Here is a 243,639-nt window from a genome sequence, read left to right as displayed (position 1 = left end):
TCAGGCCAATTTTAGGTCAACTCACAAATGCTCTGTCCCACCTGGGTTCTTTGGGAATAGTGCACGCTGACCTCAAACCTGGAAACATCATGGTTGTAAATCGCTATGAGTCTCCAGTCAAAGTCAGACTTATAGACTTTGGCCTCGCATGTCCTGCGTCTGCAGTGATGCCTGGTGACCGTGTGGGGACAGTTGGTTATAGTGCACCTGAGGTTATGCTTGGCCTTCCTTATAACGAAGCATGTGACATGTGGTCTCTGGGGCTGGTGGCTGTTGAGCTTGTTACAGGGGTGCCACTCTACCCTGGAAAAAAATATTATGATGTTTTGAAATTCATCATAGAGACTCAGGGTCAGCCACCAGATCATGTTCTCGATCCTGGCGTGTACACTGAAGACTACTTCACAAAAGACAACTACAACCAACAACGCTGGACATTTAAGACCGCCCAACAATTTAAATATGAGACAGGATATGAATCTTTGGAGACAAGATACATAAAACTTAAACGTCTGGATGACCTCGAACAAATAATGATGTTTAGACGAGGACCAGAAGATGGCCAACGCTTATTTGTCAGCCTAATTAAAGAGATGTTGGCCTTGGATGCACACCAGCGGATAACACCCTCTCAGGTTCTACGGCATCCCTTTTTCAACCCTAGCCTCTCCAACAGGTTCCCAAGTATCAACATTGAAAAACCATACACAGTCAATCTCCAGCATGGCATCTTCCACCCTGGACAAAAGTGATAAAAACACAAACTGGGGTTGGAAAAGGATATTAACAGCAAATTACACTGGAAATATTAATTAAGCTGCTCCAATAATTATCACTTTGGCTCTTTTTTTTTTTTAATTTTCACTCCCCCCACCCCAACCAGTCGCGGCAGATGACTGTCCCTTCCTGAGCCTGGTTCTGTCGAAGGTTTCTTCCTTTTTAAAGGGAGTTTTTCCTTCCCACTGTCGCTAAATGCTTGCTCATAGGGAATCTTCTGATTGCTGGGGTGGCCAAAACTCTAGGGGAACTAGCAGTTCTTGTGAAAATTTAAAAAAAAAAGCCTACCAATATTCAAAGCAGAGCAGCGGACACCTTACCATCACATCAGTCCTTTAATCCGACCTAAAACACCATGTTTACAGAAATAAATTCCATACAAATTGGAAATAAATTGTTGTTTTTGATTGTTTATAAATATATAGTGCTACCCTTCAGCCTCCTAGTAGACATACCTGTGTTATAAATGTGAAACTCCTCCGATTTTCAGAAAAGTTGACCTCTGACCTTGAAGTCAAGGTCACTGAGATTTAAGCTTCACAGAGATTTTCAGTAGATGCAACCATGGTATTGATTTGAAAAATCTACACAATCACAAACTTGGATGTCCACAGCGCCTCGCCATATACCAAAGATTAAGAGGTGTTTTTTTCTAGGTTTTTATAAAGATTACAAAACACAAATAACAAAAATGCCAACGCTATTGTCATTTTTGACAACGCTATTTTGATGTTGTCTAATGTAGTGCAAAAAAACAAAACAAACCCAAAATTTGATAAATAAAGTAAATAAGGTATATACTACATAGTATACAAAATTTTAGTGGTCCACAATGGGGTCAATGAACAGAATGAAGGAAGTAAGTCTTTTATATGACAATGGTGTGAAAAGCGTTTTCCTAAACGCTTTTCCTTCTTATTTGTATGTTTGTCACACTTAAACATTTCAGATCATCAAACTTTTTTTTCTTTTTTATGTAAAAAGAAAAGTCCTTTAACTGTCCAGTTTTCTTGATGTTATGATGCTTCTACCACTGGTTTACCACCACTGGTAAATCAGACTTTGGCTGCTGCAGCAGAAAAAGACAAAGAGAAAATGTAATCACACAGATCAGAGGTGCAGATTTACACTTTACCTGAAACAGAGCAAAAGTGCTTTTTAAATAGGTTAATGAATATTAAGTAATATAGGCTAGATGTCTGGACATTACTAGTTTCATTTGGGCCTTCTGGGCCAATAGTCCTCTGGCTTATTGCCAGTTACCAGCCTGTATTCAGTTTGAATATTGCAGTAAATGTACCTGGATCTGTTTCTATTGGGTTGTGAATTTGGTCTCACTGTTACATCCAACTTTTAGAGTGGGATGAAGACAAAAGGAAACAAAAGAGAATGGATTTGTAGTTAGAAATCCAAAGTTGCTTCTGTTTTGCCCACACACATTGATGATGATTTCACATCACTAAGCAGGTTATCAGATGTGGACAGAATGTTAGCAGAATCTTATAATTCTCATAAGATTCTGTTTTTGTGTCATTCAATACAATGTGTTTATGTGTGACATACTGATATGAATCATAGTATCTTGTGGAATTCCAAAAATGGCTGCCAGGACAGCTGCCACCACACTGATGTGACACACTACAAATCAACTCTTTGATGCTCTGTGCTGAGTCTGCACAATAACCTGCACTTAAACATTCATTTAATATCACGTACACATATACACATACTGTCCCTCAAGAAGACACTGAGAAAAAATAAAGAATAACATTGAGACTGTAACTTTGCCATTAGAGCGTAATCCTCCGCTAAAGCAGTTCACACTTGAGGCACTATTTACTTTTAAGAGTTAACAGTATTTTTATATATATATATATTTATTTTGTTTTTCTTGTTCTTTGTAAGCATACTTGGAGATGTTTGGGGTGCAGGAAAAATCAGAAAGAGCATGCTGGGTTTTTTGCCTTAAGAAACTCCTGGGTTGCTTTTGCAGTATTTTTTGACTCATTGGTGATTTGCATTGAGATCTGTCTGATCGGTTTTGCAGCATTTGTCTGAGTCTGAGCAGAGAGCATAACCCTGTACACTTCTGTCAGCTGTCACATAGAATAGAATAGAATAGCCTTTATTGTCATTGTACAAAGTACAACGAAATTGGAGTGCCACTCCCTTGGTGCAAAATGCAAAATAAATATAAATGTAAAATATAAAAAGTACAATAAAACAAACTGTAGTACTCAGACAATAAATAAGTACAATATATACAGGATAGCAGCATAATATAATGATAGTATGAATAGCAGCATAGTATAGTGACAATGGCAAGTATAGTTAAGCAGGTTTAATTGTTTTGTGCTTATTTACTATGGTGATAGCTCTGGGAAAGAAGCTATCCCTGAATCTGTTTGTCCTGGTTTTATGTGACCTGTACCGTCGGCCTGACGGTAATAGTTCAAACAGTTGATTACTGGGGTGAGAGTAGTCCTTAATGATATTGCCAGCTCTGCTGAGGTATCGGGAGTTCGCAATGGCCTCCAGGCTGGGCAGAGGGCAGCCAGTGATCTTCCGGGCTGTGTTGATGACCCTCTGCAGTCCTTTCCTGTCTGCAACTGAGCACCCTGCATACCACGTTGTTATGCCGTACGTTAGGATGCTCTCTATGGTGGCTCTATAGAATGTCACCAGCAGCCTCTCCTCCAGGTTGTTCCTCCTGAGCACTCTCAAAAAATGGAGACGCTGCTGGGCCTTTTTTACCAACGCCGTGGTATTTGCAGTCCAGGAGAGATCAACAGAGATCTGCACGCCCAGAAACCTCATGGAGTGTACCCTCTCCACACAGTTCCCGTGAATGTAGAGTGGGGCCGGGTCTGCTCTGCCCTTCCTGAAGTCCAAAATAAGTTCTTTAGTTTTCGTGGTGTTCAGTTGGAGGTTGTTAGCTGAACACCACTCAGTCAATCTGTTAACCTCATCTCTGTAGTCCGACTCATCCCCCCTTGAGATGAGTCCAACCACTGTGGTGTCATCCGCGAACTTTATGATGGTGTTTGAGCGATGGGTAGGGGAGCAGTCGGATGTGTAGAGCGTAAACAAGAGGGGACTCAGAACACATCCTTGTGGAGACCCGGTACTGAGTGTGATGGTGCTGGACAGGTGGGGGCCGAGTCTGACAGACTGTGGTCTATTTGTCAGGAAGTCCTTGATCCAGAGACAGATGGAGGTGGAGAGTCCCAGGTTAGACAGTTTCTCGACCAGGATCTCCGGGATGATGTGATTGAATGCTGAGCTGAAGTCCAGGAAGAGCATTCTCACATAGTTTCCTCGGTGCTCCAGGTGACTCAGCGCAGTGTGGAGCGCTATGGTGATGGCGTCCTCGGTGGATCGATTTGTCAATCATCAATAAACATCAGTGACCTACGTACCCACGCTATAACATCGCCTTTCACCATGTTGAACAGATAACGCAGTATGTTTCAAATAATGAGCTCTGAGCACGAGCTCCATATGTTTCTCTTCCTTCCTTAATCTAGTACAAGTTAACCTTGATTTCATCTGTCCAAAGATATTTTTTTTTATTTTTACCTGTGCAGGCTCTTTTAGATGTTTCTGAGTGTAAGGTCTTGATTGTAGACCTTGACATGATGATACATCTACATCCTTGACAGTGTTTTTGACTTAGTTAGATGCTATGAAGCTGCTTTTCTTAACCAAGGAAAGAATTCTGTCATCGTGCATTTTAGTTGTCTTCTGTGGTTTTTCAGGCCTTTTGGTGTTACAAAATTGGCTTTCTTTTAATTAATACACCCGACTGTTGCATTAGCTGCTCATAAACTTAGCTACTTTCAGTCTGATGGCCTACCTCATTTGTACTGACATCTCTTTGGCCCTCAATTAAAATTCTAATTAAAAGCTATACAATGCAAATTCAACACTTGGAAACAATTTCATATATTATGCCTGCTTCAGTTGTCATGACATAACATGGGGACAGGCCTCATGTGATCGTGAAACAGCTTTTCAGTTTAAATGTCCAGTTATTTTTGAACCTCTTAAATTCAGGAACTATGTATGAAATGTATTTTTTGTAAAATCTCACGAATTAAAGCTGAAAGTCTGCACTTTAATCACATGTTGATTATTACTTTTTTTATTTACCGGTAAATCCACTGTGGTGGTGCACAGAGGCAAAACTTTAAATATTGTGTCCTTGCCTAACCAATTATGAACCTGTTACCATAATGGACTGTAAATGCATTTTTAATCCTATACAGTGTGGTGCATTATTTTTACATTGTAGTAAATAATATCTATATTTATGCACTTGTTTTCTCATTAATATTTTCTATTCTCACAATAATCTGCTCAGTGGCTTATCATTGCTTTCCTTCAATATAACAATAAGGCTTTTATATAAGTTATTATCAACAGCTTTTTTTCTACAGTGAAAAGTAAACAAATTACAGCAAAGCACTCAGTTAAGTCAAGATTAGGAGATCATTGAGTAAGTTGAAGCTTTATCCTTTTTGCATAGCATATTATGGCATGAAGCACTTTCAAAACTAAATTTAACAGGAAGCACTTAAGTCATTGTTGATTTTGTCTTCACTCTCCATCCCCTGCCAAGCTGCACCTGTGATTCTGCGGCTGCTCGCTGATGAGCTGACAGATAAGATCTTTTCTTATCCTCTGCATCCTTACCCTATCACCTCTGCCTCCCACAGGGCGCCAGCCTGCCCTGTTGAAACACTATTTTTTTCAGTGTTTCAACTGAAAGAAATAGAATGCCATTGACCAAAAATAGAATGCCTTTGATCCACAGCAGAATGCCTTTGATCACTTGTGATGTCACAGCCTTTGATCACTTGTGATGTCATCATCTTGCTGAGAGACAAAACCCTTAAATAGGAGCTTTGCTCTGTTAAACTTTGCTGCTCAACGGACCTTGACCTGACAGTAAGCAAACCCTTTTGGAGAGTTTTTAGAGAATTTCGCGTTACTTAGCAATTCACTGACCAAGCCGACACATTTCACCATGTCAGCTAACCCATCCTTCAGCTCAAATGAGCTTGGAATAGTTAAAGGGAGCATTTTTGGAAACCACTACAAGGTAGAGGCTTTCCTTGGAGAAGGGGGCTTTGGTATTGTAGCCAAATGTCGTGATACCATGACCAACCAAGCTGTGGCTATTAAAGTCAACAAGAGCAACCCTGATATTTTGCAACAGGCAAAACTGGAAATTTTCATCCTGGAGCAGCTGCGAAGGTTGGATTCAGATGCCGCCAACATTGTTAAATGGAACGGCTTTTTCCACGACGGGGAGCGGGTTTGCTTAAAGTTCGAACTCCTTGATCAATGCCTGTGGGACTATATAGGGGACCGGAAATACCAGGGTCTCCCCATAAGCGAAGTCAGGCCAATTTTAGGTCAGCTCACAAATGCTCTGTCCCACCTGGGTTCTTTGGGAATAGTGCACGCTGACCTCAAACCTGGAAACATCATGGTTGTTAACCGCCATGAGTCTCCCATCAAAGTCAAACTTATAGACTTTGGCCTCGCATGTCCTGTATCTGCAGTGATGCCTGGTGACCGTGTGGGGACGGTTGGTTATAGTGCACCTGAAGTTATGCTTGGCCTTCCTTACAATGAAGCAAGTGACATGTGGTCTCTGGGGCTGGTGGCTGTGGAGCTTGGTACAGGGGTGCCACTCTACCCTGGAAATGAAGACTATGATGTTTTGAAATTCATCATAGAGACTCAGGGTCAGCCACCAGATCATGTTCTAGACTCTGGCGTGTACACTGAAGACTACTTCATTGAAGACAACGACAACCAACAGCGCTGGACATTTAAGACTGACCAACAATTTCAGTACGAGACACGATATGAATCCCAGGAGACAAGATACATAAAACTGACGCGTCTCGATGACCTCGAACAAGTAATGATGTTTAGAAGAGGACCTGAAAATGGCCAACGTTTGTTTGTAAGCTTAATTAAACAGATGTTGGCCTTGGATGCAAACCAGCGCATAACACCATCGGAGGTTCTCCGGCATCCCTTTTTCAACCCTAAGAGTTCCCCTTGCATTGACATGAGTGCTGAAAGACCACAAAACCCTGTGGTCTTTCAGCACCCTTCAAACTTGAAATGCAAGAGATCAGAGAAAATCAATTGCAGTTTTCAAAACTCGGTTGAATTTTCTCAGCAAGTACTCGTCCACACGTCAGCCAGCCCATCCTTCAGCTCAGATGAGCTTGAAATAGTTGAAGGGAGCATTTTGGGAAACCACTACAAGGTAGAGGCTTTCCTCGGAGAAGGGGGCTTTGGTATTGTAGCCAAATGCCGTGATACCAAAACCAACCAAGCTGTGGCTATTAAGGTGAACAAGAGCCGCCCTGATATTCTGCAACAGGCAAAAAAGGAAATTTTCATCCTGGAGCAGCTGCGAAGGTTGGATCCAGATGCCGCCAACATTGTTCAATGGAACGGCTTTTTCCTTGACAGAAAGCGGGTTTGCCTGAAATTTGAACTCCTAGATCAATGCCTGTGGGACTACATACGGGACCCGAATAACCGGCGTCTCCCCATAAGCGAAGTCAGGCCAATTTTAGGTCAACTCACAAATGCTCTGTCCCACCTGGGTTCTTTGGGAATAGTGCACGCTGACCTCAAACCTGGAAACATCATGGTTGTAAATCGCTATGAGTCTCCAGTCAAAGTCAGACTTATAGACTTTGGCCTCGCATGTCCTGCGTCTGCAGTGATGCCTGGTGACCGTGTGGGGACAGTTGGTTATAGTGCACCTGAGGTTATGCTTGGCCTTCCTTATAACGAAGCATGTGACATGTGGTCTCTGGGGCTGGTGGCTGTTGAGCTTGTTACAGGGGTGCCACTCTACCCTGGAAAAAAATATTATGATGTTTTGAAATTCATCATAGAGACTCAGGGTCAGCCACCAGATCATGTTCTCGATCCTGGCGTGTACACTGAAGACTACTTCACAAAAGACAACTACAACCAACAACGCTGGACATTTAAGACCGCCCAACAATTTAAATACGAGACAGGATATGAATCTTTGGAGACAAGATACATAAAACTTAAACGTCTGGATGACCTCGAACAAATAATGATGTTTAGACGAGGACCAGAAGATGGCCAACGCTTATTTGTCAGCCTAATTAAAGAGATGTTGGCCTTGGATGCACACCAGCGGATAACACCCTCTCAGGTTCTACGGCATCCCTTTTTCAACCCTGGCCTCTCCAACAGGTTCCCAAGTATCAACATTGAAAAACCATACACAGTCAATCTCCAGCATGGCATCTTCCACCCTGGACAAAAGTGATAAAAACACAAACTGGGGTTGGAAAAGGATATTAACAGCAAATTACACTGGAAATATTAATTAAGCTGCTCCAATAATTATCACTTTGGCTCTTTTTATTTTTTAATTTTCACTCCCCCCACCCCAACCAGTCGCGGCAGATGACTGTCCCTTCCTGAGCCTGGTTCTGTCGAAGGTTTCTTCCTTTTTAAAGGGAGTTTTTCCTTCCCACTGTCGCTAAATGCTTGCTCATAGGGAATCTTCTGATTGCTGGGGTGGCCAAAACTCTAGGGGAACTAGCAATTCTTGTGAAAATTTAAAAAAAAAAAGCCTACCAATATTCAAAGCAGAGCAGCGGACACCTTACCATCACATCAGTCCTTTAATCCGACCTAAAACACCATGTTTACAGAAATAAATTCCATACAAATTGGAAATAAATTGTTGTTTTTGATTGTTTATAAATATATAGTGCTACCCTTCAGCCTCCTAGTAGACATACCTGTGTTATAAATGTGAAACTCCTCCGATTTTCAGAAAAGTTGACCTCTGACCTTGAAGTCAAGGTCACTGAGATTTAAGCTTCACAGAGATTTTCAGTAGATGCAACCATGGTATTGATTTGAAAAATCTACACAATCACAAACTTGGATGTCCACAGCGCCTCGCCATATACCAAAGATTAAGAGGTGTTTTTTTTCTAGGTTTTTATAAAGATTACAAAACACAAATAACAAAAATGCCAACGCTATTGTCATTTTTGACAACGCTATTTTGATGTTGTCTAATGTAGTGCAAAAAAACAAAACAAACCCAAAATTTGATAAATAAAGTAAATAAGGTATATACTACATAGTATACAAAATTTTAGTGGTCCACAATGGGGTCAATGAACAGAATGAAGGAAGTAAGTCTTTTATATGACAATGGTGTGAAAAGCGTTTTCCTAAACGCTTTTCCTTCTTATTTGTATGTTTGTCACACTTAAACATTTCAGATCATCAAACTTTTTTTTCTTTTTTATGTAAAAAGAAAAGTCCTTTAACTGTCCAGTTTTCTTGATGTTATGATGCTTCTACCACTGGTTTACCACCACTGGTAAATCAGACTTTGGCTGCTGCAGCAGAAAAAGACAAAGAGAAAATGTAATCACACAGATCAGAGGTGCAGATTTACACTTTAACTGAAACAGAGCAAAAGTGCTTTTTAAATAGGTTAATGAATATTAAGTAATATAGGCTAGATGTCTGGACATTACTAGTTTCATTTGGGCCTTCTGGGCCAATAGTCCTCTGGCTTATTGCCAGTTACCAGCCTGTATTCAGTTTGAATATTGCAGTAAATGTACCTGGATCTGTTTCTATTGGGTTGTGAATTTGGTCTCACTGTTACATCCAACTTTTAGAGTGGGATGAAGACAAAAGGAAACAAAAGAGAATGGATTTGTAGTTAGAAATCCAAAGTTGCTTCTGTTTTGCCCACACACATTGATGATGATTTCACATCACTAAGCAGGTTATCAGATGTGGACAGAATGTTAGCAGAATCTTATAATTCTCATAAGATTCTGTTTTTGTGTCATTCAATACAATGTGTTTATGTGTGACATACTGATATGAATCATAGTATCTTATGGAATTCCAAAAATGGCTGCCAGGACAGCTGCCACCACACTGATGTGACACACTACAAATCAACTCTTTGATGCTCTGTGCTGAGTCTGCACAATAACCTGCACTTAAACATTCATTTAATATCACGTACACATATACACATACTGTCCCTCAAGAAGACACTGAGAAAAAATAAAGAATAACATTGAGACTGTAACTTTGCCATTAGAGCGTAATCCTCCGCTAAAGCAGTTCACACTTGAGGCACTATTTACTTTTAAGAGTTAACAGTATTTTTTTATATATATATATTTATTTTGTTTTTCTTGTTCTTTGTAAGCATACTTGGAGATGTTTGGGGTGCAGGAAAAATCAGAAAGAGCATGCTGGGTTTTTTGCCTTAAGAAACTCCTGGGTTGCTTTTGCAGTATTTTTTGACTCATTGGTGATTTGCATTGAGATCTGTCTGATCAGTTTTGCAGCATTTGTCTGAGTCTGAGCAGAGAGCATAACCCTGTATACTTCTGTCAGCTGTCACATAGAATAGAATAGAATAGCCTTTATTGTCATTGTACAAAGTACAACGAAATTGGAGTGCCACTCCCTTGGTGCAAAATGCAAAATAAATATAAATGTAAAATATAAAAAGTACAATAAAACAAACTGTAGTACTCAGACAATAAATAAGTACAATATATACAGGATAGCAGCATAATATAATGATAGTATGAATAGCAGCATAGTATAGTGACAATGGCAAGTATAGTTAAGCAGGTTTAATTGTTTTGTGCTTATTTACTATGGTGATAGCTCTGGGAAAGAAGCTATCCCTGAATCTGTTTGTCCTGGTTTTATGTGACCTGTACCGTCGGCCTGACGGTAATAGTTCAAACAGTTGATTACTGGGGTGAGAGTAGTCCTTAATGATATTGCCAGCTCTGCTGAGGTATCGGGAGTTCGCAATGGCCTCCAGGCTGGGCAGAGGGCAGCCAGTGATCTTCTGGGCTGTGTTGGTGACCCTCTGCAGTCCTTTCCTGTCTGCAACTGAGCACCCTGGATACCACGTTGTTATGCCGTACGTTAGGATGCTCTCTATGGTGGCTCTATAGAATGTCACCAGCAGCCTCTCCTCCAGGTTGTTCCTCCTGAGCACTCTCAAAAAATGGAGACGCTGCTGGGCCTTTTTTACCAACGCCGTGGTATTTGCAGTCCAGGAGAGATCAACAGAGATCTGCACGCCCAGAAACCTCATGGAGTGTACCCTCTCCACACAGTTCCCGTGAATGTAGAGTGGGGCCGGGTCTGCTCTGCCCTTCCTGAAGTCCAAAATAAGTTCTTTAGTTTTCGTGGCGTTCAGTTGGAGGTTGTTAGCTGAACACCACTCAGTCAATCTGTTAACCTCATCTCTGTAGTCCGACCTATCCCCCCTTGAGATGAGTCCAACCACTGTGGTGTCATCCGCGAACTTTATGATGGTGTTTGAGCGATGGGTAGGGGAGCAGTCGGATGTGTAGAGCGTAAACAAGAGGGGACTCAGAACACATCCTTGTGGAGACCCGGTACTGAGTGTGATGGTGCTGGACAGGTGGGGGCCGAGTCTGACAGACTGTGGTCTATTTGTCAGGAAGTCCTTGATCCAGAGACAGATGGAGGTGGAGAGTCCCAGGTTAGACAGTTTCTCGACCAGGATCTCCGGGATGATGTGATTGAATGCTGAGCTGAAGTCCAGGAAGAGCATTCTCACATAGTTTCCTCGGTGCTCCAGGTGACTCAGCGCAGTGTGGAGCGCTATGGTGATGGCGTCCTCGGTGGATCGATTTGTCAATCATCAATAAACATCAGTGACCTACGTACCCACGCTATAACATCGCCTTTCACCATGTTGAACAGATAACGCAGTATGTTTCAAATAATGAGCTCTGAGCACGAGCTCCATATGTTTCTCTTCCTTCCTTAATCTAGTACAAGTTAACCTTGATTTCATCTGTCCAAAGATATTTTTTTTATTTTTACCTGTGCAGGCTCTTTTAGATGTTTCTGAGTGTAAGGTCTTGATTGTAGACCTTGACATGATGATACATCTACATCCTTGACAGTGTTTTTGACTTAGTTAGATGCTATGAAGCTGCTTTTCTTAACCAAGGAAAGAATTCTGTCATCGTGCATTTTAGTTGTCTTCTGTGGTTTTTCAGGCCTTTTGGTGTTACAAAATTGGCTTTCTTTTAATTAATACACCCGACTGTTGCATTAGCTGCTCATAAACTTAGCTACTTTCAGTCTGATGGCCTACCTCATTTGTACTGACATCTCTTTGGCCCTCAATTAAAATTCTAATTAAAAGCTATACAATGCAAATTCAACACTTGGAAACAATTTCATATATTATGCCTGCTTCAGTTGTCATGACATAACATGGGGACAGGCCTCATGTGATCGTGAAACAGCTTTTCAGCTTAAATGTCCAGTTATTTTTGAACCTCTTAAATTCAGGAACTATGTATGAAATGTATTCTTTGTAAAATCTCACTAATTAAAGCTGAAAGTCTGCACTTTAATCACATGTTGATTATTACTTTTTTTATTTACCGGTAAATCCACTGTGGTGGTGCACAGAGGCAAAACTTTAAATATTGTGTCCTTGCCTAACCAATTATGAACCTGTTACCATAATGGACTGTAAATGCATTTTTAATCCTATACAGTGTGGTGCATTATTTTTACATTGTAGTAAATAATATCTATATTTATGCACTTGTTTTCTCATTAATATTTTCTATTCTCACAATAATCTGCTCAGTGGCTTATCATTGCTTTCCTTCAATATAACAATAAGGCTTTTATATAAGTTATTATCAACAGCTTTTTTTCTACAGTGAAAAGTAAACAAATTACAGCAAAGCACTCAGTTAAGTCAAGATTAGGAGATCATTGAGTAAGTTGAAGCTTTATCCTTTTTGCATAGCATATTATGGCATGAAGCACTTTCAAAACTAAATTTAACAGGAAGCACTTAAGTCATTGGTGATTTTGTCTTCACTCTCCATCCCCTGCCAAGCTGCACCTGTGATTCTGCGGCTGCTCGCTGATGAGCTGACAGATAAGATCTTTTCTTATCCTCTGCATCCTTACCCTATCACCTCTGCCTCCCACAGGGCGCCAGCCTGCCCTGTTGAAACACTATTTTTTTCAGTGTTTCAACTGAAAAAAATAGAATGCCATTGACCAAAAATAGAATGCCTTTGATCCACAGTAGAATGCCTTTGATCACTTGTGATGTCACAGCCTTTGATCACTTGTGATGTCATCATCTTGCTGAGAGAAAAAACCCTTAAATAGGAGCTTTGCTCTGTTAAACTTTGCTGCTCAACGGACCTTGACCTGACAGTAAGCAAACCCTTTTGGAGAGTTTTTAGAGAATTTCGCGTTACTTAGCAATTCACTGACCAAGCCGACACATTTCACCATGTCAGCTAACCCATCCTTCAGCTCAAATGAGCTTGGAATAGTTAAAGGGAGCATTTTTGGAAACCACTACAAGGTAGAGGCTTTCCTTGGAGAAGGGGGCTTTGGTATTGTAGCCAAATGTCGTGATACCATGACCAACCGAGCTGTGGCTATTAAAGTCAACAAGAGCGACCCTGATATTTTGCAACAGGCAAAACTGGAAATTTTCATCCTGGAGCAGCTGCGAAGGTTGGATCCAGATGCCGCCAACATTGTTAAATGGAACGGCTTTTTCCACGACGGGGAGCGGGTTTGCTTAAAGTTCGAACTCCTTGATCAATGCCTGTGGGACTATATAGGGGACCGGAAATACCAGGGTCTCCCCATAAGCGAAGTCAGGCCAATTTTAGGTCAGCTCACAAATGCTCTGTCCCACCTGGGTTCTTTGGGAATAGTGCACGCTGACCTCAAACCTGGAAACATCATGGTTGTTAACCGCCATGAGTCTCCCATCAAAGTCAAACTTATAGACTTTGGCCTCGCATGTCCTGTATCTGCAGTGATGCCTGGTGACCGTGTGGGGACGGTTGGTTATAGTGCACCTGAAGTTATGCTTGGCCTTCCTTACAATGAAGCAAGTGACATGTGGTCTCTGGGGCTGGTGGCTGTGGAGCTTGGTACAGGGGTGCCACTCTACCCTGGAAATGAAGACTATGATGTTTTGAAATTCATCATAGAGACTCAGGGTCAGCCACCAGATCATGTTCTAGACTCTGGCGTGTACACTGAAGACTACTTCATTGAAGACAACGACAACCAACAGCGCTGGACATTTAAGACTGACCAACAATTTCAGTACGAGACACGATATGAATCCCAGGAGACAAGATACATAAAACTGACGCGTCTCGATGACCTCGAACAAGTAATGATGTTTAGAAGAGGACCTGAAAATGGCCAACGTTTGTTTGTAAGCTTAATTAAACAGATGTTGGCCTTGGATGCAAACCAGCGCATAACACCGTCGGAGGTTCTCCGGCATCCCTTTTTCAACCCTAAGAGTTCCCCTTGCATTGACATGAGTGCTGAAAGACCACAAAACCCTGTGGTCTTTCAGCACCCTTCAAACTTGAAATGCAAGAGATCAGAGAAAATCAATTGCAGTTTTCAAAACTCGGTTGAATTTTCTCAGCAAGTATTCGTCCACACGTCAGCCAGCCCATCCTTCAGCTCAGATGAGCTTGAAATAGTTGAAGGGAGCATTTTGGGAAACCACTACAAGATAGAGGCTTTCCTCGGAGAAGGGGGCTTTGGTATTGTAGCCAAATGTCGTGATACCATGACCAACCAAGCTGTGGCTATTAAGGTGAACAAGAGCCGCCCTGATATTCTGCAACAGGCAAAAAAGGAAATTTTCATCCTGGAGCAGCTGAGAAGGTTGGATCCAGATGCCGCCAACATTGTTCAATGGAACGGCTTTTTCCTTGACAGGAAGCGGGTTTGCCTGAAATTTGAACTCCTAGATCAATGCCTGTGGGACTACATACGGGACCCGAATAACCGGCGTCTCCCCATAAGCGAAGTCAGGCCAATTTTAGGTCAACTCACAAATGCTCTGTCCCACCTGGGTTCTTTGGGAATAGTGCACGCTGACCTCAAACCTGGAAACATCATGGTTGTAAATCGCTATGAGTCTCCAGTCAAAGTCAGACTTATAGACTTTGGCCTCGCATGTCCTGCGTCTGCAGTGATGCCTGGTGACCGTGTGGGGACGGTTGGTTATAGTGCACCTGAGGTTATGCTTGGCCTTCCTTATAACGAAGCATGTGATATGTGGTCTTTGGGGCTGGTGGCTGTTGAGCTTGTTACAGGGGTGCCACTCTACCCTGGAAAAAAATATTATGATGTTTTGAAATTCATCATAGAGACTCAGGGTCAGCCACCAGATCATGTTCTCAATCCTGGCGTGTACACTGAAGATTATTTCACAAAAGACAACTACAACCAACAACGCTGGACATTTAAGACCGCCCAACAATTTAAATATGAGACAGGATATGAATCTTTGGAGACAAGATACATAAAACTTAAACGTCTGGATGACCTCGAACAAATAATGATGTTTAGACGAGGACCAGAAGATGGCCAACGCTTATTTGTCAGCCTAATTAAAGAGATGTTGGCCTTGGATGCACACCAGCGGATAACACCCTCTCAGGTTCTACGGCATCCCTTTTTCAACCCTGGCCTCTCCAACAGGTTCCCAAGTATCAACATTGAAAAACCATACACAGTCAATCTCCAGCATGGCATCTTCCACCCTGGACAAAAGTGATAAAAACACAAACTGGGGTTGGAAAAGGATATTAACAGCAAATTACACTGGAAATATTAATTAAGCTGCTCCAATAATTATCACTTTGGCTTTTTTTTTTTTTAATTTTCACTCCCCCCACCCCAACCAGTCGCGGCAGATGACTGTCCCTTCCTGAGCCTGGTTCTGTCGAAGGTTTCTTCCTTTTTAAAGGGAGTTTTTCCTTCCCACTGTCGCTAAATGCTTGCTCATAGGGAATCTTCTGATTGCTGGGGTGGCCAAAACTCTAGGGGAACTAGCAATTCTTGTGAAAATTTAAAAAAAAAAAGCCTACCAATATTCAAAGCAGAACAGCGGACACCTTACCATCACATCAGTCCTTTAATCCGACCTAAAACACCATGTTTACAGAAATAAATTCCATACAAATTGGAAATAAATTGTTGTTTTTGATTGTTTATAAATATATAGTGCTACCCTTCAGCCTCCTAGTAGACATACCTGTGTTATAAATGTGAAACTCCTCCGATTTTCAGAAAAGTTGACCTCTGACCTTGAAGTCAAGGTCACTGAGATTTAAGCTTCACAGAGATTTTCAGTAGATGCAACCATGGTATTGATTTGAAACATCTACACAATCACAAACTTGGATGTCCACAGCGCCTCGCCATATACCAAAGATTAAGAGGTGTTTTTTTCTAGGTTTTTATAAAGATTACAAAACACAAATAACAAAAATGCCAATGCTATTGTCATTTTTGACAACGCTATTTTGATGTTGTCTAATGTAGTGCAAAAAAACAAAACAAACCCAAAATTTGATAAATAAAGTAAATAAGGTATATACTACATAGTATACAAAATTTTAGTGGTCCACAATGGGGTCAATGAACAGAATGAAGGAAGTAAGTCTTTTATATGACAATGGTGTGAAAAGCGTTTTCCTAAACGCTTTTCCTTCTTATTTGTATGTTTGTCACACTTAAACATTTCAGATCATCAAACTTTTTTTTCTTTTTTATGTAAAAAGAAAAGTCCTTTAACTGTCCAGTTTTCTTGATGTTATGATGCTTCTACCACTGGTTTACCACCACTGGTAAATCAGACTTTGGCTGCTGCAGCAGAAAAAGACAAAGAGAAAATGTAATCACACAGATCAGAGGTGCAGATTTACACTTTACCTGAAACAGAGCAAAAGTGCTTTTTAAATAGGTTAATGAATATTAAGTAATATAGGCTAGATGTCTGGACATTACTAGTTTCATTTGGGCCTTCTGGGCCAATAGTCCTCTGGCTTATTGCCAGTTACCAGCCTGTATTCAGTTTGAATATTGCAGTAAATGTACCTGGATCTGTTTCTATTGGGTTGTGAATTAGGTCTCACTGTTACATCCAACTTTTAGAGTGGGATGAAGACAAAAGGAAACAAAAGAGAATGGATTTGTAGTTAGAAATCCAAAGTTGCTTCTGTTTTGCCCACACACATTGATGATGATTTCACATCACTAAGCAGGTTATCAGATGTGGACAGAATGTTAGCAGAATCTTATAATTCTCATAAGATTCTGTTTTTGTGTCATTCAATACAATGTGTTTATGTGTGACATACTGATATGAATCATAGTATCTTATGGAATTCCAAAAATGGCTGCCAGGACAGCTGCCACCACACTGATGTGACACACTACAAATCAACTCTTTGATGCTCTGTGCTGAGTCTGCACAATAACCTGCACTTAAACATTCATTTAATATCACGTACACATATACACATACTGTCCCTCAAGAAGACACTGAGAAAAAATAAAGAATAACATTGAGACTGTAACTTTGCCATTAGAGCGTAATCCTCCGCTAAAGCAGTTCACACTTGAGGCACTATTTACTTTTAAGAGTTAACAGTATTTTTTTATATATATATATTTATTTTGTTTTTCTTGTTCTTTGTAAGCATACTTGGAGATGTTTGGGGTGCAGGAAAAATCAGAAAGAGCATGCTGGGGTTTTTTGCCTTAAGAAACTCCTGGGTTGCTTTTGCAGTATTTTTTGACTCATTGGTGATTTGCATTGAGATCTGTCTGATCGGTTTTGCAGCATTTGTCTGAGTCTGAGCAGAGAGCATAACCCTGTACACTTCTGTCAGCTGTCACATCATCAATAAACATCAGTGACCTACGTACCCACGCTATAACATCGCCTTTCACCATGTTGAACAGATAACGCAGTATGTTTCAAATAATGAGCTCTGAGCACGAGCTCCATATGTTTCTCTTCCTTCCTTAATCTAGTACAAGTTAACCTTGATTTCATCTGTCCAAAGATATTTTTTTTTATTTTTACCTGTGCAGGCTCTTTTAGATGTTTCTGAGTGTAAGGTCTTGATTGTAGACCTTGACATGATGATACATCTACATCCTTGACAGTGTTTTTGACTTAGTTAGATGCTATGAAGCTGCTTTTCTTAACCAAGGAAAGAATTCTGTCATCGTGCATTTTAGTTGTCTTCTGTGGTTTTTCAGGCCTTTTGGTGTTACAAAATTGGCTTTCTTTTAATTAATACACCCGACTGTTGCATTAGCTGCTCATAAACTTAGCTACTTTCAGTCTGATGGCCTACCTCATTTGTACTGACATCTCTTTGGCCCTCAATTACAATTCTAATTAAAAGCTATACAATGCAAATTCAACACTTGGAAACAATTTCATATATTATGCCTGCTTCAGTTGTCATGACATAACATGGGGACAGGCCTCATGTGATCGTGAAACAGCTTTTCAGTTTAAATGTCCAGTTATTTTTGAACCTCTTAAATTCAGGAACTATGTATGAAATGTATTTTTTGTAAAATCTCACGAATTAAAGCTGAAAGTCTGCACATTAATCACATGTTGATTATTACTTTTTTTATTTACCGGTAAATCCACTGTGGTGGTGCACAGAGGCAAAACTTTAAATATTGTGTCCTTGCCTAACCAATTATGAACCTGTTACCATAATGGACTGTAAATGCATTTTTAATCCTATACAGTGTGGTGCATTATTTTTACATTGTAGTAAATAATATCTATATTTATGCACTTGTTTTCTCATTAATATTTTCTATTCTCACAATAATCTGCTCAGTGGCTTATCATTGCTTTCCTTCAATATAACAATAAGGCTTTTATATAAGTTATTATCAACAGCTTTTTTTCTACAGTGAAAAGTAAACAAATTACAGCAAAGCACTCAGTTAAGTCAAGATTAGGAGATCATTGAGTAAGTTGAAGCTTTATCCTTTTTGCATAGCATATTATGGCATGAAGCACTTTCAAAACTAAATTTAACAGGAAGCACTTAAGTCATTGGTGATTTTGTCTTCACTCTCCATCCCCTGCCAAGCTGCACCTGTGATTCTGCGGCTGCTCGCTGATGAGCTGACAGATAAGATCTTTTCTTATCCTCTGCATCCTTACCCTATCACCTCTGCCTCCCACAGGGCGCCAGCCTGCCCTGTTGAATCACTATTTTTTTCAGTGTTTCAACTGAAAAAAATAGAATGCCATTGACCAAAAATAGAATGCCTTTGATCCACAGTAGAATGCCTTTGATCACTTGTGATGTCACAGCCTTTGATCACTTGTGATGTCATCATCTTGCTGAGAGACAAAACCCTTAAATAGGAGCTTTGCTCTGTTAAACTTTGCTGCTCAACGGACCTTGACCTGACAGTAAGCAAACCCTTTTGGAGAGTTTTTAGAGAATTTCGCGTTACTTAGCAATTCACTGACCAAGCCGACACATTTCACCATGTCAGCTAACCCATCCTTCAGCTCAAATGAGCTTGGAATAGTTAAAGGGAGCATTTTTGGAAACCACTACAAGGTAGAGGCTTTCCTTGGAGAAGGGGGCTTTGGTATTGTAGCCAAATGTCGTGATACCATGACCAACCAAGCTGTGGCTATTAAAGTCAACAAGAGCGACCCTGATATTTTGCAACAGGCAAAACTGGAAATTTTCATCCTGGAGCAGCTGCGAAGGTTGGATTCAGATGCCGCCAACATTGTTAAATGGAACGGCTTTTTCCACGACGGGGAGCGGGTTTGCTTAAAGTTCGAACTCCTTGATCAATGCCTGTGGGACTATATAGGGGACCGGAAATACCAGGGTCTCCCCATAAGCGAAGTCAGGCCAATTTTAGGTCAGCTCACAAATGCTCTGTCCCACCTGGGTTCTTTGGGAATAGTGCACGCTGACCTCAAACCTGGAAACATCATGGTTGTTAACCGCCATGAGTCTCCCATCAAAGTCAAACTTATAGACTTTGGCCTCGCATGTCCTGTATCTGCAGTGATGCCTGGTGACCGTGTGGGGACGGTTGGTTATAGTGCACCTGAAGTTATGCTTGGCCTTCCTTACAATGAAGCAAGTGACATGTGGTCTCTGGGGCTGGTGGCTGTGGAGCTTGGTACAGGGGTGCCACTCTACCCTGGAAATGAAGACTATGATGTTTTGAAATTCATCATAGAGACTCAGGGTCAGCCACCAGATCATGTTCTAGACTCTGGCGTGTACACTGAAGACTACTTCATTGAAGAAAACGACAACCAACAGCGCTGGACATTTAAGACTGACCAACAATTTCAGTACGAGACACGATATGAATCCCAGGAGACAAGATACATAAAACTGACGCGTCTCGATGACCTCGAACAAGTAATGATGTTTAGAAGAGGACCTGAAAATGGCCAACGTTTGTTTGTAAGCTTAATTAAACAGATGTTGGCCTTGGATGCAAACCAGCGCATAACACCGTCGGAGGTTCTCCGGCATCCCTTTTTCAACCCTAAGAGTTCCCCTTGCATTGACATGAGTGCTGAAAGACCACAAAACCCTGTGGTCTTTCAGCACCCTTCAAACTTGAAATGCAAGAGATCAGAGAAAATCAATTGCAGTTTTCAAAACTCGGTTGAATTTTCTCAGCAAGTACTCGTCCACACGTCAGCCAGCCCATCCTTCAGCTCAGATGAGCTTGAAATAGTTGAAGGGAGCATTTTGGGAAACCACTACAAGGTAGAGGCTTTCCTCGGAGAAGGGGGCTTTGGTATTGTAGCCAAATGCCGTGATACCAAAACCAACCAAGCTGTGGCTATTAAGGTGAACAAGAGCCGCCCTGATATTCTGCAACAGGCAAAAAAGGAAATTTTCATCCTGGAGCAGCTGAGAAGGTTGGATCCAGATGCCGCCAACATTGTTCAATGGAACGGCTTTTTCCTTGACAGAAAGCGGGTTTGCCTGAAATTTGAACTCCTAGATCAATGCCTGTGGGACTACATACGGGACCCGAATAACCAGCGTCTCCCCATAAGCGAAGTCAGGCCAATTTTAGGTCAACTCACAAATGCTCTGTCCCACCTGGGTTCTTTGGGAATAGTGCACGCTGACCTCAAACCTGGAAACATCATGGTTGTAAATCGCTATGAGTCTCCAGTCAAAGTCAGACTTATAGACTTTGGCCTCGCATGTCCTGCGTCTGCAGTGATGCCTGGTGACCATGTGGGGACAGTTGGTTATAGTGCACCTGAGGTTATGCTTGGCCTTCCTTATAACGAAGCATGTGACATGTGGTCTCTGGGGCTGGTGGCTGTTGAGCTTGTTACAGGGGTGCCACTCTACCCTGGAAAAAAATATTATGATGTTTTGAAATTCATCATAGAGACTCAGGGTCAGCCACCAGATCATGTTCTCGATCCTGGCGTGTACACTGAAGACTACTTCACAAAAGACAACTACAACCAACAACGCTGGACATTTAAGACCGCCCAACAATTTAAATACGAGACAGGATATGAATCTTTGGAGACAAGATACATAAAACTTAAACGTCTGGATGACCTCGAACAAATAATGATGTTTAGACGAGGACCAGAAGATGGCCAACGCTTATTTGTCAGCCTAATTAAAGAGATGTTGGCCTTGGATGCACACCAGCGGATAACACCCTCTCAGGTTCTACGGCATCCCTTTTTCAACCCTGGCCTCTCCAACAGGTTCCCAAGTATCAACATTGAAAAACCATACACAGTCAATCTCCAGCATGGCATCTTCCACCCTGGACAAAAGTGATAAAAACACAAACTGGGGTTGGAAAAGGATATTAACAGCAAATTACACTGGAAATATTAATTAAGCTGCTCCAATAATTATCACTTTGGCTTTTTTTTTTTTTAATTTTCACTCCCCCCACCCCAACCAGTCGCGGCAGATGACTGTCCCTTCCTGAGCCTGGTTCTGTCGAAGGTTTCTTCCTTTTTAAAGGGAGTTTTTCCTTCCCACTGTCGCTAAATGCTTGCTCATAGGGAATCTTCTGATTGCTGGGGTGGCCAAAACTCTAGGGGAACTAGCAATTCTTGTGAAAATTTAAAAAAAAAAGCCTACCAATATTCAAAGCAGAGCAGCGGACACCTTACCATCACATCAGTCCTTTAATCCGACCTAAAACACCATGTTTACAGAAATAAATTCCATACAAATTGGAAATAAATTGTTGTTTTTGATTGTTTATAAATATATAGTGCTACCCTTCAGCCTCCTAGTAGACATACCTGTGTTATAAATGTGAAACTCCTCCGATTTTCAGAAAAGTTGACCTCTGACCTTGAAGTCAAGGTCACTGAGATTTAAGCTTCACAGAGATTTTCAGTAGATGCAACCATGGTATTGATTTGAAAAATCTACACAATCACAAACTTGGATGTCCACAGCGCCTCGCCATATACCAAAGATTAAGAGGTGTTTTTTTCTAGGTTTTTATAAAGATTACAAAACACAAATAACAAAAATGCCAACGCTATTGTCATTTTTGACAACGCTATTTTGATGTTGTCTAATGTAGTGCAAAAAAACAAAACAAACCCAAAATTTGATAAATAAAGTAAATAAGGTATATACTACATAGTATACAAAATTTTAGTGGTCCACAATGGGGTCAATGAACAGAATGAAGGAAGTAAGTCTTTTATATGACAATGGTGTGAAAAGCGTTTTCCTAAACGCTTTTCCTTCTTATTTGTATGTTTGTCACACTTAAACATTTCAGATCATCAAACTTTTTTTTCTTTTTTATGTAAAAAGAAAAGTCCTTTAACTGTCCAGTTTTCTTGATGTTATGATGCTTCTACCACTGGTTTACCACCACTGGTAAATCAGACTTTGGCTGCTGCAGCAGAAAAAGACAAAGAGAAAATGTAATCACACAGATCAGAGGTGCAGATTTACACTTTACCTGAAACAGAGCAAAAGTGCTTTTTAAATAGGTTAATGAATATTAAGTAATATAGGCTAGATGTCTGGACATTACTAGTTTCATTTGGGCCTTCTGGGCCAATAGTCCTCTGGCTTATTGCCAGTTACCAGCCTGTATTCAGTTTGAATATTGCAGTAAATGTACCTGGATCTGTTTCTATTGGGTTGTGAATTTGGTCTCACTGTTACATCCAACTTTTAGAGTGGGATGAAGACAAAAGGAAACAAAAGAGAATGGATTTGTAGTTAGAAATCCAAAGTTGCTTCTGTTTTGCCCACACACATTGATGATGATTTCACATCACTAAGCAGGTTATCAGATGTGGACAGAATGTTAGCAGAATCTTATAATTCTCATAAGATTCTGTTTTTGTGTCATTCAATACAATGTGTTTATGTGTGACATACTGATATGAATCATAGTATCTTATGGAATTCCAAAAATGGCTGCCAGGACAGCTGCCACCACACTGATGTGACACACTACAAATCAACTCTTTGATGCTCTGTGCTGAGTCTGCACAATAACCTGCACTTAAACATTCATTTAATATCACGTACACATATACACATACTGTCCCTCAAGAAGACACTGAGAAAAAATAAAGAATAACATTGAGACTGTAACTTTGCCATTAGAGCGTAATCCTCCGCTAAAGCAGTTCACACTTGAGGCACTATTTACTTTTAAGAGTTAACAGTATTTTTTTATATATATATATTTATTTTGTTTTTCTTGTTCTTTGTAAGCATACTTGGAGATGTTTGGGGTGCAGGAAAAATCAGAAAGAGCATGCTGGGTTTTTTGCCTTAAGAAACTCCTGGGTTGCTTTTGCAGTATTTTTTGACTCATTGGTGATTTGCATTGAGATCTGTCTGATCGGTTTTGCAGCATTTGTCTGAGTCTGAGCAGAGAGCATAACCCTGTACACTTCTGTCAGCTGTCACATAGAATAGAATAGAATAGCCTTTATTGTCATTGTACAAAGTACAACGAAATTGGAGTGCCACTCCCTTGGTGAAAAATGCAAAATAAATATAAATGTAAAATATAAAAAGTACAATAAAACAAACTGTAGTACTCAGACAATAAATAAGTACAATATATACAGGATAGCAGCATAATATAATGATAGTATGAATAGCAGCATAGTATAGTGACAATGGCAAGTATAGTTAAGCAGGTTTAATTGTTTTGTGCTTATTTACTATGGTGATAGCTCTGGGAAAGAAGCTATCCCTGAATCTGTTTGTCCTGGTTTTATGTGACCTGTACCGTCGGCCTGACGGTAATAGTTCAAACAGTTGATTACTGGGGTGAGAGTAGTCCTTAATGATATTGCCAGCTCTGCTGAGGTATCGGGAGTTCGCAATGGCCTCCAGGCTGGGCAGAGGGCAGCCAGTGATCTTCTGGGCTGTGTTGATGACCCTCTGCAGTCCTTTCCTGTCTGCAACTGAGCACCCTGCATACCACGTTGTTATGCCGTACGTTAGGATGCTCTCTATGGTGGCTCTATAGAATGTCACCAGCAGCCTCTCCTCCAGGTTGTTCCTCCTGAGCACTCTCAAAAAATGGAGACGCTGCTGGGCCTTTTTTACCAACGCCGTGGTATTTGCAGTCCAGGAGAGATCAACAGAGATCTGCACGCCCAGAAACCTCATGGAGTGTACCCTCTCCACACAGTTCCCGTGAATGTAGAGTGGGGCCGGGTCTGCTCTGCCCTTCCTGAAGTCCAAAATAAGTTCTTTAGTTTTCGTGGTGTTCAGTTGGAGGTTGTTAGCTGAACACCACTCAGTCAATCTGTTAACCTCATCTCTGTAGTCCGACTCATCCCCCCTTGAGATGAGTCCAACCACTGTGGTGTCATCCGCGAACTTTATGATGGTGTTTGAGCGATGGGTAGGGGAGCAGTCGGATGTGTAGAGCGTAAACAAGAGGGGACTCAGAACACATCCTTGTGGAGACCCGGTACTGAGTGTGATGGTGCTGGACAGGTGGGGGCCGAGTCTGACAGACTGTGGTCTATTTGTCAGGAAGTCCTTGATCCAGAGACAGATGGAGGTGGAGAGTCCCAGGTTAGACAGTTTCTCGACCAGGATCTCCGGGATGATGTGATTGAATGCTGAGCTGAAGTCCAGGAAGAGCATTCTCACATAGTTTCCTCGGTGCTCCAGGTGACTCAGCGCAGTGTGGAGCGCTATGGTGATGGCGTCCTCGGTGGATCGATTTGTCAATCATCAATAAACATCAGTGACCTACGTACCCACGCTATAACATCGCCTTTCACCATGTTGAACAGATAACGCAGTATGTTTCAAATAATGAGCTCTGAGCACGAGCTCCATATGTTTCTCTTCCTTCCTTAATCTAGTACAAGTTAACCTTGATTTCATCTGTCCAAAGATATTTATTTTTACCTGTGCAGGCTCTTTTAGATGTTTCTGAGTGTAAGGTCTTGATTGTAGACCTTGACATGATGATACATCTACATCCTTGACAGTGTTTTTGACTTAGTTAGATGCTATGAAGCTGCTTTTCTTAACCAAGGAAAGAATTCTGTCATCGTGCATTTTAGTTGTCTTCTGTGGTTTTTCAGGCCTTTTGGTGTTACAAAATTGGCTTTCTTTTAATTAATACACCCGACTGTTGCATTAGCTGCTCATAAACTTAGCTACTTTCAGTCTGATGGCCTACCTCATTTGTACTGACATCTCTTTGGCCCTCAATTAAAATTCTAATTAAAAGCTATACAATGCAAATTCAACACTTGGAAACAATTTCATATATTATGCCTGCTTCAGTTGTCATGACATAACATGGGGACAGGCCTCATGTGATCGTGAAACAGCTTTTCAGTTTAAATGTCCAGTTATTTTTGAACCTCTTAAATTCAGGAACTATGTATGAAATGTATTTTTTGTAAAATCTCACGAATTAAAGCTGAAAGTCTGCACTTTAATCACATGTTGATTATTACTTTTTTTATTTACCGGTAAATCCACTGTGGTGGTGCACAGAGGCAAAACTTTAAATATTGTGTCCTTGCCTAACCAATTATGAACCTGTTACCATAATGGACTGTAAATGCATTTTTAATCCTATACAGTGTGGTGCATTATTTTTACATTGTAGTAAATAATATCTATATTTATGCACTTGTTTTCTCATTAATATTTTCTATTCTCACAATAATCTGCTCAGTGGCTTATCATTGCTTTCCTTCAATATAACAATAAGGCTTTTATATAAGTTATTATCAACAGCTTTTTTTCTACAGTGAAAAGTAAACAAATTACAGCAAAGCACTCAGTTAAGTCAAGATTAGGAGATCATTGAGTAAGTTGAAGCTTTATCCTTTTTGCATAGCATATTATGGCATGAAGCACTTTCAAAACTAAATTTAACAGGAAGCACTTAAGTCATTGTTGATTTTGTCTTCACTCTCCATCCCCTGCCAAGCTGCACCTGTGATTCTGCGGCTGCTCGCTGATGAGCTGACAGATAAGATCTTTTCTTATCCTCTGCATCCTTACCCTATCACCTCTGCCTCCCACAGGGCGCCAGCCTGCCCTGTTGAATCACTATTTTTTTCAGTGTTTCAACTGAAAAAAATAGAATGCCATTGACCAAAAATAGAATGCCTTTGATCCACAGTAGAATGCCTTTGATCACTTGTGATGTCACAGCCTTTGATCACTTGTGATGTCATCATCTTGCTGAGAGACAAAACCCTTAAATAGGAGCTTTGCTCTGTTAAACTTTGCTGCTCAACGGACCTTGACCTGACAGTAAGCAAACCCTTTTGGAGAGTTTTTAGAGAATTTCGCGTTACTTAGCAATTCACTGACCAAGCCGACACATTTCACCATGTCAGCTAACCCATCCTTCAGCTCAAATGAGCTTGGAATAGTTAAAGGGAGCATTTTTGGAAACCACTACAAGGTAGAGGCTTTCCTTGGAGAAGGGGGCTTTGGTATTGTAGCCAAATGTCGTGATACCATGACCAACCAAGCTGTGGCTATTAAAGTCAACAAGAGCGACCCTGATATTTTGCAACAGGCAAAACTGGAAATTTTCATCCTGGAGCAGCTGCGAAGGTTGGATTCAGATGCCGCCAACATTGTTAAATGGAACGGCTTTTTCCACGACGGGGAGCGGGTTTGCTTAAAGTTCGAACTCCTTGATCAATGCCTGTGGGACTATATAGGGGACCGGAAATACCAGGGTCTCCCCATAAGCGAAGTCAGGCCAATTTTAGGTCAGCTCACAAATGCTCTGTCCCACCTGGGTTCTTTGGGAATAGTGCACGCTGACCTCAAACCTGGAAACATCATGGTTGTTAACCGCCATGAGTCTCCCATCAAAGTCAAACTTATAGACTTTGGCCTCGCATGTCCTGTATCTGCAGTGATGCCTGGTGACCGTGTGGGGACGGTTGGTTATAGTGCACCTGAAGTTATGCTTGGCCTTCCTTACAATGAAGCAAGTGACATGTGGTCTCTGGGGCTGGTGGCTGTTGAGCTTGGTACAGGGGTGCCACTCTACCCTGGAAATGAAGACTATGATGTTTTGAAATTCATCATAGAGACTCAGGGTCAGCCACCAGATCATGTTCTAGACTCTGGCGTGTACACTGAAGACTACTTCATTGAAGACAACGACAACCAACAGCGCTGGACATTTAAGACTGACCAACAATTTCAGTACGAGACACGATATGAATCCCAGGAGACAAGATACATAAAACTGACGCGTCTCGATGACCTCGAACAAGTAATGATGTTTAGAAGAGGACCTGAAAATGGCCAACGTTTGTTTGTAAGCTTAATTAAACAGATGTTGGCCTTGGATGCAAACCAGCGCATAACACCGTCGGAGGTTCTCCGGCATCCCTTTTTCAACCCTAAGAGTTCCCCTTGCATTGACATGAGTGCTGAAAGACCACAAAACCCTGTGGTCTTTCAGCACCCTTCAAACTTGAAATGCAAGAGATCAGAGAAAATCAATTGCAGTTTTCAAAACTCGGTTGAATTTTCTCAGCAAGTACTCGTCCACACGTCAGCCAGCCCATCCTTCAGCTCAGATGAGCTTGAAATAGTTGAAGGGAGCATTTTGGGAAACCACTACAAGGTAGAGGCTTTCCTCGGAGAAGGGGGCTTTGGTATTGTAGCCAAATGCCGTGATACCAAAACCAACCAAGCTGTGGCTATTAAGGTGAACAAGAGCCGCCCTGATATTCTGCAACAGGCAAAAAAGGAAATTTTCATCCTGGAGCAGCTGAGAAGGTTGGATCCAGATGCCGCCAACATTGTTCAATGGAACGGCTTTTTCCTTGACAGAAAGCGGGTTTGCCTGAAATTTGAACTCCTAGATCAATGCCTGTGGGACTACATACGGGACCCGAATAACCGGCGTCTCCCCATAAGCGAAGTCAGGCCAATTTTAGGTCAACTCACAAATGCTCTGTCCCACCTGGGTTCTTTGGGAATAGTGCACGCTGACCTCAAACCTGGAAACATCATGGTTGTAAATCGCTATGAGTCTCCAGTCAAAGTCAGACTTATAGACTTTGGCCTCGCATGTCCTGCGTCTGCAGTGATGCCTGGTGACCGTGTGGGGACGGTTGGTTATAGTGCACCTGAGGTTATGCTTGGCCTTCCTTATAACGAAGCATGTGATATGTGGTCTTTGGGGCTGGTGGCTGTTGAGCTTGTTACAGGGGTGCCACTCTACCCTGGAAAAAAATATTATGATGTTTTGAAATTCATCATAGAGACTCAGGGTCAGCCACCAGATCATGTTCTCGATCCTGGCGTGTACACTGAAGATTATTTCACAAAAGACAACTACAACCAACAACGCTGGACATTTAAGACCGCCCAACAATTTAAATACGAGACAGGATATGAATCTTTGGAGACAAGATACATAAAACTTAAACGTCTGGATGACCTCGAACAAATAATGATGTTTAGACGAGGACCAGAAGATGGCCAACGCTTATTTGTCAGCCTAATTAAAGAGATGTTGGCCTTGGATGCACACCAGCGGATAACACCCTCTCAGGTTCTACGGCATCCCTTTTTCAACCCTGGCCTCTCCAACAGGTTCCCAAGTATCAACATTGAAAAACCATACACAGTCAATCTCCAGCATGGCATCTTCCACCCTGGACAAAAGTGATAAAAACACAAACTGGGGTTGGAAAAGGATATTAACAGCAAATTACACTGGAAATATTAATTAAGCTGCTCCAATAATTATCACTTTGGCTTTTTTTTTTTTAAATTTCACTCCCCCCACCCCAACCAGTCGCGGCAGATGACTGTCCCTTCCTGAGCCTGGTTCTGTCGAAGGTTTCTTCCTTTTTAAAGGGAGTTTTTTCCTTCCCACTGTCGCTAAATGCTTGCTCATAGGGAATCTTCTGATTGCTGGGGTGGCCAAAACTCTAGGGGAACTAGCAATTCTTGTGAAAATTTAAAAAAAAAAGCCTACCAATATTCAAAGCAGAGCAGCGGACACCTTACCATCACATCAGTCCTTTAATCCGACCTAAAACACCATGTTTACAGAAATAAATTCCATACAAATTGGAAATAAATTGTTGTTTTTGATTGTTTATAAATATATAGTGCTACCCTTCAGCCTCCTAGTAGACATACCTGTGTTATAAATGTGAAACTCCTCCGATTTTCAGAAAAGTTGACCTCTGACCTTGAAGTCAAGGTCACTGAGATTTAAGCTTCACAGAGATTTTCAGTAGATGCAACCATGGTATTGATTTGAAACATCTACACAATCACAAACTTGGATGTCCACAGCGCCTCGCCATATACCAAAGATTAAGAGGTGTTTTTTTCTAGGTTTTTATAAAGATTACAAAACACAAATAACAAAAATGCCAACGCTATTGTCATTTTTGACAACGCTATTTTGATGTTGTCTAATGTAGTGCAAAAAAAAAAACAAACCCAAAATTTGATAAATAAAGTAAATAAGGTATATACTACATAGTATACAAAATTTTAGTGGTCCACAATGGGGTCAATGAACAGAATGAAGGAAGTAAGTCTTTTATATGACAATGGTGTGAAAAAGCATTTTCCTATTTATTTGTATGTTTGTCACACTTAAACATTTCAGATCATCAAACTTCTTTTTTCTTTTTTATGTAAAAAGAAAAGTCCTTTAACTGTCCAGTTTTCTTGATATTATGATGCTTCTACCACTGGTTTGTCATTAATAAATCAGACTTTGGCTGCTGCAGCAGAAAAAGACAAAGAGAAAATGTAATCACACAGATCAGAGGTGCAGATTTACACTTTACCTGAAACAGAGCAAAAGTGCTTTTTAAATAGGTTAATGAATATTAAGTAATATAGGCTAGATGTCCTGGACATTACTAGTTTCATTTGGGCCTTCTGGGCCAATAGTCCTCTGGCTTATTGCAGTTACCAACCTGGATCTGTTTCTATTGGGTTGTGAATTTGGTCTCACTTTATATCCAACTTTTAGAGTGGGATGAAGACAAAAGGAAACAAAAGAGAATGGATTTGTAGTTAGAAATCCAAAGTTGCTTCTGTTTTGCCCACACACATTGATGATGATTTCACATCACTAAGCAGGTTATCAAATGTGGACAGAATGTTAGCAGAATCTTATAATTCTCATAAGATTCTGTTTTTGTGTCATTCAGTACAATGTGTTTATGTGTGACATACTGATATGAATCATAGTATCTTATGGAATTCCAAAAATTGGCTGCCAGGACAGCTGCCACCACACTGATGTGACACACTACAAATCAACTCTTTGATGCTCTGTGCTGAGTCTGCACAATAACCTGCACTTAAACATTAATTTAATATCACGTACACATACACACATTTTAAGAGTTAACAGTATTTATATATATATATATATATATATATATATATATATATATATATATATATATATATATATATATATATATAAATATTGTTTTTCTTGTTCTTTTTAAGCATACTTGGAGATGTTTGGGGTGCAGGAAAAATCAGAAAGAGCAGCATGACAAATGTTTACTTTGATTACATAATCATTATGCAGGCTAGGTAAATGGATAACAAGTAACGATTTGGAAATGATTGGACATGAATATAACTTGAGTTTGTTATACTGCAGTAAAATGTTTACCTTACTGGGAAGCTAATTCTCTTTCTTTTATTTTTAAAATATTCTTCTTCTTCTTGAGAGCTGTCTCTCGTATTTTCTTTTAAAGAGACAACACATTTTGGTGTCCACTTAAAAGAAGCAAAGATGAAATGTAAAAGTCAGATCAAAGATCAAATGTGATATGATATTTGGATGCAAACTATAATGTGACATTTAAAATCCCTATATACTAGTATAATTTCGTAAATGTTGCAATACAAACAAAATATATTAGAATTATAAAAATGGTTTTTAAAGATAAAATAGATTTTAGGAAGGTTTGACCTTGAATAAAAGGTCAGAGGTCCAAAGTAACATGAAATTTAGAATTCTGATCTATAATTCCGTGTCCACCTACATGTTGTCAGTAAAAAAACACGGACAGTTAGAAACATAGTTTTAAATAACTCTATATTGCATTATTATTATTCCTTTGAGTTTCAGATCAATCTATGACCAAATTTTGATGTATTGTTACCATGACTCCCCTCTACACCTCTACAAAGTTATTAAAATTCATTCAAAACTTTTAAGCATCACCTTTAAACAAAGATTGACACACACGGAAGTTATTGGTCATTAATAGTTGACGTCTTTTTGGAAAATAGAGGCCCTAAAATATTTTATTTGGAAATCATAACCGGAAAAGAATATTCCTTGACACTAACACTGAACTTCCGGTATCTGAAACCGAGGAGGAGGAGCTAAAACGTCCGTGAAGAAACAGGAACCGTCTCCTGTGTCGTTGAACGTCAACTGATGATATCCCTGTGAGAAAGAAAATAAAACGAAACAAATCCTTGCGCTTTGTTCTTGGTAAGTTTATACATTTGTTCGCTTTATCGCGGCTTTTCTGCAACCAGTTTTCTCTTATTAAACGACATAATATTGAAGTGAAAGCAGAAGTGATGAACTTTATAGGCCAAGGGCAGCCAGAGCTGTACCTGTTTGGCAGGATGACACCGATACAAGCTTCTGCTCTCACTGTTTTGCATATCCTGTATCCGCAAAATTCTCCTTCTCCTGCAGTTTGAATTAAATCTAACTAGCTTGAGATTTTAGCGTATAAGCTTCACTAATCATATATCTGGTATATTTGGCAGAAGAAGAATGTATCTTGTATTGCATGAATTTAAGTACAATTGAGTTCGTTACGTACTACATTAAGTAGTTGATGAATAGATATTCTTAGCAGAAAATCATTCGTCTTTTTGAATTAATGAAGAAATCCAACTATTATTATATTTCCAGCTTCTCTAATATGTGTATGTGCTTGTTCTCTTAGTATTCAATGAAATTTAGCTATTATTCGTTTTGAAGTTTGGTTCAGTGTAGGACAAGACAAGACATTAGAACATACCTACTATTTTTTCCTGACAGGACCACAAAATAATCAACAAATGAATCAAGGGAAAAAAAATAATTCACTTGTATGTTTTGGTTTAAATGGTTTTCCAAAATAAAACATTTTTTTCACTCAGTCATCTGCGTCGCCTTATACATATAAAAATGGTGGGCATATGATCTGACTGCATGCACACTGTTTGGATCCTCTTTATCATCTGCTGTCTGACATGTTTCACTAGTGACCAGTGCTCCCTGACAAAGACCAGTTGTGCCAGGACAGCAGGGCACACATCAGACGCCTCATGGCTGCCACGCACCAGAGACCTGTGGCTGCTTCAGACAGCTCAGCGAGGACCAATGAGAAGAAGTGCTGTGAGTGGTTGCCTTTCTGTCTGTGTTCTTTAGATGCAATATGAAAATGAGAGGTGTAATTTACCCTCTATTAACGAATTATTATGTTGTTGAACTTTGACATATTGTTAAATGTCAGCACTATTAATGACTGCACCTTCTGGCATTATTAGCATGCATACACTGTGTGAGAGTGCTTGTAAAGAAAGGTACTAAAAATACCTTTTGATGTATAGTAAGGCTGTAAATGAGTAACGCTCAGTAAAAATGTCTGTAAGATAAGCTCAACTTTAACTTCACAGTCAAGCTTTAATCTGGTTATCTTCAATCTGGAATGTGGGACAGGGCCTAACGTAGGAATGCAACTTTAGTAGGAATTCAGCAGATCTCTTTAACTACACAGTGTTAATGGGATCAGCTGTGACAAACTCCAGTCATGTCTGTTCTTGCCAGAGATTGGCCTTCCACAAACAGTGATGGAAAAGCAAGGCGGAAAAAAAATCAGTTAGAACATGTTTCATTTCATGCTCGAGCAGACAAGGTTACGCTGTGATAAAGAAACATTAACCTGCAGCAAAGAGATGACGATATTGTTACGTAAAATAAAGGTTAACTAGTTAGTGAACTTTGCAGAGGTGACATTTTATTATTACAGAACACTCCCACTCTTTGCTGTCACTGTGTACAGTAGGCATACCTGCCCTATTATTTTGAAGGGTGGATTTTAGAGGGGGGCGGCTGGTTTTGAAATGTCCTTGAATGATTAATAAAGTTTATAGTTATGTGTATCTGTTTTGGTTTGTTTTTTTGTACTTATGCAAACTGCAGCTTGGGCTTCCTACATGACCAATTCTCCAACTATGATCGTGATGATCGGATTGCCCGCTAGGGGGAAAACCTATATGTCCAAGAAGCTCACACGCTACCTCAACTGGATTGGAGTACCAACAAAGGGTCAGTAATCAGGCAATGCCTGTTTCACAAAGTCAGACACCTTTTCGCAGGAAATCAAGCTAGTAAAACCGGATATGTAGGTTAAAAAAATAAAACTGTAGATCAATCAAAGTTAGGGTGGTTATGATGGAGTCTATGATCATCAAGACTGCAAAAATATCCATCTAATAAAAATCTTGATCTTCAGGCAAATTATTTAATTTGTAGTTGTATATGTCAACATCCCTCAACACATGGCTCTATTTGTTGTTGTTCACCTATGTTTCAGTGTATACGTAATGCAGCAGAACTGGTTTGACAGATACAGCTGGTTAGGAAGAGGCAATCCTTTTCACTTAGTTTTATTGTTGTTCTCTGACTGTTTGTTTGTTTGTTCCCTTGTAGTTTTTAATCTCGGAGTGTATAGGAGAAACGCAGTGAAGTCGTACAAGTCCTATGACTTCTTCAGACATGACAATAAAGAAGCAATGGAAATTAGAAAGTGAGTAAATTAAATCCTATTCATATATGAACGTACTTTCAGTAGTCCTTGTCACTAAATGCACCTGGCTACTTTCCATGTAGGTCAGTCATGCAAATTCCTTTGTTGAGCCGCGTTGTGTTTGTTTAACAAAATGGCGGCATAGTTATTACAGCACATCACACGATGATGATAACATTAATGAGCTACTGCTTTGATTTCCTGCTTATTTTTCCACAGAAAGTGTGCCATAGTGGCACTTACGGATGTGAAGACCTATCTGAGTGAGGAGGGAGGGCAGATTGCTGTAAGGACACCAAAAAAAAACCCCTGAACATTATTTGTATTACATAATACATTTAAAGCAGGGTTTGATTTATGCTGAATGCTCCATGTTGTCTCTCAGGTTTTCGACGCCACCAACACCACCAGAGAGAGGAGAGAACTCATCCTTAATTTTGCAAAAGATAATGCATATAAGGTTAGAACTGCACTCATAACTGAATAATGAAACAGTTTCTGATCACCAACCTTTTGTTGTTAGATCACAGTAATAATTAGTTAAACTGCAGGAATGTCTTAAAGACATAAAGACTTGGATGGCCACTAACTTTCTGCTTCTTAACTCATATAAAACTGAGGTCATTGTACTCGGCGCTGAAAAGCTTAGAAATATGGTATCTAACCAGATTCTTACTCTGGCTGGCATTACCTTGGCCTCCAGTAACACTGTGAGGAACCTTGGAGTCATCTTTGACCAGGATATGTCCTTCAACGCACATATTAAACAAATATGTAAGACTGCGTTCTTCCATTTGCGCAACATCTCTAAAATTAGAAATATCCTGTCTCAGAGTGACGCTGAAAAACTAGTTCATGCATTTATTACTTCCAGGCTGGACTACTGCAATTCATTATTATCAGGATGTCCAAAAAACTCACTGAAAAGCCTTCAGCTAATCCAAAATGCTGCAGCAAGAGTACTGACAGGGACTAGAAAGAGAGAGCATATTTCTCCTGTTTTGGCTTCCCTTCATTGGCTTCCTGTTAAATCCAGAATTGAATTCAAAATCCTGCTCCTCACATACAAGGTCTTAAATAATCAGGCCCCATCTTATCTTAATGACCTTGTAGTACCATATCACCCTATTAGAGCACTTCGCTCCCGCTCTGCAGGCCTACTTGTTGTTCCTAGAGTATTTAAAAGTAGAATGGGAGGGAGAGCCTTCAGTTTTCAGGCCCCTCTTCTGTGGAACCAGCTTCCAGTTTGGATTCGGGAGACAGACACTATCTCTACTTTTAAGACTAGGCTTAAAACTTTCCTTTTTGCTAAAGCATATAGTTAGGGCTGGACCAGGTGACCCTGAATCCTCCCTTAGTTATGCTGCAATAGATGTAGGCTGCCGGGGGATTCCCATGATGCATTGAGTTTTTCCTTTCCAGTCACCTTTCTCGCTCACTATGTATTAACAGACCTCTCTGTATTGAATCATATCTGTTATTAACCTCTGTCTCTCTTCCACAGCATGTCTTTTATCCTGTCTTCCTTCTCTCACCCCAACCGGTCGCAGCAGATGGCCGCCCCTCCCTGAGCCTGGTTCTGCCGGAGGTTTCTTCCTGTTAAAAGGGAGTTTTTCCTTCCCACTGTCGCCAAAGTGCTTGCTCATAGGGGGTCATATGATTGTTGGGCTTTTCTCTGTATCTATGAAGCGCCTTGAGGCGACATTTGTTGTGATTTGGCGCTATATAAATAAAATTGAATTGAATTGAATTAATATAATGAAGCATGCAGGGGCTCTTCTTGGCAAGTATTTTCTTGGAAAAAATTCCATTTACAGCCAGTTTCCAAGAAGCATATCTCAGATATTTAAGACACCCAGAGGTTACCAAATCTTCATGACTGGACAGGCTGAACATTCTTTTCTGAACATTGTTTTGGGTTCAGTGCCTTTTTCAAACTGTATAACAGACAGTAGTTAATTTGTGTTGCAGTCATTTAAAAATGTAAAAGGACACCTTTCCCCCCTAATTATGCACTTCTCTTTTTTCAGGTGTTTTTTGTTGAATCAGTATGTGACGATCCAGATGTCATCGCTGAAAACATTATGGTAAATCATACATTTACTTGCTTTTTGTCTTCATGTATCAGCAAGCTTGTATCCCTGAAGTAATGAAGCTCATGGTATACTGTAAATGTCTCCTTCATATAGGACGTGAAGGTGTCCAGCCCAGATTATCCTGAGAGGGACAGAGAAAGCGTCATGGGGATTTTCTGAAGAGAATCGAGTGTTATAAAGTGACCTACCAACCTTTAGATCCAGACGAACACGACAAGTAAGAATACCCCTACTAGTTGTATTGTTCTAATCTAATAATCTAACTCTAATTTAAAATGGAAATATTTTTTTCATGGAAGTTTAAAGTCAAGGAGATATTTTATGTAAAAGAGCATGTACCTACAGAAGTTGTCCAGAAGATGGAAACAGAAGCTCATTTATAGTGCAAAGCAGTGATTCAGAGGTCATTACTTCCTGAACTCCTACTAACTTAGTTTTAAATTTGGAAGCTTAGTGGTTTGTTTAAAGTCTTTGATAATTACACTGATAATATATTTAGATTTTTATTGATCTCACTGAGATAATACAGTGTTCTTTTAACTGAAATAAGCAAGAGTAGTTGTGGATCCTTTTACTGCTTCTCACTTCTTATGACCTTGTTAACAAGCTACTGAGAGAGAATTTCCCAGTGTATTTACACTATACCACAAGTACAAGATATGTCTTCTTTACCCTTGAGTTTTATTGGCCTGAGATTTATGTGATTCTCTTATTGTAATTTTTCCTCTGCCTTACAGGAACCTGTCCTTCATCCAGGTCATCAACGTTGGCCGTAGCTTCTTGGTCAACAGGGTGCAGGATTACATTCAAAGTAAGATAGTCTACTACCTCATGAACATCCACGTCCACTCCCACTCCATCTACCTCTGCCGACACGGAGAGAGCCATCACAATGTGGAAGGACGTATAGGGGGAGACTCTGAACTGTCAGAGAGAGGAAAAGAGGTGCTTTAGTTTTTTTTTCTTGTAAAGAGTTAGATGAGATTGATAACAATGCCCATATTTATGTTTTAAATTTAATATTAACACCAACAGGCTATTTTAGCATAAACAGATAAATAGAGGGTAATGGGTGATTTGGCTCTGGCTAATATCACCTTCAAAACAATAAGCTTTAAAAAGAGGTGTGATCAAAAAGTTCTGGGAGAAGGACGTCTAACTCAAAAATCAGTTTTCAACACGACTTCTAGTTTTAGATGACCCTGTAAAAGGTCGATGTGTGCTGTATCTTCTCCAGTGTATCAACAACGCTTTTACCTTGATTTTTATTTATGTGATGTGCAGACAAATCTGGCCACATTGTAAGTGAAGATGTTGGCAAAAAAAATAAAAGATTTCACTATGCATTTATACAGCTCTCACCACATAATGATACGGGACACAAAAATTTGAAGACAGGAAGGGGTGTTTTCTAAATAAATGTGAAGACCGTTGTGAAGTCATCCATACATCCATTTTCTGCCATTTATCTGGATTTAATTTATGAGGACAGCAATCTAAGTAGATGCCCAGACCTCGCTTTCCCGAACCACCCCCTCCATCTGATCCCAAGCCAGCTGAGACACATAATCTCTCCAGCATGTACTTGGGCTCTTGCTGGTAGGACAGTGTGCGAACCAGCTTACCTAGAAGCCATCCAGGAGATATGCTTGTTAGATGCCACCCTCACTGGTATCCAGCAACTCATGATTTCAGTCACTACCAAGAGCTTGTGGCAATAGGTGAGGCTAAGAATGTCAGTTGACTGGTAAATAATTAGCTTTGTTCACTTTAGACTGCAGTTCACTTTACCACAATAGACCGGTACAGCAAAGTAAATCTAACTCTCCACCGACTTGTGAACAAGACCTTGAGATACTTAATACCTCCCACCTGGGGCAGTAACTTGTCCCTGACACAGAGTGAGCAGCCCATCCTTTTCCAGCTAAGGTGTCACGCTTGGAGGTGCTGATTCTCGTCCCAGCCATTTCAACCATTGCAAACCACCCTGCTGCACACTGGAGGTCACTGCCTGGCCACATCATCTGTGGAAAGCAGAAATGTGAACAGAATCATTGATGAAGGGCAGCCATGGTGGAGTCCAAGTCTCACAGAGTCTGACTTACTGCATGCAATCCAAACGAAGCTCTTACTTACTTACTCTCTTACTACTTACTCTTACTACTCTGACTCCTTCTTCACCTCTGGTGTCCATCATCTGGTTCAGGGGTTACTGCCGTGCACTTTGTAGCCACAGCGCTGTAGCTCTCAGCTTCGGCAATAGAGCTGCTTAACATGGTCCACTTATACTCAGTTTTTCTAGCCTCTAGTTTCTATCCTTTCTTGTTTGGTGCACAAACCTGTCCATCACGACAAGGTGGCAATTGAAGAATTTAAGGAGGGGCATCGTTGTGAAATTAAAGAACATATGTAAGTTGTCAGAATGGAACTTGCAGAGAGTGATCTAAAAGCAGCCTAAACATTTGAAGTCAGGTTAGGTTTTTGATTCTTATGGTCCTGCTCCTTGAACCTGTCAAATACAGTTCAACTGAACGTGGGAAGAATGACTTTATAGTCAGTTCTTAAACATATTTGTGTTTTTATATGCTATGTTTGACAGTGTGCAGCTGCACTGAAGAGGTTTGTGAAAGAGCATAAATTGTCGGACCTGAAAGTTTGGACCAGCCAGCTAAGACGCACCATTCAGACAGCAGAGGAGCTGGGTATTCCCTATGAACAGTGGAAGATTCTCAATGAAATAGATGCTGTAGGTATTACTTAAGTTGTATATATACAAACTTTTGTTAAACTTCTTGAAATACAGCTTTAAGTCTGCACTTTAATGACTCCTTGATTGTTTGCGTTGTGTGCAACTGTGATGTCTACAGAGGCAAAACTACAATAAATGTGTCATTTTCATGTGTGAAACTGTATTTGCCTGCATATATAGGAACAGACACAATGAAAACATGATAAGTCTCGAACTTATTACTTTGTATTTTAGGGAGTGTGTGAAGAAATGACCTATAAGATGATTGAGGAAAAATACCCAGAGGAGTATGCTATGAGAGACCAGGACAAGTATCATTACCGCTACCCTGGAGGAGAGGTAAAAGGTTTCATATTCTCCTGGAGTGTTGTTTGACCTGCCATATATTACCACTGTGAGTGTGTCGAGTTTATGCAACAGGCTTTAAATTTCAAGTTTAGTTTTTACTTTTTTTTCTCATTATTCTTTTACCATAGTGTGAATGCCAGACGGCTGCGGATGAATCATCAGTCAGAAAAACAGAAGTTAAAAATGTTGTCAGCTGCAAGAATAGCTTCTTTTTTAACTACAAAGGCATCATTATATGTATGCAGTAACAGAAGATTTTATGCGGAGATAAATAGAAATACGATGAGCTCATATTGCAGAGGAGCATAGAATAAAGACACGTCAGCTATATTGTTGCTGTTCATCATAACTAACACTGACTAATAAAGAAAAGGGAAAATTAAAATAACAGTAAGCACATGACAAAATTAGACCTTGCAGTAGTTAGTCAAAGATTTTTTTGATGTAACAAACTGAAAAATGTGAAACTGAATGGACCTCTTTCATTTGACTCTCTCCATAGTCCTATCAGGACCTGGTTCAGCGGCTGGAGCCAGTGATCATGGAGCTGGAGCGACAGGCCAATGTTCTGGTCATCTGTCATCAGGCTGTCATGCGCTGCTTGCTCGCCTATTTTCTGGACAAAGGCGCAGGTGACATGCTCAGAAATAGGATATGCTAAACATGCTAAAGCACCTTCTCAGATTACAGGTTTACAGTCCTGAGTGATCCATTTCAGCCAACATTGTCATTATCACAACAAATTTGCCCAGATAAATAAGCACTCATTCATACAAGTTAATTCAATGCAGTTTAGTTGTATTTAAATAGTGCCAAATTACAACAACAGTTGTAATACAGTCAGCAGAAATACAAAGTTAGCAGAAATACACTAAATGACTCAGGCACGTGCAACTTTAATGGATGAGAAGCAGTTTCCAAAGCACTTACTATTTTTGTTTCTTTATATTTGGAGAAATATCACATGGGGCACTAAATTTAGATATTGTCATGACTTTGAAATGTGCATTTCCACATTACCAGTTGTTTCCTTATTGTAGATTATGCACTTTGCATTGTGTAAATGGCTGCATAGCAGTGCCAAAGGCCACCAGTGTGCAGGTTTACTTTTTAAAAAGCTGATTTTACTTTTCACCAATATATCCTAAAAAATTATTTCATTTCAGCAAAATGAAAATAAGTGATTTTTAAGGATTTTTAAGTGGGCCTGTAAAAGAGGTAATCTAAACAGAACCTTTTTTCTAAATTACTGCTTAAAAAAGTGAGAGACAGCTCAACCTATATATTAGTGGATGAAACCATTATGAAGGGAGAAACCGGAGGGACAGTAACTAATTCAAAACAAATAAACCCCATTCCTCCATGCTCTCACAACAGATGGTTTCATTTCACTCATTAGGTCTCTGTATTTCAGCCAGCCGCACCCTCAACCCCCTCTCTGGTCTAACCAGAAAGGACTAAGCCAGGTAGCTCATGAAGCAGAAAAAGTAATTAAAGCAACCATCATTTAGACTACAGTCTAATGTAATAAAATGTGTGGAAAAAAGAAACACAAGCTAAACAAGCTAGGTGTGTACAATGCAACTCCAGTGACTGCAACAAAAATTTGGTAATGATGTAATGATGTGGGAGTTTGTGAAACCATAAATCTGGTTTATGTGTTGAGAGTAGGGTGGCTGAATAATGCAAAAGGGTCATTTCAGCTGTTGTGAGGCACGGCCCTCGCAGGCTGAGCAGTGAGAACCGCACATAACTGCCGGAAGGTGTTTGCTGAAGAATAAATAGTAAATTTATTTTAAGCCTTTTTAAGTGCTGCACTCTTTCAACCAATCACAATCAAATTTATTATTATTCTCAATCTCATTATTCTCAATCTCAATCTCATCTACAAATGGCGCCAGACTATTGCGTCACACACTTTTATAGACATCAGCCAACTGTGCGCTGTTAGTACGTGCATCTCTAATTCATATAACAGAATTAGGCATAGGCTTAGGTGAGTAGCTTGTTAGATGGATGTTGTGTCCACCCACCATGTTTTCTGTGCCATGAGCAAGTTGCAGCGAAGAACCTCTAAGAATAGTACAGCTTTAATTGCAGTATACTGTGTATTAAGCTGTGTCCCAGTGCAGTAAACAGGGTGGATGTTATTTGACAGAGCAGAATCACTGGTATAAATATTTTGACCACATTAGACAGTGGATGGTAATGAAACAATCAATCATTTAGTTAGACTTTCATTCTGTGATTGTTTTTTAATGCCACCACATGGGGGAGTCTAAGTCACAACCTTTCAGATCAACTTTTTCTGCATGTATATTTTTTTTAATGAATATAGGGGAAAACAGCCACATAAAAATGCAGACTGTTTCCAGATTAATCAAAATTTAACATAAGGAACATCTGCTAAACATGATGCAGTGAAGAGAGCACCACTTTTTGCAGACTACTCTGTTTTTAAGACATGTAGGAGATGATTGGTTTTTAAAGTAGCACCATGTGCCTGATAATGCACTGACTTATGTCTTATGAGATTTAGATATTCAGGTATGTCTGTAAAAGTGATGTAAATAAGTGACGTCTGTAATGACGTACTTCTTGATTGCCGCTGTCTTCTCCAGTGTTTGGAAAATAAACAGATCAGAAAGACGCCATCAACAGCAGTAGCAAGAGTTCAAGCTATACAATTAGGACTCCCCGTGATATAGAAATGTGTTTTTAGTGTCCCTCTATATTTTCATTTATGAAGGTAAATATTATGACGTAACTAAAATGTTGTCCAGAAGGGTTAGAAAAAATAAATGAGAGTGAAAATAAAATAACAAAAACACAGGACAGGAAAGACTGATGTTGTTATTATTGGACACAAACAAGGTAAGAATGTCGTATATGTGAACGCCATTGGCAATCAGAAACTTGGAAAGGGACAGATTAAATCATTATGTACAGAAAGCTTCTTTATGTACTTGATCATGTGATGTGAGCATTACTTTTGGGAAAATTATTAGTTCACTCACTACCATAATTAGGCGTGGGCAGCAAGTGGTTCTGTCAGTCAGCAGAGGAAGTGGTCAGTGTGCTCCTGGATCGGTTAAAAGCTCAACCACAGTCTGACTCCAAAAACCAAAGTGTGGGTGCTGCTTTGACTGGCTTCATGTCCCACTGCACTGCCCACCCATGAGACATACAGCAGAGTTAACAGCAACATGCACTGTACCTCCATAAAGCGCAGCATAAGTTTTACAGCTGGCCTGCCACTTCAGACATGAGAGTAAACTCCACAAACATGTAGGAGAATATGAAAAGCATGACTGGGTGAAACCACAGTAATCTCACTGGCCACTTTTATTCATGTTGGCACAGATGACCTGCCCTTCTTGAAGTGCCCCCTACACACTGTCCTAAAGCTCACCCCTGTGGCTTATGGTAAGTCCCTACTTTGTTGTTAAGTCAACTAAAACATCCTCACAGTTGTTTTTGTTGCCTTGTTGTAATGTATTTTGGTTCCTTCTCTTAGGTTGTAAAGTGGATGTATTTGACCTGGGGGTGGAGGCTGTCAACACTCACAGGGATAGACCATTAGTAAGCTTCTGCCTGTTTTTAATGTTTTGTATCCCAAACATGTGGTCAGTTTTCTGTAAAACCGTTCATCCTGCTCTTTGTCATGTGTTTGTCCATAGTATGGAGTCTGAAACATCAGGCATATGTGTTCACCAGCACCATGTTAAGAGTTATTCTTTGGAATAATTGTTCCTCATTCTTGAAAAGCCTTTCAGAATTGCACTTGTAGAAGATTTATACCAATCATTCCAATCATATCTGACTATATCTAGAAAGGAAGCAGTGGAAACAACAGCTACCCTGTGTTTATCTTAAGTTATTTACAGTCACGAGCCACTTTGTTTGGTTGCTAGTATACCATTCTAGGATTGGGTTGGATCCACTTTAGCCTTAAAAACTGTCTTAATTATTTGTGGCATAAATTCAACAAGGCACTGAAAAGATTCCTCAGAGATTTCGGACTATATTGGCATGATAGCAACACACAGTGGCTGCACATTTATCAGCATGGTCTCAGTCTACTGCTCCACCACATCCCACAAAACATGGTCAGCAACAATAATGAGCTAGACTATGGTGTTTAATCAATGCTCGACTGATAATAAGTAAGGAAAGTATCCCTCCCACCTTTACACCACCAGCAGCCTGAACTGTTGCTACCATCTGAATGTTACAGCGGGAAAGCTGACTCATCAGATCAGGCAATATTGTGTTGTCCAGTTTTGGTGAGCCTGTACAAATGGTAGCCTTGTTTTCCTGCTCTACCCTAACAGTACTAGCACCCAGTGTGGTGTTCTGCTGCTGTATTTGTACATTTGCTTCTAGGTTCCACGTCTTAAGCGTACAGAGACACTCTTCTGCATATCTTGGTTGTAACTAGCAGTTATTGCAGTTACAGTTCTCTTCCTCTCAGCTCAAAGCAGTTAGCTGTTTTCACCCAGAAAACTGCTACTTACTGAATATTTTCTCCTTTTTTTTTTTTTTGAGAATTTTCAGTATTTGTATTCAAGTTCCAGAAATACTCAGACCTGCTCTACTAACTCTGCTCTGTTTGAACTTCAGCAGGCTGTCTTGATCAAATCAATGAATAGCAGTGCTGCCATGTGATTTGCTGATTAGATGTTTGTGTTAACGAGCAGTTTACAGGTGTACCTAATAAAGTGGCCAGTGAGTGTAAATCTTTGTCCCAGTTTTTCTAATGTAATGTGTGGGACTATTTCTTGATCAGGTGCAATGAATCTCGGAGTTTTGTCCTCACTGTGCGGGTACCGTTACGGCCATTGTCTCTGGTGGGAGATAGGTCAGTGCAAAAAAGTTTTCCACCTCTCCCTGTCCATCTGTTGTTGGCTCCAGGTGGAGGGGAGCTCTTTGGTGACTCCTTTTTAGTGTTTCTTAGTTGGCCTTTCCTTTGTTTCCCCCAGAGATTCCTTTAAAGGGTATATCTGCTAGTGCTACTTTAAAAAGCACGTGGCCCATCATCCCCAGTGCCTTCTCTTTACTTGTTCAGCAGGTAGTTGGTTTAGTGTTTCTTCTACTAATGTCAGCAAGCGATAGAAACTACAGGAAAGTCTGTGGTAAGTTATGTGTGAGGTATATTATTAACTCTGTTTCTGCTTTTATAAACACCTGTTGTGTGGGGAAATATATCCAAACTTGTTTATGTACTCAAACACCTTTATTGCTTTTGGGAAATTCCATTTAAGTTCCCTTAAATGTTCTAAATTTTAAGAAATATATCAGGACATCCCCTTGTAGCACTCATCAGTGAGGTCCATGTCTGCTCTCTGCCCGTGGAGCTCATGCTGATTAGTTACAAGTATTTAAAGTCTGAGTCCTGAGACAAAGTGGGTGTTAACACATAAACACGTTTACTGAGAAACCTCTTGTTAACTGTGGTGAGAAATATCCTGTCCCCTCAGACTAACATGACAATGGCTTTCCTATTTATGGTTGTTTGTGTCAGTGGCTGTCTTTCCCAAACATGGAACGCACTTATTTTAGACCAAGGAGAGGTTTAGTCATTGTAACATAAAAGTTAGTCCACTTTCTCTTTTTGTTCTTTGCTGAGCAGAATAAAGGCCAAACAGATGCCATACCACCAGCTTTCCTTCGAAGAAACAGCTTCACACCGCTGTCCAGCCAAGACCAGATTAAACGACCTCGTCTTTACAGTGTGGGGAACCATTCACATACTCGTATGTCCCAGGCCCCTACTTTACCCAGCATGCAATTCTCTGAGGCATCTGAAGGGTCAGAAACGGTACAAAGTGAGGTCAGTGCCTGTCTCACACAAGATACTGTGGTTATAGGTTCAGCTGGTATGGCTGAATATACAGATAAATATTATATATTCATATAAATATCTGAAACAGACTAAAGTCAGCAAATTATGTTAGATGAGTCAGAATGTATCAGAATAAATAAAGTGATTCAACCAACATTTACTATTGTTGCTCACGCAATGGATGATGAGATGTCCATGTGGACATGCACTGGCTTTTTGTAGCAATTTAGCTTCAAAGTTGGCTTGGCTAATAATAATAATTAAAAAACAGTGTAACGGTGTAAAAAAACTGAACTGCTAAAATGGCACTGAATTGCGTGGGACACTAACAGTAACAACGTTGCCTTGCTTGTAGCCACAAAGGTTCATGTGAAAAATGGAGACAACAAAAAGTCTCAGTAGGCACAGATTTGGAGGCCATCCTTGCTTGTCTTGTAACAGTGAAGACACATGACACAACTGGCCTTGAAAAATTAGCAAAATGAAAACTGAACTAACATTTGAAACTAATACTGTAGACATGATTAATATAGAAAAAAGTTGAAAGGTTAACAGCAGCATACAGTGAAATATGATGACTGAAAAAAACTCAGACAAAGCAACTAAACCAGTCTTATCATTATTTTTTATTATGAAAAGTGTTTGACAAACAGAACCTTTGGTAATCAGTTATTACTGGAATATAACGGAACAATGTTATCAAGTGCTATCAAGATTGTTCTTTAGTTTGTTCTAACGTGTTTATCACAGGTGCGATGCACCGTCTGGACAATCACTGCTCTGCATGTACACATATGCCCATCTCTTCTCATACCATACAGCATGAGGGAGGATTATTTATCTTTTTTATTTAAATAATTGATTCAAGGTTTAAATAAAAGTATGTACTTTAAGTGTTAAGGTTTTGGGCTGGCAGATGCCTGCATAAGCAAACCCAGGATGGTTTGTTTTTCATGTTCATGGATGTTTACAACAAGCAATGTTCCTTCATAAGGATGTTGGATGGGTATACATGAATATAACTTTTTTTTCTCCACTGTTTTTGCTTGTGTTGTTGCCCAAAAAGTGACCTTTTAGCTGTAGTAGGACAGAAAATCAGTGTCTCACTCTGAGCTGTGACTTCAGATTTTAATATTAGTTCAAGTTCAGTCGGCGCCAGTCAAAACAAATAGCTCGTTCCTGTTTGGGTTAAAGCAGTCTACTTTCTCTCCCTTGCTTTTCCCTCTTACAGAACTCTCTGAATGGTTTTACTGGTGCAGACACAGATGACTGTGTGGAGTTTAAAAACAGAAGTGCATAAAAAGGTATTCATAACCTTCCTTTTATCTGTTACACAGAACATTATACATATATCAGTATACTTTATACTCTGTACTGTACTTTACAATACTATACACTCACTGGTGACCTTATTAGTTACACCTTATTAGTACTTGTTTGGACCCCTTCAGGACAGCCTTGATTCATGGACACCTCAAAGATTTTGGTCTATATTCACTTGATAGCATCAAACAGTTTCTACAGATTTGTCAACTGCACATCTGTGATGCAAATCTTCCATTCCACATCCCAAAGGTGCTTTCATGTTGTTAACACCAAGTTCTGACCCTACCATCCAGATGTCACAGCAGATGTTTGTCCAACTTTGTTGACTCTGTGCAAATTATAGCCTCAGTTTGCTGTTCTTAGCTGATGGTGCATTCAGAAATGCTCTTCAGCATACCTTGATGGTAGCAAGTGGTTATTTAGCTGCATAAAATAACATAGCAACAATCTGTTCTCAAAACACAGTTCCAGAGATCAGCTCTTTCCAAAAGCTTAACAATAAAAGTATGTCTTCAACTTTAATTTAGAGACATTCTACAGCAGGGGTAGGCAACTCCAGGCCCCCTGGATCAACACACCTGAATCAAATGATTAGTTCATTAACAGGCCTCTGGAGAACTTCAAGATATGTTGAGGAGGTAATTTAGCCATCTGAATGAGCTGTGTTGGATCAAGGACACATCTAAAACCAGCAGGACACCGGCACTTGAGGCCTGTAGTTGCCTAGCCCTGTTCTAGAGCCTTGGTGCAACTCCAGCAAAGGCTGGATGGATGGATGCAGGTGGAAGATCATTTAAGACCACTGGATTCTGTAATGAGCCGTAAGTCAGTGCAAGGCTGCTAGCACTGGAGTAATTTGATCTCTCTCTTTTTTTTCTCGAGTGTTCGAAACTGTGGTTGACCACAGTAATTTGTCAATTTTACAATTTGTGTCAGAGATTTTTTAACTTGTGTTTTAATGAGAGGACATTAAAGAGCCTTTTCAACTATTAACCTCCCAGTTAATAGTACAAAACCAATTTGTTATAGGCAACATTACTTTTGCTGACTGATGCTCACTGGGTATTTTGTGTTTTTTCTTTTTATAATCATTATCTGTAAAGCCTAGAAATCATTGTGTGGGAAAAACCCAGGAGATCAGCAGTTTCTGAAATACTTTAAATAGCCCATCTGTCACCAATAACTCTGCCACATTCAAAGTAACTTAAATTACCATTCTTTCCCTTTCTTTTGCTTAGTTTGAACTTCAGCAGGTTGTCTTGCTCTTGTTTTCATGCCTCAAAGCAAGGGAGTTCTGCCATTGGCTGATAGTTGCATTAACTAGCAGTTGCCGAGGTATACCTAACAAGGTGGCTGGTGAGTGAACTGTATTACAGTTGTCTCATTGCTTCATTTTTGTCTTTTATCCCAGGCTTTTCTCGACAAGTCCACTACTGACCAGCACGGACCAGCAGAAAGAAACCCAAAAAGCTTCAGCCGTTATGATTTTAAGCATGGACTTGCAAGTTAGAGCATGTGTGTACATAAATGAACTCAGCGAATGTGTGATCCATTCAAATATACAAATCAAACGCTTGTACCAAAGACACTCTCAAAACCATCCATTAGTTGCTAGCACGCTCCATATAATATTGCAGATTACAGTCATGGTGTGCTTTATTAGATGTCGAATATGCTGATTGTGAAATTTATACCTCAACCTTTTTTCTTCAGTGTAGTATAAGAGAATTTCTGTCTTGAAGGAAGCCATGTGCAGCCTTATTTTGTGCTTAGATTGTTTCACTTTTAATTTTAAGGTCACTTAGTAATGTGCATTCTCCCTCTGACAACATGTAGCAATAAATGTATTGTGAGGTGCAATTTAGGTATGCAGAAGTGCGATTTAGTTTTCAGGGGGAAGACATAAGCTGTAAATATTAATGACATGTTTCGTCTAGCCCTATAAAAAGTGCAGGATCTACTGTGTGTCGACTTTAATCTGTGATAGTTATTTAATCTTCTCTCTTGAGATGTGTACTTCTTCTTTTATTTTGTCTTCCATATAAATAACAGCTTTGATCATGTAAAGCTGCTCACCTTTAAACTGCATAAAACTAATGCAGATTTTCTAAACACAAAGAGGTTACTTGTACAGCAGTATTGGATGTTATGTTGGTTTGTAATGCTTTAGATTTCGTCACGGGGAAAAACAAATCAGGGCCTTTGTAGTGCTACCTTTACTGTCCATATGGAACGACAAGATTGAAAAAGGGTCATTTAGGAAAGTACCTTTATTTACAAGAATATAGGCTTTGACCCAGGGAATCAAAGATATGATATGCAAAATTGTTTCCTTGAATGGAAGGAAATGGAATTGATGACACATTTGAATGTCTTAAAATGAACTTGTAGTTGTAGCTGCACACATTTTACCAAAGTTAACTGTACACTGTTTTTACACAGACTGTCATTTGTATTTAAGACTGACTTGGAAATAAAGTCTTTATTCCAGTAAAGAAATCTGTGCAATCTCGGTGGGAGTAACCTTCCTGTTTGCTAAACTCCAGAGACATGCATCAACAGAGTTGAATGAGGGAGTGATCTAAGGACAAATCTAAATCTGGGAATGAGATACATTTAGATTGAAATGTAACATTTGGATGATACAAACCTGATATCTTGCTTTTGTGACACAGCTTTTCACTGCGTGGTCTGTTCTGCTTCTACTGTAATGATAATGTTTTCTAATATGTAAATCCAGCAGCTTTGTTTCAGAGTTCTAAAGAAAAAGGAGCTCTGTGCAGCACATTTAGCTCTGAATTGTGAATTGTTTTTGTTCTTATTTTAAATAAATCCCAACTTATTTGATTTATGATTTAAGATACTGATTTGTATTTTTTTGTGATTACTACCAGGAAATCAGTGAAATGCATGAAGAAAAAGAAAGTAAAAGCAGCACTGCTGAGAAATGACCCTCACATTGCTTTGACGCCTAAATAAAGCCTTGAATGACTGGAATGAGATAAAAAGCTCTGGAGAACTCAACCACTGATTACAGAACAAAATATTCCAACGGGTATTTAAAAACTAGGAATGCACACCAACTTTTGTTTTTTTCTTGGTAAAAATTTTTTAAATGGTTTTTGCATGGTGGGTCACTGTTGCATCTCTCTCATGACTTCAGTCGTACATGACGATGATTTGAACCCAGAATTCATCACTCCATCAGGCCCGTTGCCACTGATTTTCAGTGAAGTTGTTAGCTCTTGTAATTTGGCCTACCTCAACCTTTTCTCGCCGCCTCTCTTCCATCCCTGACGAGGCTTCGACAAAGAAGACGGATCAACTGAAGGGCCAAAAGCATCTCTCAGGTCCTGTGTAAAATCATAGCTAGATTTTTCTCCTCATTTCTTAAGGACGTGGCTTTCAGTTACTGTTTTTTCTTATTTTCTTTTTTAAGGTCTGTTATTTCTCATTTTGTCTTCCACTTGTCCCGTTTCCCTGATTTATTTTTTTTATGACATACTGAGATATGCTCAGTATCTGGCTAATAGCTCTAATAGTCCTAATAGCTCTTCTGGAAATCACATTTCTGGTGTAAATGGGCCACTCTATAATTGGAGTACAATTTAAGCTTAAAAAATGGTTTAAAAAAAACATCATTTTTTTTGTAAAATGTTCTGTATTAAAGAAAAAAGGATAATATACCATCAAATGGGTTTGATGGTATATTTAGTTGTTTGGTGCTATGCTTAGTGCAACCCTGTTACCAATACTCCTGAACCTGAAAAAGTGGATTTTCAAAATTTCGTTCAATACATTTTTTTTTTAAAAAAACCAAAACATTACAAACATATATTATGCATGGTAACGTTGTTGTAAATCAGTGATAGCATTAGTGTTGTCTCGCAAACAGATAATAGCTATGATATGGAATGTAATGGACTGTGAAAGTCAATATAAATGTAGTTATGTAAGTCAAGAAAGAAAACTGAAATGACTTTGTCTTCTTTCTTTGAGTGATACACTCAATCTAGTCAGAGAAGATGGGGAAAAATACAAAATATGTCAAAGAGGACTCACTTTTGTCCACTCATGGTGTCAGCACACACCTCAATCATGTCACTCCCTTGTTCCGGATCAATTGGTTTCTGTAGCGGGATCGCAAATACACTGTGGGACGCAACTTGTAGTGGATAATTACTGTTCTTTAAAATATATTGATGTCAAAATAATGGTTAAACAGATAAAGTGAATTCGTAACTTATTTTAAATGTTATATTGGGGAAGCAGTTTGGTTATCAAGGATTTGGAGCAGGAGAAAAATGCCATTCTGAGGAGTTTGAAACAACTGAACAACTAAATATGATGAGTGTGTGTGTCTGTGTGCTGGAGTGGGAGAGCAAGCCTCTAAAGATAGACGCACAACATTAGTTCATCATTAGTTTTTTTTGTATGCTTAAATTGTTCAAGTGTTAAAAAATCATTCCTCTGAAAATAATTTGGTACAAGGACTGGACTGAAAATTAGTGGAAAAAGCAGCCTAAATAACTCTTGAGAAAATTACAAGGTTTGGCTTCTTGGAAGCAAAATATAAAGAAATATGGGGTGACTTTTGCACAGAATCATATTGTAGCTGCTGAAAAAGTTGCAATTTCAAATGCCAAAACTGACTCACTATAACTGATACACAGTCAGTTATAGTGACTCAGACCTCTGACTCTACTACCACCAGCAGCATGTCCTGAGTTTCATAACCATTATTAGAGTTGCTGAAATTTTTTATTTTGCTTCCCTATGCAGGAGGGAATAATTAAAGCATGTTCCAAACGAGCAGATTTTCAAATTCAAATTCAATTGTATACAGTTCTCTGAGAAAACATTTGCCCCTTTTTTGTATATTGTCACACTTACATGTTTCAAATCATCGCACAAAGTCTTTTAATTTCAGATGAGACTAGATAAATTAAGTAAATAAAAATGCAGTTTTTAAATGGCAATTGAGTTTATTAACTGTTATTATTAACAATTGCATTTATTAATTCATCAATGACTCATCCAGGAGCTAAAAAAAACCATCATCGAGGGAATGAAAATGTCACTTGTCTCAGTTAAGGTCAGAGTTCATAATGGGGTGCTAACAAAGAGACTGGGCAAAAATGGTAAGGTTCCAAGGTGAAAGCCACAGCTGACCGAAAACAGTGTTCATCTCACATTTTCCAAAAAAAGAAAAAAAATCAATCATCATGATGATCTCCAGGACATTTAGGAAAACTGTTGTTGACACATTATACAATCATTTTGTAAAGGTGGAGTTTTGGTTGGTGCTGAACTGTTTTGGATTATGAGGACAAGTGTTGCTGTTATTACAACCGTTGGGACAACCTCTGCTGCACCTGGAAAGGGAGAGGCTGCTTGTGGCTTTCAGAGGAATCTGTTGTTGCTGCTACAATAATGACTTTGCCGGATTTTCCTTCGCTCACCCACACTCTTCTCACACACTTTACGTCATGGCTCCCCTGTTATTATGGGTTGCTGTGCTTACATAAAAATACTTTCTTACGTCTTTTATCAGTCTGTGAACTGCCATTTGCTGGAAGTCTTAAATCACGACTGGATCACCTCGGCATTGAAATGGATTACACAGAATAAAAGAAGGTCAAGTCTGTAACATGACAAACAGCTGAAACACAATGTCAGCTTCATCTGCAGGATTAAAATGATCATACAGTTAAATTCAATTCAAAAAATAGCGTCTGTATTTTAATATTGTAAAGACAGGATATGGTGCAGGTCATATTAAAGGACCAAATTAACTATACCAGTTTAAATAGCATTATTATACTGGAATAATCCTTTTTTGCTATGAAAGCCCATTATAAATTTATTATGTTTCTAAAGCCTTGTAGAACTTTCATCCCTTTTTAATCTTACACGATGAATAAGCAAATAACCACCTACTCACTAAAAATAAACCTGTGCTCCTGCTTAAAATGTATAGATATTACTGTTACGTGTGAGCTGTATTTGGGCTGTTCAGGGATTAAATCATAGATACTAAAATGAAGATTATAGGACTTTTTTTTTTATAGTACAGCTTTATGTTTTCATGTCCATTTCCTGATGGGCTGTCCCAGTCTTCCTCTATAAATTGCTTCACTTGATCCTCCTGTTGGCATCTGCCTCTAAGGACAGCCTACAAGCAAGACAACATGAGGACTGTCGGTTGGAGTATTTTGGTTTTTATGTTAGCCTCACTGGCTTCAGGTAAATAGTAATGATTTGTTCATTGTTATTTTCATATATCATGTGTCTTTTTTTTAAATTATGTATTTATTTATGAAACTGATGGTATGATTTCCCAAAAATACAGGTCAAGTATCACAGGATTGTTCAGCACCAGATAAATACCCGAACACCAAACTGGAGACGAAATATGCCAGGAGACAGAAATTCAGCCACAACGAGAAAGTTTACTACAGCTGTGATGACGACTTCACTGCTTTTAGGGGCAGCAGGGCTGTGCAGTGTGTTGATGGACAATGGACCAAACTGACTTTAAAATGCGAAAGTAAGAATTTGCCATGAACCATTTATTTGTTTTCAAGGGCGGAAAAAAGAGTCGCTTGCGTGTTGTTTCACTCAACAGCCTGTTTACTGAGATATTCTTAGACCTGTAATTTACTTAGATGGATTTAAAGCAGCGCAGAAGCCCGCTAACACCCCCTACTGGGGAAGGTGTTTAATAGATATACAAGTAAAAGAATTTATCAAGAAAAAAGTCGTTCATAAAAAGAAGTCAGAATGCACACAGGTGTTTGGGAAATTTACTGACAACAACATTTCTTACAACCTTAAAGGTAGATTCACATTTTTTCAAGTCTAAATCAGTTGAATAGAGTCATTTAATGTACTTTGAATAACTTTTTTCCCTTACTTAATAATTAAGAAAAATAAATGTCTCGATGCACGCTAAGTTACCCAGTTATGGAAACAAAAACTTTCTGAATTAGAAAAAAATGTGGGGCATAATCTCTTTGGCTTTCTTTGGTTTGAGAGTCACGTGATGATCTAACTAACCATACTGCAAACTAATTTTTAACTAGATTATAAGAGATAGTGTACTTGTAATATAATTGCCTCTGTTTTACAACCAAACTGATTAATGCAGTTCTGTCTTCATAATCAATGGCCTTTTTAAAAATGGAACTGATTTTAATCATTGCCAAACTACAAGATGCAAGATGGTGCTAACAGAGCAAAAGGAAACTAAAGAAATACGTTTCGTCAGATTATCAACTGAGGGTGAAAATTCTTTGAAGAAAAATGTATGTAACTTACATGATTCATCACTCTGCTTTTTTTGAGTCATTTTCCCCATAAATAGGCTTATAGTTCACCACATATTTTGGCTCGAAGGATAATCTGTGTTTTACAGTTCATCTCTGCAGCCTCTTTAACCATAAATGATCATTTCATGATTTAAAATTCTTTTATATTGCTGGTATCAAGACCAGTTCTGGGCTTCTTAACCTCAGACAAGCATCAAATGACAAGTCCTCTACAGTATCAGTTTCTTCACATGTTCCAGTTCTTTTTCTAGACCTCCATAAAACATTCCAGTGAAATCAGCCTTGGTTGTGGGCTTTTATATTTCCATCTAGAAATTAAACTGTAATGTGTCATTTACACGCTTACTATCTTGCATTTAACAGAGATATCATGTGGCAATGCTGGTGAGCTACCCAATGGAGAGTTCCAGTATGAAGGGAATTCATACACCGGGGAGAAGGTTTATGCTGTGTGCAATGAGGGGTAAGTTTTACTTCGAAGAACTCCTAAAACATCAGAATAAGACTTTCAAGTGGTGTTTGACTGCATCTCGTATCTACAGATACACTCTGAAAGGGCTGAACTACATGATATGCAAAAGGTCTGGATGGGCTGGTGAATTCCCATCATGTGAAGGTACAGTGATGTGGTACATTGAAGTACTCTAACTAGCTTGTAAATGGAAACCCAATAGTTGTGAAACTGTAACGGGTGGCTTTAAGTGGGTGGTAGTGTTAATGCGTAACTAATCCCTGAATGTTATGTAAGTTGGGAGCTTAATCTTGTAACTCAGTTGAAGCAAATTTCCCATGTTTGCTTTGGACAAATTGCTATTTGCACAGAAGTCCAAAGGCAGAACACCACTCAGGTTCTGATCAGGCAGGCTGTTCCTCCCAATCTTGCTCCTCCAGGTCTCACTGTCATTGCGTGTGTGAGCATTAAAGACTCCCAGAAGGATAATTGAAGAGCACACTCCAGCCCTCCACCCAGTAAATTCAAGAAGGTTGGGTAGTCTGAACTGTCAATGGGAGCATAAGAACAAACAACAGTCAGAACCCGTTCCCCGACCCGAAGGTCCAAGAAAACAACCCTGTCATCCACCAGCAAAACCCCCAACGTACAGTCCCACTGTCTCAGGGCAAGTCCAGGCACAGTCCTGGAACAATCCAGCTCCTTTCCACGAAACTGTTTCCAGAGCCTGACGTATGTGACGTATGAACCCAAATATATCTAACCGATATCTCTCAACTTCATACAACGCACTTTCCCTCCCAGAGAGGAGACAATCTATGTCCCAATAGCCAGCCTCGATAGCCAGGGTCCTCCTGTAGGTGGTGGGTGTACAGGAGCAGGCTAAGTGGAAAGCAGCTCAGGCAGTAGCTAAAGCAAAAATCTCAGGTGTGGGAGGAGTTCAGTGAGACAATTGCTGTTGGTCTCAAAGCAACTCTGGAAAACCTATCATGTGATTCAGCAGGGGAAAGCATTGGAGCTCCCCACTCCCTCTGCTCACATGGTGTATAGAGGGAGTGGGGTGTTTTTGACTTCAACTGAGGGCATAGTTGGGCAGTAGAAGGAATACTTAGAGGGCCTCCTCCCATTGGCATGTCTTCTGTAGAGGAAACAGATTCTGGGGATGATGGGGACAACTTGCCTATCACCAGAGGTGAGGTGACTGAGGCAGTTAAACAACTCCTTGGTGTCCAGGCCCCTGTATGAGATGAGGTTCAACCGGAGTTTCTAAAGAATCTGGATGTTGTAGGTCTGTCTTGTTTGACATGCCTCAGCATCATCATGTGGAAATCTTGGACGGTGGCCCTGGACTGGCCTTGGAGTGGTGGTTCCAATCTTTAAGAAACAGGACCGGAGACTGTGTTCCAACTACAGGGGGATCACACCGCTCAGCCTCCCCAGGAATATCAATGCCAGGGAGCTGGAGAGGAGAGTTCATCCATTAGTCAAACCTCAAATGCAGGAGGAAAAAATGTGGTTTTTGTCCTGGTTGTGGAACAGTGGATCTTTATCCCCTCAACAGTATTTAAGGGTGCATGAGAGTTTGTCTAACCAGTGTACTTTTGTGGACTTGGAGAAGCTATTTATTCTCATACCTCACAGTATCCTGTGGGGGATGCTTCAGGAGTATCGGGTGCTGGCCTGCTGCTGAGTTATTCAGTCTGTGTACAACTGTGTACAATTTCTGTAGCTAATTTGGCTGTAGCTCAGGTGGCAGAGCAGGTCAGCCACTAATCAGAAGGTCGGTGGTTCGATCCCAGGCTGCCTCCTGGCTGCATGCCAAATATCCTTGGGCAAGATACTAACCCCATGTTTGCCTACTGGTGGTGGCCAGAGGGCCTGGTGGCGCCAGTGTCTGGCAGCCTCGCCTCTGTCAGTGCGCCCCAGGGCAGCTGTGGCTACAATGTAGCTTGCCATCACCAGTGTGTGTGAATGGGTGAATGACTGAATGTAGTGTAAAGCGCTTTGGGGTCCTTAGGGACTGAGTAAAGCGCTATACAAATGCAGGCCATTTACCATTTTCTAGGTGGAGCCAATTGGTGGAAGGCTTTCACTTTGGTGGCCACAGGATCTCCTCTGCTTTTTGCAGATGATGAGGTTCCAGCTCTGAAAAGTTCAGAGCCAAGTGTGAAGCAGTGAAAACGGATGGATTGCCTAATCTGGATCAAGGAAGAGTTGCTCCCCCAACTGGAGGAGTTTAAGTATCTTGGGTCCTTGTTCACAAGTGAGGGGGAAAAGGAGCAAGAGATTGACAGACTGATTAGGGCAGATAACAGGGTCAGAATTTTGGTGTAAACTACATCAAAGCATGGATCCAACCTGCCTTGTAACAACAGTTCAGACTGTAGTTAATGTAATGGTGTGGGAGATATGTTCTTGACACACTTTGGGCCTTTTACTACTATTTGGGCATTGTTTAAACACCACAGCCTATTGAAGTATTGTTTCTGACCATGTCTATCCCTTTATGACAACAGTGGTCCATATTCTGTTGGCTTTGGCAATGAGTTCACTGTGATTAAATGGCCTTCATGGTCACCAGATCTCAAACAGAGCTCCTGTGGGATTTTATGGAACAAGAGATTCACATCATGGATATGTAACTATGGGACACTTATCATGTCAGCATGGACCAAAATCTAAGAAAAAAAATTTCATTGAACTTATTTAATCTATGAAAAAGAGAATTAGAGCAGTTCTGAAGGCTAATGGTTTCAGCACAGTACTAGTAAGGTATACCTACTGAAGTGGCCAGTGAGTATATTTGCATAGCCAGTTTTTCTAAAATAAGTATTTAGATTTAGTAAATTCTAACCTTTGTTCACTTGTACTTAAGACATGAAATAAATTTTTCAGAGGGAGGTATCACCTGCCCAACCACAGAAGTAGCCAACTCTGTGCAGAGAACCGGAGGTGTTTCTGCATACCAGGTGGGAGATAACTTGACCTTCACCTGCAGTGAGGGTTTCCAGCTGAATGGAGCTCAGGAGATCACATGTGACTCCAGTGGCCAGTGGAAGCCTCAACCTCCTCAATGTGTTCCCATACCTGATGATAAAATTGAACCATCACCTGGTAAAGGGTTCATATTTTTACCTGATACGCCACTTACGCTGCATTAGCACTATGAAAAATGGTCTTCATCTGAGTTTGCTAAAACTAAAGTGATATCTTCCCCTGTGGAAAATGTTTTCAGCAGGTAGCTGTGGTGTGCCACCAGCTGTCAGCAACTCCAATGTCCACCTTGCTGACAGGTTCATTACAAAGACATCTTTCTTATCTGGGCAAAAGGTTTATTACAACTGTGATGTTGGATACGTTGTAGCAGGCGGCAGAAAGTCTCGCCTCTGTAATAATGGGAAATGGACACCACTGAAGCTTAAGTGTCAGCGTAAGTATATTTTATATTTCTTTTTGATCAAGTCTTTTTATAAATCCTAGTTTTTCCACATTTTATCCCATGACCAGGATAGGATTATTGTTGACATACAACAAATATTTTAGAATATTTATTTATTAATGTAACACATCAATTAAATTGTAAGTTGCACCCTTGTCCATCAGAGGATTTTAGTGGCCCTTCAGAAATCAGAAATAATTTACTCCATATCTGTTTTCAAATATCCTCCTGGAAACACTAAACAGTGAGTCCTGGACAAACCTCTACCACCTGGAGTTGACTTTTCTTACAGTGGAATGATTTAGATCATATAATATGGATTTTTAAGTCTCTTTGCTTTACTTTTTTTTCATGCATTTACATTTTACCATGGTATCACCCCTGTGGGGAGTGCTTAAAACATTGCATTCCTATTGCATACTTAAAAAACCCTCTAATCTAGGCTGGGTTACCACTGAGCGTAACCTTGAATTGGACAGGATTACTGCATTATCTCATTTGACCAAGTCTTGAGGCTCAATTAAACTTATCCATGTTGAGATGAATGAATGTGTTATCCAAAACAACAGCACCACATGATGATGATAGTTTGTCTTGCTGGACATTACAATAAAAATTCTTGAAATGCAGTACTGTCATGTTAAATTATTTATGTTCTTTGGCTGTAAAGGAAAGCTTTGTGGCTCAGCTGGAGATGTTCAGAATGGACAGTTTGTATATACTGGAGTAGAATTTGGAGATACCGCTACAGCCGTCTGTGATGAGGGGTAAGAATTTTTAAACCTCCTGCGTTCTCAGTGAATGCAACTTTGAAACAAAAGGGTTTTCAGCCTTTTGGAGTTACCAGAACTTCTGCATTTATTACTCACAAAATGTTTTCTGTACTCGAGTCACATTTGCTTTTCTACAATTGTGTAACATAACATACAATTGAGTTACTCACTGTGTCCAATGTAGAAGTGGAATTTTAGAAATCATTTCGAAGATGTGGTTTTTAAATGAACTCTCCGACCCATTTCCTGACGTTTAGGTTCATGCTTGTGGGATATGCAACCAGACACTGCATGAATAACGGCTGGAGCGGACGCAACCCTGTTTGTGAAGGTTAGGTTACCTATTGCACAAGCACAACACAGCTTTTAGATGTCAGTTGGTTTTCCTGAATCTCAGCATCCTAAAATTATTGTATTTCTTGCAGCTGCGGTGTGTGAGGACCCACCTGAAGTGAGCAACGCAGAAATAACTGGCCTTCAACATGAACCTTACACATACAAGAGTGTTATTCGCTATTCGTGTCGTGCAGGAACTCTTGTTGGAGAAAGGGAGATTTGGTGTACTAAACATGGGACATGGAGTGCACCTGCACCAGAATGCAAAGGTCATATATTCTGACAGAGCAGATTGTAGTTTTTTTATTGTGTTTATGAATAATCATTAAAGTTGAATTCTTTTCTTTTTCCCACAGAAATAACATGTCCATCACCAAATGTGCCTAATGCTTACTGGACAGGAAACCACAATCAGAAGTTTCAGTACAGGGCCACTATATATATTGAGTGTAATATGGGTTATGTCATGAGTGGGCCGGGTACAGTGTACTGTGAACATGATGGCCGATGGTTACCTGAGCTTCCCAAATGTCAACGCAGACGTAAGTAATCAGTACTTTTTCCTGGTATGAGTAACCTGAAGTACTGTTCCCACACTAAAACTATGATTGCCTTTTTTTCCCTCCCCAGGTTTTGTCAACCAGTGGGGCTAATTCCCCAGCTCTCAAACCTTAAACTTCCATATTCACCGCTATCTGTCAAAACTATTTAACAGCACTCAATGGATGAAAACAGTTAAGCTAACATTGCATTCTTACCAAAATGCAACTTATTTAAAATCAACCTAAGCCATTTGGGATACCTAATAACCTAAAAATGTATTATACATTACTATACAGACATTAAAACATGTTTTAAATGAAGCTGAAGTACAGTTTGTTTATTTTGATACGCGTTTGGGCAAGAACAGGTACAAACTTTTCATTCACATCTGTACATAGGTTGGGTTTTTTTTTTTATTCCTTACAGTTGATAATGTTATGTGTATCATCTCTAGACTAAACGGTGAGTGAGCATTTCATGAACAAACAAGCTACAAGAAAACAAGAACACCAATTCCATTCATTTTAAAAAGACAATACAAAATCCAGACATTTCTTTACATGAGCAATAACAATTCAAGTGCAAATATCATTATCAACTCCGATACATCATAGCAAACTCTTATTTTAAAAGGCAACAATTAAAAGGGGGGGAGTAAATCAGGTTGCAAAAAGGAAAAAAAAACCAAGCTGATTTAGGTGGGATGGGTCAGTTTTTGGCAACGTGGGCCAAGTGAGCGCATGGAGAAGTTGCATATTGGATTTTAAGATATAAATCAATGACTGAAGCTGATAATAAAGTGAGGATTTTATAGCTGACGAGTTGTTACTTGGCCCAACATCGCATTTGAGTCCAATATGTTCAATTTCTTTGTCCTCCTAAAGTCTGAGTCCTAAAATACATGGGGTGACAGTGCCAACCACTTCACCAAGATGCCACCCCTTTGTTACATTTCACCACACGTAATGCATTTTTCTAAAAGTAGTTACATTTTAGAAGTTAAAAATCTTGTCCCCACAATGACTTACATTTAATACAAGGAGTCGCAACAAGAAAACAACCCAAAACACATTTCACAAGTTTTTGTGTCACACTTGGCTTTAACCAAGAATTCATTTTCAATCATTGCACTCTGTATTAAAATAAAGGGAAATGACTGACTGCAAATCTAGAGCCCAAGACAACTACACATGCCTTCTCTTGGGAGGTCTTTGGAAGAGCTGTCTTCTTTAGGACAGAATAAAATTTGAGCAGTCTTGGGTGTCTTTGGACTTTAGGCGGGTCGGACATGAGGGGCAAAAAATGATTTTGGGGGTCCTGTGTAAGAAAATCGTTATTAAAGAATTCAACCCTCGTCTAATTTATTTTCATTATTTACAAGACTAAAAAAAATAAAAATAATAAAAACAAATTATAAAACTGGTGGTCCACAGACAGGCAAGGTAAGAATATCAATTTCCTGGGTGTAGAAACTATAGTGTATCAGATTCGGAGCTTCCCTTTGTTTTTAAACCTATAGATTATAAATGTGTAGCGTACATCAGAAAGACAATGAGACTGAAGAATTAAAGTGACCTTTTAAAAGAAGCAGCAAACATAATGTCCCTCAAAGACATTTCTTTCTCTCTGAGACATGTTCCACTAAGCATCACATTATCTCATTTCTGTGGCTCCCAACAACTCTTTTCATAATATCCACCGCGTTCCTAAAATAGCTAACCACCCTTTTTTTTGTATTTGCTTTAAGTTGGCTTGGAAAAGAGCAACAGAAATAATCTGAAGGTTGGAAAATGCTGGTACAGTCTAAACAGACAGAGAATAACTGTTTTAACAGTAAAACCCTTGGAAACTGCTCTAAGAGCTCAAATATAGTCGGGCTTTGAATGAGCTGGACCGCAGCTGCGACATGAATTTTACAACTGCTCCTCCTCGAGGACAGCACACAGACACTGAAGATGGAACCAGAGTTACACAACACTTGCACAACACTTACAGTCATACTTATTGGTAGGAGTTGAGCTCATTTAAGCAAATACAATAACAAGCTCAGACAGCACGCACACAACATCACTCCTACTGTCTGAAATAGGCGTTTCTATTGTTTGTTTTCTTTTTTTGTGTGTGTGTGGTTTCATTGCACAACACAATAGAAACCAAACCCACTCACAATACTCTATATCCCCACTAAATGTTTGAGCTCAGGAATGCAGACCTGTGCTGAATGGTAACTGACCAAAAAAGAAAAAACAAAACAAAAACGGTGTTGAAAAATTTCTCAGGTCTGCATAGTGTTTATTGTCAAAGCCTACAAAAAAACAAGAGGGTAAACGTAAGAGTATGTCTCGTGTTTTTAAGTCCCGTGAGAGTTGCGCGATGTGGCCTATAAGATGGAGGGGGATATTGGGGGGGAGGGTCGCGATCCGGCGTGTCGGCAGCTGTGTGGCTTTTACTTGTATGGTCGCAGAAAAGCAGAGACTTTGCTGCTTATGAGGCGGATGAAGGAGCGGGGAAGCAACTCGTTGGACTCCCGAGTGGTGTACTTAAAGTAGTTGTGTGGGTGAGCCAGCACATCAAAGAGAGTCTTTATCAGTTTTTTATCCTGTGAGGAAAAATCAACAGGTATAAAGTCTTTAGTGAAACACACTTTAGTTCTCAGTTACTGCCTTAATCACATTTGAAGGTGTTGCTAAATACTGGAAAAAAAAAAATTGCAGCTGTACGAGAACATTAATCTCGTCAATATTAACGCACCGCCTGACTCACAACAACAGCTTTGTTTATTCTTACGACACCTTTCCTCTTCAATGAATCACCTTCGCAACAATGAATGATGCCAATGATGCATACAGTTAGCAGGAAAAGGAAGAAGAAAAGGGGGCTGGGCTAACCTTGAGGATTTCTTGATGGTTTTCAGAGGCGTAGAGCCTTCCGTCTCGCACTATGTCCTCTACGAGCTGTTCGTAGTCCTCTGAATTCATACAAACAACAACGCATAATATAATCACTGCTTGCTTTCTCATAGCATGCTGAAAACAGGTCATGCAAAACAAGTTAGGTGGTGAAAAAATAAACACAAACATGGCGAAAAAACTCGTTCATATCCTGGAAAATTCCCTTTGACTCAACTTAATGTCACCTTTTTGTAAAGGGAAACTACAGTGTAACATTAAAGGTGATTCATAGGCAGGTGTGTGTTTGGTACACACCTAAGCCATCTGGGTGGCAGAGAAACTGATTAATCTGTCAGACAGTCACGTTTTCCAACCTCTCTGTAACATTCCTTTCCTTTGTATTTTGGACTGTTAGCCATAAAAAATTATATTTTCCTCTATTTTACAACTTTTGTTTTTTCTGAATAATCGATCATTTAAAATCAGATGACAAATATATAATAGTAACAGTTAATTGCAGTTTTAAATGGCATGGCACAGTTGCACTGTTTTTGGTGCAAAATATATAACATTTTAGTCATGACGGCAGATATGTTTTTTGTGCTGTAAGCGTTATTCTCGTTAAAATGACATTAACGCCATAACAACCGGCAAATCTCCGTTGTGCAGCCCCCCACACGGTGCAATCCGCGCTAACTAGCTAACGGAGATTTGCCGCGTTAATGCGGTTATGGCGTTAATGTCATTTTAACTAAATTAACGCTGACGGCACTAGTTTCCATGTACAATAATTAGCCAATCATTCAAATTAAATGTTGTCCATCTTTTTGCAAAAAAAAAAGCTAATATGTGTTGTTTTTACACAGCTACACTGACAAAAATAAAAAGACTGTCACCTGCCACATTTATGTTTACAATTGTTCGGACCACAAGTGTGATATTTGTATATATTAAAAATAATACTGCCTGGATACACTGATCTCACTAGAAATAAACAACCCTTTAAGGTCAAAATAAAGTCTGTCAGAAAGATTTTAGACACATAACAGTTCAGAATCTAAGCCATCTGGTGAGAAAAGTGATAATGTTTCATACCATCATAAGTAACATAGGGGATCTGAAAGCCTCTGGCACTGTTAGCCTCATTAGACTTGAAGTTAATCCAGAGACGTCTGGACCGAGCTGTGAAGGCGATGGGCCGCTCATACGTCTGACATGTCTCGTAGGTGGTGATGGATGTAGCTGACCCTTGTATTAAAGAAGAAAAATGACCAGGTTCATAGTGTGATTAAATTACTACATTTCAATGAAAGCTAATGAAAGAGGGCCACTTACAGTTCTTCCTCATAACCAGCACATCTCCACATTCATCCTCTGAAGGCAAGAAAATCTCCGGCACAACAATTAGGATCTTGCGCTTGCTGGGTGGGTTGATGTTCCAAATGCACTCCACATTTGCAGGGTAATTACCAGGATAGTTAGGTGACTCAATATAACCCATAAACTCGCCCATCTCCCCGCCACATTGCCTGTCTAGACGCACACAAACATATCAAATTAAATTCAAGCCCATGTCTGAGAAAAATGAACAACACAAAACAATCATTTTCATACTCACTCTTGCACTGTGAGACACTTGTGGCACCATCAAAATCAGTGGTGGTATTTCCAGGACAGGAGATGCAGTAGTTTTGTTTAAACTCTGTCTGATAGGTCCCCACAGGGCAGCGGATACAGCGGTGTACTGTGGTGTTGTAGTAATGACCTGGAGAACAATCAACTGCAGGGAAAAAGTAAAAATATTAAGCGAAGAAGTTTGGATTTCTTCCCCCCAGCAAAGATAAAAAGTTGACCTTTGACTTCACAGTCGTGGAAGGAGCTGGCCCCTTCCCGCTTGGTGCTGAGACCTCCCCCACAGGGAAAGCACAGGGTCCGTCCCAAATCTGGTTGGTAATTGCCCTGAGGACATGGCAGGCAAGGTTTGAACCCACTGCTGGAGTAGTACCCTGTTGGACACTGGCCTGGATTTGATGTGAACAACACAGGGATCAGGCTTTTTAATGAGTCAGAAATGGATGTTTAACATAGTCCGTGGGACTTTAAACAAGGCTACCTGCACAGGAGGAGATGTTCCGCGCGCCCACAGGCCCATGGCCATCGCTTCCAGGACAGAGGTCACAGGCCAGCTGCCCCTCTTTCTCCTGGAAAGTGCCGGGTGGACACTGGACACAGCGTTCCTGCTCACCGTGGTAGTAAGAGCCTGGCAAACATCTGACTGAGAGAACATCCACAATGGCTTCAGTTAGAGATTAGGACACACTTAGCTATAACTCCTCATTAACTAAATATGTAATGTGGATGGAGAAAATATGCACTATATACATATGCACAAATATGCATTTGTTATTTGTATCTGGGATCATTTCTATTAATTCTGGTGGTTAATCTTTGTAACACATGAGGAGAGCAAACCAGAGCAGATGAACACAATTTTGTTTTTTTTGTTTTATTGTTATTGACACCTCAGGTGATAGTGGGTGCAAAGTAGCTTGCAGGGGCAGAAGCAATTGGCTAAAACAGCTTAACTTGCATGTCCTTTATTACATTTGCTGGATTATAGTAGAGCCATCACATGATACTGGATGACACTTAAATCAGCTGATCTCCTAGGGTTGTGGCTGGGTCTGATTGGGTGATGACTGATTAGTTGCGTAGAGACCTCACCTGAAGACTAGCCAAAGACACACCTTCTATGAAACAATGATGCACAATGTGACATTTCGTAAGGTTATATTCTGACATTTAGGGTGTACTAACACTGGGCACAATCGCTCTGTAATATAACCAACAGTCCAACCAATCTCCGCCTGGGCCCACCTGTTCAAGCAGCCCAGGACAGAGTTAACCAGACTTGATGCTCAGGTATGACCCAGTGCTCCCGTTAGTCAAATTAACTGAATTTTGGAGTAGAGATGGACCAATCCGATATTACATATCGGTATCGGTCCGATAATGACGTAAATTACTGGATCGGATATTGGAGAGAAATAAAAAATGTAATCCGATCCATTAAATATCAAAAAAGCACCTCACAAAACTTGCAACACGGCGTAACTCGGCTCATAACCGTAGCACATTGCAGCAGTACGGGTCACGTGATAGAGCGGCTGTGTGTATTTGGAGCCTCGCTACCAAACCAGCATTTCATCTCCGTGGAAGTGATCCCAGAGAGAAGTAAAGGAAGTGTGTAAGTTTAGCTCTGAATGTTTGTAAAGCATTCCCATGTTAAGCTTAACAACCGATATATGGAGCGACTGCCTCTTCCTCTCCTGCTGCTACTTCTGATAACTGATAAATGATCAGCTGATCGGCTTTTCTGTCGCGAGTCCGTCTCTCTTGTTTGTTTATTGCTCACTTCCCGCCAGAAAGAGGAAACCAGCAGCTGAATAACAGCAGCACGTTTAAGCTTGATAAACTGTTGTTAGAACTTATTTAATATTACTTTCTACACCAGGATCTTTTTCTAGTAGCTGACGGCTGGTAACTGTGCAGGGGCGGAAAGTTTAGCTAGGGGGGACGATAGAGCATTAATAGGGAAAAGGGGGGCACAAAGACATACTTTTCTTTCTTATTCTCATTTAAAATGTCTAGCTTTTAATAAATAATTATCTGAATCTTACACCCAAAGTTTTAATCTGATGTAAAACATATAGAAGTCCATTACTGTATATAGTAACTATTAAGTCTAATATACCCTAGTAAGCTATACTACTTTTTCCTTTGGGAAGGTACCATCTGTGCAGTGGTAAAAAGTGGTATCATGCCATCTCTACTTTGGAGCTCAGACGTGCTCATGTGTGGTATTTATTGGCTACTGTGAGTACATCCTAAGTTTCTAAATACATCCTTGCAGCAAAATTAGCTTATCCAAGACTACCATTTCTGCTCTCTGGTCTTACCACATCGGCCACTGTCCCTCTCCCAGCCTGGACCACAGTTTTCCTGAATAGGAGCAGCCTGGGGAAGTTTTTGGGCCACCTCATATTCCAAACCAGCAACTCTGATGAGGAAGCGCTCCTGGTTGATGGACTTCTTCAGAGCCTTGATATAGGTTTTAACCTGCTTCTCCATGCGTTGTCTCAGGCAGCTGAGATTACAACTCCCTGGATTGGAGTTCAAAAAATTTTTAAATAAAATTTTAAATAATTATGTCTTAAGCACCAACTAAGTTGATCAAGGTTTTCCTTCGGGATGGAAAAAAAAAGTCCAACCTGTAGCATCTGTAGGTTTGACCTCAGCTTCCAGCTCTAATGTAATGCGTGTTACTTCTTTGTTAGAGGGGTTGCGAGCACGTCGCCCTTTAGCTTTCTTGGAGGAGTCACATTTAAGGTTGACAAATGTTACCAGGCAGTTGCTGCAGGGCTGCCCTCCTCCTGTGGACACACAATATCATATAATATCTTTAAGGCAGCACCGGCATACATTGCTTGGATCTGTTATAAAGTAGTCAACCTTTAAATATTAAAATAAATAAATAAACAACGCATCTGTAAAGAAACATATCCAGTTAAGGACTGACCTTGTCCCAGTGTCCGTCCTCTGTCCTCTGTTCGGCCAGGCAGCTTAGGATGCAGGTGACATTTGGCATTTTTGATCTTGAAAGAAGCCGTCTGCTTTACTGGAGGGGCCAGAGCCTCTACAGACAAACACAGCCCAGTGGGTAGGAGGACACTGAAACATCACACTGCCATCCCTGCAAAGACAGCTGTCTGTGCTGTTGTGATTGACATGTTGGGTCCTCGAAAACTCTGCGACCATATGAATATTGAGAGTGACAAACCTATGCAGCTCTGACTGCTGTTAGAGTTCAGCCTAGCGGGGGACTTCCCTCTGAGGATGGGGATACCACAACTGACAGAGTAGCTGTTATCAGATTCTGTAAAGGTTCACACAAAAATAAAATAAGTCCATAAACTAATCTTTCGGATCTGAGATACTTTGTGACTCGACTCGGAATTGCGGTGACATACCTGCCAGATAGTGAGCCTTAGAAGCACATGTAAGAGAGCAGCTCTCTTTCTTGCCAGTCTTGCTGCAGGTCAGTGTAGCCTTCGGTGCTACAAGCCCAGGAGGACATTTCACAGGCTCTGAGAGAAAACACAATCTACAATGTATCACATAATGTTAACACCAACAAGCTGGCGTAGAGAGAAAGACTGCACAAGCAGTATGTGGAAAAGGCCCGCTTCGAGTGTATGTCAGTGAATCAACCACTTGGGGGCAGTGCTGCTACATACCAATACAGTCTTTCTTATTCCAGTGCAGCTTGTACCCCGGTGGACAGGTACACTCATAACTCCCCAGTGTGTTGACGCAACCGTATTTACAACCTCCACGATTTATACTGCACTCGTCGATGTCTGTGAAGAGAGGTGTTAACATAAGTACAAATGTCCTGTGGACATCTGAACATGCCTGGGAGAAGATCAAAAAAAATATCAAAGGGATAAGGATTTTTATTGACAAATACAGCAACAGAAATATTAAAAAAACAACAACAATGTGATTAGTCCAAAACAATCTGGAGTCAATTCTGCTGATTTACATGAAAGACAAGCAGGCCTCTTATAAAACAGCACAGCTATGAATGACGAGTTCCTGTAAGCTCAGTTCCATTCATCCTCACGCTCTGGAAAGATTAATGTGTTTGCGTGTAAACAGAAGTGATTTCTCGTTTTGATGTCACCCACATTCAATTTCATGGTCAAAATTTCTCTGCTCTTCAAGGAGAAAGACTTGTGGCAAGCAGTAAATTATAATCAACTTTTCAAACACATGCTGAGCTAAAACCACTAACAGCATCCGGGATCCAGATGCAGTCTGGCTGCCGTCGATGCCAGACAGAAAATTAGTTTAGTGAGTGGAGCTGAGGATTCGGCAGGCTACGGACAAGTGGCACTGGGAAAGAAACTGAGATAATGGCAGTGATTGATGATCTTGCTTGCTGATATGAAATACTCTTTCTTGTCTCATTCAATTATTCACTCTGAATACAAACAGTCTGCGTGCCGCCGCGCTCCCCGAAGAAGATGATGACTTCATCAGTAGCGCTCTGCTGTTCTGTAGCCAGAACTGCTTGAAAATGTTGTGAGGGATGTGCTGCTTATCCTCTGCATCAAAGCACTTCATTTAAAGGACAAAGAGCTCTAATGAAAATCTGATGGAAGCAGAGCTCATCTGCCAGCAACTGTTGTTTTGACTTCTTTGTTCTTCCCAAATTTGAAATGTGACCAAATAGACTTATTCTAACATTTCTCCAGATCGCTTTAATCTTTTTTTCTTGCTTTGCATGCTCTAACAGAGCCGATGTAGAGACGAGCCAAGAAAGGAAAGGGCAGAACAAAAAGACGATCTGACATTTAGACTCTGCAACTGCTTTGTATCATGTAGCAGAAATTTAGGGTTCATAAAAATGTCAAAATCTTTTAACTGTAATCAGTTTTGTGAGCTTAATCACCAACCGGCCCATGCTGCTTTTAAGAAGAATTTTTCCCCAAGTGTAATCTGGCCAGTGTTTTCTGCATTGGACAAATATTTATAAATCACCAACCCCCTCCTTTTATTTTCTTTAAAAAAAAGAAGAAGAAAGTTCCACTTTAATTTGTCCTTTTTTTGTGGTTTGGCGTGCATCCGTGCAACAGATAAATCCAAATACTGGAGTCGAGGGGTGATCATATGTCAACTCAGAGCAATTTCTAGATTTACTTTTACATTAAAATTGATTTTAGTTTAGGTTACAGTTAGTTTTGGACATTAAGAGTTTTGTTTCAGAGTATTTTTTTTTTCATTATTTGTAACAAAGGAAAAACAGCAAAACCCCCACATTTTTTAAGATTGTAAGCACTACAAATATTTCAGCTACATCCTATAAACATGACACCAAAGTTAAAATATGCACTTTAGAACATGTTCAAAAGTAACAAAAAAATAGGACTAATTGTTTAAAAAAAAAAAATGTAAATGTTAAAATTGAAGACATATTTATTGTACAGTACATACCTCTCACTTTGCAGCTGCATGAATATAATATGAGTAATTTGCACGATTTTTAATGACTATTTGGTGATTTCAGAGTTGTCCTTGGAATAAAAAGGCACTTACGGTGCATGAGCCTACATTGCATCAGCAACGCTGTTTGTATTGTGTGATAAAATTCGTTCCTTTCTTTATAGCTTTAAAAAAAAAAAACACACACACACACATTCTGTAGCTTAGATGAGTATCTTATTGTAAGCAACAGAAACTATGAGGGGCATTTTATTCTGCATTATGCAACAATCAACCCTCAAAGCTACGATAGAGGAATTTGTATTCATGTAGCACATTCAGGATGAGTAATGATTTATTTTTTTAAAGAGCAACTTTCACTGTTTCGAAAGTGTGACTACCTTTTGAGTTTTAACCTGTTCAATCAATCATTTTTTCTGACACAGCAACATTCAGCCATAATCGAATGAATTTAAGTGGAATCCAGCCTTTAACAAGCAGGTTATTGTAACCAACAAGATTAGATTTTCTGTTCGCATTATTTATATACTAGGATTGCATTCATTACATGTATTGATGTCAACCCTTTGTATTATGTGTCCCACATTTTCTTTCCAAGATTGAAAGCATTTTGAATTTTACATTTACTCCCTCAAATGTTTTTTCAGGTCAGATTAAACCACCCAAAGAGTACATGGAAGTTTATAACAAAGTAAGAAAACAAATATTTGCAGGGTATTTAGTGTCCAAGTAATATTTAGTAATATATTTCATATATTTCAAATACAATTCATAAGGTTAACATACATACAGAGCATCATAAATGCTTAGTTTATGACTCTTTTGCCTAATACTGATCTGCATATGGTAAACAATCTGCTTTTTGGAGGTTTAGCAAAAGAAAAACTGGTTTAGAGAGAAGCTGACTAGTAAAAGAGGGTAAACTGGCTTGGTTTAGAGGGGTGGATGAACTAAGGGGCTAAAACAAGTTCCAGTGCAAGATTGTTTTAAACTTCTAATTATTGAAAGCTGCTCTATTACAGCCCGGGAATACAATTAAGGAGCTAGAAATAAGCCTAATAGGCCCCCTTTAAGTATTTAGGTATCAACTGGAACCTTTTGATGTTTAGAGATCTTTTTCATAGATCTATGTACAAACATGTTTTTCGTAGGATAAGAATGCCTTTCTTCCACGGTAAATGCTGACTGGATCAAATTAGGTAAATTCAAAAATACTTAAAAAGTATTTAGTCACAAGCAGTTTGAGTCTATTTTTTAAAGCAGATAAGCAAAATGAGCAGATTGTTTTGCTAGCCGAGAGGGAGAATGGCTGGATATACTCTCACTTGGGAGGAATGTTGACATGCCTCGGCACAATGCTTAACAGCAGGTCACTGACCTAATTGGGTTTGTTTAGGGTGAGTCTATTGTTTAACACCAGATTTCTGAATTGTTTGGCAGATATAATGTCCGCTGATAAACCACAGAGGGGATAACATAACCTCGTACTGTTGTGGCTGGGGACGAAGGAAGTACGGCAGCGATCACCATAAATCTCTGGGGTTATCTAACAGTTCCGACAGCGGTGGTGGTAAAAAGAGGGGGGGAAAAAAAGAAAGAGGGGAAATCATTCATCACTTGCTCTCTCAACAATGGTATAGAGAGTCATTTACGCCTGACCATCTTCTTTCCTTTTAGCAGCTCAGTGCAGCCTGATCACAGTCCATCATGTGAGTAAAAGCCTTACAAATCCAATCCTGGCACATTTATTCCCTGAGCTGACAGCTAATACAGCTACCCATGTGTGGAATGGATCCCGTGAACCTATTAAACTCTTCTGAAATACAGCAGACTATGTAATTCCAGAATTACATACAGTGGGTGGATAAAAATGAAAGTAACCCCTTACAATGTATTGCAACCCAGCAGCACTGCCACCACATCTCTGACTCCATTGAAACTAAGCATTAAAAAAAAACAAAGAAAGAGTAGGTGGTTCACAAAAAATGTAAAACTGTTACTCCTATGCAGTTTTTGACTAACTACACTTCCTGATCACAAACATCTACAAGTTACCACTCTCTAGTCTCAGTATAGTCAATTCTGTTGCAACATTCCCGATCAGTCAACCTGTCAAACTACAGACAAAAACACATAACGAGTCACTTCAAAGCTATGTATTTCAAGTGTATATGCTGTCTCTCTATGTCTCTCCCAAAACTACTGTGAGGCCCCGAGGTGCAGGAGACAGCAGCAGATTCTAACTGGTGATACACGCTCCATCAAAGGATCGCGGCAACACCCTGATGTGCTCTGGCGGGCCTCTTGGCAGATCTGACGTGCCCTCACACACCTCCTTCTGACACCAAAGGCCGTTTCTCCTATCTGTTCTACACCAGACTACAGTAACTACCTGCCCATTTTTGATGGACATACTCCACCTTGAAGGACCATAACCTCCATGATATTAGTTCATGTTTTAGTACATTAAGTACAGCACAAATTGTCTGCACTTTATATGACTGCCAAGTGTAGCGTAAGTTCTTAGATTGAGTTCTTGCCTTCCAGGCAGCCACCTGTTTCAGCTCATTGCGGTCCATTTGAAAATCGACTTGTAGAGGTCTAAACCTCAGAGTGAGCATTTAAATACACTTCAGTTTTACCCAAGCCTTAAAAGAAAAGAAAAGAAAAGAAAAGAAAAGAAAAGAAAGACTTCCCACAGCAGTCTAAGCCTATAGCAGCATAGCTAAGGGATGGTTCAGGGTCACCTGATGTAGCCCAAACTACAAACTTTATCTAAAAGGAAAGTTATGAGTCTAAACTTAAAACTGGAGGGACTGTCTGTCGAATCCAAACTGGAGCTGTTTCTACAGTAGAGAGGCCTAATATCTGAAGGCTCTACCACCCATTCTACTTTCAAACACTCTAGAAACCACAAATAAGCCTCCAGTCTTTGAACAAAGACATCTGAGGTCTTCAAGATATGAGAGGGCATGATCATTCAAGACTTTGTATGCGAGGAGATGAATTTTAAATTCAATTCTGTTTTTACCAAGGAGATGATCTCCTTCCAGTCCTGATGATCTGACAACCTGATAATAATAAATCATAAGAGTCCAGCCTAGAAAGTGGTCAGAATACAATATGGTTTAAAGGCATTTGTTCAAGTAATGGACAAACTTAGCTGATGGTAGCATGAGAGGAAAAGCAAAATGAAATCCAAAGTCATTATAATTCATCCTCAGGGGGATATAAATATAATGCACAAAACGATTTTGAAACATTTCATTCAGACCCACAAACTGTGACATTACTTGGAAAGTCAGAGGATCACAAAGGTTGTTAGGATGCATCATCAGGGGACAATGGGTGTCTGTAAAAATGTGTTGCCAGCTCTTCTAAAAGCTGCGCAGACATTTCAGTCACTGACACTGTAATGCCTATGGCTAAACTTCCTGCAAGTCTTATAACAGTTACTGCAGAAATAAAACACTTTGTAAATTAGTCATGTAAAATCTATAAAATCTCTCAGCAGTGCTTTATTAAAGCTGTCAGTAGGCATGTTAAAATTAATAACATTTTTAGTATTTCTAGTGTTTTTTTTTCCTGCCAAACATAAGAGCAGTAAATGGAAGGTTAGCACAGAAGTGCTGGCTCTAGAGGAAGAGTGACAGACAGGAGATTTACAACCGGAGACAAGGCAAAGAAGAAACAGACATGCTGGCTCACCTCCACAGTGTGCCAGTCCGTAAAGGACGTAGCCCTTATGACAATGACATTGGAAACTTCCGGCAGAGTTGACACAAAAGTGGTCACAGGCACGGTCAAAAGAGCATTCGTCAATATCTGTGTAGATAGAAAGACATGCTGTTATAAACTTTTCAAACAGTTCAACAAATTACACAAAAAAAGCCTCCAATAATAATGGGATCTGTCCTCGTTTCATCTTCTGTATTGTATTTCTTGGTTGTCAAGAATTGCAATGGGTCAGAAAATATGTCACACACACAAAAAAAAAAGAAAAAAGAAAAAAAAAGTATTTTCCAAGGAAGGCGTCTTCTGTTTGGTGCATGGTATAGCGCTTGACCTCCTGCAGTCATGCAGTTTTCCATTTCGATGCACTGAAATGAAATTGTCCAAGTTGTTTTGAAATAACAAGTGGCCACAGCAGGAGACAAAAGAAAGCCCACTCTTTACCTGATAATAGGAGCCTTTGGGTTGGTTTTTCCACGCTAACATAGGACCTTGGGAACACTTTCCTTCTCTTTCATCTTAAGCATGCTAAATGAGCCAGAGTCGTTACAAGTCCTAGAATTTGACTTGTCAGTCTGTTACTTGGACATCATGTAAATGCGCATTTAAACATCCACATTTTTTTGCTATAGCATGTAGATATACATGTCACAGTACGAGTGCAGATAAGACGTGGATTTTCAGTTTCTCTGGTTTTCTCACCTTGTCAGCTTCACTTGCAAATCTACATCAAATCAGCTCCTTCCTGCCTGTCTCTGTCTCTCTTACACATGGATCCTGATAAGTTGCTTAAATGTCATGGGCTCAAAGACCATAAGGACAGACACATGAAGCTACAGGAGACTGATGACATTTGGTTTTATTGTGATCAAGGCTCCATTTAATGTCAGTAATGATCTCTGTCAAGCCCAGACAACAAATGCTGGTGGAAAATGGGGATGTGCTACAACTTTGCTGGATCAACTTGGCAAATAAAACAAAGGTTTCTCAGGACTTTCCCAGGAATATCATGCTTTCATCAGCTACATCTGAACCTCCTCTGGGTTACGAGGAAGCACACGCTGCCATTAAACGGAGGTCACAGGTATTTCACAGCAATTAAGTATGTTTGGTTAAATGATATGCTGGCTTAAAGAACGCAGGAAGACAGACTGATAAATATCTGCTCAAATCTTGCATGGTTTTTGAAAAAATAAAAATAAAACATTGACATTTGCGCACTGGGCATAATCCAAACTAGACAGATAAACCATATGAAGATCACTGAGGTTAATATTTGGCAGGCATGTTGTAAGAGCAACCAAAAGAGAGATTAATAGCTTATTAAGATATCAGTTTACAAAGCTGTACACAAGCTTTGAAGGAAACGTACAAGCTGACGTTTTAAAGCTGGAAAAACACCAAAATGTATAATTGGTGCTGACATCAGCTGCAGCTTATCTGGTTATATCAATCATCTTTTACAAAATAAATCTTCTAAGATCATTAAAAAAATTTACCACAAACCAAGTATTAAAAAAAGAAATTTACAACAAGCTCATACAGTTCTTGCCATTTCTCTCCTGCGGAGGCCTCTGGAGATTCATAAAAGCAGTGATAGATGAGTGAAGCGTGGGTTGGCACACGCTGGAAGAGGCATTGCAAAAGTGATTGTTTTTGGCGTGTTAAGGATAAACTCGACTCAAGCGCACTTTTAAATAAAAAGTCTAAAACCCTCTAGGAGTTAGGCGTGGTGACTGAGTTTATCCTTAAAATATGCTGCAACCAGTGACGCCAGAAGTCAATCTGCAACTTATCATTACACCGTTTTGTGTGATATCATGCTACAGAGCATAAGTGTTAAGACATCTGGGACTCCCACAACCCTTATTTACAAGACAGTTAAGGTGAAGTATGCAGTGGGAGGGCAAAGACGACATCATGAGGTGATGTACGTGCAGGGGGATAGCGGTCACACTGAATGCAGATGAGAATCCCAACTCAGAGCTTCTGTCAGTAACTTCCTTTATGCCGTCTCACATCACTTTAACCTTGAACCTTACTCAAAATAAAACGGCAAATGAGATCGACTGCAATGAAAACACTGGCAACTATTGTTTATCCAGGACAGATAAGGCCTCCATCACTGATGTTCCCTCTGGAGAAAACGCAAGGTCTGATGAACATCTGAGTGCCCTCATGTGAATAACGAGTGAGAAGAGGAGGAGGAGGAGGAGGAGGAGGAGGAGGAGATGATTCTGGAGGGTGTTGTGGGTGGTGGAATGCTGACAGGGGCTCAGCAGACATGCCCCATCCTGACTTAGGGGCCATGGTCCACTGAAAGCAGGGAAACACCACGACTGTTTAAACCAAGATAAACCAAGAGTTCAGTTTACACATCTCAACACCTCACGGTGACTGCAAATGTCTAAGAGTAACTGATACCAGAGAACACAGTGACACGCAACGAGGCACCAGCAACTATTAGCAAAACCAGGAGAAGGATGGCTGTAAATTTACTGCAGGTGCCCCTAATCTTCTTAGTCTTTCACTTCAGGATTTATACTCTATATGCACTTTAGTGACCTCAATGATAGGATTACTCCTGGCTGTTTAGTCAAAGTAATACCTGTTACACCCCAAGCTATGTCCCAAAAATTTAGAGGCCTACTCCACATCTTGCACACAAAGGTGATGAAAACAGCACAACGTCTTCTACAGAGCTAGAGAAGTCGTATTAACCTTTACAACTGACAATATGAACCTTATGACCCTTGTAAATGCATTATTGCATTATGGGAAATGTAGGATTTCTTTTGCTTTTGGAGCACACCCCACATGAAAGACTAAAATTACAGATCTGTGGACCTCAGCTGTTTTGATTTTAATGACTCTTTTTTTCCCCAAATAGGTCTCTCGCGAGACAAACAAGAGTCTGGAAGTAGTACTAAATAAGCAGTATGCCCCTTTAACCACACATCTACATTCCAACATGAAGGGTAAAAAAAAACTGAGACAAGCACAAAGGAGCTACATGAACAAAAGGGCAAATAAAGAAGATCAACTTTAACCTTTACTAAGATGCACTCAGCTTTTATTTTTGCCCTGATCCCTTTCCAAAAATGAGAAAACACGATAGGAATGACAAGACGAGTAGCAGACAGGTGACTCAATAGTGTGGAGTATGCAAGCCTGGCAATACCTCACTCAACAGCAGGCGAGCTTTATCGCAGCCCTTCTCACCAGACAAAACACACAGCGCTAAACAAGAACAACCCTGTTCCAAAGTTGACTCCCTGGCCCAAAACAGCACACGGCTGAGTAGGTTAAGGCATGGTGCCACATAAAACAAGCTGTGATTTACATTCCGACATGCACAGACCACATTTTCTCAGTTATCTGTGTTATTCTGGCAAAATAAACTTTGCATTGTTTGGCGACAAATAATGAAAGAAAGGCATCCACCGAAAATAGATTTAAAGAGAGACGAGAGTGGCTGCAAAGAACGGCGACAGAGAGTACGTTTTCATCAAACGCACACGATGCTTGTGTACCGTGTTAGAGTGGTGTGATTCAGTGCAGCAATTCTAAACCAATTGCATGACGTTGATGTGTACCAGGCTGAATATTGATTGACCACATCAATAAATACAAGAAAGGAAAAATAGCGTGTCATCTGTTTTTCACTTGGAGAGAGGCTGGATTTGGCTCCATTGTTGTAAGCTGTCTGTCTTTTTTCAGCGTATTTTTCTGTGGTGGCTTTATTCATCCAAGAACCAGAGATTTAAGAGTTGGAGCCCCTAATTTCCTACACCTGTGTTCAGCCATTGCAAATTCTTATTTGTTCTGTGCTAGTTCTCCCAGGTCCTGCTGAGCAGCAGCTACCACTAAATATCAGGGACAAACATGCCAGAGAGGCCTGGTTTGGCTTTTCTGCAGGACAGAAATCTCTGAGCGCATATTTTTGTGGCATCAGGAGGCAACTGCTCAGTTGTCATTTAATGCAAAAAATCTCAGTCTATGAGACAAAGAGTGTTTAGCAGAAGCTTTGGAGTAGGAGTAAGTAGAGACAGTTTGTTTATTTAAGTGGCAAATGGCAACGAAACGGGCTACGTACCTTGGCAAGTTCTCTCATTGGTTAGCAGCTTGTAGCCTTTCTTGCAGCTGCACTCAAAGCTACCCACTGTGTTTCGACACACATGATCACACCCCCCATTGTTCAGACGGCACTCGTCAATGTCTGTGAACAGAAAATCATAACGAGGAGCGGATACATCAAATCACTCATCGCAGCTGCAAATGAGAGAGCGCTGAACTTAAACCTACAGCATGCAATTTGTTTGTCACTTGGAAGTAGGAAAAACCTGAAGATGTGTTAGCACAGAGTGGCCTATTTACACACTCAGCAGACAAATAGAAACATCATCATTTATCAGTTTTCTGGTCTTACAAGAAAATACACACAGACACACACTTATAGTAACGGCTTTAAAAAAGTTCTTAAATCTGAATAGTATGTTTGAGATGTATGTAAATGAGGCAACTTGGACTAACAGTGCAAAACAGGACAGTCATTTCTGTGGAAATAAGCTTCAGGGATTTCCTTGCTGGTCCTTGGATAGGCTAAAAATCAGCTTGCGTGTGACTTTAATGGAGTGCAGCTCTCACACAGTGAAGCCCCGAAGCAGTAAGGCCTCTAAATCATCATTGTCCATCTCCTTCCGATTATTCTGCTCTTTATTTCTGTAGCCAATACTGAATCGATATGTCATGTGCTGATCCCTGCTTTTCATGGTGCTCTGCCTTGGCAAGTTTGGCAGCAGCTCTGATTAATTCTGAATCATCATCACAAATGAGGCATCTGTCTCTTGAGGGAGTCTTCATCATCTGGTTAAAATAAATGCATGAGAGATGGAATAGTCCCATCCTTGCTTCATCTTTGTCTCAACTCCTCAGAAGTGCCTGGCCTGAAGCGAGCGTCTGTCTTCTTGTGCCAGCGCTGCCTGTGTTCATTTTCCTCTTGTTTCCTCTCAAACTAAACTAATACAAGCCAATGTATTTTTATTAGAGTTGTTAGTCTAACACTGTAAGCACACTGACACACTGCTATCCTGCTTTTCTGGAAACATGTTTTTGTTCACCTACATCCAATGTTTGTTTTCCCCAAGTCTTGATAATTCCACATAACATTTGGAGAGGATTAGAGATTGCACGAAGAAAAAACCACACACACACACACACACACACACACACACACAAAAACAGCAAAATTATGCAGGTTGCTTGAGTTGAGGATGCTCTGCCAACACTCACAAAGATGGCAGTGCAGAAGAAAACTGTCGGGAAAGCTGGTGCCATGACAAAATATTTCTTAAAATATGTTGTTGAAAAGCAGAAGGCAGTGATAGATCTGTGACACCTGTATGGATACAGGCAAAATAACTTGTAGTTGCAAAAGAAAATGTGGTTTCTGCAGAAAATCTAACTGGCAAGTTACAAGGGGTTCTAACTTGGGTAGGAGTGAATAACTATTTAATCATTCCTGTTGGCTGCATGTGGAGAGAGAAGCTGGAAAAATGACAAGCAGGAGAATAATTTAGTGAGAGCTGGACAAGTGCAGCTTGAATGCTGCCTGCATCCATGGGCGATGGGTGGGAATACCTTTGCAAGTCTTGCGGTCTGGCTGCAGAGTGAAGCCAACAGGACAGCTGCAGCGGACTCCTGTCACTGAATCATGACATGTGCTATCACAGCCGCCATTGTTCACTGCACAGGTCTCTGCAGGGAAACACGCATTCAGTTAGATAAACCCCACAAAAAATACAAAGTAGATTCAGTTGTGACCTACTTATTTCTTCCAATTGAAACAGCATACATGCATACTGGTGCAACTGCAAACATTACAAGAAACACCATTATATACACCATTACTTTTGTGAACAGGCCAAGAGCAGCATGCTGATCAAGTGTTGAGTGGTAGAGAGGGAAAAAAGAGAGTAAAGATAGAAACAGTAATGAATGCAGCCAATGAAAGAGATTACCAGTCAGAGAAACAAAGAGTTTGTCAATAATGAAAGGAGACAAGTCATTAGGAAATATAGCTAACACAGCCAAACATGGGAACTTCACTTGTTGTGTCTGTATGTGCATGTGTATAAAAGGTATGTGAGCAGATTTGTTTCTCTTTGGTAAAAGCAAATTATGATCTCCAAAAATCCTTTTATACTGTAGGAAATGTCTCCCCTCCATTATAAAGGGAAAATTTTCATTTGCAGACACATGTGGACGAAACCACCAGTTCCTTCCTGGTTTTGACAAAACCTTCCAGGCATTTTGGGGATAAAAAAAAGCAATTTCAGCTCCCCGGTCCCTATGTTGGCTAGGCTGATTTGAAAAAGGCAGGTAGCCAGTAAGGACAGGATAGCTGAGGTCTTTTCTCTAGACAGTGACAAATTTCACACAGACTTTAATTTTAAATAAACATACAAGACAGAGTCGCTCTAACATCCAAGATCAGTGGATGCCTACTACTTTTGGCATCCTTATAGATGGGCTCACACACTTCAGAATAACAACAAAAACAACAGCTATCACTTTAACTTTCTGTAAAGAAACCAGTCATGTACACATCTCATCACTTCTTTTTAATGGGCAGTGGGATGTTGGCTGGCAGCCCAGCACAGCTGGAATAGTCTAAGACTTCACGCTGGTAAGACGATGGCAGCTAACACACGGCACTAAAAAGGGAATGTAGCTGTTATTTCTTATTTTGTTAAATAAAGAACCAGCAACCCTTTGGGAAACACTTACCCTCGTCAGTTCTAAAATTAAAAAACTCCCTCAATATAAACTGCAACAGCCATAATCAAACTTCTCTCAAATTAAAATCTCAGTTAGAGACTAGAACGATGCATCAAAGCAAAACAGGTGCTAAAAGTGATGTAATTTAGTGTTTTACAGCCGTTTCTTGGAAAAACACACAACACACAAGTGAATGCCATCGCTCAAGGCTAGACACGGCGTATCAATATACTAGGACAAGCTTGGAATAAATGTCAGTTCAGATGAAGCCATAAAAACAAGGTTTAAAAATAATAATAATTTTGACATTGAAATGACTAGGTCTAAATGCTAAACACCATTATAAAGGATGGTTGACATTTAGCTATACTTGTGACTCATTATATAAACCTGACTATATATAGTCTATTCTTCAGCCTGCTTGCTGGCTTCAACATCTGCCTGTTGCTGTACTGTATGCTGACATGAAGTCTGCTACAGGGTTTCTTGGATGACAAATAATTTTGCTATAATCCTTGTCAAGTAAGCCCTCTACCCAATACAAAACCCTACATGTGTTTTTGTCATAGCTTTTGGAGTGGAGTCGTGTAAAAGATGAAAATGTAACAAATAAAACTCACCACTGCTCACTTCAGTACATTCTGCAACATAATAACGACTGCTAAAAAATACCAAACTTTAATTAGTATTTGCTTTTCCTATGTAAATGACATTACTGAATCACATTTAAGATTGAATTTAATTCCATTTATAGAGCACCAAATCCTAACATTAGTCATCTCAGATCACTTTACAAGAAATCTTTCAATATTTTACAGAAAACCATTCAGCAAGCACTTGGTGAGACCAGGAAAAAGAAGCCATCTGCCATCAGTCACTTGTGTCTACCATGGGTTCTAAACACAACTTTCCCATATGGAAGAGGCATAACATAATTAACATAATTATCTTTTTTGCTTTTCATTTAATTGTTTTTCTTTTGAGAAGGGAACATACAAAAAGTAGGGGGCTAAAACCTTTTGGTAAATAAAGGTTTATACAGTAGTACTGAGGTCTAATAGGGTTAGACTTTTATAAAAAAAAAATTGTCAGATTTTGACTTATTGACATACCATTTTGTCCATGATTACATCGTCCTATGGGTTTCCTTCTTTAGTCAGTTTTTCCAGTGGAATGCATTTCTTGTTTCCAGCCACTGATCTGTCCTCGGAGCATCACATTTTTGCCAGTTTCCTGTTACGGCCCTTTTACATGCAACAGTCAAAACTTTGAGGAGAGGTATACCCTTCCTTCGATCATAGCAAGTATCGGTCAGAAACAAAAACATTACTCTGGGATGATTAAGAATATACATGCTCAAAAATGAGAAGAATATTATCCCAGAACAAATGTAGTTTTATGCATGACCAAAAAAAAAAATTCCCTTTGCCTGCATCGTCTCCAACATTGTGGTGTAATTGTTTACTTTCATGTGAGCGGTAATAAAGAAACCGATTAGGCTTTTTCATCCAAATTCTCTCCATCATTCAGAAGGACTTAAAGATTGCTTTGCCAATCACTCTCTGGCAAGTCAGAGATTTTAAAGAAGACCAAGCATGTGCCTGGATCCCCTGTTCGCTTAGAAGCCATATAGAGGAATAGAAGACGCCACAGTAAACCTGTTGAACTTAACTGCTAAAACATTTAGAGGGAAAGGTTCTTCTGTCCACAAGATTCAGCCTCATATTTTAATCAAAAGGCTTATAAAACAGTTTTCAGTCTCATGGGCTGGATTTTTGACTTTTTGACTATTCCCCTTGTCTCAATAGTTTATCCTGGCAGAGCAGAGCCGAGCGCAGCCAATCAGGTCTGCTCCTCAACTGATTCCCCGCTGGGATGTGCGCTTTCACCTTTATCATTTCTCTTGTCTGAAAACAGAACCATTTTAAAGTATGCAAATGGCTCTGTTATCTTTCGTCCGCCCCGGGATAATGAGAGCAGCCATGATGAGTATGTTAAAGGGTCAGACAAATCCTACCTTCAATTAGACGTATTTAAATCAAAAGAAATGATCACTGATTTAAGAAAATGTACGTACAAAAGAGATTAGGTCCATTTAGAAACAGACTGGAGAATGCATTCAGTCTTATAAAAACTGAACTTTGAAGCAAACTGTGGAGTTATGTGTTAAAACGGGCACCAGCATCTGTCATGTTTGAAGAAACTTCGATAAAACTTTTGACAAAACAACAACCATTTCATGTTATCATGCTTTCACTGAGACCAAACCATCTTTCCTTGGTCTCGTGGTTTGGATATTTATCTTTAAAGAACAGAAACTCACTCAGTCAAACTGTTAAATGGTCTAACAGGCTTATTGGTGAGCCACAGCTGAACCCAGCAACCCTGGTATGGATAGATTACAGCAGCTGGCTGGTTTGATTTTACTTGATGACTTGCACCCTTTATATAGAGTTTCAGTTTCTTCGTTCTGGAAAAAAGCTTCTAATTAGCCATCATTCAGAGAAGAAGAAGAAAAAAACAATCATGGGTTTGCCATCTACCTGATGCTGTGTAAATTCTCCATTATTATTTCTTCATATCTCTCTCTTTATGTTGAGTTACGCTTATCTGTTGCCCATCATCTTTGTTTGTTTTAAAATATATATATGTGCATTCGAGGATGGATGACTCACTTACTGCAGGCCAGATCTACTTAGGACTAGAAATGAAGTAACATGAACCTGAACCTAAGACCGAAATGAAAGAATTCTTATAAATCTTTATAACAATTTATTTTTCTTAAATGAGACTGAGGTGGAATTTTTTTTGAATGCATTTCCATTATGTTGTCTACTCTTAGTAGTCAGTAAATCAGAGCGATGCTGCCTCGGATCCTCTGCAGGAGAATGATGGCTCACGATACGATACCCCAGTCACAACCCAGACTTGAGCGTGTAACACTGTGGGTTCGCATAATTGCAAAGTGTGAGCAGAGACGGTTGGCAGACGAGACGCTGTCAGGACATGCCTCCAAAACACTTAGTCAGGCAGCCATTTCACCAAACTGTAATGATCATGTGTTAAGAGAGCAAAGAAATATTTTTGACATTATGGCTTTTGTGAAGAGAGGGGAGAGACGCGCACTCTGGTATGTTTGTCAGTTTGTGTGATTTGGATGCACACCAGCCACATCTACAGTGCACTGGGCTGGGAGAGGCAATTACAGTAACAGTGGGCTGACTTTTCTAAATATCCTTCATTATAATCTGCAGGGTGTTTGCTCTGATGCTGGGCCTCTGTATTATATCTCATACAGAGAGCTTCAGCCAGTGTACACAAGCTTTTAACAGAAGCCACATGATTTTAGCTGTAGCACGTCTTCAGTTACATCAGCTTGTCATCAGACATTTATGACGACTGCAAACAAAAGACATCAAAGGATGAGGGGATAGAATTTAGCAAAATGCACAAGGCGAAGCCCACTTTGGAGTTGATCGCTGATTGTCAGGTGGACGAAGAAGCATAAAACCATGAAGCCAGAGGAAAGTTACTCACATGGTACAGGGTTTCTCACATTAGGGGAGTGCTCTCTCAGTAAAATAAAGCCCACAATAAGAAAATAAAAGTAAGACTGTAAAAGTTCTGGCGTCTCGAGAAAGTTCTGGATTTGCAACCACAAAGTGGTACAGTAACAGAGAAAATTAGGAGACAAACCTTTTAAGCAGCATGCAAAAATATGTTTCTGGCTGCGTATGTCTCCATTTCAAGAAAAGAAAGAACCCTGAAACTAGGACACAAATATCTTGATATAGGTCAGACTGTTATACTGGAGAATGTGAGGAACTCTGTGTTCATGTACATACAACAGCAACAACTAGTAACTTAAAACACTACCAGTTTGCTTCTTACCTTGAACGGGCTCCTACTCCTCTGAGAAAAAGCCTCCTCCCTCAGTTTCTTACATGGTGTAATTAAATCGTAAATCTCTTTGATGTATCAAGGTTTGATATGTCTTCGCAGATTTATGAGTTTATTTTTCCTGGCATCCTTGCCTGCATTTGTATTAAAACACAGCTCATCCCGAAAATTGGGATGAATTGCATTAGTGATATTATCAAGGTACAATACAGATTGTCTGCTTTCCCCTCGACACGTGTTCCATTGTTCATTTTACAGCAAATGTAGTGGAACAAATTACTTTTGGCCACAATGTAGAAAAAGAAACACTGCAATTGATCATTTTCAACAATTTTAGACACAAGTTTACATGTGTATGAAAAATCAAGTTGGGGAGTGTTCTGTGTTTTATCTTTTTGTATGAAGCAGTGCTGAATCACGGACACGTTATTGGCTCCCTTACCAGAGCTAATAGGCCGTGGTGATGGAGTTCAGGAACACCAAAGCTGAGTGTTTGGAAAAATTGCAAGCTTAATTTCACTCACATCAAAATACAAATACAGAAAGTCTTTGATCTGTGCTCTTGATGTTTTGGAGTTTTAAAAAAGACTACTTGCATTTGTGCTGGTACAGTACTGTGAACGGAGAAATAGTTCAGTCTTTCTGAAGGTCTTTCAAAGTTTGCCTTTGGAGATTGACTGCTTTTGAACTCATACTCACTCCAGTTCTTGTACCTAACCATTTTCAGAGGAATTTTTTATTTTTGGCTGTTTGTTAGGCTACTTAAACACCGACCTATGAATTATTCAAGCATAAAAAGGCAAGCGATCAAAGGAATAAACCAGTGTTGTGTCTACACATCACAGAAAAATTAGCAAAGACAATTTTACATTGTATTTTCATTTATTATTAGGCTGCTATTGTTTATTATTACTAGCAGACTGTCACAAAAACATACAATTTGCTATTTTATTTAAAAATGCCACAGATAACTTAATTTGACAGGTGTAAAATAGTATTTTTGCACCAACAGGGGGATTATCAAACACCTATACCCAAGATGCAGTTGGCACTTCAGCTGATCCTTCTACTGTTCACTGCAGCCTCATCAAAAATGGTTTCAGTGGAAGGCTAACTGTCAAGAAGCCATTCGTAAGGAAGGTAAAAAGGGAGAAAGGATGAATGTATGTCCAACTAGGTACACAAATAGTATTTTTGCCCCCTGCCCCCGGAAAGAGATACAACAGCGAGTTACAGCCATCTTTAAAACATGGTGGCGGCTCTGTCATGGTTGCAGCTGTGTTAATTAATTAATTAATTAAAAATTAATTTAATTAATTTTTCAGCTTGTCATTGATCCCAAACACACTGCCAGTGCAGTAAAAGCATACTGGGAGAGGGGCAAAAACCCACAGGTGAATACAATCAATTATGGATTGGCCTCTCTAGAGGCCGGACCTCAACATTATGGGATCATCTTCACAGAAAACTGAGCAAAAGGCAGCCAACATCCATAGAAAAGCTTTGAACATCTATAACGAAGACTGGAAAATTATCCTTAAAGACTACTTAAAGAAATTAAAGAAGGCTTGCTTCAGAGAATAAATGTGATCATACCAAATATTGCCTTTCAGGCTTGTTAGAATTCCCCAAACTCTGTACTCTAGACTTTAAGTTACTGATTATATGGGGGGAAAAAAAAATTCACCCCATGTGTGATTTATCATCATATACTATATAATTAGGTTAGATATAATTAGATGGTTAACATTTCATCGGGAATGCTGCTTCATGGAGAATGTTTTGCTTCACCCAAAAGCAGCATTATATGGGTTTTCTTTTTGGCATAAAAAGGAAATAGAAAATCTGCCGGTTATTAACTTTCATCTTAATGAAACCATTTGAGAATTACCGAGGGGAAATTTCCCGATTGTAGCGCCTCATAACTTATAAGCATATCAGTTGTTGGAAGCATCAGATAAATATAGTAGAGCAAAAGCTACAATACTGGAAGGTGGCAAATATTAACCACCTTTCTGTATCTCTATAATTTTGTATCTTGCTCGTACTGCTGGTCAGTGGCTCCCTGTTTGCAGCTGTGTTTTGAAAAGGAGTGGTTTGACACAGGCAGTGGGTGTTATTGAGAGGGCATTCACAGAAAGGAGAGGAAGGTGATTAGGTCAAGGGTCAAAGGGACGATGTGGTAAGGGGAAGGGCCTGATCAGTGTCTTCTAGGTTAGCCTCCACTATTCACCACACCTACATACCCCCAGAGAGAGAGGAGTCAGAGGAGCACATATTTACCATTAGGGAACAGCTGTGGGGGTGCCTGGGACTGGACACTCCTCTCCCCTGCATGCACGTACACACACGCATGCACACACACACATTGTTAAAACACCACTTTAGTTCTATGTACATTTAAACCACAAAGGATTTGTGTCTTACACCAAGCAGTTCTCACTCCTGACTCGTCACATACTGACACTTTGTTAAGACCCATTAATGTCACATTTTAATGCACCGAGTGGCATTCTGTCATTTTTTAATACAGAGGGTAATTTGAAAGATTTCGATAGGTTCCTCACCTTCTTATGTCTGGTTTAGGCTACATCGTATCAACTGTATTATGGCCCAAACTGTACAGAAGATCATTTTATCCCAAAAAAATGTGTCTTAAATCTCTATGACTGTTGAGTTATTTCTGTAATATGAGCACAGAAATCTACACCAGTCATTGAAAAACTAAATGTAATGAAGCAAAAGAGGAATTAGGTTGGTGGTGTAGCAAGGTAGAACTGCCAAATGGTGTAACACCATAGACAAGCCAGTGTCATTAACGTCACTTTTTATTTTTTACATTGCCCCCAAAATAGCAAGCTTGTGCCCTGCTCCCTAATGACATCACAAATGTTGTGGAAAAACTGCAAGCATGACTGATCACGGAACAGTGCCTAGTCTGTCGTGTCTCTCAGTCACACAAAAAAAACCTATATTTTATGACTATAATTGCAAAATCTGATGAGTGGCCAGACAAAAACACTGTCTTGTCTGAAACTGTTCTGAAGTAGACGCCATTAAACTGCAGACAAATGTGCTCTGTTGGCATTGTTACTGTTGCAGAATGAAAAACTAATGTAACCAAGAAGCAGAGATGCTTTTTGCAGACAGGAAAAGTTTGCCTTTGAACTTTGGGCAATTTTGCAAAACACTGTATTTTAACCTTTAACCACCAACCATCATCTTTTCCTAACCTTGGTTAGTTAACCCTAACCTAAAGACCAGGTTTATTGCCCTATCATTGCCAAGAAGCTACAGGGGGAAAATAAATCAAATCAAATTATAACAAATTTATTTTAAAAAAAATGGCCCATAGACTGTACATAAATGATGGATGTATCCAGACTGAAGTAATCCATTCTGCTTTGGAAGACTCCGCTTGGGCATTTCAGTCTCCATCACCATAAACTCATCAGGAAAAACTCTACTCAGGTCATAAATGAATTTTGACAAGGATGATGTTTATTTATTTGGACATTTCTGCAATCAAATGAGTCGCCCCCTGCTGGTGATTAGAAACAGTAGACTTATGGCACTTTGTCACTGGCTTCAATTTATGCCCTTTAAAATGTGACCAAAATAGAGCCTGAAAAATCATCATTATTTGACGAGTTGCCAGCAGCAGTGAGCTGGCTATGCAAAATGAGAACTAATTTGATGCTCTGCACCTTATTCCCAGCATCATGGTAACTCTGTTTCCCAATCCATTCTTACTGGAAAATAAATACTGTGTGAAGACAGCCTAACACCTTTAATGGGAAATGTGTTTGTTTCTTTCTTTATTTCCTCTTTTACAGAGGGATGGGGGGAGGGGAACACCCTGAAGACATGGCCTTTACCACCATTCTCCTGCTGCACAGTTAATGGAGGGGATTGTTTTTACCTTGATAAAGATGGGCATATTTTATTAATGGCGTGGAACACAATCTTGTGTATTTGAAAGCAGACACAGTGGAAAAGTCAACTGAGAGCTGGCTGTTTTGGATTTTATTTTTTATTTTATTTATTCTTTAATTTTTTTTTAACGTAGGTTATGAAAACCGTTACTGAATAAATGCTTTTCATTTTTCAGGTTTGACACACTGTTGCCTCAGCACACATTGAGCTTAGCCTGATAGTTGGCACAGCCACAAACGGCACAACTTGTTTCTGATCTCCGCAGCATGTCGGAAAAATGCTACAAGGCCACTTTTTCAGGTCATCCAGCTATCGCTGGGTAGTAGGAGGCTGAGGTATGTTCACATTATCCCATTTACCGAGTGACAGGTTGTGCTCACACGTTATGCATTTCCAGAAGGCTTCAGAACACTCACCAACTCATACAGAAACCAGTTCAGTGAAATGAATAACGAGAATTAATGAAAAGCATCATGGAGTAGGGAATAAGGTGGATTGCATGGATGATAAGGGACTACCTCTCTTGCATTAAACAAATCATTAATGTTCATTTATGCTGGAAGGTGATAATGACATTAGAGAATGACATTATGCTGTTGCAAAAGAAAACAGGCGCTCGCTGGTAACAAATGAACAAACAGATTAATCATTTCCAAATCCCGTCAACAAACTGATAATGAAAGTTCCTGCTCTAAATTAAAGGGTGACATTTCAAGGCAAAAGTGTTACCTTGCAACATGCACTCATGCAAATACATATTCCACACAGCGCAAAGAAAAGGCAGCGGGATCGTTTGTGTGTGAGATGAGGCTTTTGCTAGTTAGTATGAGCACTGTGAGCCTTGACAGACAGACAGCGAGTGGTGGTTAGTGCCGCAAGCTGAAAGTCAGGGACAGCCAGATTCATTTCTGCACTTTATAGGGTCTTTTATGGTCAGATCATTTCAGAATTAATGTTGTTAGGCTGTTAAGTCAAGTCTCTAAACACTGTCAGTGGCCTAGCCATATAATTTATGTGGTGCCAATAAAAATAATTTCAGAAAGCATTACTGTCCTTTTGTTTTCATCTCCTCTGTAATTTATGTCAAATTATGACTTTTAATTGACTGGCTTTTACTTCAACAAACTGCTCCAGCAAAACTTGCTCAGCGAATGCCATTTCTACAGTCGTCTGAGTGTATATTTAGCTTCAACTACAGGCACACATTTTAGTATGCAGTCCATGCACACTCACCCATGATATAGCTAGGGTGGAGGACTGGGTGCACATTGCCGAATAGAAAATGGCTGTTTGAGACTAAAATTGCAGGAAGATTTTTGACTCTTATCCCTGCAGGAATTATTTTAAATCACTCACGCACACCCCTGTAATTAAAGCAGGTATTCTCTGAATTGGTCACTCTGGAGTCCACAGCCCTTTTAAGGTGCCAGATGAAGAAGTAGATGTTAGATGCACAAGTCAAACTGTAACACTGTAAAGCATGCAGAGTTCACACCTAGAGCCATGCTTCCACCAATGTGTCCCAATCCCAACATGCAGCATCCAGAAACGGTAATTCTCAGCGCACAGAGGACAGGGCACAGTGAGACACGTCTGAATACACCGCAGACCACCCGAAATGAGAGCAATGTGTTTATGTTATGGGCATGTGCCTGAATACTGCATGTGTTTACATGCATGTGATGCATGCATGCAGGATATGTACTGTATGTTTGTGTGGTTGTTTGTATAGCTTTCACTTTGTATTATAAAATGCATCTCTCAACTCTCTTTGTGTGCGTGCGTGTGTCTTACGTAGTGCGGACAACTCTTCAGATGATTGAACTCCTGAGCATGTCTGCATCTGACTGCCATTTGTGGATGTTTATGATTTGCTGTGCTAACATCATGAATGCTTCCACATGATGGCCGCTCCTTTCCGATACCTGGACTTCACTTGACACAAAGACCGTGAAGAAAGGGTTTTCTAGAACCGTTGTGAAAAATCTGACTTTAAGGAGCGTGTGTTAGTGTATGTGTGAGTGAGAGGGGATGTGTGCCACCCGTCAGCCTTCCTGATACAAACATTTTCAGCTAGAGCATCATCAGAGGTGAGAACAGAGGGATAAAGAACAAACACTTCCAAATAGAAGGGCATATGGTGCATTATTACAAAATGCATCACTAAGCACAGGGAGGGAGATTCATCACAAAAATGAATGAAAATGTGCAGAACTCGTTTGAAACACCCGGGAAAATAGACTAAAGAGTGAAGGTAAAGCATACTGAAAGAGCCCACCTGCCTAACAACAAAGCCACTGACAAGGCAAAAGCTGCTTTGCAATAATTTACTTTGCTGTTGCTTTTGGATGAAGTATGAGGAGACTAAATCAATCAATAGTGAGGCTAAACAGGCGTGTATTTTCACGTTGTGCTGTTTCTATGGATACCCTCTACTGTCTATAAATCATTTACTATTGCTGAATGCGTTGGCTGAAAAGGTATTATCGCTGAATGTCATGCAGACATGTAAAAACACAATAAACCCAGTAGGCCCTTTTTTCTGACTTTAAGAACAATGATGTTAAAAACAATACAATATTGTAATATTAATTTAGAATTTAAATTGATCCACTGGCTCAAAGACAGATTTTTTGCTTTTATACACTGAAATAAAAGTTCAAAAGCAGAGCTGTATTTATTGTGTTTTGTTTTCACTGGAGGGATAAAGTTATTGTATTATTCAATTTATTTATGAATCTTTCATTGCCTTAGAAACCTCACAGAGTTACTTATAGTGCATAGCAGCAGTGCCTCATTGAATGCCTTCCAACCTTCTTGTCACTCACTCTCTTGCCTGTGGTTCACGATGCAGAGTGTTTGTTTTATTGAGGTTTTATTCTCTATTATGGAGTTTGTCAAAAGAAGCGCCCCTGCGCCCTCTCTCCACCACTGTAATTCCAGACTCTGCGGGGGGAAATCAGAGATTTTAACTGGCTGACTGCTTCCTAATCTGGCAAACCAAATGTAAATTTCATTCTGCCTTGAATAAGACTGGTAAAGACGTATAATTTTGTTGCGGACAACTTTGTGGCATCCTCTTGGCCTAGGACAGCACAGCAGTAATGACAGGTTGGCTGACCAGACCTTGACACAGGTCTGGCTCTCATCAGGGCTGCGGTATTAAAGGAGATCCAGAAACACTGAAATGATCAGCCACTACCCAAACCAGGCTCTCAAACTTAGCAGCCACCGAAACCGAGCAATCGCCTCGCCGGTCTGCTCTGCAGGCGAACCTAAACTTGTTTTTCTTCATAGGAATACGTCTCATCCAAATTACTTAGGCTCCAGTTACAAAAATTTGTCCTAAATGGGTTTGTAGTGTAAACAGAAACTATTAATGACACTCTGGTTAAATAGGCGGATAAAATAAAAGGTCTCTCTGCAGCAGCAGTCAGTCTCAGATTTACACCTGAACAAGTTTTTAATGTTCCATGGTTGCTGATGAAAAATCTGTGTATTTCTGCATGGCTAGGCTAGATACATGTTTACATAGACCTGGGCTTCGACTCTTCTGCAACTCACAGCTCCCATCTGATTTAAAACTGCCCTTCACAACAGCTCAATATGCCTGAGTAGCTGAATGATTTTTACTCAACATAAGTCAACTGAGGCAAACACTGATAAATGCCAGTGGAAGGTTAGGTCAGGCATTTGAGTTAATCCCCAATGGGAAGCAGTGGAGGAAATGACCCAAGGGCTAATAGAAGGTGTGCGTCTGACATGGCTGAGAAAAACAGAGGAAAAGGCACAGTGTCCAGTAAAAAGGAAGAGGAGAAGCCAAGGCAGATGCAGGGGCTGAGAGGTTACTGGAGCAGCAGTAGGAGAGGGAAAAGCACAGTGGGTGGTAGCCTTTTGTCCTTGCATGTCACAGATCAAGAGAAAAGGCTCAGGGATACAGTTATTTTAACGAGGCCTGTTTCTCAACTTGCATTTTATCACATAAAACTCATTTCAAACGTTAATTAAATTTGCTGTGGGAAATTGGGTGCCAAGCTAATCATTTGTAATTTTACATTTTCTCATTCAAAAGCTATTATTTCTTCCCCTTGGTAGCTGCATTGGGGTGAGATGACTCACCTACACAAGTCTTTCCATCGCTGTGCAGGACAAACTTCATGTGGCAAGAACACTTGGGGCCCTGGTCAGTCTCCTCACAGATGTGCTGGCAACCCCCATTGCCGTAGTTGCACGTCACTGGGAAAGGACACGTAGTTAACACAAATGGTACTTTGAGGATTACGCACAGTCTAAGTTATTCATTTGAAAGTCAGTGTGGAGAGGAGAGAGGAAACAGAGGGGGAGAGATGGTATGACACGAAAACAAAATATGCACATTTAGATGGGACAATCTAACACACACTCTTTCTCTGGGCCATATGCTCTGTGACGTAAACACTGCAGGCTCAGTTTAGCCCTCTTTAAAATGTGCACAGAGTAATGTTTCCGATTGAGTTTCTCGAGGTGAGCTGAAAACTGAAATTATTACAGAGGCGAGAATGGCGCCTGGAGTTACCATGATTATCGTTTAACCTCAGAAATTGTACAATAAGACGCTAACAGCGCAATAAGAGTTCTGAAAACTAATGCAACCTCTAGACATCCAACAGCATCGTCTTTGTTTATTCAATGCTATTTACACCTGGACTTAGATTAAGGTCAAAATCTGTGCAGCATAATACTAGGTAGAGCGTGTATTGATTTCCATATTCCCCACCTCAGGTTCTGAATCCATGTTAATTAAATAAACTCCTCCTCTTGGTTAATTAATTTATATCTCCCACTTAATCTTTTTATCCTCCTGACTACACTGAAGGTTGGAGTTGGAGAGGTCACGTTTTTAAACTCACCGACACTCAACGAGCAAGCAGCTGAGCTTTAATCCTTTTCATTCATTCTACAAAATATGCAAAAGCTTTAAAGTCATTAAAACACTATACACGTAATGACATTTCATAAGTACTAAGTAAAATTTCTGGTCCAAGTTTCTGTGTTCAGGCAAGGGGAGCGTTAAGTTTGGCACTTTTAACACACCTGTGATGACAGAGTGAAAAAGAGCACGAGTGAGCCTAGGCTTCTACCGCCATCCTGTCTGCACCCTACCATCCCTGCGCCTTTTGCCCTTTTCCTGGGCTGTCACAGAAAAACTATAGAATAACACTTCTCCAATCCTTATCCAAACACAGACAAATCCCCCATCAGCCCTGGCCCCAGCTCTGACAGGATGATCTCGGTTGCACAGCAACAGGAAGTGTGCACTGTCCGTCAGAGCAGTCCCCTTCGAGTAACCTCCACATGCTTGCCCCGGTTGTGTAAATGATTGCTACTCATCTGATAAACATGTTTTTCTTTACAAGGACTATTCCGAAGATTAGTCACGGCTTGGTAATGCAACATAAATGTCAGTTGCCAACTTCAAATGTGATGGAAGGCATTTGTGGAATGAGTGCAATTATCCATAATCGGCTAGTTTCCAACCCCAATCACCTTTTCATGAGGAACCTATAAACCATCCTTCTGACGTGTTTCCCTGTGTGTGTGTGGCTTTAATAGAAGGAGTAACTAAAAATGCTTCAGGTTGGGACGACTTACGCTTGCAGTCCTTCATGTTACGTGTGAGCTGGAATCCCGGTCGACACTCGCAGGAGATGCCACCCTTCTGCGTTTCCCTGCAGATGTGTGCACACCCATGATTCTTGTCCATACAGGTGGGTCCCTCGTTTTTTGTGCCATCTGGTTGCACTACGAAGGAATTTGTAGACAGAGTTTTAATCGCAACTGCCCAACACACAATTTTTCTAAAGCCAGAGATCACTGACTAAACTAAGAATTTGACTTTTAATTAGAAAACACAGAAGACATAAGTGGGGTGGAAAAGCCTTGCTCAGATGCCTTGCGCACATTCTACCCTTCAGTGCCTCATATGCCTACTGGTGGTGACTGATATGCCCAGTTACCCCTTTACAAAGATTCAGGCCCTTGTTGGAACATGCAGGCTATAAAAAGGAGGCTGCCTGCAGAAAGGATAAAACTCCCAGCAGGAGCTGATCCCGTAGACCTGTAATTTTAATTGAGGTAATCCCCCATAAAGAAAAGAACACAATGAAAAACCCTTCTTGGTTAAATTCTCCCTGTTGAGACTGAGATCAAAAGGGATTGCGCTAAAGGAGGGGTGTCAGTGCACATTTTCATGAGTCATCAAGGTTGAAGCACTTCAGTAAGAGCACGACAAAACCTCTCATACAACACAAAATAAAAGACACTGAAAAAAGGCCTTTCATCATTTAAAGCTTTACTTAACATGACACACAATGATGCGTCATTTCAGTGCGATGTATAAATGCTTGATGAACGGGCACAACAGACACCCAGCATACATTTCCATCCCTCGTGTCATAAATTATAACACAAATGGTGCAGTGCTCTCTGCATAAAGCTGACATCTTTGCAGAATACGACTGATATTCGACTTATCCGTTGTGAAACCTTTCCTCCACTACAGATGCAGTGACAAACCTCAGCTCTCAGGCTCATTAAAAACCAAACAGATCTCCATCCCTTTCCTTTCCTTTTCCTTTCCTTTCCTAGCGTACAGGGAGGCAGTGAGCAAAAGACATCTCCATTAATGTCTCATTAAATCTGCTGTCACGCTGAAGGGTGTTTGGAGGTCTAACTTTTTTAATTAGCCAACTTTTTGCTATATATTGATGCATTTGCATATGTGCATGTAAGTGTCAACAGCTAGTAAAGAACATATAACCTTGTGCACTCTTCCTGAACACTGTAAATGTAGTGGCTCAGTTGTCTTGCCAGCTATATAATGTCATATAGTAAACTCCTTGTTCCTGCCTCAGGGGTTATAAAGAGAAGGCAATCTCAGTTTGACAGAACAAGTTTTTACATTATTCTGTCCCTAACTACCCATTTGTCTGCCGCAATAACCTCCCCTGATTATGCCCTTTTGTTTTCCAGATGTTTTGCCAAAAAGAAGTACCCTCTTATTTTATACATTTCCACTCATGGCTGTTGTCAGGAATCCATTCCGAGTCTCTCTTTGCTTCAAGGAGCTGACAACGTGAATGTGATAGACAATTCTTACCCCCTTGTTAAATACTGTCCATCACTTTAAGTCTGTCAACAAGTGTCACAAGGTCATGCAATCCTCTCAGACTTTCCTGTCTGAGCTGTTGATGTTCTGGCAGACAGGGTGAACTATCAGACACCAACTGCAACAACAGCTTTCCCGGGAGCACAAAGACTCGGCGCTGAACAAACACTGAGCCAAAAGGAAAAAGGGCACGGCTGAGCGAAGTGAACATGAATGAGCATCAATAGAGCAGCTGCTTTAAAGCACTGCAAATTTCCCCGTGAGTCATGTGGATATTTAAGTAGGATATGGAATTCAATGGTCCCCTTTCTTGACTGCGTCTATCTGAGGCCAGAGCAAGAAACATACCGCTCTGAACTTAACAAAGGATTGAATTTCCAGCTACTCCCAAATGGACCAAAGATTATTTACTAAGGTTGTATTATGCATCCCAAACCTCACTTCACTCTCCCTTCATTTTTATGCAGCCCCTCTACCCCAATGCTACAGACCCATCCATCAATAACATGTCAGGTTGGGGCCAGAACCTAGGCCTTCGACTCTCTGAGGACCAATAAAAGGCAAAGTGTTGACACAATGGCCCTTTTCTCCAGGCTAGTCTCACCTATCATCCACCATGTGCACTTTCTTCTAACTTGCTGCCAAAAGCCTCCAGTTTTTATCATTACTAAATGATGGGAAGCAGAAAGAAAAACATGCTTTTATATGGAGTTGGACAGGAAAGCGAAGAAGAGAAATAATACGACTTAAAAAAAAGAAACACACATGCCATCATCCACTAACACAATGTGCTGAGCCATAAAACATAACTTTATATGTAGAAAGCAATAAAAACGATCACAGGACACTTTATAGGCAGAAAACTGGACAGGAAATAGAGTCTAAAGTATTGGAACAGAGCAGGAGACACTCAAGATGTGATGGGTTTTCACCCAAGCTCAAACAGGATAGGCATTTTCAAAAAGGAAATATTTCAGGATAGGCATTTTCTTCCCTTTGTGCTTGAAAAGAAAACACAGAAATTAAAGAAAATGGAATAAGCCTAGTTTTTTCTATTACAACAATTTGTGACCTCTATACCAAACGTTTAGTTCATTGCTAGAAGTAACGCATGAAGAGCAACAGCAGATGTTGAAGGGATAGCGAGGGAATTGGAGGAAATATACTCTCTATAAAAAGAAGGCATATCCAACATCTAATTATTATAACTAATAATTCATGTCTTTGGACGGTGGGAGGAAGCCGGAGTACCAGGAGGGAACCCACGCAAACACGGGGAGAACATGCAAACTCCACACAGAAAGACCCCGGCCTGATGGTGGAATTGAACTCATGACCGTCTTGCTGTGCGGCAACAGTGCTAACCACCGTGCCACCGTTGCCACAAGGTTGCTTGTGTACAAAGAGAGCCTTTTTTTCCCCCCTAGTGAAGCCCTGTGACATCCCCATTTTTCTGAACATGTGAACTTATTCTGATCTATGATTAGCAGAATATTATAATAATAATAATAATAATAATAATAATAATAATAATAATAATAATAACAAAAACAACAACAACAACAACAACAATAATAATAATGATGATAATGGTATTATGTTGGATCATATTCAGGGGTGGGATAGCTCTAAAATAATCACTGAATGCACATGTGTAAACATAGCTTTAGAAGATATATAATAATATGGTATTATAATCTACCTGGAGCTGTCAGTTGTTCATGTCTGGTGAAAGCTGCCATGCTTAAAAATTGTTTAACTGTAATTCAATCAAAATTCTGAGGTTTATTTTATTCTTATGAGTGAGCTACAATCAAAGTTAAGAAAATACATAAAAAAAATAAAATAAAATAAAATAAAATAAATATATATACATATACATATATATATTTATTAAGGCTCTAACCATGGCCATAAAAAAGTATATATTGACTATAGCACAGTTTTATAGAACCATTATAGCTCTAATCCCAGTCCTAATCTCATCACTCATTCCAAGAAGCCGATAAAGAAATCAGTTTACAGTGCCTTTAAGAGTACGGCAACAGCATAGACACACATCAAGAGATCACTTATTTAATAGTGCTTCCCATGCAATGAGATCATACTTAACCTCCTAGGACCTGGCATTGACATATGTGGATATCACATTTTGGGATGTCTAGACCAAAATAATACATTTTGCTCTACAAGGGCCTGATATCCAGATATGAGGACATTATACTGCCACTGTTCTATTGAAATTTAAAATGAATTTCTCCCAGAAACAAAAATCAGGTAAAAAAAAAAAAAGTTTTTACATTCATCAGGTCCCAATGTGCCCAAATATCAAAGAGAAATTAAAAATGCATGCCATGGAAGAGTTCAGGTCTTAGGAGGTTAATTGCCAGTATTCTTACACTAAAGTAAATGAACAGAAACCGCATGATCCTCCAGGATAAAGTCTCACTCATTTTGTGTGTTTGTCAATAAGAGGAAGTAATATGTGAGATCAGCCACAGTGCCTGCAGGACACAGCTTTAGGTGCAGGTCACATCCAAAAGATACCTTTCTGAAAACCATCAGTTCAGGACAATGAGTAGTGAAGGTACCTAAGGATTTACTGATGATAGAAACTCCACTGGACAGGTCAGTCTAAATGGATAGCTGTGTGGAGAGACTGACTGGCACTCAAATCATTTTCTAAGCCTTGGGCTTGCTGGCTTAGACAGTGCAGTTAACTCCACAGCTTGCGAGCTACAAATGAACAAGCTATTTCTGCTGCCCTCTTATAACCCAGACCGGCTCTTTAATAAATTGCAAAAATGGACTTATGTACCATTTTTTAAAAACATCTCTATCTTGCCAGAAACAATTTTACTGGACTGTATGTTACACAACGGAGCTAGGGACTCTGTAGGAGCCTGCAGCTCCTTTGAGATAAAACCGGCCTATGAAGAAAATAACCATAAACTATTGACAGCAGGGTATGAGTTTTAACACAACATGAGAAACTAAGCCAAAAAAAAGAAGAAGAAAAAAATAACACTTAACAAATCCAACTAAAGTGCCAACTTCTATGAACTTCAAACAAAAGATTGAAGGAGGCCGCAAGTTCTTCACCACAGCGCTGCAAACCCTCTTAAACCTGAGAACCATGTAGTGGGGAGACTGAAACAATGGAGATGAAGTAGTGGAAAGCATGCCAAGGGTTTATGGTCTGCTCTTAGTGCCCCAGGGCAGTGAAAATAGGGCTCGTGGTCCGTGCTGAGCTGCTGTCATACATATCAGAGGAGAGTCGGTCCCCCTCTTTTGTGGAGAACGTTAAGCAACAAGCTAGCGTTGGGTGGATACAAACTGAAAAGAAGGGGCCTAGCGATGGAGCCACCACACTATTAAAGCAGCATTCCTTCCTCTTAGATAATGGGCCCTTAAAAGTTTTAATAGGAGGATAAAAATGTCAGCGCATGGAAAGGAGAATGGGAAAAGAGTCGGACTGGGTTGGGCTGAGCCGCAACGCAGATGGTCAGACAGAGCAACAGGCCAGTGAGCCGGTCAAGGAAGTAACTCTTCCCCGCTGACTCTAAGAGCAGCGAGTCCATCCAAGTGCTACTGTTTGGGTTTTCTGATTTTCTGCAGCTCTCAGAGGCCTTGTTGAGGCTTCTTATTTCACTCCCTTTTTTCCAGAGAGGAGCCACTAAAGGCATAAACAAGCAGAAAATGGAAAAAGATAGCAGACATCTGGACTGATATACCTCAGTGCTTGAGTGCTTGTTGTACATCTTAATATATTGTGTTTCTAGAGTATAACAAAGCATGGAGAGCTACCATGATGAAAAACAAAAAATAAGAGGAGAAACATAACCTAAAACAGTTACATTTATAGACTTTAGAAGACTAAAATAGACAAGAATGTGCTAGATATGATTAAAGCTCTTGAGAATCTTGATTTCTACTGTAGAAAAAACATATTGAGGAAACCGTGTGTGCGTGCGAGCCTGTAAGCGTATGTCTATTAAGGTATGTGGATGCGTTGACACACAGGTGTATTTGCATAATGTATGCATGTGGCACACACATTTGAGAGTGTCGGCCCATCTGTGTCACACACAGTTGTGCAGCACCTGCTGTGGATGTGCCACTCTCCCCTTCACTCCTCCCCCATTCTATCAAGGTCACCTCACTGTGCAGTCCCAAAGGAGCCAGGCGCCCTCCCAGCAGAACAGACAACAGCAGAGCACATCCAGGCTGCAGGCTTTCTTCAATACGGAGATACAAAAGGCATGAGATACAGTATGTATTACAAAGCCTAATTCTCTCCAAAATCAAAGCAAGAGGCAACTGCGGAAGGCATCCGTCTCTGCAGAGCCTAGTCTGGCCCTCTGGTTAAGCCCATGATAGCCAAATGTTAGTGGAAAAACCCCACTGGCACTCTGGCAGTCCGCACCAGCAAGCTGGGCTGGCCAGCTTAGAGATGGCCTTCAACAAACCCACGAGGAAAAAGGATGCCCGTCTCAAATGAGGTTCAGAGAATTCGGTGGCAAGGCAGCCAACATTTGCTGAAGCTCAAGCCACTAATGTATATTTGTTAAAGGGTGGGGATGGAAGGGAGGAAGGGCATGGGTCCTGTGAAAGTCTGGACAAATAGCTAAGATGTGGGAAGATAATATAGGAAAGAGGCAGAGGAAGAGAAAGAAACGAACAGTGAAGGAACAGAAAAAAAGACACACACACACAAAAGTGTCCGTATGTCTTTATCTGTGCAGCTCGAAGTCTCTGCTCTACTTCCCTAGAATAGGAAAAGAGCCTGGTTATACGGTTGGGCTGCAGAGCAATGAAGCAGCGACTTTTGCACTTGTAAAAACAGTTCTGCGGCCAATGCACAGACAGGCGGGCAGACCCACTGAGATCCACGAGAGCAATCATGAAAGAACCGTGTCGGCTTCTGCACAATGGGACAACCACTGTTACATAAACATATATTAAAAGCATACAAGCTTTCCTTTTACAAAAACAAATGGATGCATAAAGAATTTCTCTTTGCAATCTTAAATAAGAAGCATTGCATCACAGGAACAATGGAAACTGGCCCTTTATCAGCGCATTACTTCATGAAATTAAAATGTGAAACAGCCTGATAAATGGATATTACAGTCAAGGAACTTGGGTTATTTTATCCATTTATGTAAACACAAAAGCAATAAAACGGGGTTCTCTGTGCCTCGTTTCAAACTGGAGGAACACTAACTGAGAATATAATATAAATATTACGAACGTGAGCTAATTTATCAGAAAACTCCTTATTGCGTTGCAGTTTTAGCCTGCACATAAGTGCTTTTAAGGTCAACATGCCACAATCTGCATCTAAATGTTAAAAAAGTTCACGCCAGGATGTGCCTCTATCGGAATAAAACTGGAAATTATTAACCTGCCTTCCTGTGCATGCAAGTCTGTATGTGTGTGTGACGATTATTGTGTAACTATTTGAATCCGAGAAAGAAAACGTGAGAGAGAGAGATTAGCTGCGCAAAGGGAAAAAGCCAAACCGGGAAGCTAATGGAAGCTGTAAACATAGGAAGAGGTTTCCACTGGCAAAGTAAACATTTCATGGACAGAAAAGCTCTACTGTAGACAAAAAAACATCACCAATCAAGTGACTGTGAGATACATTTTTAGAAGAAATTGCTCAGTTATTCTTTCTAATATGATATAAGAAAATGTCGATTTGATAATCATGTTGGAACATGAAATGGAATGGAATGTGTAAACGTGGCCCATATTTCTTTTTTTTTTTCTTTTTTTTTTTTTAAATGGTCACTTTTCCATTACAAGATAATTTTTGGATGATACATTTTCTTCTTGAGTGCAAACTCTGCTTGGAGGTAATGCATGTTCATCTGTTTCTGATTGAGGACTTTGAAGACTTAAGTGCAACAGTCTATTACAGTCTCCTTCAGCAGTGAAAGGTGACAGTAAAGCCTCGGGGCTCGTGTAATCAAATTTTTCAGTGCAATGAGCTTTAGACACTCTGGAACCTAATCATCAGACTACTGAGAACTTTCAAACTCCATGTTGCCGCTCTGCAGCTTTCATGGCATAGTCAACCACATTTATATCATCACACTGATTGGCAGTGACAAGACGTTGGATTCAGAAGGCTCATTTTCTCTTTCAAAGTTACATCACCCTGCTAACTTGTGTCGGTTCAACTTGCTTCTTGAGCTGCACCGTTTCTAAATCATTTCCTACCAGTGGATGAGTCAACTTTCAAATCCCGTGTATCCTGTTTTTTGTATTCAGAACTAAAGATAAATATACTGAATACTCAAAGCACTATACATGACTTGCATAACCAACCATCAGTGTGCACTTAAGGTAATTGCCATACCGGATATTCAGAAATGTATGAGGCTGAAATTATGGATGTGTGGGTTGACTGAGACTGAAATTCCTGAATTCCAATGTGCTGGATCCCATCTCACGCACATACGTCCCTGTCATCCTCCCATATAAAAGAGATAATAAATCAAACGCAGAGCAGTGGAGCCCTCTTGACCTAAATGGCATTCCTATCAACCACTAAGCACCTTGGCTGGCCTTTGAAAAGCTTTATTTCTTGACTGGAAGAAATGTTTGGGGAGAATAAATGAACTGTTACAGCTAGACGATGGAGCCTTCACTTGGTCATAGTTATTCCTGCTGAGGGGGCAGGGGCAGGTCTAATAAGAGACAGGCCAGCAGCAGCCTTGTCATTAGCTGAGAGGCTGGCAGACCCCTGCTGCCTAATTGGCACAGGCTCACTGCTAACAAGGGCTCGCTACCAGCAGGGGAAACAGACCGGTAGCAAAAGGCACTGCAGTGTCCAGGTCTGTGCTGTCCTTGGAAAAACTGGTAGAAGTTACCCAGGGAACACCTGACCCATTAATGGAAGAAATGGAAAGCTGATGTCTTTTTAATGAGAACAATAAAGCTCATGAGCAAACTGCACCCCAGGCTTTGCTCTTTAAGAGAAGGGCTGGCTGAATGGATGGAGGGTTGCATTTAAACTGGCTTGGCTGGGTGATTAAATCAGCTTTCATTTTCTCAATCATTTTTTTTCCCCCTGAGCAACGTGTGTAATTTTTCTGTAAACGAGCACAGTGAAATTTGCTGAAATTCTGTGGGGTTCTTGTTCTGTAACAAGGCAAAGTCACTTCCTCACCAATTGCATTTTCATACAGACACATACTGTTGTAATAAGAGCAGTAATAATAAGCAGATGAGTAGCTGCTCTGTCTCTTTGTCTTCCAAAAGTAATGAAACAATGACTAGGCGTCTATCTGATCACTATCGGAAGTTTGTAGATTTATGGCAGCTTTAATCTCTAGATCCAAACGGGTCTCATCTGTAAGCAATAAAGACGATATTAATATTAAAAGGGGAAATCGACAGAAATGAGGTGCATTTACAAAAGAAAGAAAGAATACACACAAAAGAAAAGAGAGCTGGGCAAGAACGGACTTGCTCACACGTCTGTTTCTGCATCTATATAGTAGTAGGCCTTTGAAACACATGATCCGGCTTTTCACCTCACTCAAAAAACACTACGTTTATGAAATGTAAACACTGACAGTTCACTAGGCCAGACTAAGCTCATAAACCAGACTTCCAAGATCCTCATTTCACCATCCGGGGAAATTAGGAACAGCACAATCTAATGACTCCCAGCAAAGGCAGGCGTCTCACAAGAGACAGAACAGGGACGAGGAGGTCACCGACCCTGCTGGACGTGTTGTCTGCACCTTCTGGATAAAAGGTGCTGTTGCAAACCATAGGAAACGAGAGAAAAGATCCAACACAGACCCAGCCCAGTTTGGCAGAACTAAGGAATCTCTCAGACAGCTGGATAAATACCCCTGGAATACAGGTATGCGTTTTGTGTAACTACATGCAGCCGAATTGTGCGTCACCCTTTACAGGGGCAGGGTGCTCAACACAGATTATATTCAAGTTGAGTTAGTTCTCTACTTTGGTAGCACACCCAAGCCGACAGTATCCAAACCAGCTGTTGGGCTGACAGCTAAATCAATGTGTGAGCACTCCCTGTGTTAATCTATCCAAAGATAAAGTCTGGAGGTCAAAAAAACACTCACTGCTGTGAGTTTTACTATAACTGCACAGAGTCTGTTAGCATTTGGATTACTTTGTTTGATACAGAGCTATGGTGTTATAAATGTATGTATGTCCGCAGTGCCCCTGAGTTTGGTAACTAAGCCTCAGAGCTGGTTGGCTCATCTTCTTCTGTCATGTCTCCATCCCACAGGAATGAATGCTCTATAAACAAGAGGTGTGTCAGCCCCAGGCTATACCTTTAATTGTTTTCTGTGCTCACAGTCCCCCCGCAAGCCACTCATGCCACAGATACCTTAAAAAGCTGCGAAGCACTAGATTGGCTCAATTTGAAAGGGCGTGTAAAAAGCAAAAAGTGATTTATCCCTCCTTCTTCTTCCCCCTTCAGACTTTGACTTACCCTTTTTCACTGAGACCTGTCAGGACTGATTCCTTTCTCATGATTAAAAATGCCTCAAATTCACCATCATCGCGTGTCACAAAGAGGCTTAACAACATCCTAAAATATCTTTAAATTTGCATTTAACATGAGGTGTCACCACATATGGTAATATACAACGTTTCACTATTGAACAACATGTTTGTGCGTGTGCGCGCGTGTGTGTGTGTGTGTAACCTTTTGGCCTTTGGATACAGGTATGCTGGTTGTCACTCAGGAGAAAGCCCTCTCTGCAGCGGCACTCATAGCTGCCCATCATGTTGACGCATATCTGCTGACATCCGCCGTTGCCTTCAGAGCACTCATCCACATCTGCCCGGAGACACAAAGCAAAATTAACAAGAGTGCTTCAAGACAGACCAAAAATTACGCTGATTAATGATTGTCTCAAGTCATCTGGGAAATCATTACCCATTTAATAAACAAAGTCGAACATGGATGATATGTATGTGAACAACTATTATCCATTTAAGAGTATAACTCTGCAAATGAAAGGTTGCTAAACAAATATTATAGAAATTTCAGATTTTAACTGTATTTTTTACTGAAGAAGAGTCTACAGCCATGCGCCTCATCTGTCCCACATTTGCATTTATCTCCAGGGGTTGAAGTAATACTGTCACCCTGTAACTACCTCTGGCTTGTCATAATAGTCATTCAGTGGAAAACGGTTCACAAATATAGCTTTAGTAATTATCCAACTAGTGTCTCTTGCCATACTTGAAGCTCTCTTTCTGTGGCTGTAACTGAACCACAGAAATGCTTTTAGTAAATTGTCAAAAGTAACAATGTAAGAATGGTGATCGTTAGCATTTTATATCTACCATGTTCCCTGCCTTTGTTTACTGTGTTAGAATAAAAGTTTGTAGCTATGTGGTAATCAAAGTATTAGACAAATCGCAGTTTTCACCAGATGATAAGGGCGAGGAGGACAAAAACACAAGCACAACATTTAATTCGCCTCAAAAATCATATGTAGAGAAAGAAAAAAGTTAAGCAATACATTGAGATATACTGGGATTGTGAAGATTGTACCAGTTTTAATGATCTCTACAGATGCAGCACTAGCAGGGCTTAAACAATATATCATATTTTATCTAAGAATTAATTTAAAAATATATAATTTTTAATTTCAAACATATTCATCCTCTCAAAAAACCTGAGGTTATCATTTAAGTGCAAATGTCATACAAGAGTTTGTCTTAAGCTGTGGAGTTTGAATCTATCATAATGGTTATCTGACATGGCACCACAGCAGACTTGCACTAAAAACCTCCAACTGTGCGGCACTAAGCCGTAAAAATGCACATGCAGCACAATCCCTTGGCAACTGGGAAACCTGATCCACCTGGGCCAGAGTACCTGCTGATGACGAGTGTCTGTCAGCCCTGTGACGGGAGGAATGCAGAGAAAGGGAGGAATGAGGTGGGGGGAGGATGGTGAGGAAAAGAAGAGATGGAAAGAGTAGAGAGCAGCGGTTTTTTTTGCTTTGGGGGAGGTGAGGAGGAGCTGCACCACAAGGGTATATGAAAGCAAAGCATTTACAAAGGTGTCAGTTTCCCTTTCTTTTCACAAAAAGAAAGGGAAACTGACCACAAGCAGGAGTTACTGACTTTATTTTCATTGGTAATAAATTGTACTCTTCCAGCTGTTCTTTCTGAATATACAACTCCAATCCAGGCTCATTGTTCTTCTTGACAAAAGAAACAAATGAAAAGTGACACAAATGAAATGACGGAGCTTGTACGTCATGTTTTGCTGCTTATTTTTGCCTGGAGTGCAGCAGAGCTTTGCTCCTGTTGCCCTCTGTGTGTCTGAGGTGTAGTTGTAGAGACACTCCATATTCTTCCTTTCCCTCTGAGATTTGGGGTCCTGGTCCCTTTCTACTGACCACGCTGGAACCTTATCCATTCCTCTGCTCAATCCATTAAAAATCTGCTGTATATACAAGCCTTTTTTTTTTAATAAACCGTCATGCGAAACTAATTTACTGTCTATTTGTCCAGTCTGAGAAGGCCTCTGGATTAAGTTTCCTTTCTGGGGAATTCTCAGTACGGGAAGAGCTAGAAATTAAACTTACTTTTCTTTTTTCTTCTATTTCCACTCACAGACTTGGATTCACTGGTGTACAAAAACACAAAGTGGCACCTGACTAGATGGAAACTTCTGGGGTTTATAAGTAGGTCAGTGGCAGGTAGCACTTACAAACCTCGTCAGCTTGCCAAGTGTGCCGTCCTCACATTCCATGAGCAAAAATGTCTCTTTCCGCTAAAACAAAAAAACAAAAACAAAACAAAAAAACCAAATGTGTCACATCAGTTAAGACTGATGGTAAAAACATTACTCTGCAACCAGGTGAAGCATCGTTATCTGAAAAACAAACTTTACAGGAAAGTTCACATTTAGGCTTAAACTCAAGAGTAAAAGACGGAGAATTTATGAAAAGCTTGGCGAGGCTTTCATTCAACTGTGTGGCTGCTTGGTGTTGACCTCGTGGTCTCATCTCTTCATCATGAAAGTGGCAGCGACAGAGGGAAGACCTTTGAGCTGACGAAAGCAGCCGGCAACCTACAGCTGCGCCTTTGCAGATAAACTGTTAGCACGTAGCAAAAAAAAAAAAACTTTCACAACTCACAGAGAAATTTGTCCAAACATATGCAAAAGTCTCTTTTTCTGTTTCTTTCCCTTTCCTCTCTTCCTTCAACACACACACACCTAGCAAAAATTCGGACATATAAAGGCTACATAAATACAACAGTCCTGGATGCATGAGCAAAATGCCCATGAGATATGCAACCAGTCTCCGAGGACCTGTGGGAATTCTCCTTCCATACCATCAGCGCATCAATGAAGGTTTAATTTCCTGATTCCTTCATCCTTCCAAATTAGGCGTCGTCTGTCAGTAGATCTCTCCTATTTAAATAGCTCCCATAATTGCCTGTGTTGTGTGCTGGGCAAGGCTGGCGTCCAAAGCAAATATTTCCAAGCGGAAAGAGGTTCTGGCATGGCCAGGCGAAGTGCTCATGTTATTTGGACTTAAAACATTTTTTAAAAATTCTCTACAGAGGGCAGGAAAAAAAAAAGTCTTAATCAAGTTAAAAGGGCTGCCTTCCTTCTGAATCCCTCCTTCACTTTAGGAGACGAAGGAGAAAGGAGGGCTCAAACTGAGAGAGATTAAAAGATTGGTTGTGTTTGCGGAGGCCATGTCCGTTGGTTTCTCAGATAGCTCTGCCTGTATATATAACATTTGGCCTTGCACAGAGCTTTAAAGTCGTGTAAACATGTTGGCTGCTTTACAGAAACCCCCGAACCCCCTTTTTTGAAGAAATACGTTTTTCCTTCTCCGTTTTGTAAAGGTTCAGTGTCTTTCGGAACATTATTGCTGACAAAGACTTTTTTTTTTTTATTCCAGCGAGGAGTGTGGGGAAAAAAAATGCTATCTGTGAGGCTGTCCATGTATCCATCCCAGTCCTTGGCCTCTATCTGAATCAAACAGAGCTGGCTCTGTAGTCTAGGAAGACCAGAGACAAGGAGATGAATGGAGAGACATTGGCCTCTTTGCACAATTCATTCACAGGAGTCGAGTTGGCTTGCGCTCTTTTAATAAGGCAGCAAAACGGGGCCCTGTGCAGCGATGGGCAGCAACAGCTGGTGGGCTACAGGAGCAGACTTTGCTGCTCTCATAGATGAGCAAAGAAATCAGCTTGGCTTGACTGAGCATCAGTGGGGAAGGAGTGGCACATCCACAGCCAGCTTCAATTAAAACAAGATCCCTTCTCATTTCAAACAGGATTACAGGATTTCCTATTTTTCTATGTTGCTTCTGGACTTCAGTGGCACAGCACATTCATAAACCCACTTGACTTAGCAGTGACCATGACGCCAGTATTGAACATAGTCTGAGAGGACAAACTGAAGGCGCAGATGCTGAAGCTGCACACATTCAGCAGTACTCCGGCACCTGTCAGCTGAGTTTTTCTAAATTGATATAATGCAGGAAGTCCTGCTCTTTCATCTGCAGAGCACACAATCTCTTAAATCACCAGAAATGTGTTTGACCATGACAGGGTGGAAGCCTTAAACGCTTATAGCGGTGAGCAATTTATTAGTTCCAGCTCTTCCTGTCCTCCCGACGCACTGTTTCAATACAGCTAACTGATTCACATCTGCTGAGCAAACATGAATTAATTCTGTTAACTTTAGCATTTCATTCTTAAATCAGCAGCAAGGTTTGATTGTTTATGCCATTACATAAACAACGCTAATAAAGCAATGATTAAATTCAGAAACTTTTTGACTTCACCCGTCTCCCAGGTAACCATTGTTGCAAACAAAGCACAGCCTTAGATTTCAGATCCAATCACCCGCCGAGCTATTTCCTAAATGAAAATCTATGAGCTAAGATCACGCTTAACAGTGTTCGTCTGCTCCTCCAAAACAAGTCTGGAAGTATTTTAAAAAGAAAACCTCAGGATAAATGTTTGGATGGACACTGCTATGTCAAGGAGACAAGAGGCCCTGCCATGATGGCTCCCAGTCTGCTGCATGCTTACATCCCGAAGACCAATCACAGGCTTGAGTTTCCCCCCTGAGCCCTGCCAGTGGGCTCAGCTGGAATTGTTCATTTCATGGTGGATGGGACTGAACAATCCTGAGAGTGGAGAGAGAGAGAGAGTGGGCGATAGCTAATTCACCAATCTCACATCTATCCTTTAGCTCATCACTCCAGCTCCTCTGAGCTATGGAGAGACTCTCTCGTCCCAGCCCTTATCTGTCTGTTTCACAACAAAAGCAAAGTGACTTCTCGCTGGGGAGAAAGCTGGATATTTGCATCTGCAGCAAGAAGTCAAGAAGGGTTAGTGCTAAGCACACGAAGTATCCGTATGCTCCTGAACGCCCCCTGGGTTTCACGACTGAGGGGTTAAAGGGATAATCATTGCCCTGACTCATTGCTACACATTCAGGAGTTAAAAGTGGTAGTAAACCCAAGCTAGTGTCGAGTATTTTATGTCAGTGTCAGGGGTTTGGAGGTTATCCTCACTGCACTGGAAGAGTGGCCAATGCACTTAAGGAAAGCATTTAGCAGGCTGCAATGCAAATCTGCGTGAAGGTCTTTGATGACCACCTTTTTCCATCAGAACCTGGTCAATAATACATCAGTCTGAAACCTCCTGTTTCATTAGCTTTCCTTGCAGTATGATCCCAAAGGATTACATAGATGGGGATGTGGTTCAGCCAGGAGACGACTCAGACACTTTTGTTTGATGGAAACGCTTCCTGTCATCTATGAAAGCAGGAGAAAACAACGTCGCTACACAATTACAGCCTTTAGCAAAACACTAAACAGTGTTAAATGACACGACCTTTCCTCAGTTGCTACTTCAAAAGGGTCCTTCAAAAGCTCTTTTCAAGGCTGTAATGACATTGCTTTTGTGTTACAGTTCAAGCTACGTCTTTGGGGAAGGTTAAAGTAAAAGCATTCATTTCCCTACAGATTGCCCGGGGAATTGAGCTCTGCCAAATCAATACAAATCAAATCAGTGCTGGTCAATAAAAATCAAAGGAACATAGCATGCTAAGCTGTATGTGGGGAGTATGTGTAGCTGGACAAAAAAATCAATTCTACGGAAAGAAGGATGAACATGTTCTGGACTGACGGAACAGGATGATGAGTAAAAGCAAATAACACGATGACAAACACTTATCCTTTGCAGTTTGATGGTGCTCTGTCAAACATTTGTAATGTCTATTTCAAGCCTGCCTTTGTTTCTCCCAGTGAGTCACACTCGGGATGCATGTGACTGTGGTATGCCTACTCTTGGGAGCAATAGAAATATCATTATTTGGGTGTATTAGCTCCGGAGAGAAGTGAAACGTTATCATTTGTGGTTTTAAGGAAGGAGTATTTATGCACATACACATGTGTGTATGTAGAGTTTAATGAACTAGCAAAGATAAGAGTGCATTTTGGTTTCTGTAGGACCTTAACCAAAACACATAAGTCATAAATGTGGGGACGCTGGTGCTACAGTGGGGAACTAATAGCGGTCCTCCATCTGGTTTTCATTGTAAAGAGGATGTGTGTTTTGGATTAAATTGACACCGATTCCTCTGTTTTTCCTCAGACTCAAGAAATCCTTTACAGCCTTGCCATGAAAGAGGTGCAGTGATTAAAAAGCACCCCTCCCTCACCTCTGCGAGATAATAGCCGTGACAGTTATAAAAGATGTAATCGAGTTCTTATATGCTTCACTTATTCTCCCTGTGATTTTTGAGAAGGTACAATAGCTCCCTCTGAGGTAAATTATACAAGAGTGGCATCTCACTCAGGACAGACAGGAGCAGTACGCTGTGATATCGCATCGCTTCCACCTTGCTGACTTTCTGACATCTTTGTGGGGTTAGGGCAGACGAGGGAGACCTCAGAAACCAGAGCGTCCCCAGTGAGGCACACAAGGCAGTGTTCTGCTTCATGCTCCGCTGCCTTCTGCCACCGCCCAATGTCATTATGCTGCCAACACATCCAATTACAAGGAGCTCTGTGGCACGTGCGCCAGAGAGCAAACAAAGAAGACGCTGACAGGGATGCATGTGCGCTGGCCTAACCGGTGTCTCTGAGGTGACACTCGCGCACACACACACACACACACACCATTGCCTACTGACTGCAGAAGAACCTTAGAGACCTGAAATCTCCTGTGGGAGTTTAAAGTGCACTGTAACCATGGGAAGAAAAACAAAAACATCAAATCAAATCGCTGGAGCTTTGTGGAGGAATAGCATGAGGTAAATCCAGAGGGAGCACCTTAAAGATCTCAGACTCTAAACTCACAGTGAACTTTTGAGGATCAGGTGAGTGTCTCCTCCTCTGTGGCCTTGGGCACATCTGGTCTATAAGGGCTCTGAGGCTCTGACCTCGTCTGGGAACCAGCTGCTTAGGCTCTCCATTCCAGGGCCAAGGGGACTAATCTTTTCTCAGGGGCCAAAAAGGAGCTTAAACCTGGAAGAGGAAGCTGGGGGCCTTAAGATGAAACCTCCGCTATTCCTCTTCCTCTCCTCTCTCTGTTTGTGCTGAGGATTATTCCCTTAGCAGAGCAGAGCACGGGTATTAGAATGAATTAAATTCTCTAGAAAAAGCAGTCTCTAGAGCACTTTAAGGTCTCAAGACAAGAGCCGAGATTTGCAGTTGACAGCTGCATATACACAATTCAGTCCGTCTTCAAGCCCTCTTGGCTATGTTGAGATCAAAAAAATATATTTATTCATTTAATAATTGATAGATCGTTCAAAGAAATGCAAGAGAATTTCTGATACAAGCTTTTCAAAGAAGTCTTTGCCCACTTACAAACGGGTCACTTGCGAGAAAAAACTAAAATAAAACATGGCAGCAGAATAAAGCAACAGAATATTAAAAAAAAAGGGAACTTGAAAGCTCTCTCCGTGTTTGATCGTGTGTGTTTCACTATGACAAATTATATCAAAGGGATCGATGGACGCAATTCCGTTTGATGCGCCAGCAGCAGCCACACAAACAACGTATCGCAATTACACACCTGCACGCAAGGCACACCAAATGATCCACGCACAACTGAATGCCATTACTAAATGGTTTGGAAAATAACCCGGCTTTACATGATAAATACAAGCGCACGGGTGATAAAGAGGCAGAGAGCGAGAGAGAAAGAGAGACAGTAAGACTGAAGGAAAGAGGAGGGCATCGTCAAGTCAGGACAGGTTAATTATCGATCTAAAGATGGGAGTGCTTTCCATTCCGTTGTAGCTTAATCCCAGCATTACATGCAGTTCATCAAGTAAATGGGGCTGATTCGAGCACGATGCCTTTCGTGCCCGCATGCATAGTCTCTTTCACAGCAAATCGTTAGGTGCTGATAAGTTTTTCTGTCATCGCTTCACCTGAATGTGAATTCTGCTGTGATAGTCACATCTAACTTTACTCTACAACAAAATCACAGCAGCTCACAGGACTAGCTGGCTTTCAGCATCAAGTGAAATGCATCATGCTGAGGCTGTAACCAAGATGGAGAGGATTTCTTAGGGATTGGGATTGGGATTTCAAATCAAAACAAAAGGAGCGAAGGATGAGTGGATGGGGTAAAAGGAGCGAGAGGTAAAGAGGGAATGGAGGTGGGTGTATGATGTCTATGTTTAGCAGCTCCAGCAGCAGAAAGAAAACTATGTTTTCCTTTATTTCATAACCTTTTAAATGTAATACATCCTCAGTGAGGCCAACATGAATGGCACTTTGGTGAAATATGAAACCATGGGAAAACACGTCGGCTGACGGCTCACTCAGAGCTCGCAGCTCATGGTCGAACTCTTCATAAATTCTCTCCTTTTCATCAGAGATATTATAAATAAGGGCTCCATTTTCCTTTTGTGAAAGCACATGTGGAACTACCTGCTATGTGAACAAGGGAATGGCAAAAATATCTGAAGTAGCTGTCTAATAAGAGCCACGTTTGGCCTTGAGACAGACATATTACCATCCATACTGGGACATTAAACATTCAGAGTGAAGGATCTTTGCGACTACACGGGTTAAATTATGGTTAGTTTGAAATTTGACACATGTAGTTAATTATATACAAGTTCTTCTGACAAAAGCCCATTATGGAAACAGTGTTTAACCACATGATTGCGCGACACGTAGGAGAAAAAGCAACACACAAGGACACTTCAAATACTCACACATATACACTCACCGAGACAATTGTGCCCGTCATGCGCCAAGCGAAAGCCGTCGTAGCACGTGCACCTGTAATTTCCCGGGATGTTGATGCACTCGTGGACGCAGCCGCCGTTGTATTCAGTTGCACACTCGTCGACATCTGCAGAAAGATGACAACATGAATGTGCTTCAGAAATGTAGCTATAACAAACCAGTTGATTTTCAAAGTATCAACATTTCAGAAGTACGAAAATGTCTTCTTTTGCTGAGGGTTACTTTAGCAGAGTGACATCACTTTAATATTTGCACATTCACTGTGAACATACAGCCAGGGAGTGGTGAGCTAAGCGTACAGCCTGGAAAATTGGAAACTTTTGGTCAAACTAGATCCAAATTAATAAAATCCACACCATTTTTCTAAACCTGTAACCTTCCTGAAATAGTTTACAGAGAATAATATCCACACCTGCTGCTGGATCAAGGACTTCCTGGTAGCAACCTCACTCGTTACAATAAAGCTCTAATAAGCCTAATACATAAAGTCAAGCCAAAACCAATCGTGTGTATAACCTTTATTTTTTTATCATTCGTGGCACAGATCAGACAAAGCATGTTCAAAAATGATTAATTATTCCCTTAAAATAAACACATACACAATTAAGCAATCAGGTCAACTTTTAGAGGGCCCAAATCATCTGGTTTTGTTCCACCTCTGCTTTCACAAGTGCACTTTTAAGCTAAACATGGAAGAGACATCAGCTGTGGTAATTGGATGATTCACCTGCTACTGACATAACCTGGGAATCTGCCACAGACTGCTAATATTTTTCCTTTTATTAAAACCCAACAACCTGAGATTTTATGACAAAGTATCCTAAAATTTGCCAGTTTCCAGTTGCCAAGACATTGATTCTTACTCATGGAATGTTATTTCTGGCAACATGTTAAAGCATCAGAAACCATTTTTGTTCAGTCCAAGACACTAAAAATCTTTCTACCATTACCTAAAGTATAAAGTCAGCAGCAAAATATGTAGCTATTTATACAAAACACATACCTAACTATTAAGTTATCAGAGCAAGTTAAACTGGTTTGTCACCAGGAAGATATCTTCATGAAATCAGACAAGGCATTGATTTTAGTGACCCACTGCTAGTCGATACTGGGAAAGAAAAATGCTAATATTGATCTTATGACTAATAAAACCAACATAACTTCAGCTCAAGTAGCTAAAAACTAAAGAAATGTGACACAGAAATGAGACGGAGGCAGAAAGATAAAGAGACTGCAGACTGCTATGACAGTTTAAGTGGAGTTGTCTTTTATGGTTATGATGATGGCTGAGGGGCCCATACTGAGGAGACCCAGACAAGGTGGATGAGAACACAGAGTACTTCCATTTCGCACTTACTGGCCCATTTAGGGCCAATGATTCTGGTTGTTCAGCTCCTGCTTCAGACTGCCTCTCTCAGGGCTTAATTGGACTTGACAGCAGAGGGATGGAACTAAAACATAGAGACTCTCCTGCACTCTGCTTAGTCGCCTTCCACACGTCTCCGTCATTCTATGATCGTAGCACACGATCACCCATCACTTTTTCACTCTGTTCTAGAAACACCCACCACATGTTGATGAAACACTGACTCTCCTCGACTAACTAGCTTTTATTCAGCGCGGGGCACATCTGACCATGTCAGCGCCAAAGTTGTCTTCATTCATATCTAAAAAACCTGAAAGTTTAAAAAGTGCTGTGTAAGCCTTTATCATGCAAGAGTAATAGGTAGGCATGTATCTGACAAATATCAGATTATTGGCATGAGATATTGACCCCCAAAAGAACCTTGTTCAGTGACAAGAAGAACATGGAGTCCTGCGACAGATGGTACAATTCCCACATAGCCGTTATCCCAGCATCATGGAGTCAGTCTGGGATTACATCGAGAAGAGAGAGACTCAGACAGCTTAAATCCACAGAGGAACTGTGGCGGTTTCTCCACAAAGCTTGGGGAAAAAAGTCCCCGTAACAAGAACAACTTAACGATCTCTGACTCCAAACTACAGAAGCTCCCAGCTGTGCTAAATAAATAGATTTTTCCATTAAAAGGGAGGGCAGGAAATATTGTTAACTTCCACTGACATCTAAAGTCTAACTAAAAAGACAATAATAAAAACAAATCTATTTTTGTAAAGAAGCCAAAGTGAAATGTGAACCACTGCCAAACATATGAAAACCACACTACAACAGAGTGTGAAGCAACAAGCAACACTACAACCGCAGTAAGAATAAAGCGTGTTTAATTCAAGCTGATTTAAATTAGGTCTGCAAGTCAACACTGGAAAATAGTTTGGAATTTATGGAATTTAGCTGCAAAGTCATTTGTAAAGTCCAACATGTTAGATCAGAAGGAAGCACATGTTTTCAGAGCTTTTGTTGAGTTCAGCTTCTTTAAGATAAAATGCTAGGAGTACTCGACCAATCAGCCAAACACCTAAAATTCGCCCAACATGAAGTTTTCTTTAGACTCTGATCCTGTGGTGAAAACAAACTCCGTCCTAATAAAGTTAACAATGACATAAAATTAAAGTTAACTGGAATGAGCTTTAAACTTTCCATAAAGGTGAGTTTTTCTTTTTTAATTGAAAGGTAGCTGATAGCATTTTAAACCACCCAACAACCATTAGGGTATACTACAAGCCAAGTTCAACACAGTCAGGGTCTCTTTGTGTTAGAGGCCTTAAAAAACAAACAAAAAAAATCTTCAGTCAGAGATAACAGGTATCATGTTGGTTATCAACTTTCTTCATTAACTCAGGCATTTTGCCTCAGGCATTCTGAAGGCGTTCACATAAAAGGGATTTGACTCTTTTATGCACAAACTGGATCAATTGAGCACCGCCTATTCCAATCAGAGACATTATCAGAGGAACTGATGATGGAGCTCTGTAATTACATAACTTAGTTAAGCACCTTTCTACTGCAAGTCTCAGTCACCCAATCACACACATACAGTCATGCAACATTTTTTATGTATGCCTTTCTAAGATTTGCTCACACACTCACAGTCTGGTCAATGCAATGAGAGCAACTCAGAGGCTCAGTATCTTGACCAAGGACACTTTGGCGTGCACACTGGAGGAGTCAGTGTCATCAATGCACCAACCTTCCAATAAGGAGACAACTCGCTCTACCACCTGAGCCACAGTGGCCCAGGAAAAAGTAATTCGTTGTACTGGTTGTTACATTGCTTTCATGTAACTCTGTAAAATAGCTGACACACACTGTCTCCTAATCACCATTAAACAATATAAACCTGATTCTACAACCCCCCGCACACCAACACAAATCCCTAATTAGGACACACATTTCTAAAATCTTTTTCTTAGTAGAATACAAAGCTGACCACACAAAGTACAGATGAAAACCAGCACAAAAGCGTGACTGCCACATTGAATCTGCTGTAGAAAGGTGAACGGGTAGCAAGGGAGGGTGCCTGATATGTTGTTACCTGGCCGCCACTCACTAGCTTAGCTAGGCTAGCTTAGCGTTAGCATGCTGTCTTGGCAGATGCTTGGAAAGAAGTGAAGTTGTTTCTGTCCTGGGTGTTTTCCACTTTACCATTTATCTCGTCCTTTTGTGTGAGGCAGGCAGACTAACAATTCCAAGGAACTGTACTACTGACTGCTTAGGGAAACAATTGCGCATGTAATCAGTGTCCCTGTGGATTTGTATTGCAGTGTATTTATTTGTTGTGGAATTGCTAAAATAAAAAATTAAATTAAAAAAAAAAATACATTGTAAGTGTCATGCTGGTGACAGCAAGTTATCAGGTGAATGTTACAGTGCCGGCAGGTTGCCAGGTTGGGGGGTTATAATTAGTGGCCTTTTATTGTGATAGACTAATTTAATTAATTTTCAATTTAAAGAAAAAAATAATAAAACTTTATACATTTTTGGCTGATATTGTCCCGTTTAATCTGGACTCATCCCTGCATGATCTTTTGACTGCAAGATTTTATATGAGTAGGATTGAGGCCTCTGCACTCACCATGTGCATGTGTGATCACCACATAAACATCAAAAATACTTCTCTTTTCTTGTCTTTATGCCTTCTGGTGCCCTTTTAACACAAGTAGGTGTTAACTTGGTGCAGCACTCAAAAATTACTATGACATTCAACAGGCAGCAAAGAAGTATTGAAGAGGCAGCTATACAAGTCACTGTACTCCTGCTTTTGAATTTTATTTTACAAGTATTATCAACCTTGAGTTCAATGGAAACCCAACCTTGCACATATTTTACAATAAATTCAATAAAAGCAAACTTTTATGACCTACAGACAGAAAGCCATGAAAAGCACTTGGTCAAGTAAATGAAAGAATAATAACAGTAAGAGAAAAAAAATGGCACTTTGAAATACGGTTTTGTAATAATAGTAATAAAAATTGTGGGATATAATGATCCGGAGGCTTTGGGCCCATTGAAAAGGGCTAGAAAAACAGACTTGTGTCTGACAGTCTACAAGGCCTGCCTCCGGCTGTGGAAATATCCCTGACAGCTTGGCAGAGCCTTCGACTGCCGTTTCAGCCGCTATCTTAATTTTCTCCTCTAACATGTGTAGGAAATTTACTGCTTCATTTCATCTTGTCACAAAGGAGCACTCTGCACCTGGCTTTCACCTTCCCTCCATTTGCAGCCCTCTCTCTTGTCTTGCCTCCATTTTCAGGAAGTCTTTAAACTAATGAGTTATATTAACTGAGACATACGCTCTCATCACGCCCGTCACTGGCTCAGAGACTTGCATTCAGAGATGTAAAGCAAATTAACATTCGAAACATTGCATTTACTTCAGTGTATTGTACAAATCCTCCCCAAGCACCAAATCACAGTTGAAAATAAGCATATTAATGCAATGAGACTTTTACCTTCACAATGTTTGCCATCCCCTTTATAGCCTGACTTGCAGATACATTTGTATGACTTCAGGGTGTTCTGGCAGATGGCGTCAATGCTGCAGTTATCAAGTGCCTCTGCACATTCGTCCACATCTAGAAAAAAATAAATAAATAAGAGACACCAATTATATGGTGAAGCTAAAACATTCTTGGTGATAGCATTGCATTTATACCACACAAAAACATTCCCAATTTCTGAATGTAATGGGCCGCGCTCAGACACAAACAATTAAAATGAATACAAACCAAGCTTTAGTAAAAAGGCGGGGACACTTTTAACCATGTGGTAGGGAAATAACCATTATTTGTGCTTCAAGCGACCTCTAAATGAACACTTCATCTCAGAGCCTGAAAACAACTGGGATGCACTGGCCACTGAACCACAAATATCCCCAGACAGCCAAGAAAGCAGCTCTGTGAGGCTGCACATAAGCACATCAGCATGCTAAAACACTGCAAATATGCAGATTAGGGGCAGGTATGTTACATATAAGCATGTAAACATTTGTGAATTAGTACTAAAGGGAAGTGGAACTGAAGCTTTTGAGCATCACATTGCTTATAGAAAGATATAGTACAGTAGTGCTGCTGTCTTACATCTCAAAATAACTCTTATACATCTTATGCTGGGCATAAGTGCATGTTCATTCACTGTCTGAAGCAAGCCAAGCTAGCTCATCTCCCTTTAAGCAAACTTTCTTCTGATTGGTTGCCACTTCCAAACACTTCTGCATTCACAGGCAGAGCTGACATGATTGTAGAATATCTGCTCTTGCTGGCATCATTCAGATCCAAGAGTAGAAAAAAAACATTGTAAGAAACTGATCATTCAGAGCAGACTGAAGATTACTCTGGTCTCCTTGGGATTATATACATATAATGCTGACCTCATTATTTATTTTGAGCATTTACTGTTTTGACAGTAGAAGAAAAAGCACAATAGTTCCCATTAAAACATTTAATGTCATTGACAGAATTATGCTAAGAGTCAGTAGACAACACAAACACCTAGCTTTGACCTGCAGCCTTTACTAAGCTAAAAAGCAAGTTTTCAGATGTACTTAAACAAGTCTTTCGAAGCCCAGTTTAACCAAACCCAGTTACACTTATTTGTTGCTCAGGCATGAATAACTGATTTTGGGCATTGATAATAGTTTTGTACAGAGCAATTTTAACTGTTGTGCAACCAAACAGAGTTTGGATTACAAAGAAGACAAAGCAAAAGATAAGAATGGAAATGGATTTAACCAGAAGGAAGATCAGTTTGGCCTTCACGGAGCCCCTAATCCAGCCAAATCCCAGTTAACTAGCCCAGGTGTTTAGGATTACCCCCCTTCACACAGGGGGAGGGCAGCTTAACAAGGTTTACATAGCTTCCAATATCCACTCTTATCACAAGCCCTCTGCAGGAGCTGGCTGATCCCACTGGGAAATGACCAGCAACCCAAACCCCTGAGCTTAGCATTTTAGCTATATCTGCCTATTACCAGAGGATGTGATGTCTGCACTGGAAAGGAGGACAGTGACACTGCAGAATTCCCAGAAATGGAAGATGAATGGAAAATGTGGAGAAGAAAACAGAATGCAATATGGTCACCGTGCAAACACAGTGCAAGCATCACTAACAGCAATAATACCACCACTAACAAAAGTCTCATATGCACATACTATAAGCAAGCACATAGTTTCTGAAGTTTAGCTTTAATAAGACTGTACACACAAACTGTGCAGAGCATACACAAGGCAAAAAACTCAAACACAAATTAACTAGAAATTTAGGGTGGTTGTGGCTCAGGAGATAGGGTGAGTCATCTACCAATTGCAAGGCAAATGGTTTGATTCCTGGCTGCTCCACTTTGCATGTCAAAGTGTCCACGGGCAAGATACCGAACCCCAAATTGTCCTTGATGCATCCATCAACTGTGTGCATATAGCATTAAAAGGGTGTGCGATTGTGGTTTGTAGTCTGAGTGTTCACAGAGAGTAGAAAAGCACTGTTTAAATTACCAGTCCATTTGCCAGTCTCCAGACAAGTACCTGCTCTCATGGGCTCATTCAGACTTTATAGATTCTGTGATGATGAACCAAATCAGACATGCCTTGAGCTAAATACCCACAATGACAGCATTCAGTAAACTTTAGAAAAAACACATAATAATTTAGTAGTATATACAAGGTTTGCTCAGTATTTTAGTCGTGGTCGTCATTACTTAAACATCGCAGAACAGCATGAAAAGTAATTTAATAAGCATCCTGAGGATACACAATTCAATAACTGTAGGACAGAGATGACTAAAACAAGAGGCAATTATGTGAACGTATTCACAGATTCAGAGATTCTGTTCTCACTTAAATTGAAAGAGTTGTGATTCAAAGGTTCAGGCTATGCTTTTGTTGCACATTTGCTTGCTGATCCCAAGAGAAAATGTTGTTTAGTCCACAGACTTGGAATTATGCTGTCTGAGCGACATGTCGGATCATCATACATCATTAGCAACTCCTACCCTCAACAACCTGTTTCAACCATGTGTAGCTTCCCAAAACCAACTATCCAGTATTCCAATATTTTCCTCTAGTTACAGGTATAGTCTGTATATAAAAAGTTAATCTAGCCACCATGAAGATCTGTTTTTTCCAGTTGATAAGTTTAAAAAGTCATTTGTTAGTCTCTAAATCATGAATTATCATCTTTCTGGAAACCATAATGTATAAGGTGAACATCATTCTGTATTCAACTAGATTTTAATCGAGCCATTGAGGCCATGATTTCATGAAAAGTGCTCACTGAAATAAAAAGAATTTTTAAAAAGGGCCATTTTCCCATAGACTTTCTACAATTGGACTTCTAAATGCATCCAGATCGATCGGCCTTCCCGGCCATCACAAAGTTTGTTTTGAGATACCATAATCTGACAAACTGCTATATAACTATGTTATATATAAATATATATATAAATATATATATATATATATATATATATATAAATATATATATAAATATAATATATAAATATATATATAAATATAATATATATATATATATATATATATGTGTGTGTGTGTGTGTGTGTGTGTGTGTGTGTGTGTATGTTGTAGCTATGTAGTGCCAAAGTTATGTGCCATTATGCTATATCTAAAACAAAAGAATAACAAATTACAATGTTTTGCTTTGCATTTTTAAGTAGGACTTAAAAAGTCTGAACAAGTGATTTCTTTAATTTAGAGAAGTTGTGCAGAAAAAAACAAAATCATGATTCAGCAGTTTAGGTCTCACCATATTTGTGTGTTAGCGTAACATTTGGCAATTGTTTGGTAATTTAAAAAGTTATAGCTATAAAACAGAGTGGAAAATGTTCAAATTGTCAAAACAGACTGACCATCTGCTCAGTAACCTTATAAAAGCTGAGCATCAACACAACGATGAAAATTTAAAAAAAAAAAAAATACCAGCGTTTTCCAGCAGCAGCATTATTCTTGTAATGATATGCCATGTTTCACAGGTCTGTTGGGGAGTTTAAGCATCTGTGCAGCATTCAGCAGGGGAATACAGAAACCTGGGACAGTTGTGGCTTATTTTGCCAAGTTTCCACAAACACATTTAGAGTTGCAGGAGGTCCTCAAGACCCTCCAGTGATTTATATTTGGTGAGAACAATATAAATTCTCCCCAGGAGCCTGGCTTCTTTCTCATTACAGATCGTCTTCCAGAGCAAGAGAGGCTGTTTGAAGAAGCGTTTTTCAATAGACGAGGTATTAATCACAACAAATTATCTGTCCTATTGTCAGGTTTCTTGGTGCCAAATCTTTGTTGTAATTAATATTCATTATGACAGAAACTCAAAGAATCCCTTATTTCATCATCCTATTAATGTTCCCATCTGGAGAATCGGTTCACTTTATCTTTCCGGTCCGCAATGCTGCCGACTCTTACGCTTATACTTTGGGACACACATGCGTACAGGTTTGCACACTCACACTCTCGTCTCAAGTCAAATTTGCATTCAAATTGATGCAGTTATTTCTCCAGGCTACACTTGGGTGCGAGAGAGCATAAGCAGATATTAGGCTATAAGTGTCTCAAATGTTACATAACTGCCATGTTGTCATATATAATGTCTTTACTGACACTGACAGGCAGCAGCTTGTGTGTTTAGGGTTTTCTGAAACTGCAAAACTAACTATACAACACATGCACCACACTCGAAATCCTCCAGGCAATTTATGAGTTGAAAAATAAAATGAAATGGATATTTTTGCCAAAATTACTTACAAATTTAGTCATCTTTAGACATGACAGAGTTGTGGTACCAGTAACATTTGAGAAACAATGACAATGAACAACAGATAACTAACTTAACAGCTGGCAAACTGTTGGAATTCAGCTGAAAAGCAGAGAAAATAGTCAACACAAATGTGATTTAATTAATTTACTCTCTCACAGTCCCATTGTCTCTTTGTTGTGAGCTAAAGAAAATGAAATAAACATCAAAATTAAGAAATCCTGGCCCACAAACTACAATAGCCCATTCCTGTCAAAGCAATGTTTAAAAACCCACCCATAAAAGTCACTGGGAGCCTTCCAGCAGACACATAGACAACAAAAGCTAAATGTGATGGTCTCTCTGGAAACCCCACTGCCTTTGCCATGGAAATAAACATGTCAGAATCAATACACTCTTTGGTTCAGTCCAGGGGATGATCCTCTGAAGGCTTGAGAAAAATGTACAGGGCGTTCAGTAATGCCGCCCTGGTAATTGACTCATGCCTAAGATGAAAAAGATTGTGTTTTTCATTGAGAGGTTCTTTCATTCTTTTGTGTTGAGGAATCACATTTGTTGGGAACAAGTTAAGGCAGCATAGAATGAAGCCGGCGCTTCGAGACAAGGATGAATAAACAAAGTCAAAACAACAAAACCAAAGACGAGAGATATGTTGGGCAATGCTCAGATGTTTAAACAGTTTCCTCTGGGGAATGTGTCAGTTGGAATATTGCTGTCTTGTAGCTCTCCTCTGGTTTAAGCACTTGAGCATATTAAAGCCACAAATAGCTCAAGTCTGTGTTCAAACACACTGACATTTGTGGAATATTGAATCCAGTGACTACTCTGGATGAAACCAAGTCATACAATAATAAAGCATGTTTTCTCTCCATGATTCCACTTCATTTCTTGCTTACATGGCATGCTCAATAAAACTCTAACCCCCACCATGCGTGAGACTTCCAAATCCCTGCATAGATTGTGACATGCCCTTACTCAGAAAGGCACAATTTGGAATTTTTTATTTTGGCATGATGGAACGTTGCGGGGTAAATTAAATGGGATTTTCTGTAATTGTATTCAATTTGCTGGATAAAACGCTCCTGTCCTCAGAAGCGGTGATTAAGAAAGTTACTCCAAAAGCAGGCTCCATATTTAAGTCAAAGCAGCCAGCTTAATGCTGCTGGCTGTGGAGGTGAGACTTTGTCAGAGGTGCTTTTCCTCCCTGATTTATTAGAAAGCCCTGGGATAAGCAGTGTATTTAGCTGGGCCAGCTCAAGGGGGGGTGTTAGCAGGAATAAGACTCAGAGGGGAGAGAGCGCGAGTGTGTGGGAGAATTGTAGGGCCGAAGGTGTGTAGTTCAAACATAGGGTAATGTTGACTTTGAGTATTGAGACCCTAGCTGTTTGCTTTGCCCCAAACCTGCCCGCCCCCTCAAACCCATCAACTTTCCTTCAAATACAGAAATAGACTGATTGGAGCTGGGACACCCAGAGGTGTAGCTTTACTTGTGCCGCCTGCAGTCAACTGTGAAATAATCGTCACAAATACGGAGCGAGAGATGCATTCAATAAGCGAAAGTAATAAAATATTCGGCCGTGTTTTCCCGACAGAATGATTTCGGTGCAATATTTGAACATTTGTGGTGAAGGATTAGAAACAAAACATTCCTCCTGACAAAGCCATTTTCCAATGAACTCCTTGATTTTCATGAGCTCTTTGCGGCAGAAGAGGAAGGGTGCTGGGTTCAATGCTATAAAAATGTGTTCTTGGGATCACAGTGTTTGTCATACTGTGTATAATTACAAAGAAAAGTATTGTAATTATCCATCTTAGAACCACACTTACACTATAGTTTGGGTTGCGGTTGAGCAGGATAGGGTTAAGGTCAGGATAATTACTTTAGGTACAGAGCAGCTGTCAGAATGGCTGTAGCGCCTCTTTTATCTTCACCGTTGTAAATGATCCATATGATGTTTAACTCACAAGCCAACTATTGGTTGCGAAGCAAAGCAACTGGTGTGGAAAAACCAGCAATCATTTCTTCTCCATTGATTTGTGCTTGTAAAACACAAATGTGCATTTTCTGTATCAATAAAAGGATCCGGGCAGGTTTTAAAATATTTTTAAAAAGCACTCCGATTTGAATAATGTGTGTTTTATACGCTTTTTCCCTAGAACCGTGTATTTACTTCCTTATTTGGGTGAAAAATGATTAGAATTATATCAACACCCTTGACCTCAGAGAAAAATACAAACTCTCTAATTATGTAAATAATAATCATTTTAGAAGTTGGAAACATTTTACAGTCCACTCTCACTGTCTGTGCAACAGATGCGCTTTGTTTGCAAAAAAAGGAATCACACTGTTACACACAGAACCACAACCTTTCAAATTACTTCCAAAATGTCCAAAAAATAAACAAAAATGTTAGTCACTACGACATATACTGGAGGATGTCAAAATGCTCAGGAAAATCTCGACAAAGAGCCCAAGGTGTTAATCCGGACTCTAGAGTCTTTAGCTCATTATCCGACCAAACACCAAAGGAAAATGTGCACGTTTAATGTTGTATACAGCACATTTCCCACACTAATGTAAGGCTTTGTGATTCTTTCCTGTAACCTGGGAGTCACCAACACAGCACTCTGGAAAAGCTGTAGCTACTGAAGTTGTGCTGGGGCAGCAAAAAAGTAGACCTCGAAAAAAAGAAATCGTTTTGATGAAATGCAGACGTCAACATTAACACAAAATTTAGCATCTCGCCACCCTTCTTGCCCAGATCTCCTTTCAGCTAATGAAGGGACACAGTGTTGGCTGTCCAGCAAACCTCTAAAAAGTTGTGAATAAAAATATCCACTGCTTCCATTCGGGATATTTACACTCATCCTTCACACACTCTTAATGTTTAGGAATCATGACCACTGACTGATCCTGTGCTTTCAGAAACTGTGATCACAACTTCAAAACCCTGCGGGTCCCTCCCTGCTTATGTCCACCAATCATGAAGCCTCAGATTAATGTGAGGGTAAAAATGTACAAGAACCTACAAGATAAGTTTCAGCACCCAAGTTGTGTTAACATGAAAGACATGAACTGTGTCCAACACCCTTAATTTATTTAGACATCTAGACACTTCATTTCTTATTGCTCAGGGCCACTCACCATCTGTTATGTCTATTAGCAGCACATAATAACACAACAAGGGTAGACTGACTGACCCTTATAGTGTTGCTGTATCCCGTAATGGTGTACTCCACCATTTTTTTACACTGCCTAATGTTATAGAGGTTGTTGTATATATTAAAGGTGTTAATTTTTTAAAGTCTGGTTCTTTGCAAATCTTTTCTTGCATTTCCTTTTTTTATAACACAACAGCACAAAAAATAACACATCTGCATTTTGTACAACAGTGTAAAGAGTGAGTAGTCCTCTGATTGTTTAAGATATTCAATTCAATTCAATTTTATTTATATAGCGCCAAATCACAACAAAAGTCGCCTCAAGGCGCTTCATAAGATATCTAATCTAATGTGTGCCTGTATTATGTGAATTATTCTAATTCCTTTTCGAAGTCTTTAACAATCTTTTTCCACCTTCTTAATCCAAATTAATGTGCTCTTTACTTGTTATTACCATAGGTAAGAAAAATTGATCCTCTGATACTAGTTGATATTAAAAATTCATACTGGGATAGGCATTTATTTGCATTTATTTATTGATACCAACTTCACTTGGTCATATGAACAAAAACTTCAAACAGCTGCTAGCCCTTCACTAGCAGCTGAACAGGTGAACAGCAGCACAACAAACAAGGCAAAGGATCTTAAAGACATGGCCTTCATGACCAATTTTATGACTTCAGTAAAGCCCTCAAATCAACAACACTGACGTATTAAACAGTCATCATAAATGTTAACCTGGCAAGCGCACATGTTGACATTAGCCTTTTAACTATTAGCAATTATCCAAATTACCCACCCCCAACTGTTCAATTATCATTAAGGCAGCAGCTGGCGGCTATGGCTAATAATAAAACGATAATGTTAATGAGAGAGCTAGGGGGGAAACTATATTAGTCCCATTTTAGTTTAACCAGATAATTATTTGTGACTAACAAGTGTTATTTTTTTTCCTTTAGTCACATGTTGAAGTAAAGAACAGTCTACCGGAAATTAGACAGCAAGAGTGGCAGTCTACCAACTTTTTGATCAGCAACGAAAATATGGTGCCAAGTCACCAGAAGCACAGGAAATACACAGGGCTGTAGCTGAATACATTTGGACAAACCAGCATTGTTCTAATCTAATCTAATATTTTTCTGGGCAATCGGTACAGAGTTTGAAATTTTAGTGACAACCCTCCTACACGGTGAGCTTCTCCATGACGCCAGCAGCTGAAACGATGTATAATGGATACGTATTTGGGGTTCATTACAACATTTCAACTACTCAAGCCAACTCGTACACAATCTTTCTGTGTAATTCTTCCATCTGTTCGCTCCTTCATGAGCGTTTCAGAGTGTCTGCGCCTCATAGCATACATAAAGACAACCGCAGCGATGAGCCTGGAGACTGCAGAGTAAAGAGCAAGTGGATTCACCTCGTGTCATTTATAAAACATATCTCAAGGTAGCTCAAGCTCAGGCTTTGTGAATAAATAATGTCTTTTCTCTGTGATTTTGTTCATAGGCCAAGCATCTGGTGTCTTTCCTTTAGCATGTGTGGCCTTAATAGACTATGACTCACAGACCTCCGGACCACCTCCAGAAGGAAAACACTTATTACAGTAATTAAGTGAATCATAGAGTAATACTAAGAGAGAACAGAGAAAGAGAGAGACTGATGTGACACTCTGTTAAGTGTCAGAGGTCTAATACATACATACACCTCTGAATAAATGAGCAGAGCTTGTAACAGATCTCATTAGGAGCCCACTGACAAGAAATTAATCTGTTCTCTTCAAGTGATTTTTCAACCGTCTTGGAATGTGTCCTCAACTGTTAATGACTTCTTGGCCTCATGCAGGATATTTTATATGCGGGAAGGGTGGCACTTAGTCCAGCTGTATACCTTATATTTATGCAGCCAGAGCTAACTGACATGACACTCTCCACTCTGCACACAGCAATTGGTGGTTCATGCCAGATACAGTACCAACTATAAAGATGGTAACATAGCAATTACAGCACAAGTGTGATATTTTTAGTTGTTTCCTGTCAAACTGAAGGATAAAGTGAATGGTTCTCTGTGTAAGCCATGAAGCAGGCATTAACTGCTAAAAGTTCAGAAATGTGGACTTTAGTGGGCTGGAACTCACTGGACATATATACTTCATTTCAATCCGGACCATGCGCTCCTATCAAGCCTTTAAGTTGCCACCGAGTCACAGCACCTAGTGTATCTCAAATCAGATGCCAGATTTTACAGTCACATAATTACAAAAAAGACTAAGTTTTCCACAGAAAGAAAATGAGTAACCAGGGTAACAACTATAATTTCAAAGTGCTAAATGAGATGGGAAAACAGAAAGTCTTTAACATTTCAATGAATAATTGATTTCCAAAGTAACTGACAATTAACTTTTTGAATCAAATTATTAGAAAATAAACAAGGCGACCCGTCTTCAGCCCAAAACCGATTAAGATAAAGCGACTCTCGGCGGCTCCCTTGTCGCATGTTTGATTTGGCTGAGAGACATGCTGGATGACCTTCCTGACACAACCCCAGAGAGGGTCTGAGTCAAGCTTTTACTTGCCAAGTGAAAGTCTTACCCACTAGACCACGGAGCCAGTTTCAAAGCCTATTAAGATATTTTCTTAATAACTGTTCCGCTCTAGGTGGGTCTGCATCTTATTACTTAGATACATTGTTATTTTCTCTTTTTCTCATTGTTCTGGTCATAAAAGGTCAGACAAAGTTTTTAAAATAAAAGACACCCATAGTTTTTAAATCAGGCCAATAGTCCAAACACAAATGTGAGATTACCACGATAAGCTCTAAATGCTCACATGTAAAAAGATGGTATTTCTGCTTTGTGAGACAAAATTTAAAAACAAAAAAAAACCAACTGAAATGTAATCATTAAAACCCACCAACAATTTATTAAAGCCACCACATATTTACTCAACTGCAGCCTTGCAAAATGATAGATGACAGCCTACCTGTTATTTTTTTTTAGCATATTCAGTTTATTTTCTTTTTTTGGTTTAGATTAAATCATAATCATAACAGTTACTGATCAGTGAAGCACTGCACTTTGTGTGTCAATTCCTGCAATATCACTTTAGAAAAACATAATATAAATCAACATTTCTACAATCTAACACTCAGTCGCTACAAAATTACTGCAAAATCCAATCAAAAACCTGCCCATGTCATTTTTATACATGTGATTATTCAGCTATGGCCTCATTTAATTGGAAATACAAATCAAGATTCTTGGGGCGATAATAATGGTTTGTTGTGGCACCAGCAAGAACACTACACTAAAAGGACTGAAGCACTATAAAGCTCCAATGATTAGTTGAGTAATCGCAAGTTAATCAACAACAAACTAAAATAATGAAACAACTACTTTGACTTTTAAATGTAAAGAATTTACAGTTCCTGCTTTCTTCCTCTTCTATGTCTTTGGAGTTTGTACTTCTGGTTACACAAATTAAGCTCCTCTGCATTTTTTGCAATTTGTTGACATTTTATAGACCGAATGATAAATAGAAGAGATAACTGACAGATTAACTGACAGTGAAACTCTTAGATGCCTCTTTGATTGATAGTGCAGAGATTAAGCCACAAAGAACAGTATACACTATCAGGGTCTGCAATAAATTTATATCTAGAGTTCACCGGGGGTGACTAAATACTTCAGAGGGTCATATGGTTTTTCCCATGCCTCTGTTCATTTAGGAAGTCTCACATTCATCAGTGAAGTCATCCCCCTTTCTACCCAGAATGCACTGGCCAGAAATAAATAACCTTTTTTCATTTGGATTCCTTGATGTATTGGGTTGGATTTTTCCATTACTAAGCAGAATAAGAGCATTTCCTTTAACTTCCAGCAGTCTCTAAAGCTGGCGCTCACCATCAGGAATGTAAACACACACAGTCTGTAAACAAGGCTCTCTCTGACCCCCAACCCCCCTCGACAACGCTGACCACCGCAGACCAGCCTAATGACGTCCCTCCCTGACCCCGCCAAACTTTCAAAGACAGACGCAGCCCCATTATTGGGCTCAGGGGTCGCAGGAGGGAACCCAGAAGAGGGTGAAAGCTGAGAAAGGACAGTGTAGCGTCAGCCATGGTTTAAGAAGTTACAGACACAGAGATGACAGGCCCTCTGATATCTTCTCCTGAATCCTCGAGTCCCCAATCAGTGAGTAATGGAACAGAAAAACAAATGTGGGCTCTGGGAGGTTAGTGGATTAATGATATAAGAGTTGCTGCAGCTGGCTCAGGGACGATACTGAGGTTCCTCAGTGAGCCATCAGCACTTGTGAAGGGGGCTCTAGAGGTGAGTCAAAGACTCGGGGGGGGTCAGAATACCGTCAGCGCCGACTCGATCCTCCCCCGAAACCAACGGGGATGTTGTCAGCACAGAGAACAAAGGCCAGCGACAGGGTGAGAGGGAGCAAGGGGAAGAGATAGGGAGCAGGAGAGAGAGCTTTCTAATTTTAACCACAATGCCACAGTTGAGAGAAGCATCACAGGGCTCATTTGGAACATATTGTTCAAATTAAAGCCTTGATAAATAAACAAGCCTCAAACAAGCACAGCGCTCTGTACTCCTGAGTGTGAGGGTTAGAATGTTTTTTTTATACCAGCGGACACTGGTGTGGCATACAAAGCCATTACCCTCAAAAGTTTGGGAGATTTCAACCACATTTTTCCCACATCCTCTATTGTACCTGAAATCTATAGCTTTGTCAGCCCTGCAACCATTTGAAATTAGGGGACAAATGGTGCTCACAAGGGCCTCACCAGCTGCTGATAAAGTGATTTTCTGCTCGAGGAAGGCAGAAAAGGTGCTTTGACAGAGGGGCTTCAGTAGCTGATGGGTTCCCCTGGGCAGCAACAGGGAATCTGCAGTGTCTACAGGTTATGGTTTTGTGGTTCTGTGACCTGACATTCATACTGCCTATAACATCCACACACAAAAAAAGAGTAACCATTCATAATCTACATGTAAATTCAATGATGATAGAAGGCAGTTTAACAAACATAAGTGGGTACAAACTTGATTAAAAGCAAAGATTATGAGCATACTTTTGCCACAATCTTAATCTGTGCAGCCATTTTTGTCAGAGTCCTTACGAGCTCCTACATTTGGAAGGATATAATGATTTTTTATTCATTTTTACACATCTTATTTCACCAAATATCAACTTCACTTGACCACACATCGCACCACATCTGATTTGTGCTGCAGTCAGTCCTCACATTACGGTATAAAGTTAGAGCCACTGGATAAACTGTTGATGCAAACGTCTGTTTCTTCATTGTGTTCTGTTACATTTTTCTTATAATGGCAAATCAGTCAGTGACAAATTTTTTACCAGAGCAGATAAGGAATGACTATATGATGAGACTATATGATGAAACATATAGTCTCATCATATAGTCCAAATACACAGGGCAATGGCAGCAGTGGCTGAGAGTAGGTTTTGGTGCAGCTATGCTTTTCAAAACTCGGCCGAGACATTGGCAATGCTCTCTGCAACACTCACTTTGCAAAATGCAAAGCTGGCCATGGCAGCATATCAATTCTGAGGAAACTCCTGGTCAGATATTAAAAAATATATACATCTACAAGCTGAAAAGTATACCCTATAGCCTGAAAGCCTGAAAGGACCCAGAGCTAACATTGTGAAATATTATGAGACAGTGAATCCAAGGACGATGATGATGAAAGTTTTAGTGCATCATCGGCAGCTTCATCGACATCATCTTCAGATAATTAGGTAGTTGGGCAGGTTTTGTCAAAGTAACTGAGCTCGTTTTCATTGTGTTGGCATTTTTGCACTGCATTTCTTATCATGCATGCTATTTACAGGAAACAAATACATTATGTGAGATTGACAGCCCACCACCTTAGTATATAACTACAACCAATAAGACCGTAACAATGCATACTATAATATTAAACAGCACTGCAACAGTGATGTCAACAGACGCTGTCACACAGAGACCAGGGCACTTGATATGGTTTGTAAAATGTGTCAAATTACAATATTTTTCATTTAAGAAGTATGGACTTATTTTCTAGGAGAAGACAGGACAAAGAAAAATGCACCACTGCGTGAACGATGCCCAACCCCACTTATATGTCTCTGAGAAAGGTATGTATAGGAGTGTTCCCTACCAACATTTGTTTTTCTCTTAGGTTTTTTTTATTATTATTATTGCCTTTTGTTTGCTTTGGTCTCATATAAATTGGTGAAAGTGTTAAGGTTTAGAATATTCTACGGAGAAAAAAAATATATATATATATATAAAAAGGTAGATGGAATATAATTTTTCATTGATGTCACTTATTTTTATGGACATTTTGGTTGTTGAAAAACTATAAATAATGACTGAAATAAAAATCATTATCATCATCATCTGACAGCTGAGCTACAACGTTGTGCTAAGCAAAGGCAACAAGCATTCAGGATGTAGCCTTATATTTAACATATAGGTATGAAAATGGGATCCAACTATCCAAAAGGAATAAGGGTGCTTCCCAATATACCCCACCTTTTAATTGTGAATTAGAATCCCACATGTGAAGCAGCTAACTTCTTATTTTTTCTGAACAGAAACACAGCTAACAGGGAAATATTCTTCACCATTTTAACAAAGAAGCACACCCTGGCAAATATGCAGTTCATTATAAAAAAATAATTACCAAGGGAAACAGACTGATTAAAAGCACATAAAAAGTCTCCTTGAGAGGGAAAGTCAGATTTCTTAAGGCGAGAATCTTTGACACTCTGTTGCAGACTGAAAAATGTCTTGCTTTTATATTCCATCAGCCAGGATGAAAGTGAGCAACTGTCCAGAACGAAGCCCCGCTGAATCACCTCGGGTCACAGCTTGGGCCAGACAGCTTTGACTTTATGTGTGTCTGTAAATATGGCACTCACTCTGCAGCCTACTTGCCCCCAAAATGAGATTAAAATGTTTGTATCAAGCAACATCTTGGCCACAAAGAAACCAGGGAATTAGAAAAACTAGACACAACAAAAGCCTGATCTGTTCCTAGTTTTTAAGCGATTCTCCGGCTATAATGGATTCTCATTTTTGTAAGTGAAAGCACTTTTGCCTTGTAAGTGCAATCATTAATATCCAGTCTAAAAATCACTCATCGCAGTCATAGACATTCACCCACAGATCAAAGTCAATTTTGTTATTCATACTGCATTGCTCTTGGACAGAATTGTTATCAGGAGTTTTCACCACTCAAGTAATGCCAAGATAATAATCTCTCTGCTCTCTCGGCTGCTCTGTAACAACATGTATAGTGGTATTGGAGCACCACTTGTCAGGCAGATGCATTGCGAGTGTGTCTGCTGAGTGGTACAGTGAAACCGGATTGGTCCCCTCCACCCACTCATCAGCGAATGACCGAGGGCTACCCCGAGGCTCAACCTGCCTCAGAGTCTCTGATCATAATGAGAACACAACTATCTGACACTGCATGCCTGTTGCAGAGAGTGAGGAGACAGACTGAGACAAGCTCGGCTCTTATCAGCACAGGAGTATTTTTGCTTAGGAAAAGGAAGATGTTTAAAGCTTAGAAGCTTGTCTGCTTTCACCGGGCTTGCTAATAAGCAGGTAGGATAAATTAGCGATTGATAAATTAGTCAGCAAGTGACTCATATTCCAATGTCCTTTATTTATTTAAAAAGAAAAAAAAAATCACAAAGAACCTCAGTCAGGACAGAAAAAAAAAGTATTTTCTTCGTAGTTGACCTGAATACATAGTCTAGTCGCAGGCTGTTAAAAATTACTTTGCCAAAAATTGTTCTCAGCGCCTTGGCACACAAATAGGGACTTTTGTGCATACTTGTTTTAAGGCACATCCAGTCTCTGAGGGGCTAAGCGTAACCACCCAACAAATACCACTGCAGGAGCTCGTAAGGACTCTGGGGCAATACAGAAACCATGCAGCCTAAGAAATAAGAGTGAAGATGATGAAAGAGAAATGCCACCGTGGTGTCAAAACGCTGAAGCCAAATGACTGGCCACGTTCACAGGAGACAGCGCCACAGTCTCTGTCCGCTTGTCTTTTTCTCCCCCTTTTTCCTTTCTGCTAAACAGCAAACTCTAAGAGAAGTTCAAGGCCAAAGGGGTAGGCAGAAATAAAAGCCCCATTTAAATGGTTCTTTCATGTGGCTTCACATACAGTTTCAAAGACTTGTACAAATTACCATGCACTGACACAGCCCATATACTGTCTCCATCCCAGTTGCACATATACATGCACTGACATTTGCAAGCTTACCCAGACCTGCAGGACATTCAACCTTCCATCAAGTAACAAAAGTGGGCTGGACAGGATGGGAGGAAGGGGCGAAGGGGGCAGAGGGGAGCTGTGCACATCTTTTTTTTTTTGTTGTTGTTGCAAAAATATAATTAGCACACTGGCTGACGGGGAGCTTTCTGATATGGTCAGTGTAATGCAGTCATTGCTTCTGGGTGACAGAGAAAAAGCACAGCCACTTCATTAAGTGCAAAGGAAAGGAAGCGAAGACAAAGCAAACAAAGCAAGAGTTGTGTGAAAAAGGAAAGGGGCAAGCGAGCGAGCTGGGGGATTTCTGCTACCCTTCCATCTTGCTCGTCGTGTAGACTCAGGCAGCACCTCTAGGTAAGCCACCCCATGACTTGGGCCTCATATTGCCAAGGCTGCTCGGTTCCCACAGTGTGTCAGGGCCTGCATGTGGCCTTCCTCCCTGCTTGGGCAGCCCTGCGTCTTTAGACCCCCAGGCACCGGAGCAGAGGTTACACCAACACAGCCAGCAACAGCAGCATGTCAGCCCCACACCAACCGTTGCCTTGGTGCCGCTGCATTAGCAAAGAGCTCCTGACTCTGTTCAAGGGAAAGTGATTTGCCATGACGTCTATGGCTCCCCACTTTTCGTTCTCTTTTTCTCGCTTGTTGCTGCTCGCTCACTAAGAAACCTCCTCTCTCCCCGTCTTCTCTCTGCACATTTAATCTCTCCCGTTTCCCCCTTCGTTGTCATTCTCTCCACCACATCCTCAAATCTTCCCTTTCACTTTTTTCCCCCCAGAGTAATGACTGATGCCTAAAACACAGTGCCATGATTAGACTGACACTGATGAAAGACAACATCTGTCTTGAATAAATATTGAACTGACAAATTATGCTCTTTTTTTTCCCTCCCCCGGTCATTGTTCATCTCCATTTCTTCATTTTTCAAAATTGTTCCCGGCTTGCAGACTGAACAGTGCCACAGAGTTGCCACCAACACCAAACACAATATTTATTTTCACTTCAGCACAAAAAATGCTCACAAATAGCGACAGAGCTAAACGCTAATAATATGTCACTGCAGAGCTGCACTGATAAACAGGAACTGGAGGAGAAACCCATCAAGTGGTCACTGCGTTTCACTCGATGACCAACAAACAGGTGCATGCCATTACAGACCAGCTCTCATACAGCAGCATTCCACAGCACAAGGAAGTGTGTAATCGATGTTGTGGAAAATAAAGTGAGAAAAAAGTAGTTCTAATTGCAAAATGTAAATATTGAGTTTTCCCACAAGTGGGGGCAGACCACCCAGGATGCAAAATAGTCACCCACCCCCTTTCTCTTTTTGCCTTGTCGACCGCCCGAGAGATGTCTTTTTGTGAGTGCAAAACATCACCGACCACAATCAACACTCACACAGAAACCATGATGTGTCTTTGCATGCAAATACTTCTGGCAGCTCTGGCTTGGCATTTGTATTGTGGGAAAATTAGGTGATGAAAACCTTGAGGAGAAGGCTGAGTGGATCAGAAATTTAGTGTATAACACCATGTCTGCCTTGTTCCTGCAAGGTGCCAGACTTTTTGATTCAGACTGTTCCTGTCTGCTGTGAATAAATTCTCACAAGAAAAGAGAGCAAGAGGGCAGCCGGCTGGGCAGGACAACACTGTAGCTGCAGTGTCTGACAGAGACTCCTCCATGTGTGTGTGTGTGTGTGTTACAGGCCAGTGTCAAATACTTGTCTGGACTGTGACAAATACCTCCTAGTAGCCTCACCACAACTACCTGCAAGATTAGAAATGAAACATAACTGCTAATGCTGTTTGAAGATCAAAAGCAACTGTTTTTCTGACAACAGCGAGCGTTCAGCGAAACTTAATTTAAGCCTTATTATGTTTCCACTATTTGTCTTGGCAGGTCTACGCAAATATATGCAACTGAGCACACTGACACAAGAGAAAAGCAGTCAAATGATTGCAAAATAAGCCGCTGAATCAACAGACGGCATCTGCTTGAATCAAACAGAGAATAATAGATGGATCAAAGTCTGCAAAAAAAGAAAGAAAACTTCACTTTTGCTCATTAAATTTCAAAGTATTCTACTTTAAACCTTGTTTTAACACGCATTTATTTAGGCACACGTTTGGATCTTTCCAAAGGCATGCAATAAATCTATTAATTAGGCACTCCGACATTCAACCAATTCACTCAAAATAGGAGGTATTTCGAGGTGAAAAGAAGGCACAAAAAACTTACCTTGAGTGGTTTTACTTCCTGAAGCTGACTGTTGGACAAAGGCGACCAGGCAGAAACCTACAAATCCAAGGCTCGCGCGTATCAAAGCGTGCATATACATGTTAACTTTCACTGTAGTTTAACACAAGCACTTTCTAAGATCTACGATGCGCAAGAACACATACGAGGGTGTGTGTGCGTGTGCTATAAAGGTCTCTTGTTATTCCCTGTGAGCACCCCCTGACAGGACACTATGCGATCCTTTTTTTCCCCTTTTAACGCCTGCTCATTTGAGTTTCAAGTGATCGGGGTTGAGGACAGCCCGACAACGCGGAGCGGAGGAAGGCTTTTCTGTTATCATGTTTCGAGCCAGACCGATGTCAATTTAAGAAAGGGTGAGAGAGAGAGAGAGAGGGAGAGCGGGAGAGAGAGAGGGGGAAAGAAGGAGAAATGGAGAGATGGAGTGCAGTGGCGGGGTCTGAAGGGGGAGGAGAGAATAAGGAGCGTCCGTGCTGCGCTCCGGACTCCTCTTGCTGCTCCTTCTCTTTCCTGACTGGCTCTCAGTGCTTCGTTCCTTTTTTTTTGTTGTGCAGGAATTTACACACAGGTGTTGGCTGAGCTCAAGGTGGACAAGTGTTGCCGAGTGCACTGAGAGTGGGGCTCACAGGTCACCTGGCTGATGCTACCTGCGCAAAAAAGGGGGGGAAAAGAAAGAAAGTTGCCGTCACGGCAGCGTGGTAAAATCATCGCCTTAAAGGGGGGACAAGAGGGCGGATGGATTTATAATAGACTCCGATGGAAAAAGTAATAGCCCGGAGATTGCATTTTTGTTCTCATCCAGCAGACTGTACAGCCCATCTAGTCCCTCAAACAAACCAATAAACGCCTATTTACGGATCATGTGTGCAGCATCGACGTGATCTCGTCTGCTGTGCTGATAAAAGATTATAGTTGTCGTTTAACGATTTTACCGAGAGCACTTGTTGGCATTTAGAAATAGTCCAATCGAGGCTAAAACACGGAATATTCTACAACACTCTTAACAAAATTATTTGATATTCTTTATTCCATCTCTGCACTGAATTGAGTTCAAAGTTCACATCACAGACAAAATTGCAAAACTTCTTTGAAAATTGGAAACTGAATATGTTTTTTTTTTTCAAGTTTCAATTGACTTTCTTGAGTAACATCCTTATTCCAAGGTCAATTGAGGGCCTTAAGCAATTTCATGTCCTTTTTTAAGCTGAAGCTGGACCTGTTTGAAGAACTTCCGAGTGAAGCTGTGAATCTCATAAGAGTTTACTTTAATAAAACCGCGTAGATGATTATGTTGAACGTTTAAGCTACACCAGCTGTTAAAAATACAGTTCGAGATGAAACAGTTCCTCAGGTATGATAACTTACAATTGGTATTTGTTTACAGGAAAATTGGTGAAAGCTTTATGAAAATCATCTGGTATATTGGGGAAAAACAGGATAGAAATTATATCTCGAGTCATCTGGTTCCAAAACCTTAACCAACACCACATTACCAGTTTGTCTTTTCCTGCAGGAGATTAGCTCAACTGCCACATTTCTCTCAGAGAATTTTCCCCCTCCTGGCTTTGAATAAGCAAGCCCTGTCTAGTGACAGAAATCAGTAATACTGAGATTCACTGAGGTATTTGTGAAGCATGTGTTAGAGGGAAAAACATTAGAAGGCAGCATTTCCTTGAACCAAATAAAGATGAGACAGCTTCAGCATGTTAAAACTTTTGAAGTTAAATTCGGGGGTTGAAGATGAACAGCCATCAGCCATTTCTGCAGCTCACGAGTCACTCTGTGCACACCATTACCCCCAAGACCTGAAGAGAAATGAGGCTTGAGGAGTTACATGAATCAGAACAGGCCTTTTTCATATCATCGCTATCACAACCCACTGAGCTACTGTGCCACATTTCACCAGCAATGACATATGAAGCATTTGTTTCCAGGAAGTGTGCAGCGAAGGAAACACATCTTTATCCCCACACCTGCTGCCTCCCTTTGCATTATCACGTAAATTAACCAGCTGTGTCGATGCATCTATGTTTGCATTTCGCCGTGCGAGCAGATCCAACACTGTAATCATCGCGCCTGCTCCCATGTGTAATTTTTTTTTCTCAATCAAATATAATTAGGGCATCACAATGAGGCTGATTGCAGATAACAACGCTGCTTTCTTCAGATGATGCAGACACACACATTATGATGGGGTTGAGGGCAGAAAGGAGGAGAGAGGATTATTACTCATTATACTGTGTATTATATCTGTCTCTCTATCTCTATTTTAAAAATTACCAGAAAATATTCATTATTCATTATTTTCATTATTATTCAGAGACAAGAAATTTCATAAACAATGTCTTTTAGTGTGGATTCCCATGCTACCCCACATTTCACCAGAGACTAGGGGCCTCAATAACTAAGAGATTCAGTGCAACAGAATAACCTTCCCGAGGATCCCTCTTTGCATCCACAGAAGAAGAAAAAACATGTAAATCCACAGCTCAAAGTCAAGCAGTTCAGTGTAATTAAAATAACATCCGTCAGGGATATGGAAATATCCCATGTCCCCGTGTCCAAATCTCTGGGTAATTGTGAGCACTTGTATAACCAAATGAGCTCAGAGTCACACAGGGAGTTTGAGAAAGTCAGCACATGGTTGCCACAGAACCCATGCATAAGTCACACTGGTGGATCAGTACACTTTTCATGGCAACACTTCATTAAAGACAGAGGTTTGTGCACAGGCACTACACTCAGCACCAGACCGAGCTATTTTTACAACAACAGACACACAAGGGAAACCCAGGCCATGTTTAATTTATGATTCTTGTCACAAAAAGGACTTTGGCTTCATACTGGGTAAAGAAAAGTGGGAGAGTGGAGAAGGTGAAGAAGAAGAAGGTGTCAAGAGATCTGTAAGGATCTTTCATAGATAATGAGACCAATTGAGCTGTGTTTCACCAAGACTGAGACGGTCTTTATGCAACATGTTCAAGAGATTTGCTGCAGAGCGGCTGACCACAACTTGCTCCGACTTGTTCTGCAGTGAATGAGCAGCACCATTTTCCCCCCTGAATTTTTTTGTTTTTTTTTAATCTGAAGGCAATATCTTTTTGTAATGTCCTTTGAAAGATCTGAGGCAAGTTGCCGTTTGGCACTATATGAAAAATGCATGATTGTCGGAGATACACCACATCAACACAATTTAACAACAGCTGTTCAAGCTGTTCTCACCTTGCAACTCCAAAATATCCACTTCTCAGAAATTAGAGGGCAAAAAATGTGCAGCAACCAGTTGTTTTAAGACAGTGTTGGTAAAACCTACATTTTGGCTCCAAAATATCAAAGTCAGACAATATTCCAACAGCTGTTTCTGTAAGATAAATGCGACATGGATGCATGTTGGGAGGCAACTGTGGGCCACCCCTTTACTATACTGCATGCTAATGAACTGTGGAGTTAGAGGCCCTGCAGAGAGCCTAATGTGTTCTTCCAGATGGTCATACACAGGGGCACATCACCTCATTTACTTTCTTCCAGTTCGACATTTGTGCTCCCAATTGTCTTAAAGAATTACGTGTGAATATGTCACAGCTTGGAGCGCAGAACTTTTTCCGCTTTGTTCATTTTTTTTTTTTACCCCCTTCTTATGCTAGGTTACCAACACTACCACAGGCCCAGCAGGATGCCTCGGTACTCACCATGCCAGCACCACAGGGGAGCCGAGTGGCTTGCTGAGTTCCACACTTTAGTACAGGCATCCCAGCGAATGCTGTGGGCTTGCCCCAGGAATGCCTCCTGACCACAGCTTCAGTCACTGGCAAAAACAGGGAGCAAGAGAGGGAGAGTGAAGAAGGAAATACACTTATCGAGTCAGAACAAACACAGATTTCACATAGTCACCCTGACCAGCTGAAAGATTTATTCGTCCCTATCAAATACCACGTCTCCTCGAAGAAGAGTAATCGGTGAAGCTATGTTGCTTTTGTAACAACACACCACAGAAAATGAGCTACTAATGAGAGTTATCATCACCTTGCTGTCAGGCCCCGAGTCATGAAGGCTTGGTTACCTTTCAAGTGAGAGTCCTAGTGATATTACCCGAGTCTTATTGTTGTTGCAGCAGGGAGGTAAACAAGATACAAACAGCTTGTTAGCTGCATGAGGGTGCAAGAGGGTGCTCGTTCTGTATCTCCTGCGTCTGAGTGTCTGTGAATACCTATAATCAAGTGGACTCATCATGATCAAATGAGACAGAGTGGAAGATTTGGTCCTGTTATGGTCCTAAATGTAATCCTTTCTATGCCTGCATCTTTCAAAGTATCAGCCATCATTATACAACTGAATTGTATCACTGTGCTTAGTGGCTATCTGAAAGCACACACACCCAAACAGAGGAGCCATAATAACCATGAATTTTAAGTAAACTCTTTTGATGACACAGAACTGGGCTGGGCATGCTTAAACCCAAGCACACTCAGCAGTGGCTCTTTGCCACTTTGTCTTCACTAATCCTCGATAGTCTGCTCATATACTGAGAAAGGGATGAGAATTTTGGCCATAACGTTCAGACACTATGCAAGAAGGTAAGTACAGAACAGGTCCAGGGTGGTGGGGAAGTCCCATGAGCTCACTGTCTAGCCAGATAGTGCAACAGCTACGCCTACCTGCTCCAACCACTGACACCAGGGAGTGTCTACAAGGAGCTTTGTGGAGATTTAGCTCATCTATGCATCATAAAATATAAAATATAACTAAACCTTTGAGATTTTACTCCATGTATAACTGGTAAAATATCAAACTTCAATTCCCCTTTAAACTGTTTAAGGCTGAAATGTTGATGAGTAAAAACTTCCCGCAAATCACCCCCATTTCATTTCTCCCACTATTTGCTAATACTCTGACATGAATCATTTCGAATGAATCATTTTGTCTAGAAGAAAAGATAACGGGATGTTGTTGCAAAGATAAAACCCATGGTTACAGCTGCCTCCAAAGTGTTTTTGTTCCCCTTAAAGAAAATAAGGTTTATAAAGAAAGTCCATCCTTTTTCTTATCTAACCACATCCATATTTATGGCCAAATAATCAGTTAAAGCAATCAAATGAGGCACAGAGGGAACAGGCAGCTCTACGCAAGAAGACCTCAGGCGCCTAAGCAATCTAAACCGAGAAGCAATGGTAGAGACATCGCTAACCACCGCACATGTTACCACGAAGAAAGACAAAACATCTAAGATGCAACAGGTCCAATTTTCCACAGAAAAGCATGTTTAGTGAGATTGAATAGCTCAGTTAATTGGTTAACTGAATCCTCCAACCACATATGTACACAAACACACACACACTTTTAATGACTAAGCTTGAAACTAAAACTTGAACTTTCAGGTTCACATTTTTGGTAGTGAAACCCCCTTTAATGCAGACTTACTTTGTCCTGGTCTAGGCCTACAGCAAATGCATTTTAATCCTCACTGATGTGCCATAATGTCAGATTATCTGGTGGGATGGTCTAATCTCATCCATAAATGCAGTTAGAGGTCTTTTCAAGGACACATATAAAAAACAAATAAACAAAAGACACCCGTTATTACAAAAGTGAATGGTACACAGAGAAACTGATCTGTTTTCACTTTACTCCGTATTTTTTAAATCGAAATATTTAATTAAGCACTTTTTCTGTGTGCAGTTTATTTGAGAAATAAAAGGAGAAAAAAAATCAATCGCGTCTGTGCACAAATTCAAATGTGCAACAGCAACATATGGCCCAACATAACAGCGTAAGCGGTTGCGGTTCTACCCACATATGAATCTAGACTGCACTCTAGTGGCTGCAGGTTTCAAAGTGAGAAAGTAATACAAACGTGAGGTTTTGACTCGTCAGAGCAGAAGGAATAAATATGATTAATGAAGAGTCAGTTTTATTAAATGTCCTAGTATGCGTACACACGTGTACACACACGTGTACACACACTAGTAGATCCTCCCTTTAGTGGATCCAACAATCACTACCAAACTCAGAAAACAAAGATTGTCTCAGTGTTACAGTGATATAAACACACTCTAAAATTGTATATTGAAAATTTTGGATAATTATCATTCTTTTTTTAATTTTTTTTTGCATCCAAATTTTAGAACTATGCTTTGCATAATTTGATATAAACTGAAAGAATACATTGTCCCTGACTGCAGTGCACCCATGAATGTTCAGAAAAATATCACAGGATTGTTTTTAAACTGAAGAAAACATAAAAATGTGCAATACTCAAGCCAGTTGTTATGTGGGTATTTTTTTAAGAGCACACATCGACATCGTGATAGGTGACTGAAATCTTGTACATTCTGAAGTTTGGTACTTCAGCATAGAGCTGTGTGTCACATGCAAGTGCTAATAAGCAAGCCAAACATATCGCTGCCCCCTTCGACTCTCCTGTGCCCCACAGTTTGAACATTACTGCTGTAGTATGATGGACAGGTGTTCGCTCTGTAGACGCTTGTTCACCTCTGTCACATTTCATACCAATCACTAAAAGTTTTCATTTTCTCTGTAGGCAGAATTTTATGGTATGTTTCTCATAGTGGCTGTTTCAGGATCCTAGGAGAACAACTGTGAAAGCTGACAGTTGCTGTCATTGAGTCCTTGTCAGTCAGGTCTGCTGCACTCAGGTGGAAAGGAAAAATAGCTCACATACCAACACGCCACAGTGCAGCACAAAGCCGCCTGTGTCAGTCTGACGGCACCCACTGTAGCTGCTTTCTCTTCTCTTAGGTTTATAGGGAATGAGGATGTTCACTTTGAGCTAAACAAAAATAAACCACTGATACTTTACATACTAGCTTCTTGGTGTCTGGAACAAAACAGTGAGTACTATTCAACTCTGAATTAAACAAATGTGCTTCATCTCTTGATGTAAAATATTAAAAACAATATTCAAATTTCCACTCGGCTCATATTAAAAATTGCGACTGGGAGATCGAGATCAGGGATTTACTTTCTTATAAAAATATTTTTAGACTTTAAACAAAAAAGCATGGAAATATTCTGAGTGTAGAAAATGCAAACTAGAGGCTGGACTTTAAAAAAAGAAAATCATGCTGCAAAGCTGTCCTAGGCGTTATCAGGATCAGAACAAAACGATTTGTGAGTTAAGGGCTGGTATCAAGGGCAGGGCTCAAAGAATTACAACAATGACACAGTACCATTGGCACTGATCCAGCCATGCAGAGACAGCGCACCTTCACCTTGCTAATTTCTAATTGGACAATTAAAGAGGAGTCATTGTTATCCGCCTGGACACGCCAAGAAAATTTTAATTTTGCTCATTTTTTCCATCAGTGCTGTCTGGAAAGTTTAGTTCCAAAAATAGCCAAATGTGTTGATCCAGTCCCTGCTTTGTTCTTTATTAGCTCTGTAGTTCTGCACCCTGCTGTAAACAGCTGCTCAGATAAAACACTTTTTCAAATTGAGCCTGCGTTCACAGAAGTAGGTGACCTCACCGGCAAATTACAGGAAAGAGCAATTCTATTTGTCTAAAAAGCCTGCAGCGGCAATAAAATGTTTTTCAGACAAACCGTCGGCTCGTAAATGAGCCATCATGAGCAGCAAAGATGTTCCGTGAAGGCTGAACCGCGAGGTGAAAAACAGGTTGTACTAGTTCAATCACCATCACATCAGATAAAGTTGCTGAGGCTGAGCCACAAAACTGGTGCCTCAAGTTTCGATTCGATATGACAGACGCATCTGCGTTTTAAAAAAATGACCAAAAGGAGTCAAAACAATGACATTCAGAAAGCAGTCAGTTTATGGTTTAAATAAAAGATGCAATAAATGCCTGCAACTTGTCGACCCATTAACTCCAGACATGTAGCTGCTATGTAACAAGCTTATGCATCATTATTCAGCCATGCAAAAAAACATTTTAGATCCTTCTCACCCAGTGGTCACCGACTATGTGCTTTGAGTTACGGTAAGGTATGTTCCCGAACATCCCTTCCCCATATCCATTGATTTAAAAAGAAAAACAAAATCTTCTAGTTATGATACAAACTCTACAAAGCAAATAGGTTCAGTGCAGTTCACAGTAAATGCACAAATCTGAGTACTAGCCAGCGCTTGGTAAAAGGAAACAAAACCAGATGAAAAGTCTAACAGACTGTAGGAAGTGAAAATCAAATTACATAACACAACAGCAACACATGGAAGTACCTAAAAGGAGAAGTACAAAGAGACCCTTTGAAAGCACACAGCGAGGGACATTAAGAAGGTTTCTACTTACACTTCACAAAATAAACTGAAATGACTAAATAACTTGCTATTGTCTCATAAAAGCAACATCATTTACTTTACAAAAGTACATATATCACAGTGACAGTTAATGAATATTAAAAATATCCTTGACTGCTAGTTCTGTGGGGAAAAACATTGGAAATAAGGTTGTACAATATAGGTAAAAAGTACATTCAATAATGTCCTTGACAGTCATTTAATTCCAACTTTTGTCAATGCAGTAAAATAAAAAATGCATAAATATGTGGTTAAGCTGCTTCCTGAAAGCTTTTTTTTTTTTTTTTTAACTGTCCATATTAATCATGTAGAAAACTCTGGCATGTTTCTTAACATACATCATCTTAAAGTAGTCTGACAGATAAATGAGGTGCATATTTAATCTCTTAGCAGTCCGAGCTTCTTCAAGGCCCCACGGCGGTCCTCTTCATTTTCTGAACGAGGGCAGATCAGCACGCTGATACCTTGTGACCGAGGCAGTTTCTGAGCGTCTCTGGAGTGATGCAAGGCAGTGTGGGCAGGCAAGGCCTTCTGTGAGGCTGGCTCTTTAGTAATGGAAGGCTCTGCCTCCAAACCCTCTCCTTGAGCACTTGAGAACTCCTTCCTACTCCCAAGAGAGGCGGGGCGTGGTCGATGGTTACGCAGCTCGTTGAGGTTCTGATTAATGCTGGTGCCCTGACTGGCTTCACTGTAGTCTTGACCTGCTGTATATCTGCTTATACCCACCTCAGTGCGCCCAAGGCTGGCTGATTTGACCTTTGGCGGTGTCAGCTGCTTGACCAGGCCAGAATAGGTAAGAGAAGTGGCTTTGACAGCAGATGGTTGATTTTCTGAAGGAGAAAGCTCAGTGGGGTCACTGAAATCAGCAGGTGCTGGGAGAATATCAGGATCCAGAACTGTAAGAGCAGTAGAAGTGTTTGATGGTAATAGTGCACCAGGGTTCAAAGGCTGGACAGTAACAGAGGAAGGGGGAATGTTATAAGACTGCAATGATGGTGGTTCATTTGGAGCTGCAGGGCTGATTGGAGGAGAAGAAGAAGATGAAGCTGACCAAGACACTCTGGTTTTGGGAGGAAGTTTAGAGCTCTGGTTTGGGATCGATTCTTCCTCACTGCTTTTAAGCAGGCCGAGCTTTCTGAGAGCCTCCATGCGAACTTTGTGAGGATCCAAGAATGGCCGCTGTTCACTGCTGTTGAGCACTGGATGCGCTGAGTTTCCATCAGAGTTAGTCATCTTGTGAGATTTCAGAATAATGTTGGGGGGAAGCTTTTTAGGCTTTGGGGCCACAACAGGTGGACTTTTGGGCTCTGCACTTTCAGGAGACGCTGGAGCAACAATTTGTGAACTTGTGAGCAGACTGAGAGACTCAGGCTGAGGTTTGATTTGAGGCACCTTGGTCACAGGGCTTGTCAAATTTTTCTTGACAGAGGCCCTCTGACGAATCTGCTCCAAATCAAAGGATATTCCCGGATTTTTCCTGGAAATTCCCACAGATGGAGTAAGGTCTTTTACTTTCACAGGCTGTGAAGGAGAGTCAGGTTCATCCCTAAAGTTTAAGGGAGGTGGAATTACACTCAGATCAATCTCAGAGGTGTCAGTAGATGGTCCTGGACAAACAATTGTACTTTTGACACTCTCAGGATCAGCATCTTCATTTGTGGCTGAGCTTGACATCTCAGTCTGTATAGCTGATGAGTGGATTCTGGTATCTGTAGAAGAGTCAGGGATTAGAGGACTGTCTTGTGGTTCAGAGATTTGATTTAGCAGAGTTTTTCCTTCTGTGGCTAATGTTGTGGATGCAGGTGGTGCTGTGGGCACTTCATCACTTAGAAATGATTTCTGGTCGCGTTTGGAGCCATTAGGCATCAAAGTGGAAATGTCTAATTAAGAAAAGCACAATTACAACAGTTAGTGTTGCAGCACAAACTGTGCATCTGCGAAGCAAATAAAGGTACACAAGAAAATATACACAACAGCACATCACATACCATTTGCTCTCATCTGATCTGCTTTTTCTGTTAGACTCTCATGATGCGATTCATCATTCGATACGCCGCTGTCCTCCTGCGTCTCCAGCGCTTCGATTGTTTCTTCCAGATACGTGAGACATGCCCTCTCCTCTGCAGATAAGTGGTCCATGCTGTCTTCACTCTGCACAAAAAATGAAATTATATATTTTTTCCTATCATGTGTATTTTTCACGACTTCTCATAATATCACACGACTGTTTTGCATTTCTTAACGCTTTTTTTAAAAATACCCAATTCTCCCCGTACAGTTTTAATAAATATAACATCTTATTCAGTTTGTCATAGGCTCTAATTTAAATTACCACACAGTGCTGGTGTGTGGGGTGGGAGGGAGGAGTCTGTCAGTCATGTTAGAAGAAGAAAGACTCCACTACTGCATTTATTAGCTGGATAGGGAACTTCCTAGACTGGACATTATCAGAAATGAGAGCGTCACGAGATCTACCTGAAACAGCTGAGTTGTGCTCTGATCATGCCACAAATAAAAAGCTATATTGCAAGCTCCAGTCTCAGCAGCAATGACCCTTCTCATAGCGTGAAAAACTCCACCTGCTGATGTTCAGCATTCAGCTGGAAAATCCCGAAACAAAGACAAGCAGGAAGAAACTCCTCCAGTCACATACCAGCATGCCCGGAGCATAGCATGAAGCAAACTAGGTGTGATAACTGCCTGTATTATGTGTTTAGCTTCATTAGTTTCACTTGTTTCTAGTGACAGCTTAATTTGCATTGGCAGCAAAAAGTCAGACTTGTTCCTGGTGGGTGCTTGACTCCATCAGGGCTGTGCTTTGTCAAAGATTTCTAACGACAGTCAAGGGGTAGAGTGTGTTGAATTCTGTAGTCTCAAGTTCTCATTTCTGCTTTTTGCAGACAATGTGGTTCTCTTGGCTACATCAGCCGGCGGCCTCCAGCTCGTACTGGAGTGGTTTACAACTGAGTGTGAAGCATGAAGAATGAGAATTAGGACCTACGAGTCTAAGGCCGTGGTTCTCAGCAAGAAGAGGGGGAAATTCTGTGTAGTGACTCACTAGTCTCCTCCAAAGGGAGTCTATGCTCACCCATAGAGATAGAGTTGGGAGCTTATCTGGGAGGGTCATTGAGTACAACTAGTCCTTTTCCTCAAAAGAAGCCAGTTGAGGTGGTTTGGCCTTTGACCAGGATACCTCCTAGACAAGGTGTTTCAGGCATCTCCTACAGGGAGGAGGCCTTAGGGCAGACCCAGAGCAAACTGGACAGATTACATTTCAGGGATACCGATTGATTTTTGCGTGTTTATTTCAGTTATTTTATATTGAAGTCAAAATGAAACTGAATTGGTTTCATCATATAAATTCAGCTCAAATAATGATTAAACTCATTGGCACCAGAACCAAAGGATGATAAATAAGCTTTTAAGAAATAATGTAGATTAAATCTGTAAGATTAGGTACAAAGTATGCAAATTAATTGCAACTTTGCCATTTTTTTACCATATCTAATAATACTCCAAGAAGAAATAACGTTTGCTATTGTGATTTTTTCTTACAGTAAAAAATTCTTCAGGTCCCCCAGGGAACCCAGCTGGTAGTCTGTGTGTTAAATATGCAGTAGGTCAAACAGATCCAAAGGAACAACTCCGATCCATCTCCTAGTTTTCTCTTATTCTATATTAGCCTGTTGGAAAAAAAAATATTTCAGGTGGCTGCTGGTGTCTGAGGGCTTCAGATTATTTATACTTCATTTATGAAAACATGTGCTGAAAGCCTTTGAAAGCTCCTCACTGACTAAACATGAGAACCCTTCACCAATTACAAATTCAGTTCCTCTCATCTCTCAGACTTCACAAATCTCAATTATTTCTTTATTCTCTTCCAGTCGAGGACAGAAGCGTTTGTGTTTGTTCTGTATGAGAGAGAGTCAGTGATACAGACGACTGAGATAAAGCGCTACAGCGGCACTCACATAGCCAGAGTTCGTGCTGATTACACTGTCCGAGCTTCCTGCGCTGTCCATGTTGCTACAGGAACACCACCTGGCCACGTGTCACTCTTTGGCATTGCACATGAAGGAAGATGAGGGCATCACATGCTCTTCGCGCACCTGTTTCGTTTGTGTGAATCTCACTGAAAGTCTGTCTCAGGAAAAATCTGAAATGTCAAAGACAAAAGCATGAAACTACAATCAGATGAAATTTGTGAGTCACTACTGTCTCCACAGTGGAAAATGTTCATTTCTTTGACCGCTGACTGATGAAGCCTTAGTTTGAGGCTAAATATAGCTAGAGAATTAGTTGGTAAACAAAACAGCATCTTTACAATTATTGTGATAAATTAAGGTCATAAATTACAGCTGATAGTTTAATGACCCTCATAATGTAATGGCTGTCTTATTTTTGTAACATGATTCAAATGTGCTGTCATGGTCACTATGATATATTAAGCTCTAATTCTATAACATAACTAGATTCTATTAATCTAGTTATGCTAATTGAGTCATTAAATAAAATAATGGTTGAGCTAAAACTTTTCGCCTTTTTTTAAAAAAAAATTGTGGATCGAGGCATGCATTAAAGGTGAGTAGCTGTGAAATGGGGAATATTTTCAGTTATGCATATCTGTCATACATAGTGATGTCTTTCACAGGAAACAGATTTAATGTTTCATTTATTAATAATTAAACTCACCTGTATGCCAACAGAAAAGACCTATTATGGAAACCATTGTCGCACATTTAAAAAAAAAAAAAAATTGAGTCAGTTTCTAGCAAAAATGCCAAATATCTCAGAAATTTGGCATCTTCAGACTTAATAATTAATTTTGCTTGTGTTTAATTGGGCTTTCCTTCTTTTTGCCACTTATAACAGTGTATTTATGTATTTATAATTCATTACTGGTTTGGTCTTTAAGATATTTCTACAAATCAGGAAAATGAACTCGTCATCGCAAGCAGACTTTGCTGTCAGGATCCCTTAATAATCAGTATTTCAGCCATTATGATATAACAATCAAACGCTCTTACTTGCAAATACACACAGTATACCTCACATCATGGCAAATTTGTGCCAAGAATCCAGATATGTTGTGTTACTACATGCTTGTGCCTCCGCTCCCTATCTTTTGCGTATCACTACTGGCAGGTCAGGCATGAGGAAAGTATGCTAGTCGCAAAAAAAATAAATTAAAAAAATCCACCAAACCAACAGGTTTATTATTAATGAGAGCATAAAGAAAAGGCAACTTCAAGTAGGTGCTTTTTAGGGCTAGAGGAAAAATTGTCGACAATGGTCGTCAAAAGTTTTTTAGCTAATTAACTCTAAAGCTAAATGGGTCAGACAAATTGATCATTTTACTTAAAAAAGCAATTTTACGACCTGGTATAGAACTTATTTACCACATAGTGCTGCAGCCAGTTCAGGTATGTTTGTGGAAGCACAAGCAACACCATTATGTTTATTAAAAATACAAGAGTAACAGAATTAAAGTTTCTTTTCATACCCTGCTGCGCCTGCATGCAAATTATCCCCCAAAACAGCATGCTGTGTGTCACAGCTTTAGTTTATTTGTGCAATAGTAAATTAATGTGGTTCGAGAAGTGAGAGAAACTCAGACACCCAGAGGCTCATTCAGCAAAAACAATACATAACTCTGTCAGAATAAGAATTCCAATGTACATCAAACATTTTCATAAAAACAACACTATAAAGCTAAAAACTAACACTTCCTGTGGGCCCATAAAGAGCCACCATAATTTTATTGCTGCAAGTGAAATATTTGAAATATTACCGAACAGTAAGATTGGGTAACAAGTGGGGGATTTTCTATGACTTTTGTGTTTTAAAATCTTGCATCTAATTAAAAAGCATGTTTTTTTAAAAGTAGCATTAAACACTACATTGAAGAAAATGAAATACATTTTTAGAGGACATGTAACTATTTTTCAATTTTACCGTGAGCTTTTTCACCTTATTACTTTTAAGATTTGAGTCATGCAAAGACAGTGACAGACTTTTCCTTTGTTCACTGAACTTATCAGCTCTATCTTCTGTACATGGCACTTTTGACCTGATGATATGAAAACTTAGCAAAGGCAGCTAATGAAAAACCTGATCATCAACCCCCACATTCCCACATGTTTTCTGGAAACAAAAGCTAGTTGACAAAGCACACACCGGCCTCCCACAGTAAGCAGCTAATTATCGTCCCTCCCTTTGTCCAAACCTGAGCAGGCAACACCTCTCAAACTGGAGCACTGGCAAAGCACACTGCACCCACAGCTGATTCAGGATTTAATAGTGACAGGAATGTCACTTTGCCTGCTTCCATGTCTTCGACACAACTCTTAAATGAAGCCAAACACATGAGCGGATGAAACCTTTAAAATATGAAAAGGGAGGATCAGCTCCAGGCCTTAAATGCGAGAACAGCTGCGCAGTTTGTGAGCTAGACTTATTAAAAACCCAGGATAATGATTGATAGCTTTTGATAACAAATCACAGTGCCTTATTGAAAAACTCAAAAATGTTAAGTATGTATTCAAGGTTAGCCAGCTAGCCAGAGCTGGTTTAATGATTAACAATAAACAAAGATTCACGGTTAACATTGGGTTGTGCAACTCACAGCCTGTTTAAATGAACAGAAACATGTCTTTAATGTTCACACTTGTTCCATTAAAATGACTGTTAGTGACATTTATGAGTAAATATTTGCATTAATCCTGACTAAGATAACCAGGGTCTAAACACTATGGTCAGTTGTGTTATCTCTAAAAACAAATTTAGAGCATAAAAACTAATAAGTAATGAATATCGGAGCATTTCTGATACTAATGTTAGTCTTTTGCTGAATATCTTACCCGTCTCTCTATTCCTACTGCACTCTCCTCCACCCGAACAGACACAAAATGACACTCCAGGGTCAAAACTTACAAACTAAGTAAAAAAAACAAACACAAAAACATTATGTTACACCTGATGGTAAAATGTGCTCTGAACAAATGGAGCGCACATACTTACACACACGCACCACTCTAAATGATCACTGTATTTTCATAAAGTTGACTTACGAGCTTTCACACAACTTTATTTCGTCGTTGCCTCCATTGTAACCCATGATTACATCCTAAACGAGCACATTTCGCTTTTAAGAGGACAGTTTCCTGATAACTTACCAGAAATGCGCGAGAAAGGTCGGTGAAACTGCGCTGCTGTCAGTCCATAGCTGCGGTGCACCTCACTCCCCCGACAGCGCTGTTCCTGGAAGTAAAACTACGCAACTAGTAGTGACAGACGGGAGAGGTGTGAGAGGCTTACGGCCAGGTGAGGCAATTAACTTCCGCACAGGTTGGTTTGTGGCCAATCAGAGAACTGGGCGACTGAGACTTTTCCAAGGAAGAGCCAATAGGAGAACAGCAGTAAAACGAGCGAAACCTCAAATGATTTTTCACCTTTTACTTTTCTGTGTTGAATACTGTCACTTATATTAAGTTATTATAACACTATATATAACTATATATAAGCATGCTAATAACATATTTAAACCAATGTACTGTAATTCAATTGGATTTGCATAGCGCCACATCACAACAGTCGTCTCAAAGCCCTTTACTTGTAAAGTAAAAGCGCTACAATAATACAATATAATATAAAATATGAATAATACAATATAATTAACAATAATAGCAAAACCCCAACAATCAGATGAGGCTCTATAAGCAAGCACCTGGTGAAAGTGGGAAGGAAAAACTCCCTTTTAAAACCTTTTAACAGAATCAGGCTCAGGGAGGGGCGGCCATTGTCGCCACCTGTTGTGGATGAGGAGAGGGAGGCAGGGCTGGAGACAAGCTGTGGAAAAGAGCCATGGTTTAATAATAACTGATGATAAGTGCAGAGCGGTGTATAAACACATAGTGAGTGAAAAAGAAATACTCAGTACATCCAAACCTTCCTGTTTGGATTCGGGAGACAGACACCATCTCTACTTTTAAGATTAGGCTTCAAACTTTCCTTTTCGCTAAAGCATATAGTTAGGGCTGGATCAGTTATGCTGCAATAGGTGTAGGCTGCTGGAGGTTTCCCATGATGCATTGAGTGTTTCTTCTTCAGCCACCTTTCTCACTCATGTGTTAATAGACCTCTCTGCACTGAATCATACTTGTTATTCATCCCTGGCTCTCTTCCACAGTATGTCTTTATCTTGTCTTCTTTCAATCTCCCCAACCGGTCGTGGCCGATGGCTGCCCCACCCTGAGGCTAGTTCTGCTGGAGGTTTTGTCCCGTTAAAAGAGAGTGTTTTTCCTTCCCACCAAAGTGCTTGCTCATAGGGGGGGTCTTATGAGTGTTGGGTTTTTCCTCACTATGTATTATTGTAGGGTCTACCTTACAATAAAGCACAATGAGGCGACTGTTGTTGTGATTTGGTGCTGTATAAATAAAATTGAATTGAATGATGGGAAGCCCCCGGAAGATTTGGCCTATTAAAGCATAACTAAGGGAGGATTCAGGCTCACCTGATCCAGCCCTAACTATAAGCTTCATCAAATAGAGATTGATCTTTAAATTTGAAAGGGTGTTTGTCTCCCGAATCCAAACTGGGAGCCGCTTCCACAGAAGAGAGGCCTGAAAGCTGAACATTCTGCCCCTCATTCTACATTTAAATACTCTAGGAACCGCGAGTCTGAGAGCGAAGTGCTCTATTGGGGTGGTACAGTACTATGAGGTGTTTAAGATAAGATTGTATGTGAGGAGCAGGATATCTGGATTTAACAGGCAGCCAATGAAAAGAAGCCAGTATGGGAGAAATGTGCTCTGACAGTTATCTTGCTGCAGCATTTGGCACAACTGAAGGCTTTTCAGGGAGTTTTGATAATAATGAATTGTAATATTCCAGTCTAGAAGTAATAACATATGAACTAATTTTTCAGCAAGACTCTGAGACAGCCCGTTTCTAATTTTGAGATATTGCACAACTGCAACAACGCTGTCCTAGATATTTGTGTAATATGAACACTGAAAGATCTATCGTGGTCAAAAATGACTCCAAGGTTCCTCTCAGTGTTACTGGAAGCCAAGGTAAGGCCATCCAGAGTAAGTATCTGGCTTGACACCACGTTTCTAAGATTTTTATCACTGAGTAGCAGAAGAAGCAGGAAATTACAGCACAAAAAAAAAAGTTTGATTTGTTGCCAAATCAAAATTGAACTATCTTCAGGGGAACAGGAACATCTGCATCAATTTTCACTGCAATTAATACTAAAACATGAGTGTGTCAACCTCAGAAAATTAAGAGGTTAATCAGAGCCATTAAAGACTGTTGCTTTAGGACATTTGTATCTGTGGGAAATGCAATCCATCCAGTAGATGTAGAGCTATTTCAGTCTGCCTGACCAACATGACTACAACACAACTTCTGTGAGAATACAAGGTAACCTAGATTCTCAGCCTCTGATTGTAAAATTACTACCACCAAACATTTATTTCAGTAATAATTTTTTCCATTTTTACAGGCCAGATACCACACACAGTCTGTGCGATACTGTGAGCAAAGCAGAACATCTGTGGATCAGATCTCACAGTCAGCATCTGTTTTCCAGGAACAGCAGCATATGTCTGTGACAGATGTGTAAACATCTCCATCATCTCATCTGTCATTGGGCCGCTGCTAGTACATTTTTTTCCCATGCCAGCAGTCACATCAAAGACGCAGCCATAGTTTGACATTTTTTAAAGACATACTCATTACTCAGATTACAGAACAAACTGAATTCACTCTTGCCAGTTGAATTTGCAGCTAAAAACAATGAACAACTTAAGTTTAATTGGAAATACTTTGTAATACACGGAAAACATCAGGTATTTCAATCACTCGCTTAAATATTTTGTTAAATAAACTGAGTGAGATTTGCCTTTTCTCCTCCAAAACCAACATTAGAACTTCCATTCAGTCAACATTAAAAGTCTATTTCAGTTTACATTCACAAATGTAATAATTATTTTGAGTAAACACATCGTCTTGTTGTTGACATTTCACCGCAGCTGGCATTCGAATTATAGCTGCGGCAATTTTCTTCCGACTCATTTCCCTCATAACAAAGATAAAAATAATTGTCAAAGCACAACCAGAAGCTGGGGCAATTTCAAACCTTTGCAATGTTTAAATTAACTTGAGCCGATAAAGCTAAACATGAACACAAAGTCAAAAACACAATATGGGTTATGTAAGGTTTAAAAGGTGACCGAGGTCAAAGAAAAGCAAAACTGTTGTGTTTATCATCCTGTGCTAAAAAAGTGAATTTCAGTTCAAATAAAAAGTTTCTCTTTGTTCTGATTTAATGAACTTTTTTTTAAATAGACTGACAGAAGAAGCAACTGTAATACATATTTCCTTTGTAAATCCACTGAGCTGTTGCAGAGAAGTTTATGATATGGAGATGGGGTGGAGAGCAAACATTTCATTGGAAGACGTCTACTAACCTCAGCTGCCCTGAGCCAAATTGAGATACTCCGAATGCATCGACACTCATGCATCACTTACCCTTAAAGACTGCAACAGAGCTGTAAATCCATCAGAAATGTACCCAAATTTGGAGGAAGAGCCGTTAAAACAAGAACAAAGAATGTACTAATAAACATGCAGAGACAACGATTCTAACTGTACCATTTATTAGTTGTACAATTATGAAAAATAATCATAAAAAAGACTGGAAGCCCAAGATTATTTACAATCTTTTTCTCTGAAGTGAGGTCCCTCTTCTGAGTCATGTTCTCAGCCTTCTTTTTTCAATGTTTTTTTTAAAATCACAGGGTATTTATTCACGATATGTTTAACTTTATAAGACATAGTCCTTTTCTCTTTTTTGACAAGTGTCAAAAATTACATACGTACATACATACATATACATACATACATATATATAGATATCTATAAAAACAAAAATCATTCAAGTATCAAAATACAGACCGCTAGATTCATGTACAATATCATTCTCATCATTGTTGTCATCAGATTAGTCCCAAAATATCTTTCCTGATCCTCAGCAATGTGCAAAAGCAGAGCAGGACCAGGCTGATGGCTAAAGGTGCTGACACCAGCGCGCTGAAGACAGTGTACCATAGAGTTATCGTACTGGCCGGATAAAAACGTACCACATATACAAGAGTTAAATCAAAATGAGCAGACTATGCACCCATATACAGATTGGTGGACCAAACAGTACCATTAACAGTCAACATATTAGGAGTTAGCTAGAGAAACATGCCGTGCCCTATTGTTCTTGTCTGCAGCTATAAATCTAGAGTCGTACCGGCCTGCATGGCAGGTTTGGTGAATAATCTTGTCGAGATTAACTGAACAAAGGGGCAGGGAAGGAGAGAAAGAACCACACCTGATCCAGTTCCAGCATTAGGACAAATCATAGTCCTATAAAAAAGTAAATGCCCGCCCACCCCCGCACACACGCGCGCACACACACACACGCAAAAAGTAAAATAAATGCCATCCCCCGTTATTTCAATATAAAACAGTCTTTTAGTGTCAGTTTCTTTGCCCCTTGAGTTTGGTAAGAGAGCTCCTCCCATGCAAGATTACATTGTTTTATCACAGTTACACATGTATGCAAGCTGACGGTGATGAAAGCAGCTAAAATGTTTGGATACAGGACAAACAACCCAGGAAGAAGTGTGTACCTACAGTGTGAGGTCTCTCGTCTGACAGTTTGTTTCATAATAAAAAGTGAATGTTCCTCATCCCTGCAGCAACTTCCCCTTTAACTACAAGTTCTGCTTTGAAACGATAAACACCAACTCTCAGTGAGGGACGTGATGATTCATTTCGGAGGAAATGCACGCAACACGACAAATACATCTGTCTCTAATGTCGCACGGAACAACCATCACTTTTCTAAGCATTGAGAAGTTAAATGGAGGCGGGTGCGTGCGTGCGTGTGTGCAGGGTGATGAAGTTGGAGAGGTCTGATGAACTGGGGGAGCGTGTTGCGTTGGCGAAAGGTTTACATCCGTCTTATTCTCCCGGCCCGTGTGCAACTGTGGGCACAATCCGACTGCTGATGTGATCTGCTCGGTGAGAAGTGGGGGCAATGATCCAGCAAAACATCCTACCCACCACTCAACAGGGCTCATTCCTGTCCTTTTCTCACTGTCTGGGATTGGCCACAGTGTCAGCTACAGGGAAGGGACACAGACACACGCACACAAAGCAGTGGAGTTAAAATAAAGTAAGACCGATGGACACAAACAGCACTATAGTGATGGATTACGTCCTTCGTAATGATTAACTCTTTTCACCAAGCATCTGTGAAACATTAACCTGGTATGACTGGGGGGAAAGGCAATGCTGACAGGATGAACACTAAAGGCATTTGTTGTGAAAGGAAAAAAAAGGAGAGGAAAATGCACTTATTCTTTCAAACGTGGGGATTTTATGAAAGTGCTTAGATGTAGTTAGTTCACTCTAGATGAAGCATTGAGTTTAAATCCTGACTGAGAGTTGAGGGCATACCAGTTTTGAATTAGTTTGAGCTGTTTTTTTTGGAGCAAGGACCACTAACATGCAGATCCATGTCTGCCATGTCTGCCTCTGTGCCCTATTCTGTCCCTCTGATGCTCTCTAGAAACCCCACCCCAAAACGCTTACTTCATTAGCATCAAAAGGATCATATCACAGTGCTAGGATCTTGGCCTCTTTTGGCTTTAAGCAGGCAGCTGACCGTAAGAAGAAGAAGAAGAAGAAGAAGAAAAAGCCTTGCCCTTAATTGATCTTATTTAACCTCAATAACACCTGCATCCCTGCGAACATAAACATGCTACAGTCCGACTGATGCATAGAATTACAGGATCAGTTTCAGTTTCCTCAGGAAACGTGTCCATCCAGGTACAGGATGTGTGCAGTGGGTCACTCTTGGCTGTGGTAAAAATCAGTTTTCTCAGCACTCGGTGAAGTCAGGAGTTGGAACGTCAGAGTGAAAAGCCTCAGAGCGGCCGTCGCCTAACAGAGCAGGAAAAGCATTAAGAAAAGAGAGCTTATCACCAAGAGTAAAGAGTGGGATGTTGACAGTTGGGAAGAAAAAAAAAAGAAAAGAAAAAAAAAAAAAAGGGGGAAGCATTGTTGGAGGAAGCATATAAGGTAAACAGAAAGGAGGAATAAAAGGGAAAGTGAGTGGCAGGCTCATAGTAGAAGAGATACCAACTAGACAGCTAGAAGACGGTGGGCGAGGTGGAGGGGTTGCATTAATAATCGAGAAAAAAGTGTAAAGGTGCTGGGAGTTAAACATAAGAAGGGGCAACAGCTGGTCAGTTGCCACAGACTGTGGTGTTGTCGGAGGAGGAAACAAGTGATGGCGGTGGGGAGGAGCAGAGGTCCAGCGCGGAGAAAGAGGCAGCGTCACAGTGAAAGGCACACAGAAGGAGGGGAAGGAAGGAGGGTGAGGCTGAGCCCAGGAGGAAGAGAGGTCCACTCAGAAAATGGTGGTCTCGTACTTAGTGCTGATAGTGCGCTTGGATTCCTTGGGGTCCATGAGCCACGTGGCACTACCCTGGGACTGAGAATCGCCTTCCTGCTCCACGATGTCCCCCTGTGAGTACAAACAGACAGCAATGAAATATCTGAATCTTCACATACGAGGCTGATTACACTTTTCGTAATGCTTAGATTCAAAATGCAGCAATGAAGTATTATTGTGCCAACAAACTGTAATTGTTTGTGGTGAAATTTAACCACATTTACCCTTGAAAATGTTGATGTTTGTGTTTAAACAGATTCCATAAACGATGCAGTATCACACCTATCCATCAATTAGCATAAAATTACAACCCGATCCCAAAAAAGTTGCAATGCTGCGTAAAATGTAAAGAAAACAGGATGCAATGATTTGCAGATCTCATAAACCCATATTTTATTTATTATATTAGACAAAAAGGTTTTTAACTAATACTTTTTACTATTTCATGAAAAACATTAAGTCATTTTGAATTTGATGGCAGCAACACTTCTCAGAATAGTTGGAGCTCAAAAGATCAGAAGTACTATGTGATGCACTGCCATCTTCTCTGAGCCAAAGCTCTGAGGCAACTTGGAAAACTGTTATGTGGTCAGACAAATCCAAATTTAAAATTCTTTTTAGAAAACACAGATGAAAAGTCCTCTGGAGGAGAGGGACCGTCAGGCTCGCCATCAGTGCTCAGTTCAAAAGCCTGCAACTCTCATGGTATGTGGGTGGATCATTCCCATGAAATAGGCAGCTTGCACACATCGCAAAACATTATTGCCGAAAGGTATCTACAGGTTTTAGAGCAACACATGCTTCCATCCAGATGACGTCTTTTTCAGGGAAGGCCTTGCATTCCCTGAAAACTAGACTAAACCACATACTTCATCTATTACAGCCGCATAGCTTCAGTGCTGAACTGCAGTTCAGACCTTTCACAATTAAAAACAGTTGACACACCATGAAATACAACAAAGAAGACACAGAACTACTGAGCAGCTAAAAATGATACAATAAACAAGAATGGGACACATTTCTCTGCTGAAAGTCCGGCAACTGGTTTCCTCATCTCCCAGAAAACGACTTTATGTTTTTTCTCAGTGTAAACAGTTAAAATGTTTTGCATGTTCAGATGTCAATAAAAATATGGGTCTATGAGATTTGCAAATTTTGCAATTTTAACTTTCCCTGGTTCTCATTTTGCTGAGCACTTTTGGGAGTAATTAGTAAGCAGCTCATTTTGCTGGCTTTTTTATTGATAAAACATAATAAAATTTCCTCTATGTATATCATAAAGGGACTTTAAAAACCCCCGTAAAAGTTTACATTAAGTAAAAACACCCAAAAAGAATTCTGTGTACAGTATATAAACTTTGTCTGTGTTACTACAAGCGTGTCACTAGAGGGCGTTGGAGTTAACAGTATACATCATGATTTGTAGTTTTCAACACAGAGCAGAGAAAATAGTGAAATAAACAGACAAAGTTTACGGGCTTTTCAGGAAAGTCAGAAAATAAGCTGTGACAGGAAGGCAAAAAAAAAAAAAAAAAAGAGTGGGTGAGAAGGGTGGGGATGGGATAGGAGGCAGCACCTGGGCAGCATGGCTGGCAGAGTGCAGCGGTAGGAAGGAGGGACGGTGGTTGGTGCAGGTGTAACAGTAACAGCAACGACTGTCGAGAGGAAGAGGAGAGTCCTGGGAGAAATAAACACCACCAGGAGGAAGAGAAGCGAGCCAGACGGAGACGAAGATTAGAAGAGAAAGGGGAAAGTGCACAAAGAACCAGGAAGAAGCAGCGACAGAGTCAAAGAACTTAAAGGGCGGGAAAAGTGACAGATTTTAACAGGCATGACACATGAGGAGTCTGACAGGTCGCACACAACACAGAACACACTGCAGGTGCATTTTGAAGCTTATATGTGCTCATCGGTGCGGATGTGTGTAACTGAGTATGAAGTGCATGTGTGCTCAGGTGCTGATAAACACATTTAAAAGTGTACATGTAAAAAAAAAAAAAAAGCCACACAGATGAAACACACTGAACAGAATTACATTGTTAAATCATTGTGATCATCAAGCTGCAGCTAGAAATGTGTAACTTGTCCCTGAGGTGGACTTAGCTCATTTATATTCAGCACAAGCTTCCCTCTTAATGGTTTAATGCTAATGCCCAGATGGACATCAGCATAGCATAACCACAGCGATGTCGAGATGTGTAGACTGATGCAAGCAATCTAACATTGTTTTTGCTTCCAAAACATTAGGCGTAAGCTGCAAATGTAATCACAAAACACAAAAAGATTTTTTTCTGGCAACTTATTCTATACTTGAGGTTCACTCGAGGTGCACAGAGAAGTCAAAAAGGATTTAAAATTCCAAATTTGCTTGAGAACATGTTGAACAATATTTCAGCTTGATTTGGTCTTTTTACTACAACACTTTTAACAACCAACTCACCGCTGTTTTGCGTATGCTGCCTCGTGGTTTGGGCACAGGTTTGCTGGACTTGGTCTCAATGACCTCTGATCCAGATCCAGCTGGGACGCTCTGGTGCGGTTTGGTCCTCTGGGCCTGCAGAGCCAGCTGATATGCTACCTCAAACGCCTGGCCCAGTGTCAGTATAATCTCATAGGTCAGGTTCTATACAGAAAGGGAGAAAGAGGAGGATCACTGAGTCATTACAAGCCTTTAGCCAAAGGACCACCACCACCATCACAGTGTGCAGCGAGACAGCAAAACGTAACAGAAGAAAGATTTTTCCTCCAAAACTTCTTCAAAACAAAATTGCATAAGCTGAAGAAGTGGCAGTAATCTCAGGAGTATTGTGCAGCAACCCCCTGTTCCTAAACTAGATCCATCCTCTGTAGCTCAGTAATAAAGCTGCTGGATTATTCTGTTTTACCCTGACAGCTCCCAGGTACGAACAAGCACTGCAGACTAAAGACAGATGATTCATGCTTTATACGTTATGCCTTGGGAGTCTGAAAAAGCAATCCTATGGTGGGAACAACAATCATCATTTGAAGAGACACATAACACAGAGCTGTGAAATCCTCTTTACATCCTTTGATGTAGTAACCTGCCCTGAGATAAAGCACTCCATGTACACCAATACGCAGAAACTGAACATCTCTCTTGTGTAGTGACGATTGTGCCTGGCGGACCCTGAAAGCAGCCATATAGTCAGTACAGTTTAAAATAACCAAATAAACCTCGTGGAGATTCATATGGACACTTTCGGTAGCAGAAGGGACACGGCAAAGCTGTGGTAACTATTTGACTCATAGCGTTTCAGTGTTTAATGACTACCAACAGCCCGCAATCAAATACAAAAACATTACTGTCTACAGCTGAAAACTTTTGTCAAGCTACTACTAACATAACGGACAGGTTTTTGACAGGGCTGCCACACAAACACAAAGCAGGAGATCGAAGCATCGCCAAATAGGTTTCTAAACCAACTTCCTTCCAAGTCAAAGACTAGAAAATATGATGAAGCATATCTTCCCTTTGGCTTCACCTGCCCAAGTGCAAGGTAGGTCTCCACTGCAGAATTGGTTTTTCCTGCGTCGGGAGCACGTGCTGGGCTCTCCAAATCACGGACACAGTATCCCACATTCTTGATTTTTAGCTCACAAACACTTCTTGTAAAGACTAACTACTCCTGACATTTTGGAGATGTTAGCTCATTATACAGTAAAGTTACAGTGGGATACAAATAATATCAGGCACAGACAAACAGTATCCCACAGTTGTTTGTTTTTGAACCCATTTTGCACAGAGAGGCATTTTTTGAAAAATGTATTGATAGCAATGTTGACTATTATTACACAGGAAAAAAAACAACTACACGTAAAATAATTACACTGAGCTACTACTACTGTTCAAGGCCCACAGGTACCCTGAATAAGCAGACAAACTGCAAGCTGAGATAACTAGCAGATAAATCTGTACTTTGTTTTGAACACGGGGGAGAAACTCCAGAAGTACAAAAACTGCAGTTCCTCCGTGCAAAGCTTGAAGCTGGCTCCAAAAATGACAAGACTTCCATGTTAAAATGTCACATTTTACAGTATGGTACAAAAAATATTTTGGCTTCTGTGGATTGTTTCCCCCCTTCATAACAATTTAATAACAACATAATAATTGAGGACTCATTCTGAAGTACTAAACTGGAACTCTTCACCGTCTGCCTACTACTACTGGTGACTTTTAGAACATTTCTAATTGATTACATGACTATCCATCCATCTTCATCCACTTTATCCGGGGCCGGGTTGCGGGGGCAGCAGCCTAAGCAGAGAAGCCCAGACCTCCCTCTCCCCAGCCACCTCCTCCAGCTTATCCGGGGGAACACCAAGGCTTTTCCCAGGCCAGCTGAGAGATATAATCTCTCCCGCGTGTCCTGGGTCATTGGTTTGGATTACATGACTAATACTGTTCATTTCTGGGTGGTGCTGACCATCCAAGAAGTTTGTGCTCTAATGTTTTATCCATCTGTTTCTTACATTAATTAGCCTGTATGTGTGTATCTATATTGCATGCCATGAGCTGCTGTTTATGAATGCAACTTGCTAAGCGCTAGCTGCTAAGTAAACCCTCCACCCTCCCATCTTTGTAAGATAACGTCAGGCTCTAAAACGCCAGCATATAAAAGCTTCAAGAGCGATGGGTGACATCACAATCGCACAATCATCTTTTATACCATCTATAGTACAATAGAGCCCAGTGCAAGTGTCCTTACCACATCTACTGTGCTGAAGACATGGCAGTAATGGTGGCTGGTCTGCAGGTCCTTAGTGATGTAGGCAAATGTGCACAAGTCCTCTGGGTCCTGGGCTGCACAAGAAATGTTACGGATCTCGTGCTCTGCAATGATGTTCTGGACCGAGAAGGGCGACATGAGTGAGGTTTAGTAACGAGAGTACACAGTACATTCTTTCTTTTTTTTTTAATTTTTTATTTCATTCCATCAACATTGAGACAATAATGCTGTTAGAAAATGTTACAAAATAAAAAAAAACAAACTAAACGGTTAAAGGAGAGACACTGACTGCCAGCCATCACAAGTGCAACTACAACAAGACCATGTTGAGCTTCAACATTTCAAAGCCTGTTTTTTATTAATGTCAACTAAATGTCAATCAGATTTGCTTCCTATAAGGAAATATAAGCACAAACTAATCTGACACAAACTTGCAGGCATGATATTTACAATCGCAGAAAGAGAGGAAGCTTGATGTCTGACTGCGTCACTTTCATGCACACATTAAAAAAGGAAACATGCTGTCATTTGCCCCGGCCTCAATTTGATGTATCACACGCCTCAAAGAACACGTCTGGTTAAGAAGTAAACCTTTACGCAAAGAGAAAATGTGTATGTACGTGTGCGCGCGCGCGTGTAGTCGCTAACCTTGTTGGCTGCGTCGATAAACTTCACACCCTTGTATGTGATTGAGAGGACGATAGTTGGGACTTTTCTCATTTGCTCTGTTGACCTCTGGAGGAAAGATTAAAAGGACAAGTCAGTTGCCACTCACGCAAACAATATCTATGAGTTTATCCTCAGGGATTGGAGAAACTTGTCATACCCGCATTTTGGCACAAGCATCCTGCGTGGACTCAGTGCCCCTTAGTTCCTTAATAAGCATGGAACCAAGATACTGTAATGAAATGAAAGGGGGAAAAGACATTACTGCTGATGTGTTTAATCAACAAAGCGGAATCATGTAGGAAGGAGAATGGTGCATACGTACACTAGCTTCATAAGCGCAGGATTCAAAGATGAGTTTCTCCGGTTGGTGATGCCAGTTCTGAACCGGGGCGTACGGTGCTGCTAGACTAGGTGGCCGCAAGGTCAGGCGGGGCTCTCGTTGCCAGTCTTCATGTCGCTCCTATAAAAATAACCATAACTATCAAAGAAGCCTGGCAGAGGCCCTCAATAACCATTAACACACTCGTAGATATACCACATACAGGAGGCCTGTGTCGTTCGCTGCGATATCTTTGGGTAACGTCATAGTCATTTTCTTGTGCTTTTTTCCTCCCTGGCTCGCCTGCAGGCAGCAGAGGGTCCATTGAGCGTCCTGTGTAGGGCTCCATCTGACTCATGGGAGATGAAGTCTGGGATCCAGGCAGGTCTTGGCACTGCGGAGATGTAATATGACACAGTTGGGTATCTCATAGAGGTGGGAATCACCATACAACTCACAATACGATATTATCACAATACTTAACGCACGATATGATATTATTGCAATTTTTTAAAATATTTTGCAATATTCAAATTCTGTACATAAAGGTAAACTTTATCAATATTCATTTTATCTAATAACAAAGTCTCACACTCAGTCTTTCTCTCATTTCAGTTTTATTGTTGACAAACTGAACAGTTTGTATTACAGTCTAGTCCAACTTAACTGAATGCAACCATCTGGTACAATTATAGCTATTTTGAACTATGCAATTTATGAAAACTATGCAGCCCCTTCAGCAACTGAAGAATTTGAAAGTAAATTAAAACAAAATATAATTTTACATTAAATAAAAAAGTTTTAAACTTAATTAAAATAAAACATGTCTTAAATTAAAATAAGTAAACTGTCATGTTTATTGCTGCCAAAAAAAAGTTAAACACATTTGGACAGTGAAGGAATGTCAGGATTCTTGCTCAGAAGTCAGAGCATGTTCCAGTCCACAAAAAAATTGTTTGTAACAAAATATCGATTTCTGCTGTCCCTGTATCGATACATTATTAGCAAACAAAATATCACGATGCTACACAGTATCGATTTTTTTCCCCCACCCCTAGTATCTCATGTCAGATGCACTCTCTATCATTAGCTATCAGGCATTCATCTTTGTCAATATACTTCGCAACATTTACAGGCTAAAAATAAAGAATTTGAAACGTAAGCCTAAGTTTGTCGGACAGTATTCAAACATCAGATCTGGTTCCGAAGTGAGTGAAGAGTAAACAAGAAACATTTTGTGAAGCACTTTTACACAGGAAAGTAGTTTGTAGGGTCCTCACCCTGATCTGAGACAAACGAGGAGGTTTGACAGGAGGCTCTTCATAAGGCCTCTCCGCTAAGGAAGCGATGATGCGTTTCCTGTGACCAAGTAGGCTAATTTTTAGCACCTGTAAAAAAGAAAAATTATGACGTGATCATACTGAGCAGCACATAAGGAAATGCCAGAAAACAACACATCAGGCACCGCTACTTCATTTGTGAGGTTCCCTTAATGGTTCTCCATGTGAAGCTGTTTCTCCTCAGAGTCTCTTCTCTTCTGTTAATCTTGAATCTACATACGGGATTGCACAAGTTCACACGTTCATGCAGCGATACAGTGTCTGACATTACTTCACTGATCTACAGGTGATGGTATTGCACACAGAAATTGAGGAATGCAGCACTGAACAAGAAAACATGTTTCTTTCAGAGACCCTTCCCAGTAGTAGCAAAAGGCAACATATTTTCTCACAGACCAGTGAAGTCTGACGTGCCATCTTCTAACCAAGTAATTTCAGTTCTGTCTTTCAAAGTGAAATTCTCAATTAAATTTTTTGAGTGAGACTTTGGAATCCATTTCCCAATATTCAACACAAATACACATTCACCTTCAGTTTTAGCCTCCTGCTTCAGTTTGGGGGGGAACCTGAAGTAAACTGTCAAACTCGTTTCCCTATCCTGATTTTTTTCCCAAGACACCTGAAGACTAATTTCACCCTCTGATACTCCTCACTGTCCTTGTACATCACTGTGACTCACATTGACAATCTCCAGCTCCCAAAGGTTTCTGACGCAGTCCAGAGTGCGGTAGCCACTGGACAGGAAGTTTTGCAAGTACTCATGCAGGCCCAGATTCTCCAGCCAGGAGGACAGGGAGTTGCTGCCGTCACAGCCGAGCGCTTTCACCTGCAGCAGAAAACGTAATCATTCACAGACACTTTGAGGAATTCAGGGCGTTGGCTGAACCAATATGCTGCAAATTTAGCCAATTTTCCTTGGGAGAAAATTGAAGGGTTCTGGTTTCAATAACCCCCGCAGATGTATATTTGTATACAAGCAGAATGAGCTAAAGCAATACAAATTAAAGTGACAATACTGCAGAGGTGTTTTAGTTTAATTTTACTTTTATAACAAAAGTAAAGCTCCCAATACAATAAGATAAAGCAAGCCCACCGCCAAACCGCATTCGACTTCATTATTAAGCACTAATGCTCCTGCTCAGCCCTATGTCTAACCCACAAATTAACTTGTTAATTTCCATAAATGCAATAGATACTTGGGTCTAAGGTGAGAATATTACTCGATCATCTAGCATTAAAGCAAATGCAAAACACTGAATTGGGTCTGAGAAGTACTAAAGTAGGAATCAATGATTTATCACCTTTGGGAAGGAACGTGCTGCGTGCAGGATCTTCTTTCTGTGGCTCGGATCTGCGATTCCAATCTCTCTCAAGTCCTGGTCCTCCATTACATTGCTCCCCTTTAAAGCATCATACAAAATAAGCATTTATGTTACTGGCATTTCTATTCTAAGACCCATGAAAGTCATTAGAAAGCAAGGTACATTAAAGTGTCAGAATAAAGTAATTTAAGTTACCATTTAGTAAAAGCCAGTTTTTGTTTTTGTTTTTTTTTTAAACGTAGTTTATTCAAGTTATCTATGAAAATCCCAAAACACAGACTGCTTTGATTTAAGATTATATATAATTAAGACGAACCCTCCAAGCTAAAAGCCTTCAGTGCAACGTTAGAATTGATCACAAGTAGGCTACTATTGCATAAAAAGGTGAATTACTCCTGATTGAGATCCTCCCTAGAACTCAACTTAGTGACTATCACCAGAGGAGCCACATCGATAACCCCTTAAATGAGACTTAAGTGTGTGTGGGAGGGGTGTTACGGAGAGGAATGTGGTGATTGATGTTCAAACCAGTCTTTGGTTACACACGATATCACCTTTGGAGACTGAGTGGCAACAAACAGATAATGGAGAAGGGAGGAATGAATCAATGTCTGAGTTGCAGAGTGGTCAGCGTTATGAGATGGAGGCGCATCAATAGCTGACGACAGCCGCGGGGGAAATCAAAACACCTTGACACGTAAAAGGAAAGCCTTTATTTGAACACCGAACATCATTTATTTTAGTTCCATATTAAACAATTTCATGGTACAACAGACCAAATAAGACAGTCACAAGACAGTAAACAATGTTTCCCACAGATTTAGATTAAAACGATAACAGATTCATAATAAAGCTTCTGGGGTTTTCACACTTAATGTTGCAGCTTTACCGAGCAACATAATCAGCTGCCTCTGAGGTGAACGAAAGAACTCCAAGATTACAGCTGATGATTATGTGTCTTGTTTATTAACAATTTCCCTACCCACTGTTAGACCCTGGTTACAGTAGTCTTTTCAGGTCTGAGCATCTGCAGAGGAGAAGAAAGACTACTGTCTTCAACTGCAGTCCAGGAGGGTGGAATAGAACGTGAATATCTCCAAGAAGCAGCTGAATAACTGATAGGACCAAAACAACAACCACCCAGCAATTGAACTGGTAGTCAAAACCACGGGATGGCAAGGGCTGGGACTAGCCAGTTAGCAGTGTTTGAAGGAATTGCAGTCAGTTAAACTGAATTAAACTGACTTTTAACCATGCTCAGACTGACCAATAAGAAGTGGGTAAGGGTCACAAGTCCTGCCTGTTGGATATAAACCATGAATGCTAGCTGTAGTGCTTCTACACGGGAGTCAGCAGCTAACTCTCATCTGTCAGTATCACGATGGTCCAGAGAAGGCGCCGCCTCAGGGCTCATGTGGCTGACTCTTCAATATGAACCTAAAGTTAATCCTGTGGTGCTCACCGCCACACACACACGTAACCACCTATACATTAAATTACATTTTCTACAAATAACCATTGATATTCAAAAATAAACCGCTAACATCCTACCTGTGGGCCAGACCACCCAGCCTACCTCAGAAGACACTCGTTTTACATGAAATCGTCACACACACACACACACACACACACACACACACACACACACACACACACACACACACACACACACACACCTCTAATGGCATAGCAGAGATGCTGTCTGTAGGTCAAACTTGACAGCCTGTTTTTCATGCAGATGCCGTTGATGCAAACGAGGGGCGGAGAGCATGAGGAGCGGGGAGGAGTGAGTCTGTTAGAGTAAATGCTGCAGAGCAATCTTTGTAATGCTGCCTGTGGAATCACAATGCTAATCACAATTCAGCTAAGACACTGACGTAAACTTTTACACTGCCATCCTGTTCATGCTGAAATTTCTAATAGGCTGCGATCCAGCCTGTCGATGGAAATCCGGAGAAGGGAGACGGAAAGCAGAAATATGAGTACCTGAATGCTCCGAGTGAGTTTATTGATCAGAACTCACCATGATCTTGGCTTCAGCCCACACTGAGCACAGGACATTATGTATCATCTCTTTTGCCTTCACACTGCCTCACACGAAACTGACAACTGAAAGCCCATTATCTCTGAGCAGCAACATGCTGATTGCTGCCTCTCTAGCTGAGGACTGATATGGTTTGTGGGGCTGAATGGACGATAATGCTTCAAAGTGTATGGATCATTGCATTACTGTCCCACTGGAGATTAACTGATAAATGTCTCTATGCGGGGGAATACAGCTGTAACAGACTGGGTTTACACTCTCTGCCCATTTCCCGATTTATTCATTTTCCTACCACTCTGATTTTCTCATGTAATGGCTTGATGGTTGAATGACAACCTGACTGATAAAGCAAATAACTTTGAACACTAATCAACATTTTGCTTCTGGACACACCTCACTGAACCAAACCAAACTGGAGTGAACTGAACACCTGTTAGGTGAAGAATGTTTGTTCACACCTGGTTTAATAAAAATTCTCATTTCCTTTCATGTAAAGTGTTACATTCACCTCTGCTATATCTGGATGAGCCATTTATCCTCATTCAAAGAGTCTGAAAACACAAACAGCATGATGTGGTGGTGACAACTCTGTGGGGAAATTTCTAGCTAATGTGCTTCCACAGGGTTGGCAGGTTTCAAGGAGTACATTAGTAGAGAGAACGCTAATATCAGCACAACATTGGCAAACAGAATACATTTACAGCAGTGTAAACTGGGCCTGTTTTGTGCCTGTGCAGCTTGTCCAGCTCTGCTTTACTCCGTCCTCTCATTAAAATGCTGCTCTGTTCCTCCTCGGCCTATCCAGAGAACAGCCACAGTGGCCTCCCTGGTTTAAAAGCACTCTGAATTCAGGCTGGGTGCTCAGGGGCACGGATCACTCATTCTGACCCTCTAAAGGACAGCTACCTAACAGCACTAATACTCAGTTTGTCCTCCTAAACTGGCTGCCATGAGATCACTCAGACCTCAAAAGAAAAGTGCAAATGAAACGATGACAGAACATTAAAAAAAAAAAAAAAAAAAAAAAAAAAAAAAAGTGTCTTTCAAATTAACAAACAAATCTAAGCCAAAAAAATCCAAAAAAAATAAAATAAAGAAATAAATCCATTCACAGTCCTTTAGCTTCGGATGCAGGAAGCCATTACTGGATTTTTCCGCAGGGTTTGGTCCCTCGCTGCAGCATGAGCCCTTTGCATTTATTAAAAGGCAGAAAAAGCAATGACGACAGACAAAAAAACAAACAAACAAAAAAAAAAAAAAACAAAGGGGGGGGGGGTGGTTGGGGGGTCACAAAAACTTCATGAATTTAGATTACATGAATGCAACTCAGAAGTAGAAAAGGTTTGCCTAACCTTGGTGCAACTTTTAGATCTGACCACCTCTTTCTAAAAAAAAAAAAAAACAAAACAAAAAAGCCACCTCCACTGATTTGAAACTCAAAGTAAATTTGTTCTCCCTCAGCTGACCGCATAAAAGTCAGATCCAGACGCCCTCGCCAGAAGACCGTCAGTCTCAGTCGCTTTGAATACAAACGAACTTGCCGACGGTGTCACAGCGCAGAAGTCTAACATAGAGAAAAAAAGAGCCATTTCATCTCAACAGGCTTTACTTGTCAGCACCAACGAGCGGTGGAGAACAGCATGATTGCGCAGCGCTTGTTTCATCGGGACATTTGCTCCACGAGTCGATAAAAAGCATCTAAGTGGTTTCAGAAAAAGGCTCGTCTCTGCAACGCTGCTTGAACACAATACATTCACTGCTGTTATTGATCTGCTTCTAGAGCGTGCCTGCAGGGGAGACACAGATCACAGTTGGCCGAGTGGCAGAGTAAACACTGTTTAATTAGTGATCTCGCTGCTACATAGACATACTATTTATTTTTCCAAGTATGCTTAACAACCTAACTCAGAGAAGGACCATTCTCTTACCATTGTTTAAAATTTGATGATGAAGTGTGAACGTTTCAATGAAAATACTGGCATCTCGCCCGTCTTTTAGCAGCTCATAGGAAATGCATAAGAGCAATATCATGACTCTGCATCTATTTCTGAGTCTGAAGTGTTTTTAGATTGTTGTTTTGAAAGTCGTACACAGAAGGAGATCAGTGTCTTGAAGATAAGTGGATTGGCTGACAGGCATATCTGTACACAGTACTGGCAACTCAGCCAAGAACGAAATATGGCTCGTTTCTGCTCTATTCACTAATGCATAGATTAAACACAATTATAAAAGTTCAGCAAAGGCAAGGTGACTCAGAGGGTAATTCTAATTTCCAATTGAGACCAAATTGTGATTCATAAAAAAGGTCAACATTTGCTGTGGGAAGGAGACGTTTTGTTCAGAGGTAACAGCTTTTTCTCTAAACCCTGCAGCGACTTTAGGAAGCCAGGTGGTTAGTAAGCCATGTTTAAAGATAGAAATGTTGCCAGCTTGCCGCTTTGGAATAAAAGAAGACTCAAGCCTGAGAAAAAGGAGTGTGAAAGCCTAAAAGACAGTAGGAAGATTAAACCCCGAGAGAAACTTCAGAGGCTTCAACACGTACTTAAACATGGGTGTAGATCACGCTTTCTCCAAGCGGAGAAGCTGATAAGTGGATGAATTCTCTGTTCTCGGGTTATGTAAAGTAGATTAAAAGGTTGTTTATGGGAGAATCAGAGTGCACTGAAATTAGACAGATATAGTTTGATAGCAGCCACACATTTTATTTATTAAACAACTGAAGCTTAATAAACCAAAGAAACAGTAAATTTATAATATTTAAGTCTAATTAACAAGCCTTACATGCAGAGATAAAGATATAAATATGCAGATACTGACAATCAGTGATGACCTTTATCTGGCGTCAGACCAGACAGTGATCTTCTAGTTTTCTATTGTCTAATTCTGGTCAGGTTGTGTTAATCATTGCTTCAGTTTGCGGTCTTTAGTTGACAGTAGTGGCACCTTGTGTGATCTTCTGCAGTTCAGAGATGCTCTTCTGCATACATTGGTTGTAACAAGCGGTTACTGGAGTTACTTCCAAGTTGCCTTCCAGTGAGCTCGAGGCATCAACAAGACATTTTCACCCAGAGATGTCGATATTTTCACATTTTCAGATCATTCTTTGTAAAACCCTAGAAATAATTTTGTAGGAAAATCCTCAATCCAGGCTGTCTGACACCAACAGCCATTTAAATCCCCGTTCCTTTCCATCCTGACGCTCCAACTTCAGAAGGTCATCCTGACCATGTCTGCATGCCTAAATGCATTGCGTTACTACAAACCCAATTAGATTGAACACCTGATTAGTATACATCATTAGCATACCAAATGAAGTTGCCTATATATCGGCTTTATTATATCCAGTTTGCAAAGCTCAAGGTTGATGATTTAGAATTTAAAGTTCAAGTTTATTTTTAAAAATTGTTTAAAAAGTTTGATAATCTCAAAGAAAAAAAAAAAGTGTGAAAAGAAAGAAATATATTCATTAATTTTTGTCCCATCACTTCATGTTTTTTTTTAATTAAAATTATAGTAAATGTTTCCCTCAGAGAGATCGATGTTTTGTTTTGTAGTTTTTGAACTTTAAATGTCTGTACTGGTTTTAATATCGCTGCTATATCACATAATCTCAGGGTCTTATAAGTTGAAACGTGTACGTCTGTTTACATCTGCTGTCATGTGTTGTGGAGCTTACAAACAGAGGGGTATATCTTCTGAATCGCACAAGGAAACAGCTGTTATGCTTACGTACAATATGCTGAGTGTCTAAGGGACCATATTCTTTGGAGTCTTTGTCAGCTTCTCATAGTCGCACTCATCTGAGGCGCAGTTCATTCAAATTCAAATTAAAAGTGCCCGAGACCCTTTCTTTCTTTCAGCTGAAATGAAAAGTTTAATCTGCACCCAACACAGTGATTTATGAATTGTTTTTGTAGTCGCTAAGGGAACTTGTTCTGTTTTGTTGTTGCTGCTGTGTTCCTGTTTATACGCAGCGCCCTGGATCTGACTTCATTTACTTTGTGGTAAGTAGTAAGTCCACGTGGAGGGAATCTTGAGTACATTTATAACTCATGTGTGAATCTACAGTAGTGCTTGAAAAACATGAAAATCTGTTGTCCACAGTGTGTTTTATTTGTTACAGTGAAGGTTTTTATAAGTCTGATAGGGATGAGAGTTCTTATCTTGACAAATAGGATGCTTATCTCTCAACTTTCCCACCGGTTCAGACTGCCAGCTGTGCCCCTTCATCAGACCTCAGGACTGAGAAAAGCAACTGAGCCAACTCAGAGAGGCATCGCACACTGTGGGCTCTATAAACTTGTCAGATTGGCAATAGCACCCCATTACTCATCAAGATTCTTCTCCCTTCTGGTCGGGCATCAGCTGCTTTGTTGGCAGCCGGCTCTCTGACTGTTAACGAGAAGGCACGACAATCGCCTCCCAGGCCAGAGACAAACCGTCTGAGAGTGTGAGGATCCAGGACAGCCTTGATTCAACACTAAACCAGAGGTAACAGTATCAAACAAACTATCTGACAGGAGCTGAGCTCAGACTGCATCGGCTAAGTTGAAAGGTGGATGCTTTGCTCAAGAGTCACCGGAACAGATGGAAAAGTTGAAACACTGAGTTAAGCCAAGCACTAAATAATGTAAATACCTATGATGCAAATATGATGCTTTCGAGTACAAGAAAAAGGTAAAAAAAAAAAAAAAAAAAAAGTCTTCAAAGACTTACAAACTGAAAATAAATGGCTAAACATGCGAGAGAATTAAATATGAAACAAAGACAGTAATGGAAATGAAGTAAGTGAGGCACTCACCATGTAGTGAAGGTCGTCGAATCCATTCAGGAGTAGTTTGCTCTCGTACTGCGGCAGACCCACATGCTCCAGCCAGTCTCCCACGGGCTGGTCCAGCAGCCGGCCTGCAGCACCTGCTGACAGGGGAAAGCGCTTCAGGAGTGAGAAACCTTTCAGCCGGTAGCAGCGGCACTCCGAGGACGAGACGTGGCATTGCCACATCATTCTCGGCCAGCAGAGCCGAGCGCACCAGCAGCAGGAACGTGAGGGAGACAGTGTCCTCTGTGAACAAGGCGTCAGCTCCCGCGGGACAGCGGGGGCTGAACAGCAGTCACTCGAAATAGATTAAACTACCCCCGAGTCGGGGGTGAAGGTAAGATAAAAGGGATAAATCCACAAAAAAATGGATAATATCTAAAAAATAAAGAATATATTTTTGCTATGGTAGTGAGCCAGGAGAATGCTGAAATACATTTCTGTTTAGCACACAGCGCGGTGCCTCACCTAACTCACAAATATGACTAAATATTTCATATCTGATTATGAAAAAAGTCAGAGTGTCCCATTTCAGGAGGTACCTTTTTCTGCCCAAAAAGAAAAAAAAATTAGGGCTGTTTTAATTACACTTTAACTTTACAATAACACTCAGAGGTTGGAGCGTATAACTTTAGTTTAAGTTCTTCCAGGGTAGCAGATTTGTTGCAGCCAAGTGTAAGTGATCCAGACTTGTAGCCAAGACAGGTATTTGGTAAATAATTGGATCCCAGATTCACATATCCAACCTGTTTAAGATATAATCCCCCACGGACAATCCAAACAGGAATCTACCTGTGATGTGCCACTGTCCACATCGGAAGCAGCAGGACAAGCAAAAAACGCAGAGGGACTAAAGGAAACCTGTGACATGACTGCAATGAGCGGAGATTGATAACAGACCAACACTATACTGACAGCTGTCAGCAGTCTAAGCTGAGAGCAGACTAACGTATACAAAGACAGATTGGTGCCTCTCCTCCAGTGAACATGTTACTGGAATTCTTTAACTCTCTTTTAAAGCAAATACACACTCCACACTAGAAACCAATCACTGCACAGGTAGTTACCTCCCAATATATTAACTACCCCTCAAACACAGAGGCTAACAGAGTCAATCGTTTCCTACCTTGTGAAATCTGGCAGCTTAGAAAAGTAAACAGCGTTAAATTCGAAAACATAACATTTCTTTATAAAACACAGATTTGAAAGTTTCCCTTCCTGCTTGTCGGCTGTCTCATCATTTAAACCCGCTACATAAACAGTCACGTTCCAGATGAGGGTCCCGTGTCAAAAGTTCCGTTCAGACATTTCATAAGCTTGAAAATTTGTCAAGGAGAAAAGAAAAAAAAAAAAATCCAGTCAAGAATCCGATCAGCTCCTTCAAAAAGCACTTTCAGTGATAGCTCACTCCCAGGATTAACTCCTCTGCAGACAAGAGAGTGCTAAGATTGTCTGAGAGATGCGGTCCGGCAACAGACGAGGTCTAAAAGAAACATTTTTTTTAGCTGCTCCTAGCTAAAGAGCAGATAACCTAGTCCTAGAGATGCAGAAGTTACATCCTCCTATTGTCCTGACTGATCACAATTCTGCTGCCTGCAATTCCTCTCTCCTCCCTTCCTCTCTCTCTCTCTCTCTCTACCCCCCCTTCAATGCATACACTTCCCCACTCCCTCTCTCTCTCCCTCTGTAACACTGCAGGTGGCTGCTCTTTATCAGGGCTAGCTACCATTTCAGCTACAACCCCCCTCCCACCCACCCCTAATTTGCTCTCAAGTTCCTGCAGCATCTGTACCTCAGTCCGCTGTTTTTCCACATTCTCTTTGTAAAGGTAAATCAGTGAAGATACAGACTGGAGGCACAGAGCCAATCAACTCAGCACGTCACCGCCGAGCACCGGACCAAATGAAGGAGTAGAGGGAGGAAAAAAAGTGATGCGGTTTATCACATCAAACAGAGAGCCTCCTCTTGACCGAGTCCCCCGATGGTCTGCTTCACTGAGCTGAAGCTGTGAGCGTGGTAGCTACAAGGTTAAGGCTCACACATGCATGGAAGTGGAATCAGACTCATGGAAACTTCACACCAAGTGCCTGTGATGGGATGCTAACTACTTTACTGCAGAAGTGTCAGCTTTCTACAAAGTCTGCTTCCTCCAAAGCACAATGAGCTCACCCCCTGACATACGTACAGAAGTGGTTAATATTTAAACAGCTAAATCCAGCGCAGGGCACAGCAAACCACAGGGCTAGAATAAGACGATGGAGTTCGGCGAAGGAAAAGAGGATGTGCTGCTTTGTTTAAATATATTAAAAAGATTGCTCAGGCACAGCGGTGACTGACAGTGGATGTTGAAGAATGTCAACAGGGAGAGCTGAAGGGAAAGATTTGATTGCTCGGGTTGCTGCTACAATCCTTGGACGCCATCCATCAAACCTTAATGACAGGCTTTGAAAAGCAGAATAACAGCAGAGCAGGTTGCAGTCCTCACACTGCTTGTAATACAGGTTCTCTCTCAGGCACTTTGGTTTTAAAAATAAAGATCCTGGTACGTTATGATGCAGATTTAGTACTTGGCTCATGTCAGACACCACAGCTTGAATTACTGCCTCAGAAAAACAGGCAGTACACACAAAACAAACCAAGGGGTCAAATCTCAGTGGAGGATGACACACGCCTTTTAAAAGAAACGTTTTAGACTCTTTTCTTTGTCATTTGTTCTATAAAAAACAAACCAGTAATTTCTAAAATAGCATTTTTGTACCCAAACCTCCATTTGTAAGTAATCTGTATTTAGAGCTCTCCTCTCTACTATCACTGCCATGCACTTGTTTAATATATTTTTAAGGTTCAGGGTGAGGATCTAATAAATATAACTATAGTATAAATCAAATTCCAAGCATTCCAAGCCCACTATTTGGCAATAAAGGCAGCCGTTGCATTAACAGCCACACCCACAAAAAGATAAATAATGAATTAATACAAGGTGCTTTTGCTCACATTTATTAAACAGATGAGTAGCTAATGGAAAACTACCCATTTCTTCCTGTTTTCCTTCAGGTTTCCTTGATAATTTATTTGTGAATTTGACACTTAAGTCATTTTAACATGCTTGAAAAGGCAACAATATTAGTATTCATACTCTACCTGGTGCAGCGTATTGCTGATCTCTGGAAAAATCAATGCCTGCACCGATCATAGTCATCATCTTCTCGATCTGAAGACAGGAACAGAGGGGGGAGAAAACAAAATGTAAGGGCTTGGAAGAGTGATCAGAGTTTGGCCACCACCTTTCACCAGCAAAGATACAGAGAAAAGCCCCTAAAGCAATAATACACTGTCCCTGTAAGAGCAAATGATGAGTATGTCAGCAAGAAGAAAATTAGGTTGCAGTGATTTTGCAAAGACATGTTAAAGGACAGCTTGAGGACCGAGACAGTTGAGTGCCTTTATATCCTATTTATGGTCACATTAAAAAAATCATTGCTATTGTCCCACATTAAATGAGTAACCAGGGCTTGACTGCAGGTAGGGGACAACAGGCACAAAAATGCTGCTTTATACTGGCATGCCGGTCTTACCGTCCGACTCTAATAAGGTCAAAAACAAAAGGGTAATTGTAATAAACAAGCTAAAAGAGAACGTGCACAAGTCTGGAAAAATACTACAGAACAAAGTCTGGTAGTTTAAGCTTCCCGTGTACTTATAAAGCTCTCAGTGAAGAGAGTTTTGGAGCAGGTTTAACTGTGTCTTGATGCTTAAACCAATGCTTGTAACAAATGTTTCAAGACGACTGAAGCTTCGTAGACAAAAAACACAAAAAGGGTTAGAAACCCAGCAAGACTGAGAGTGAGAAGCTACAGCTGAAAGGATGCCCAGAAACCTGACGTTTCTTGCAGTAATTTCATGCATCATGACATAATGCATGTGAACATCATCAGCAGTTTGTTTCCAATCATAGTAAGTCACGCACATACACACATCACATGCACATGCCGCTCATGGACTTGTAAAAACACAATACTGTCATTTCATAGAAATGCATTCATAAGCGAAGCAGCAGTGGGACATGAAACTGCAATATTACATCTGTCACAGCACAGAATCACGGTTCCCTTTAAAGTGGCCCACAGCTGAATATGCATGGACACTGGGACTGAATTCAATGCAAACGGAGAGACTGACTGTGCTGCTGTCACACCTGTCAGGTACTCTGACTACTTTGAGTATGAGGCCATGTTGTATAAACTAGAGTGAACAGATAAAACTACAGCTGGAGAAGTTTTATCCGAATTTGAATGTCCTCGCTCCTTAATAAGCCCCCAGACATATTTGATGACCCCATTAGCATAATTATATGTGAGCTAATAAAGCGACACTGGAAAACCAAAGTAGCAGTTTTTTCGTCATCGATCAGCAGGTGGATGTTTAGTAGTGAAATAGTTCATAATTAGAAGATTAATGTCAGAAGGGCAGAGAAAGATATTAACGTTGAACAATGATGCATCTATTTTAGTATGCTGCTGTCAGACTGGAGACAGTCACAAACTGAAGTTTCTGGACTTAGAAAAGGAAATGAATAATCTGAGTTAATGTTATTCCAAAAGGGTTCCTAAAGCCTCAAAGGATCCCATCTACCTCTACAAAGAATGCCCCAGTAGAGGACAGAGCCAAAACCCAAAAGGACCAGAAGATTGACATCTTACGCTGTCGGAGGAATTAGATCTTCTTTGTTTTGGGGAGTCAGAAGTCGCCGGTGTCTGCTGAGAGAGAATTCATCGTTTTGTTTCGCCTTCTTCCCATTCAAAGTGTGTATCCACACTGTGCCAACTATCCTCTGGCAGTGTTATTATAATCATCTTGTTTCACACAAAAAACACTCTTGACAGGAGATTTTAAAAACTCTAAATTGAAAGAAACACCATTCCAGATGGAAAACTGTACACGTTTACTGCATAACAAATGCATCTGTTATGACTGGATCTATGAATAATCAGTCTAGTCATAGGAAGTGAAGAAATATAAACACGAAAACTCAGGATCACACACTCAGCCTCAGTGTAAAGTACAATTCCTTCCTCATGTCCACATTCTCAACATTCATGTTCACCATCAGTCCTCAATACGGAAGAGGGAAAATGCCAAAGTCTTGGCGAGAAGAGGTGTGAGACAAAGGACTGTTAGAGAATGGCATTATTTTTGATATCCATCTGCCCAGTGTGAAGTCACCATACTCTTGATTAGAGTCCTGCATATTGGGCAGATGGTAGATTAGTCACACGAGCTCAACAAATAACTGCCGTCCACATGTTCATTCTATGTCGTTAAACAGGAAAGCTGACGGTGGAGTGGGAACACAACTTCTAGCTGAGCAAAGAGCAAACATGAGTCATCAAAAGTAGTTGCCTCCTCTTCACACGAGAGTCTCTGGATGCATGTCACACATACTGAAAGCATGTTTGCTTGTGTGCTCAGACTTTTCTACAGTGATGGTTCAGTTTGGGGGTGGGTTTTTATAATCGATTTATCGATTAAAATAGATTCTGGCTTGGATAACATAAAATCGATTCATTAAAATCCTGAATCGATTTTTTTAATATAAATTTATTTTGCCCGAAATGCCAGAATCTCTGGTGAAATCTCACAAAATTTCAACAACCACCAAACAGCTAAGACAGTATATGAGAGCAGGAACACTGAATCTGCACAAAGCGCGACCCGCGGATCAGAATCAGTTACATGTTGCCTTTCTCACGGTCGGGGCTGAAAGCCGACAGCTCGTTGATTCTGATCTGTCGGTGGGTCCACGCTTTGTGTTCACGCCCTTTATGCGGTGATTCTAAAGCTGCAGGTTTGATCTCTCTCCAAACAATATTGACCGAACCAGCGGAAAAAGAAGATCCAAACTACGCTTCACATAAACATCGTCATGAATTCACTCCGACTTTTACTGTTTTGCTTCCACCACGATGCACAGCTCTCTCTCTCTCTCTCTCTCTCTCTCTGTACTTCAAGAACAGTTTCCCGTCTAAAAATCTGTTTTCTTCATTATTCGCTTGCTTGTTACGCACAAGTCTACCGTTGTTTACAGCGCTGTCAGCCGCTGTTTTTTTCCCTTTTACATTCTTCCGAAAAGAAAACCTAATTTCTGCTGTTCAATACTGAACCAATTTAAACTTTTTAAAATTATGCAAAATGCAAAACGCTTAACCGTGTCTCTAATAAAACCGCTGGAATGTCAGAGGTAATGTTCATATGTTAATTAATGGTTTTCTTTCGTTTTTGATGTACTGCAGAATATTTTTATAAAATCCCAGGCCAGGAAAATCACCTTCATGTTTTTCTGTGTTTTATCTTCAACTTCTTTGACACAAAGGCATCTGCTGTGATGCTCACGCCTTTGATAAAGTCTTGCGTGTGTCAGCTTCCTTTTTATTGATACAAAAATATGTAAATGTACTGATCTGAATTATAATATTTCTGACTGTCAAAATTTCCCAGATTCAAATCGAATTGAATTGAATCGAATCGGTTCGGGACCTTGTGAATCGGAATTGAATCAATTCTAGAAATCAGTGACGATACCCAGCCCTAGTTCAGTTAGTATGAAGCATTTTAGGAAAGAAGAATGATGCTGGGGAGAGATGCCCCCCCCCCCAAAATAAGAATAGCTCTAACATGAACAGCATGTAGTTGCTGTTGCTTCTTGGATTCCTTAGATTTTCTTCTAGTGGTGAAATAAAAGAGAAAAAACACAAACCAACTACATCTTCATTAGAGTTTCTGTTCACCTAGGGATGGCTGCTTATTTTCCTTAAGTTATGATATTAAACTGATCTTGACAGGTTTATGTTGCTCTCATAATAAACTAAATTATTAGGCCTCGGCAGGACAAAAGCAATTAGAAAGCCCCTGATGAACGCTGGCCTCGACTGGGGGTCTAATCTGTAAAATCACACACACGCATAAGCAGTAGCAGCACCTGAGTTAATGAAGACAAGGCAGTGTTCTTTGCCTCATTAAAGTGGCCAAGGTCTGTACGCGAGGGAGGATAATGCTCCCATCAATTGCATCTTTGACACACAGTTCAGCTGCCCAAGTTTTTTTACTCCACCATTCAGGAGATAAGACAGGCCATTGTACTTTTAAACGCTGAAGGAGAATTTAAAATATACTCACTACGGTGGATAAACAAAATAAACTGGATGCATTTAACCCTGGAGAACCCATGGGGTCAAATTTGACCCCATGGTTTCCCTAGAAAACCAATGGGGTCGGCTCTGACCCCATGGGTTCTCCAGGGTTAAAATGTCACTTAAGTTAAAGCACAGACCTTTTTTTCCTATTTAAAGAAATGTACACACATGAACGTACACACAAATCACAACAACAACAAAAAAGCACATTGATGTTCAGTCCTGCTGTATTGGCCTCACTTATCCAGCATAATGGAAACGGGAATGTTAGCTGGTCCAATGAGAGTTCAAGGCAGCTATCCAGAAAGGTAGGTGTGTTGGAGCTGGGTAAATATATCCTTATCAGAGGATGCCAGCCAGTGATTTCCTCAAAGTAAATCACATTCACAGCAAGAAGAGGCTTCTGAATTTCATGGTCAGGAACTAGGATGCTCAGTGTCATGAGAATTAATAGAGGAGAGGAGAGGAGAGGAGAGGAGAGGAGAGGAGAGGAGAGGAGAGGAGAGGAGAGGAGAGAGAGAGAGAGAGAGAGAGAGAGAGAGATGGGTGTGTTTTTGTGCTGCAGGATTGAATCAATGCAGAGAACTGAAATGGAGAGGCATCCATTGTTAGAGAGCCTCACTGTGAGCATAGGGGTACAATGAGAGGGGTCGGAAGTCACCCAGGAGGTGGAGGTCAACAGCTGAAGAGCCAGCAGTGTTGCGAAATGGTCAGGGTGAGATTAAAGGCGCATGAACCCATTTATCATGCTCCTCACAGTAGGCCTGCTGCCCTGAGGTGACTTAGCAGAATAACGGGTCCGCTATCCTACCGGGATGTGAAAACACAAACTGTCTTTTCATTAACAGCCTTGAACAATGCCCAACTAAAGCCGAGAGAAAGGGTGGCGGCAGAGCTAAAGGACGCCTGGCAGTGTGTAGAGGGTGAAACAAAAGGCTGCAGCAGAGACCGTGTGCCCAGACCACCAGCCTCAAATTGGCAAGCTGGCACCAAAACAAGGGTTGGACGAAAACTACGGACTAGTGAAAAGCATCAAGGGGAACACAAACACAACCCTGTTTGTAGCAGGTGCCAAGACCTCAATGCCACAGTGGGACAAAACACTGTCAGCAGTCCCATCAACATCCTCCTGAAATAGCCCAATGTCATGCTTATGCGTTTCTGAACAACGTCCCCTCTGGGAAACCTTGACCACTCATTCCGCATTACACATAAATATTCCAAGTTAAGCTTAAAACAGGAAGGGCATTCCTTTGCAAATAATTACTAGAGTTATACCAAGCAGTGGCTGCACGCGTCAGCCCCCTCTGGCTCTCCTGTGTTCTCCCCCTGGTGGGGATCAGAGAATAGATTTACCTCACTGGCTGCACTGGAGCTCTGACACACACCCACAGTTTGGTTTGATCTCAGCAAGTCAAACACATGAAACTGCTTAGCAAACAATGAGGCCACAGAAAACCAACGCATAGCCAAACCTTTAATGATCACATGAACAAGGATTAAAAAGAAAGAGAGCAAAGAAATGATGCATGGCTTAAAAACATCAGAGAGGACAAGGTTTTGGAAGAAAGGGCAGGATAATCTGGGTGTGAGCCTCACTTTGTCTCCCTTTTATTTCTTCATCAATAACACAACCAGCTTCAATCAGTGAATACCAATCAGAAAGGCTTTAAAGGAAATATAATATCCACAGAAATGCTAAAAAGCATTCATTATTTTCTCATTCTGTTCAGTCATAGCAGGTAGACAAGATTAATGAGCCTCTAGCAGAGCTGCTGCCTGTAAGGGAATCAATACTCACAAAAGCTGGTTTCATAGTGGCTATTGGATCTGTGAGGTGCGAATCGAAAACGAAGTTAAAAAGTGAAGTGTGGAAGTGGATAGCGGCCCTCTCCTGTCTCTGTCTAAAGCTCGCCGTCTCCTTATCTCTCCTTCCATCTGTGGAGCTCAGAGTGCTGGCTCACACAATGTGCCCCCCTGGATTGTCATCTTCAGTCTGATTGCAAGGACCAACACCAACCCACATTAGCATGCGCTTTACACACATGCACACACACTGAGAGCGCCTTAAAAGGAGAGATGCATAGGCCAAGACCTCATGCAAGTCAAATCTCCTTGTCTTGAAACCCGAGGCAGTGCATCCAAGGGTTTGTCTTGTTGAGAAAGAGGGGGGGGATGACTAGGAACGATACTGAAAGGAAGGGGAACAGGGTGTGAGAACCAGAATATTTAGCAAACCAGATTAAAAAGGAAGAAAAAAAGATGTTTTTAGAAGAGGCGTGTCCATGCACTTGGGGGTGGGTTTGGTAATGTCCAGGGACCTCAAATGCTGTCACACAGGTCTGTAGAGTGCTCCAGAGCAGCCAGTCGTGACCGGCAAGATGGCTGCCACAGCACATCAGAGAAAGCAAGAGTAAGCAAACACTGCAGATGGAGAGACAAGGGCTGAAGAGAATGCAGCGAGAAAGTGAATAGAAAAGGGGGTTTTCAATTTTCAGGGGACACTCCCGACATCAGTAAGAAAGTGTAGGCAAGGCTACGCCCAATGAAACTTTTACAGCATTTCCCACACACTCCTCTCATTTGCTATGCACTTTAAATCGCTGGTGTGAATATTTCTATTTCAAGCAGACGCAGGCTTATTCCCTGAAAGGAAAGAGAGAGAGAAAAAAAAAAAAAAAAGAGCTCTTGCGCTTTGAGCAGAGAACTCACCGCCATCTAAATCACTATTCATGTGAAAAGAAAAAAGCGTTCCGGGTTCATTAACTTTAAGGCTCAAAAAATTGGACACAAGAAAACTGCTTTTCAAAGGCTTTTAGAAGCTTACCAGCCAACCAAGGCCTCTAATATACATCTAGTCACGATCAACCAAATCAAAAATTCCTATGTGATTCAGCATGCTTTCAAAAAGTACTAAAACATGGCTTTATTGTTATGGAAAACTGTGCAAGCAGGGTAGTGGTTAACTCTACAAAGCATCATTTGTTTTCATTTTTTTTTTGTTTTTGGGGCTTGTATTTTAAATTTTAACTTTCTACATCACAGTACATGTGCTGACAAGGAACCTGTGCATGTGTAAGCTCCATCAGAGGCTGATATTAGCAATATTAGGGAGTACGAACACATTTTATTCCGTAGCACCACTGATAGCAAAAGAGAAAGAAAAAAAAATGTATATATATTTTTAAGGTCAACTGTCTAGGTAGTAGAGCCCTAAAACAATTTTATTACGTGTCTGGCTGTTTGACTGGAGAGTAAATAAAATTTATTCCCAAGAGAAGAATGAAATTAACAGAGGGCAGCTCCCTGCCAGCAGCCAACTTAACGATTTTTTAAAAAGCCTCCAGACATTCAGATGAACTCAAAGCTGCCCAGTTCTCTTGGTAAAATACACTTGCATGGCGCATACAGGAAATGGGGGCACTGCTTCAAGTTCATCTCCTTTTAGCAGACCAGAGCTATTTTTTTTTCCAGTTTGGAACCAATATCACCATCTATTCTCCTGCCAAAGAAGTGCAGTTTGCTTTGGCTCCTCCTCTTAGGCCACGTTTAGTCTGTTTACTTCATCTTTCTCTAAGCACCGGGGAGAATACAACAGGACTCGGGAGCTCCAGGATTATTGTGAGCTGCTGAGGATATCTAGGAAGAGCAGAAAGCTCCAATAGCCAAGTAATATCACAGCTGGCTTAATCCTGTCACTCTCTCACGGGCCACATCCCTCAGGTGCAGTCTGAGGAGGTGAGGTGTTCATTAAACTAGATAATTAGAATGAACTGTGCCCTGCCGGTGACCAGACTTTAAAGGGGAAATAAAAGATCCAAGCACATACTTGATTGAGCTCATTACCCACTACGCCACATTCTGGAAAAGGAAGACAATGTGCAAAACCTCTGGATGTCTGACTTTTAAATAGTCATCATTACATTTTTGGCTATGGTACATTTCCATTAGTATTTGTCATAGTTTGTGACTGAATTACAAAAATACCACTAGATCCAAATGGTAATGCTACGTTACGACAGGTATAAATTGGTGGTGCATATATGTCGGCCAATCAGCAGCCAGAAATTGCAAGAACTGGGCAGCCAGGTAGGTATGATACAATCAGAGGCAATAATGCACAGTTTGCCCACCAGAGGGCATAGACATGTTGATTTTAAAACTAAAACAACCCATTTAGTACATTTGATAAGGGACCCTTTTGGTGAATGTTTATGGAATTATCTTATGTAAAAACAAACAAGTCTCTATAGGCCCCTATATATTGCTAACCAGTCTTTTTTAGATAAATCATAATCCTTTCAACTTTGACTTTAGTGGTTAGTTACCATTTAACTGGTTTAAACTATTAAAAGTTAGAAACCACATCCGCTACATAATATCTTGTAATTATGTCACACCAGTCCCAGCATCACTGAGGTTTTGGAACCACACCAATTTTAGAAAACACCCACATTTAGTGAGATTGAGAAGCTGAGGCTGGCACAAAAACGGCAATCAGCTGACCATAATGCTCACAGAAATCACCTGATGGCTCAGCTGAAGGCCTTGCATCTGATTAAGCTACATAAATAGCAGCCCTCTAATCTAGTCTATTAGTCGCTATACATTTGCAAGCCACTTTGCAACCCACACCCACCCCAACACCTTTTCTTCATGTCATGTCTGGCTGCGGCTGGTAAACATCTTGCTTGAATTTATGAAAGATTTTAACTGCCACACATATACACTACCCAGACAAAACTCAAATATGAATTGTGTTTAATACACAAACCTGAATACAGAGTATACCTGTCTGCAATACTGAGTTAAAGTCTCATAGTAATACACTAACAATACTTGATCAAATCAGTGCATTACCATAGTGTGGTTAACACATTTGCCTAACACACGAAGGATCACCAGTTTAAGAGTAGCAGGAGGCACAAATCCTTGAGGATTGTGTCAATAATTTAAAGTCTGTGGATCCATCCACTGTGGTGACCCCTTGTGAATAAGAGAGCAGGTAAGTGTTCACTTAGTGTTCAGGATATTACAGAACAGTTCCTACTGGCTAGAGCTGAGAAAACATGGTCTAGTACACTTGAATCGAGGCGAGGCATTCACTCGGCTGCATACAGACGAATACCAAAGGTCAGTCATTTTCCACGAGTGTTTCCTTGGCAGCCTTTGACAAAACTATAAACTAAAGTAATGCCTGCAAATGCTGAAATAGCTCAAGAACAAACCCTCTTTGGAGTGCTCCCATACATAAAAGCTCAACAGCAAGGTTATCCCAGAATGAGTCATATGACCATAGTGGAAGGCAGCTGTGATCTTTCTCATGATAGAAAAGCCTGTTGAACTTGGATAAAGCACATGTACAAGGCCTCGGGCCGCTATCCTTCCCAAAGCAGCTAAAGATGAAAGTGTTGACAGCAGTATTTCCATATAGAGCCAATATTGTGTCTGTTCCTTCCATAAATGCACATCAAAGATGTTTTGAACTACAGTATCCCCTCTGTGGGCTGGTGCCATATTTTTTTATCATGATCTAATAGTGAGCAATAAACTGCAGCAACATCAACACAACATCTGGCACTTTATGGTAGCACAACACTGCCAAATAAGAAAGTATGACTTTGTCAGACAACAGTCACATACCAGCATCGAATGACAAGGACATAAATTGCACTGGTTGCAACAATGACGCATAATCCAGATTGCTTGCGCGCAGTCTCACACATGAACAGAAAAAAAAAAAGAGATTCTTAAAAACTTCAGAATCGCAGCACACCACAGTGTAATTCCTGTATCGGTGGCATAAGTTGGCAGCGTCTAAAAACTGACCACCTGCATGCAAACCATGGCCCGCAGTAGCCAAGACATCGACCTCAAATCTGCAATTAGCTCACTGTGGTTGTTCTGACAGGGTCATGTAAAGGAACACTAGGCAGCAACATGAGCTCCTCACTGTGGGAAGAGAAAGCATTAGTGCTATCTGAGCCTGCGATTTGCTCAGGATGGACAGGCATCACAAATAAAACGTACAAGTCACTTCTGGACTGTGTGTAGCAGCGCAGCTATCAGTAACAGGAATGGAGCAGAACACAAACAGAACAAGGGAGAATTACTGAGGCTAGTGGACAGCTTATGCAAAACTTAACTGAGAAGCTTACAGAGGATTTCTTTAATTCTGCCAACAATAAGATGATTGTTTTAGGATAATGGTAAAAGAGCCAATGAGGAAACCATGCCAGCTGTATCTCGTGTGGCTGTTTAATGACTGCAATACTAAAAACCAAGGTTTATAAAACTTATACCTTCTTGGTAACTTGTGTTTCTTAAAAGAGTAAAATCTAACAAACTCTGAAAAGGAAGGGTTCTATACTGTATTTGTTTAGCTGTGTGTTTTTTCTGTGTTCTGATCGGTTGTCAGTCTCTACAGAGATTCAGGTCGGAGTTTCACGTCTTTACAACAGGAGGAGGCAAGAGACGGATCTACGGCTTCCACGTCTTCTCTGAATCTCAATTTCCAAATCTCTGTCTCTTGTCTTATTTTTTCAGTCTCTCAGTTGTTTTATCCCATCTTCTTGTCTTCTCTAATCTCTTCCCGCTGTGTCTCTACTCAGCTCTTTATCTACATCCCAGACAAAACATTAAAGCGCTGCATGCACGGGGAATATATTTAGATGTGAATATGCTCTGTGATACTAACACATAGCGGGATTGAGACAAATTTTAAAAAAAAGTTTTAAACAGAATTCTGAAAATATTTTTATACACTGCAGTTTTTTAACAAAAGAAATGTACTAATGCAAATATGTGCAAAGATATATTCTATCATTTACTGTTTTGCCAAAAAGTTTATGTTCCAGACAAGTTTTGACCTAAATTGCATGATGAGACCATCAGGCGGGTCTTGTTAAACAAAACATGTCAACTTTTGTACTTGCTTAAAAACCGTGTCCAATAATGTCAATGTCAATACATTTTAGAACTATATTAACCTTATGCACATAATATTAATCGTTTTCCATCCAATGGGATTTATGACAAATGTTTTAAAACCAAAGATCTCCAGATTAGGTTTGTTTTTACACGTTACAATTGGGATGAGTGAAATTCTTCTAATAATGTGTCTGTGGCTTTTACCTGTGCAGGTTATGGCAATAACATCGCAACAGCCTAAACACTAACACTGAGGCTTCAAAATGCAGAGTCCAGAAACCGGTGACTGATGTCACGGTGGCTACATCCATCTTTAATATACAGTCTGTGGTTTCACCTGCTGTCACTCTGCTACATTGCAGTTACATTAGTGTGAAAAAGGTCACCTTTATTCATATTAAACATCTGTGAAACATGTAATTATTATTTACTGGCCTGCATTATACAATAGTTGGTTGTACATGCATAAACACTAAACAGTACAGACACTAAAGCCTGTTTTTTCCCCCCTGTGTGTGTGTGTGTGTGTGTGTGTGTGTGTGTGTGTGTGTGTGTGTGTGTGTGTGTGTGTGTGTGTGTGTGTGTGTGTGTGTGTGTGTGTCTCTTAAATATTTCAAGCGGAAACACTTACCTCATCCCATTCTGAGGTGAAAGAGGGAGATTTCTCAAGTCTCTTCTTAGCCGTGCTACAGTTAGAAACAGACTCGCTACGGTTTCCCAATCCTCCTTCCTCTTCATTAGGAGGCGACACGAGCAAGTCTGAGTCAGACTTGGACAGGCTGCGTGCCAGCTTCAGGTCCCCAGGAGGGCGCATCTTGACAGCAGATACCGCACCAGCCACCGAGTCCCTGGGCTCCTTGTTCACAGTAGCATAAATTGCTTTTGGATCACAGTCTGTCAGGATGGCGGCCATGCTAGGACGGCTAGGTGGCGGTGCAGCTGCCGTTACTCCCTCTTTAGCTTTGGCCCTCTTTTTTGTTTCTGGCTGGTCTTGGTTGGGTGGCAGAACACCTGGAAGCCGGAAGGACTCCTCACGGCTCTCAAAGACAGGAGAAGATCCGTGTAGGAGGCCTGTGAACTGCTCTGGTACACCTGCTTCCTGGTCCTGGCTGAGCTGTGAGTTATCTAGACAAAGAGAAAGGGAATAGACAAAGTCAGTGAAGAAGGAAAGCAGCCTGTGAGGGCTGGAAAGTAGACTTCCAACTGAGGGGCTGATCCTTACAGTGTGGCTAATAAGAAACCACCCACACAAGCCCTGAAACAGATCTGTAATTGTTTCCTACCAGGAGTGACGAAAAGAAAAAGGGGGAGAGAGAAGAGATGGAGCAAAGAGAAGGCGTATGTTGGCTGGAGAAATGACTCCTGAATTCCAAACTCAGCTTGTAGCCGTCTGACAGCTATCTGCTGGTGCCTGAATGCCTGTATTTGCAACAGGGAGTTGAAGCAAGTCATCTCTGTGAGCAGCCTCATCACAGAGGCCTACTTGTCTGTTAAGCCTGTTTTCCTAAAATGACATAACACTGAGAATGTCCCAGAGTTTCTGACTAAACTAAACTTTCAAACAAACCTACACATAAATTCCAAGAGTGTATGCCAGAGAAAAATGAATACAACACAACAAATATCACAAAGAGGAGTGAAACTTACTGTTTGCCGTCTTCTCCAACAAAAACGACTCCTTAATGAGACTCAATGGCAAGTGCAACAAAGAACAATGAGATTTTTTCCTCCTCCCCTCCCAAGGACTTACTGCCACCTAAGCCTATTTTCCACAATCAAATCAGCCACAGCTTGATAGCACCTGTTGTAATCGATATGTTGGTTTGAGGGAAAAAGAAAAAAAACTAACTCGTGCCGAGCCTGTCTTCTTCAGCTGCAGTGATGCGTTTTGTTGTTTAAAGTGTGCGCCCTCTGTGTTTTCTAGCTTCTAATTCTAGTGCCTAACGGAGGGCGAGGAATGGAAATTTGAATCACCCCGTCCTCCAGCAGCCAGACTTCTGATAATTAGTCCCGTGACACATGGTGCAGGAGTGTGTGGGCTTGTGTGGTCTCTGCCAGGGTGACAAGGGTCAGGAGTGTTTGGTGACAGGGAATCTGGGGCAGAGACACCACAAGAAAAGTAGTGACCTGTTGCAGCACTTTGTTTGTCCTTCACAAAACAGCTTCCTGCCAAAAATGTGCCCAGTGCAGTCATTTTATCAGTATAGGAAAAGAATTTAAAAAAAGAAACAGCAGGCTGTGAAAGAGTTTTATCTACACCAAACTACCTCAGTACTATTTCAGGGATCATTTCCAGGGAGGGAGTGTGCCAAACAACACCCTAAACTCCCTTTTCACAAGCTTAGGAAAAGTGTGTGTGTGTTGGGGGGTGTTTTGTGTGTGGGTGAGTGCACTGCACACATATGTCAAGATCACAGCCAAACACCCACCCTCTCCTTGGCAGCTAGGGAGCGTGAACGCCCTATGATCACATCCATGTGCTTCCAACAAACTCACGTGGTGTTAACCCTTGCAAAGACCACCGGAGCCCCTTTCTATACAGTTCTAGGATGGAAAACCTGCACACATGCAATCTGATGTTTTTGCAACTCTTTTATATTGGGTGAAGTCACCACAGACGTGGGGTGTTTATTTCATTTGGCAGGGACAGCTCCATATCGCCCAGATGATGTCATGTTTGGATTGCAGATGCTGTGGAATCAGTGCTGGTTGTTACTTCACTAGCTACACAATCCAAAGTCAATCCATATGTCCCTGGAAAACCTGCACTGTTTCTGTTTCAGTTTCAAAGACATTTTAAGCTCTTGGTAGTGCACTGCAGCACAGCTACAAGGTACTAAGGCGATCTTACTGACATGGGGACATTTGTATTAAAGTACATCATTTGATCATATTCAACTCACTGCAGCGCAATGAGCCTCCCCCATAAAATATATTTATACACTGCAAAGTGCCCACCCCTGGACAAACTATACAACATCAACACCTATTACATGGTTCAAGGCTGTTTCTCCCATCCCTTCTTTAGTTATTATTATTTATCAGTCAATATAATCGGCCCCACCGATCGGTTGGGCTTCACATAGCATCATATATAATGATGCAGAAGAAGTGTGACAAACACACAGGTGCTTTCTGTCTTTAACTTCCTTACATCTATCCTTTGATGTGCTAAAGTTCATAAAAGCAGCATAAACAAGTTTAGCTAAGTATCAAAACTACAGAAAACACACTGCACTCTGGTTGTGAACTAATGGAACAGCATGTATACTTTGAGGTTTATTTCCTCACCAACGTTGCTCATAACAGCGTAATATTTAAGTTAAATGGGTGTTTTTAAAATGTATTATTATTATTATTATTCTTTTATTATAATCTGTGGAGAAACTTCTGATCTTACAGGTACTGCTTTGGAAACGCTATAATACATCAGCAGCAGTAGGTCTGTTGTGAAAATGTGGATCGCTGCTGAGAGGAGGAATGTGTTTGAAGACAGACAATAAACACCATATATCGCTGACTCGGCATCTGTCCTCCACCTGCCACAGAGATTGCTGAGGTTTGGTCACTGACTGTCCATAAACCACATAAGTTACAAGAAAGATCACATCCACATGAACAAAGCTAAATATTTAGGCTCCACCGACTGCCTGGGTTTATGTAATACATAAAATAGGAACCAGGTTTGAGTGGCTGATCTGCAAAACCTCAAAAAGTAAAGAGGAAACAGGTCAGAGACAGGGTTATTTAAGTAGAAACCAAATTTGTGGTTTTGACAAATGAAATGAAGAGAAAAACTTTAGAGTTCCTAAATATAAAAAGGAATAAAAAAAAAATGAAATGAACAACATTTTGCTGTGTGTTTTAAACTAGAGTTGCTAAACCTTGAGCTTTGTTAAAAAAGAATTACTGCTCTTGTAGAAAATTAACAACATTTTAATGTTACTCATTACAGTTAACCATCTGAGGGGCCAGCTGTTCACAGTGGTTTTTTACATCAACTCAAAGAGGAACAGTGACACGACAGAAACACTGAATATGCGAATAAAGATGCTAAAAATGTATTTCCAATTCATATAAGCAATTTGGAAAACATAACAAATAAGATCACACTCTTATTTGTTATGTTTTCCAATTTGTGTTTATTTTAAGTCAAAGAAGTCCCAAAAGACAGACTAATGTTACTGCAGCTGGCCAATAATTTTTTACGTAGTGAAATTGCATAAAAACAACTCGAGAAGCCTAACTGGCTTCTTTTTGCAGGTTATTTCCAAACATGTGCCAAAACTCAATTTATTCAATGAAGACATCTGTATATGTATCAGCAAAAACCCAGCAGCTATACGCCTCATCTCTGCTCCGTGCCTGACTGGATGAAGTGGCATATCCAGCTTTAGGCGGGGATGTGGATCTAAGATAGGAATGTCACGATCTGATCAAGAATTCAGTTTCCCATTGGCAATGAAACTAGTCTAACCCACTCGCCAACGAATGTCAGTCAACCTGCCCCTGACGAGCCAAATCCCCTCTGCTGCCCGAGAATACCAATCGTGAACTTCCCCGGCTGCGCTAATCCAAGCCAGCCTATCTCAAATGCATCAAACTGAGATGCATTTCTCCTATTTCATTGACATGCTTGGCTTGTAATTTTCCAAGTCTGATGTGTCAGGCCCATCTTTCCTTACCCTCACGCAGCTTTACCAGCAGCAGTTGTTGTACCTTATTAGGTATCTAAAACGTGAGGACATTGACCGTACTCACCTCCCGGCGCCCCTGGGCCCACTCTTCCTGGAGGGTGCAAGGTGTCTTTCGTCTTACTTGGGGCTCTAAGGTCGTTCGGGGCAGGAGGTTTATGCTAAAATAGGACAGCAAGAAAGAACAGATGATAAAAACATTTTCTGTGATTCTAAACAATCATAGTAGCTCGTCTGAAGCCCAGTTAGCAAATAACTAAAAGCCAGACTAATTATCCTGCTTATTATCCTGAAGACATACCCTCCCTGATCAACTGCATTATAATCGTGGTAGCATGTTTCCTTACAGTAGTTATGGTGTAGCTGAGCTCAGGAGACTGCAGATGAAACCACAGACGACTATAAGATTATTATCATCAGGCAGGTCAGAAGCACAGCACTTAATAGGAGCTTGCAAATTAAGACACAAGTATATACTGTGTGCAGCAGAGGGGCTGTAGAGGTGGTTGACAGCAATAATAAAATGCTGCTAACTGGATGATAGATATCAAAGGGCAATAAAAAAAAAGACAATGGCAATAAATAAAGTAGGCAGATTTACAACATTTAAGACGCACTATTATCAGGGGCCGTTTAAGATGACTTCTGCCTTCTGCTAACATATGACTCAGTTTCTGACTCTGAAGAGAACGTCACCTTAATTTTAAGACCTGCTATCATCACTTGGGTTGGGTCAAAAATGATCCACTCATTCACTATTCAAACCAGTATATAGGAAGCTTGTTGTCAAACAAACAAAAACAAAAACAACAACAACAAAAAAAACCTCCAGATACTACCTAATATACAAATTAGACAGATTATCATCAGCTGTAATCATGCATTTTTATACAGTATAATTTCTCAAACATTCTGTCAGGACCACTTTAGTCAAAGTAGGATTGTTATTTCCTCTGCAGTTACATATATCTGGCAAGCTTCATGCCTTTCCACATGTATACATGTTAAGCCCTCGTACAGATCAGACAGGCATCAATGGATGGACCAGACTGGTCATATTTTACTACTACATTCATGTAGATTTTAATTCCATGTATGCTTTGTCCACCTCACATCTACCACCAATTGAAAACCACAAGTTAACTCTGTCTGTGCATGTGGGACTCTTACTGTCATACAGAGCTGCTGGCTCAGCTTGAATCTTCGGCCTACCAGAAGTAACGTCAGGGCTGATATGATGCTTTGCAGCAGTTCTGTCATTTTTACTTCCACAAGTGCACGATGGTCTACAATGCTTGGGCTAGTGACCGAATTACTTTTCACAACTCATAGTAGGATACTTCCACATACAGTGCAGCAACTAGGGTACAATCCTATAATTTTAGTATTCAAATAGCAACCTATTTTTGAAGCAGTTATAGTACATGAACAAAAGAGTTTACCTGAGGTAGGACACTGTTGGAAGACTGTGTAGTGGTATTGTCATCTAAGGAGACAAGAAAACAAACGTTGGTTAACTAAGAGTTACAGAAAATCCATTGTTGGTTCTGACTTTCAGGAGAGACATTACGCTGAGAATGTCAAAGTGATGGATAATAAAATCATGTATTAGGCATGCCGCCATTATCGGTCTAAGCGTCAGACAGACTTCAGATTAATCTTCCTGCCTTTTAAACAGCACCGAGTACGGAGACATGATAGAGCAGTTTTAAAACGGATGAAAAACGAATCATTTAACATTTCTGTCCAATTCAACAACCCCCTCCCCCTTCCCCCCCAAAAAAAACCACAGTAAGTTATTCTTTTTTTATAACACCATCATGTCCATCAGGAAGGCCCAATGACATCCGCGATTAGACTCCAACACTTCAGCCCAGTTTTCTTTGGGTGATAGTCAAGCTGACTAAGCTGAAAGGTACCAAGGGTACGGTTTTAAAACATCTACATCAACAACTAGGGATCAAAATTGCCTCCTAATTTAATCCCATTTAATCCAATTACATGCAGTGCCATTCAGCAGCCACAACTGAGGAGGGTCTGCTGAGGCTCTGTTGCGATCAAACGGCAGCAAAAGAGCCTGAGAGATATTCATGTCAGGAACGAAGGACCTCCTGATTTATATGGAGATATAACAAGGTAGAGTGACTGCATTTTACCAAGAAATATCTTGGTAAAGCACAAACAAAAAGAATTGCTGGAAAAATATGCCTTTTCGAAATGTTACTTGTTGTTTTTGTACTGAATAAACACAATTACCTTTATATGAGTGGGGCTCATGGCTAGGTGGTGGTGGGATTTTTGTCTCTGCAGTCAGCAACAACTCATATGTGTGATCCTCCTCCTCCGCTGGCTCCCTTTTCTCATCAGCACTGCTGCTAGTATACAGGGCCTGCAGAAAAGTCAAAGGATTAAAGGTGAAAAAGAAGTAGCAGGTTAGAAATTATGAGGCAGTTGTGTGAAAATATTTGTTTACAATAGGAAACCCTTCGTGAAACATCCACAATATGCCCACTATGATCAGCAACGGTTTAGACCAGAACTGTTCTCGGACGCTGCCTTTTCCAATTCCCCCTTTCCTATTACATGTGCTCCACTCGGCACTCAGCTGAGTATTTCTTAAGAAGCCATTTGAACGGAGCAGCAGCGTTGAAGGAAATGAAAAGGGTGGTAGCTAAAATGAAACTGGCATCCTCAGTGACAGATTGTTATTTTCCCAGCAGCCCCTGTGTCACAGTGTTAGAAAACACGTCTAACTTTTCAGTGGCATTAACTTTTAAAAGTAGTCTGTCACAACCATTTGCAAACAGCTACAAGTGCGCGTGTGAGAATCTGTGGCGTTAAATGGCAACTGTTTCTGCTGGCTGTATGACCTCTGACCTATTCGCATAGGATTTGTATTACCAGGGGGACTTGATGTGATTTACAAGTTACGCCCCTCGTGTCTGTGTAATGCTACTATTAATATCCTGCCAGATAATTGTGAGCCTAATGAAAGACAGCAAAATGCTTCTTACCAATTCGTACAATGCAAGCTAACAATTTCATCTCATGAATGGTTATCCATGTTGTGCATTTATCCAAATTCTCCTTAAAAACTATCCAAATTTGCATATTTACATTTTTTCTTTGAAAAGCATATTCAGTGGTTGATTTGCATGAGATTAAGATCATAGATGATGTCCACAGCTATCACTAGACCCCTATCACCATGTGAATACAGCTTTACTTCCTTACCTCTGAGCTCACCTCCTCTTCATTACCAGGGCCAGGATGTGACGAGAGAACCAGGCGATCTTTCTGTACGTCAGCAATACAAGATGTAATAAAAAAAAAGTAATCAATTCATTATCAGTATTAAAAGATGGCATGCAAACCTACACTGAAACACAAGAGAAGTAACACTGCTGGATTTTTGTAGCACTGTCATAAGAAGAGAGGATCACCATCTCCCTCTAGTGGGAGTTCAGCATTTCAGTGCCTCACTCTGTCTTGGTATGTATAAGAGTGAGATGGGTTTCAACTAAAAACTTTAAAAAAAATAAATTAAAAAAAACAGATCAGAAACTGCTGACCTTTCCAGCTTCACTATCAGGCCTTCCCGAGTCTCTGTCAGAGGACTTCCCACTGGTGAGGCTGTCTAAAGAGTGGCAAGAAGTGGCCTCAAACAGAGCTTCATAAGGGCTCTCCTCCTCGGGCCCCAGGGCCAGCCCCGAGATTAGCTCACAGACTTTCTCCAGGTCACCTGCAAGTCAAAATGGATAAAGATTGAAGCAAAAACAAGTTCTCATGTCAAAGTAATAGGTAAACTATTGTCATACTTTCCTGCACAGTGTTTTTTTTTTGTCTGCTTAAACATTTGCTGCTGCGAAGGTAAAAATCACCCACTATCTCCCACAGGAGACTCCCGATAAATCTTACCCTTTTTCCGTGGGCTTGGGCTCTCCTGAGGTGGAGGCACTGGTGGAGGGGGAAGGTCAATATCAGGGGGTTTTCCAGTCATATGACCTGGAACAAATAGGAGATTGTATCGCAGCTGTTTCATGTGATATAAATAAGAGAATAATTCCCACTGGAGCTCTGTATGTGCTCATTTGGTCTTTACCAAGGATCAGGGCAGCTATCTGTTTGCTTTTCTGAGAGGGCATGTCCTTGACAATGTCCAGCGCTGTCAGGCCCTTCTGGTCGACGATGTTCACGTCGATCCCTGGGAAACGACAACAGTAACAGTCGTGTGCTAAGTACGTGTTTTTCCTAAATACGTGGAAGTTATGTAGATTTAGCGCTCTAAGGTCTGACCTGCACAGAGAAGCTTCTGCACCACATCAGTCTTCCCAAACAGAGCGGCTTCGTGGAGTGCACTGCCTTTCTCTGTCTGAGCAGGAAAGAAAATGAAAAAGCATACGAATTTATTAGAAACATAATAGACAGAACTTCTTAATATTTCCTATGTTATTACCAAAAAATTAGACTACAGAATATAGCAGTTCTGTTCCAGCACCAACACTTTAGTAAAATACGTAGCGCATGTTGTGTGGATTCATGCCCACTACTTGGTCCACTTCTTGAACTGACAATTATGTGGTTGAGAAATCAAAGCAGATCATTTTCCAGCTCACAGGGCCATGCTAATTAAAGCCCTGCCGGATGCAGAGCCTAAAGGAAGCTCAATAGTCTCCACATCTTTTATTCAGAAGAAAAAAAGGACAGAGAAAGGATCTCCAGACAGACGGGTGGCACAGTTTGATACAGAGTCCGAGCTCTAGGGCCCACCAGGGGGAGCAAGGCCAGCTCTGCTTTGCGCTGGCCTTACTACAACAGTTCCTTTGCAAACTGAGAGTTTAAAAATTTTACATTTAATCTCATAGCTTTAGTAGGAAGTAGCAAGAGGAAGTGCTGCAAGGACAGATTAAGTTGCCTAACATGATTTGGGCCATGAAAGTATGTTAAGAAACATTTGCAAACAGAAGTTTTTCAGTAAAAAGAAATGTATAAGTAAATATACATCAGAAAATATAAAAACACATACCTCATAGTTAATGTCCATTCCAGCATGTAGTAACACCTCCACTACGGGTAGGTGTCCGTTGCGAGAGGCAAGGTGTAGTGGCGTGTGTTTCTTGGTGTTGCAGCTGAGCAGATTAGGATGGGCACTGAGCAGCAGTTGGACAACCTCCAGGCGGCCGTACAGTGCTGCCAGGTCCAGCGGAGTCTCAAACTTGTTATTCCTCATGGTGGGATCAGTGAGTTCCTCCAGCAGCAGCCGCACCACCCGAGAGTGGCCGTACTGGGCGGCACAGTGCAGCGGTGTCTCGTTGTCATTGTTCTGTTGGCGGTGGTGGTGGGGATAAATAAGTAAGAAGCAGCTTGGGAAAAATGGCAGCACAGTTAAGTTGAGGTAAAGTGAAAATGTGTAATTAAGGAGATAAGAATAGAACAGGGATGCTTGAATCGTGTCTGCAATAAGTCAGAATTTGTGACTCGACTGAGTCATTGTGAGAGTAAACCAGTCAGATGGGTACAGGCAAATCATGAAAGGTCATGAAAAACCACCAACCCTGAAAAAAAAGCACACAGTGAGGCTTGATTGGGGTGAGGGGGCGGGAACTGGCAGGCATGCATGGACTAATGAGGACAGGTGTCTGTGTGGCACTGAGTGCCAGGGGCAGCAGGGTGCTAACAGAGGGGCAGGGATACATAGGCGGGTGGGGAATTAGCAGAGACATGGAGACATGGGCCGGTTTGACAAGAGGTCAGAATGCACTGACACTGAAGAGCTACAAAGGGTCAGGCATGTATAAAGCTTCTTTGTTGTTGCTTCTCACCAAAGCACAAAAAAGCAACAACCCACACTGCATAGTGAAAACTAAAAATACACTCAAAGGATCACTGTGATAATAACAATAACATTTGGTCTGCCCTGCCGATCAGATTCTTTTTCTCCCCACAAGTCCAGGTCGGCTTGACAAAAACCCCAAAACAGGGTCCAGAAAACTCAACTATACTTCTAGCGCACTTATAGAAAATATACATAAGCAGAAAATCCTCAACAGAGAAGAAAATGAAACCCCAAAATTGCATTTTTTTTGATGACTTTCCTTTTGATCAGCTGATCAATGTATTGACAAACTGTTCTGGTGCTAAAAAATGCAGTGATGATATTTTAATGTTGGAAGGACTCCTTAAGTTTAGCCAGTATTAGAATGATGTCCTTTATATCGACATGCAAAAAAAAACACGACTGAGCTTGTACTGTAGGAAACATGCTAATAAATAAGTAGATAAAACACAGAAGAAACAGGAGTATTGACCAGATAAACTCAGTAACTAGTGCTAATTGATTCTAACCATTCAAAAACAGGAATGCAATCAATAGACATGAGAGCTTCCAGCATGTTAGCTCTACCACGAGCAACCACCAGGGGGCAATCCCTGAAATCCTGCATGATCAAGTCAAAACACACAATGACAACATGCATATAGTAAATCAGAGCAGACCCTGCTGTGCTTTCTTTCACTCTAGGGTGTTAGCAGAATTCCAATTTTGTGATTTTCTGCAAACATGGAAAGACTATTTATTTCTCTGCAGCTCTGTGGCTCTTAAATATTAGATACAGATGGGGTGTGGTAGAAAATAACAGCTATTGCAGAATCGCATATCCAGAGAGTCAGTCATTCCAGACTAACAGAGCCACCTACAAAAGGGCTGACAGCTGGCATGAGAAGTCCCCACATGGACATGCATGATGCCAGTTTGGGTGACTCCCAGAGGAAGACGCCAGCTGTGCCACCGAAGACAGGCCGTCATGCAGGGCAACAGGGCCGTTTTAGATGGGTGTGATTTGCCTATTTACTGCTTTCTCTAAAACCTGGCGCCAGATGGGGATCAGCAGGTATCTCCTTCTTTGTTGGGAGAGCGAGTATTGTACTACACTGGCAAAGCAGGTCACGGCTTGAACAGGGAGAGTCGGTGGAGTCTAGAGGAACAAAACGACACCTGCCTATCAAAAGGAGGGACACAAATGCAGGCTAACAACAACAAAAAAAGCTTTTCTTGGATGAACTGAGATGAACAAAACAAATGTAAAAGAGGCTTAAGAAAAAAACAAAACTTTTCTCTGGCAGCTAAATTAAACCGACCCCAGTTTTCTCTGCCTGGGTGGTTTCATCATTTTCAGTTTGTACAGTTGTGCGCTCGTCTTTGGCTCCAAACAAATGCACGTGTACCGACACAAGCACACTGACACAGAAACGGTCCGAACCCCGCTTGAAAAGAGCACGTTGTCTTTCATCTGTGACGCACCATCGAGCATTTGTCACAGCTTTTTAAACAGATTTACTCTCAGCATTTCGATGACTTCAACGGACACACACACGGACACACACACACACACACACGCTGTGATTATATCAGCATGATTCACTTCCTCAAACATGCAGGTCTGCTGCCTCCATAGTAATTCAAGTAAATCTGGCATACAAGGACTTTTTTATATTTTTTTGGCAATGTGGCTTTTCCTTTCTGGGAGAGGCAGAGGTGTGACATGCAACAAAGGTGCCTTAACTTTTAAGGAAGCCCCTTAGGTACAATAATAGTGCTGAAAAATGACACGCACAGTGGACACATAACATGACTTCAGTGCTTATGAGCATGTTAACACCAAATGTCTCCCTTGCCAAAGTGGTGGTCAGGGTACTGTAGCAATGTGTCACCCAGCATCTGATCGCATTAAACATGGCTGACCAGCCGTCTGACTCACTGTTAGGAAACACACAGCAATAGGACAGTGACCCTTGGCTCCTTCAGTGGCAGCACTGGTGCATGTTATCCACACAGAGGTCTTCCACTAAAACATCCACTTACTCCCAAACACCTCGACTGCTTTGCTTTGTATTGCCGTTTTAGCTTATAACTGAAGCACTTATAGTTTATCCCACTAGTTGTATAGTAGGAGTATACAATTTATTTATATGGCTATTTGTAAGCATTTTATATCAGCAAAATGAGCCAGCCAATCGGGAATTGAACCTGTGTCTTGTTGCTCGCCGCATTTGCACAAATTCAATATGAACACAAATCTTACAGACTCCATTTCTCATTAATATTATGATTTATGTGGAGTGCATTTACAGGGCAGACACTGCAGGGTCTTGTGTAATATTTTGTTACATTGTTCAGCTGAACTCGTTTATTCATAGGCCGTCAGAGGAACACGCATATATACAAAGCATAACTAGAAAAAACTATTTGAAAGTCCGTCTACTTTGCTTTTGCATTAAAATCTGCATGTGAGACAAAAGAAATTGAAAGAGTGAAGACATGACAGCTGGAGAGCTGAAATATGGAGCCTAGTTTGAAACTAATTTCCACAGACTACTTGCCCTGTAGCAAACAAATCCCATTCAAAAATGCTATTGTACAGAGTTAATTTGCAATTTCTGATGAAACACTTTTATATTGTTATATAAGAAGGACTTTCAGCATTGAATTCAGCTTTATAAAGATTGGGATCAGCATTATATCCTCTGCACTACCACAGGCCACATGAGCGGTCAGACAATCACGCACTAACAAGATAGATCTCAGAAGGCTGTTACCCAAAATGACACCAAAGGCTTGCAGCCGCGCTGGGAAAGATTAAAATTCATAAAGCAAAGCTAAGACTTCCTGGGCAGTCTCCTGTCTTTACTGTGTGTGGAGCTGCGTCGTGAGTTTGACCACAGAGCACGTCAAAGAAGAAGAGATTATGCTGCTGATTGACAAACCGTGGTTTAACCAAAAACATCTGGAGATTACACCCCATTGTGTTATCATGCTGCTGAATATTCTGAGACGAGGGAGAAAGACCCCAAGTGACAGAGAGAAGGGCAGGATGTTATGGTTCTCACAACCTGCAGCTAGGAGACGGTAACACGGTTTGACTAGCCACCACAGTCACGTGACACGCTCACTGGCAGCAGGGCGAAGCAGAGGTTACGTCAGCCTGGCCTCTGGAAGTGGTAGTAGTAGTAGTGGTGGGTGATGGTGGTGGAGGGGTGGGCTGAGCAGCTGTTGCAGCTAGTGCGCCAAAGGGCTGCCCATCCTCAGTGCATGCCAGTGTCACCGATTGAATTCCTGCTAGCTTCTGTGCATTCAGACAGCTCAGAGATCTCACACACGTGAACTAAAGAGTTGTTTTCTGGGTGCTTCTGATAAAATTATTTAAACAATATTTCTGCTGTTATTTGGAGAGAGAAAAAAAAAGAAGTCATTAAAAAAAAAAATGAAGCACTCATTTGCAGCTGGACTCAATTTAAATTTTTTTAGGTTTATTATGAATCATGGAACAATTAAAATTAAGTTTAATTGTAGCCAATGATAATTAAAGAACAGTGGTGACCTGTTTGGGAGTTTGAGGAAGGAGGAGAGTTTTGCTGAGAAATGCTGATTTCTATTCTATATTTGCACAAAAAAAAGACACACACACACACACACACACACACACCCCCCCCCCCCCCCCCCCCCCCCCCGGCTCTGCCCCCAATCCCTCCTCCTCAAATTTTTCAAAACTGACATGGGAGACACACCCTTACACTTATGACAATGTTGAAACCCTGATTGCACTTTTTAAAATAAGGAATCAAAAATCAAAAAACATCGTTCCCTCGGGGGCATGTCAAAACATCGTTCCCTCGGGGGCACCAAGCATACTTCATGCACTTCTTAGCATGAATGAGTTGAGAACAGATCTTGGAGGACAAGCCGAGAGCAGAAGGGAGTGCAAAGTGTTGACGAGGCATGAGCTGGACACTAGAGTGGCAGACGGAGGGGATAAATGAGCGTGCTGTCACACTGCAAACATTATGCCTAGAGGAAGGAAGGGAAACTCTGTTCGGCTTGATAATGAGGTGCCCAAGTCAGAAATATTGCATCTACTGCTTCCATCAGCAACTTCCACTGCACATGAAGAGAGCAAGGCATAAGATCCGCTTCATTTCTGCATATAGTCTCACATGAGCTTGGCTTAAATCTGCACCAAACTAAAGTATTTCCATTTATCGTCATTAAATATTATTCCATTCTTGGATACTTATTTTAGATGACTCTAAAGTGGCTTGTGTGGGGACATGTAAAGCACATCTGAGGCTGGGTCAGAATTCACCAGCCTATTGTATATCGTATTAGACAAGTGACCTATATAAGAAAGCCTGGATGAGAGGTAGCATGACAAGTCTGGGCAAACTAAGATTTATAATGGTCAAATATGGTAATTTATTAAAAGGGGGGGAAAAAAGGAGGTCAGTGATAAAAATGATCTAATGAGCACCACATGCAGGGTTTCTGGAACACTTGAGTGAAGGTCCGTTACATATAAATGAACCAGCTCTTGCCAAATCAGTGAACACAACGCTCATTAGCAGCATCGCTGTGGTATAGTGCATTAGTAGGTGCTACTTAGCAAACACACATCTACATGTTTTAGCCATCTTTTACCCAGTAATGTAGGCTGCTCTTGTGCATGTTTGTGCTGTTGTTGGTTATGTATCTTAGAATAAACAAGTGATAACAGACAAAAAGCAACTAACAGATCACACTCCACTGGAGGCACTGTTTGTACTTCAGATCAGTGCTTGTTGTGGTTACTGGGGTTTTTTCAGCTTCCTGGAAATACCAAGTAAGTGTTTGTAGCCTGTACATTGGCTGAATTCTCTCTGCTTAGCCAAAGAGCGGCACAAATAGACATAAATGCAGGACTATGAATCCAGCTTAAGCTGATCAGTACCAGATAAATCCTCTTTATATTTTGCAGTATACCTGTGTTTTGAATCTCATCTCTGTGGTGACAGTCCTACCAGCAGGGCTGCATTTTACATTCACCAGCAGTGATTGGTTTACCAGAACATGAAGAGGAAGCAACAGCTCTAACAGAGACGACTAAGCTTTGCACTGCCGGTTAACATTTTCAACATATTTTAAAAGGCCGATTAATGATTAATGCTGAACATCCGGACTGGGTGTTGGATGAGATATGGTCATAACAATAAGGCCGACATTCCAACTATGACGATCCTGCCTGTATCATGTGATACTCCGCATGGGAAACGTCGACTGATTCTTTTTTTGGTAAGGAGATTATCATCATGATTTGCTTTCTTTCCGCTGTTTCGTCATTTTCTTGCTGTTAGTTTCTTCTCATTAATTGCAAATTTGTTTTCCTTTATCATGAAATAAACACTTCTACAAGTACCCACCCAGGTTCCAGTTCTTGTAGATCAAATTAACATTTACAGTCACTGCATATACTGCAAATATCACTCTTGGACATCTGTACATCAATGACACGTCACGTCTGCAAGTGTACAATATACTGGTGTATTACTATTTAACCACAAAGTTCCATGATTTACATGATTTCTTTCCCCCCCCCCAACCAGCTTTTAGCAGTTCAAAAGTACAAGACAAAACTAATAAACATGTTTAAGAAAATAATCATGAAAACAATGATTAGTTTTTAGATTCAGTCTGAAAATAGCTACTTGTTAACTTTTTGTTGAACTCCAGAATCTTCAGCTAAATTTCAAGAACAGAATGTACTCTATATCCCTAACCAAACTGGTGTGGGGGACACATCCTGTGGCTAGTGGCCAATACTCCCCTGCTGAGGCTTTTGAAACATCATCAAAGTGGCCTTCCCACAGAGGTTAGTATCAGCAGGAGACAGAATGGTGGTGTGATGAATAAACATTAGTTTGGCTAACTTCTTGGACCAGGATGACAGCAAACTGGACTCAATCCAGGATGTTTTCTTGAGTGAGTTACTTCTGAAGCTGTAGTCCCCAAGACATTTTGTCTAGCATCACCGCACACCTTACTCAACCACACCAGCTTACACAAAGCCAGCATCTCTCCACTGGGTCTCACTGCCACCGCAGGACCAATAAACCGTGACACTGTTACTATGACAATGTCTCACCTCTTCAGCAGAGCAAGCACAAACTGGGATGTGGGAGCAGGAGGAGGACATACACCCATTTTTACAAGCACACACACACACCTCTCTCTCCGATGTTGATTCAAAGAGACTTTTACATTGAAAACCTCCCATCTTTCCCATTCTCTTGAGACTGAGCTCTCGATGTGGATTTTTATGAATCTGGATTCAGAGCACAGACCGTCTACTAAGTCACATGATGCCATCAACCATGACCACAACCAGGGTCGCACCACCCACACTGCATCCTGATTTCTGGTTTATTAATAACAAGGCATCAATTATTCAGTTTCATGACCAGGAGTGGGGCACAAACTATCTCAGAAGTGTTTACACTGAGACATTTTTGACATTTCTGCAGAACAAAAACACTCCATTTAGTATAATTGTTTTTAAAATCCTTGAATTAGAATAAACAGAAAAGCATTAGAACTAATGCACACATGCACAGAATACATGCTCTGATGTACTGTATATCAGCCTTCCCATCCAAATGCTAAGAAGATTAGTCCAGGGGAAACGTGACAATGTACTAAAATAGTGTGCAGCTTTATCTACTGGCCTGCCTGCAGAAAATCAAATCATGGAGCGACCAGCATGTCCACCCTGTACACTGCACTAACTGTGAGGATGCCACTGCCAGCTGAACACTCTGCACACACATAGAAAGGCTGTGACTGTTGCGCCTGGTGGAATATAGCAGGTACTACAGCAAGTAGTTACTTCACATGAATCTCTGTTACCTATGATCTGTACTTAAAAGACTAGTATGTGTCTATCCTTAGTGAAATTTATTGGACATGTCAAGTGATTTCATTCAATCTTCCCAGGTGAATTCATTTCAGTAATAGTCAATTTCTACATCAACACTGATGGATTATATTCATTCTTATATAGTCAATGTACTTTTTCCAAATCTGTCATGTAAAAGCATTTAATTCAGCATGCTATAATGCTAATTCCTGCTGATTAGCATTACACACAAAATACTGCAGTTTGTTTTTCCGTTATCTGATCATAAAATGAAACAGAAAATTATTGCTTCACGGCGGCAATGGATTAAAAAACAAAAACGCAAACAAAACACACAGGGATCAAAGTTTCTGTTCCTCTTCAAGGAGATAAAAATCCCTGTAACCAGTGTTGCTATCTTCCATCTGTTAAGACATTTATCTCTGACAACAAAAATCTCAATCTCATGTTGGCCCCTTAGGAAAAAAAAGTCATCATACTTTATTGTCTGGGAACCATGAAAACCGGAATTTGTGCTAATCCATTGAAAGCCAGTGGAAGATTTCACAGAAGACCTTCTTTATCTCATACAACTTTCAGCCTTTGAAAGATTGGAGTAATACCGTAATGATTATAATAGCTTAATTGATGGTGGGGTGTGCGTATCCTTCCAGTATAATCCTCTACAGCTGACTCTGTGTTGCCAACAACTTTACAGTACTTAAATCAGGTTTTTCTTACCCACTGGAAAAAGACTCAAATGACCTACAGCGTCCCCTGGAAGACCATCATTTACTAAACTTTCAAGGGCATTTTAATACAACACCTTATGTATTCACAATCATGATCGAGAGGCTAGTACAACAGAGTCCCCCGTGGTAAACATAACATCTCAATATAACTGGACATCACAACATGTGGAGAAAGCATGAGAGCAGAGATTGACTGATAGCAGCGAAATTAAAAGCCTCCCCATATCTCTACAGCAGAGTGACCCCACAAGCAACGGCGACAAACACACCCAAGCACAGAAAGCCAACACAGCATTAAAGCAAAGAAGGAGGTTTAAAGGAAAAGTTTTGGCAGCACTGTGTACACACCTTGGCATTAATATAGGGGTCAAAGGGCCCACAGCGTTTGAACTCTTTATGTTCTACAGAGCTCTGGGAGGGAGGAACAGAAGATAGGTTGATGGTTTTGGTTCAGACAAGCAATGAACAAATGAGTGATGGTCGCAAATGAGCCAAACTAAATAAAAAGGAGAAGAAAAACATTTAGATGTCATGAACAGGCAGGGAGAAATGACACACAATGAAACCAAGATATTTCTGAGTGACTTTGTGGTTACAGACGAATGCTTGTTTGACCGAATGTTTCTGACTAGGTTTGCAAAGCTCATTATGGGTCATTTCTCCTCATCTCAAATAGGATAGGCCAGGGATGGTTTCAGTCTGGAAGCTATCTGTGCGGTAAGCAACCAAATAAAATATCAAATGTAGGAGTTAAAACAGTTAAAATGGTTAGAGGAAACAAGCACTTTTCACTCTAGCAAGCTGTCAAAGCACTTCAAGTATCACATTATCAAAGGAGAAGTTGAGGCTCAAGATGCACTGGAGTTCATGTACTCTCATCACAGTCTTTTTAACGTTCATCTTATTCAAATACATGCCATGCTGCACTAGACTTTTACTATCTCTATATGACTCTTCTTGCAAAAATGTCCACTTTAGTCTATTTAGAAAAGGATAAACGTCGTATAGTTGATGTTTAAACCATTAGAAATGTCATCTTGACACTACCAGAGACCAAATGTGCTGAAAAGGAAAGAATCATTAGCGTAAAAGAGAGCTAGCAAGCTTCCATTAAGCCTTTATGGGTCTGCTGCAGACACATATTGAAAAGTGACATCATTTCAATACGGTTTTCTCTTACATGTACTGCATGAGGAACGTACAAGCAAAACCAGAAGTGTAAGAGTGACCAACGTTAACACATGCACATTAACATAGATGACTAAGTGCATGGGCAGACCTGCTCGTTGAGTTTGGGGTGTGAAGGTCCTTGGTGAATGAGAAGCTTTACGATATGCTCATCTCCCTTCCACGCAGCCAGATGGAGAGGATAGCAGCCCTTGTTGTCTGCGATGTTAGTCAGAGCCTCGTTTCTTAGCAGCACCTCCACCACCTCGCTGTAGACAAATAAAGAGATAGGTCAGAAAAAGCCAACAATAAAAACGACATTAATAAATACTCAGAGCCTTAGTAAACAGTCAATCAATAGATTCATCTTCCCCGTTGTACAACGGTCTGCCAGGCCAGACTGCATTAAATTTCAGAGCATAAACAGACGTATTCCCGAATTCCAAACAGTGATCGCTAATCTACCTGTGTCCATTAAGGGCTGCGTGGTGAAGAGGGGTGTATCCAGTGCTGTCCACGCAATTCACATTGGGGCCTCTCCAGATACTGAAAAGCAGAAAGGATTGTCAGTTTTCCATAACACAGGCAATACACAACAGGAATACCATACCCTACACTAAACAAACATTGCCCATCCCTCTGTAAAGTCTATCCACGGGTGTGACTGTTGCTATTCTGATTGCTATCTCACGGCTCCAGTCTCACACGGCTACATCTACTTTAAGGTGGTGGCAAACCTTCATGTTCTCTCCTATTCTTTATAAAGATAGGAGATGTCAGGAATGAGGAAGCACTGGGCCAAAAGCCCCATCAAACTAGGAATACAGAAAAACAGAAAGGAAAGAAAAAAAAAAAAAAAAAAAAGTACTGCCAGGCATAGGAAGCCACTGAGATGAGCTCATCTACAATAAGTCTGTGCAACCAAAGCCTGATTATTCTGGCCGAGGTCCTGATGTAGAATAGGCTTTTGTTATGTAATCTAACTAACAATAAACAAAGCTTTGGGATGGAGCCAAAAGGCACCGATGGGGTAAAGTGTAAGACAGAGCTAAACTACTGCTGGCCTTTCATTTATTTGAGCTGAACTCAGCTGTCAGCTTAGATTGGTTTGTTTCTTTTAATTTGCAAAGAGCACTGTAGGGAGGAGGGAGGAGAATGATGACAGGAGCGGTGGTAAAGATGGAGTAGTGGGAGTAATTTCAAGAGCTAAAAAGAGAGATTGAGTGCCAGGACGGGATAGTGAGGCTCTCTGAAAGACCTTAAAACATCCTAAATAAATCATGTGACTAGGAAATCCCAGCACTAGTGAACCAAATATGTGAGACCATGTGAGTCATCTGGCATACTGAAAGAATTGGAGCAAAACAGCTGGGCCTCACAGAGAATCATAAATGTAAGAAGATTTGTTTAAAAAGAGATGAGAATTTTTCAAAATTTATTTGGTTTTTCAGATATTCTGGGAAAGATGTCTGAAATGCAAAATACTGCTTTGACAGCTGGATAGCTTCATAAATTATTACTGGTAGGAATTTTGATGCTAGCAAGCAAGTAACTTCTATGAATGGCAAAAGAATAGCAGCAGCACAGTGCATCTCCAACTCTTTACGATGTAAAAACAAATTTAAACACACAGTCTGAGAGTCAAACACATTTAAAGATACACTGAAGATTGATCTGTAACATAATCAGTGTGTAGACAGCGTGGCAGTGGATGCTCACCCTTATATCAATGCCACTGACAGAGTGTGACTTTGCTCCACATTCACGGCTCATTTTTGCCACAGTAATGGCTGTTTTGCCCCCTTAAAATACATCTCCCATAATAGCTCTGAGAACAGCCTGCAATTACACAGTCAGAGCCGTCTCATTAAATAAGTGTCTTGGAAGGCTCTGTAGCCTGCAGAACAATGGGCCTGACAGAGCATGGACGCGCAGAGACGCACCACTCTACAACTCATAACAACCTAAGCTGTTTATTTCTTGCAGCAGGTTTTCTGGGTGTCATCCCAACTAGTCAGGCAGCACGCGTGAAGTGGGATATCAAAAGCAGTGCCAGGAGGAAAGACTAGTGGGAACATGTGGCAAGAAATGTTAGGGACAGATAAAATTCTGTTAGAGAGTGGAAAATATGCGAGCTATGATTATGTCAACTTTTCAGGCACACACACAAATTCACTTCCTGTCTTTTAAAAGTAACCGAATGTGCAGTAGAGAGAACAGCAACACTGTCCTTTGCTTGTCCACTGAACACATCAAAAGGGAGACTGAAACAGACCGCTAGTTGCTGTCCTAGATAAAGAGTTATATAACTGCTTAAAGCAGAAATCCCATATACAAATGAACATAAACATGAACGGAGCAGTGACTACAACCGGAGAATTAAACAAAATGTGCCACAGGGCAGAAAAAAAAAAAAAAAAAAAGTAGGAGAGATGCAAGATCATGCACCTTTGATTTTGGTGCATCCATCGTCTTAAACAAGTAAAGGCAACAGTTTACTGTGCAATTTTATGTATCCTGGAGTATATCCACATCCAGAATTTTGACAATCTTCCAGAAAGAAACATTGTGAAAGACAGAAGTCAGCTGTATCATAAGACATATTGCAAGATTTCCCTCTCACATTTTAAGTCATAACCTTTAAGCCTGTATTTTTAGTTTGTTTTTACATATTGGTCTTCCTCATCTGTCGTGAATCTCTGTTGTGTTACTGCCACTAGAAAAAGAGGGGAAATCTAAAAATACCACACAGAAACAAACAGTGTTTCACATCATCCTCATGACCCCAAACATAAAAAAAAACAAAACACACAAACAGGAGCACGCATTATTCTACTGCCGCAATATTTCACTTTTAATCGGGGCTATAGCATTAATCCTATCAAAATCACCTCCACGCAGAGGGAATGACGATGTCAGCTCATTACATTTTCTCACTGTCACAGTATTTCAGTTTGCTATTAACAGAGGTGCCTGCAGCAGCAGCTTTAAGCGCAGTACAAGTGTTACGTCCTCTGAGCATTTTGGCAGCGTGGTACTCAAGGGCATGAGTCAGAGTGGTGCTCGACAATCCACTTCATCCTCTTACTACGGCTCACAACCAACCTAACTGAGGGATGGGGCTTAGGCCCATAGCTGGGCAATGGTCAAAACTGAGTTGATTTGGTTTGGGAGGGGGCATATTCATGGGAACTGACTGAGGAATTCCTGTTTGAAAGGCTGAGCTAATCCTTAATTTGCCTGAGGGAATATCAGCAGGATGAGGCCTAAGTTTGAAAGAGATTCTGGGGGACTGTAATTCTGCTTTGTACAAAGCCTGGCTACGAAGAGATGAGGATGGATAAGAGCATTTTCCATCTTTTTTTTTTCCCCAACTGTCTTTACTTTATTGGTTTAACAATATTATATTAGTCATATATACTGAATATTTAGGCTTAATAAACCTTTCTTTCCCTCAAGTCCAAAAGTCACTGATGTATTATTTATTTAGACCAATTTATCTCATTGAAGTATGGTTTTCAGTCTTGAAATTAAATCATGTTGAATACACGATAAATAACTCAAGTCTGTATTGCAGTTTTATCCATAGTCAATAAACCCAGTAATAGAAGCAAGTAAAATCCCATTTTAGTCCCACTGTTTACAATATTTCTTGCTTAAAATGTTTAAACACCAGACAGTATACAAATAAAAACAGAGACTAGAGCATCAAACATCCCAAATGTTCAAACAATATTAAAATCAAGGTATCTGAATATTTAATTGTTTTAGCCACTGATAGATGGGCTGGGAAACCCTATGACTAAATTTGCTACCTAATGGTGGGTGTCGGGTACAAAGGCCGAATGGGTTGCTGACTCATCTAAAGCTAGTCAGCAATGAATAGCAGACTGATCACACCCCTTTCTCATTTCTTAGTTCTTCTGCATATTTGTCACACTTTATTTTATATAAACAAACTCTAATATTCAACAAAGATAACCCAAATAAATACAAAATTCAGCTTTTAAATGGTAATTCCATATATTAAAAGGAAACAAGCTATTCAACCCTACCTGGCCCTGTGTGGAAAACTATTTTGCCCCTCCTTGTTAAATCATGAATTAAGTGTGATCAACTACATTTTTTTTGGAAAGCTGAGTTCAAGTTTATTAGTCACACCCAGACCTGATTACTGCCAGACCCATTAAAGGAGGAAGTCACTTAAATAGAGCCCGTGAAGTCAAGTAGACTAAAGGCAACACATCATGCCACGAGAAAAAGAAACTTGGGAACAAATGAGAAACAAAGTGACTGATATCAGTCTGGAAAAGGTTTGGGACTCCAAGGAAACACGTTGAGAGCCATTACGCACAAATGGAGAAAATATGAATACTGGTAAACCTTCCCAGGAGTGGTCAGCTTACCAAGAGTGCATCAACAACTCATCCAGGAAGTCAGAACAGAAGCTGGAATAAAATCTAACCTTAAGTGAGGCGAGTAAGGCCTGATTTTAGATTTAGAGGTCATGATTCAACAATAAGAAAGAGACACAAGTGGCATCTAAGGTGAAATCAACTGCTGACCAAAAAACACACAAAGGCTTGTATTACATTTGCCAAAACACATTTTGATGATGCCTGTGACTTTTGGGAAAATATTCTGTAGACTGATGAAAAAGTCTGACTCTTGTTACATCTCAAGAAAAATACAGTATTTCATTAAGAGAACATCAAACCAACAGTCAAACGTGGCGGTGGTAGTGTGATGGGTCTGCAACTGCTTTGTTGCTTCAGAATTGGGACAACTTGCTGTAATTGATGGAACCATGAATTCTGCTCTCTGCCAGAAAATCCAGAAGGAAAATGTCTGGCTGTAAGTTTGTGCAACAGTTGGTACAACAAGCAATACGTTTAGGGGGCAATTAGTTGACTATGAGGAAAAAGTAAGTTCCTTTAATGAATAAAAATCGTAATTTATCGTGTTATCTTTCTCTAAGTATCAGAAATATACAAAATCATGGCACTGCAGGTATAATAAAAACCTCAGCATTATTTGATCAACATTCCCAAAAGCTTACATCATCTTGGGCCAGTGAACTCAGGTCATTTACAGTAAAGCTGCATTCGTTTGCACACATCTACATTAGCTAACATTACGTGTAGCTCTTTTATTATTAACAAACAGTGTGATGTAAATGACGATGTTTTAGCACATTATTTCATCTGTGAACATGATTTCTGCCAGAGTCATGTCAGATACTCTAAGGATTTTTATTAGTTTGGAGTTAAACATAACAAACACGATAATCCCACAAAATATTATCAAATATCTAATTTTTAAACTGAGAGTGCATCAGTGGTAAAAATGACATATGTGCATGTAAATGTTTATTCATTGAGCCCCGGGAAAAGAGCGACGCAAAATGCAGTAGCAGGTTTAAGCAAATAAGAACCCAGGTGTGTGTGAACCCAGTGTCAAATAAACAGATTTGCCCTCCAGCCTATTAGCAGTGTAACCACACTGCCAGGGATTAGTCTAGGCCAGGGCAGTGAGCCCAGCAGTGACTGGCACATGTCGCCCACCGTCAGGGAAATTGGGCTTAATTATGCATACTGCTGCCGGGTGCTGCAACCAGATGCCCTGCTGCCAAATAGTCTACTCGAACATCTTCTCCTCAGCAGAGACTGAAGCACTGGCCACAGTTCCCTATGCCTGCTGAGTACTACACTCACTGACTTAATAAACAAAGAAGGAAAAAAAAAAAGACTGTTAAGATGCGAACATCTAATTGATGTTAGGACCGAAGAGCTATGACTGTAATTAAGCAGTACGTGCTCATCATACACATTGTTACAGATGAACTTACAGGAGAGCGTGTTTATAGCTACAAAGCAGTATAACGAGTTAGTTGGCACAGGGAAACGTATTAGGCAACTAAATTTCAAATGCATGACACAAGTATGGCACGGCTTCAACAAGTCTGTGACTAACAAGTCTTAAAGCTACTGATAAAGAGAACTTCTTGGTCATGTGGTTTATTGTTTTGACCATTTATGGAGAAACTTTTCTAGAACTCATAGTGAGCTCATGTTGTATTAGGTATCAAATAGAATTTTATTCATGCCCAACAGCTGTGTGACACTGTGTTTAGATACATTATTGTTAGCTAAATGACTATGGCAACATTCATTAATTAAGATTCACAATGCTCCCTGCTTTGGTGATTACACATAATACATCTCAAGCTAGCAGAAATATCCCAGTGAGAACAGTGTTATGCGACAGGTTAAGAGATTACCTGAGTTATTACAGGGAATCCTGAGGGGGACTCAAATGTCTCTACAAGATATCATAACAATCGCTACAACAGTTGTCAGCAGACTTTACTCTGAACCACAAATGAAAGCCTTGTGGTTCCAATTGCGGTTGTATCCTCTGGGGACTAGGGTTGACCATAATTTCAAGGCAAGCCACATAGTTGCTGCTGAGATATTTTAGCTTGGATCAAAGTGGAGGACCCACTGATCGCCCACTTTGATTAAAGTGCTTCAAAAAGAATCCTTGAGGCAAGAGGTCTTTGAAATTAGTTAAATAAATGAACAGTCTCATTCATTTCAGAAATCCTAACTGTGACGATAAACATTTCAACGAGGCTCGCGAACAGTATCAATCTTGTTTTAGTGCTGCGAAAGTCTGAAACGCTTCAAACGGATCAAACTGTGTGACAGACATGCAGCAGCCCACCAGGCGACACAGTCTTGATGAAGCCTGATTAAGACTTCGTGCCTCATAAATACACCACACTGAGCACTTCACAGTGCAACTGTGTTACAGCAGGAGGTGTGAATATATGTCATATGCCCACTATGATCAGAGCAGTCCAGTGCGAGGCAGCATAATCAAGATGACTAGCATGGAAAATGCTGGAGGTGAGGTAGGTAGACGTAAAAAGAATGAGATGAAACAAGAATACTTTTAATTGCAGATTCACAGCCGATGCTCCTGCACATGAAACACATCTGAATGTTTGCCCTGGCATCCGCTGAGCCTTTTGCTTGAAAGAACAAGCTCATGTTCAGTTTCAGCTCAAATCTTGTTGGATTGATAGGCAGTTATTTTCCGTTATGCACACAAGCCAATTCTTGAAATTGATTTTCTGTAGAATCCACTTAGAGTTATTTAAGATTCTCAGTTTTGCTGAAAAGAAATTCGCCAGCACGGTCATTCTTTAAATTTGACACTGACTTTTAAAATGACTCTGACACTAATCTCCCCTTCTCTGTGGTGATCTGTGGGTGTGAATATGAAAGTAGATGCATTTCTGCGTTTCACAGGTACAGTATGGTGTGAATCTGCCTAGTCACAGGTTAAATCATTCCAGAGAACTTTGTTCAGTTTCTTTCTTACATTTTGCAGAAAGACCAAAGCAAAGGGGAATTTAAAAAAAGAAGAGAAAGAAAGACTGAGGCAAATTTGTTTCCTGTGTCAACACACTGGGGGCACTGTCATTAATCTGGCTTCAAGTACAACATGTTTTAAGTTTGAGGTGGAGTAGAGGTTGGTGTGGGCCCAGCAGGTGGGCCGCTGAGGCTGCTGAGAGCAGCAGAGTGTGAGATAAAAGAGGACGCCGCTTAGAAGGCAAGGCAAATGAAAAAGTCTGGGCTGGGGGCTGCAAGTAGCCAGTGAACACGTGTGGGCCTGCACACAACAAGAAAGTTTCTTCTTATAAATTTGGTCAAAATGGGCACGCACACACGCGCACACGCGCACACGCACACGCACACACAGAGAAATAGCAAGCTCATCAACGTTAGTTTATATTTGTCCATTTGCTACTAAACACTTTTTAGTAGCTGGTGTTAAATACGGTTCGTATAAACACATGACCATAAGAGTCAGTGTAGGTGTCTGTGTGTAGCTGTCATATCAACTTGTGTTTCTTTAATGCAGGAAGAGCAGATAGAAAGTGTAAATGACAGCATTTTATCTCAGAAACCAGACGAGTTTCAGGACCACATGTTTTTCCATTTCTCCACTGGACTGTACATAAATCTCTGTAATGTCAGCTGAACCATAGCCCCAAATTGGGGCTATTGATTTGATATTCAAAGTAGAATAAATCTTTTGGAAGTCTCTGAACATCTAGGCAGCACAAAAAAAATATTTTGTGCTGCCTAGATGTTTGGCCCCCTTAATTATATTTTAATTTCAGACCGGTTCAAAGCAGCCTTTTCCCCACAAAGCTAATGAAGAACCCCTTGACCCACTTGGATGAAATCTATTTTTAGCCAACCAGCACTAGTTTAAAATATGGAGGGCTACATACTGCATGGGAAGGATGCTGTATTTGTCGGCTTCTGCTCCCACCTCTCACACATATGTGGAATTCATCACTACTGAGTGCCTTTCAGCCTGCTTTCTCAGGCTACACAAACACGAGCCGGAAACATAACGCAGAGCAGAGCATCCCAAACTCAGACGCTCTTGGAATGCTAACATGGTGGTGTTAGATTTCCCAGCTACCACTGCTCCCTCCTGGGTTGAAGCAGCTACAAATTCTTTCAGTTCAGAGGTCAACACATGATGAAATGTAACTGCCATGCCTGCTGCTGGCCCAGATTTCTATCGGGAAATGATTTGAGGCTCTTTGTGGTTGTGAAAAAGTAGACGCTACCTTCTTAACACAGACTTTCATGCAAAATGTCTCAAAATGGCATTTTGTGCAGAAAGTCCAGCTTTTCTGAAACACAGCTAAGGACAGTGGGTGTCCAAACCCCGCTGTGAGCCCGTCATTTTGTACACATGTCATCCCTGCAACCCATCTTCACACATACTTGCACACTGGTCGCAATACAAAGAGAAGCTAGAGAAAATAGTGTTTTCAAAAGGACAGTAGGTGCAAGCTCTCCTGCAGCATATATTCTCTCGGCTGACAGCAGCCTGACAGCATGTGTCTGCTTGGGATGAGCCAGAAATTGTGGATGTAATGGGATGGAAAGATCTGGAGTTTTGCCCAAGCCTCTTAAAATGCTAACCAAGTATCAAAGCTGATGATCCTAGCGAGCATTCAGAAAGCAGAAAAACATCCCTTAGGAAAACTATATTTCAAAAGACCTTCGTGAATATCTTAAGCCAATGTTTATCTCCAAACACTGAAAAGGCCCCACTTCTTTCAGTCAACATCTTTCAGAAGCATACGGCTAAATGAGAACTCTTAATAGGTGGTCCAGTTCAGTCCAAATGACAGCTCAATTTTCTTTGTAAAACTAAAAAAAAAAAAAAAAAAAGTATAGAAAAGCCCCAGAATGGTCTTTTTTGGGCTGAAATGAATATGAAAAGCACCATTTGACGCTTTGTCAGTGGGACAAAGGACACTGCTGTGGAACTGGGAGACCAACCCTCATCTGGCTAAGCTCTCAGAGCGTCTGTCCAGGACTCCATGCATTCCTCCGTTAATTTCCCCTCAGTGGGCAAGCACTTTCCCTGCCAGGGACTTGTCTTACCTCCGGTGTAACCGCTGCAGCTGCTTGTGTTTGGATGACCTGGGCCAGGAAATACTAGTGTTGGTCTCTTCCTTTATACCTCTGGGTTCAAAAAGGGTCATAGGGCTTCTAGTAAAAACTACAGTATGGAGGAAAAACAAGTAAATATAGGCCCTAAAATTAGATTAATGTAACTTAAATAGAGTAGCCGCCGCTGTGCTGTAGTACTAAAAAGGTTACACTGATCTTACTACTTGAGGAAGCCCTGCCCAGCTCGTTTCGGTGTTAATGGAGCACCACAAATGTTTGGGGCGGCAGGGGTGTTAAACAAGCCGGGGGTCAGTGTCTGTACCATGGTAACGGCTGGGATGCCGCCTCCTGGGAAAGCAGACATTCAGCCGAGCAGAGCTGTACAACAGCCTGCGCACAAAAACACTGCAAGTCGTAACATGCGTTCCATTCCAGAGTGCACACACACCCACAGACATGCGCGCACACACACACACACACACCAAGGAATGGGACAAAAGTTGATTAGCTCACTCATCTGCATCGCCTGTGGTTTCTTTCTGCGATAAACGAGTAGGTTTTTCCACTATATTGAATGTACATGGTCAAATACAAACAGCAACTGACAACAGCAATAACTGTCATTATATGTCATCTCATATAACTGAGCCTGAAAAGCAACTTGAAGAGAGGAAAAGTGTTATTACACAAGTAGAAGTGAATATGGAATCAAGCGGAGGTACAAGCTGACACAACCAGAACAGGCGAAAATTCGCCAAAGAAAGCTGTCTTAGCCACAGATCAAATCTCCTCTGACAGGATTACAGGCCTGCACTTTCTAACAATGGATGATGAATGGGTTGCAAAGAGATTTTGATAAAAGGGGGTTGGAAAAAACATGCACATACAAACCCACAGCCTGTGCCACTGTACCAATCCACTGTAATACCCTTAGATGTATTGACATTTTCATTGTCGAAACTAAATCAAATGTCATGCAGAACAGAAACAGCCCTCCAAAGCAGCCAGTCATAGTCAACACTCATGCAAATTCTTATAAGAGCCTGTCCAGTATTCTCAAGTGTCACCAGCCAGAAGCTTTTTAGATCTACACACCACCTATTCATTTCCTCCCGAGCCTAGCCAATAATTTCCCAGAGATCCCATTGCCAAACAACGATTGCTCAACACAAATGAGATGACACAATGGGCTCGCCAGTCCGCCCACGGAGCAGTGAGGATGACACGAGTCAGCCTTCACCGCATGACATTTCTGAATTGGATTTCCAATTAGGGGAATTTAATGTAATAATCTCAAGCAAATCTTGCAGTCTCCACTAAGTAACACAGTGGCGCATCACCCCGAGCTTTGCCTTAACACTTCTCCCTCAGAGGAAGGCGGCTGTTACCAGGAAACCCAAGGGAGCAATTTTACATGATTGACATACACTTAACCACAGACAGGCAACCTGCAGGTTGTATGAGAGGCAGCATTTAGAAAGGCTATAAGCCTTATATTTTTAAAGAGTCGACTCTTCTTCAACAAAAGGACTTTAAATTCTTTCTTTGCAGGTTTTCATATTGCGTGTAACACACTGTAAACCACAGAAACTTTATGATTAAAACAAACAAACATTATCTGTCACCAGAGAGAAAATCAAGAATCAAACTGTGGTGAGCCAATAATGCAGATAACATACAGCACAAAATGAAAAATACCTTATCTGATTTTTTTTTTAATTTTTTTTTTTAATATCTTATTTAATGTTCTCAACATCTGCACAACCTTACAGGGATCGTATACTTCTACTAAGGGCTTGTCCCTTTAGTACATCTTTTAGCTTTACCCAGTGTGTGATTTTGGGTAATTGAATCTGATTATGTCCACAGTCACTATCAATTGCAGACAATACAGTGTGGACAAGTATGACAGCTACTTTACATAACCCTGGGCTGTTTTTTTCAGTTTTTAATAGTGACCTCATAACTACTGAAGGCTGACAGAGAGAGCAGGAGGAAGGAGAGCTAACTCTTTCTAACCATACAGAGTAGGTCTTTAATAGATGTGACAAACCACATCAAATGTTTACCTCACTGAGGGCTTCCTCCAGTGACTACTAAAAAGAGAAAGTCCTATTCCTGGTTCACACAAAGCTGAGGATAGTCAGAGGTTGCATAGGACAAAGATTTCCTTATAATAAGAGAATTTTGCTAAACAAAGAGAATCCAATTATGACAAGACTTTCCATCTCCAGACCTGTGACTGTGTTCACGTCCAGACTCTGTGTAAGCATTATAATTACTGACACACCTGCAATTCGTTTCTTTAAACGTAATCGTGGGCCGATTCGTTGCAGATTTCTTTAGTTAAGTTGCATAATTTCCTCTCAGGCTGTTTGTGCACATTACAGTAGAAATGGCAGTAACACAGGAGGTGTAGGCTAACAAAGAAGCATGCCATTGCTTGGGCGCTGCACTGGTTTGGCTTGCGATTGTTTGACAATGCAGGGAAGCATGCAAACATGAAACATCGTTTCTTGCAGTAACAATAAAGGATTGGGTAATATTCGCTAGGGGCAAAGCTGCTGTCTGTCTCCCATGTAGTCAGAGCCACCTCGCCTCGGCTTTCCCTAAGCCTACCTGAGCAGACTGGAGAGCGGATGAGAGGAGGCGCCGTGGCCACCGCTGTTGCCGCTTCCACCGGTCCCAGACGATCCGCCAGCGGACTGTCGCTTCCCGGATAAAAGCTTCTCCACGGCAGCCAGGTTTCCCGTGCGCGCCGCTTCAAGAAGCTCTTGCTCCTTTCCCATCGCGGATCCCAGAAAGAAATCAAAGGAGGCGCGGGGAAAAGAAGGAAAAAGGGGAGGGGGGGTCGGTTATGGGAGTGAAATTCCTGTGCGAGCCCCTCTTTCTCCCGACCTCAAGTTATTCCTCAGTGCTGCTAAGTGTGAAGGGGAAACAAAAGCTCCCTCCGCCGCGCTGGATCCGTCCGACCCGATCCACGGGTGCTTCTGGCGCTCACTGGAGTGAAAAGTTTCCTTCAACAGCACGGCGCATCGAACAAACTTCCTCTGACCAGACCACTGAGCGTCGTCCGTCACTTCCTTGAAACTGCCCTTTCTTTATGCATCTCCAGTCCGACACCCTTCAGACGCACACGCATTCGCTCGCACACACACACATTTATACCCCCTATCACCGCCGCCCTTACTGCTTCAATCAGAAGGTGGATGGGTATAAGCAAGATGGCGCATTGGTTAGAGACAGGCAGGATTTACCCATTCAGTGCTTTTAAGATCTGTTCGCCTCTGACCTCTTGTATCCACAGTAAACGTCCATACATAGTCCCTTAATTACTTACTAAACGCTTTATAAATTACTGATTGGTAGTCTGTAAGTATAAATAATACTACTAGTAATAATATCAATAATAATAACAATAAGAAGAAGAACACAAATTAAGTATAAATATTTATGAATAACTATAACTGTGAATTACTCTTACTATCAATGGAACTACCTGACATTAGCAGCTAGGCAACTCTAATCGTATTAATTCCGGTCAAATTAATAAATGTTTTACAGCATTTTGTCCAGTGAAAGTAGATAATCTGGGAAATAACAAGAGAAAACCAAGGAATATATAATGCTTTACTTATTTCAGACAGAAGCCACTTGCAGCCTGAATATTTACTGAATATTGCGCTGTAATTAAGGGGCAAAAAGACAAAGCAAAATGAAACGAACAAACAAATGAACGAACATCGTCCTGTTTATTCCTAACATCTGAACGTTACTTCCATAGCTCCTCGCTGGTAACTTCACAGAAGGCGGTGTTAATAAAGTTCGTACAAAACGGAAACGGAAATGCGTATGCTGTGTTAGCAACATTACCAGGGAAATTAGCCATTTGATGCATCGTACCTCTTACTGTAGGTGGTTACGTATTTATATAATCCATAGCTACTGCGTTCATTAGAATATAATTTTGTGTACTGGGGTATATTATGTAAATCAGGCATGTGTTAGTCCCCGCTAGCTTCTAATTATCGTTAGCTTAAATTGACGGCCAGATTGTTGCCGCTGCGTTGTTGACGCCTAGCTGCGTACAGGGTATGTGCATACTCGTTTGTTTTTTTGTAAAGTTTTATCCATACACTGCTATTAATACTATTATACCTAATTTCTGGGCTATCCAGCTAAAACAACTAAGTAATTTAGATAATTGTAGCTAGCTTTTTAGAGTTGGGGTAAGTATCTCATCAACTTCTTTGACATTTGCAGAATCTAAAGTGAAATTAGTAAAATGGCAGACCCTGCACGGATCAAGAGTGAGGATGCACTTGAGAGGACATCTCCTACCGACGAGGAGCACCTGAAGTCAGACGAGAGTGAAAATCCTTCAGCCACAGAAAAACCTGCAAATGAAAACCTAGAGACATCGTCGCAAGATCAGCCTAAAGAAAATAAACATGTGAGTTTCGAGCGTCATTTGCACAAGTTATTCAAGAAAGAGGTTATAAAAGATAAAGTGGGATAAGTAGGACGATGAAGAAAGTAAACAGGAGTACTGGAAGGCTAGACGCACTGCATAGGCTTGTAGTGAGATGTATGTGAGGAAGGAGAAAAAGAACTTGTATCGACTGGTAGACGGAGAAATCAAGATGGAAAGTATTTGAAGAAGGTTAGGGCGATTAAGGATAGAGATGGAAATATGGTAACAAATGACCCGTGGATCTAGAGAGAGGAAATGATTGGGTGCCAAGGGAGGATTGCTGTTACAGCATGATAAGGCTGGAGTGGCAGAGAAGTAGGCAGAGAAAGGTGTTGCAGGACATGTACAAGGATATTGAGACAATGGTGATGTGTGCGGCAGGAATTACATATAGGTTAAAGGTACATCAGGATAACAGATGAGGTCAGGTAGGTCATAGTTTATGTGAATTTTGATGTTTTCAGACTGTGTTGTGGTCTGGGAATGGGGAGCAGATAGAAGAGAGGTGGAGATATGTGTTGGAGAGAAGAGGAATCAAAGTCAGTAGAAGCAAACAGAATACATGTAATTGAATGAGAGGGGAATAGGCTTAAAAGTGAAGATGTAAGGAGCTGAGGTACTGAGTGTAGATTAGTCTATAAATATATGGGCTCAGCCATCCAAAGCAATGAACCGTGCAAAACTGAAGTGAACAAGGAAATGCAGCCATGGTGGAGCGAGTGAAGACGCTTGTCAGGGGTCATTTATGCCAGAATGATAGCAGCAAGGGTGGAAGGGTTACACGATGGTAATGAGACCTGCAATGATGTGTTGTTTGGAGACAGTGGGGGTAGCAAAAAGACAGGGGGTGGAGTTTAAGGATGCTAAGATTTTCTTTGGGAGTGACCAGTATGGACAGGGTTAGACATAAGTAGGGATGGGTATCGTTTAGGTTTTATCCGATACCGGTGCCAAACCGGTACTTTTGAAACGGTGCCGGTGTTTAAACGGTGCTCAAACCGGTGCTCAAACCGGTGCTTAAAGAATGGAGAACACAAACTTTGTCCAAAAACCTCTCATGTTTAACTGTCTTCCACTTTTTCTTTGGTCATTTTAGCCTTTTTGGCCAGGGTGAAGGGAGTATCTGCCATCAAACAAGAAGACAGCCACATGTAGCTATGATGATGTTTGCTAGTTCACCTTACATGCATTAATGTAATAACGTGGTTAGCCTACTCAATGTAAATTACACACGAACAACATTAAGCTACTCACTCAGAGAAGAACGGCTGTTGCTGCCATCATCATCCGTCATCATTCCTTCTACACTGGCAGGGCTAGGGGCCAGGACTCTCCTCTTCGGGTTTTTGGGGGATGTTGCAAACTCCGGGTCCGATAACAGGCACTACACCCGCAGTAGATGTGCACGGTGTGAGGTCTCGCAGCAAGCTATCAAATACGGCGCATTTCTCGGCTTTTAAAAAAAACGCTATGCGTCGCCAGGTGTTTCATCAGATTCGAGGTGTTACTTCCTTTGCACAGTATCAGCTTAAAGCACTTGTTGCAGGCTGCTGAGTTTGCATATTTTGCTGTGAAGTACAGCCAGACTTTTGACCACTTCGCCTTGGGCATTTTTAATCTGTAGCTCTGCTCTAAAAGAACGTACGTACCTGGGCCCGCCTACTATCCTCGGAAATGTAAAATGATTGTAAAGTGTATCACAGCTCAGGGGGGAAAAAAGCACCGAAATAAAGCACCGAAATGTGCGCTGCTTTTCGGTCTGGTTACTACCGTTTATGAAAGAACCGGTGCCATCACGGCACCGGATACCGGTACCCATCCCTAGACTTAAATATATCAGAGGGTCACCTCAGGTTGAGTATTTTGGAGACAAAGTTGGAGAATCAAGGCTGAGATGGTTCTAATATCTACAGAGGAGGGATGGTGGATTTACTGGACAAAGGATGTTAAAGATGAAGCTGACAGACAGAAGGTAAAGAAGAAGACCACAGAGAGGTTTATGAATGTAGTGAAGGAGGACATATGGGAGTTTGGTGTATAATAAAAGAGGATGAGATGCAGGCAGATGATCCACTGAAGAAACCCCTAAAGAGAGCAGCCAAAACAAGAAGACCCTAGACAGTTGGTTGACAAACTTAAATGTACTGTTTCAGTTCCATTTTAAATAAATATTTTATTACAGTAAAATTAATGTTACATTAAAAATCATTTAACTGACCATATGTATACTAAAAAGTTTAAACCAACAAATCCTAAAACCTGAATGATCAGATTTGAATTTTTAGGCTGCCATTTGTGTTTTTGTTATGTGGTTTCACAGTGGTGTCTCTTTCTTTGTAGTATTTCTGAATAATTTTGTCTTCCGCTGGATAGGAAACACCAGGGGGAGAAGATGAGGAAGAGGGAACCTCTGGCCAGCCTCCTTTGAAAAGGTTAAAAGTGGAACCTGAGAAGAAAAAGGAGAAGCGGCACAAGGTTGATGAAGATGAAATACAGAAGATGCAGTAAGACGACCTTTTTAATCTCACAGATCATCATTCTTATTCTTGAAATTATGTAATTTGCGAAAATTCGCCATAACTCCATAACATTTTCAGAGTTTTGGTGTCATCATTTTCTGAAGAGCAGCTGAATCGCTATGAAATGTACAGACGTTCTGCATTCCCTAAGGCTGCCATTAAAAGGGTAAATAGTTTTTGTTTGTTTTTTTAATAGAGGAAGTATTAAAAAACCTTGAAAATGTTGTATTGATTTGATGTCTCTTATTTTAAAATGCTAGCTCATCCAGTCAATAACAGGATCATCGGTGTCCCAGAATGTGGTTATTGCCATGTCTGGTATTGCAAAGGTCTTTGCTGGGGAAATTGTCGAGGAAGGTTAGTTGGAGGATTTAAGAAAACCGAAATCACCCAGACTACGAGGTTATATGAATTATAGTTTCATGAGGTGTCTTTGCCTTTACAGCTCTGGATGTTTGTGAGAAGTGGGGAGACACACCACCACTTCAGCCCAAGCACATGAGGGAAGCAGTGAGGAGGCTGAAGAGTAGAGATCAGATTCCCAACACGAAGTACAAGAACATTCTCTTTCACTGACACACCTGAGCTGCAGATTGTATGAGGATGACGGATAAATGCCAGTAATTTAATAAGTGATGCAGAGCATATGGAAAACTCACCATGAAGCCACTTAACACATCTTGCAGCCAAGTAGGCAGTGACTGCAGTCCTGAAGAGCAGTCAAGGCAGCTGCTAAATAACGCTGAGTTGTCATTCACCCCTCAAAGTCGAGGTAAACGTTTTTCTCATCATTAAATTGGTTGCAACTAAACAGTGAGAAATTATGGTTTTATTTAAAACATGTTTTATATTTTAATAGTCAATGTTTCTTTTTATTTTTGACTGAAACATTTTAATGTGATTAGGACCAAGCTGCAAATGCAAACATCATTTTTAGTTTGATTCCATATTTAAAAGCCTTCGAATCATTTAAGACCCTTGTTCTCTGTAGCCAATAGTATTAGTTGTTTGACCATGAACTGGAATTGGAAATAGTTTGGACTCAAGACAGACTTGATGGAAAAACTGGGTGCTTGACAATTGTTACTTCAGTTTATACTTTTGTGCAGGTTGTAAACAAGAAGATGAATTCTGTTTAAACTGTATTTGTAAATATTGTACTTTGAGATTAAAGTCAAGTTTGCATTATACTAGTAAAATGAGCAGGTTGATACTTTGAGTTTTTTGCTCAGACAGCGCCATAAACTCGCTGATACATTGCAACATACAAATATGCATTCAGTTGAAAAAAAGATAAAGACAAAATGTGTTTAGCAATTAATCATTTATTTATTTTTTTACTTAAATTAATCTCTACATACTACGTTTGGTTCACAGAACCAGTTTAAAATTAGTCTTAATTAAGTGATGAAGACAATATAAAATTCTATTTAATCCTACACAACTCACAAAAAAAGTGTCCAAACATTTGCATCACTTAGAAAGATTTCACAATTACTCCTCCAGTCATTTGAAGTGATTTACATGAAAACAAGTGCAATCTCCACTATACCACACAGGTGCAAGTAATCCACAAGGTATAACCAACAGAACATCACTTCAGCACATGCATCTAGAGAGAGAACACCACACTCTGGAGTGAATCTTACACCACTCTTTGTCCACTTCCTTTCTGCATGGCACACTGGGAAAAAGTTAGATTTACATAGAAACCCTGGCCTTCTCTGGAGTGCAAATAACCTCCGGTGTAACAGGTAATGAGCGGATTTAACTTAAAGCACCAGTTTTTTTTTTTTTGTGGAACAAAAATGCTACTAAACATGGAAGCTTGACTGAGGAGAAAGAAACTGGGTAAACCTCAGAGCTACATGATGCATCCAGCACGGCACGTTCAATTCCGTACCGATATATCCGCCTACCACAGGCATGCAAAAGCAAACACCAACAGCTGAGAAATATATCACATCTCTAAGTGATAATGAGGTTAAAATGTTCTATTACATGTATAGATTGAGGATATTTTGAGTTACACAGGTAATTGATCACCCCGTAAACTGAAGAACTCCACATCAAAAAAGTGTAGTTTTACGGTTCTTTGTCATGTTTGTGGATAAACTCGAGTGTCTATTGCTTTGACATCTAACATTCCTCTTTAATAACATAAAATGTCGGTCAAAGGCTATAAATTTGCTAAAGTGCAAATTTAAATTGTAAATTTGCACTTGCTAAAAAAAATAAAAGAAATAACATCTTAAATGAAGTGTATGCTGGCAAGTCAACACCACCAGAGGTCTCAGAAGGACCATTATGAGTTTAAGTGAGTGGAAGATTTCTGTGACAGCTGTGCAACCATTAAACCCCTGCCAAAAGGCAAAATAACAAAACGCTAATTTAACATTAAGACACTTTTAGATAAAATGTAACTGACAGCTTCATGAAATGTTTACCCAACCATCTTGGATAAACAAGTCAATCGCTTCAAATCCATGTAACAGACTTGCGTGGATAATGGGAAAGGACAGAAATTTAAACTTGCAACTGGCCTGAAAAGATCATATCTGCAGATTAGGATTAAATACAGTTAAATATGAGTGTTGTAGTAAATCTGACAAATATACATTACATTATCAGTACCATAGTTCTTATAAATGTCACCTTCTTTGATTGATATGGCTTGAATACAATGTAATAAGTCAAAGCTTAAAAACAAAACACAGGCAGTAAAACAACACACAAAATGAAGTCAAGTCTATGATGTCAAATCACTACACACAATACATGTGTACAGAAGTAATAACACTATCAGTCTGAGTTGTTTCCTGGTAAGCTACAAAACACAATTAAAGAGCACAGGTACTATACCATTGCTAGCTGGTATATTCTCAGATGTCTTTATGCCAGAGAACTGGACTGACAAATCCAATCAGGTCAATAAATTGAACCTTGTGTGCAACCTCTCTACCGTCAAGGGAAAGGCACATTGCCTTCATTGGACATTCAGCCACAGAGCACATCGTTTCACAGTACCAAAGAAGCATAATCAACATTTTGCAACTAAAAAATATATAACACTGGGGAATGATTCAGCCTCTATGCGTAACCATGCCCCCCGTTGATCAAATAACCAGGTGGAATTTGAAATGAATCAGGCTCGTCATGAAAGCAGTGGAGGTACGCTTTCCCCCTCCTTTTAAAGTGCTTTTTTCCCTACTTGTCAAAACACATTTTCCACCAAGTGGGAAAAAAACCCACAAGTTTACTTTACAATTAACAAAAGTAATCTTCGTTACTAAGTCTAGCTCTCTTACTGTCAGTATGTATATGTGCTACATGTAAATTAGCACTGTTCAGGCAGCATGCTTGAGAATATGTTTTGTGAAGTATTGAGATGAACTAGCAGCTGTCTGGCAGTGTCAGTGCATGTGAAAAGAGGTTTTGGCATGTTTTATGTGTGTAATACTGTTGTAACGCAAACAATCACTAGTGAGAATTAAAGCTTAATAATATGTACCTTTGCATGCTGCATGACAAAACACTAAAAACACACAACAAGTTTACTGTCCACACTTATTTGGATGAGAAATTACCAGAAGAAGAAGAGTTGTTTACAGCAGTGAGGACTATCTAGACCGTTAATGAACCTATGTTAGTTCACCAACTTCCCCATCCAGTAATTGTTATGTGGCTTTTTTTTTTTTTGTAATTTCATAAATAAAACAAAGGAAGTAATCCAAACACTCATCTTGGATTCCTCTTCTTTTGAGACATGTCTGATGTCCAGACATGAGTGACTCATGCTGGTTCCCGACATTCAGCCTGACCAATCCCATCAGCATTCTTCAGCAGCGACAGATTCAGAAGTCAAGCACAATGAAGTTCAGAGGGTAAATTTGGGGTCATACTTCCTGACTTCCAGCAGGAGGCGCTCTTTCTCTCTGAGAGCCTGAGTAAGTGCAGCCTGTACCTCACAGAGCTGTGACTCCAGTGGTTGTATCTGCAACAACAGGATTAATGGATTAGTTAGCTACAGACCATGCGGGCTGATACATGATTCTGAAAGCACTACCATTACATAACCCTGTGCATTTAAGACACATCGCTGTAAGTAAGAGGGCACTAGTTTTACACCTGTATTTAAAAATTAACAGTTAATCTAACTGAGCTGAGTTTTAAATATCTTGACCCCACTAAAAATGAATAAAAGTCAAAGATACACACACAAATTTGAACCCCAGAAAGCAGTACATCACAGAGCAACACATCATTATATACACATTACCTCACTCTGCTGTTGGACAGCGAAAGAGTTGTTAGGGTTATCCCCACCAGTTTCTGGGAAATCTCCTAATGCTTTAGAGCCTCCACCTCCAGCTGCAGCCAGAAAGGAAAATAGTGATGATCAGTTTCTGTTCATCTTTCTTTCGAACTGTGACAGCTGATACTCTATAGCTGGGTCTTTGTGGTTTCAAGGTTCATGATCAAGAATCTAAAATTCATCATGGTGAACACAATTCACGTTGAAAAGTGTTCTTTTCTTGCTCACCTCTGACTCTCATGATGCCATCATCACTACGCTCGAGAACCAGCTCATCTACAATGAATGTGGCTGGAACAGGTTGGGGGGCTGTGGGGTATATTCTGGGGCCATCATCCTTGAAACAAAAATTAATTAATTAATTATTTTTAAAAAGTTGTTTTGAAAGGTTGATGTTGAAAATATTTTAGTGGAGTTTTTGTGACTCAACAGATACTGACATCCAAAGCAAACACTTCACATGCCACGAGGACAGAAAGACACTTACCTTCATCGTGATGGTGACGTTGCTCATGTGCAACTGCATTGGCTGACCGTCAACGCTGAATTCGTCTTCAAGGAAAGGACCAATGTTAGTAACTGTTGAGGCTAACAACTCAGCCTGACAGTCTTGCACTCTCACATCCAGAAAGCCCAGTGATTCAGCCAGAGCAGAGCGCCGAGCTGCAGCTGGACCCATTTCTGCCCGCATGCACAATGCTGGAGAGGCACTGCTACCCTCCCTACTCTGCTTCTGGACTGGCAAAACTGGTGCTGCACAACAAAAGAAGAAAAAAAAAAGGTACATTTGTAAACCATTCTGAGAACGCACACAGAACTCAGGTTCCAGCATGCTCTCCCAACATTAACTAATCTAGTTCAATTTTTGAGCTGAGCTAATATGTGCATACAGTGCTGTGAAACCCTCCTTACTAACTTCTAGGTTTCTGGATATTTGTCATACACGTTTCAGAATAAATAACCTTTAATGTTAGAGAAAACCTGAGAAACTACAAAATGCAGTTTTTAAAAGAGGATTTCATGTATTAAGTGAAAAAGTATCTAAATTTACCAGGCCCTATGAGAAAAATTTATTGTCTCCTTGTGCCACAAAACTGGTTGTGCCACCCTTGACAATGGGAAATGTAATCAAACATTTGCAATAACTCACAGTGAGTCTTTCACAACACTGTAGAGGAATTTTGGTCCACTCTTCTTTGAGAATTGTTTTTAATCCAGCCACAGTGGAAGATTTATGAGCATGAATGGAGATTTAAGGTCATATGAAAGCACTAGGCCACTCCAAAACCTTTTTTTTTTTTTTAAATTCATGTTTCCATCAATTATGGCAAGTTGTCCAGATCCAGTCTGTAACATCAGTGCACAGAGTATTTTCTCAAAAGTTTTGGGCATCATCAAGATGTTTTTTTGCTAAAGGTGAGACAAGCCATTGTGTTTTTTTGTTGTTGTTGTTCAGTAGTGGCTTTGACCTTGGAAATCTTCCACAGATCCCATTTTGGGACAGTTTTTTTCTTATTGAGCTTAAGTTGTTCTGGGTTCTTTTGTGACTTCCTGGATGAAAATTGAGTATTCTTGGAGTAATTTATAAATTTAAATTAAAAATGTAATCTTACTTTTTAAAAAATCAAATACAAAACAAAATTTTGTATTTACCTGGATTATCTTTGTTTAATATATTGTTTGATGTGGTTAATATTAAAAAAAAAAATCCGGAAGGGGACAAACACTTTTTCACAGCACTGTATACAGTCCCTGCATAAAGTATGTTTTTATGGGTTCATTATGAAGGATTGTTTATGAGCCAAAAAGCTATTATAGAAACAGAACCTATTCATTTTTGATTTTTCTTAAGCCCAATCACACTAAGAATCAAACATAATTTTGTTTTTTTCTGAATATAATTATCAACCCACAAATAAGTAAACAGGAAAAGAAGCATGTCATGAGTAAACATTAAATGAGGCCATGGCATAGATGAACAGGGGACTAAAATTATTTTTTAGCATGACAGATAATCACTTACTTTGAATGACACCAGCAAGCACGTCTGACTGTCTGACATTACCCATGTGTACAGGGGTAAGAGTTTGCGCTTCAACAGCCACAACTTGGTCTTCTCCCTTTACCTCAATGGTACAAGATGTTCCACTCAGGATCAGCAACAACACTGAGGACTGTACAACAGCACATCACAAGTTAAATTTGAATTAATTTAAATTCAAATTTAATCTACTTTTGAAATTTGTTATATGATCGCAATAACCCACCGTGTCCTGAGAGACATCCTCTGTACTTTGGGACAGGGAACTGCTAAGATCAGCTGATGAGCCTCCCTCTGTCCCTGGGGCTGGGCTGCCTCGACTGCCAACAGGTGTGCTGTTAGGGCGCATGGACTCCATTCCTGATTCTGGAACAAGAAACAAAGTTATGGTAGATGCCACTTGTCCATGTCAGAGAAATGTATGTAGAATCTTGGTAGTATTTAAACACCTGAGTCCAAGAGGACAACAAAACTGTCACTGATATCGCTATCCACAGAAAGATTTTCATCAGGCAGGCTGCCATCCAAGATAGCACTGTCAAAGGAATACTGGGAAGGAGACGGCTTCATGGATTGTTGACGAGACTCTTCTGAACGTTGAACCTGTTCCCTATGAACATACAGACACAATCTGTGATTAAGTGAAATCCAATGAAAAACATGAGGTGCACAGACATAAAAAAACAGCATCAAGCAGGAGAGTACTAGCGCTTACTTTGCCTGTGGACTGAACAATTTGCTCATCCCAGAGCCACGACTCAACATGCTAAAGGCATCTTTTGTTATTGAAAATGCCCCTTTAGTCAGGTCCAGCGAGGCACTAATGGCATCTTTGGTCACATCCTTGGTGACATTAATGGCGCTCGACAGCTCTCCCTCAAGGCTGAAGGTAGACGGTTCTCTGGAGAGTACAACAGACTGTCCGGGTGAGAGGGGAGGAGAGGGAACAGGAGCCTCCAGACCCTCCTCCACAGCCTCATAAGCCTCCTCCACCCCTCCATCTTGTTCATCCTGGTCAAATCCAACTGTATTGATGGAGGAGATACCGTTTTCTAATCCACTGTCCTCAAGAACAACATCAGAGTGATGAGATGGGGAGATGTCAGAGTCACTTATGGGGCTGTCTGTTTCAGGAGTGTGGGGGACGACTTCTTCAGGCTCTGTGCAGGCTGGTGGTAAAAGCAGACCCAATTCCACTGAGTCCACCACAAGGGCAAGGCAAACTGTAGCCATTTTTGTCTTCTGGTCATGAGCCTGCTTAACATCTCGTATATCCCGGCCCAACTCTGCTCCCAAGCGAGCCATTGCATCTTTCATCCTGAGCAGTGCAACGTACTGATAGTGGTTGAGCCACATCTTCACTGGTGTGATTGTGTGGGCCAGGAAATGGACTGAAGCAAGTGTAGCCTCTTGCTGATGAGGCTCCTGCTCTGAAGAAAGCTGATGGGTTTTGCTGGGACTGGAGGAGGAAGACAATGAACCGCTTTTAAAGGCACATGGCTGACACATCCACACAGACATGGCAAAGGGCTCAACAAAAGGCTGAGTTTTGCCTTTGGGGAATCGCCGTGCTCCATCAAAGCCTAATGTAACATGGGACAGACTGAGAGACCACATGTCCTGGGATCGCAGCTGCTTTCTGTCCAGAGGCTGGGGCTCCATCTCTTGAGCATGCTGAAGGAAGATGGAAGGAATGGGGTGGAAGGCACTCAGGTCTCTGGGGTAAGGGCAAGGTGGTGTGGACTGGAAGAAGGTGCAGCTGGCAAACTTTTCACATGTAGTATTGAGGTCCACATTAGACCCATGAGGGCAGTGGCGGGTGTTGCTGAGAATGATCTGGGGTACAGTGACAGAAAGAGACTGAGGACGTTCTGGATGGTCCAGTATGGATGAATCCAAGGGTATTATCAGCTATAAAAATATAAATAAACAGAAAATTACTGGCTCAAAATTCTATACAAAATACAACAAAGATTGGTAACAAAAAGGACCAAAACCAGAAAATATTAGTACGCTATAATCAGTTGAGTATTCACCTTAAGTTGAGCTGCATCCATGCGGATGTCTACATGTTCATCAGACTTGTTACTGTCTTGTAAATGGTAGAAGGCTTTGACCTGGTCCAGGGTGTGTAGGAGACCCCTGGTGAACAAATTAATCCATAACACACTAGCTGGGTCAACACAAAGCTGCAGGCTGTTTAACTGGGCATACAGGTTTGAGGTGGGCACTGCAAGAAGGAAAATATGGGAAGTCCAGACACATCCAGAATTAGACGGAAATTAAACCAGCATTATTGAATACAATACACATAAAATGAAGTAATCCTTCTGTGATATTAATGAAAAAATAAATAAATAAATACCTGGTAGATTGGGATTGTCAGGAAAGTAGTATTCAGTAAACTGCAGATGAACTGCTGGTATGTTGTCTGGTAAATGCAGCGCTTTACGGTTACAGGATAACAAAGACTGAGTCTTTTTGTTTTGTCGGCCTCTTGTAGACACCTAAATGTTAAGAAAAAAAAAAGTATTATTGGAAGTATTAATGGATTTATATTTTGACTAAACTGCCTTATTTGAAATATATTAAGAAGCAAAAGATCCTGAATTACTAGCCAGATGTAGAGGGAGGTTTAAGAAAACAGAACTAAACCACCTGAGTCTGAACATCAAATGATTTCCTGTCCCAAATTTAAACTAAACACCAAACATTTACACAGTTTCCCCTGGGTGTCTCTTGCTCTAAAAATGAGGAACTACAAGTGCCTTGAACTAAAACAACCCTGAATATTTTCTTTCATGATGAAAAGTGCAGAATATCTGAAGTGAAAATGCAGAACAAGCATGACTGAGTATTTCAAAGTGGCAAGGGGTTTTCTCTGTTCCAAATGAGTGGCATTACAGCTGACAAAAGAAGTCACATGTATGTGATGGGGTTTTTGTGTTGGTACTGAGGTAAATGGCCTGTATTTATATAGCGCTTTACTAGTCCCTAAGGACCCCAAAGCTCTTTACATATCCAGTCATCCACCCATTCACACACACACACACATTCACACACTGGTGATGGCAAGCTACATTGTAGCCACAGCCACCACCAGTAGGCAACGGGTGAAGTGTCTTGCCCAAGGACACAACGACCGAGACTGTCCAAGCCGGGGCTCGAACCGGCAACCTTCCGGTTACAAGGCGAACTCCCAACTCTTGAGCCACGATCGCCCCTATTCTACCCACATTTCATTAATCGTTTTGCCTATCACACTAACGATCATATTGATGCAGTAATAGTCATCATTGCAATTATATCACTATCTTATCTATTACCACAGTTCAAGAAACCAACCTGACACCCTGAGCTGACGTACCAATATTTTAGATTGACCATGTCATGTGGCTGGTGTGAAAGAGACATTTGGTTCCTCTATAAGCCCTGCCAAGCACGTGACTCCAAGACTACAAACTGGCCACAACCTTTTGCGGTTTGAACCAACTGCAAGGCCTGACTGCTTCTACTTAGGATTAGGGAATTAGTAAGAAGAGCAAGGCTTCTGTTAGAGCAAGTAAATCAAATGAGACAATGATAAAAACTTGCCTGGTGAATGTCAACATCATCCATCCTGATCACCACGCAGCTAGATCGCAGCCTCTTCAGTGATGATCCCGAAGCAGCTGAAGTCTTGCTGGCTGCCTGCTCTTTTTCAGATGAGTTTAACTTGGGACTTGGCTGTCCATCTGAAATATATAAGTAAATGCTCAGTTGCAAGCTAAAATAGAGTTCTCCATAAGAATTTGTGACATAAATAAGTTTTTTTTTTTTTTTGGTGAATGGTCACCATAATATCTTTTAATAATAATTTATAGTAGGCCGTTGTGATGAAGGAGGTAAACAAGTAATTAATCTACCGGTGTGCATGAATAATGTTACGCAGTCATATATATATTTATTAAAAGCTATTAAGTGAACCTTGACATGAAGTTGTTTTATAAGATGACTGTTGCTAATATCATCAGCACTGACTTTTCACTCCATCTATAAGGTTTTTATCTTTATTTAGGGCTCAATCTAAACTAAAGTTTAAGAACTTTAACAAGATAAGCAGTACCTCAAGTATTACTCATACCTTGTGCTGTTTTTGCAGGGGAATCCTTGGCTGACTGGGGAATTTCAGTATGTGGTCCAGGGATCCCTGAAGCTTCAAGTCTTCTCTGATACTCTTGCAGTAGTTTCCCAGCCCACTGTGCGTGGGCCTCCATGGCTCCACTGTGACGTTCCCAGTGTCGACTCCCATCAGCTGTGCAAGAATAGCAACAAGAGGCAGTTGTGATTCAGCAGTCATGCTACAGTTAAACTAGTTTTAGAGATTAAAATTTGTTGTACTATGTAAATAGCTACACAAAACAATGATGCATATCAGAAAAAATATAGATCAACAACAACAACAAAAAAGACAAGGTCATTATTTTCAATAGTAGAGCGTAGAAAACAATACAGCATGCCATAAAGTTTTTTTTTTTAAAACAAACAAACAAACAAGCAAAGAAAATCCAGAGAAACCATTAAAGCTGAAATCTAAGAATCTAAAATAAGTAACGTATTTATATACATTTTAACCTTTATTGTACGTTTTCATGATATTATTTATACTACATAAAGATTTCAATGATATATTTTGCATGTAAACTGTTCCTGCTCTGTGAGGCTGTAAAGTGATGAAATGGTAACGTCAGAAATGACACAACGTGAATACAAACATCATGATGTTAAACAGCTATAATGGCCATCACCCTGGTGTATCAGCATTCCAACAGTGATAAAAAACTAGAGATGGACCGATCCGATATTACGTATCGGTATCGGTCCGATACTGACCCAAATTACTCGATCGGATATCGGCGAGAAATAAAAAATGTAATCCGATCCATTAAATATCAAAAAAGCACCTCACAAAACTTGCTACACAGCGTAACTCGGCTCATAACCGTAGCACGTCGCAGCAGTGTGCATCACGTGATAGAGCGGCTGTGTGCATTTGTAGCCTAGCTAGCAAACCAGCATTTCATCTCCGAGGAAGTTATCCCAGAGAGAAGTAAAGCAAGAGTGTAAGTTCATCTCTGAATGTCTGTAAACCATTCCCACGTTAAGCTTAACAACCGATATATGGAGCGACTGCCTCTCTCTCTCTCACTCTCTCTCTCTTTCCTGCGGCTACTTCAATCGTGAAACTGCTTAATGATCAGCTGATCGGCTTTTCTGTCGCGAGTCCGTCTCTCTTCTTAGTTTTTGGCCCACTTCTCACCAGAAAGAGGAAACTTTTCTTTCTTATTCTCATTTAAAATGTCTGGCTTTTAAAAATAATTGTCTGACTCTTACACCCAAAGTTTTAATCTGATGTAAAATATATAGAAGTCCATTACTGTATATAGTAACTGTTAAGTCTAATATACCCTAGTAAGCTATAGTACTTTTTCCTTTGGGAAGGTACCATTTGTGCAGTCTGCAATTCTGTTGAAGAAAGATGTTGAATCTATTTAATTATTCTTGAAAAATAATTTATTTTTGTGCATTTCCCCCCTGCATCAAATTAAATTTGATTACATCGATTAAGCATCATGAGGTGGAGGGTGGTTCCCTATTTTTTTTGCTGGGAGTTTGCAACCCTATTAGTTAGGTTGCTTAATATTTCTGCTAAGTACTCTTTAAAATACCAGAATAGGGAGGATGGTGCAGGTTTAACTTTATTAGATTGATCAGTGTTGCTGAACTATGAAATATTTTCGGCGCAGTGTATTTTTTACATACAGGTATAACAGAATAGCTTTAGTGTTGTTATTTATTTAAACTTGAGTATGAACTTATACAAAATGCAACAAGATATTAAAAAAACGTTTTATTGATTAAAAAAACACACTATATCGGATTCATATCGGTATCGGCAGATATCCAAATTTATGATATCGGTATCGGTATCGGACATAAAAAAGTGGTATCGTGCCATCTCTATAAAAAACCCTAGACATATGATACGTTCAGCAGTAGCTGGTGGGAATGTCACATGTTTTAAAAGTACATAATGACAAAAGAATGTATTAGACAAATAAGATACAATCAATGTATTTTATTTATTTATTTTTAGTTTGATCTTCTGGTTGCATTACATGGCAAGTTAGAAGACTCTCAATCTAAATCAAAGAGGTCCAAGGCTCTTATTTTTTTATATAAAATTTAAAATGCCTTTATTTTCATGGCACGGTCATGTTTAGCCTATAAAAACTCTGCTGTGTTTCTGCATACAAGCCTTCATCGAGGCGTTAAACATTCAAGAACACACTGGATCTTTTCTAGAAGTCAAGTACTAAATGACTTGACTTCAATAAAAGTAGTCCAGCTACATTCCAAACCTTTGGGATTGACAACATGACAAATAAAAGACTTCTAAACAAAGGGAAGGTTTTTGGATTTTTTGATTATTGGCCACCAAATACCCCAACTTAAACGAGGATTTAATTTTACTGCTTTTTAATAGACTTTGTTTGTCTTATAAGATGCCTTCATTTTGGCTGTGGTTGGTGCTGCTGTGCCAGTGTTTCTTTGTGACAGCTGGACTGACACAACATAAAACTCCAGTCAAAGATATTTGTTATCACGGCAGTGGTTACAACACCGAGCTGTGAAACCCAGTTTTGAGTGCTGCCTTTAGTAAGAGATGCTATCAAGTGATGATGACGATGATAAAAACTTAGCAGCAGACTAGAACCAAGGACATAAACATTTATATATTTTCTGATCACATCACCAAGCTTGTAAGTGCCAAGCTAACACTGGTGTAATTTTACAGCTGGGCTTCATTCTATGTTTTTTGTAGCCCAAAACTCATTATGGTTCATTCTGTCACTGCACTTTCTTGCAGTGGTAATCAAACAGCTTTGGAGAGTACACACAACCAAAGCCACAAATGTAAAACTAATTGTGGTTCCAGTGGAAAAGTCATTATAAAACCTTCTAACCTACGCTAAAATAAATAATACTGCTCAGTGTACTTTCAGTATGTATTAAACTGGTGGGCTGAATTATCGTCGACCAGAGCTACAGAGTTAGTGGGGCTAAAAAGTGTGAAGGAAATTTGAAATGTATGCATTTATGACTTAAACACAACTTTTTAAGAGACTGCAATTTTTCCATAATGTATCAGTTTAAATGAATCCTAACACAACAGAGATGTTTACTTGATTTAAATCTACAACTCAAAAAGTAAAGGAGTCAATAATTTTCAAAGTCAGTGTTCACACGCTGTACAGTATAAATACACACTATGTGCACACATTTGCTCATCTTTCATAATCATGCACTGTGTTAATGTTGATATCTTCTTAGATTTACTTCAAACAGGTATAATTCTTAATGACACAGTTTTTTTTTTAAGATCCTTTTTTAAGAGGTTTATTTACTTTAATGAGCTCCAAGGGTGACTGCTGTTCTACATTCAACATTTCAGTAATTCCACAGAGTAACAGCACTGAGAACAGTCTCCCATGCCATTAGTCTGCTTGAACAGTAATCCTCCTAAGAGCTAGTCCCGAATGAATGCTGTGGCTTTAGTGGGAGGAGCACAGAGCCTCAGGGTAAACTGCAGCTAAATGAGTCAAAGAATCAGTCACACTCACCAGGTCTGTGGACGGGATAGTAGTCAAAACCTAGCTTCCTGAAGGTCAGCTGCATGGCACCCTGCAAGCCTGGTGGGGGAGGCTCATCTATGTAATATCACATGACAAGAGTTTTAAAACCTGCCTGACAGCAATTACTCTTCAAATGCTGAACAATTTCATATATTTAACTGATTACCATGTGCAGACAACACAGAAAAATGTAGTTACAAGACAGCAGCACTTGGTAAGACACTTCCTTCTAACCTTCATCCATTGAAGAACTGTCATTGCATATGTGTAAGTCCAAGCGTGAGATGAAGGTGTGGTAAGAAGACTCTTTGACATCAAAGAGATCAAAGTATTGGCTGATGTTGCTGGGGGTGCCTGTGGGAGCCGGTTGGGGCTCTGTCCACAGACTCTGGAGGCTGGGAGATGGTGGGGCAGTCTAAACCACAGAAGAGGCAACACATTTAAAATGACCAAGATGATGATTTAACAAAACTGGGGAAAAATGTCTTACGAAAGTAAGTTTTATCAAATATCAGTGAGCGTTTCCTTTCTGTTGTTGTTGTAACATAACTTGCTGAATTACTATATCCACAGGTTTAAAAATTGGAATTCTTTTTTAATGATTTACACTATACGCAGCAAAAAAGTAAGGAAAGACCTGCAAGGATTCGGCAGCCATGCTTTTCCTCTGCTGTGCAGATTTCTCCATTGCTTCACTGAGAGATTTGGCATAATGGATGATGGCTTTGAGCTGAGTGTCTGTCAGCACCCACAACAGGTCGTCCAGAATGAAAAGCAGCTTCGACGCCAGCACATTACAGTCCTTTATCTGAGCAGAACAATGATGACATAAGGACATTTTATTTTTTTATTTATTTTTTTATTGATGGTTTAATGTTTCTGATCTGAAACCAGTTCTCTGTGAGAAAAGCAGATGAAGGCTCAACTACAATCTTACCCTGCGTTTAAGAGCAATGCGAATGCGCCCCTGGTTGGTGATGAGCCTTAAAGGGGTGCTACTTAGGTCTTGGTCATCGCTCTCAATGGCATCTGCCTCAATACGTAGAGTTTGCCAGTTAATTTCTTTGAATGTCAGCACCTGAATGGGAAAATATACATATAAACCCATCAAACTATAACCAAATAAAATAAACAATGCGAGACTTGTTGTGATGGTTATTTTGAATGATTGTTACCAAAGAGAAAAGGGAACAGACATTTGCTTTTAACTGGATTACAAACTCTCATTCTAAAAGGCTGTTTATCCCAAAATAGTCTGCAGCTACCAAAGACCAGACCATGTGACTTGATTACACACCACAGAAGTCATTTACAGCAGGCTTAATGAGCAAACACGATTTCTGTGGTGGATCATTATTTTCAGTAATACATTACACCAGCAGTCCCCAACCCCCGGGCCTCAGACCGGTACCGGTCCGTGAGTCGTTTGGCCGCGAGAGTTGAGGCTCAGGTGTGAAATGTATAGTTTTCAGGGTTTTTATCGGTTTTCAGCGTTATTTTGTTATCGTTTTTATCGTTAACTCGGTTTTCCTTGGTCTTTTCACATGTGTTATGAATAAATTTTCTTTTTTTCGGTACCGGTACTAGTTTTATTTTATTGTATTTATCCGCGACACCTTAAAGGCCGGTCCATGAAAATATTGTCGGGCATAAACCGGTCTGCGGCGCAAAAAAGGTTGGGGACCGCTGCATTACACGACTAAAATGGATCATGCTGAAGCTGTGTCGGGAGGAAAGCGAAAGCGTTTGTGTGTATAAAGTACCTCTCCTCTCTTTGGATCAGTGATCCGGGTGTAGCGAAGATCACTACGTTGCCATTTGGGGTTCAGGCTGTTGCCTTGTAGCTGCCAGAGCTCAAAGGACGCGTGGAAGGCCTTAGCCTGGACCTTGATGGTAATTGAGTTGATCCTAACAGACATGCCCTCTACTACTTTTTCAGCAAAGCCATACTCGCTGTAAATACACACGACATGGGATGCAGTACAGTATTACAAAACAAAAATGTTTCTTTAGCACAGAATTTGTGAAAGCTTACCTCTGGCCTGCTGTTATAGCTATGGGAGAGGGGCCATTGGGTGGTCGAGGTTCTTCACATGTCCTCATCTCTACCTCGACCTTGTCTAAGAACTAAACATAAGAGGAGACACAAACTGTCAGAATACAATTCAGCAAGCAAATTAGAGATGCAGCCAAAATTGAGCATATAAATATAATAATCTTTATATGCTTATCAGTCAAATAAACAGTACAATAGCAAAACAGGATATTGCTAGTGTCTTCCTAGAGTAAGGTTATTTTGGATTAAAGATGAGAAGGAAGCTAAATGTTGCAGAAATGTGCATGAGCTCTGAATAAGGACCAAAATAACACAATTCTTACCAGGCAGATGGGGCTTGTTTTCAACTTTGTCCATTGTATCTGAAAAGACAGGACAGCAGGGTCAACAGTGTCAGTCACAAGCACTTGCCGCAGCATTCTGTGTTTTTGTCATTCGCAAGCACATAGTGAGAAGCAAGCTCACACATTATGACACAGCAGCTGTGACCAAAACTGACACGCTGTAATATTTCTGCACAACAAATTAACTGGGAAACAGTAGTACTAGAAATAGTTCTAAGCATCATCTCTGTCTAGCATGGTAACTGAAGTGCTACATGTCACGGGCAACAGACTGCAGCCAAGCATATGGTGTGTTAGGCTGCTGCTGACATTTGGTAAGTAGCACTCAATATAAAGAAGGCCAAGATTTACAGGAATGTCAATAGATGTGGTCATATACTGACATACTGAACAAAGCAACATGCTGACATGTTAGTGATCCTAACAGTGACCCTACAGAAGAACTGAGGAAATCACCACAGGCAACAAGGTCCATCCTTTGGGGACCATGAATGTCTGTACAAAAATTTATGGCATCTAACAAATGCAGTTAGTAACTTAGGTGACTAACAGATCAATCATCCGTTATTCCAGAGAGTCATACCAAAAGCAAAGCTGATTAAAATGGTGCAGACATTCTTCATATTTGTGTGGGCTGCGAGGTTGGGTCTGGTGCATTTTTGAAAACAGTAAGACAATTTGATAAAACTAAATAAGTAAATGTCAACAAATAGCTGAGGAAAAGAGACGTTATCACCCAGAGTCAGCTGGGTCAGCTCATTGTAAATATTTATTTGAAAAGGCATTCATTAAGTAATTTTTTAAAATATGTGTTAAGATATTTCAGATAAGATAAGATTTTTCAAGAGAACCTGCCATTCCACTTGAAGGTTGTTTGGATTTTTTGGAAATACAAATCAGACATCCTGAGAGCTAAATATACACTAGCTACTGTATCTCAGGATCACTCTAGCCTGCAGGCTTTGGTGTCCCTGTGAATCATGGCTGGTCTGTCTATTATCAACAAACAGTAATGGTTTGAAGGATCACAACATTCGCAGCAATGCCTCTAGTAGTGCTCATCTTTGTGGTTCTGCCACTGCTCATTTCCTCTAAGATTCAGTGGACTATGAATTCTAAAATCTATTTCTGAGACACTAATAAACACCATATACTTTTGTTGAATTAAAAAAAAAAAGAACTATGAGACAAAGATATGATGTAAAGCGCTATACAAATACAGACCATTTACCATTTTTACCATGTACATATCCGATGTGTGATAGGTTTGATCTACTATAGTCTTCTTTGAAAAGGACATCAACTGTTAGACCATTTACAGGGATGAATATAAACATACCCTGATGGCAGCCTTGTTGCAGTAGACCCGGGTTACAGCCAGCCATGTAGGCAGGTCAAGCATGTTCTGCAGAACCTCTTCATCAAGCTCGAGGTTGGACAACTGCCCCTCCCCCTTTAGAGTACTCAGATTGATTTTATCCGGGGACAGATTCTTTGTAAACCTAAACAAACCAGTTCAAATATAATGTTTCAGAGTGAATACATACAGAATAAAACTGGAAAAAGTTTAAACAGGATACATCTAGGAAACACCAGCATATGCCATTGATGATCTGTGAGACAGAAATACCTCAAATTGAATAATGCAAATATGGAGGCAAGATGCTTTTGAAGTAGTGCAACTGGATGACTCATCCTGAGAGGCAGCAGCATTCTTAATAAAGTCCTCCAGCTGCACTCCCATCTAGAGCACCCTCTTCAAAGGGTCTAAGGTAGCAAGCTCCAAAAGCCAGGAATAAAAATTCAACAAACTCAGGGTAAATGTAGCAGAAATAGCAGAGAACTGGAATATTGATTTGTTTTTGGTTTTTCCCACCTACATTACATGGCTGAAACACCACTCTGAAAAAATGTGTGTGACATTTCAATTACCAACTGTGAGACATTGCTTAAAATGAGGACTAAGTGTCATTTGATTAGAGATACAGATTGTAGCTCACAGTTCAGGATGTTCTTTAAACTATAAAACTTAGCATCATCTGATAACATGCTTTTCCTGATAAACGTGAGAAGCCAGTGAGCTCCAGCTTCTTTTTTATATGAAGCAACAAAATAATGGCTCATTATCTATTGCAGAAAAAACCCGCTCTGCTGCTTTTCACATTAACCCCAACAGACATCAGTGAGTCAAGCCTGGGGCGTAGACCTACTTCATATGGCAAAAATACAATACAACTTTGAAATGACAGTCCAAAGTTCTTCAAGGTTGTTCATACTTATCCAAAAGCCAAACTGCTTAGCTGTACAGTTACAGAATACTAAATTGGTTAAACAATAAACAATGTAGTTCACAGTTAACTAAATGGTTAACTTTAATCTGGCTGAGGAAGTCAAGTTTAATCAATTATATGCTTGTTATGCATGTTTAACTTCTTGTCATTACCTTGAATGCAAAGTAAGCAGAATATGATTGGACCATTTATGAAATGACCACAGTGTTACAGGATAACTGCTTTACTGAGTCAGATACTCACAAGGAAAAATTAAAAATGTTAGTGAACTACAAAAAACAATTGAAAATGCTTTAAAACATGGGTTTTCAAAGTGTTGACAAAAGAGCTGCACAAAACAAACACATTTAGCAAATAGGGGTTTGTGTTAGTAATTGCCTTTTCCCATTTATGGCTTTTTAATTATTAGTTAAGTGGCTTTTACACTTCTTGACACCAGCTGTATTTGTTAATATTCAGATGGTTTAGTCTGCTTCGATGGCTACAACAAAATAGGCTGAAACTGATGACTATGGATGAAATGTACAGAAGTGCCTTCTTTTTGTGACTGCAGGGAGCATATAACGTTCCCATGGGCCACCACTGTCCAGCAGACTGCACTTTGAGGTTTTAAGTGATTTATATCAACAGCAGGGTGAAAAGATGAAATTGAAGAGATGATTGGATCATTTGCTATCATAGAACTGGCTATGGCAAGCTGAGAATGTGCTTGCATGTCAACCTTTGATGTCCACTCTGTCCTTTCTTCTGCAAAATTTGCTTTAATTATTTAGTGACAGAGACAACAACGAGGAGAATAGCTGTTAGTCAAATGCAAAGCCTCTAACTGAGCAGACATCCACTGTCCAGGCTCATCAACTTTACTCTTTATCCCATTTAGCTTTTGAGACCTTTTATACACATTTCTTCATTGCTCTCCCACCCAAATTCATTTCTTAACAACTGTAAGCAGTTGTTAAGCAATAGCTGAGAACACATTCTCCAGCACCACCACCTAAAGTTGACTGTGCATCACAAAATCGGAGGCTGTCTCCTGAGGAAGTAAAATCAGGTCAGATGTAAAGAATACATTGTTATTAAGTCTGAAAATAAGGTGACGTCTGAGACAGGGATATTCCAGACAACTCTAATAGCAAACATGGACTGATAACAACAATTCATTCATTTATTACGGCTTAGGACAGACATGCTTTTTATCATCCTGATAAATATGTCTGAAGGACAAAGATAGATAAAATGACGTGTACTTCCACCATAACATTGACGATTTAGAGCTTTGCTTTGCTTTCCCATGCTTTTTATGCCGTGAAGATGCGATTTATTCATGCACTGACAATAAACCCATTCAATATGAGAAATTTATTTTTTTAAATAACTGTCAAAACCTCATACCTGACCCCTGTATGAATAAAATAGACATTCATTAACTGTAGATCGAATGAATTTTGTCAAATCTGTGTTACCATTATATTTTCACCCCAGTGAACGCTATAGCATGGACATAACCGTTTAAAAGCAAGGCAGTATGTAGTCTATAACCCTGTATATAACATACACATGATTGGGAAAGTAGATTGGCATCCTGTGTCGTTCACTGCCTCTTTACACTTTCTAACCGTTATTTGCAAGTCGCTGCTTCAATGTGGAGCACTAAACCAACGTGGACATCAAATTACTCTGACTACATGCAGATGACAAATCGCAGCCAACTAACCTTTGCTGTGGTTGTGAGCAGTAACGTTGCAACAATACAGCTGGGCTAACTGGCTAACACTAACCCGAACCTGACACTTACCTTGACAAATGTTTCAGGATTTGCTTTTTAATAATCCCAGCCATTTCTGTGAGCGTTAGTGTCGAAAGGTGTCGGCAGTTTTCCTACATATATAAACATATGTTAGCTCGCAGGCACCTCTATATTGTACACAGCACTAGCTGTGTGCATCCTCTTAGCCGCTGCTGGCACAGCACGGCACAGCACAGGCTAACCGCTAAACACCGCACAGAAGCTAACCTCCTTTTCTCTCACACGCACGCGCACTAAAAACAACTTTAACGAGAAATCGCAACCTGCGCCAATGACACAATGCTGCCCTCTGCTGGATATTCAAGGGAAGTGGGAAGACAAGTGGCTTTGAACTGAGGCTGAACGATCCCACAAAATATTGAATTAAACTAGAAATAAATATCACAGTGAGCGACTGGTATTGCTTTGACGTTATGTGTTACTTGTTAACACACAAGCTTACATTTTATATGTATTCATATATATTTAAAACCTTTAAACACAGACTTTGAAGTTTAAAGAAATCATTTAAAAATCTGGCATTATAGTAACTGCATATATATTTTAAAACAAAACATCAACTAGGCAGAATATTAATACTGAAGGATATGACCTCATGCAACTATTACAGTGGATATTGCATTTTTATCTTGTACTTAAACAATGGCTCTCTTTCCTTTCAAGAAGACCACTGTGAAAACAGTGCTTTTCTACTGGGAAATGTCATAATGTTTTTCCTGACAGCTTACTGATATGCACAAATAAGGCAAAGTAATACAAGGCACATTGGGTGTTAGGTAATATGAGGACTGGTCCCCAACTTCCTCATTTCACTGTCAAATTTAATTTAGTCATTTCTTTGTCCTCTTGTCTTCTAAAACAGTTGTATGGCACCACCCATGGCACCATCAGATATGTATCCATCCCCTTGCGTTCAACAGTAGCCCCAGTAGAACTTTGGGAAACACTCATTTAAAATTGTGTTTGTAAAAGACTATTATACATGGAAATTGGAGTTGGTTATATTCCAATATTGACATTGTCTCTTTGTTTAGGGGTCCATGTACAAAATACGATCTACAGTGTGCTGTTTGCTTGGGGGGGTTGGTTTTTTTGTTTTTGTCTACAGGTGTTTATTTTACAGTCTAAACAACTGCATAGTCCCACTGCTAGTACTTCAAGTATCACCAAGAATATCGTTTTGC

General features: G+C 40.5%; 6 protein-coding genes and 1 pseudogene across 22 annotated transcripts; 3 read left to right on the top strand and 4 right to left on the bottom strand.

Annotated features, from left to right (window-relative positions):
* Positions 1 to 31,613: 31,613 nt before the first annotated feature.
* LOC146494477 (6-phosphofructo-2-kinase/fructose-2,6-bisphosphatase 2-like) lies at positions 31,614 to 51,628 on the top strand (annotated as a pseudogene). Its single transcript, XR_014871676.1, has 15 exons — positions 31,614 to 31,767; positions 32,538 to 32,670; positions 33,478 to 33,603; positions 33,988 to 34,084; positions 34,304 to 34,370; positions 34,470 to 34,544; positions 36,115 to 36,171; positions 36,274 to 36,397; positions 36,918 to 37,125; positions 38,780 to 38,926; positions 39,164 to 39,268; positions 39,780 to 39,909; positions 42,641 to 42,859; positions 44,910 to 45,110; positions 47,860 to 51,628. The product of XR_014871676.1 is annotated as a 6-phosphofructo-2-kinase/fructose-2,6-bisphosphatase 2-like (transcript).
* Positions 51,629 to 52,560: 932 nt separating this feature from the next.
* LOC146494476 (membrane cofactor protein-like) lies at positions 52,561 to 59,641 on the top strand. 2 transcript variants are annotated; one of them, XM_085147098.1, is made up of 11 exons: positions 52,561 to 52,694; positions 52,801 to 52,998; positions 54,143 to 54,242; positions 54,322 to 54,395; positions 57,126 to 57,344; positions 57,469 to 57,660; positions 58,340 to 58,436; positions 58,700 to 58,773; positions 58,868 to 59,047; positions 59,135 to 59,320; positions 59,409 to 59,641. In XM_085147098.1, the coding sequence occupies exons 1-11, from the start codon at positions 52,640 to 52,642 to the stop codon at positions 59,429 to 59,431; spliced, it is 1,398 nt and encodes a 465-aa protein (XP_085003224.1). In that variant the 5' UTR covers positions 52,561 to 52,639; the 3' UTR covers positions 59,432 to 59,641. The 2 variants fall into 2 exon arrangements, with proteins under 2 accessions (XP_085003224.1, XP_085003223.1); XM_085147097.1 differs by having other exon boundaries at positions 57,466 to 57,660.
* On the bottom strand, positions 59,631 to 135,456 carry scube3 (signal peptide, CUB domain, EGF-like 3). 3 transcript variants are annotated; one of them, XM_085147093.1, is made up of 23 exons: positions 134,938 to 135,456; positions 116,915 to 117,037; positions 112,026 to 112,151; positions 103,480 to 103,614; positions 93,260 to 93,409; positions 91,748 to 91,864; positions 85,976 to 86,023; positions 78,653 to 78,769; positions 77,109 to 77,231; positions 72,989 to 73,105; positions 67,510 to 67,632; positions 67,243 to 67,359; positions 67,053 to 67,148; positions 66,792 to 66,908; positions 66,484 to 66,645; positions 66,172 to 66,375; positions 64,326 to 64,487; positions 64,066 to 64,233; positions 63,831 to 63,992; positions 63,548 to 63,745; positions 63,308 to 63,460; positions 62,210 to 62,289; positions 59,631 to 61,920 (listed from the first exon to the last, which is right to left on the bottom strand). In XM_085147093.1, the coding sequence occupies exons 1-23, from the start codon at positions 135,035 to 135,037 to the stop codon at positions 61,768 to 61,770; spliced, it is 3,051 nt and encodes a 1,016-aa protein (XP_085003219.1). In that variant the 5' UTR covers positions 135,038 to 135,456; the 3' UTR covers positions 59,631 to 61,767. The 3 variants fall into 3 exon arrangements, with proteins under 3 accessions (XP_085003219.1, XP_085003220.1, XP_085003221.1); XM_085147094.1 differs by lacking the exon at positions 85,976 to 86,023 and having other exon boundaries at positions 134,938 to 135,455; XM_085147095.1 differs by lacking the exons at positions 116,915 to 117,037; positions 134,938 to 135,456 and adding an exon at positions 115,498 to 115,744.
* Positions 135,457 to 142,720: 7,264 nt separating this feature from the next.
* Positions 142,721 to 150,500, bottom strand: LOC146494474 (specifically androgen-regulated gene protein-like). Of its 3 annotated transcripts, none has more exons than XM_085146106.1 (4): positions 150,087 to 150,183; positions 147,198 to 147,382; positions 145,215 to 145,377; positions 142,721 to 145,106 (listed from the first exon to the last, which is right to left on the bottom strand). In XM_085146106.1, the coding sequence occupies exons 2-4, from the start codon at positions 147,246 to 147,248 to the stop codon at positions 143,605 to 143,607; spliced, it is 1,716 nt and encodes a 571-aa protein (XP_085002232.1). In that variant the 5' UTR covers positions 147,249 to 147,382; positions 150,087 to 150,183; the 3' UTR covers positions 142,721 to 143,604. The 3 variants fall into 3 exon arrangements, with proteins under 3 accessions (XP_085002232.1, XP_085002233.1, XP_085002234.1); XM_085146107.1 differs by lacking the exon at positions 150,087 to 150,183 and adding an exon at positions 146,782 to 146,909 and having other exon boundaries at positions 147,198 to 147,884; XM_085146108.1 differs by lacking the exons at positions 147,198 to 147,382; positions 150,087 to 150,183 and adding an exon at positions 150,402 to 150,500.
* On the bottom strand, positions 147,979 to 218,156 carry anks1aa (ankyrin repeat and sterile alpha motif domain containing 1Aa). Of its 10 annotated transcripts, none has more exons than XR_014871564.1 (29): positions 217,552 to 218,156; positions 205,904 to 205,984; positions 205,551 to 205,707; positions 204,620 to 204,682; positions 195,845 to 196,141; positions 195,115 to 195,190; positions 194,921 to 195,022; positions 194,737 to 194,823; positions 194,391 to 194,560; positions 194,053 to 194,115; positions 193,075 to 193,207; positions 192,261 to 192,304; positions 190,886 to 190,979; positions 186,756 to 187,249; positions 176,705 to 176,761; positions 175,146 to 175,215; positions 171,990 to 172,105; positions 165,124 to 165,222; positions 164,502 to 164,648; positions 163,763 to 163,870; positions 162,706 to 162,876; positions 162,486 to 162,623; positions 162,321 to 162,392; positions 162,143 to 162,229; positions 161,474 to 161,611; positions 159,187 to 159,369; positions 156,724 to 156,818; positions 149,159 to 156,232; positions 147,979 to 148,348 (listed from the first exon to the last, which is right to left on the bottom strand). XR_014871564.1 is itself a non-coding variant. In XM_085146094.1 (28 exons), exons 1-28 carry the CDS (start codon positions 217,719 to 217,721, stop codon positions 156,217 to 156,219), a joined length of 3,528 nt encoding a protein of 1,175 aa, XP_085002220.1. In that variant the 5' UTR covers positions 217,722 to 218,156; the 3' UTR covers positions 147,979 to 156,216. The 10 variants fall into 10 exon arrangements, 8 of the variants coding, with proteins under 8 accessions (XP_085002220.1, XP_085002221.1, XP_085002223.1 ...); XR_014871565.1 differs by having other exon boundaries at positions 147,979 to 150,162; positions 150,402 to 156,232; XM_085146094.1 differs by having other exon boundaries at positions 147,979 to 156,232.
* A 570-nt stretch (positions 218,157 to 218,726) lies between these two features.
* On the top strand, positions 218,727 to 223,124 carry taf11 (TAF11 RNA polymerase II, TATA box binding protein (TBP)-associated factor). 2 transcript variants are annotated; one of them, XM_085146138.1, is made up of 6 exons: positions 218,727 to 218,843; positions 219,196 to 219,385; positions 221,780 to 221,910; positions 222,004 to 222,091; positions 222,186 to 222,282; positions 222,371 to 223,124. In XM_085146138.1, the coding sequence occupies exons 2-6, from the start codon at positions 219,218 to 219,220 to the stop codon at positions 222,499 to 222,501; spliced, it is 615 nt and encodes a 204-aa protein (XP_085002264.1). In that variant the 5' UTR covers positions 218,727 to 218,843; positions 219,196 to 219,217; the 3' UTR covers positions 222,502 to 223,124. The 2 variants fall into 2 exon arrangements, with proteins under 2 accessions (XP_085002264.1, XP_085002263.1); XM_085146137.1 differs by having other exon boundaries at positions 218,770 to 219,024.
* A 533-nt stretch (positions 223,125 to 223,657) lies between these two features.
* bltp3a (bridge-like lipid transfer protein family member 3A) lies at positions 223,658 to 242,682 on the bottom strand. Its single transcript, XM_085146089.1, has 21 exons — positions 242,444 to 242,682; positions 239,697 to 239,859; positions 238,337 to 238,375; positions 237,993 to 238,084; positions 237,721 to 237,910; positions 236,895 to 237,035; positions 236,595 to 236,765; positions 236,192 to 236,372; positions 235,946 to 236,032; positions 232,405 to 232,575; positions 231,876 to 232,015; positions 230,647 to 230,788; positions 230,318 to 230,511; positions 228,997 to 230,192; positions 228,731 to 228,891; positions 228,508 to 228,647; positions 228,264 to 228,414; positions 226,728 to 226,993; positions 226,469 to 226,577; positions 226,205 to 226,296; positions 223,658 to 225,919 (listed from the first exon to the last, which is right to left on the bottom strand). The coding sequence occupies exons 1-21, from the start codon at positions 242,485 to 242,487 to the stop codon at positions 225,803 to 225,805; spliced, it is 3,987 nt and encodes a 1,328-aa protein (XP_085002215.1). The 5' UTR covers positions 242,488 to 242,682; the 3' UTR covers positions 223,658 to 225,802.
* Positions 242,683 to 243,639: the final 957 nt, after the last annotated feature.

Source organism: Neolamprologus multifasciatus, chromosome 20 (genome assembly GCF_963576455.1).
Source record: "Neolamprologus multifasciatus chromosome 20, fNeoMul1.2, whole genome shotgun sequence".
NCBI lineage: Eukaryota > Metazoa > Chordata > Actinopteri > Cichliformes > Cichlidae > Neolamprologus > Neolamprologus multifasciatus.
Note: the sequence above shows the minus strand (reverse complement) of the source record. Positions and strands in the feature narration are given on the sequence as shown.

Bases quoted from the DNA above. Each gene is read 5' to 3' on its own strand.
- LOC146494476 (XM_085147097.1), top strand. From the start codon at position 52,640: ATGAGGACTGTCGGTTGGAGTATTTTGGTTTTTATGTTAGCCTCACTG. The intron at 52,695-52,800 runs GTAAATAGTAAT...CCAAAAATACAG, and splicing joins GTTAGCCTCACTGGCTTCAG to GTCAAGTATCACAGGATTGT. The intron at 58,774-58,867 runs GTTAGGTTACCT...TATTTCTTGCAG, and splicing joins ACGCAACCCTGTTTGTGAAG to CTGCGGTGTGTGAGGACCCA.
- scube3 (XM_085147093.1), bottom strand. From the start codon at position 135,037: ATGTATATGCACGCTTTGATACGCGCGAGCCTTGGATTTGTAGGTTTC. The intron at 67,633-72,988 runs GTGAGCCAGCAT...CTCTCTTCACAG, and splicing joins CGGACTGGCACACTGTGGAG to ACATCGACGAGTGCAGTATA. The intron at 64,488-66,171 runs GTAAGACCAGAG...ATGTTCTCTCAG, and splicing joins GAGGGACAGTGGCCGATGTG to TCAGATGTTTGCCAGGCTCT.
- LOC146494474 (XM_085146106.1), bottom strand. From the start codon at position 147,248: ATGGACAGCGCAGGAAGCTCGGACAGTGTAATCAGCACGAACTCTGGC. The intron at 145,378-147,197 runs GTGAGTGCCGCT...TTTTTTGTGCAG, and splicing joins TCAGCACGAACTCTGGCTAT to AGTGAAGACAGCATGGACCA. The intron at 145,107-145,214 runs GTATGTGATGTG...TTTCTTAATTAG, and splicing joins AGATCAGATGAGAGCAAATG to ACATTTCCACTTTGATGCCT.
- anks1aa (XM_085146091.1), bottom strand. From the start codon at position 217,721: ATGGGAAAGGAGCAAGAGCTTCTTGAAGCGGCGCGCACGGGAAACCTG. The intron at 195,191-195,844 runs GTATGTGTTTTT...TTTCCTGCTCAG, and splicing joins GAATGGACATTAACTATGAG to ACAGAGAAAGGCAGTGCACT. The intron at 193,208-194,052 runs GTAAGGAAGTAA...ACTTTTCTGCAG, and splicing joins AAGAGGAGGTGAGCTCAGAG to GCCCTGTATACTAGCAGCAG.
- taf11 (XM_085146138.1), top strand. From the start codon at position 219,218: ATGGCAGACCCTGCACGGATCAAGAGTGAGGATGCACTTGAGAGGACA. The intron at 221,911-222,003 runs GTAAGACGACCT...TAACATTTTCAG, and splicing joins GATGAAATACAGAAGATGCA to AGTTTTGGTGTCATCATTTT. The intron at 222,283-222,370 runs GTTAGTTGGAGG...TTGCCTTTACAG, and splicing joins TGGGGAAATTGTCGAGGAAG to CTCTGGATGTTTGTGAGAAG.
- bltp3a (XM_085146089.1), bottom strand. From the start codon at position 242,487: ATGGCTGGGATTATTAAAAAGCAAATCCTGAAACATTTGTCAAG. The intron at 228,415-228,507 runs GTGGGTTATTGC...GCTGTTGTACAG, and splicing joins AGGATGTCTCTCAGGACACG to TCCTCAGTGTTGTTGCTGAT. The intron at 226,994-228,263 runs GTAAGTGATTAT...TTTGTTGTGCAG, and splicing joins GCTTGCTGGTGTCATTCAAA to CACCAGTTTTGCCAGTCCAG.